We start from the raw sequence: 288,358 nt of genomic DNA on the forward strand, positions 1-288,358 counted from the left end.
ATTATGTGAATAGGAGATTGAGTTTATTTAGACGTTAGGTGACGTTTTGGGCTAAAACTGCAAGTGAGGTGATTAATTCCTACTTGTGTTTTACTTTTACGAGCTAATTTAAGGTGCCGGGTTAAACGAAGGTGATTGTCTTTCATAGGCAGATGATGAGACACAATAACGTGGCTCAAGATATATTGACCAAACCACATTCATGGGGATGTGTGAATATGTGTGTGTGCGCGTGTGTTAGAGAGAAATATATGTAGTAGACATATTAAAGGGGAAAAAATTGGTTGGAAAGGCGGGGTCCAAGAGCTAATATAGCTCGATTCTGCAGATATAATAGTAAATACAAATAGTAAATACACCCACACACACACGTACCCACACAAACAAACACACAAATACACACGCGTACACACACACACACACACACACACACACACACACACACGCACACACACACACACACACACACACACACACACACACACACACACACACACACACACACACACACACACACACACCAAGTACAAGGGACGTCGGGCGCCTGCAAGCACTGTTGTTGTTAATGGTTGATTTTACACGACCAGAAGATTATATATAGTCCCTTACAAGGTGGGTCCAGGAGCCAGGGGAGGTCACCTTCAGTGTTGCAAGCAAGGTGTACAACACCAACTATTCCATCTTCTATCGCCTGTGATACCTTATGCAAGAGCTTGCAAATTAAATAGTTCGTTTTCCATCATCTACTGATGACTGACCTCCAAAAGAGACATAATTTACACCAATTAGTAGTTCTCCTTAATATTAAGAGTTTATGTTATGGCTTACCAGCCATGACATCACCGCGTACAGTAATCATAGAAGAGAGGTGACAGACCGCTGGCTTGCAGTGATGCGCCTGGGCTTTTGAAGTTTACGGGCATTTTCGGGCACTTGTTTAGAAAAGTGGTGATCCGCGATCAGCCTATGTAATGGCATCTCCCTTCCACGCGTGTCCAAGTGTGTAGCTAGTGATCCAGAGAGGACTCTGGATCACTAGGTACACACTTGGGTACACTTGGGCACGCGTGCTTGTTCTATAAGGGTTGTTTCTAGTGGTCGTTGTTTTGGACCGAAATCCCGATTGTCGTTGTAAGATCAGAGGGCCAGCAGCGTCGTTTTCTCGTACTCACCTAATTGTGCTTGCAGGGGTTGAGCTTTGGCTCTTTGGTCCAGGGATCGTGTGTGTGTGTGTGTGTGTGTGTGTGTGTGTGTGTGTGTGTGTGTGTGTGTGTGTGTGTGTGTGTGTCCCTCAAGGCCATATTTCCTTCATGTATAACTTTCCATCCAGAGCATCAGCATCGTGGTCCACGGGTCAGTTACTGGCAGCCCCAGACTCTGCTGTTAGACCCTTTCTAGACTGCCTGTAGTTTTTATATGCATATGTTTCTAGACCGCATATTCCTAATATAGAACCAGTCTGAGCTCCTATTTTTTAAGACTGAGTTATCTTTGTAATCACGTGTGTTGAGTGGTGTTGCAGAACTTTTGTTACAAGTCACTTGAGCAACTTTACCGGCGTGTATGTTAGATCTTTAACTGTTACGTGGAAGCCACAACCATATTGATTCAAGCTGATCGCCGACTTAGCTGTGGTAGCTTACCAACGCCACAGCTACTCATTGATGTTGCACGAATTATTCTATTGTTTACATGAATGTGAGTCATATGTGTTATAATGTTTTAGTTCAGAAAGAATTCGTAGAACCATACGTACATATGTACAGCCATCCAGGTGTCTTCGATGGCCCTGGACACAAGCACGAAATTTAGCTAAAGCTGCGGTACTTCAAGAGATTAAATGCAAGGGTAGAACCAAGTGTTCACAGCTTCAACCTTTGCTGAAACTTGGTTCTCAAGGCACGTAGGTGTATTTGCGAGCGTTCACGAGTGAACGCCCAGGGAAGCTTTCCGGCCGTTCTCTCTGTGATGAACGATGAAGCAAGTCATCCCGTCTAGACAGTGCCGTATTTTAGCTACAGGTATTCCGTGCATGCCACAAATGTATATCACATGTCTGTATGTGGCATATTTCAGAGACACTGAGTGTCTGGAGTCGACTCCAGACACATGCGAATGCAACTATAGATGCATTTCCTAGTTCCTTCGGTCGTACAACTATCTCTATGTTGCCCTATAAGTTTTTGTTGTGCCACTAAAAACAGCATTTTAAAGTGGCAAGTTCAATCATAATATATTGTTCATTTGAGTTCACTCGTAAAACAATGAATTTTCAGCATGAACCAGCAACGTTCATCTTTTAAGTGTTCCTCAGCGGTGAACTCGTTATCAGTTAATTCTTGCCTTGACACTCGAGAAGTGTAGCGTGAATCTCGTTTATTGTAAATAGTGTAAATACACCTACTGTTTACGGAATATCACACTCTTTATACAACCCCTATTTACTTTCCCTAGTGTATCTCATTGAGGCTCTCTACTGTATCTCGGTACTGGTAACTTCCTATGCAAGACCTAAGGGATGAACAAATGATACTTTCAACTTATTGTAGGACGAACTCTCTGAGACTATCATAAAGAAGACCAAGGCTTCATTTCTGAGGTGTGCCTGCGGCTGTAGATGCCGACGCTTTGACGTCGCCAGTGAAGACTATTCTGCTACTGAGACTTTCCATACCAAATAGAAATAGAGTCTTGTGAGCGCCGTCAGAATTACGGACCGTTCAATATGAGGCTCAGGGTTTTAAGCATCGAAATTCCGTTAAAACAATAATTAATGATAATACTATTTGAAAGACTCGCAAGACAAAAGCATTTCTGCCATGGAAGGCGTCGTGAACCTCAATAACCAAAGGGGGACTTGCTGTGCCAAGACCTCCTATATAGTGAGTCTAGCGCCAAATTTGTCGTCTATATTCCTGGTCGACCATGGATTACCCGTCAACTGGAAAGCGAATGTGACGGCATTCAATTATCCTCACTCCTCCGTCTTTTTTGTCCTGGCAATACATTCCAAGCGAGAACTTGACCGATTTGTCTAAAACTTGAAACATACGAACCTTGACCCCGCGGGATATACTAAATTATTTTGGGCGTGATGGTGTTGCATTGGCTAGAGGGTCAAGGGTCAGCGTTACGAAGGCAGAGGTCAGTATCAACCCTGCTGCCATTCGCTCTGCGGCTCAATGACCACGTCGCCCCACACGCCGGTGTGAGGCGCGGGGGCTCGTGAGGACTCCCACTAGCCCCTCATAACCACTCGCTTATAGCGGGAATAAGCGTGAAAGCTAAATGTGGCCCTGAAGCCGAGGGACAGTTGGCTCACATGCTGCTGATGAATAGTTAAGATCGTGTATGACGGACATGGTCGAGGCCAGGCAGCACGAGGCTGCGGCCGAGGCTGCGGCCGAGGCTGCACACAGCAAGTCCAACACAAACACGACACACAAGGCCAATTTCCCCTTTATTACTGATCGTTTCAGCTCGGAAGTAAGTCAAAAGTCGCAAAATACACTAAAATACCCAATCCCAGAGAGACAGAAGCGAATATAAATAGTCCCACGGAGAAGGACGGGGGGGATACCTTGTCACAGTGTGTAGAAGAGAACATCCCAGCACTCCAGAGGGCATTCCACGTCCCAGAGGGCAGCAGGGGAATACCCAGTCCCATAGGGTACGAGGGGCCCAGGCAAGTTAGAAGAGGCTTCTACGCATGCGCAGTTAGGATAAAGTACAGGGTTAAAATTTATCCACTTTTTGACTAGCTGAATATATCTGTTGATTCACCGACCATACCTGTTGATCCACCAACCATACCTGTTGATACACCGACCATACCTGTTGATACACCGACCATACCTGTTAATACAATGACCATACCTGTTGATACACCGACCATACCTGTTGATACACCGACCATACCTGTTGATACAATGACCATACCTGTTGATACAATGACCATACCTGTTGATATCACTTATAGGATGGGTGTGGGATATAAAACCAATGAACTAACTTAAAATTAACGCAAACCATCAATAATGAACTGACTAGCAAAACTTTCTACCCACTGCTACTTAACCCATGCTGTATGCTACTAACCCAGCGGGAACCATAAGCTACTTAACCCATGCTGTATGCTACTAACCCAGCAGGAACCATAAGCTACTTAACCCATGCTGTATGCTACTAACCCAGCAGGAACCATAAGCTACTTAACCCATGCTGTATGCTACTAACCCAGCAGGAACCATAAGCTGCTTAACCCATGCTGTATGCTACTAACCCAGCAGGAACCATAAGCTACTTAACCCATGCTGTATGCTACTAACCCAGCAGGAACCATAAGCTACTTAACCCATGCTGTATGCTACTAACCCAGCGGGAACCATAAGCTACTTAACCCATGCTGTATGCTACTAACCCAGCGGGAACCATAAGCTACTTAACCCATGCTGTATGCTACTAACCCAGCGGGAACCATAAGCTACTTAACCCATGCTGTATGCTACTAACCCAGCGGGAACCATAAGCTACTTAACCCATGCTGTATGCTACTAACCCAGCGGGAACCATAAGCTACTTAACCCATGCTGTATGCTACTAACCCAGCGGGAACCATAAGCTACTTAACCCATGCTGTATGCTACTAACCCAGCGGGAACCATAAGCTACTTAACCCATGCTGTATGCTACTAACCCAGCGGGAACCATAAGCTACTTAACCCATGCTGTATGCTACTAACCCAGCGGGAACCATAAGCTACTTAACCCATGCTGTATGCTACTAACCCAGCAGGAACCATAAGCTACTTAACCCATGCTGTATGCTACTAACCCAGCAGGAACCATAAGCTGCTTAACCCATGCTGTATGCTACTAACCCAGCGGGAACCATAAGCTACTTAACCCATGCTGTATGCTACTAACCCAGCAGGAACCATAAGCTACTTAACCCATGCTGTATGCTACTAACCCAGCAGGAACCATAAGCTACTTAACCCATGCTGTATGCTACTAACCCAGCAGGAACCATAAGCTGCTTAACCCATGCTGTATGCTACTAACCCAGCGGGAACCATAAGCTACTTAACCCATGCTGTATGCTACTAACCCAGCAGGAACCATAAGCTACTTAACCCATGCTGTATGCTACTAACCCAGCAGGAACCATAAGCTGCTTAACCCATGCTGTATGCTACTAACCCAGCGGGAACCATAAGCTACTTAACCCATGCTGTATGCTACTAACCCAGCAGGAACCATAAGCTACTTAACCCATGCTGTATGCTACTAACCCAGCAGGAACCATAAGCTACTTAACCCATGCTGTATGCTACTAACCCAGCAGGAACCATAAGCTGCTTAACCCATGCTGTATGCTACTAACCCAGCGGGAACCATAAGCTACTTAACCCATGCTGTATGCTACTAACCCAGCAGGAACCATAAGCTACTTAACCCATGCTGTATGCTACTAACCCAGCGGGAACCATAAGCTACTTAACCCATGCTGTATGCTACTAACCCAGCAGGAACCGTATGCCCCACAATGCTGCCGAAATTAAAGATATCAGGAACAAAATCGAATCTCTGGTATTCATATATTGCATTGCCATATATGACAACAAAGTAAAATGGCATAAATAAGAATAATTGCATGTAATCTGAATTTACATGAATTTCCCTGAAGGCTACTATCTCTCAGGTGTCCTCGAAGAGGACAGGAAGCCGGAGACTTGTCAAAAGTCTCCCCCTTTATAATGTAAACATTTTTATATTTGTTTATATGAATTATTATTATTATTATCTTCGTAGATGGGGAAAATTACACGCATAACCAAAATTAGATAAGAAAACCCTAAAGATACTAATCAGCCTCGTCTCCTGTATGCAGCGGCTGAGCAGCTGAGGAGGAATTATCAGAGTAAATCTTGGCAGGCATCTCAGTCCTTCTCTAAGATGGGAAACTATGCATAAATGTGCGTCTGTCCTTTAGTGACGTGCAGTGGACGTGTGTGTGTGTGTGTGTGTGTGTACTCACCTAGTTGTACTCACCTAGTTGTGTTTGCGGGGGTTGAGCTCTGGCTCTTTGGTCCCGCCTCTCAACCGTCAATCAACAGGTGTACAGATTCCTGAGCCTATCGGGCTCTGTCATATCTACACTTGAAACTGTGTATGGAGTGAGCCTCCACCACATCACCCCCTAATGCATTCCATTTGTCAACCACTCTGACACTAAAAAAGTTCTTTCTAATATCTCTGTGGCTCATTTGGGCACTCAGTTTCCACCTGTGTCCCCTTGTGCGTGTTCCCCTTGTGTTAAATAGACTGTCTTTATCTACCCTATCAATCCCCTTCAGAATCTTGAATGTGGTGATCATGTCCCCCCTAACTCTTCTGTCTTCCAGCGAAGTGAGGTTTAATTCCCGTAGTCTCTCCTCGTAGCTCATACCTCTCAGCTCGGGTACTAGTCTGGTGGCAAACCTTTGAACCTTTTCCAGTTTAGTCTTATCCTTGACTAGATATGGACTCCATGCTGGGGCTGCATACTCCAGGATTGGCCTGACATATGTGGTATACAAAGTTCTGAATGATTCTTTACACAAGTTTCTGAATGCCGTTCGTATGTTGGCCAGCCTGGCATATGCCGCTGATGTTATCCGCTTGATATGTGCTGCAGGAGACAGGTCTGGCGTGATATCAACCCCCAAGTCTTTTTCCTTCTCTGACTCCTGAAGAATTTCCTCTCCCAGATGATACCTTGTATCTGGCCTCCTGCTCCCTACACCTATCTTCATTACATTACATTTGGTTGGGTTAAACTCTAACAACCATTTGTTCGACCATTCCTTCAGCTTGTCTAGGTCTTCTTGAAGCCTCAAACAGTCCTCTTCTGTTTTAATCCTTCTCATAATTTTAGCATCGTCCGCAAACATTGAGAGAAATGAATCGATACCCTCCGGGAGATCATTTACATATATCAGAAACAAGATAGGACCGAGTGCAGAGCCCTGTGGGACTCCACTGGTGACTTCACGCCAATCGGAGGTCTCACCCCTCACCGTAACTCTCTGCTTCCTATTGCTTAGATACTCCCTTATCCACTGGAGCACCTTACCAGCTACACCTGCCTGTCTCTCCAGCTTATGTACCAGCCTCTTATGCGGTACTGTGTCAAAGGCTTTCCGACAATCCAAGAAAATGCAGTCCGCCCAGCCCTCTCTTTCTTGCTTAATCTGTGTCACCTGATCGTAGAATTCTATTAAGCCTGTAAGGCAAGATTTACCCTCCCTGAATCCATGTTGGCGATTTGTCACGAAGTCCCTTCTCTCCAGATGTGTTACCAGGTTTTTTCTCACGATCTTCTCCATCACCTTGCATGGTATACAAGTCAAGGACACTGGCCTGTAGTTCAGTGCCTCTTGTCTGTCGCCCTTTTTGTATATTGGGACCACATTCGCCGTCTTCCATATTTCTGGTAGGTCTCCCGTCTCTAGTGATTTACTATACACTATGGAGAGTGGCAAGCAAAGTGCCTCTGCACACTCTTTCAGTACCCATGGTGAGATCCCATCTGGACCAACCGCCTTTCTAACATCCAGATCCAGCAGGTGTCTCTTGACCTCCTCTCTCGTAATTTCGAACTCCTCCAAGGCCGCCTGGTTTACCTCCCTTTCTCCTAGCACAGTGACCTCACCCTGTTCTATTGTGAAGACCTCCTGGAACCTCTTGTTGCGTTCCTCACACACCTCTCTGTCATTCTCTGTATACCTGTCCTCGCCTGTTCTAAGTTTCAATACCTGTTCTTTCACTGTTGTTTTCCTTCTGATGTGACTGTGGAGTAGCTTTGGTTCGGTCTTGGCTTTGTTTGCTATATCATTTTCAAAAATTTTCTCTGCTTCTCTTCTCACCCTGACGTACTCATTCCTGGTTCTCTGGTATCTCTCCCTGCTTTCTGGTGTTCTGTTATTCCGGAAGTTCCTCCACGCCTTCTTGTTCAGTTTCTTCGCTTCCATACATGCCCTATTATACCATGGATTCTTTTGTTGCTTCTCGGATTTTTCCCTTTGGGCCGGGATGAACCTGTTTACTGCCTCCTGACACTTTTGGGTAACATAGTCCATCATACCCTGTACAGACTTGTCTCTGAGGTCTGTGTCCCAAGGTATTTCACTTAGGAAACTTCTCATCTGTTCATAATTCCCCTTTCGGTATGCCAGCCTTTTGATTCCTAGTTCTTTTTGGGGAGAGATAAGTCCTAGCTCTACCAGGTACTCAAAGTTCAATACACTGTGGTCACTCATTCCCAAGGGCGCTTCCATCTTAACTTCCCTTATATCCCATTCATTTAGGGTAAATATCAAATCAAGCATTGCTGGTTCATTTTCTCCTCTCATTCTTGTTGGCTCTTTGGTATGCTGGCTTAGAAAGTTTCTTGTTGCCACGTCCAGCAGCTTAGCTCTCCATGTTTCTGGTCCTCCATGCGGGTCTCTGTTCTTCCAATCTATCTTCCCATGGTTGAAGTCTCCCATAATTAGTAGTCCAGATCCATTCCTGCTAGCAACAGAAGCTGCTCTGTTTCTATTATGTTAATGGTGGCCATGTTGTTTCTATCATATTCCTGTCTAGGTCTTCTGTCATTTGGTGGTGGATTATATATGACTGCGACTATAATTTTTTTCCCTCCATTTGTTACAGTACCTGCTATGTAGTCACTGAAACCTTCACAGCCCTGAATATCCATCTCCTCAAAATCCCAGCCTTTTCTTACCAGCAGAGCTACACCACCCCCACCTCTTCCTTCCCTCTCTTTCCGCATAACATAATAGTCCTGTGGAAACACTGCATTTGTTATTGTTTTCGTGATCTTTGTTTCTGTGAGGGCTATTATGTCTGGGTTTTCCTCTAGTACCAGTTCTCCAAGCTCATTTGCTTTATTTGTAATTCCATCTATGTTAGTGTACATCGCTTTGAGGCTCACTTTCTTCTGTCCCTTCTCAAATCGCCTCCTTGGTGAGTGTTCTGCTGGTGGGGGAGGCTGTTCCATGGGTGTGAGGACCTGTGAGGTGGGTAACAGGATCTCAGAGGATACTGGAATGAGGGGCGGGGGATCCAGTGAAGGGGGAGGGACAGGGAGGGTATGGGGTGAAAGGGGAGGGAGGACGGGAAGGAAAGGGGGGGAGGGAGGACTCGGGAGGAGGGGAGGGGTAGAAGGGTGGGGATTGGGTGTGGGGGGAGGGAGATTTGGCTGAACTTTTGAGTGGGGGCAGGGAGGGTTTGGGGTAGGGGGATTTTCTATGCAGAGGAGGGAGGCGGGGTTGTCCTCCCTTCTGGTGTTACTGGGTAGCTGGTTGTGGGTTCCCCCCTCGCCTCTGGGGGTGTTGTGTTGGGAGCTGTGACTTCCTGGTTTTCCCCTCTCGCCCTGCGCCTCTTCCTTGCTTCTGCCGCCACGGCTCTCTCCTCCCTTGTCATGTCTCGCTGGAGGAATACATTTTTTAATTTTCCCACGTTTTTCAGGGAGCTCTTCCTTGATAGGATCCTCTCCTTTGTGTTCTCGTTTGCAAACACTATCTTTATCATTCGGTCTCGGTCTTTGTTGTACCGGCCTAGCCTGAAAACCTTGTCAATGCTATGCTCGGCCCCTTCCATGTCTAGTGCCTTTAGTACTTCATTCACTGCTGCTTTGTCCTTGTCATTCCACTCTGTCCTATTGGTTCCTTCCTGTTCCCTAATACCCACAGCAACCACTGATCTTTTCCTTTCCAGCAGTTGGCTAGTGGAGCGTGCCGCCTCCTGCGAGGTGGCTGCTTTCATGGCCAAAAGCATGGCTATGGTGAGCCCGTAGTGGGCTTACCTGGCACAGGAGCGGGGCAAGTAGCACGGGCTATGGTGAGCCCGTAGTGGGCTTACCTGGCACAGGAGCGGGGCAAGTAGCACGGGATATGGTGAGCCCGTAGTGGGCTTACCTGGCACAGGAGCGGGGCAAGTAGCACGGGATGTGTGTGTGTGTGTGTGTGTGTGTGTGTACGAACAGCCTTCTCTCAGACGTAAACTTGTTAGGTTCATCGAGGCAGTTGGGAACAAAAGGAGGATTATAATTTAATTAATTTTGTCTGGAACTGGAGTCCTGCATATACATATCGAGGTATATGTATATATTTTGGGGGGTTGGCCTCTCCCCCCCCCCCCCACCCCAGGTCGAACTACTGACCCTCCCCACAATAAATTTACTAATTCTCGGCTACCTATTTACTGCTAGGTAAACAAAGGCATTAGGTGATAGGAAACGTGCCCAACCATTTCTTTCCCCTCCGGGATTCGAACTCGGGATTCCCGATTGTCAGGCGAGAACGAGTCCAACTATACTACCGATTTGTTGTGGTTTTAGATTCAGCTTCTCGGAACAAAAGTTCCAAGTAGCACGGGCTATGGTGAGCCCGTAGTGTACTTACCTGGCACAGGAGCGGGGCAAGTAGCACGGGCTATGGTGAGCCCGTAGTGGACTTACCTGGCACAGGAGCGGGGCAAGTAGCACGGGCTATGGTGAGCCCGTAGTGGGCTTACCTGGCACAGGAGCGGGGCAAGTAGCACGGGCTATGGTGAGCCCGTAGTGGGCTTACCTGGCACAGGAGCGGGGCAAGTAGCACGGGCTATGGTGAGCCCGTAGTGGGCTTACCTGGCACAGGAGCGGGGCAAGTAGCACGGGCTATGGTGAGCCCGTAGTGGGCTTACCTGGCACAGGAGCGGGGCAAGTAGCACGGGATATGGTGAGCCCGTAGTGGGCTTACCTGGCACAGGAGCGGGGCAAGTAGCACGGGATATGGTGAGCCCGTAGTGGGCTTACCTGGCACAGGAGCGGGGCAAGTAGCACGGGCTACGGTGAGCCCGTAGTGTACTTACCTGGCACAGGAGCGGGGCAAGTAGCACGGGCTATGGTGAGCCCGTAGTGGGCTTACCTGGCACAGGAGCGGGGCAAGTAGCACGGGCTATGGTGAGCCCGTAGTGGGCTTACCTGGCACAGGAGCGGGGCAAGTAGCACGGGATATGGTGAGCCCGTAGTGGACTTACCTGGCACAGGAGCGGGGCAAGTAGCACGGGCTATGGTGAGCCCGTAGTGGACTTACCTGGCACAGGAGCGGGGCAAGTAGCACGGGCTATGGTGAGCCCGTAGTGGACTTACCTGGCACAGGAGCGAGGCAAGTAGCACGGGCTATGGTGAGCCCGTAGTGGACTTACCTGGCACAGGAGCGGGGCTCCTACTACCGAGACCAACGCACAGAAATATAACAAGCTTTCCATAGGTAAATTAATGTTGAATAACGCAAGTGGGTTTATTTTATATTATCACTTTATGATGAAGTTCTTATTGAGGGAGTTCTAGTTCTGTTACACTTAAGAAATTATTACACTTATTTGTTAGCTTAAGAACCTGCCTGAAATGTTATGCTTGTTTGGGGCTTTGTAAGAATGTATCACTTAATCACAAAAATGTGTACTTTCACAACCCATTATACCTTCTTGTATATAAATAAATAGGTAAATAAGAGCTTAATAATAGTTCACAAAGTAAATTGAAACAAGTGAGGTTTGGTAGTGGTCAGTCTCATTAAATTATAAAGAAGACTGACAGCAAGTATAACGTCTTACTCATGTGATAATCTTAAATGAATAATACAAATAGCCACTAGTAAAAGTGGAAGGCTATTAGCAGTAACTGGTGCGTAAATAAGCTAGTGAAATTAATTCTTGGTAGCCATTAACGCCTAATAGGTTAACGGGCTCTCACGAGATGCGCCTCTACTTAGTCTATAAGAGGGAGCAGATATTAGACGAGCACCAGCAGCACCGCTCCTGTGCCAGGTAAGCTACGGGCTCACCATAGCCCGTGCTACTTGGAACTTGTTCCGAGTAGCTGAATCTATAACAACAACAACAACAAGTGGGGCAAGCCTCTCCCCCCCCCCCTCAAAAAAATAGGTTAGAGCAGTGTTTCGTTATTGCCATATTATCCACCAACAAGCAGGTTGTGTTGACCGATACCATTAGCCTTAGTTAAGAGTGTGGCAAGTATATTAAGAGTAAAATAGTTGCTCCAAATTTTACGGGGTATTCATGCCCATGCCACCTCTTGGGTGGCTTAATCTTTATCAATCAATCTGCCCCAAAATTCTCAGACATTCCACTGCAGGCAGGCATTCCACTATTAATTAAACATATATTATCACTAAGATTTTTACTTTCCAAGAGGTTCTCCAATAATCCTATGGGAACTAATTACAATTGATACTTCTTCCCAAGAGTTCCAGGGATCATTCAGGACAGGCGGAAAGTAACCTTCAGAATGATGGTCAGCTTGAGAAGTCAGGTGGAGCCTGGAATACAAGCTGTCAAGAACAGGTCGTCGTTCGTAGAAAAAGAAAAAAAATGGGCGTCGTCGTTTTTACGGGTTATTCATGTCCGTGCGACCTCTTCTGTGTGGTTTAATCTTTATCAATCGGGCGTCGTTTTGTATAAAAAATAATTTATATTTACAAGCTGAGTTTTATGACAACGATATATATATGGATAGACAATTTCTATCTGCAGAGAATTTGTGATTGGCAGCCAGACTTGTCAGCATAGCCAGGTACAAGCACTCGTATACCTCCTTAAACCCAAGCTAAGTCAGTTAAAGCAAACTCCCAACAGATGATAACTGAGAATGATATATATATATGTAAGTTTATGTCTAAACCGTCGAAGAAAACGAAGAAACGACACTTTCTGGTCAGCATAGAAAACATATAGCGTAGACTAAAACAATTTTATTTACAGCCTTGAGTTCAAAGTTTTGTGTTACACTCCTACGCTTCTGAAAGCGTCCATGAATTCTTGTTATTACAACTATTATTATTCCTTTCGTTAAGAAAGTTTCAGCAGTTTTAGTTAGTCAGTTTAACTAATTTAATGAAAAAAATCAGGGGGGGGGGTTCAGTATTTGAACCCCTAAAAAGTGTCTTTGTAACCAGTCAACCACCTCTCACAGGAGGGATCTGGGCTGCATAATTAATAAACTAAACTAAATTAATAACATTTTTTCGTTATCTAAATAAGATCTTCAGATTGCGAAGTACACCATGTATTGTGTGGTAGGATATCTTTGTGGTAGGTCCTCTATTTCATCATTAAAACGACTAGCATAAATCTATTGACAATTGCTTCATAATTTCAGTGTTTTATATAAAGAGATATGATATTAGAACCGAGAACTATATGTTCTTGGAACCGAGAACCGAGCACAAAACATCCACTGAATAATGTGACGTTGTTATTGCTAGAACTTAGGCTGGGATATCTATAGCTACCACTGATGGCTGTAGATAATGAATCCCCCAATAATGAACACTCCAGTTGTTAACTATGTGAACAAGAGCTGAGACTCACACTCCAACACTACATTGGTGAGTGCTCCAGTTCAAGTTCAAGTATGTTTATTGAGACAAGAAAGAAATATATCTCAAAGGGATAGAGTAGCTTAGGCTATTTCTACGCCTGCTATTGCTTCAGGAGATAATTCGGAGTGGAGAGAGAGGGAGACGGAGTAGATATCCATATATCTACCCATATATATTCCATTTCTTCTCTTAGGCTATTTGTGAGTGCCCCTGTTATCAATACTTCACCGGGTATAGGTGTCATGAATACAAATGAGCATTGGATCCTGATGTTATAAACCTAATCTTAATTGACCTTAAACCTATACATACCTTAAATAATCCTAACACACACCAAATGGTATGAGATACTTTGAGCTCTGTAACTACTTCAGACACTCACGAATAATGACAAATGTTCTTGTGCTCTACCCAGAGTTTGCTAGTGTAGACTAGTAGACTAGATCTTCATCTCATGTTTTCTCCTGATTCCATGCACGACTTGCCATCCTGTGAGATGGGGATACTACATGAAATCATAGCTTATGATCTATATTCTGTAATCCTTAATAATATAGAATGATGTAGCAACAGACTGCAGTGTGTACCTAAGCTTGTTAATAAAATACCAGTGTGTTTTAAAATTGGGGGAATGTTTCTGTTATCTGAAGTGGTCTATTATGATGATCCCTATATCAGCATTCCACTGTGATGATTCCTTCATCACTACACCACTATACTGCTCCTTACATCAGCAGGTAAATGTGATGATCCCTACATCAGCAGACTGCTGTGATAACCCCTACATCAACAGGTTACTGCTAGGATGACCCTTACTGTTAGGATTGAAGACTGATTAATGAAGATCAAGCTACCCAAGAGGTGGCACGGGCATGAATAGCCCGTAAGTGGTAAAGGATTTTTTGTTTTGTTCTATTAAGCATTCCTTAGGTGCATAATGATACGAGCAGATGTTCTTTTATTTTATAACTATTGCAAATACTAGATTCACGGCACCGATACCGGTGTGACTTCAATGTCTGTTTTGAAAATATAACGCCATGCTGTACATACCTGTGTTTCCCCTCCATGTCCAACATAACAGATACATCAACGGGCTGCTGCTACGATCCCTACAATAGCATGTGATGATGATGATATCTATATCAATAGGTCACACACTCATACTCCCCCTACCTAGTATGTCACAGTGGCTCGACCGCCCGACGGGTGATAGAGTGCCACTCGAGGCAGGTGACAGAGTGCTACTCTAGACGGGTGAGAGAATGCGACTCGACCTTATCTGACGCTCGAGGTCAGAGGTCATACGAGATAGCGGCCACATATGGACAAGGAGCTCTCTTATCCCGCCTAGCACCAGGCGGCCAGTAAACAAAGCGATATAAGGGTATCTACTCCGTCTCCCTCCACTCCGAGTCATCTCCTGAAGCATGACGGACGCACCAGCAGAAGGCGGAGGCCTGCGCCTGGAGGTGATACCCAGGGTGTGTGTTCATGACGTGCCCACCACCATCCGTGTCTCAGGGCTGCCGCCAGGGGCGCCCGTCACCCTCAGGGCTGACACACACGACGACGATGGCAGGAAGGTCAGGCTTTATTCTTACTGAATTTTTAGCAAAGGTGAAGCTTTACCCCGTAATAACTCAGTCTACATATTCAATTTATATACGGCAAATGCTAATATTTATTCAATATAAAACAAAACAGTGCAAATTTAAATTAATAAGATAAAAATTATTTGTTTATTATTTCATTCTGAAATGCTCTGCTGAAGGTGAATTGAGCCGAAAACGCGTTTAGCATTCTCTATTTTTCACATGTGGTTTTTCCGCACACACATATATATATATATATATATATATATATATATATATATATATATATATATATATATATATATATATATATATATATATATATAAGGGGTACCATCTCTGGTGCAAGTGTAGAAACCCATAGCCTTGGAGAACAAAAATAATGAGTACTCAGAGAAGACCTTGGGGATCTTCACTGAACACTTTGATATTTTCTTCTCCTACCACCCCTATTTGTTTAGTGTATGTGTATATATATCTAACTTTATTTTAAAATTCCATTACACAAAAATGGTTACAACATTGGTTACATGTAGGGTACAAGGCTTCTAGTCACAAGTTGTAGAGCTCCTCCAGTTTCTCAGATGGCGGGCAGGAACCATGGATGCGGTGAGCATTTCCTCTCTGGATCGCCACACTAAGACACTGAAAGAGAAAACTGGGGGCTCTAGGGTCTCTAGTTGTTTCAATTAGCTTGGACCCCAGCTCCTTCAAAAAACTAGCAGCACTTTTACCCCATACACCAAGTGTCTCTGAGGCAATGGGGACAAAATTGCAGTGGTGATCAAGGTCTCTGTATTTACGCGACTTGGCTGTTTCCCGGTGGTTGGCAGCACCTCCTGCCTGTACAGCACTGAAGTTAACATAGGTGTTGGCTAAAGTTGAAACGCAAGTATAGTCCCACACCAACAGTCTACCATTCTTCCAGGGGTTCACTGTGATCCCGTCTTGGCGACCGACAGGCTCATCCGAGTTGCGGAGCATTAGGTAACTGGGCTCTCTCTCTGCTGGACAACCGGCCGTGGTAAGGCTTCTCTTGATAATGTCGTTAACCTCGCCGTGTCTTGCACGCCATCCTCCTGTCCTTTGGCAGAGAAGGCTATGCCGTCCGTACCTGTCGGTCACTGCCGCCGCAAATACACCTGTATTCGGTGTGGATTGGGGCAGCGAGGCGGAGAGTCACAGCAATTCGGAGGGCCTGCGGTGTGAGACGAGTGCCAGTTGCTGACATTGGGTTTGCTAATAGAAAGTCCCCTGCATGGGGAGCTGCTTCAGCTCTAAGTCGGGCAGTATCATGTGGTGTTGTCGCAGCTTCTTGGCGGCAATGGGGCTATATATATATATATATATATATATATATATATATATATATATATATATATATATATATATATATATATATATATATATATATATATATATATATATATATATATATATATATATATATATATATATATATATATATATATATATATATATATATATAGCCCCATTCAGCCGTCCCTTCTTAACATTCACAACATCATTAAACTGTTGTTCTAAAGTGCCTAAACCTGACCAACCAGAGGATCCAAAACAGAAAACGTAACATTATGTCAATTTCGCGAACCACTATCATTTTTTTTGTAGCATCAGTTTCTGACCTTTGGTAAAGTATACGTCTTAGAGAAAGTTATGAAAACACTTTGTAGTGAAAATGTGGGCCTCCGTCACCTGAACATTGCCGTGTGCCCCGCTTTAATAAGTTAAAAAAAAGTCATGTGTCTCTCACACAACATAAGGAAAATGATAAGTAAAACCTTGGAGATACATGGAGAAAGTGATATGATGTATCAGATAAGATATGGAGATAAAACAATTATCTGGACAATTCTGTGTTTCACGATTGACTGCTGAAGCGGACACTAACCCGTCCTCTTATAAATTACGTCGCTTTTCGCTCGTATGCACACTCAGGCTAAAAATTCGACGTAATTCAAAATGAAATTGGCTCACGAGAGTGACGTACTGTCCCGTTTTCTGTTTTGGGTTCTCTGGCTTAGGCTGTTTGATAGGAAATGAAACTTTCAATTAACGGTTTTCATGACATTTTGAAACCTTAGGAAAATGTCCTGCCCTCCTAACCTATCAGAGGACCCTAAACTTGCTTTATTTGGAAAACAAAATCCAAAATTTATTGGGAAAATTTATTTCCATTTCGAATTACGTCAATATTTGGCCGGAAAAGTGAAGATAAGAACCAACACAAACCTGGAAAGAAAACGCACACCACACTAGAAAAGAAGGAAAATGATAACAGAAATGCTTAAGTAGATAACATTAACCCAACAAAGCAAATGGGATTCAAACAGTAAGATTGAAGAAAACAGAGTAAAAGCTAAAGCAATCATAGCAGACCTGAAGAAATGAAACTGGAACATTTTCAAAAATCAAAATCAGTTCCAATTTTTGCATGTTCCAACAAAGGACAATCCTGCCAATGGCCTGTCAAGAGGAGTGACGTTGAAACAATTTATGCAAGTCAACTTGTAGTATCATCGTCCTTGGAGGTTAATTAGTGGTCGGTGGCAAGATTAGAATCACCCCCCCCCCCTCAAGGTCTTATGACACAGTTCACGGCTCCCATCGAGGAGCCAGATAAGACCAAGAGCATAGAGTGTACTCACTTCTCTCTTCACGAGGAAAATGTCCCTAAATTTACCAAACTCATATTTCTCATTTTCTTTTACTTGGGCTGGACGGTAGAGCGACGGTCTCGCTTCATGCAGGTCGGCGTTCAATCCCCGACCGTCCAAGTGGTTGGGCACCATTCCTTTTCCCCACCGTCCCATCCCTAATCCTTATCCTGTCCCCTTCCCAGTGCTATATAGAAGTGATGGCTTGGCGCTTTCCCTTGATAATTTCCTCTGTCCTTCCCATCCTAGCTCTTTGTCTTCATGTCTCTTTCAAGTGCTACTTAGTCGTACTGGCTTAGAGCTTTCTCCCTGATTATTACCTTGCCTGCCTCCCGCAACAGTTCAGGTCGAACGCTCACTACAGGAGCGACGCCAGAGGGTGTGTGGACGTGGCTCGCAGCGAGGCGCTGGGCGGGTCCTTCACCGGCGTGTTCCCGGCGGGGCTCTTCACCACCCTGCGGGGTCGAGGCTCCGACCTCCACACTAGACTCTTTAAGAGTGACTGTACTACTCCGTGGAAGGTACGGGCTGCTGTAATGTATTATTCCTGAATTCCATAAATGTACGTAATGCTGTAATGTCTTATTTCTTAACCACATGAAGGTTCGTGAAGCTGTAATATCCTATTCGTGTTGCCCCCCCCCCCTCCCCCGGTGAATTACCAAGCGTTATACATTGTTATTCTTGAATCTTGAGTGTATATAACATTCATTTGAGCACATTCTCGTAATAGGTAATAACATGCTGTGGTATCCGTTGTTTGTGAGCAGGTGACGGTGACCGCGTACAAGGGTCACCTGGACCTGGAGGAGGAAGGTGACGGAGGTGTGCGCCAGGTACTTGAGCGGCATCTCATGGGCCCTGGAGTCCGCCGCCTGCCTGTCCGCCACGGCAGGGTCCGCGGGGCCCTCTACCTGCCCTCGGGGCCCGGCCCTTTTCCTGGGATAGTCGACTTCTTTGGAGGGATTGGTGGCCTTCGAGAGTACAGAGCAGGTTGGGACTCAATGATGTTTCGTAATTATTACTTCCAGAAAATACAGTTAAGTATATGTGGGTATTTGGCTCTAAAGGACAGGGTTTGTCCATGTTTACACAATGGAGGGATTTCCTGTTATACACAGAGCTTCGAGAAGAAAATCCTAGTATGTTTTATACATTACGTACAGGCAGGCAGATGTACATATATAACATTAATGCCACATGGTGTATAGAATCCACGCAAGGTCATATAGAAAGTGGAGAGACATCAGGCCGGAGAAAAATAATCAATACTGTCAAAGATTATATCTGCCTGTCCTCAGGCTGGGCCCGTCCAGGCGCCAACCGAAACCAAAAAGAGGCATTCATCCATTTTAATTTGTTGCGTATTCAAAGTCTGTATTTTTCTCATATATTAGGTAATATGGTTTATACTAGAGTGTGTTGAATAGTCAGTCGAATGCTCTAAAGTCCCGTACTTTGCTGAAGGTCTTCTCACATACTTCCTATACGCCTTTATTTCCATCTTCGTTCTTGTTATGTCTCAACTCGTTTATGGCCTCCATGCCTGTTCCTCGACCTCTCTCTCTCTCAACCCAGCATCGTCTGATTCATCGTCTTCATCCGTCATGTAAATTTGTTTGTTATTCTGTGTTTGACTTTCTCTGCTCTTCTCTAGTGAACTGATTTGCCATGTCACAGATGTTCCTGATCTATATAGTTGCTTCGACATGTTATTACGGGTTGACAAACATCAAGATTGAAGTGGCTTTTGCCTAACCAGAGGAGTAAGAACTTGAGCAATCTCACCTAATTTACCAAGTTTCTTAGTCACCACCTAAGTAATCCTAAGTAATCACCTAATCCCACCTAAGTTCCTTAGTCTCCTGGAGCATCAATATTACCTAGTTTTTAATTTCAGTAAAGCATCGGAATTTTGAACGCTTTGGTTACTAAAGTTAAAACTGCGTTGAATTAAGTGTGATGACATTTAATGTTATTTAAACATTGAGAGTTTCACCTCTACTCCGTCTTATTCTCATCACAGAACACAACACAGTAGAGGAGAAGTGTTGACGGGCCTTGGAGTGCGTTGCCAAGATTTAAATGACAAATTTGGAGTTTTTAGTAGTAGAAAACACTGATTAAATATTTAAAAGTACGAACTGTGAGTTATAGTTCGTACTTTTAAATATTTTATAGTTATGTCATCACAGTCAATTATGTCTGTGAGACTGAGTCGAGTTATCATTCCTCGACACCACTATAGTTTTTTATGACCATTAACCATTGCTTCACTATAACAGTTATATTTATTACTTACAATTTTTCACATTTCGGGCTAAACAGAAGATGCCATTTTCTGTTATTTTTTCCTGAATTTGTTCTATAAATATTATATTCAATTCGCTGAAGTTCAGCTTAGACATGTTTACTAAAATGCCCGAAAGCCTTCCCGAGTCACCTTAAGACCAGGACTGTTGAGAAAGGGTCAAATAATATGTATATTTTACTTCTTTGTTCTGAATATAGTACATGGTTTGAAATATTGTTTTACATTGGTTGTGTCAAGTGTATATATTAAGCAGTTTGTTGTGATTTTGTATCGTTACAAATGCCAGAGTGCAATAACGACAACAAAATTACATGAAAAAAATCTAAAAATTTCGTATATTGTTCAGTATTACTAACATTTTAAGAGTTAACATTGCTTTCTAGTCAGAGGAAGTAACACATTTATTTTAAGCCGGTTTTACAGAGGATTTAACTGAAATCCTCCCAAAAGTCTTTGAAAATATATAGATGGCCTTAATCTCCATAGCAACTGCTGCGTGATTAACATATTACATAATATTAACATATTAACATATTTATGTTTGTTAACATAAATATATATTTTATTGAATATTCTTTTGTGATTTTGATCTTGACACAGCAATGCTCGCGTCCAGAGGGTTTGCTACGCTGGCTTTGGCCTACTTTAACTATGATGACTTGCCGAAGACTATAGATAATCTCGACCTGGAATACTTTGAAGAAGCAACAGAGTTCCTTCTGTCTCAGACCGAAGTCATCCCGGACCGTTGTGCCGTCCTCAGCTCCAGTAAAGGGGCAGACATTGGCCTAGCTTCGGGAATCTACCTGGATAAGGTCACGGCAGTCATTACCATCGGCGGCGTACTGACGGGCGCAAAGACCAACCTGACATACCAAGGCCAGCAGATCTTGAAAGCCGGCGACGATTGGAATTTCGACATTAATCTAAACGACGATGACATGGCTAGTTTGGAGAATACCTTTCGGGAACTATACCGGCACGACAGTCCGCAGATGCCTCCGTGTGAGGCTGCCCCCGAAGACACTTTCTTCTTGCTAGTGACTGGTGATGAAGACACTTGCTGCACCAAGTATGCGGCTGAGGCTCTCGTTAAGCGCATGAAGCTGCACGGACGAGAGGACAACTGCCGCATCATAGTCTACCCTGGAGTTGGCCATATTATCGAAACACCGTATAATGCCCACGGAAAATACAGCAATTTGAAAATAGCCAGCAAGAGTAATGGTGCTGCCGAAGGACGGAACACCATAATCAACTGGGGTGGGACTGCCAAAGGAACCTGCGTGGCGACTGAGGACTTTTGGCGCGAACTGCAGGTCTTTTTCGCCCACCACGTACGAGACCTGAGCCCCTGGTACCAGAAGCTCCTGGAGCAGAAGTAAAGGAGAGACTACATGGTTTAAATCCAGGGCATTGTGGAAAGGTTTCAAGCCACATTGTGTTTAGTATAAGTGGTGAATGTATTCTGTGTAGGAGGCGATTGTGTTCAGTGTAGGTGGTGGGTTTGTTTAGTGTAGGTAAATGTGTATTTAATGTATATGGGGTTGGGTATGAGTAGTAGAATCAGCAATGTAGACCATCTGTTTATGAGTTTTCGCTGGATGCAACTGGTTATAGATATTGTAGACTTTCCACAAAAATTAATGAGCTGGGGATAGACCTTCCATTTTTCGGATTTTAGGTGGATGGAACCGGATATATAGATGGAGAGGTTCCCGCAAAAAAATGAACAGACTGGGCACAGACCGTCCATGTTGGTGAAGACTTTAGATAATTCTTGAAGCGTTTAAGATTTTAACATAGCATTAGTTGTCTAAATCTCAGCTCTGTTCCAGGATAGGTTAGGATCGGGATGGTCGATCTCTTGATGGATTCAATGTAAGGGAAATAAAATTACTAAATTTCCTAAGAGTATAGTTTGACGTTAAACCTTGACCTAGTTATTATAGAAGATTCGGGTCGGCTAAGCTTGGTATGATATTTACTAATAAAGACTCGTAAAGCTACAAGACCCTGATGTGAGAAAACACACATCTAAATAAACCTTAATATTATAAAGGGTGTTGAATTTATTACGAATGTTAGAATATCTTTGCAAGCAAAAAATACCTATAAAATAAAAGCTAAAGCACTAGCTACATTTTTGTTTTATTTTAAGTGTATCGGCCTTCTGGAAGTGTATGTAAGACCCGTTCCCCGACCTTAGCTTCAAGGTTCCAGAGATTATTGCCGTTTCTTGTGGAGCCAACCTGTATAGAATTAGTTTTTAAGATATATGATCAAAAATCACAACAACTAATTTAAAGTTGAGGGAAAACTTTATGATGCAGTGGATGATGAATATGAGGAAATGCTAGTCTTGGACGGCAAACTTCACCCTCGGCCAGTACTACTATTGACGCTCAAATGATTACTGATGAAACTGCTGCCGGTACTATTGAAACTTTTTGTTTTGAGATATATACAAGAGTTGTTACATTCTTGTACAGCCACTAGTACGCGTAGCGTTTCGGGCAGGTCCCTGGAATACGATCCCCGCCGCGAAGAATCGTTTTTACAACCAAGTACACATTTTACTGTTGAGTTAAACAGGCTACAGTTAAGGATTTTCGCCCAGTGCGCCCAAACTGCTAGAACTACTGTTGAAGCTATTGCTGCTGCTGTTCAAATGGTCGCTGCTGCTACTACTACAGTAATAGAAACACCCGATGCCACCCAAATGGATACAACATATTATGAAATAGGTCAGGTTATGTGTTCTGTTAATTGGGGGGGAACCCTATTAGTTAACATGGACGGGGGGCATATACAAAGTATTGTTTCAATAGGGTACGAGCTAAACAAAGAAATGTAAATTCTATACTCGAGATTATTTACAATATTTTAAACTAACGAGTTAACTTGTGTTGTCATGGGAGATGACTCGCTTGAATAAGGATTGAGGCGATATTAAGTACGAGGGAGATGATTAATACAAAAATATATAATTTCGAGAGCATATAATGTGATGAAACTTAATAATGCAACTATGTTATTTTTTATTAAAAGTATGAGAATATCGATACGAATTGATTATCTGACTACTCATCTGTTTATTCTATTTAGAAATAATATTACAAGTTATATATTGAATACAAAGGTTAGTTGAATATACCAATGTAAAATGGGTGACGTGATCAACAAAATAATGGCATATATTGGTTACGCAATTGAAAGGATTACTTTTAAGAGTAATCTTTTCTTTAAGAGTATATCTTTGAAGATATATACACTACCAAAACAGTGACTATGTCTTAGGTTAAGTTAGGAAGGTTATACATTCAGAGCCATCTAGTAGCAGACCCCCTAGTGTGTATGAAGGGTATGAGCTACGAGGAGGGTCTATGGGAACTAAACTTCACGTCTCTGGAAGACAGGTGAGTTAAGAGAGACATGATTACCACACACATGATTCTCAGAAGATAAGATAGGGGTAGATAAGGACAGTTTATTTAACGCAGGTGGTACACAAACAAGGGGGTACACAAGTGAAAATTGCGTACCCAAATAAGCCATAGAAACATTGGAAAGAACTTTTATAGTGCCAGGGGTAGTTAACAGATGGAATGCATTAGGCAGTGATGTGGTGGAGGCTGATTCCATACAGTTTCAAATGTAGATAGGATTGAGCTCAGTAGGCTCAGGAATCTGTACATCTGTTCATCAGTGTGTGTGTGTGCGTGTGTGTGTGTGTGTGAGTGTGTGTGTGTGTGTGTGTGTGTGTGTGTGTGTGTGTGTGTGTGTGTGTGTGTGTGTGTGTGTGTGTGTGTGTGTGTGTGTGTGTGTGTGTGGTGTGTGTGTGTGTGTGTGTGTGCTTATATTTGCGATGTGTATTTCTTGAATTTTGTTCCGTATCGCCCTGATGGTACCAACAACGATCACAGTAACTGCGTGAGGAGTCTCTTATGGACAAAAAAAAGAGACGTGTCCTATGGAAGGCCGTTTCCGTCAGGTGAGTCGATTATATTCCAGGTCCGCGTCTGAGGGGCGGCTGGCTGGAGGCCGGCGAAGAAGCCGATGTCTCCGTCGGCGAGCCTGGTGGTGAGGACGGAAGGTGCTGGGTTGGTAGCGAGGAGGTCGCAGCCCTCCTGCTTCACCAGGGTTATGTCCTGGCTGGTCTTGGGGACCTGGAAGTAGTCCAGCACGGCCGGCACCTCCTCCGCGGGGTTGGCGGGCATCTTCCTGCAAGAACACGATGGCGCCGTCACTTTAATGACGTCACACACACACGCACACAGAGTTTTAGTGACGGGGCTAAATCTCGGGCCTTAAAAATATGTCGGGCAAGTTAACTCACCTGGCCAGGATGGTGATGGCAGGCACGGGAACCAGAAAGATCGGGTTACACTGCACCAGCAGGAGCTTGTCGTCCAGCACCCCAACCTTCACCGGCCCGCCCGTCAGCAACCCTGGCGGTACATCGCACATTGTAAACAACACCAAGAAGTGCACACGACCATGTGCTGTAGTTGCCCCTAACCCATCAACAACAACATTTCAAGACCTTCACTGATTGAATCATCTCATGTAGAGAGTTACTGATGTTTGGACGTATGTCATATTCGTTTAATAAAGTCTCAACAAAGGCATTGATAGTAAAGAGAAGAATAAGTATAATGAAATAACTAGGTATGACTCTATGTTGCCTTTTTCTTATAATGACTGAGGAATGAGAAATTATGACTAAACATGATCCACTATTCCAAGATTATCAACAGATAATCTATTATTGAGGGCCCCCTGGTGCTGGTGGGCCCTCGGGTGCTGGAGGGCCCCCCTGGTGCTGGTGGGGCCCCCCCTGGAGCTCGTGTAAGTCTAACATAGAAATGCCGTTAGCAGCCTGAGGGTTAAGAAAGGAAACCTGCCATTATAAAGTGTATGAGTATGTGTTTTGGGTTCCCTTACTGGGCGCAATTTTGAAAAAAAAGTGATTTCCTTAAAACATATTGAAGACCTAGAGTCAACCGCATCAGCAAGAGGGTCATAGTTAGGGTATAGAACACAACTGATGATCAAACCAATCATAGAAGCTATGCTTCAAGCGTACAGGGGCTGTGTGACACAGAAAATACATGCGTCATATTAATTGCCTTTGATTCTCAGGACGAATTCAAATCGATTTACTGATCATAGTAATTAATATGTATGTATATATATATATATATATATATATATATATATATATATATATATATATATATATATATATATATATATATATATTGAATCTGCGTATTAGCGTATTTATATCATACGGTAAAATAAGGAGAAATACAGCCTACCTACAATTACAGGTTCTGGAATACATTTATATCAGGTCAATAACTAACTCATCTGAAATAATGTTGATCATGTGGGAGACAGATGTGGACGCTACAGTAGGGATACAGATGAGACAGGTACGATAAGGGGCACAGATGAGACAGGTACAGTAAAGGAAAAGATGAGACAGGGGTACAGTAAGGAGTACAGGATACAAACGCGAGTTCATCAGCTCACCGTCAAGGCCATACTGGGTGACAGAGAGTTGCCCGTCCCGTACAGTGACAGTACTAGTGACGTTGTAGTCCCAGACCTGCGCCATGACGCCCGTCTGCCGCCACCACTCCTCCACACGTACAGACTGCATCAGGTAGTCCAGTTGTATTATTATTATGAAATGATTATTATGTAATAAACCTATTACAGGGGGACATGGTCAAGTCGAACACAAGATAATTCGACAAAGCTTATTTTTTCTCTTTGATAAAACTGTGCATATAATTAGGTTAGGATATATTTGTTTAGGTTGAGTTAGGTTAGGTTAGGTTTGGTTAGGTTGGGTTAGGTTAGGCTGAGTTAGGTTAGGTTAGGTTAGGCTGAGTTAGGTTAGGTTAGGTTAGGCTGAGTTAGGTTAGGTTAGGTTAGGATTTTTTTTATTTTTTAGTCGCATAAGAGATTCAATAATAATTGTTAGAATATTCTTATCTTAAAGAGAGTCTTTCTGCAAAATTGAAAGATAATATTATTAAATTTTAAAAAACCAGATTTAATGAAAATAAGTTATGTTTGTCATGACCTTGAATGGAAATCAGTTTGAGAACTTTTGTTGATCAAGTACGCTGTTATTGTCAGATCATCAGATCAATATAAATCAATATCGGTAGAGTATGGAGAAGTTTGATTCATTTTTTAATCAAACTGAATATTTAGACACATACTCAAATATTAAATTCACCACATTTTTCAAACCTCTTCATTCACTAATAATATCAAGTGTGCAGCCAGTTACATTTTTTTATATTGCCTATCATAAAGCCAATGTTTTTTCTGCATTATTTCAACAAATGCTATTACAATTCTATTACAACTACCACCATGCCATTAGAAATTAGATTACAACTACCACCATGCCATTAGAATTATATTACAACTACCGCCATGCCATTAGAATTATATTACAACTACCACCATGCCATTAGAATTATATTACAACTACCACCATGCCACTACAATTATATTACAACTACCACTATGCTACCACAATTATATTACAACTTCCACCATGCCACTACAATTATATTACAACTACCACAAGATTACTACAATTATATTACAACTACCACTATCCTACTACAATTATATTACACCTACCACTACCACCACTACTCACAATATACAGAACCACTCCCAAATGACAGAGTCAACACCTTCACCATTACCGCCGGAGGTGGCCATATGGCACCACAGACGAGGCTGCACCACAGGAGGATGAATATACTCACAGTATCTGTCTGGAGGAACCCCTGGAGGCTGTGGCAGGGCATGAGTCTCCTGGTGCTGGCCATAGTCACCCACCGCCCCCCCAGCTGCCGGAAGGGACACCACCGTTACTCACTCACTCACTCACCACAATGTATCAATTATACAATGGGATGGGATGTAACTATGTAACCTGATTGCATACAGAAATCACAGTAGCGTGATACATCAAATGAACAAATGAACAAGGGCATGATTATTGATAAAGTGCTACCATGTCGTAGCTCAGTCGATTAAGGCAGCGTCTGGGATTCTCTAGGACGTAGGTTCGAACCCTCGTCGCGGCCCTTGTGGATTTGTTCATTTATATAACCTGAGCTTGTAAAAGCATCTTAATCACCTTCAGTGGTTAAGTGCTTAATAACACACTAGTTTCTCTATCAGCTGTCTCACCCTGTCAGAGTAGGAGAGACAAATGTATGTGTGTGTGTGTGTGTGTGTGTGTGTGTGTGTGTGTGTGTGTGTGTGTGTGTGTGTGTGTGTGTGTGTGTGTGTGTGTGTGTGTGTGTATGTTTCATTGAATATGACTGCATATTCTGTATTGATTATTTTTTGTTGAAGGCTTCTATCCATCTGACTAGTGTTCTAGCATCTTGGTTCATTTGGAGAACTTCTCTTCCAATTAAACAAAGATGCTGGGACACTAGTCAGAGGGATAAAAGCCCTAAACAAGAAAATAATCAATGCAGAATATTCAGTCATATTCAAAGAAACATGTATAAATGAAAACCTGCTGCCAGTATACACCAATATGTATATGTATGTGTGCATAATAAAATATTTTTTCTTGTGAGGGTACCACCTCTGGTGCCAATGTGGGGACCCATAGCCTCGGAGAAAAAAATAAAAAGTATTCAGAGAAAAACCTTGTGGTTTCTCACAAGAGCCTATAATGCTAGCAGCATAATGATGACGATGATGTCACGAGAGCAGTTGTGTGGTTAGTCAATGCTGAGCAAAAACACAGCATTTCCAATGTTTGAAGTCAGGATGCCAGGCATGATTGATATATTGCAAGGCTACTGACGGAAGACCCACATCTACTATATTGGGACCTATGCCTACCACAACTGGAGCCCACACCTGGACCCCACACCTGGACCCCCCATACCTGGACCCCACACCTTTACCCCCCATACCTGGACCCCTCACCTCCCCCCCCCCCACCACCAGCCAGCTAACGGGGTCATATATTTTTGTATGTACTTGTTTTTCTTTACAAACTGCCCAGTCATTCTTCATTTGTCGAAGCCCTTGTGTGTGTGTGTGTGTGTGTGTGTGTGTGTGTGTGTGTGTGTGTGTGTGTGTGTGTGTGTGTGTGTGTGTGTGTGTATGTGTACTCACCTAGGTGTGCTTTGTAGGGTCGAACTAGGCTCCTAGCCCCCGCCTTACGAAAGTTCATAAATTAATGCAATGACTCACTTCTCACGCTTTTATCATATTTCCATTTAACAATTGTAATCAAATTAGCTACAACTTCTATGCCTATTCTATCCCATTTATTGACAGCTTTAACACTGAAAAAGTTCTTCTGCGTCTCTGTCTCTAGCGTTCATCTATGACGCCCTGTTCCGCTGTTCTTAGCTTTGAACAATGCTGCTTTATCTACTTCGTCGATTTCCTTTCAAACCTTATATGTTATTGTGGGTGTGTGGGTGTGTAAATGAGACCTACAACATCAATTATGTCTTCAACACCGCGTATACATCGTTCCCCTCACCCTTTCCTCATTCCACGAACCCCCACACCCCGCCCACACCGCCCACACACCGCCCACACCGCCCACCATACTCACTGCCGAAGGATTGTTTGTGCTGGGGATGTTGAAGTACTGGCTGCAGACAGCCTCGGAGAGCTGCAGGTGGAGGAGCGTCATCCACGCCCCCGCCCACACCGCCCTCACACGCCCACACATCGCCTGCCTTGCCCACGCCAACATCCTGTTGAAAAACGATCAATTTTATTAAGAGAGTTGATGGAGGGGAGAGGATGGTGGACGGGGAAGACATGCCATGGGACGGGTGACGGGTTAGACATGCCATGGGATTCGAAAGACATGCCATGGGATTCGAAAGACATGTCATGCACGAGAGCACAGAGAAAGCGTGACAAGAGATGCATGGCAGGGTAGACATGACAGTGGACAGGGGGACAGTGTATATATACCCTGGTAAGACACAGGCAAGATTGACAGGAGATACAGAACAGGGCACAGGAGACGGTGGACAGGAACGAAGGAAATGAAATAGCAGACAGAAGATAACGGGGAAGAGACGGCCTACAAATGACTGTATAGTGACCCAGAAGTACACAGAGGCCACAGACGGGATACACTACAGTCACCATCACCTCACACTGTACCTCTACACTAGTCACCATCACCTCACACTGTACCTCTACACTAGTCACCATCACCTCACACTGTACCTCTACACTAGTCACCATCACCTCACACTGTACCTCTACACTAGTCACCATCACCTCACACTGTACCTCTACACTAGTCACCATCACCTCACACTGTACCTCTACACTAGTCACCATCACCTCACACTGTACCTCTACACTAGTCACCATCACCTCACACTGTACCTCTACACTAGTCACCATCACCTCACACTGTACCTCAACACTAGTCACCATCACCTCACACTGTAACACACTCAGGTCTCTCCAGTGGCTACAGCAGGCCAGGGACGGCCTCGCTCCCGGGCGCTGTGATACAGAGGGGCGACTCCACTGCCGTAAGCCAAGGTGAAGTTGGGTTTCCGTCGTCAGAAACAGCATTCATCAGGCCTTTACGCAACCACTTGCGAAACCTATGCATCTTTCCTCATCACGGCGGATTTCTTTATATTTATTAAAATGTTTTTGAGCTACACAAGTAATGACTGCTATCTACACAAGTAATGACTGCTATCTCCACAAGTAATGACTGCTATCTACACAAGTAATGACTGCTATCTACACAAGTAATGACTGCTATCTACACAAGTAATGACTGCTATCTACACAAGTAATGACTGCTATCTACACAAGTAATGACTGCTATCTACACAAGTAATGACTGCTATCTATACAAGTAATAACTGCTATCTACACAAGTAATGACTGCTATCTACACAAGTAATGACTGCTATCTACACAAGTAATGACTGCTATCTATGACTGCTATCTACACAAGTAATGACTGCTATCTACACAAGTAATGACTGCTATCTATGACTGCTATCTACACAAGTAATGACTGCTATCTACACAAGTAATGACTGCTATCTACACAAGTAATGACTGCTATCTACACAAGTAATGACTGCTATCTATACAAGTAATAACTGCTATCTACACAAGTAATGACTGCTATCTACACAAGTAATGACTGCTATCTACACAAGTAATGACTGCTATCTATACAAGTAATAACTGCTATCTACACAAGTAATGACTGCTATCTACACAAGTAATGACTGCTATCTACACAAGTAATGACTGCTATCTATGACTGATATCTACACAAGTAATGACTGCTATCTACACAAGTAATGACTGCTATCTATGACTGCTATCTACACAAGTAATGACTGCTATCTACACAAGTAATGACTGCTATCTATGACTGCTATCTACACAAGTAATGACTGCAATCTACGCAAGTAATGACTGTTATCTACACAAATAATGACTGCTATTTTCACAAGTAATGACTGTTATCTATGACTGCTATCTACACATAGCAAGAACTGGTACTGAGAGGAAGTAAAAGTGTACAAAGGAACGTATGACTGGCATTTTAATGGTGTCACAACAGTCAAGGTAAACTGTATACCTCATTAACAGAACACCCGAGGCTCTGTGTACTCTACTTTAATTGCTGTTGGCACTAGTCTCCGTCAGGCCTCTGATTGGTACTGGCACTTGGTTCCTGTGATGCCTCTGATTGGTACTGGCACTTGGTCCCTGTGGTGCCTCTGATTGGTACTGGCACTTGGATCTTGTGGTGCCTCTGATTGGTACTGGCACTTGGTCCCTGTGGTGCCTCTGATTGGTACTGGCACTTGGATCTTGTGGTGCCTCTGATTGGTACTGGCACTTGGTTCCTGTGATGCCTCTGATTGGTACTGGCACTTGGATCTTGTGGTGCCTCTGATTGGTACTGGCACTTGGTTCCTGTGATGCCTCTGATTGGTACTGGCACTTGGTTCCTGTGATGCCTCTGATTGGTACTGGCACTTGGTTCCTGTGATGCCTCTGATTGGTACTGGCACTTGGTTCCTGTGATGCCTCTGATTGGTACTGGCACTTGGTTCCTGTGGTGCCTCTGATTGGTACTGGCACTTGGTTCCTGTGATGCCTCTGATTGGTACTGGCACTTGGATCTTGTGGTGCCTCTGATTGGTACTGGCACTTGGTTCCTGTGATGCCTCTGATTGGTACTGGCACTAGTCTCCGTCATGCCTCTGATTGGTACTGGCACTAGTTCTCTGTGGTGCCTCTGATTGGTACTGGCACTTGGTTCCTGTGGAGCCTCTGATTGGTACTGGCACCAGTTCCCTGTGGTGCCTCTGATTGGTACTGGCACAAGTTCCCTGTGGTGCCTCTGATTGGTACTGGCACCAGTTCCCGTGATGCCTCTGATTGGTACTGGCACTAGTTCCCTATGGTGCCACTGATTGGTACTGGCACTAGTTCCCTATGGTGCCACTGATTGGTACTGGCACCAGTTCCCGTGATGCCTCTGATTGGTACTGGCACCAGTTCCCGGTGATGCCTCTGATTGGTAGTGGCACCAGTTCCCATGATGCCTGTGCGTGCGGAAGACATTATAAGAGATTACGTGGCACTCTCAAGTATGTCCTGAGGCAGTGCAGGAAACATTGTTCCCCCAGTCTACCCAAGTGAACCATGACATGCACTTTACACCATCCTGTGAGAACGAAACAAGTATTCAGGGTTTACCTACTTGCTTGCGGCACTGCCAACAAAAACAGGTTAGTCCCTCACGGAGCGAATATCCGGTTTTTGTGACGCTTTATCCGAAGGATGCGAGAGTTGCAAGAGGCTGGACCAGAGGATGTGTTGTCATGAGCGGACGGCCTTGGATGCTGGGACTTCTCTCGACCTGTTACAGGAAGGGATGGGAAGGAGGAGGAGGAGGAAGGGAGAGGAATGTGCATTGTTGCATGTTGGGTGTTTAATTTGTGGTTGTTGCTAGTAGGATTAACTTGGTTAATACTTGTTGCAGACTTGTTGATGTGATTTATTCATGTTTCTCTTATTTCTTGTAACATTTTTTGTTCGTGGCTGAGAGGACAGCGTTCGGGAGTCGTTTATATATATATATATATATATATATATATATATATATATATATATATATATATATATATATATATAATATTTCTTACATTCTTGTAATTGAATGAACCGTTTATATTCATTCTAGAGTATAAGGCTCAACACTAAGTTGCATAATATAAATGGAGCCCAAGAAGGACAATTATTATTATCAGGGGAAAAGTGCCAAGCCATTACGACTATATAGAAGGACAAGATACAGCTGATACATAATACAATTTGTCTTCTTACTAACGCTTCTTGTTATGAGTCCTAGCATCTTAATGGTCATATTTTACCCATTCATTGGCTTCTTGACTTACGATTTCTACTAATCATGGCACTCAAATTTGCTAATTTCAGCATTGTCCAGCTGATATTTTTGTGATTTCTCGATTATATTCTAAGCTTAGAACCCTACAAGTATCAGCATTAAACTGCAGTTGCTAATCTAGCGCCCACTTTCAAAAACTAAGTCATGATGTAGCAAAACTCTGCATACTTCTGAATTAATTCCCTGTAAAATTTTTAATTCGTCTATAAATTGCAATTGTTGCTGCTTGTTCCCTGTATCTAAAGTGTTTTTATATATATGGGAAACAATAAAAGCACAAGGACAGAGTCCTGAGGCTCTGTCCTTGGGCTTTTAATGACAACAGTTTCCTCCTGGGAACTAAAATTGACAAGTTTTCCACTGGCACTAAAATTCATGTATAACTAACCCTCTGTTTCCTTTTATATAGCCATGCCCTAATCCAACTTCAGGTGACTAGTCGAATGGTAAACATCTCATTATCTCTCCCTACTTTCTCCCTATGTCTACCTATATCTCACTATCTCTACCTTCTCCCTATCTCTATCTATCTCTCATTATCTCTACCAATCGCACTATCAATAGCTTCAAGAAATCGGTACCAGAATGAGAGCAAACTTGTCAATCTCGAGAGCACCTTCATAAATCATTGATTAATCAATATTTTTTTAAGTATTCATACTAATATCTTTTGTGATTATTGCTGCAAGCAATTTTCCAACAATAGACGTTAAGATAATAACCGATAGTTTGACACAAGGGATCTTTTGTTTTGTTTAATCACCACCACATTCCCAACCCTACATGATTCCGCTGCTCGACTCATATAATTTATTAAATATGCAATTAAGACACTAAGATCAGCTTTTTTACAGTTCTTGAAGGACTCTGGCAAGTATTTCGTCTGGTCGTAGGGACTTAAAAGAGCTTTAGTTTTTCAATTTATTTAACACATTTCTCCCTGAAGACTACTCAAATAGTCAGTCTGTTTTCTTCACGACCTGTGAAGATTTGTTCAGCTGCTTGTAAAATATAAAATTCTCCACTAGCACAGAGACAAAGAACAAGAAAACGCCACCCATTTCTTTGTCATTAACTTTGTCATTAAACTTTGTCATTGTAGGGAGCCGGTCGGCCGAGCGGAAAGCACGCTGGACTTGTGATCCTGCGGTCCCGGATTCGATCCCGAGCGCCGGCGAGAAACAATGGGCAGAGTTTCTTTCACCCTATGCCCCTGTTATCTTGCAGTAAAATAGGTACCTGGGTGTTAGTCAGCTGTCACGGGCTGCTTCCTAGGGGGTGGAGGCCTGGTCGAGGACCGGGCCGCGGGGACACTGAAGCCCCCGAAATCATCTCAAGATAACCTCAAGATAACCCCTCACTTAACCTGTCTCGCTTTTCTGTGGCTCAGTTTTCTCCCTAAACTTTGTTCGTTATATATGAAATAACCTTTAAGGATTTGTCTTCGTCTATTGTGATATACGTCACTCCAGCCGCCAGCCTCCCCGCTGCACCTTGGCGTCCGGGCGCACGGTGGTGGTGAAAGTGACTGAGATAATAGGTTTTTATGGGGGAATAAACTAAGTTATTATCTGTTGCACACTGAGTCACGAACCCATTGGGAAGGAAGCTGGTGATGGAAGAGTTCACCCATAGTTCACACAGAGTCACCCAGAGTTCACCCAGAGTCACCCAGAGTTCACCCAGAGTTCACCCAGAGTTCACCCAGAGTCACCCAGAGTTCACCCAGTCACCCAGAGTCACACAGAGTTACCCAGAGTTCACACAGCGTTCACTCAGAGTTCACACAGCGTTCACCCAGAGTTCACACAGCGTTCACCCAGAGTTCACCCAGAGTTCACCCATAGTTCACCCAGGATTCACCCAGAATTCACCCAGAGTTCATCCAGAGTTCACCCAGAGTTCACCCATAGTTCACCCAGAGTTCACCCAGGATTCACCCAGGGTTCACCCAGAATCACCCAGAGTTCACCCAGAGTCACCCAGAGTTCACACAGAGTTCACCCAGAGTTCACCCAGAGTCACCCAGAGTCACCCAGAAATGAATTAGTGCTACAGATTCATCCAGACACAAAGATCAAGAAACGAGATCAAAATCAAATAGTTTATGATTTAACAAGAAATGTTGAGATGAGAAACTAAATCCCAATTGACTAGAAAGAAAATGCAGTAAAGACCTTAGTCAGTTAGACCATCGGAGCCCAGGACATACAGCTCGACCAACATAACTCTGATAGGCAAGCCACTACCTGTACTAAATAACTACACACACACACTATCCACAGTCATGTAATGTACATGGACATATATATATGTACCTACACGTGGGAGTGAATACATATAAATAGGTACATTACATCCACAATTCCAAAGATAGAGAAGTCGGTACACGCACTTGGAGACACGAGGCAGCCGAGAGACTCCGGCAGCGGTCAGACCCACACTGAAGATCTCTGTGCTTCCTGCAACACTAACACCCTGACTGACTGGGCTCCTCCCCCGCCACCACGACCTCTAGCGCCCTCAGCTAGGCTCCTCCCCCGCCACCACGACCTCTAGCGCCCTCAGCTAGGCTCCTCCCCCGCCACCACGACCTCTAGCGCCCTCAGCTAGGCTCCTCCCCCGCCGCCACGACCTCCAGCGCCCCCAGCTAGGTTCCTTCCCCGGCACCACGACCTCTAGCGCCCTCAGCTAGGCTCCTCCCCCGCCACCACGACCTCTAGCGCCCTCAGCTAGGCTCCTCTCCCGCCACCACGACCTCTAGCGCCCTCAGCTAGGCTCCTCCCCCGCCACCACGACCTCTAGCGCCCTCAACTAGGCTCCTCCCCCGCCACCACGACCTCTAGCGCCCTCAGCTAGGCTCCTCCCCCGCCACCACGACCTCTAGCGCCCTCAGTTAGGCTCCTCTCCCGCCACCACGACCTCTAGCACCCTCAGCTAGGCTCCTCCCCCGCCACCACGACCTCTAGCGCCCTCAGCTAGGCTCCTCTCCCGCCACCACGACCTCTAGCGCCCTCAGCTAGGCTCCTCCCCCGCCACCACGACCTCTAGCGCCCTCAGCTAGGCTCCTCCCCCGCCACCACGACCTCTAGCGCCCTCAGCTAGGCTCCTCCCCCGCCACCACGACCTCTAGCGCCCTCAGCTAGGCTCCTCCCCCGCCACCACGACCTCTAGCGCCCTCAGCTAGGCTCCTCCCCCGCCACCACGACCTCTAGCGCCCTCAGCTAGGCTCCTCTCCCGCCACCACGACCTCTAGCGCCCTCAGCTAGGCTCCTCCCCCGCCACCACGACCTCTAGCGCCCTCAGCTAGGCTCCTCCCCCGCCACCACGACCTCTAGCGCCCTCAGCTAGGCTCCTCCCCCGCCACCACGACCTCTAGCGCCCTCAGCTAGGCTCTTCCCCCGCCACCACGACCTCTAGCGCCCTCAGCTAGGCTCCTCCCCCGCCACCACGACCTCTAGCGCCCTCAGCTAGGCTCCTCTCCCGCCACCACGACCTCTAGCGCCCTCAGCTAGGCTCCTCCCCCGCCACCACGACCTCTAGCGCCCTCAGCTAGGCTCCTCCCCCGCCACCACGACCTCTAGCGCCCTCAGCTAGGCTCCTCCCCCGCCACCACGACCTCTAGCGCCCTCAGTTAGGCTCCTCCCCCGCCACCACGACCTCTAGCGCCCTCAGCTTGTCTCCTTCCTTCAACACATACACAGCTGACCTGCCCTTCCCCAGCATGGAGTATACATCACATATACAGACAACGAACCTCAAATAATCGGCCACCTAGGACAATCAAAGACGTCACTTCTCATCACAACTAAGGCTGCAACAAAACTCATAAACAACTTTAAAGGGCAATAAAAAATAAGCCTCACCAATAAAAAGTTCCAAATAACACACATTGCATAACGAAGTAAGAGTCAATTATCCTTGACAACCACCCAGTCCGAGATACGAATTTAGGCAGCATACTGGAACTCGAGATTAATAGAATAGGAATCAAAATCCACTTAAATGACAATAAACAATAGCAAAAGCATCCTTTAACTGAGAAGATTCCGTAACCTGGGCATTTACATTTACACAAGGCACTGATATGGCCGCTACTCGAGTACTCTCCTGACCCCCGTCGAGGCCACTAGAATCTAAGTAGATAGTAGCCCCTCAGGTAAATTACTAAGCTTCCTTTTACCAGCTTTCTGGGAAAGGTAAGTAAGCTTAGCTAAGCTACCAAGCACCCACATACATCGTGTCAGCAAGGTGGATGGCCCGCCTGCCATCATTATTCACATCATTCTCCACACTTTTACAACATTCCCAGCTCCTGTACCGCTTCAACGTCTTTACCCCCACGTCATGATGTGTGTGAAGTAGATGTCATAGATTTCAACAACATTCACAAACATGGATAGTTAAGTACAGCCGAGCACAACCAAAGACAACCATGCATGTACAAATGTACAAATATGCAGACATGGCACATACACACACACCATCTAGAGCCAAAGCTCATACACATATACACAAACCAAAGAGCCAAAGCTCAACCCCCGCAAGCACAACTAGATGAGTACAAACTGTTATGATCTCAGCCTGCAGGAGAAACGAGTCTCCCTTCTTGAGAGTTATTCAGCAAGCCTGACCTAACTAGAAGGTCTAGCAAGTATTGAGGTGATAACGCATATGTAAAATAGTTGGTTGGATATGTGTAACAGTTTGAGATTATGGGCAATGCAGAAGAAAATAGATAAATGACTGGCTAGGAGATGTGGACATTTTGCTGGAGGCTTGAGGCTCGCTTCTGGAGGACCTTGACCTCACTTGAGTGCCAGACATCGCAGGGGGAAGCCGCGCTTCGTTGAGCTCCCGTCAGAAGGGAACCCCTAGTGATATATCTCTAAGAGAAGAGAAGTGTGCAGACGTGCCAGCTGTGGAATCGAGCTGGGGACGTGTGGTCTCAAGTCGTGGACGATAATTAGTGAATATTAAGCCGCCCGGAGGCATTATTGTGGGCTGTGTGGAGCGCCCTGACCAGACGCCGTCAGAGGAAAAGCGCCCTCGACCAGTTAATCTGTGGTAAGCACGATATACGCCAGTTCATAGTGATTGCATTGTAGTTGGTCGTGTGCCCAGCGACAGTAGCGATGTTTATTTATAAGTTAGACATGTTTTAATAAGGCAGAAGGCCTGAAATAGGAGAGTGAAGAGGGAGGAACACGGAGCGACGTCCGTCCTCTCTGAGCGCTGGCGGACGACTGAGGGAGCCTGGCTCCGGATGGAGGAAGACCCTCCCAGCGAGTGAGGACGCCGCCGCCAGGCGAGGTGGAGTATGGACCCGCCCAAAACGGGGGAGTCCACTCTCACTGTATGTAGAGAACAGATAGAGGTTTGAGGCAAACATATTGTGTGAATATTTTTTGTTTATGTGTTAAAGGGGAACATTTTATTGGAGTGTCGATGGGTTGCAGGTTTGTCTTTTGGGGAAGAAGTTGCTGAGAACTTCGAAGCCAGCAGATGAAGTAGCTGATGAGACTCCAAGGTAGTGGAGCAGAGGACCTCGAGCTGTGAGGAGAAGCAGCAGTGAAGAGGAGTGTCACGTGCTTCTGTAGAGGTGGAGAAGTACCACAGTTGCTCGGGGAAACTTCATGGTGTAGCAGCCAAGAGAGCTGTGGAGGAACCTAGCAGAAGGGTGAAGCACCGTAGTTGCTCAAGGAAACTTCATGATAGCAGCCTGGAGGAGCTGCAGAGGATCCTGGTAGTGAAGCCCGGAAGAACCTAAAGAAATAGGGTAGTGAACTTCCAGAGGTGGAAGGGGAAGTTCTGGTGGATTACTAGTAGGGAGTTGATAGTGTTTGGTTGTCATTAGCGTGCAAGACGCAGTGAGAGGTGAGTGACTGTTGGCATTCTTGCGTCAAGGAGTTTTTTTTATACTGAAGTATCAATGAACATTTATACTGGTATATGTTATTGCATTCAAATGCTGGTTTTCTATATATATATGTTATCTTGCTGATGGTGCAACAGTGTGTAGGCTTGACCAACTTGAGGAAGTTAATAGTATCAGGTGGTGAACCAGGAGGTAGGATACCACTTGATAAGCTGATAATAGAGTTCTGATGGTATTGGAGTGCAACCTGATTGTGATATTATAGAGTATAGGATTCATTATTATTATATGTGTGTATGTATCGTGTATGTGCTTTCTTCAGTAAATGTGTCACAATTTGCTGGTGTTTGCCCTTGTCCTAGTGAGGCTTCCCAGGAGGTAGTAAAGAAGGAGAGAGAGAGAGAGAAAGAACCATGAACCACTGCTGTGGACAGGGTAGGAGGTAATACTAGTAAGTCATAGGGGGATTGAGGAGATCATATCTCATAAGGAGAGAGTGGGGAGTCACAGCGGCTCGAGTGGGTGTGTGCACGTGACGACGAGGCTAAGTGTTGGAGCCGCATCCCCTGAACGTGTGACGTTGAGCCCCTCTCCAAGAGCCAGAAGCGCCAAGGGTGATCTCCTAGTATAAGCACTCTACCGAGTTGTGGGTTGGGTTGTCCGTAGAGGAGGATCAACGACGACTACACCAACCAACCCACAGTCTATTATAAGAAATTGGGGGCCTGTGTCCGGGAGAGTGAACTGACACACCCACACCCTGTCCAAGAGTGGATTTGTACACCCTTGCTGAAATAAACTGTGTGACCGCAGGTGTATATTCTCTCTCTTGGGAAGACTCACAGGACAAAGATGGATAAGGTGCAAACGTTTGTGGAGTCAGGCAAGCCCGAGGACTTGGAAGGTTGCACGAGGGATCAATTGAAACAAATAGCAGAAAAATGTGGCATCAGGTTGAAAGCATCTAAAGTAGCTGGGATGAAGGATGAGATCCTGAGGCAGTTAAGAGCCAAAAGTGAAGCGGCAGAGCAAGGAGCCCAAAAAGGAGCTGAAAGTGGAAAGGAGGATGATGGGCAGGATGAAGTGAGATCCCAGGGATCGAGTAGGAGCAGCAAGAGTAGCCGCAGTAGCAGGAGTAGCCGGAATAGGAGCTTGGAGAGATTCCAGTTAGAGCTCCAGATGCAGCGTGAGGACAAGGAGAGACAGTTCCAGCTGGAAAAGATGAAATTAGAACTGCAGATGAAAAATGAAGCCGAGAAGGAAAAAGAGAAAACCAGACTGGAAGTAGAAAAAGAGAAAACCAAACTGGAAGTAGAAAAAGAGAAAACCAGAGTAAGGGAACTGGAGTTGGAACAAGAGAAAGAAAAAGAGAAAGCAAGACTAGAGGTCGAAAAAGAAAAAGAGAGAACAAAACAAATGCAGATAGAAGCGAACAGAACCTTGGCTGAGCAAAGGATTGAACATGGGTTGCCAGAGAGCACCACCCAGGTATCACACCCACCAGACGTTAGGGTTAGGGAGAAGGACATTCCCTTGTTTGTTCCCGAAGAGGCAGAGAGCTTTTTCGAGCACTTTGAAAAAGTAGCCAGTATCAAGGAGTGGCCACAGGAGGAATGGGCCCAGCTGGTCCAGTTAAGATTGACCGGTGCAGCCAGGGAGGCATACACCCAATTGTCACTGGAAGAGTGCCAGGATTACGCCACAGTAAAGAGCAGCATATTGCGCTCGTTTCAGTTAACCCCAGAAGCTTATAGGAAGCGCTTCAGAGAGATGGTGAAAGTTGGAGCATGTACGTTTGCTGAGACAGCAAGAGATCTGGAAAGACGATTCCAGAAGTGGATTGAGGCTGCTGGAGTTGGATCTTATGCTGACCTGAAGCAACTGATGGTCATGGAGAAGTTCTTGGAGATGATGCATCCCGAAACAAAGTTCAAGATCCAAGAAGCAGGGATAATGGAGGTGAAAGATGCCGCAGATAGGGCGGATATGATTACTGAAGCGTACAAGAGCTTGAGGGAGAACAGAGTGAGAAGTGAGGCGAGATGCAGCAATGGCAGATCCAATGGAGTCTGGGGAGGAAGAAATTATGAAAGACCCAGAGGAACCTGGGGTGAGAAAAATTTTGATAAATGGGCAGATAAACGTAAGTACCCTAAAACTCAGAAGAGTAGGTCGCGCACTTCGTCTGAAAGTGAAGATGGAGGAGCTAAACGAGAAACTAATCGTTATCCAGGGAATCAAGAGTCCAGTAAAGCTCCACAGAGTACGAGTAGTACGTCTGGCCCGAGGAACTCCAATACGAGTGGGCAGAGTCAGAGCTACTCTGGGACATATAGAAGAGACTTTTCCCAGATGAGATGTTACAATTGTAACGGATTGGGTCACGTGATGCGAGATTGTAGACAGGGCAAGAGAGTTGTGACCCTGGCTATGTGTGACCCCCGAAGTAAATATACTAATGTGTTCCAAGACAAACCACAGAGAGCGAACTTAGTGAACGAGAGGTATAGGCCGTTCATGAGCAAAGGTTGGATCAGAGTAGGAGGCCAACCTGAGGTAGAAGTTGGTATCTTAAGAGATACCGGAGCTAATCAGAGCTTGATTACGAGAAGCCTGATTGGGAATGGTCGACGGTTAGCTGGCAGTGGGAAGATGAAAGTATATGGGTTATTGTCGGAGAGTGACATGCCCGTTTGTACTGTCCAGCTAAGGTCGGAATATGTGTCGGCAGAGGTGATGTTGGGAGTGTGCCCCGACATACCTATTCCAGGAGTCCAAGTGATCCTGGGGAATGACTTGTGTGGGACAAAGGTGTTGCCAAGAGTCATAGCGGAGACTGTGCCAGAGGAGTGCCCAGAAGGCCACTGCACGGGTGGGACGCCTGAGAGTGTGAACCTGACTGACATCCGAGGAGATGCGTCAGGAGACCGCCAAGCCATTGAGTACCCTGTCTCGGTAGTGACGAAGGCAGAGGTGGCCGACGAGGAAGACACTGGAGAAGGTGAGACAGTGTCGATTCAGCCAGTGGAAGAGATCGATGTAGATATAGCACGGCTGTTTGATGAAGGTCCAGCCCAGAAAAATGAAGTCTCGGTGAGGTCAAAAGTGAAGATGGCCCAGCCGAAGAAGAATACTGTGAAGAGAGTTGACCTGAAGAGAGCCCAGACTGCTGAAATTGAGAGTCGGAAGGCGAATGCAACTGTGCTGAGTAGAAATGAGGAAAGATGTGGACATACTGAGGACGGGAGTATAGCGTCAAGTGGTCCACGAGCACAGAGGCATATGGATAGTGGAGTTAAGTTGTTTGAGATGTCAGGAGTCGACATGTTTCACAGAAAACGTGGAGGAGAGATAGTGAAGAAGAGTAATAGCCGGGAAAATGAAAGGAGAAGAGACAGTATGTGTGGAGAGATGCTTACGAGCACACAAGGAGAGGTAAAGCGACATGTACGGTCGAGTGCTGTTGGATGTAGCACAGCGCTCGGAGAAACTTTTAGGGAACGAAGAAGAGTCGAAGGAGAAGAAATGGAGTGGTATAGAAGTGAAAAGTGTAGGAAGAGGATGATGATGCAAGCATGGAGGGATAGAAGAAAGCCGAGGACTCGATGGAAGTCAGACAGGATGAGATCTTGGATAAATGCGGAGACGCAAGGGAGGATCGTCGGTGAAGACGAGGAAGTGAAGTATGATGGCAGGAGACGAAAGTATAATGGCAGTAGATGGAAGTGTGAAGACGACAGAGGAGGTACAGACAGCAGATGTCTGACTCTGGACGTGAAGAGAAGAAGACGAGGAAACGGAGGGTGGAGACAGTAAGTAGAGTGGACCGATGGAGTGCAGGCGTCCAAGGAGGACAGCCTAGCTAAGAGGTGTCAGAGAGGTCAGATCATTTGTGAGAAGAACATGTTCCTGGAGAGAGGTGAGCCAGATGTTGCAAGGAGCAACGAACTAATTGTAGACTCCTAAGAGAGTATATCGGGTGAAGAACGAGACAGTGTGGTGGCGGATGTATTATCCCGAGCTTTGCCACTGGAATAACTCTCAAAAATAAGGGGAGGGGAGTGTTATGATCTCAGCCTGCAGGAGAAACGAGTCTCCCTTCTTGAGAGTTATTCAGCAAGCCTGACCTAACTAGAAGGTCTAGCAAGTATTGAGGTGATAACGCATATGTAAAATAGTTGGTTGGATATGTGTAACAGTTTGAGATTATGGGCAATGCAGAAGAAAATAGATAAATGACTGGCTAGGAGATGTGGACATTTTGCTGGAGGCTTGAGGCTCGCTTCTGGAGGACCTTGACCTCACTTGAGTGCCAGACATCGCAGGGGGAAGCCGCGCTTCGTTGAGCTCCCGTCAGAAGGGAACCCCTAGTGATATATCTCTAAGAGAAGAGAAGTGTGCAGACGTGCCAGCTGTGGAATCGAGCTGGGGACGTGTGGTCTCAAGTCGTGGACGATAATTAGTGAATATTAAGCCGCCCGGAGGCATTATTGTGGGCTGTGTGGAGCGCCCTGACCAGACGCCGTCAGAGGAAAAGCGCCCTCGACCAGTTAATCTGTGGTAAGCACGATATACGCCAGTTCATAGTGATTGCATTGTAGTTGGTCGTGTGCCCAGCGACAGTAGCGATGTTTATTTATAAGTTAGACATGTTTTAATAAGGCAGAAGGCCTGAAATAGGAGAGTGAAGAGGGAGGAACACGGAGCGACGTCCGTCCTCTCTGAGCGCTGGCGGACGACTGAGGGAGCCTGGCTCCGGATGGAGGAAGACCCTCCCAGCGAGTGAGGACGCCGCCGCCAGGCGAGGTGGAGTATGGACCCGCCCAAAACGGGGGAGTCCACTCTCACTGTATGTAGAGAACAGATAGAGGTTTGAGGCAAACATATTGTGTGAATATTTTTTGTTTATGTGTTAAAGGGGAACATTTTATTGGAGTGTCGATGGGTTGCAGGTTTGTCTTTTGGGGAAGAAGTTGCTGAGAACTTCGAAGCCAGCAGATGAAGTAGCTGATGAGACTCCAAGGTAGTGGAGCAGAGGACCTCGAGCTGTGAGGAGAAGCAGCAGTGAAGAGGAGTGTCACGTGCTTCTGTAGAGGTGGAGAAGTACCACAGTTGCTCGGGGAAACTTCATGGTGTAGCAGCCAAGAGAGCTGTGGAGGAACCTAGCAGAAGGGTGAAGCACCGTAGTTGCTCAAGGAAACTTCATGATAGCAGCCTGGAGGAGCTGCAGAGGATCCTGGTAGTGAAGCCCGGAAGAACCTAAAGAAATAGGGTAGTGAACTTCCAGAGGTGGAAGGGGAAGTTCTGGTGGATTACTAGTAGGGAGTTGATAGTGTTTGGTTGTCATTAGCGTGCAAGACGCAGTGAGAGGTGAGTGACTGTTGGCATTCTTGCGTCAAGGAGTTTTTTTTATACTGAAGTATCAATGAACATTTATACTGGTATATGTTATTGCATTCAAATGCTGGTTTTCTATATATATATGTTATCTTGCTGATGGTGCAACAGTGTGTAGGCTTGACCAACTTGAGGAAGTTAATAGTATCAGGTGGTGAACCAGGAGGTAGGATACCACTTGATAAGCTGATAATAGAGTTCTGATGGTATTGGAGTGCAACCTGATTGTGATATTATAGAGTATAGGATTCATTATTATTATATGTGTGTATGTATCGTGTATGTGCTTTCTTCAGTAAATGTGTCACAATTTGCTGGTGTTTGCCCTTGTCCTAGTGAGGCTTCCCAGGAGGTAGTAAAGAAGGAGAGAGAGAGAGAGAAAGAACCATGAACCACTGCTGTGGACAGGGTAGGAGGTAATACTAGTAAGTCATAGGGGGATTGAGGAGATCATATCTCATAAGGAGAGAGTGGGGAGTCACAGCGGCTCGAGTGGGTGTGTGCACGTGACGACGAGGCTAAGTGTTGGAGCCGCATCCCCTGAACGTGTGACGTTGAGCCCCTCTCCAAGAGCCAGAAGCGCCAAGGGTGATCTCCTAGTATAAGCACTCTACCGAGTTGTGGGTTGGGTTGTCCGTAGAGGAGGATCAACGACGACTACACCAACCAACCCACAGTCTATAATAAAACACACACACAAAACTACTACATATAGTCATACAGTATAAGAAGGCACACAAATGTGAATGACCAAGTGACTAGATTATACAAAAGTGGAGGTGAACGTGCAGGGAATGATAGGAAAATTTGTGAGGAAATAAATGCCAGTTTCCATGGAATGATCATGACTGAGCAGGAAGAGCTCCCAGTGCTCGGAGGTAGCCCTAGAGGGGAAGACTGCCAAATATTGAGGTGACAGCAGACGAAGGAAGAAAATAACTAGCAGCACTAGGTAAAATTAAATGTATTGAAGCAGACAACGTATCACCATTGATGTTAAAAGAAGCTGCACAGGCCCTTTAGCGTATCTATAGCACTGGCTATTAATGATGCAATTACGAATGGAGAATTACCCCGATGCCGGGAAATCGTAATACCAGTTTACAAGAAAGAAGATAGAGAAGAGGCACTTAACTACAGACCAGTAACACTGACAATCATTCCCTGAGCCAGAGTTACATTGAGGGGCGAGAGGTTGAATTGCCTTAAGGTAACAATTAGCTGAGAACCTCAAGGATCGGGGCTGGGACCCCGTGCCCCATAAGGTGGTGGAGAACAAGAATGTCCTCCGAGGCAGAGTCACCTCACTTCCTCACGTGAGTCTGATCAGATATCAGAAGCTAGAAATTGACAATTGTTGTAATAGACTACGGAAGTCGATTAAGACACGGCACCAGGAGCTGAAGCCCAGTCTCCATAAATACAGGAAATGGGGGATAAACGTATACACTTGTAAATGTGTGTGTGTGGGTGTGAGAGGTGTTTTTTGTAGTGGGGTTTTAAGTTATGGGTGTGTGTGGGAGTCAGGTTTTGTGTGCTACAGTGTAAGGTGGTTTGTGTGGGAGTGGGGGAAGATGTATGTGTGGAATGGCGTGCGTTGTATGATTATTTTTGGAGTGAGAGGTATTTTAGTGGAAATAAAATCACTTTGATCGGGAGTCAGAAATATTGAAGAGGAGAGCCTGTGGTTGTAAGAGGTTTTTGTGCGGTTGCAAGAATTTTTTGTGTGGGTTGTAAGCGGTTTTGAGTGGGATTAGGAGACATTGTTGTAGTAACAAGTTTTGCTAAGAAATGTTTGTATGTCTCGTTCTTCCACCCCCCCCCCCCCCACCCCACCCCACTCGCTTCATGCAGGTTAGCGTTCAATCCCCGACCGTCCAAGTGGTTGGGCACCATTCCTTTCCCACCATCCCATCCCAAATCCTTGTCCTGACCCCTTCCAAGTGCTATATAGTCGTAATGGCTTGGTGCTTTACTCCTCATAATTCCTTCCCTCCCTCCCTCCTATCTGTCGCTTTGACACTACTAACGTTATCTTCTTCCAGCTAAAGGTACAACTACCAATGTGTGAGAAATATTAGGAAATTAATATATCTGGAAACATATTATAAAACAAGAGGAAATGCAAAACCTCTCAAGAGGTTCTTCGGCATCCGGATTCCATCTTCCAGCCCCTGAAGCAGCCTGCTAATTCTGAGGTCTTGTTGCTGGGTCCAAAGCTGCTGCTTCTTTTTTTTTTGTCGTGGCCTTGGAAAGCGCTCAAAGAAACACGTAAGCGCCTTACGTGGAAATGCCAGCTCAGTTATGATGTCGCCAAGACCCCTCTATAAAAACCCTAGTGCCCGAGGTCGTTCCTGACTGCATGCGACTTCGTAGTCTGTCAAGACGACACGCCGTTTTGCACGGTATCTTTACATTCAAGTTTGTGCTCATTTTTGTGAATACAGTGTATATATATATATGCAGTACCGTTCATTGTATATGTGTGTGTATTTAATACAGTGACCGCCCTCGCGTTATAATCGAAAGTATTAGCATTTATAATATGGTGATGTTAGTATAGTTTTGGTCATGGTATAATCTGTAGCTAAATGGTCAGCAGCGCTGTCGGGTCAAACCCGCATATTCCCGGGTTCGATTCCCGGGCAGAACACGCCATTCGAGCACGTTTCCTTACATGTGATGCCTCTATTTAGCAAGCAGTATATAACAGCCTTCCAGCCTCCCGACAGTGGGGAAACATATTAAGGAAATACCTTTTTTACGTAATGAAACTTAACATATATGGTCAGATATGTATGTTATATGTATGCTACGTATATCATATTACTTGGTTAGGGTTTAAATATGTGTATAGTGTATCATAAATATGTGTAATGTTTTCAGAACGCACCGGGTATATAACGGACCAGTCGGACAGTTAGGAGATGCATAGTCGGACAGTTAGGAGGCGCATAGTCGGACAGTTAGGAGGCGCATAGTCGGACAGTTAGGAGGCGCATAGTCGGACAGTTAGGAGGCGCATAGTCGGACAGTTAGGAGGCGCATAGTCGGACAGTTAGGAGGCGCATAGTCGGACAAGCTGCTCTGTTTGCTCTGATCAGTTTTTTTCTAATCAAACTAAATAAAAATTAAGTTGTGCATTATATATATATATATATATATATATATATATATATATATATATATATATATATATATATATATATATATATATATATATATATATATATTCTTTTTTCTTTTTCTTTTTTGCACAAATGAGTAAAGATAGAGATTACTTCTGACTCCTGTTAGCCGGCCGAGAACTCTTATCCCTTCCCATAGCTCATGGTAAGCCTTACTCGTCTGGTCTTCCCTGGAACACGACCCGCAGATCACTATACAACCTGGTCCTCAATTCCTGCTGAGTGACCAGGTAACAATTAAAGATCGTTGCCCTCTCGATCCTTAATGATCGAATTCGGGCCAAACTCAGGGATCGAACTCGGCCAAAATTCGTCATAACCTTCCTCCGAGTCATTTGTGTGCTTAATTTTCATCTGTGGCCCCTCGATCTAATCACTCCCTCGTCAGTCTCTGCGAGTATTTTATAGGTTGTGACCATGTCTTCTGTGTGTTCTCACTGGGTTATCTTCTTCTTGAGGTTACCTTGAAATGATTTCGGGACTTAACGTCCGTGCGGCCTGGTCGTCGACCAGGCCTCTTTTTTGTTACACACCCCTAGGAAGCAGCCCGTAGCAGCTGTCTAACTCCCAGGTACCTATTTACTGCTAGGCGAACAACGGCATCACGGTGAAAGAAACTCTGCCCACCTGTTTCCGCCACCGCCGGGGATCGAACCCGAAACCTTAGGACTACGAATCCCGACCGTTGTACACTCAGCCGTCAGGCCACTGTGTGTGTACTCTTCTGGATGAAGTCACCTCGATAATCTTGCAGGGACGGACGTCCGCTTTTAAGTCCGACCATTAAGTCCGAATCATTATATCAAATTAATGCTTTGACTGTTCAATCTTCTCTCTGCTATCATTTACATTTAAAACAGTTGACATCTTCTGCGTTATTTACTTCCGTTAATTTACTGCTCTAATGCTGATGACGTTCTCTCTGGCTTCTCGGCCACTCATTTCTCTCTCCAGTTTCCTTCCAAGTCGCCCTCGCTCTACTACTTTTCATTTTCATGTTCTCGACGTTCAGTTCCTTCTAACTTTCATGTTCCGTTGGTCTGCTGCTGCTGCTCCTCACCTTGAACACCGCTTCTCTCTCTCTACCTGGTAACGTCACTGAACGATGTGAGGACCCTGTTACCCCTTCCTTCCTTCCCGCCTCCAGCGACCTCACATTTAATTGAAAGTTTGGTCCCAATGACTTAGAATAGGAGCCGTATTGTATACATGTGTGTGTGTGTGTGTGTGTGTGTGTGTGTGTGTGTGTGTGTGTGTGTGTGTGTGTGTGTGTGTGTGTGTGTGTGTGTGTGTGTGTGTGTGTGTGTGTACTCACCTAATTGTACTCACCTAATTGTGCCTGCGGGGGTTGAGCTCTGGCTCTTTGGTCCCGCCTCTCAACCGTCAATCAACTGGTGTACAGATTCCTGAGCCACACACAGATTGTGTGTGTGTGTGTGTGTGTGTGTGTGTGTGTGTGTGTGTGTGTGTGTGTGTGTGTGTGTGTGTGTGTGTGTGTGTGTGTGTGTTTGGACCCCCGCCTTTCAGACTTTTTATTTAAGTCTGAATAAAATCAATATAGTTTTTTTACTAGGCTACCCTCCCCCACCCCCAACTCTCCTTGTAAAAATCCGGATTCTTCCTGAAAGAATGACTGGAGAAAATTCAACATGAGACGCTCAAATGTCACAGGGTGCGACTGGCTACAACATAACTATTGTTCCTCTTTGTTTACCGAGGCAGTTCATTAGTGTCTAGACACAACGACTCCACCCGCGGCCCGGCCCACCTGCTGGTAGTTATGACCCGCCGGGTCACCAACGGACAATATATGGTCATATATACCCGTGCTTCTTCAGACAACTCACAAAATATTGACCCTGGGTTCGGTTCTTGGGTCCCACGCGGGCTCAGTTACCGCAGGAAGCGAGTGATTCCCAGTAAGACTGTCTGGGAGACGGAGGCCACACGCAACACTACCAAGGTAAACCCAAGGTACAAGTTACTGTACGGAGGTGGACGCCCAACCACCGCCGGTACTGGAAACGTCACTGCGTAATTTATTATGTCAAGGGACAGGCAGCCAGTGTATAAATAAACCTTTTAGGCTCATATCGAGGTCGGCCCAAAGGTTGAATTACTCAACTACCACTCCCCCCCCCCTCCCCGATACCTGGTTGGTTGATTGGTTGATGGGGTTCTGGGAGTTCTTCTACTCCCCAAGCCCGGCCCGAGGCCAGGCTCGACTTGTGAGAGTTTGGTCCACCAGGCTGTTGCTTGGAGCGGCCCGCAGGCCCACATACCCACCACAGCCCGGTTGGTCCGGCACTCCTTGGAGGAATAATCCGAGTTGTAGCTCAATAACTAGCTAACTATCCTATGTACCAACTGCTCGGTGAACAGAGTCATAAGGTGATAGGAAACGCACCCAGCCATTTCTGTCTCGCCTGGAATTCGAACCAGGAATTCTCGATTGTGAGTAGAGCACGAATCCGACTGTGCCACCAGGACCCTCCTCTGCCATTCCTTCCTTCCATCAATTTGCAGTTGTTGTTATAGATTCAGCTACTCGGAACAAGTCCCAAGTAGCACGGGCTATGGTGAGCCCGTAACTTACCTGGCACAGGAGCGGGGCAAGTAGCACGGGCTATGGTGAGCCCGTAGCGGACTTACCTGTCACAGGAGCGGTGCTGTGTAGACTCTCCCAGTTTGCCGCTGGCGTACTGTAATAAATATTCTCCCGGAGCTGGATAACCTAACCGGTTCCACTATACCTCACCTAAGGAATAATCCTAACCCCTAAAAAAATATAATTACATATCTCGTATCCTGAGCTCAAGGGCTCAGCTCAAGGTTAAGGAATATGCTTTTTCTTTTCAACTCGCGAATTTTAAGTCGGTATTGACGTGCTGAAGCAGCGGGGAATAGCACCTGTTGACAGAACTTTGTTTGTTTAGTCTTCAAATGTCAACACAGGCGTCTTATGTCTGTACAAGTGTCTTGAGTCTGTACAAGTGTCTTAAGTCTGTGCAAGTGTCTTGAGTCTGTACAAGTGTCTTAAGTCTGTACAAGTGTCTTGAGTCTGTACAAGTGCCTTGAGTCTGTACAAGTGTCTTAAGTCTGTACAAGTGTCTTAAGTCTGTACAACTGTCTTGAGTCTGTAAAAGTGTCTAGAGTCTATAAAAGTGTCTTAAGTCTGTATACAAGTGTCTTAAGTCTGTACAAGTGTCTTGAGTCTGTACAAGTGTCTTAAGTCTGTATACAAGTGTCTTAAGTCTGTACAACTGTCTTGAGTCTGTAAAAGTGTCTTATGTGTAATTTATAATTATATTATTCATTGTGTCGGGGAGCAGGAAGCCAGAGTGTATTCATACACTCTTATACATCCTGGACGGGGTCAGTGATTCACCCTTGGGAAGGGGGGGGGGAAGACCTCGATAAAAGCCCAAACGTGTATGAATACACTCTGGCTTCCTGTCCCCCCCGACACAATGAATTATTAATTATACTCGTTCCTTCAAGGTCCTTCTCTCCCCAAGATCGACTTACTGACTTTCCCCAGGATGCAACCCCCCCCCCCCCCCACAACAAGCTGACTACCTCCTGAGTACTTACTGCTAGGTGAACAGATGCATTACATGAAAGGAAATGTGACCAACCATTTTTGTCCCACCCGGGATTCGAACCCAGAATTCTCGATTGTGCGTCGAGTGAACCTGACTGTACTACCGGGACCCCTATGTCTGTACAAGGCTCTTATGTCTGCACAGTTGTCTTATGTCTGTACGAGTGTATTATGTCTATACAAGTTAATTATGTCTATACAAGTGTCTTATGTCTGTATAAGAGACATAAGACTTACCCCTTGTCATGTTAACCCTTCAACTGCTCACAGCGACCACGGTCGCTTTTAGATCTAGTTTAAGATTTAAAGTTCCTGTGTGGTGACCGGTGCACCCATGCAATGTCTCAGGCCTCCAGAAAACAACTGCCATCGTGAAAAAATCACGGGCTTCTGCATGCTCTCGAGTAGGCCTCAGAGTGTATATAGCAACCATGAGCAATGCCCACACCTCTGGCTCACAGCCCCGGCATGTGGCTTGTGTCACACCATCATTCTCAGAGGGGGAAATTCTCAAGAATCTGCTAGAATGTGACATTGGTAATCCTGATAGTAATGTAGAGGCTCCTGCTAGTGATAAAGACAATACACAAAAATCAGATATGTTGTTGTTGTTGATTTAGGGGCCACAGGAGACATCTCCCGTCACGCAGGGTGCAGTCGCACCTCCACAGATCTCCAGTATCAGCTCTTGATACTGGTAATGGCTCAAAAGGGCCACCACTTACGGGCTATTCATGCCCGCGCCACCTTTTGGGTGGTTTAATCTTCATCAATCAATCGATTTAGGGGCGACGACGATCCAAAAATCAGATATAAGTGAGCAACCTGACCTCAAGGAGGTACCCTGGAGGTAGTCACTTCAAAACAATTTCATAATAAGTGCTGTTAATATATAATTACTCCCTAATTTATATTTAGGTTAGGTTTAATTACGTTTGGATATGTAAATACGGCTATTATTCTCAAATATGAAATTCAAAAACTAATTTACGTAACCCCTAGAATATATTTACAGAAAACCTAATTCTTCAGACTATTTCAAAGAAAACAAGTTAAATATAGACTTCTTACATTTTATACAAAAAAAATATAATGCAATGAAGCTATAACTTCAGAATGTTCTCTGTTTAGGACAAAGGTTCAAGTGCCAGTTTATAAGTAGACTATTATGGAACAGTAATGCTTTCAGACTATCACAAATGTCTAGATAACTATCCAGGTAGTCTGAGAGGAGCAAGGTTTGGTGTCTCGTTTTAATCACTTTACCCTGAGAATGGGCTCAAGTGAGGGTGAAAGTGATGAACCATTGAGTGTCTCGAAGGTGAAGCTTACCCCCATCGAAGCCTGACGTCATAAGCAAAGGCCAAAGTCCATTCCATGCACCCTCCAAACCCCGTTTATGAATGAAAAATAGTTTACACGCGATTCACAACTGATGATGTCCAAACACTTCCGGAAAAAGTGCTTCATTGACGACTTTTGTTCGAACCACAATACTGTAAATGGTTAGTACCCACGTACTACAAATAATCGCCAACAGAACCTAAACACCTAACCTAACCAATGCCTAAATATGCACAATATGCTAATATACAACAATATTAATTTATATTTCAGAAAAAAACTATTTTGAATGAACAGCATTTTTAAATTGATGAATGCGTCTTTGGGGTCGACCGTTGGGTGGAATGACCTTGGTCTGAGGACGGGTTGCCCACCGCCATTATGGCCCCGGTCGACGCCACAACAGCTACAGCGTCCCATTACAGCAGCTGTGCCAACTGCTGTTCCTCTTCCCCATGAACACAATGATGACTCATTCTTTAGATTTAGTGACCAGGATACCAATACTAGTAGCTGTGCTGTGGCTAGTGGTGGTGTTGTTAGGCGGATGTCTGCTGAGCTAGCACCTCACCCCGTCAAATGATGTCATGTGATGTCACATGGGGAAATTGAGAGATTGCCTTCAAGTTCAACTATATATGCCCAACCTGTGCATATTAATAGAACTTCATCTCCAAGTCAACATAATTATGTTGGGGATCAGATTCATGCCCATGGTGGTGGTGCATCAAGCAGCACAGACCTATACTTGTTCCACAAATACCAACATTTGATGATACAAATGCAGGTGTTAAGAGAATTTTTCCTTATACTGTACTAGTAAATGTACATGCGAGTGATTATTTTACAGCATATTTTGCTGAGCTCCTAGTGAAACATATCATTCAGGAAATGGATAGATACGCGAAGAACCTCATTGAAAATGAGGACATATCCCGTTATTGACATTTGAAGAATGGGAAATACACAAATGTAACAGAACTGTATGTTTTCTAGCATTATGTATGATGAAACAGTGAAACACAAATGTTTCATTATACATAATGCATGGCATGCATTATGAATGGTGAAATTGGTTATTGGAATCAAGTTATTGGATATGTTATTGGAATGAAGACAGCTTATTCTAACACCAATTTTTGTGCGATTCATTGTGCAACAGATACCTTCCAATTTTCAGGTTTCTTCATTTTAAGAAGTGATAACGAGATTGCAAATGATAGACTGTGGACGGTAACATACGTGTTCAATGACCTGAATGGAAAGTGCAAAGAATTCTACATACCAGATCAAAAGCCAGTGACTGTCACTTGTACTTTTCAAGAGATGTCTTGTTTTCAAGCAGTATGTTCCCCTCCAAATGCCATAGATTTGAACTTTTTGTTCTGTATGATTGTGAAACAGGAATGGTGATAGACATGATACTTTATTCTGGCACACACATAGACACAGTTGATCAGTCCGGCAACCAGGAGGCCTGGTCGACGACCGGGCCGCGGGGACGCTAAGCCTCGGAAGCACCTCAAGGTAACCTCAAGGTAAGGTAGACATTACCAGTAACAATTCTCGGGAATTTTTGGGCAGTGTAATTAAGACGCTGATAGCTCTACTTCTGAACAAGAGTCACAGCCTATATACAGACAACTATTATACCTGTCATTGCTAACTAGGTTCTTACCTGAACATAAGATCTTCAGTAAAAAAAAGATGTTTGTTTCGTAAACTCTCAACGCTTGAATAGGCGGCACAATCTGCCTGGGGCGATGGCTGCAGGAACATTCATGAATTGGCAATGTCATCGTGACATTTCTTTGCTTCACTATAGCTGAAGTAAATGCAACATTGAATTGATTTTTGCTTTCTCATGATAACCCATTTTCAAAATATTAGACAGCAAATTTACAATTAATTTTTTTCTTGCCCACCACGGGGTTGTTACACATAACAGGTTCACAATGAAGGGGTTAATGCGCCATTCATGATGAGGGTGCTATGAAAAATTGTATGGTTATTGTGACATCTGTTTTAAATCTGCCAATATCTAGCAAAAATACAATACAATGTATTAAATTTTGGAAGTGGGTTTCTAGGGCTGCCAACTAGACCTAACATACATAATCCTTTTTCATAAGAACTACAGCTGTATGTAATTTCATTATGGAACAATGATCAACTGACCATGTTGTAAGCATTACTTATTGTAGATTTATTTGTTATATTTCTTCCTTTCAAGTTATAAGCAGCAAAAACACCGCATAGTTTTAGAACATGAATTTGGTGACATGTGGATTATCATTTTTTATGCCAAGCTTCGATGTGTGCAGGTGAATTTTATTTACATAGGTTTAGTGTGGATAGAGCAGAGCTAAGAATATCTAGGGGCCCAATACAAACATTTGAACTGTGTCATTATCCCAAAATTCATGTTTTACAAGCTTTCTCCATTACATACTTGTATCATGGTACCTACCAAACATGCTGAAAGCTCTGCTGAATCTTAAAATGCAGAACCAAATAAATGTAGTGCCCTTTAAAAGCAGAGTTTGGTTATGAAACTCATATTGTTACTTAATTACTGTACAGTATCTTACAGTGTGTACAAAACACATTTGCAGTTCCATCTTGAATATGGATGTGTGAACTCAAATATATGCACATAAATACAAGAAAGAAGTATTTTCTTCAAATTGGAGAAATAAAAAAGAAATCAATACTTTATAGTTATTATTATAAATACAAGACTCCCATAGAATAACGAAGTATGTTATCTTACCTATACTGTAACTTACATGCTTATATCATTCATATAGCTTGATATATCACTAATGTTGAAATACAAAATATCCAACTTCAAGAGAGTCTGGAAGCCAATAATCACAGAAAGACAACTTCAACATAGAATAACCGGTGTCTCCCCATAATAATTGTTTATTCTACGGAATACTGTGAATTAGCAGAAATGAAACACACACATTTATCACAGAATATTTTCTTATGTTTTTATACAACATCAAGCTTCTTTGAAGCTAAGTCTTTTACAATATAAAATGGAGGTAAAATTGCATAAATTAACTTTAATTATACAACATATCACTATAATCAACATTCATAATAACGTTACGTATACAAATTTATAATCTTTCTTCTCAAGTTTCACATTACCAAACAATGAGCACTCACTACTGGTATCATAATATGCTATAGAGTATCCACTAGATTTAAGGGCATCTTATTTACCGTTCCTTCGGGTCTAATGACTGAATTTTAGATAGTTTACTGGTGCCTTATTTACCGAGTCATTGACCATTAAATCCGGAATACGGTATTGAGTTTACAGTCTGGTATGTGTTAAACTGGAGGTCACTATTATGTTTGTTCTGACAACCTTACCATTGCTAGGCCAGCAGTTACATTTTTCCTTCACAGATTTCACTGCTTCTCTTATGAAGCATCTAGTCAGAGCTAGTCACAGTTGCAACCAGAGGCAACAATGGTCAAGTTACATTCAGTCAAAGGAAGTTAGGCATTCACAACTGTGGTAGAAACCAGCCACAGTTTGTAAACAATATGAGTCTGATGTTGTTTACAGAACACCAACATTACATACTTTAACAAACCCAATATACTTTTTTTATATAAATTAAAATCGGGCAGGACTGTCTGCCTCCAAGGCCACAGCTGGTAGGAAGGAAGCCGAGAATTTGAATTGTACCACAATAATCCTGTACCGACCGTTTAGATGCAGCTGGAGGGGTGGGGGTATATTTCTGGGTGGGGTCCAGTGTGGGGGAATGGGGGGAGCTGTGGGAATGGATTAGGCATGACTACAGCCAGTCTGTGATAGTCTACCTGCCACCCTGCCAGTCAAAAAGCACATCCGCCCAAACCTACCCACTCAAGCCTGCACTGTCTGCCCGAACCCACCCTAAGCCTGCCCACCAGTCAGCCACCAAACCATCCATCCACCCTACACACCAGTCAGCCACTAATCCATCCACCCACCCACTAGCCAGCCAGTCCACCTGCCCACTCCCACTCCTGCCTGCCTGTCTGCCAGACCAGCCCACTTGCCTGCTGATCCACCCACCTACCAGCCAGTTAACCAGCCAGCCATCCAGCCCACCAACCATCCATCCTGTTACTCTCTCAAATATGATTAAACAGTTACCAACATTTTAAAACCTCCAGATTTAGTGGAGTCCCAGATTTAACAACCTGGGTACAGCCCCATATAGCTCGTTAAATCGAGTGGATACTGTACAAGCATGCCCACCCACAAGGAACATCTTGAGGTTTACCACTATATGGTACAAGTCAAAATATGGTTTCAGAAAGAATGCTCGAGAAGACAAAATTATAATTAAAAAAAAATTATAATACAGGTGCAGTACTATGAAATTTTGTTCGATGCATGGTAATAAAGTACAATACAACGCCATCTCGTTTCCAATATTTAGTATGTATATTTACAAAATACTTCAAGAACAATATCCACACTAACACTACTGGAGTATTTGCGTTATGGATGAAGTGCATACCACCACCTGAAACTAAATATTTGTCAACACCATCAAAATACCTGATATTCTAAATAAAAATTCAAGCTAGAACATTCAAAACACTCATACTTTGTTCTTTGTCTGAAAAATTGTGAAAACTAAAAAAATATAAAGAAAATATACTGAGCAATAAAAACAAAAGAATAAATTGGTCACTTTTTAAAATTTCTCAATTCTCTCAGTACAAATATCCCAAGAGTAACTAGCTTCAAATGAAGTCAAAACACCTTAAATTAAGTTACATATATAAAATATATCTTATTTAGTCCACGTAACTCAGTCACACATTAGTGACTCATGGGGAAGGTTGCTTGGCGGCCAATTATTTAATGTCAGAAACAACCAGGAATTACCAGAACCAGAAGAGAACCAACAATCGCTTCCTGTGAGAGAAAAAGGAAAAGAACCAAATATAATAAACAGTACAGTACAAGGTTCTAATTCTTTAATGAAGATGTAAGACCAAAGATGAATTCATTGATTGAACAACGCAATTTACCACTCGGGAGAAGCATAAGCCGGACGGAGGTGAAAAAAAAAAAGTGTTAAATGTAGTGAAACGCCAAGTTTCTGGGCGAGCCCTGGAGGTTACCTGAAGCTATCAATCACTGATTAAGTGCCATACTATCTATGCAGAGCTCTTTTTGCCTACTGGGGACCACAAGCCAGAATCTGGTCCCCTCACAGTGGTGCAGGGAGCAATGGAGTATTTAAAAAATTAAAAAAACATATACATATGCAATGTGTGCACTTACAACTTGCTGACAAAGCATAGTGCTGCACGATATATTATGTACATCTTTAACTCTAATCAAACCACTGCTATTGTTATCAGAATTCTGGTCACTAAATCATGAATATGAATCCTTTTCACATGTTCGTGGGTACAAGCTGTATGATGCTGCTATGAGTTGCTGCCATATGCATTACTGATGTATGCTGTCTTAGTACTGAGCCTCTTCACACCCAGGTAGGGTGCCAACATTTTTTTCTAAAATGGCATCTGTTTACTTGAGGGAGCAGATGTGAGCCATATGAACCTGTGGGAATTTTAAATCTTACGTGGTAAAGTACTTTAAAAAAAATCACTGATTGCGTCATGCAGTTTATGGATAAATGGTGAGAACATCCTAGATTATGTCTCACGAAGTCACTCGGGGGCTCCCCCAGAAACAGTAAATGAGATATTTGGGGTGAGTGACATAGGACAGCCTAACCTTGGTCCTCCCTAATTATATTTTATTATTACACTTACCAGTTCCCATTATGCAAATAGAAATTCTGAATACCATAATGATGTAAGTCTCTTTGATTTTTCAGCCATGAGTTTTTCAGTAATAGTAATGCCATGCTGGGCACCTGCACTCAAAAATCTGTAAAAGACAAGTAATTTGTTATACGCAGTAGATATTTTCCTCGCAAAAATGTATAATTAAATTTGTAATAAGCAATTCAGAGAAGTGTTAACATATACAGTATTTGACCAAGAAACTTATCGAATCATGTACCTCACTTTGAAGCATGAGGACCTTATTCAAGAAGACTAGGAACTTTGCCATCAATTAGTCCAAATAAAATAAGACAAAGAGTTAATCAAGGATATCCTGCATAAAGGCAGCAAGTTTAGAAGTCATTCTTTACCAGATGGACAAGTTAAATAAGTTTATAGGCACTAAATGGCCACTAGAAGCCTTCATCAAGCAAGGAGTTGACAGAGGCTGCCAATCACTGATGACTAAATCTCAACTGCACCATGACCAAATGCAAAATATTTCTTGCCAAAGATTACCTTCATAACCAGTGCAGTTGTGATAGCCAAACTTATCAAGACCCCTCACACAATGGTTACAAAAGTAGTGCAATATCTGTCCCACCTTCCATCTAATAAATATAATAATACACCATAATGAATTGTTTGCCTCTGTGCATTATACTGTAAAAATGAAAAGTACCTCATTTTCGGACATTCTTCCCATAAGGAAGTTACTAAATTTACCAGGAGGGCAAATTGTCAACTTTTATTATTTAATATGTTATACACACAGAACAATGTCCAGTAACGTTGTATGTGCTGGCTTTACAGGAGGATGGACTGACAGATATACGAAACAATTTACTGTACACGGCAACATAATAGAAGTGGTATCTCTGGCATATTTAAATGCCAAAACACTGCTGAATTTTAAAATCCACCTTGAAAAAATCATCAGGACATATTGGGGGACCTTTGACAAGCTGCCGGCTTGCTGCCTTCATCGAGGCCACTAGTGTGATAGTGGCCCTCAAGTAAAATTCAGGTAAATACTGTATATGTGAGACATACATTACATGCATACATGAGTAGATATGGTTGGATTGAAATAGGAGCTGCTTCACTTTGGGATAATACTGCAGTTTACTCTACTCTTTAGTTCTTAGGAGCAGAGTAATTAGAACCAGCACACAAAACTTGTGAAAGACATCTGCACTGAACTGAAAGTGAGTTTAACATTTGTTATTCTCATGCTGTTTGCATAACTATTTTCCATTATAGATACTTTTGTGTCTATTCCACTCCACATAAATGAGAATTAGTGAAATTTAAAGACAAAGACATGAAGACAGACAGATACAGTGGATATATGGAACTAAATGACTTTATAATAAACAAAATAATAGTCTATTAGTATAAATTACTGGTAATATAACTAAAGGAAGCCTTAGGCAGAAACAAAATGAAACCTTAAGCTAGAAGTAAATGAATACATAGAACTATATGATGACTTTAAATCAAACTAAACAATCCCTAAGGATAGAACTAAATGATGCCTTGGGATGGAACTATGAAATGCCTTGGAATAAAATCACATGACACACAGGTTACAGCAAACAATGAATATCACTAACAGATATTTGGAAAGATTAAACACTTTATTTGGACAAATAATTGATAAAATGTAGCAACGCATTAGCAAGAATATGTTTTAATGGCACTCAACAGTGCATTACCTTTTGCTGAACATCTCAATTAGGCATCCAAATTTCCCAAGTCCGTGTACAGTGATTGTTCCTTCTTGCTCAAACTGTGTCCTGAAAAAAGTAAATTAATGAAATATTTCCAAGGTTGTGCAGCTTTATTTATATAATTATCCACTCAAAAGATTATGGGGCAAACATAATACTTTGATAGATCTTTGATATATAAAGGTTATATTCAATTTTTCAAATGAATTCAAAAGAACTACAATTCATTGTCGAGCAATGAATTAATAATACTGCCATTTTTAAGATGAACAAATCAAAATATACACAGAAGTGTATATTCAATACACTAATTTCCACAAACCAACAGGGTGGCAGGTGCTGTATATCCTTAAAGCCATCATATTAGTTAATACATTCTCGACTTCTATATTATCTCACTCTTGCTCATTCCACTCATACTGCAGCATTCTCTTAAATGGTCCACACACACACTTAAACCATCTAAGTATGCACTCTAATCTTCAGCCATCTGCTACATTCTCTTTATTTTGAATAGAGATTTTGTATTGTACTTCCATTACATCTCTCTAGCTGGCCAGTTTATTAATACTCCTCATTCCACCATCGGTCTCGTATCATGCAGGTCGGCGTTCAATCCCCGACTGTCAAAGTGGTTGGGCACCATTCCTTTCCCCGTCCCATCCCAAATCCTTATCCTGACCCCTTCCAAGGGCTATACAATTGTAATGGCTTGGCACTGTCTCCTGATAGTTTCCTTTCCTTCAGGTCTTGTAATCTTCCCTCATTTTTCACCAGAAAAGGAGCTGGCTGCAAACGAACGAAGCGCCCACCAGGGCCAAAAGAATAAGAACCCCCAGAGTCGGAGTAGAGTATGAACCTCCCGCACCCAACAACTGGAAGCCATAGAAAGCCAAAATACTGCTTTATGAAATCTTTATTTATCCTTGGCCATTGTGAACCGAGCAAACAAAAGAAAAGAAATGAAACAACCCATTCAATGGACAAGGCAGGCTCAGGCAGTGCATGAAACAATGCACAAGAAAGTTGGCGAAATGGGGCTGAAGAGGTATCAACCACAAATGTAAGCTGGAGCAGCTCCACCAACACTGCACTCAATCTCCCTGTCAAAGGGGCTACCTGCAGTGCGAGCCTCATGAGCCAGCCTTCCAAACAGAGCGAACATGGCACTGACCAGACAAAGAAGAAGTGGCTTCAGGTGGAAAGACACTTGACGTCTCGACAGGAACAGTAGGCTCAAGACTGCCTCCATGCTCAGTCGGAAGGGAAGATCCACCCAAGCCACATCCCGAGCTAAACCCTGCCCCGAGTCTGAAACCCTCAGAGTCTTTGAGGCCAGAAACAGGAAGAAGGAGAAGGGTGAACCATGGCTGCCAGGAAAAAAAGAGGTGAGGATGGAACCACAGTTGCTTTAACTAACACCTCCAAATTTGAGTCCCTAAACACCAAGTCGAGCAAATCTGGAGCATCCAACCAGGCACACAAATGGGACCACTACAACACATAAAATTGTAAACATAATGAATTAATCAATTGCAATTACTGTAAGAAATGCCTCACTTCCCAGCCTTGTTCACCTTTCTTAATTCATTTTCCTCTATTCATTTCCTTCATTTATATTATTAATCATTTTAGATTAATAATATAAATATTCTATAATATGTACTATGATATAGTATTTTAAACAATTCCCAATCAATACTGTACAGTAAAATTTCTCATCACAGCAGTTTCCAATCATAGTATTTCAATTGATTGTAAGTGAGGTATGAGATGGAGTTTGAGAAAACAACTTATAAGGGTTTTAATTGGATGATTTGCTATCAATGCCAAGGTAATTTACCTAGCCACAGACCTCTGGTGAAAACTGTGGGGAAGTGATGCAGGATGCAGAAGCATATCTCTCTCTACTTCAAAGAGGCAAGCTAAAAAAAACAAATAATAAACAGAAAAATTAACTAGCTGATATATTAAAGTGGCAATGTTCACCAATCATTAAATACTTAAATTTCCCCAAAGACTGACCCTTCACAACATATATAATACTCAGGGCGCTCAATCTCATAGAGTATGTAGAATGCAGAATTAATGCAGAATTCCAACATAAAGGGGAATTATACACGTTAAAATATCACAATGTACATTTATTTTATGTAACAATTTGTGTTTATTTTTAAATGAGAATGAGATTTATCCTAATCGTATAATGTTCTTACCAATTTGGGTTCTGTTGATGAGGTGTAAAGACAGATGCTTCTCTCATAGTGATCCAGTGAGAGACAGAAAGGTTATGCGTTTCAACATTAAATTTCCTCAGTCTTCTGTCCCACCAGCATTCCTCTTCCAGTTCAAAATTATCTACTTGTAAGGTTTCCACCTGAAAATAGATTTCATTATAAGCTTTTCAACATAAAATAGTGAGACTGAGCATAACTATAAAGAGGATGCATATGATCAATACATTATTTATATGATCAGGAGTGACTGCATCATTGTGTTTACTTTCCCCCATCTCACAAGCATGGTGAGAGCAGCCAAAATATTGCAAGTGAAGTGACTTTTAATGTGTTTATGAGCCACTCGTTTTAAACATGAAGTGTGTTTTACCACGATGGAAATGTTTGGCTTTCCCTCAAAGAAAAAGCATTCAATGATAGAGTATGTTTTACCTGGCCAATATGAGTTCCAAAAGGGCATTAAGTGACAAGTTACTTATAAGTCAGTTATAATTACTGTATAAGGTTATAAATCAAACAATTACTGTATTCAAAACACAAACATGGTTATTTTATGGCAGAGTAATGCAGGCAAGAGGTAATGTGCTATTACAAAGCTCTTAACATCATTTGACAGCATTAATCATGTAATTCAGGCATTCAGTGATTGTATAGTGCTATATAATAATGATACTGAATGGTAGATAAAATAAACAAAACAGTGTTGCAATGGAGCACATTCTTCTCCTCTCTGGCGCCATACGAAGATACCCAAAGCAGGTATTCGAGTCACCATCTTTGTGATCGGGCAGTCTCCAGTATCAAACCTGCAGTTGGTATCTGACAAGTGCTTGCAACAGAGTATAAAATAAAACCAAAAGTGCCAGGAACCCTTGAAACATCAAATGTACCTAATGTGATATAGTTAGAATAACTATTAAATCTTTTGGTTTAAATGATTCTGGGCTTACTTCTTACAAAAATTTGATGAAACTTTTTTTATTCTCAAATTTGTGTTATATTTGACCTAAATTGTTTACTCTTGTTTTCAGACAGATGTATGGTTCTAAAACCACACTAAATACTAGAGAAGATCTAGTGCATTGCGTCATTGCAAAGGACTAAAGCTCATGCCAAGGAGAGCACAGTACAATCCTAAGTGGACCCACCCTTCTTAATATTGATGGTAAAACATTTCGGACAGCAGCAACTCTCTTCGTGTAATGTCGCCCATCTTTATCTCTCTTTCGTTCTATGATGGAGCAGGAAATTATATTTGGGTCATATTCATTCGGAAATTTGGTAAGATGCGTAGCCACAACAACCTCGACTGGCTCATGATACACATGCTCTGCTGTCACTGTTACTGTCATTGTACATCTCTGGAAAGTCAAAATCCTTTTAGTTAATATAATATTAGACATTCTAAGGTTGGCCTAAAGCAAATATCCTTTCCCTAATTTTATTCTGTGCAATCTTCTGTAAATCTCTAAACAGTATGATTGGCAATACAGTATTTTTATTTAAATACAATGGTACCTTCGTTTTCAAATTTAATCCGCTCCCAGAGACAGCTCGAAAACCGAAAATTTGAAAACCGAAATGAATTTTGCCATAAGAAATAATGTACAGTAAATTGAAATAATCCATTCCACACCCCCAAAAATATTAACTTAAAAATACATTTTATACATACTACTACTTATGTTTTGTACTACAGTATGTACAAGTATATTTTACCTTTATTGAGGACTCTTGTTAGCATATGGAAGATACCAACAAGAAGGGAAAGGAGGAGGAGAGGTGTTAGCGTTTAGAAGGGGAATCCCCTTTCATTATACCTTTTATGTTCAGAACCAAACAAACCAGCGTTGAATAAAACGTCATTTTCTGGGCGAGTCCCGGAGGCTCCCCACAGCTATCCAGGTTCATATGTAACTATTAGCTTTCTGGCATCAGTCAAGGCGAATGGAGTTCTTGCCTACCGGGAACCACGAGCCAGAACCTAGCCCCCTCACAGAGGCACGAGGAGAAATGGCTTATAGAAACCCCTGTGTGGTTGAGAGAATGCTATGTCTGCCATCGACCGGGTCTGGCACCCAGAAAGATAGGTGCCCCAAAACAAACTCGTATTCTGGTGAAAATACAGTATTGCTAAGAAAAGCCGAACGAGTGGACAGAACTCCCCAACAAAAATTAGCAAACGAGCATAATGTCATCACGTTGACGCGCCACTGTCTGTGCACCCCCCCCTCCCCTTCTCTCTGGGAGGGGCAAACGGAGAGCCCCAGACAGATTCTGGATTAGAACCCAGAAATTCAACAAGAAAAAATTATCATGAATAATGGGGGGAGGAGGAACTTTGACAAGCCACCAGTTATTGTCCCTACCAAGGCCATTACAGATTTATTTATTTATTTATTTATATATATACAAGAAGGTACATTAAGTTCATGAGAGTACAGAGACTTGAAGTTTTACATTCTTGTAAAGCCACTAGCACGCACATCATTTCAGGCAGATCCTTAATCTAAAACATAATCTTAAGAAGGTAATTTCTAGCAAAATTAAAAAAAATGCTTACAGGTACATTGTAAGTACAAAAATACATTGTAAGAAAGTACAAAAACACATCACAAGGTTACAAAAATACATTACAAGTACAATAAAAATACATTGTGTAAGAAATTTGGCAGAAAAAAATAGGTACATTAAAGTAAATTTAAGGGTAATCCACAGGTAATGAAGCTGGCATCAGCAAGATGCTGGCATCAGGCAAATTTAGTAAAAATTTGGGTATGTATAAAGAACAACCAGTGCAAAATATAACTAGAGTACTTATATTGTTCAAACAATCCTTAATTAAATTACTCCTAAGTCCCAATATCCTTACAAAATGCACGAGTCATCATACTTCAACAATGAACAGGTCATCATACTGTATCAGTCTGCATTTTACCAAATCTTCATAGACATGTTTTCCATCCCCAGATAGCCTACTGAAATACATTACATCTTAACTTATAAGAAAATCATGCATAATGCCACTTGTAAAATATTAGCTAAATAAACAATTTGACACTGAAGCTTCCCTAGGCCTACAGCTTTACCAAACACACAAAACACTATCATACAAATTGTCAAGCTCTGTGTGTACCTTTGTCAACTCACAAACAAAAACACACACACGCCGATAACAAACTTCAAAGTGCCCACGAGATTTCCAGTCACATATAACACTAACAGCAAACTCGGCGTCTTGTAGGAGCTGACAAGGAGAGGCGACGCGGCCCACAGCAAGGAGGTGAAGGAAGAGGAGGAGGTGTATACCTCTCAAGTATACCCCCGTCAAGTATACCCCTGTCAAGTATTCACCGCCGGGGAGGACCGTTGACTACGTGCCGGACGGCATCCACTCCAATACTCTTCACTCGCCAGGATGTCTGTACTCAAGGCTGTACTCTGCACTTGTAAGTGCCACACGTTTGGGGTTTCACGCAGTGGAATAAGTATCCATAATTGGTGAAGGTGGCCTTGGGGGGGGAGGGGGTGAAGGCCCTTTTGAGTACGGACGCCAGCACTTGTTGCGGTGGTCTGGACCTTAGAGTATACATGTACTAGAGGACGCACCGCGCCGTTTGTTTTGGTGCGGCTGGTCACGTGACTGCTGGCACCCAGAGTTTATACAGGGTGTCTCAAAATATGTTTTCGCAATTTTATGATTGAAATTGAATTGAAATTGAAATTGAAATAAGTTTATTGAGGTAAAATACACACAAAGGGATGAGGTAGCTCAAGCTATTCTCACCCCCTTCAGTACAACGTGTTCATACATATATAGACACACATCACAAACAATAAACATATTGCCAAACATTCTGAGAAATAAACATATACATTTCCTAATTTATGATGGTTATTTCTTCATTTTTTTCGTGGAGAAAACTGTTTCCATATTTCAACTGGTACATATTGTAATATATAATTATGACATAATCTAACTGAAACTTATCACGAATATATTTGTGAAATGAATTATGATATTGTATTTATCTAAATTTACCCGAGGGTCACTAGCTAGTGGCCTCGACAAGGACAGGAAGCCTGCGGCTTGTCGAAGGCCCCCCCCCCCTCATTTGCCTTGATCATCCTTTCCAAGTGGGTTTTGAAACCTAATAGAATTTGGCGTTTGCGGCTTCGGCAGGTAGGCGGTTCCATGGGTTTATAACCCTGTGGGTGGAAAAGCATCTCCTGTTCCTTGTCCTACATTGAGGTTTCTTGAGCTTGATGCCGTTGCTCCTTGTTCATGTTATATTTGATCTTTTGAAGAAGTGGTTTGGATCAATGTCCTCCAAATTGTTCAGTATTTTAAATGTTCTAATGAGATCAGTCCTGATCTGATGGTAACACTAAATTAAGCTTACCGTTACCTTGAGGTTACCTTGAGGTGTTTTCAGGGCTTAGCGTCCCAGCGGCCCGGTCGTCGACCAGGCCTCCACCGTAATGTAATTTGAATTTACGTTACCATAATATGAAAATTTAATAATGCACAAAGTAGCTTAAATGTATAGCACAAGACACCAATTTTGCAAATGGTAATGTGAGTAAACTAAGGCAATTAACATTAATTACAAATCCAAATGAGTGTCAAATAATGGTGTGTGTAACATATAAGGAACATGTTATAAAAGTACAGTACAAATATGAACAATGACTGCAAGTTTAGTTTAGTTCATTTATTATGCACCCCATACCCATCTTGTGGGCGGCAATGGAAAGGGTTACAGAGGCACATAAAGGGTTCAGGGACTGAACCCCACAATTCATTTAGCTAAGCAAGTTACAATCTTGATGAGCTAGTTACAAGCAAGAATGGCTGGAATGACGATGCGGGGGAGCCTCTACCTCTAAGCCAGCTGGCTTGGAACCCCCTCCCAGCCCGACAGGGGAGGCGGAGATGGGCAGACCAGAGTGAAGCGTCAAGGAGGGAGAGTTATGAGGTCCTGTTTTATGTAGGCGTGATAGGCGTCGCGCCCAACCCAGCGAGCTTGCTTCGCACATCATCTGCATGGCTCCTCCAGTGTACTCACCTAGTTGATCTTGCGGAGGCTGAGCTCTGGCTCTTTGGTCCCGCCTCTCAACTGTCAATCAACTGGTGTAGGAGTGTGGAAGGACTGGAGGGCGTAGCCCTGCATGGGGATGCGGTGTTAGTCCTGGAACCACTTCTCAATCAGTCTGTCAGATGTAGTCAAAAACAGTAAGTTATTTACACTTATTCTGGTTTAGCGTTTTCTTCGGCTCTGAACCGTGAACGTTCTTTTAGAAAATATCGTAACGTAATACATGGAATGATTTCGGTGATAGTTGACGATCTCTTTCCACCAGTCTTAGAGCAAAATTTAACAAGCCACACACACACACACACCACCTAGTGCCCAAGGTGGTCCGGATCTACATGCAAACCACCCAAGTAATCCTGGACACTCCAGCTGCTTAATGCAGGCCTGTTTCGCCAGTAGGCCGGTGATATGGGCGTCGTCCACTCATAGAAAAGGGACGACCTCGGAGGCCTCCAAGGATTCAATTCAATTTCTTTCTTCGTTATGCACCCCCTTATACCCATCCCGTGGGCGGTGGTGGAAAGGGTTACAGAGGCACATAATCAGTATATTATATATATATATATATATATATATATATATATATATATATATATATATATATATATATATATATATATATATATATATATATATATATATTTATTTATTTATTTATTTATTTATTTATTTTGATTAGCTAAAATTGGTAATTGTAGCCGAGCCTAAGCCTAGCAGTGGTAACATCTAGAAGTCTGTTAACCGTACTGGATGACCAATAGACGTGTGGTTTTTCCTGCATAATATAATGATTGATGGAACAACTGGTGGGAATTTCACTTTGCCTCAAATCTACGAGATTTTGTTAATGTTCCCGGAATATTATTGCCCTCAGGCTGGAGCTGTGGGATGAGATACTCTCGCATCACACCTTCGCAATATTCCTATCATTCCAAAAATAACCAGTGACACGTTCAAATTGTAAAGGTTAGAATTTAGGAGTCATATTACAATTATTTATTTGGTATTATTAAATACTATAAAGCTCTCACACAGGACCCGATAGGCTATGAATCGTCCAATTTTGACCGTCTTACAGTATGTTGTCTGTCAAGGACTACCCCATGAAGGATATTATGTTATGGCAGTTATCCATGGTGTCACTGGTGCCATTTGTGACACTCATGTTACTGGTGTCATTGGTGCCATTGATTTCACTTGTGGCACTCATGTTACTGAGGTCACTGGCGCCACTGGTGTCACTCATGTCACTGGTGTCACTGGTACCATAGTTGAGGAGTGTACGCAAGCGGATATGAATTCCTATTATCATTCTGTCTTTATTTTGCACGTGTTGAGGTTTTGAGTATTTCAGAGGCATCGGATCAGGCGTTTAAATCTTTTTCACCTCACGTTGAACGTAAAACTTTTCCCTTAGGAATTAAAGTGACTGGATTATGCATGGAATGGTTTCGATGATAATTGACGATATCTTGCCACCAGCCCAAACGAGAGCCATATTTAATAAACCAAACCACCTGATGCCCAAGCACTTTCCGATCTGCTTCTCCAGAGCCGTAAAAATCCTGGAAACCCAGCTGCTTGATGCCGGCCCCTTTAGCTAGTAGGCCGGTAATATAGGTGTCGTCCACCCATAGGAAAGGAACGACCTTGGAGGCCTCCAGGAGTCGTGGGATGAAGCTGGTCTGCAAGAACCACGCACCACCGGAGCAGTAAAGTGGGTAGTTCTGGGCTGGGTACTCTTCGTACCTCACCTTCCACCGCCCTTTTCTCAGCGCCGGTCCGTACATATGACTACATATAAAATGTTTCCTATTGACGTCGTCGAGTTCCTGGAGGGCCCTGTAAAAGAGGAAGATGTCGATGTGCGTGTCGTCGTCAGAGTGTAGGGTCCAGGGAACGTGAGAACAGTGTTTGTTGATCCAGTACAGGCTGGCCAGACCCTTGTAGCTCAATAAGCGGTAGTGGTCGCCGTAGTCACCCTGTAAACAACAAATGGAACGTGAAAACAGTGCTTGTAGATCCGATACAGGCTGGCCAGACCCTTGTAGGTCAACAAGCGGTAGTGGTCGCCGTAGTCACCCTGTAAACAACAAATGGAACGTGAAAACAGTGCTGTAGATCCGATACAGGCTGGCCAGGACCTTGTAGCTCAACAAGCGGTAGTGGTCGCCGTAGTCACCCTGTAAACCACAGCATATATTAAGCTAGGTTAGATTTGAATGCTGCAAGTATTGTGCAAATTTGAAATCGATTGATGCCGATATAATTCTAGTAATCGATCACGTCATCCTTTATGCAGAAATGATTGTTGTTGGCAGTGTGTGATTGTTTTGTCAACGTTAATTGTTATCAACTTTCCATGCATAATTTATATAATATTTTATAACTTTAATTTGCCTTGTAAAATTCCACGTTATAGAGCGTCAACGCTCTATCGAGCGACGCTCGATATGACGATGATTAACTTGACGCATCACACTCTTGCATCACACCTTTGCATAACACCCTCGCGTCACATCCTTGCATCACACCCTCGCATCACACCCTTCAAATCCTTCAAATCTTGCTCAACTAAGCAACTTCCTTAGTTGAGCGCCCCTGCATTATTCCAAGCCTAGAAGTTTGTATCCTATTGTCTATCCAAGCCTATTGTATCCGCTGTTATTCAACGTTTGTTCAACTTACGGGTTATGTTGTTATTAATGAGCAGTTATTCATTATCTAGACTCACTTTTTGTATCCACTGTTATTCAAATTTTGTTCAACTTACAGTTTATGTTTACTATTATTTATTAATGTTAATCATGTCTTACAATTGTTAGCAAGGAAAATAAACAAATTTAAACTCCACTTTTTTGGCTTTTGCTATAACCTCCGAAAATATTCGCAGAGGCAGAACCCATTTCCTAATGTATATATACACAGCTTTCCTCAACAATAAAAGTTGTTTAAATTTAAGGACCCTTGCAGATTATACAATAAATGACCCTTGAAGTTGGACAGTCTTTAACTGAATATCTAATTGATCCCATTTCAACCTAACCAAACCCTTTGTAGGATTATACATGCATAATCTTGCAATAATAATAATTTGTTGAGAAAATAAATTAATATATACATATGCAATATTCTTGTCAGTCAGGCTCCAGATGTACATGTCAAATTATATGGATGAATTATGGTATTTTTTTCACTTCTACCTTGAAGTGGGTGGGGGGGATCAGGGGCATAAATTCCTAACTATTCAGCTGGGTCTTCAGAACTTCGTCAGGGTACATATACCCGCAGCACCTGTGCTGAAGGCTCTCACTAATCTTCCATACAGCGCCCGTCCCCGGTGACTCGTACGTTATTTATGATCACATGTGGTAATAAAAGGGGTGATACCACCAGTAAAAAATTATATTTTTGTGTTTTGTGCCTAGGTTAGGTTAGATATTTTTTGTTTCATTGATCTTTGTTTGCAATCATAATTTCTGGTTAACGCATTTTGAGAGGTACGGTATAATTATAGAAGTTTAGGATTATTAGAGAAAAGCTTGAAAATAATCACCCATAAGCTTCAGCTATCACTTAATCCGACCGTAGCCTGTACATATAAATGTAACCCGTCTTCAGGATATGTCAATGTCATCCAGTGGCTGACCCCAAAGACGCAGTCGCCCATTTTATGACGGCGGGTGTCGTAAATTAATATAATCAGTTATCAGTGCTGTTTATTCAAAATAAAAATGTTCCCAAATATAAATTAATATTATTTTTTATTTGCATAGTGTACATATTTAGGTGTAGGTTAGGTTAGGTGTTTAGGTTCTGTTGGCAATTATTTGTATCTGTAGTATGTGGGTGAAGCATTTACAAAGTTAAGATTTGAACAGAGGCCGTCAGGAAAACACTGTTTCAGAAATGTTCAAACGTCATCAGCTGTGAGGCGTATGTAAAGCATTTTTCTCTCATAAATAGGGGGTTTGGCAGTTGCATGGAATGAACATTTGGCTATGCTAATGAAGATGGGATGCATAAACAAAGGTCAAATGCTAATTAATCCAGCCGCATCCCTACATCCCTGGTTTAGGATGAAAAAAAAACATTCACACACGACTCATGCAACCTGTTCTCAGGTAAGGCTTATCCACCCGGCAGTCAACCCCAAAGCCGCATTCATAAATTATAGACCCAATCCTCAGAGTAAAGTGACTGACACCAAACCTATTCTCACGCTAACTGGGTATTTATATAGATATTTATTATGATCTGAAAGCATATTACGGTTCCAAAAATAGTCTAATTATAAGGTTATGGTTCGAATGGAGGTCATCAGTCAGGCCCTATTTGATAAGTTTTCGAACGACATGATTTGTTATTTGCTTAGCTAAACGAACTAGAGGGTTCAGTTCCTGAACCGATTATGTGCCTCTGTAATTCTTTACACCACCGCCCACGGGATGGGTATGGGGTGCATAATAAAGAAATTGAATTGACATGATTTATTAGTTGTTTGTAAAGTGTTTTTCATTTATGAAGAGGGGGTTTAGCGGCTGAATTGACAAGCATTAGGACTTTGCTGATAAGGAGTACCTAGACTTGTAACTGATCATGTTCGAACTTTTGCATACATGCTTCGCTACTGTTCTATGTTTGATTCACCACTATATATTAATGTCCCAGCCCGTCCTCATCAATAACGCCAAATGTTCATTTCATGCAGCCGCCAAACCACCTGCTATTACTGAAAAATTATTACTTTACACACACGACTCACAACTGATGAAATTCAAACATTTCTTCGCTGACGACTTCTATTCAAATTGAACTCTATAAATGCTTCACCCACGTACTACAAAACCAGTAATTGTCAGCGGAACCTAAACACCCAACCTAACCTACGCCTAAATATGCTAATATATAATAATATTAATATAAATATTTTTGAGAAAATGCCTATTTTAAATAAAAACATTTTAAAATTGATGAATGTTTTTGAGGTCAGTTGCTGCATGGAATGAACATTTCCTGAAAACTTGCTGAAATGCTTCACCCACGTACAAATAATTGCAAATAGAACCTAAACACCAAACACCAAACAAGCGATTATTGTTGTTGATTTAGGATCCGGCATTAGTGAAGGATGTGAACAGGCGCCTTCGTGACAGAAAACGGAAAACCTTGAGGCTAATCGCCCGATGGTGGATAACTAATGTTCCTTACGACAGATTAACACGCGGGGAGAAATATTGTTTATAGTTTTGGTTTCCTAATTTGAAGAATGATATTGGTAAATTTATAGATGTTCAGAATAGAAATAAGAATAAGCAGAACTTATCCACTCTAGAAATGGGAAGAACAGGTGGCGATTTGATATAACATATACGTGATAATTTTATCTCGTGATAGGCATGTGAAACATACTACCAAAAAGACGTAAATCAAGAGTAATATCTTGCGCTTGCATCACCTGGACAATATCGTGGTAGCGTTGGCTTTCTTCCTGAACAATCTGTCGCTCTATTTCATTTTTGGCTCGTCCCACCATGAAGACAGCACCGACCTTGACGCTGATGTCGCCCAGGTCATAGTTGGAGGCGTTGGCCCAGGTGGCGCGGACATCCCTCCTGTGTCCAACACGAGTAATGGCGGAGTGCACATAGGCGATGACTTGTAGGCCGGGCCGCTTCTCGCAGTAGTCTGCCTCCTCAATCAGGAACCGTGTGGGAATATTTGCAGGCTGTCTCACCGGTGACGTGTCAGGCTCTATTGGGATGAATGTCGAACGTTCCTGCCATAATGGTATTGTTTACTATCAACACAAAGTTAGTAAGACCTTATTATCATAACTAATATTTAAATAATAACTAGTACCATTCAGTAGTCATATAACCTGGTCTTAAAAGTTTCAGGGCCAAGAGTCAGGGGCTCAAAATCCACCCCGACCTCCTTGCTTTTGTCATGAGTGGGGTTCAGTTCCTGAACCGATTATGTGCCTCTGGAACCCTTTCCACCACCGCCCACAAGATGGGTATGGGGTGCATAATATAGAAAACGCAATCAATCATGATTGTATGAGCACGGACACAGTGGGGAATTTGCCTCTCATTACCACTTGGTTGCCAGGCTCCTCTGTCAAATGGAAGCACTAACCACACATCAGCTGACGTATTAACCAAATCCAGACGTGAATTAAAGCGCCTATACAGACGCCGTAGCATGAACCAATTCCATTTTCCCCACTCGCAGTAATAAGTCACTGAACAAGAACTAATAAACTTATTTTGATATAATTGCTATGATAGGGACGTTGATGGTATGTATGTACTTTTTATGGTAATTTCTGAGCCTCTTGGCCGACTAATAACAATTGAAAAGGTAATGGGTTCAGCTGCTCTATACCTTTGAGATGTAATATATTTTATCAATACTCCTTACTTAAATTTGAACTTTATGCCATGCATATAAAATATTCAATAAATCCCATCGCCTTTGACAAACAATATAGAATATAAATAAACAACCAATAATATATTTACCCATATGTTACAATGTTTCTCATTGTATCATAATGTAAGTGGCTCCAACATCTCACTCACACTCTTCCTATCTCTCACCGGTTGCCAGACATAACTCACTAACCTTCACTGACCACTCACAGCTCACCTGGTCAATAAGATGTGTACTAGTGAGATGTGTCGAGGCTTGACGGCTGATGACGTTCTGGTCCACACTGGCCCCTGAAGCACTGCTGACCTGATCCTCAATACGGGTCGTGGTCTCTGCCTCGCCCTGGCCTCCGTCTTGGTCACCAGGCGGCTCCGAGTAAGAGAGGCGAACGGGAAGCAGGTAGGTGGCAGAGGTGAAGGAGGAGACGTAGAGGATGTACAACCCCGCCGACCCCAGCACCAACAGCCACGCCACCTTCACACTATACCGTCCAGGCACTGGAGGGGGGATGGAATTTTTGTTATACATAAAAATATTTCGAAAAGGGAGAGGGGGGGGCTGGTGAGAGGGAAGGAAACTGCAATTTTGCAGTTTTTGTCATAAATGTTAGAGGGAAGACTGCTTCATAGTAAGTCACGCCATGCTTTGTCTCACTAGTTTTCGTAAACAGTTTTAGAGTATCACATATGCACTCCACTCCACGGACGCCCCCCACCTCCCACACTGTAGAACATCACACTACACCTCACACATCTGACAATGTAGGGTTACATCTACCGGCTACATCTCACACACTGTAGGGAACACCTTACTACATCTCACAAGCTGTAGGAAAACCATTACTCATGGAAGGAAAACAGTTAACGTAGTGTCTATATATTAGAAAAGAGCAAAACAAGAGCCACTGAACTACAGACCAGTATCACTAGAGCAGTGATACTATGGTTTTATACTATTAATACTCTTTTATAGTATTAACCAAGGTTTATACTATTAACCAGAGTATTGTTAATACTTTGATTTGTTCAACCCTCAACGTTAATGAGTTTAATTTTTTATTTTTTATTGAATTTACATGCCAAAGGCATACAACAAATACAATAAAAGAAGGCACCAAAGTACCACTACGAAACAAAAAAACATGACTTCAGCTACAGAACATAACACACACCTAAACCACAACATTAGCACATAAAACAGAACAAAATCACTCCAAATCAGATACCGGGTCGTCAGGATGCTATTTTTGAGGAAATTCCTTCCGAGGAAACTGCCGACGATATCCTTCCATATAACCCACACTTCCGGAGAGAGCGAAAGGTCCCCCCGGCAATAGGGGCGACGCATAAGTTCCGAAGAAGAGTCCCTGGCCACCCTGCGCCTACCCCGCGGCTGCACAGCCTGCGAGCCAACATCTTTCCTAAGGACCAGCATCAAGTCCTTCACCCGCATCCACGGTCTCCGTAGGGGCAACAACCCCCACTCCAGGGAGCCCTCAGCAGGAGGCGCAAGGAGGAAACACAGGAGCAGGCGCGGACACCCCAACACCAGCATCCGCCTCCACAGCGTGGATATCTGCCACCACCACTGCCGAATCACCATCAGACAACAGGAGCTGCAGGCTCCTACTCACTCCCCTTCGACTGAAGACATAGCACTCGCATACTCCTCCACGTTCGCCCAGACGGGATTCCCAGGGAGAGGAGTAACCGACGAACGCCTGGAGCGCTTCGGGTCCGGCCACATATCAGAACTCTCCACCTCGACGATGGCCGACACACCGGAGGCACAAGGAAGGGGGTCCCGTGAACGTACCTCACGGCCACGCAAAATCGCAGTAGCAGTGACTACAGGAGGCACAGGTCCATGTATAACAGAAGGTCGCAAATTCACTGGCATGATAAGGTCCACACACACACGGCCCCAACACCAGGAAGCGCGCTACGAAAGTCCAGAGCCGCAGGAGAACCATTCACAAACGCCGCAGGGGAAGGGGTGAGAACAGGGGAGGATCCACACTCCACACCACAACCACGCCTGGACCACACACACACACAACATTCTTAGAGCACAGACGACAATGGTACAGCCACACAGCCACAACCGGTCGCGTCTCCAACGACAGGCGGTGCGGAGGCACAGCATCCACCGCCACCCCAACATCCCCGTCAACGGAAACCTCAGAAACATCAGGAGCAACCATCGGGCAGAAATCTTCGTCGCAGAAGAGGTTCACTTGGGCCACGACTGCACTGCAATCCACAGCCTGGTGCCCTGACAACCCGCAACGGAAGCAGGTCCGCGGCTGCCGGGCATAGTACACACGCAGATAGTATCCATCAACTTCACTGACGAAGGAATGTCACACTTGAGCCGCATCTCCAGCGTCCGGATGTCATTCTGAATGCCTCGTAGTCTACCAGAGGAGATGGTATTTATCCGGACGGACACCACCCGTCCGTACTGCCCGAAGAAGCGCCGGAGCAACAACTCAGAGAACTCGATAGGGTCACCATGGATGCTGACGTATGTAGAGGAGCCACTGCGGTTCGAAACAACCACAGAACCAGCAGCCTCCGGCGACAGGAATGTGTTGCCGTCAAAGCGACGCAGAAAGCACCAATAGGCCTCCTCCGTACACAACTTAATTACTGCCCGATGCCTCGTAATCAGCTGGACGCCACAGACGTCACCAACGTCAATGCCCTACACATCAAACATTCGCCCCTAAATCAACACGACACATCAAACATGGTGGTGTCCACTACAGGGTAGTCAGCAATGCCAGAATATTCCAGTCCAATTGTCCTAGACCGCAAGACGGGGGGCAAGGACCCCCCTTCCTCATCACTTAAGGGCAGCAGTGCACATCCCCCTACCGGCAACACCTTGGAGAACTGCTCGCGAGGCTAAGCCAATGCCAACTGAGAGGACAAGTGACACGTCCTCACCCCACAGCGACCAGGTCGCCAGTCAGCCTAATTGTCAAAACAATCAGTTGTAACTTCTCTCGTTGGTTAACTATCATAAGTTGGGTGCGCTATTTCTGCAGGAATGTATTATAAAATGTGTTACCAAACTTGACGTACTTCAGGATTATTTTGAAATCATCATCAAATTATACAACGCTGCTGATAGTTTTGCGATAATATTAAATGCACAATAAGCCAACATTTAAGTTCTTAATATGGATGATCAGAGTAATGAACTACAAGGAAAAATTTAGTTTTTTGACATTATAATCCCTTTCCTAAATGTATATGCTCCCTCTGGAACCCTGAGGACGCAGGAGGCGAAGGAATTGTTCACTACACAAATATTGTTACTGGCTATAAGGTAAGTAAGATACACGGAATATTTTTGGTGGTGACTTGAACTGTATTACTTCTGTGTAGGATTGTATCACTCAGTTGAACACGTGTGTCCGGCGTAAGTCAAGACTCTACATTGTATTGATCTGCGGGATGCGACTAACATTAACGGTGGAATTCTTCAATATACGTATAATGGCCACAATTATGGCTCAAGATTAGACAGAATATATCTGCATAAATTACATGATCAGATTAGCTCTTGCGGTACTGTTCCGGTTAGCATTCCGAATCATTGCTTGACTGTAGTGAAAAATTAAGGTTAATGATTTGTTTAAGTGGGGGAAAGGGTCGTGAAAGTTAAATTACGGTCTCCTACACAGTCGTGTTGTCAGTGATCATTTTCGAGTATTGTGGGAGCACTTGGTGAGGCAGAAACACAAGTTCACGTGTATTTTAGAGTGGTGGAACATGAGTCAGGTTGAATGTAAAAGGTTGTTTATGAAACTGTTCAAGAGACAGGCCGCTGAGACATTGGACATTCGAACTTACGACAACACAAAAGGAAGGAAACTATCAGCAGAAAGTGCCAAGCCACTACGACTATATAGCACTTGAAAAAGAACAGGATAAGGATTTGGAATGAGAAATTGGAAAGGAATGAGGAAATCTTTAGAGCAGGACCGGGGATCAAATCAGTGTCTTAGGTAACCCCAGACACTTGTCTTAATCCATGGACCACGATATGTTAAAGGTTATCTAACTTGGGATCTTTTCAAATCCACGTACAGTTAGACCACGCTGTTATGATATCCTTGTGTATTTGAAGATACATATCTTCGCCCTCCCGATGTAAAGACAGCCTTGACCTTGAGAAGGAGATGCTAGAGAAGCTCTTCTATTTCACACGATATGTCATCTGAGGCAACCAAAAGAGTAACACCATGGCTAAAGAGTAACACCATGGCTAAGAGTAACACCATGGCTAAGAGTAACACCATGGCTAAAGAGTAACACCATGACTAAGAGTAACACCATGGCTAAAGAGTAACACCATGGCTAAGAGTAACACCATGGCTAAGAGTAACACCATGGCTAAAGAGTAACACCATGGCTAAAGAGTAACACCATGGCTAAAGAGTAACACCATGGCTAAGAGTAACACCATGGCTAAAGAGTAACACCATGGCTAAGAGTAACACCATGGCTAAGAGTAACACCATGGCTAAAGAGTAACACCATGGCTAAGAGTAACACAATGGTTAAAGAGTAACACCATGGCTAAAGAGTAACACCATGGCTAAAGAGTAACACCATGGCTAAGAGTAACACCATGGCTAAGAGTAACACCATGGCTAAAGAGTAACACCATGGCTAAAGAGTAACACCATGACTAAGGGTCGTACAGCGAAGTCAAAGACCCCGCCCACAGCCTAATATCCATTGCTTGAGTGGCATTAATCCCCCATTATTTCCCCTGAGTATCTGTGCACCTAGTCATAACAGTATTTGTGTGTACGTCTGGTAACATACTGCATGTGTGAAGGAAGAAATGTATATGTTTATCACACCGAATGTTCGATTTTATATATATATATATATATATATATATATATATATATATATATATATATATATATATATATATATATATATATATATATATATATATATATATATATATATATATATATATATATATATATGATCTCGTTGTACTGAACGGGGTGAAAATAGCTTGAGCTATCTCATCCCTTTGTGTGTATTTATATCTAAATAAACTTATTTCAATTCAATTATTTCCCTATTTCTTCATCTGTGTGTGATTACTTTACTTAAAACATACAACTCTACATCGTTCACGCGTGTATTTAAGATAAAAAAAAAACAGGGGGGGTAGAAATAGCCTAAGCTACTCTATCCCTTTGAGATGTATTTATTGCTTATCTCAATAAACATACTTGAACTTGAACTTGAAGATAAATTTGCACCTTGTATATTCATTCATTACATGATGATGTTCCAAAGTGGAACGAAACGTTGTAGAAAATATACCTTTCGATAATCATTAGAGTTTCTTTGCCATGAATTCCGGTAACTTGATTGTTCTTCTTAATTAATCCCGAGAGTAAGAAAATAGTTAGAAGCATGGAAAGCCTATAACTATAAGATGAATAACGACAGCAACGCGGTCATATATAACCAAATATGCTCAAACGAACACCTGCTGCCCAAGTGTGTGTGTGTGTGTGTGTATATATATATAAATATACTTCTCAAAATAAATATAATGTTATACATATATATCAACCCGTCCTCGCAAATTCGTATAGTCAATATTGACTTATTAAATATGTGCATAGGTGACATACTTAACATAATAGTTTCCCTTGAAAAGATTCATAGAAAACACCGACCTTACCTAACCTACTTAGTATGTTAAGATAAGCATCTTATTGCTTCGTAATTACAATTATTACCTAACCTATACCTATAATAGGTTAAGTAACAATTGTAATTACGAAGCTATAAGATGCTTATTTTAACATACTAAGTAGGTTAGGTAAGGTCGGTGTTTTCTACGAAGCTTTTCAAGGGAAACTATTATGTTTAGTATGTCACCTATGCACGTAACTAATAAGTCAATATTGACTATACGAATTTGCAAGGACGGGTTGTATATATATATATATATATATATATATATATGTCGTACCTAGTAGCCAGAACGCACTTCTCAGCCTACTATGCAAGGCCCGATTTGCCTAATAAGCCAAGTTTTCATGAATTAATTGTTTTTCGACTACCTAACCTACCTAACCTAACCTAACCTAACTTTTTCGGCTACCTAACCAAACCTAACCTATAAAGATAGGTTAGGTTAGGTTAGGTAGGGTTGGTTACGTTCGGTCATATATCTACGTTAATTTTAACTCCAATAAAAAAAATTGACCTCATACATAATGAAATGGGTAGCTTTATCATTTCATAAGAAAAAAATTAGAAAAAAATATATTAATTCAGGAAAACTTGGCTTATTAGGCAAATCGGGCCTTGAATAGTAGGCCAAAAAGTGAGTTCTGGCTACTAGGTACGACATATATATATATATATATATATATATATATATATATATATATATATATATATATATATATATATATATATATATATATATATATATATATGTCGTACCTAATAGCCAGAACGCACTTCTCAGCCTACTATTCAAGGCCAAATTTGCCTAATAAGCCAAGTTTTCATGAATTAATGTTTTTTCGTCTACCTAACCTACCTAACCTAACCTAACCTAGCTTTTTTTGGCTACCTAACCTAACCTTACCTATAAATATAGGTTAGGTTAGGTTAGGTAGGGTTGGTTAGGTTCGGTCATATATCTACGTTAATTTTAACTCCAATAAAAAAAAATTGACCTCATACATAGAGAAAAGGGTTGGTTTATCATTTCATAAGAAAAAAATTATAGTAACTATATTAATTCAGGAAAACTTGGCTTATTAGGCAAATCGGGCCTTGAATAGTAGGCTGAGAAGTGAGTTCTGGCTACTAGGTACGACATATATATATATATATATATATATATATATATATATATATATATATATATATATATATATATATATATATATATATATATATACATTACAAAAACACGTATAGAAGGCAATAATATTATTATTAAATAATATCGGTTTGAGAATACATAATTATGGTATTGCAATTTTGGAATTTAGGCTACGTGTGAAGAGGCACTGCTTTAATTACAAAGGAAAATAAAACATCTTACGTTTCATATTAAAATAGTGTTGATGATGCTGATCTCCTTTTGAGGTTTGTCTTCCGTCTTGGGTGCGTATCTGAAACTTCCGGAATTATTTATCTGTAAATGAGAAAGAACTTAGACCTGATGGAGAGCCGTGGAAACGCCCATAATCCCATACCCATAGTTTTGCTTGCGTAGATTGCTTTGGGCGGCCATCACTAGTGACCAGAGACCCGTGTATAGTTAAGGGCGGCCCTTAGTAGTGACCAGAGACCCGAGTATAGATAAGGGCGGCCCTTAGTAGTGACCAGAGACCCGAGTATAGTTAAGGGCGGCCCTTAGTAGTGACCAGAGACCCGAGTATAGATAAGGGCGGCCCTTAGTAGTGACCAGAGACCCGAGTATAGTTAAGGGCGTCCCTTAGTAGGGACCAGAGACCCGAGTATAGATAAGGGCGGCCCTTAGTAGTGACCAGAGACCCGAGTATAGTTAAGGGCGGCCCTCACTAGTGCCCAGAGACCCGAGTATAGTTAAGGGCGGCCCTCACTAGTCACACACTTAATGGTCAATGCACAATCTGTAGGTGTAAGACTATCATTGACGGTGATACTGTGAGGGCAGCGTCCTGTCATGGCCTTCACTGTAACTCTGCGACCAAGGAAAACGGGAACCTCCCTAGGATACGACTAAAATGTGTTTCTAGTTGTTAAACCCAACAATGTTAAACTAAAAACTACTAGGTACAGAGATTCCAGTAAAATGTTCCGGAGAGCATCTAGGGGTATCTTGAGGTTATCTTGAGATGATTTCGGGGCTTTAGTGTCCCCGCGGCCCGGTCCTCGACCAGGCCTCCACCCCCAGGAAGCAGCCCGTGACAGCTGACTAACACCCAGGTACCTATTTTACTGCTAGGTAACAGGGGCATTCAGGGTGAAAGAAACTTTGCCCATTTGTTTCTGCCTCGTGCGGGAATCGAACCCGCGCCACAGAATTACGAGTCCTGCGCGCTATCCACCAGGCTACGAGGCCCTAGTGTACAGGGGTATGTTATATACACAAAGGGCCCACTTGTAAATTTTTCTTGAGGTTAATCTATGCTAACCCCAAAATCTGTTTGATGTAAAACGCTGAGGGAGTGAATATTTCCTTAACTTCGTGGCATGATTAGTTTATATTATTTCTCCTTTAAATACTCACATCATCCTAATTGTATAATATATATAATTTGACACAGTCATTGTTGTTGCTCCAATGGGAAATTAAGTTTTTTCTCAACCTGTAAACTATCGTTTGCTCCAACTAATAATAAATTTACTCAAACCGATCAGTAATAAATGTCTGATGCGTCAATAAAATAGGGTCACTCGAGACACTGAGCAATGCTCAGTGACTCGAGCGAGGTGTATTGAGCACAGGTCATCATTACCCCCAGTGTACACTAACTAGTATTGTGCACAGGTCATCACCACCCAGTGTACACTAGTACTGAGCACAGGTCATCACCACCCAGCGTACACTAGTATTGAGCACAGGTCATCATTACCCACAGTGTACACTAGTACTGAGCTCAGGTCATCACCACCCAGCGTACACTAGTATTGAGCACAAGTCATCACCACCCAGCGTACACTAGTATTGTGCACAGGTCATCACCACCCAGCGTACACTAGTATTGTGCACAAGTCATCACCACCCAGTGTACACTAGTATTGTGCACGAGTCATCACCACCCAGCGTACACTAGTATTGTGCACAAGTCCTCACCACCCAGTGTACACCAGTATTGTGCACAGGTCATCACCACCCAACATACACCAGTATTGTGCACAGGTCATCACCACCCAACATACACCAGTATTGAGCACAGGTCATCACCACCCAGTGTACACCAGTATTGTGCACGAGTCATCACCACCCAGCGTACACTAGTATTGTGCACAAGTCATCACCACCCAGTGTACACTAGTATTGTGCACAAGTCATCACCACCCAGCGTACACCAGTATTGTGCACAGGTCATCACCACCCAACATACACCAGTATTGAGCACAGGTCATCATCACCCAGCGTACACTAGTATTGTGCACAGGTCATCACCACCCAGCGTACACTAGTATTGTGCACAGGTCATCACCACCCAGCGTATACCAGTATTGTGCACCGGACATCCCTATCTAAATGTACATAGATATATAAGCAATGCTCAAAAAGAGCCCTGCACTGTTCACCGTAGCTCTATATTAATCACCAAGGTCCTGAAATGTTCAATAGAGCCATGCACTATCCACCAAAGTCCTACAGTGTACACACAATGCACTTTTCATTTCGGGAACACTCAGTGTTTCCATCTGTTGCCTTCAACGGTATTTTGACTTGTGTTGGCTTCTACAGTGTGAACGAGGCGCGTGCTCCTTCACGCGGGCCTGTGGGGGGCCGGGACGAGCGCTAACCTGCTCCCAAGAGCGGCAGCCTCCCTGCCTCTGGCCCTCTCTGTCTCGGGGTATTGAGTGAAACCTTCAGTGTTAAGTGGGGACGGCTCGCACCTGCTCTCCGTGCTCACACGGTCTGTGTACGTGTGTGTGTGTGTGTGTGTGTGTGTGTGTGTGTGTGTGTGTGTGTGTGTGTGTGTGTGTGTGTGTGTGTGTACTCACCTAGTTGGGCTTGCGGGGGTTGAGCTCTGGCTCTTTGGTCCCGCATCTCAACCGTCAATCAACTGATGTACAGATTGCTGAACCTATTAGGCTCTATCATATCTACATTTGAAACTGTGTATGGAGTCAGCCTCCACCACATTACTTCCTAATGCATTCCATTTGTTAACTACTCTGACACTGAAAAAATTCTTTCTAATATCTCTGTGGCTCATTTGAGTACTAAGTTTCCACCTGTGTCCCCTTGTTCGTGTTCCACCCGTGCTAAAAAGTTTGCTTTTGTCTACCCTGTCAATTTCCCTGAGAATTTTGTAGGTCGTTATCATGTCTCCCCTTACTCTTCTGTTTTCCATGGACGTGAGGTTCAGTTCCCTTAGCCTTTCCTCGAAGCTCATACCTCTCAGTTCTACGAGTCTGGTGGCATACCTCTAAATCTTCTCTAACTCTGTCTTGTGTTTAACCGGGTCTGGACTCCAGGCTGGAGCTGCATACTCCAGGATTGGTCTTACATAACTGGTGCATAAGGCAGTTCTTATGTTGGTCAGTCTAGCATATGTCGCTGATGATGTCTTTTTTATGTGGGCCTCTGGGGACAGGTTCGGTGTGATATCAACCCCCAAATCTTTCTCTCTGTTTGACTCTTGCAGATTTCACCTCCCAGATGGTACCTTGTGTTCAGCCTCCTGCTCCTTTCGCCTAATTTCATTACTTTACACTTTCCCGAGTTGAAGTTTAGTAGCCATTTTCTAGACCATTCCTCCAGTTTGTCCAGGTCGTCCCGTAGTCTCTGTCTATCTTCATCTGTCTTGATTTTTTGTTCTTATTTTTATATATATACAAGAGTTGTTACATTCTTGTACAGCCACTAGTACGCGTAGCGTTTCGGGCAAGTCCCTGGAATACGATCCCCGCCGCGAAGAATCGTTTTTTCATCCAAGTACACATTTTACTGTTGCGTTAAACAGAGGCTACAGCTAAGGAATTGCGCCCAGTAAATCCTCCCCGGCCAGGATACGAACCCATGACATAGCGCTCGCGGAACGCCAGGCGAGTGTCTTACCACTATACCACGGAGACTGTTCTTACCACTACACCACGGAGACGGATTATTCTCATAATTTTTGCATCGCCAGTAAACATTGAGAGGAATGAGTCTATACCCTCTGGAAGATCGTTTACATATATTAGAAACAGAATGGGTCCAAGTACTGAGCCCTGTGGGACTCCGCTGGTGAAATCTCGCCAATCTGATGTTTTCCCCCCTTCACAGTTACTCGCCGTTTCCTGTTGCTTAGATACTCCCTTATCCACTGGAGCACCTGTGTGTGTGCATTCACCTAGTTGTATTCACCTAGTTGAGCTTTCGAGGGTTCAGCTCTGCTCTTGCGGCCTGCCTCTCAACTGTCAATCAATTAACTGTTACTAACTACTAACTAACTAATTTTTTCCACACACACACACACACACACACACACACACACACACACACACACACACACACACACACACACACACACACACACACACACACACACACACACACACACGCACACACACACATGGCCTCGTAGCCTGGTGGATAGCGCGCAGGACTCGTAATTCTGTGGCGCGGGTTCGATTCCCGCACGAGGCAGAAACAAATGGGCAAAGTTTCTTTCACCTTAAGTGCCCCTGTTACCTAGCAGTAAATAGGTACCTGGGAGTTAGTCAGCTGTCACGGGCTGCTTCCTGGGGTGTGTGTGTGTGGTGTGGAAAAAAAAAAGTAGTTAGTAAACAGTTGATTGACAGTTGAGAGGCGGGCCGAAAGAGCAAAAGCTCAACCCCTGCAAAACACAACTAGTAAACAACTCGTAAACACAGCGTTATCAAGGGTTATCAAGAGGATAACATCAGCGGCATATGCCAGGTTGACTAACATAGGAATGGCCTTTAGAAACTTGTGTAAGAAATCTTTCAGAACATTATATACCACATATGTCAGACCAATCCTGGAGTATGCGGGTCTAGCATGGAGTCCATATCTAGTCAAACATCAGACTAAACTGGAAAAGGTTCAAAGTTTTGCCACCAGATTAGTGCCCGAACTGAGGTGTATGAGCTACGAGGAGAGACTACGGGAATTAAACCTCACGTCACTGGGAGACAAAAGAGTTAAAGGGGACATGATCACCACGTACAAGATTCTCAGAGGAATTGATAGGATAGATAAAGACAGACTTTTTAACACAAGGGGCACACGCACTAGGGGACACAGGTGGAAACTGAGTGCCCAAATGAGCCATAGAGACGTTAGAAAGAATTTTTTCCGTGTCAGAGTAGTAGACAAATGGAATGCATTAGGTGGTGGAGGCTGATTCCATACACAGCTTCAAGTGTAGATATGATAGAGCCTAATAGGCTCAGGAACCTGTACACCAGTTGATTGACCGTTAAGAGACGGGCCGAAAGAGCAGAGCTCAACCCCCACAAGCACAACTAGGTGAATACAGGAAGCAGCCCATAACAGCTGTCTAACTCCCAGGTACCCATTTATTGCTAGGTAACAGGGTGAAAAAAACTCTGCCCATTTTGTTTCTGCCATCACCCGGGATCGAACCCGGGCCCTTGGAATACGAGTTCAGAGCGCTGTCCACTCAGCTATCAGGGCCCCCTGTGTGTGTGTGTGTGTGTGTGTGTGTGTGTGTGTGTGTGTGTGTGTGTGTGTGTGTGTGTGTGTGTGTGTGTGTGTGTGTGTGTGTGTGTGTGTGTGTGTGTGTGTGTGTGTGTGTATACTCACCTATTTGTGTATGCAGGATCGAGCATTGACTCTTGGATCCCGCCTTTCGAGCCATCGGTTGTCTACAGCAATGACTCCTGTCCTTCTTCCCTATCATACCTAGTTTTAAAATTATGAATAGAGTTGGCTTCCACAACCTGCTCCTTAAGTGCATTCCATTTGTCCACTACTCTCACGCTAAAAGAAAACGTCCTAACTTCTCTGTGACTCATCTGAGTTTCTACCTTCCACCCATGTCCCCTTGATCTGTTAGTATTCCGTGTGATCATTTCGTCTATTTCCACTCTGTCAATTCCCCTGAGTATTTTATACGTGTCTATCATATCCCCTCCTCTCCCCTCTTTTTTCTAGTGTCAGTTCCTTCAGGCGCTCTTCACACCCCATCCCTCGTAACTCTGGGACGAACCTCGTCGCAAACTTCTGAACGTTTTCCAGTTTCCTTATGTGTTTCTTAGGTGGGGACTCCATGCTGGCGCGGCATACTCTGAGACTGGTCTCAAGAAGGCGATGTTAAGCGTTCTGCATGCTTCATTAGTTAGGTTCCTAAACGATGTTCTAAGTTGACTAGACCACACACTAGAAGGTGAAGGGACGACGACGTTTCGGTCCATCCTGGACCATTCTCAAGGCGATTGTGAACTTGAACGATGTTCTAACTTTTGCAAGCGTAGAGTACGCTGCTGACTATCCTACTTATATGTGCCTCGGCAGTTAGGTTTGGTGCTTCGTCCACTCCCTGGTCTCTTTCTCGAGTCGTTACAGGTTGGTAGTTTCCCTTCATCGTGTACTGTCACATTGGCCTCCTGTTTCTTGTTGCCTGTTCCATCACTTTACACTTGCCTGTGTTGAGCTCTAGTAGTCATTTTTCCGACCATCTCTGCAACTTGTTCAAGTCCTCTTGGAGGATCCAACAATCCTCATCCGTCACAACTCGTCTCACTAATTTTGCGTCGTCTGAAAACATAGACATATAAGATGTAACTAAATAAAGACAGGTCCTTTACGTATATCAAAAATGTAAGTGGTCCCAGTGCCGATCCTTGAGGTACTCCATATGTTACTGTTCGCCTGTCCCACTTTTCCCCCTTTAACTTGGGGACGGGCACTTGGTGGTCCCCATGGCGTAGTGGTAGGACACTCGCTTGACGTTTCGCAAGCGCATTATCCTGGGTTCGTATCCTGGCTGCGGAGGATTGACTGGGCGCAAATCGTTAACTGTTGCCACTATTTAACCCAACAGTAAAATTGATACCTGGTTCTTAAATGATTTGGCGGGTCGTATTCCGGGGAAAATTAGGATTAAGGACTTGCCCGAAACGCTATGCGTGTTAGTGGCCGTACAAGACTATAAGAACTCTTGTATATATAAATAAAAAATAAATATATAAACAAATTAATGTTACTCTCTGGCTCCTGCCTGTTAGGAGAGTCCTTACCCATTTCAGGGCTTCTCCGCTTGCTTCCGCCTGTCTCTGAAGTTTGTGTAGTAATCTCTTATGCGGTACTGTGTCAAAAGCTTTTTGGGCAGTCCAGAAATATGCAATCTACCCATCCTTCCCTGTCCTGCCTTATTCTTGTTATCATAGAACTTCAGAAGGCTTGTTAGGCATGATTACCCTGTGTAACTAATCTAAACCTGATTATTCTTTCAGGTACTTTGCAGGTGATCAGTAAACCATGGGCTCACCATAGCCTGTGCTACTTGGAACTTTTGTTCCGAGTAGCTGAATCTAAAACAAACAACAAACAAACAGCTTGTCAGTGATGTTGGTTTGTAGTTAAGTGTCTCTTCTCTATCTCCGTTCACTCTCTTGCGTGCGCGCGTGTGCGTGTGTGCGTGTGTACACATCGGAACCATCTATGCTGCAGGTGTCGTCCAAGGCATAATTTGTAGCGACGTGGTGCAGATGACGTGTAGTTATTACTGCAGTTTGGAAAATAAGTGCAGAATGTGGTGGTGTTGTGGTGGCTGGTGTTGTGGTAGTGTTGTGGTAATTGGTGGTGTTGTGGTGGGTGTTGTAGTGGTTGGTGGTGTTGTGGTGGTTGTGGTAGTTGTTGTGGTGGTGTTGTGGTGGTTGGTGGTGTTGTGGTGGTGTTGTGGTGGGTGGTGGTGGGTGGTGGTGTTGTGGTGGTTGGTGGTGTTGTGGTGGTGTTGTGGTGGTTGGTGGTGTTGTGGTGGTGTTGTGGTGGGTGGTGGTGTTGTGGTGGTTGGTGGTGTTGTGGTGGTGTTGTGGTGGGTGGTGGTGTTGTGGTGGGTCTTGTGGTGGTTGGTGGTGTTGTAGTGAGTGGTGGTGTTGTGGTGGTTGGTGGTGTTGTGGTGGTTGGTGGTGTTGTAGTGAGTGGTGGTGTTGTGGTGGTTGGTGGTGTTGTGGTGGTTGGTGGTGTTGTGGTGGGTCTTGCGGTGGGCGGTAATGGTGTTGTGGTGGGCAAACAGATCCTTATAGGTCCTATTCATATTTGTAATTTACAAATACGTGCTCCATTTACGTGCTGGCTGCACGTAGTGGAGACAGCACGGGCGAGTGGCAGACGGTCCTGGAAGAGAGAATCTTTCACCCAAACTTTCGTGGTTGAGGTTAACGAGCATTTAATACACTAGTTTTGTTAATCACTGGAACTGGTGCTGTATAAGAAGTGATTAGAACAGAGTGACATGTGATCCTCCAACCCGTGATCCACCAACACATGATCCACCACCTGAACGACAACATTTAACACTGAACAACGACCACCAACACGACTCCTTATCGCTGCCGGAAGCACAAAAAGGAAATGCATGAGAGTTGTTTATCATGCTGATTGTTTGTTTACATATACGAGATGAACGCAATAATAACAATGAGAAATAAAACACACACAGAAAGGGCATTAAATATATTGTGATCCAAGTGATCTTTCACATTGGGAGCTGTGCTGAGCGACTCTTAGCGCCAGCCAGGTGTGTCACAAAAGTACAGGCAGTGAAGTCAGATGTTTACTGATTATCTGTCGGATCTCAACCATACTACAGGTGTTAGATGAGGGAGATATCAGGTGTTGTGGTGGTGTGGTGGCGGCGTGGTGGACTGTGGTGTTGTACTGGGCGGGTGTCTAAGGTATTTGTTGATCTGTAGCAATTTACCAACAGTACAATATGGCAAATCATCCTCCTGTTTAGACAGTACTTTTTGTAACTATGGGCACCATAGTACTAACATCAACGTACTAAGCAATTAGATAGTAGACTTTTGTAGTCTTCACTTTATAGAATTCGAAAAAAAATGAAGCTAAAAACAAACTTAAATATTCCGAGGCACGTGTACACATATGTGTACACATATGTACTATATTAAGCCTCAGATAGCGTGTATTGGGTCTAGGAAGGTTTGTTTTGCAACATAAGTAGAAAATCGTTTCCGGTTCGTCCAAATTCAATAGTACCGATTTTCTACTTTCCAATTGCGTTGTACGTCGGTATGTGTACTATAGTTCTCATCCTTCATATATGTTCCATCAAGACAGGAAGATGGACTGAATAGATCAGTCTCTCTGATGTTTGACTTCCTAACTTGAAATTCATGGTATATAACTTTTTTTCCATAAGAATTCATAAATAAACCAAAGTGTAAGATTTCCATTGTAACGTTTTATTGTTACGTAAGTTTTGGTAACAATAATCATAGATAAGAACAATATATATATATATATATATATATATATATATATATATATATATATATATATATATATATATATATATATATATATATATATATATATATATATATATACATATATATATATATATATATATATATATATATATATATATATATATATATATATACATATATATATATATATATATATATATATATATATATATATATATATATATATATATATATATATATATGTAGTATACAGGAGTTTGTAGGTGTGATTGGCGAGTATGGTCCGTTTTCTGTTTTGGCTCCTCTGGTGGGTGAGGATTATCTTGAGGTTATCTTGAGTTGATTTCGGGGCTTTAGTGTCCCCGCGGCCCGGTTCTTGACCAGGCCTCCACCCCCAGGAAGCAGCCCGTGACAGCTGACTAACACCCAGGTACCTATTTACTGCTAGGTAACAGGGGCATTCAGGGTGAAAAAAGCTTTTCCCATTTGTTTCTGCCTCGTGCGGGAATCGAACCCGCGCCACTGAATTACGAGTCCTGCGCGCTATCCACCAGGCTACGAGGCCCCTCATATAAAATACGTTTGTTTTAAAATGGAACGGTGCTGAAGTGACCGGAAGGGACATTTCGGAACGTATGAGACTTAGACAGCGGCATGAAACCCGATGTGGTTTGAGGAATTGAATAAATACTGACGCCAGCAAGTGGCAGGGTCAGTGCTGTATAGGACATCAAACGCAACCCGTCCTCTTAAAAATAACGTCACTTTTGGCTCGTATGCGCACTATGGCCAAATTTGGACGTAATTTGAAATGAAATCGACTCACAAAAGTGACGTATTGTCCCGTTTTCTGTTTGAGTCGTCCGGCCTAATCGGTAAGATTAGAAGAGGAAACTTTCAAACGTTTTTCATAACGTTTTGAAACTTTATGAAAATTTCCTGCCCATCTAACCTATCAGAGGACCCTTAACTTACTGTTGTTGAAAAAAATCCCAAATTTATTTTATTTTATTTTTTCATTTTCAAATTACGTCCACTTTCGGCCATATCTTACCTTGAGGTGCTTCCGGGGCTTAGCGGCCCAGTCGTCGACCAGGCCTCCTGGTTGCTGGACTGATCAACCAGGCTGTTGGACGCGGCTGCTCGCAGCCTGACGTATGAGTCACAGCCTGGTTGATCAGGTATCCTTTGGAGGTGCTTATCCAGTTCTCTCTTTGTAACACTGTAAAAGTGTTTGGTTTAGTTTAATACATACATAGAGTACATGAGTCACAGACAAGGATCTGAGAGGTGCCAGTTTGTCGGCCTGAGATCTCACACCTCAAAGCGTTAATGACCTCAAGTGACCTGAGGTCAGATCATGAGAATTTCACCTTGCTTCCGCTAAGCTTATAATTGTAGTCTGGTAGCCTTCAATCATGCCGACGTTTAAGGAGTGGCTTGGTAGTGCCGGAGGCTATCTACTTGTGGGCGGAGTTAGTACTAGGATCCCCAATATATACTCGGAGAGCATTAAGCATTAAGAGACAGAACAGCAGACGAGCCAGCAGAGCAGAGAAGACGTCCCTAGCAGGGAGGCTGTCGGCCGGCAGGGGCGAGACAGTCTCTGTCAAGCTACAGACCCCCCCCCCCTCTCTATTCAACTTAGACTCAGTCCTCGGTGAGTGAACATTAAGGTGACTTGGTCGTGTTTACATATGTTGTGTGATGATCAGGGGCAGTCAAGTTGTAGGGTTCTCGAATTCTTGGATGATGACTCACTTTGAATATTTAATCTTTAACATTTTAATTGAATTGCTAAATTATGATACTTCATGTGAAATATAATTATGAATTTATTATTTAAATTGTGTTTAACTTTGTTCCCTAGAGCTTTGAGTTGAGGTGAGAAAGCCTCGGTGGTTACTAGATTCAAGATATTAATGAGTACATGTTTGGAGTTGATACATGGTACAGAGGGAACATACTAATAATGAACTCATGATAACATCTTTTGAGAATATTGTGATACAGACAAGTTCCATTCCTTGTCTTGTATGTGATGATCTAGAATGGATGGTGGCAGCATTTCGTCTTCTACTATCTACTCTTCTACTTCTACTATCTATTCTTCTACTTCTACCTATCTACACCTCTCCCTCCACCCCTCTCTAAACTCTCACTTTCAGCTAATGACCCTTCTCGCTCCTTCCACCTCTCTGCCTCTCACCCCAAACCCTCACTAATTACTTCACTATTCATTTCTTTCCTTTCGCTTTCTCTTATACGTTTTGTGGCAATGATTCTGTATTCTAGAGTTCTCTCTAGAGTTTCGGGTAACTGATCAAGTCTCGGCGCCTTGTAGTCTTAGCACCTAGGTAGTCAAATACCTAGGTTACAAGGTGTTGAACGAGAGAGGTTGCCTTAGGAACTCTGGGAGTGCTCTAGAATAGTTAGCTAACTGGGGACGGGATAACGGACTAGAGAGAGCTGTTTCCCCCGGCCTCGTTAGTTAACTGGGGGGTGGAATAATGGACTAGATAGAGTTATTTCCCCCACCCCCCCTTACAATGTTGGCAGCGGTGTTGAACAATGTTGTAGGTAGTTGGTGTTCTTTTAACATTGTTCAGTCCTACGTGTCTTTTTGTCGCTCAGGCGCTATCAGGGAGATCTTGACAGGTGTTTATTATTCGCGATTTAGCGAGCTTTTTTCAGGTTAGGAGATAGTGATTCTCTGATGTTGTGTTTAGTGATTTTGTGAGTTTTGTGAAGTTCAGGGAATGTTCACCAGAACTTGCGTGTGTAGTTTTTATGTTAGTGATAAGATTTGGCGATTTGGGAACTTAGCGGTGTTGGTAGTGGAGCTCACCTGAGTGTGACAGGTGACCTCGCATGTCCCACGGGGACACCCAGCCACCGCTGGTCTCCAGGTCAGTGGGGAGTGGCAGGTGTAGTTTTTAAGTAGCGGTTCTGCTCAGATTATTGCGATCGACTGTTTTACTCCATTTGAACGCAATAACCCGAGGTGTACTGGTATTGTACAGCATACTAGGGGGAGGCATAGTATGTCAGTAGACTTCACGTTGGGGACGCTCGACGTTAGATAGTCTAGTCACAGGAGTGCCAACAGTTTGGAGTTGTTGACCGGCGGAGAAGCTAGGGAAACACTCTGGGTCACGTAGGTGGCTGTAGGTTAAGGGTGGGAGTAATGGATATTTAAGTACGTAAGATTAAGAACGGTACAGTTAAGTTAGGCTAGTGTTTGGTCTAATAGTATTGATATTTTTGTGGAGATTCGTTTAGTGGCAAGTTAAAAGTAGTGATGACCTTATTCTCTCTTCTCTAAACTTTCCTCTGTTACTGTCTTATGTTCCACCAAGTCAGTATCATTCAGTGTTAATTGGATTATTTAAAAAATTTAAGTGTAGTTGTTGCCAGGAGGAGAGCGGTATAACTGGACTGTGTAAACCCTATACAAACTACAGGGTCACACAATACTTTGGGAGCACGGTATTTTCGCCTTTCTGTTCATCCACAGGTGGGAGCCAGAAGAGAGGAGAGACGCACATACAGAAGAGGGAGACGGCTGCTGTGTACCATACTCACGGGCGTTTATCACCACCACCACGACCAGCCCACTACCTGGAGGTCATGGCTCCACCACCACCACCACCCTAGGGGACCCCAAGGTGCAGCCCTCTCGGTCGGTCAACATTGGTCTACCCATTGGACCCCAAGACGGACGGACCCCAGTGGACCCCAAGACGGACGGACCCCCAGTGGACCCCAGGTCGTTCTGCAGACGAACCCAGACGACCCAGTAAAGATGGAAGAGGAGCAACAACGACTCCAGTCTGTCCCACCAACATCGGTCTACCCAGGATGGACCCCAGGACGGACAGACCCCCAATGGACCCCAGGTCGCTTGTCAAAGACCCATGGGAGGAGGAAGAGAGAAGAAAGAAGAGAGAAGAAAGAAGAGAGAAGAAAGAAGAGAGAAGAAGAAGATAAGACAAGCTGAGTGAGACACGATGCCTAGTGTCCCTTGCTGGTGTCAGCATCATTGCATGGAGCGTAATTGCAAGACAGGATCGTTTGCCTTAACTGGCCGCCCCTCCTGCAAGCATGTTGCTCTGTTGAGTGATTCTTCCTGTGTCGTGCGGACTTGATGTGGCTGTCAGAAGTAGCTCTCTGAAGGAGGCGTGCTGGAGCAACAGGGAGGAAGAAGAGTAGGATGGGATTTCTACTGTTGGCAACTATATGAAGGTCTCGAAACTTGAAGTCCCTATAGCTGTGAAGAACCCCAATATACGTCTCTCATGGTGACTGACGTAGGGCCAATTACAGATCAGCTGGGACAACCGAATTCCACGGTCCTGTGCGCAGTTCAAGTAGTAACGGCTTTCGGGTTGACCAAGGGTTGTTTTGCGTTAACGACGGAGAAGCGACGGAGGCAGTTGTGTTGAAGAAATGTGGTACAGGATTATCTACAAGACCAAGCAGTGACGTCGCCCAGCCAGAGACAATGGACGTCTGTCTATATATTTCATTTTTTAGAGTAGGATGATGTATATTTGTTTAGCTAGGATGTATTTTTTTTTTTCGTTAATAAAGTTGTTGCACACAGCTAGCTTGTTTTAGCAGTGTTGCAAAAACTTTATTTCGGGGAGAAGGGGAGATGTAACACTGTAAAAGTGTTTGGTTTAGTTTAATCCATACATAGAGTACATGAGTCACAGACAAGGATCTGAGAGGCGCCAGTTTGTCGGCCTGAGATCTCACACCTCAAAGCGTTAATGACCTCAAGTGACCTGAGGTCAGATCATGAGAATTTCACCTTGCTTCCGCTAAGCTTATAATTGTAGTCTGGTAGCCTTCAATCATGCCGACGTTTAAGGAGTGGCTTGGTAGTGCCGGAGGCTATCTACTTGTGGGCGGTGTTAATACTAGGATCCCCAATATATACTCGGAGAGCATTAAGCATTAAGAGACAGAACAGCAGACGAGCCAGCAGAGCAGAGAAGACGTCCCTAGCAGGGAGGCTGTCGGCCGGCAGGGGCGAGACAGTCTCTGTCAAGCTACAGACCCCCCCCCCCCTCTCTATTCAACTTAGACTCAGTCCTCGGTGAGTGAACATTAAGGTGACTTGGTCGTGTTTACATATGTTGTGTGATGATCAGGGGCAGTCAAGTTGTAGGGTTCTCGAATTCTTGGATGATGACTCACTTTGAATATTTAATCTTTAACATTTTAATTGAATTGCTAAATTATGATACTTCATGTGAAATATAATTATGAATTTATTATTTAAATTGTGTTTAACTTTGTTCCCTAGAACTTTGAGTTGAGGTGAGAAAGCCTCGGTGGTTACTAGATTCAAGATATTAATGAGTACATGTTTGGAGTTGATACATGGTACAGAGGGAACATACTAATAATGAACTCATGATAACATCTTTTGAGAATATTGTGATACAAACAAGTTCCATTCCTTGTCTTGTATGTGATGATCTAGAATGGATGGTGGCAGCATTTCGTCTTCTACTATCTACTCTTCTACTTCTACTATCTATTCTTCTACTTCTACCTATCTACACCTCTCCCTCCACCCCTCTCTAAACTCTCACTTTCAGCTAATGACCCTTCTCGCTCCTCCCACCTCTCTGCCTCTCACCCCAAACCCTCACTAATTACTTCACTATTCATTTCTTTCCTTTCGCTTTCTCTTATACGTTTTGTGGCAATGATTCTGTATTCTAGAGTTCTCTCTAGAGTTTCGGGTAACTGATCAAGTCTCGGCGCCTTGTAGTCTTAGCACCTAGGTAGTCAAATACCTAGGTTACAAGGTGTTGAACGAGAGAGGTTGCCTTAGGAACTCTGGGAGTGCTCTAGAATAGTTAGCTAACTGGGGACGGGATAACGGACTAGAGAGAGCTGTTTCCCCCGGCCTCGTTAGTTAACTGGGGGGTGGAATAATGGACTAGAGTTATTTCCCCCACCCCCCGTTACATCTTGAACACTGTGAGGGGATTGCCAGTTATGCCCCTTATGTGTAGCGGAAGCGTGTTGAACAGTCTCGGGTCTCTGATGTTGATAGAGTTCTCTCTCAGAGTACCTGTTGCACCTCCGCTTTTCAACGGGGGTATTCTGCACATCCTGCCATGTCTTCTGGTCTCATGTGATGTTATTTCTGTGTGCAGGTTTGGGACCAGCCCCTCTAATATTTTCCACGTGTAAATTGGAAAATACTGGTCATACTGGTAAACGGCCAAAAACAACGTTATTTTTAAGAGGACAAACGAGGCAGAGGGGTTAGGACCCAAGATGGCCTCGCTGAGCTGAGATAGTTTCCACACGTTCAAGCTGGTTGCTCTACACACACACACACGCGCCCACCCAGTACCGGGCAGGTGTCCTCGATAAAGTTATGAGCGGATCGTGAGTATTATGAGTAACTAACATTAGCTGATAATTTGCGAGAGAATTTATGGAAGTCTCTGTTAGTTAGTTGAGTTCATTTATTATGCACCCCATACCCATCTTGTGGGCGGTAGTAGAAAGGGTTACAGAGGCACATAATGGGCTCAGGGACTGAACCCCACAATTCATTTAGTCTCCCTTACCGAAGTCTCTGAAATCACGATTTGTGACACTAGGCTGTGCTGTGGGCTGGTGTAAAGATTGTCTAACATTGTATATAAATACATGAATAGATTAACGCCTAGCTGTGTTCAGATTATCCCTTGTGTTGCCACCACATCTGGGAGCCTCATTGTTGGAGGACTGGTGCATGCTAATGTCATACATGGTTAATATAAGTATATATATATATATATATATACTGAGACAAAGTTACGAGACACGCATCCCGGACCTCGTTAGTATACAAACCACCAGCCCCCCCCCCCCTCCGGTAGTGTACACCAGCAGGGCCACAGCCAGTAAACATACCAGGGGGGGTATGTTTACCGACTGGGATCTCCAAAGGCCCCCTTTGGGGAAGGGGCCTTTTGCATACCTGGCCTTTGGATACCTTTGGATACCTGTTATCCTGGTATCTCTAATAGAAGGGAGCCTTTGAACACCAGCAGGGGCCCCGGTAGTGTACACGAGCAGGGGGCCCTTCAATTAAACACCACCAGGGGGCCCCGGCCAGCACACGTGTACCTTATCCGCACACATCACCTGTCTCTCACAGCTGTTGTACATATTTATCTCGATGGGGACCACTTCTGCCACTAGTACACGTGTGTGGGGGTACCTCTCACCCTATTTACCTGCCGCTGTGTGGTGCAGGAGGCGGTAGTTGGCCCTAGGAACAACGACCTCACAATGATGATTGGAAACGTAGGCAAACAATAATATGATCGAGGGTTCGTATCCCCTATAATCATCGCGTGGAGTTGTGTGTTCCTATTATAGGTATAAATAAATAAGGAAAACGGTGTTTGCTCACTGTTTATTTTAGATTTGCTAAAATATTAGTTGCTCAAGTATTTCAAGCCATTCAAATGCACTTTTATCTGTCTTGTGCAAAAAGTACAACGCCTCGTTATTTTTATTAATCATAAAACAGGCATTATAAAAATGTGTATCAATTTTTATTATCATTGTCATTTCAGAAAATATCGTAAATTATCGTTACTCCAGCATTTTTGACAGATGTAAAACAAGGTTAGTTGTGAGTCCTGTGATGTTCCTGTGAAAGCCTTACTGATTGTGACACAAACTACAGTAACGTCGTTAACTGCGGCAGTGTCTTAGAGCAGTGTAATGACCAGTAGGCACTCGTGGTGGAGCCTGGCACCCCATGATGGAGGCACGGACCAAGTACTCCCCCCCGGGTAGTGTGGAGTGAGACAGGTGATGGGACAGGGACCAAGTACTCCCCTGGTAGTGTGGAGTGAGACACAGGTGAAGGGACAGAGACCAAGTACTCCCCTGGTAGTGTGGAGTGAGACACAGCTGATGGGACAGGGACCAAGTACTCCCCTGGTAGCGTGGAGTGAGACACAGCTGATGGGACAGGGACCAAGTACTCCCCTGGTAGCGTGGAGTGAGACACAGCTGATGGGACAGGGACCAAGTACTCCCCTGGTAGTGTGGAGAGAGACACAGCTGATGGGACAGGGACCAAGTACTCCCCTGGTAGTGTGGAGTGAGACACAGCTGATGGGACAGGGACCAAGTACTCCCCTGGTAGTGTAGAGTGAGACACAGGTGATGGGACAGGGACCAAGTACTCCCCTGGTAGTGTGGAGTGAGACACAGCTGATGGGACAGGGACCAAGTACTCCCCTGGTAGTGTAGAGTGAGACACAGGTGATGGGACAGGGACCAAGTACTCCCCTGGTAGTGTGGAGTGAGACACAGCTGATGGGACAGGGACCAAGTACTCCCCTGGTAGTGTAGAGTGAGACACAGGTGATGGGACAGAGGGCCAAGTGTACTTCCCTGGTAGTGTGGAGTGAGACACAGGTGAAGGGACAGGGACCAAGTACTTCCCTGGTAGTGTGGAGTGAGACACAGGTGAAGGGACAGGGACCAAGTACTTCCCTGGTAGTGTAGAGTGAGACACAGGTGAAGGGACAGGGACCAAGTATTCCCCTGGTAGTGTGGAGAGAGACAGCATTAATGTAATGCACATATGTATTCAATATGATGGGATATTATAATTATTTTTTGTATAAAATTAATTTTGCTTATATTTTTTGCAAGAGCTATTCCGTGTTGTTGGGTTTTTTATTATGATAACATTTCTGACTTATGATTGAGTTTGTGTCGAGACGAATGCCAGGTGTTCCAACAATTTGTCTCTCAGTTGAGTTGTAAACACAGGACTCTTGGGTAAGTGTTGTGTCCAGGACCAGCAGGACTCTTCAAATGTTCATGTAACCACTCACGAAACCTGTATATCTTGCCTTAATCATGGCGGCTTTGTTTACATTTATTACACAGTTCATAAGCTCCAATACAATTCAAGGTTGTGAATATCAATACTAACCTTGGGTTGTGACGTTTCGAAACTTGTAAACAGTTTAATAAGAGAGATCCGAAGGAGCTGTGATGAGGATTCGAATGTATGCGGTGGGTGTTCCCACGCACACACCCTAGTCGGCTCTTAGGGATATTCTCATTGATATATCATGTTATCATGTTACTGTGATTCCTCTCCGTGTATTGAAACAGTTTAATGATTGTAAACCAAATCGCCATAATTAAGGAAAGATATATAAGTTTCGTAAGTAGTGGCGTAAATGCTAGATTAGTCTTGATCTTGCTTCACTATTAAGCCAATCCAGTTAGCAAGGACTTTGCCTTTGGACGTAACAAAGGGGCGAAAGGTTGGCCAACGAATTTGTTTCGTGTATTGATGATGGCTTCATTGTTATTATTGAGCGAAGACATATTGTTCATATTCAGATATGCAAGTGTTGCGTTCACATTATATATAAATATGTGACAAGATAACTAATTCTCTTTACATTGCTTACACGTACTTATTGTATTGCTACTTTGAATATGCTCATACATATTTATTTCAACCCACCCTACTGAAATGATAATACATATGGTAACTATTTGGCCTGGCTGTGGTCTGGGAGTGCTGCCTCTAATGGTTCTCTTTTTAATACACAGAGAAATCACATTAACGTCGTGATGTATCAATGAGAAAACTTAGTTGGAGCCATGATGAGGATTCGAACCTGCACACTGGGTACTCTCAAACATGCCCCAGGCATGGAAGCCTCAGAACCCGTGGAGGATTTAGTTGAATCCCAGGTTACATTGCTTTTGACTAGGTCGGGGCCAAATTGTTTAGGGCGCATGCTTGGAAGTACCAAATGCGCAGGTTCGAATCTTCATCATGGCTTCTACTGATTTTCTCATTATAATGATGTCAAAAATAAGATAGTACTGAGTTAAGAGTGTTAAACTAACTAGTTAATTAACGAGACGAGGTTTGTTTACCAGATTATGCTCAATAGCCTAGTGCAGTTACAGGGGTTAGCTATTAAGTGACTGTCTAATAATATATAGGTTTTGTTTAGGGAGATTTTATACTTTATTAACGATAATTATTTTATGCATTTTAATTAATGCTATGTTAATATAGTTATTTCATTTGGAAAGTTTACACACGTTTTGTATTATCCTCTCTACCTATTGACATTCTGCTAGAGTTCAAATTAAAATTCCCTTGTAGACTATAAGTGGAACTACATTTAAGGATAATGAGATCAGAATCGGTTGATTGGAAGAGCCGGTGCAGATGTAATCGAATAGGGTGCACATACCTGACTTCAGGCAAAGCGACTGCAAATAAAAATTACGATGCACTCGCCTATATTTCTCCCAAGATTGCAGAAATTTTAAGAAGAGCGGCAATGGATCTTCAAATAGATAGTTTCGAGACAGTAAGTTGTTATAACAACAGATCTTGTAGTAACTAACCCGTGGGAGAGCAGCAAACAACCAGCTATTTTTCAATGTACTGTACAATTTGTTTATCCTCGTTTAGAAAGCAATGTTGGAGAAATATGCATTGAATGTTTACGATGATATGAAATAATTTTTTTCCACCAAACTCTGCTTGGAATTACTTGAGAGATCCAAACTACTTTTTTACCAATTGATCTTGGGTTGTTCCCTCTGAAATCGAAATATCTATTGAACTTCAGTCTTTTGATACCGGCCTCTTTAGCCAGAAGGCCAGTAATGTAGGTATCGTCCACCCACAGGAAGGGGACGACTTCAGAGGCTTTCAGTAACCGTGGGATGAGCTTTGTTTGTAGGAACCACATCGCGCCCGCACAGTAGGGAGGATAGATGTTAGCCGGATACTCCTCGTAACTGACATTCCATTTACCTGATCTCTGAGGTCCTCCGGTTAACTGGAAACACACAAACCTATGGCTGTGGTCGTCGTCGAGTTCCTGGAGGGCCCTGTAGAAGAGGAAGATGTCGATGTGCGTGTCGTCGTCAGCGTGTAGGGTCCAGGGAACGTGAGAACAGTGTTTGTTGATCCAGTACAGGCTGGCCAGACCCTTGTAGGTCAACAAGCGGTAGTGGTCGCCGTAGTCACCCTGTAAACAACAAATGGAACGTGAAAACAGTGCTTGTAGATCCCCAATACAGGCTGGCCAGTCCCTTGTATCTCAACAAGAGGTAGTGGTCGCTGTCGTCACCCTGCTCAGCCAAACTAAATCAAGAGAGCGAGTTTTTCTTTGCTGTACTGGAAAATTTTAAAAGTGAACAGGGGTGCCTCTTTAGGCACTCCATTAACTGTAATACTCTCAACCTTCACATTGTCTTTTCAGTGACGTTCTATTTTATTTTAGTTTTTTTTCAGATTTATTTTTTCACTACCATGTGATCTATAATTATCTATAATTGTCTAAAAATTTACTATTTACATTCTGACTTGTGTTATGACCACGGTGGTCTTGGATAGTGGAATATGATACATTGCAAACAGATAAAGAATACATATTGAGTCTAGGCGCCGTTGAACCTACAATGCTGTCAGACGTATGACATTAATACCATGTAAGCTCCTGACTGGTTTTAAGCTCCTGGCCACCAGTCTCATTTAATAACTGTTATTATTGTGTGCAACTCTAGTCTTGCCCAATTGTTATTGTGTTTTGTGGGAGTAAAGCTAGAGAAGATTTTCTCGTGTACTATGAGGTTAAGAGACATTCCAGGTGTACCTCCTCCAGAGGTTTTAGGCCTGCCTAAGTATCTTGTTTGTGGGTCTTTATTCCTGTCCTATGGGGGAATACTGAGCATAAAGTAAATTTCAACAGGCAGTGCCAGGGGTTTTGTTATGGAGGAAGCACTGTGATTAATAAACCTGTAAAATTACTCCAATTTCATTGTGACCATTGTGGGGGGGGGGGTTGTAATATATCCTTAGTGACAGGACAGTTGATGGGGGGATAATCTCCCTGGGGGCCGGGCCAACATGCACCCTGCCTGGTGGGCTGTAACTGTTAACCTTTCCATGTGTTACTGCAGCTCAGGAATACTCTAGAGTGGTAAGTGACACTTAATGTAACCACAAATCTATCACAGCTCCGTTGCAACTTGTTGGCAGCTGAGTCAGCAAGTGACGTCAGCACCACTTCCATGGAGGCCAAGGTAGTAAGTGATGTTAGCTTCAATTATATGGCAGTCAAGCCAGTGAGTGACATCAGATTCACTTGCGTGGCGGCCAAGCCAATGAGTGACGGCAGTTTTACTTGTAGTGAAGCCAAGCCAGCATCTGTATTTCTTCACCAAGTGTTTACATTAAAGTGCTCGTCGGCGGAATAAAATTCACGTTTAAGAGTTAACATCATTTTTCCCCTACAGAATGGTAATGCAGAAATATAATTTGTTGTATTTTATTTCCTCGCAATTGTTAATTTGTCGGAGAACTACACGGGGCAAAACTTCTCTTTCATCTCCCTACATCCAAATTACTTTAACTAGATGTTTCCGTGTTAAAATACATCATTTCATGTGATGGCTCTAAGCTTTAGATGATTCCGCGAGTTCTACTTCAGCAGCCCGAGCTGTAGCCAGCTTCCCCTGGGTGACTGCCTGGCCGGTGAGGCTGCTTGTCGTCGTAGACGGTAAGAAAAACTATTTTTTGAACATTCAAAATATTTTGTTCGTCATGGGATATATCCCGTTTACTTACCCCATCCACACTTGTTCTCGTATTGTTCTCCAACTTACTATTTGTTTATGCATGCAAAAGAATTACATTCTGTTAATCACATATATATTTTAACCTGTGCTCAAAACAAGTTAATGACAATTAACCTTTTTTATGGTAGTAAAACATCGACTCATCTGAACATTGTAGATGTATGACCACATCTGAACAATGTTCTCTTACGTTGACCCGATCGTGGAAGCCTTGACACTGGACAATGTGTCGGTATCATTGGCTTAACTGAACGGTATAACGGTATCGTGCACTTACCTGAACGATGTCATGGTAGCGCTGACTCTCCCTCTGAACTATTTGTCGCTCCAAGTCATTCTGGACTCGTCCCACCATAAAGACGACGCCGACCTTAACGCTGATGTCGCCCAGGTCGTAGGCCGAAGCGTTGGCCCAGGTGGCGCGGATGTTGTCCCTTTGTTTGACGTGCAGGATGGCGGAGTGCACGTAGGTGATGACCTGTAGGCCGGGCCGCCTCTGGCAGTAGTCTACCTCTTCGATCATGAACCGCGTGGGAATACTGGCCGGCTGCCTTACTGGAGACATGTCTGGCTTGTCGGGGATGAATGCCGGAGGTTTCTCCTGGCAAATCATGCAAGTTATTGTAACACTGTAAAAGTGTTTGGGTTAGTTTATTTAAAATATATATAGAGTACATGAGTCACAGACAAGGATCTGAGAGGCGCCAGTTGTCTGCCTGAGATCTCACACCTCAAAGCGTTAATGACCTCAAGTGACCTGAGGTCAGATCATGAGAATTTCACCTTGCTTCCGCTAAGCTCTTAATTGTAGTCTGGTAGCCTTCAAACAAACCGACGTTTAAGGAGTGGCGTGGTAGTGCCGGAGGCTATCTATTTGTGGGCGGAGTTAGCTACTAGGTTCCCCAATATAAACTCGGAGAGCTATCCAGCAAGAAGCATTAAGAGACAGAACAGCAGACGAGAGCAGAGACCTGCTCCCTACCAGGGATTGTAACGGGGGGGTGGGGGAAATAGCTCTATCTTGTCCATTATTCCATCCCCCAGTTAACTAACGAGGCCGGGGGAAACAGCTCTACCTAGTCCGTTATCCCGTCCCCAGTTAGCTAACTATTCTAGAGCACCTCCAGAGTTCCTAAGGCAACCTCTCTCGTTCAACACCTTGTAACCTAGGTATTCGACTACCTAGGTGCTAAGACTACAAGGCGCCGTAACTGGATCAGTTACCCGGAACTCTAGAGAGAACTCTAGAATACAGAATCATTGCCACAAACGTATACGAGAAAACGAAAGGAAAGAAATGAATAGTGAAGTAATTAGTGAGGGCTTGGGGGTGAGAGGGAGAGAGGTGGGAGGAGCGAGGAGGGTCATTAGTTGAAAGTGAGAGTTTAGAGAGGGGGGTGGAGGGAGAGGTGTAGATTGGTAGAAGTAGAAGAGTAGATAGTAGAAGTAGAAGAGTAGATAGTAGAAGACGAAATGCTGCCACCATCCATTCATGATCATTACATACAAGACAAGGAATGGAACTTGTCTGTATCCCAATATTCACCAAAGATGTTATCAAGAGATCATTATTAGTATGGTCCCATCTTTATCATGTACTCACTCTAAACCATGAAACCAGTTACCACAGAGGCTTTCTCACCTCAACTCAAAGCTCTAGGGAACAAAGTTAAACACAATTTAAATAATAAATTCATAATTATATTTTCCATGATAAGTATCATAACTTAAGCAATTCAATTAAAATGTTCCAGTTTAATATGCAAAGTGAGTCATCATCCAAGAATTCGAGAACCCTACAACTTGACTGCCCCTGATCACACAACATATGTAAACACGACCAAGTCACCTTAATGTTCACTCACCGAGGACGGAGTCTAAGTTGAATAGAGAGGGGGGGGGTCTGTAGCTTGACAGAGACTGTCTCGCCCCTGCCGGCCGACAGCCTCCCTGGTAGGGAGCAGGTCTCTGCTCTCGTCTGCTGTTCTGTCTCTTAATGCTTCTTGCTGGATAGCTCTCCGAGTTTATATTGGGGAACCTAGTAGCTAACTCCGCCCACAAATAGATAGCCTCCGGCACTACCACGCCACTCCTTAAACGTCGGTTTGTTTGAAGGCTACCAGACTACAATTAAGAGCTTAGCGGAAGCAAGGTGAAATTCTCATGATCTGACCTCAGGTCACTTGAGGTCATTAACGCTTTGAGGTGTGAGATCTCAGGCAGACAACTGGCGCCTCTCAGATCCTTGTCTGTGACTCATGTACTCTATATATATTTTAAATAAACTAACCCAAACACTTTTACAGTGTTACATCTCCCCTTCTCCCCGAAATAAAGTTTTTGCAACACTGCTAAAGCAAGCTAGCTGTGTGCGACAACTTTATTAACGAAAAGAATACATCCTAGCTAAACAAATATACATCATCCTACTCTAAAAATGAAATATATAGACAGACGTCCATTGTCTCTGGCTGGGCGACGTCACTGCTTGGTCTTGTAGATAATCCTGTACCACATTTCTTCAACACAACTGCCTCCGTCGCTTCTCCGTCGTTAACGCACAACAACACTTGGTCAACCCGAAAGCCGTTACTACTTGAACTGAGCACAGGACCGTGGAATTCGGTTGTCCCAGCTGATCTGTAATTGGCCCTACGTCAGTCACCATGAGAGACGTATATTGGGGTTCTTCACAGCTATAGGGACTTCAAGTTTCGAGACCTTCATATAGTTGCCAACAGTAGAAATCCCATCCTACTCTTCTTCCTCCCTGTTGCTCCAGCACGCCTCCTTCAGAGAGCTACTTCTGACAGCCACATCAAGTCCGCACGACACAGGAAGAATCACTCAACAGAGCAACATGCTTGCAGGAGGGGCGGCCAGTTAAGGCAAACGACAAACAACATCATCAACGGTACTTGATGATGTTGACACCCGAGATCTGGGTGAAGTTGTGCTTCTCCAGGGTATTGCCGGAAGTGTGCAACCAGTGTCCTTATTACAAGTTAACCTTGATTCTAAATATACTTCAGGATGGTGTAATGTTGGTGTAAGTAAACAACTGCCCATTCCTGGGGTAGACATTATTCTAGGTAATGATTTTGGCAACCAAATGGTTGTAGGGCCCAAGTGTCCCATCATGTTAACTAAACCCCATAATGTATTAGCTCAACCGGAAGCAGATGATGATATTATTTACCCTGCTTGTGTTGTTACTAGATCAATGGGAAAAACAGGTGAGAGTAATCCTGTCTTCACTAAGGTTGCTGATCCCAAGACCAGGACCCCTTCAGTAAAGGAGTGGGAGGTGGATCTTGAGGATTCTTTTATGACTCGACTGGATGATGAGAGTGAGGCCGTAGTAGAAGCCCCGCCGAACCTAAATCACAAGGAAAGTGAAGGTGAGGAGGCTGAACTATCTGTACCTTGCCCGCTTGTCTCCAGTGCGCCAGTTGTCGAGAGTGAGGCCGAAGTAGCTATGACTCCATTTTATTCTGATCAATCGGGAAAAGAGATCAAGCTACTAGGTTCTTGCCCGCTCGCTGCTGAGTCTGAGTCATTGCCCTTAAGTGTTGTACAGAATACTGATCCTAGTTTAAGTAAGTGTATTTCTGAGGCTCCTGATAATATTGATGCATTGGAGGAAGGGACGGGTTTCTTCTTCAAGGATCGACTTCTGATGAGAAGGTGGAGACCCAAGGGAACTCCCTCTTCAGAGGATTGTGAGATTAGAACCCAACTCGTTGTCCCCAATGATTATCGTAGGCAGGTCCTGCAGGCTGCACATGATGACCCCATGGGAGGTCATCAAGGTATCACGAATATGTACCATAAGATAAGTAAATATTTTTTCTGGCCAAAGTTAAAGAAAGACGTGGTCAGATATTGTCATAACTGTATACCCTGTCAAATTGTTGGTAAACCAAATCAATCTGTACCTAGAGCACCATTGCAACCTATTGTAGTTCCTGATGAACCATTTACTCATGTTGTAATTGATTGTGTGGGTCCTTTACCTAAGACTAAATCGGGTAACATGTTTTTGTTCACTCTCATGTGTATGACTACTAGATTTCCTGAAGCTTATGCTCTACGGAATACCAAGGCTCATAATCTCATCAAGTGTCTTGAAAGATTCTTTTCGTTGTTTGGAATGCCTAGAGTTATTCAGAGTGATAATGGGGGAAATTTTGTTTCTAAAGTTTTCAGAACTTTTTGCGAATCCCGAGGGATTCGGCACAAATTGTCCAGTCCATATCATCCCCAAAGCCAAGGTGGACTTGAACGTTTCCACCAGACTTTGAAACAAATGCTAAAGACAACCGGAGAAACTCATCCACGTAATTGGGATGAGAATCTCCCCTTTGTGTTGTTTGCTGCTAGAGAAGGGCTACAAGAGTCATTGGGCTGTTCACCCTTTGAACTAGTGTTTGGTCACCAAGTAAGAGGTCCTCTTAAAATGCTACAAGAAAAGTTGTTGGGAGATGTCTCTGTTCATCAGAGCGGATTGTACTTGAGCGAGGTCAAGGCTAAGTTGTGTCGGGCTCGTGAGTTGGCGAAAGAACATCTGGGAAGGACTCAACAAGCCATGAAAGTACGATATGACAAGAAGTTCAAGGCTAAGCTAAGGTCGTTTGATGTCGGAGATTTGGTGTTGGTGTTGAAACCTCGTATGGGGACTTCCATGTCCCATAAGTTCGCAGGACCCTACCAAGTGGTAGACAAGGTGGGAGACCTAACTTATAAACTAATTAACCCTAATCTTTCAGAACCCCAAATGACTGTGCACATTAACAGATTAAAAGCTTATGTTGGACCTGGTGTAGTAGCTTGTTTTAGTCGGGAAGAGTTACCACCTGAGGATAATTGTAGTGAGGGACATGTTGTTAATATCCCACTTCTCAGTTCCAGTTCCAATGGCAGGGAGATGCTATGTCATTTACAGGAGGAACAACGTGATGAGTTCCAGGTTCTGCTGGACAACCATACATCTCTGTTTGGGGAGGTTCCTACCCAGACCCACCTCATCACACACGACATTCAGCTCCTGGACAGCACCCCCATTCGACAACATCCGTACCGAGTGAATCCCGAAAAGAGGAAAATTATGCAAGCAGAAGTGGAATATCTGCTCCAGCATGATTTCATTCGGCCAAGTCAAAGTACTTGGAGCTCTCCGTGTTTGTTAGTGCCAAAACCGGATGGAACCTGGAGATTGTGCGTGGATTACAGGAAACTGAACAAGAACACTACAGTGGACGTTTTTCCTTTACCCTTGTTGGAAGAATGTATTGAGTCCATAGGTCATGCCGAATATGTAAGTAAGCTTGATTTGTCAAAAGGGTATTATCAAATTCCATTAACAGAGTATGCTAGAGAGGTTACTGCTTTTGTTACACCTGATGGTGCGTATGAAATTAATGTTGGAATAGGTGCTGTGCTTATTCAAGTTGGTTTAGACCAGATTGAGCATCCTGTGTATTACTATTCCAGAAAATTTAATGCAGCTCAGAGAAATTATTCCGTGGTAGAAAAGGAGGCGTTGGGTCTTATATTGTCAATCAAGAAGTTTGAGATTTACTTATCAGGAAATAAAGTGTTAGTATTTACAGACCACAACCCCCTTATCTTTATAAATATGATGAAAGTCAAGAACCAACGAATTCTGCGATGGTCATTGTTTTTGCAGGAATTTAATGTAGAAATCAAACATATTCCAGGCAGACAAAATGTTATTGCTGATGCTTTGTCAAGAAGTTTTGATGTACCATAAATGAAATGTTTCTTTTTACCTAACATTTTTACTTCTGAAAAAATGCCATTGATCTTCAATCCATTGCATTTTTTTTCTTGGAGGTGGAAGTGTTACGTACCCTTATAAGATACGTAAGTGAATATATTAATATGTACATTTATAATTGTATGAAAATTACAAGCATGTATATTGTTATACTTATATGTTCTATGCAAATGCACATTCATGTTACAGTGTTGGCGTTAGGCCCAGCGTATCGTGGGAATGATTGTTTATTTCTTTGTGTGATCAGTTTTCCCACGGGAACTAATGATTTATATGTGATCATCAGTGGGTAACAGAGAGAAATAATAATTGAGTGAACTGTATCTGGCAAATTGTCGTGGGATCGTCCGTTGCTGGGGTGTGCATGCCATTATGCTATTCTGCATGCATATTTTAATTACTATGTAAAGAATAATTACCTTTTGTTTGTGTATATCAATATGTACTAATTATTCCTTAAGTTAGTTTAAGATTACTCTTGTCACAATGTAGTGCTCCATTGTTGAAATAATAAATATTGTAACTTTGGCAATTTATTCGCGGGGCGAGGCAATCTCTTTTGATTCTCGCGTGATTCTGTTTAGTAGCTGAGCAGAAACCGGGGAGATAACACTTGTTGGAGTTAAGTCATTCTTTTATTCTAGCCATATAATTATTCTTAGTATTGATTTAATGTCTGGAAGTTACAGTGATATTTTTTAATGTGATATATTGTGACCATATAATCATCTGTTTGCCTTTGAGATTTATTTAATATAAATTATATACATATGCTTAGTCTTTATTCTTCAGTCCTATGAAGATTCTATTGTTGTGCTCATTACCTAGTAAGGGGTTATACTGGTGATTCGCTATTGAGAACAGCAGTTGTGTCGTATCCCTAGACTTATTAAAGTTTGGCTGCTGTAGGATCACGAGCCGTAACGTACGATAGGTAACAAAGAGTTATGGGGGCCTGTGCCGGGATATATTGTCCCACTTTAACTTAACTATGCTAATCTAACCTTGCCTTCCTAGGTACCAGTGTCAAGTGTCTCTGTGTGTTTATTAAGAACTATTCCATGTGCCAAGCAAGCCTTCCTGTGTGTCAAGTAACAACGTTTCACGATTTTGAGGTAAGTCATCCTATATATTTTGTTTGTGCAGTGAGGCCAAGCGAATTTTCAGTGTGGTGACAATTTTACAGTGAAGTGTAGTGCAGTGCCATTGTGTTAATTAAATTTGTGAATCAAGTGCCAAGTGTTAGTAACGATGGAGGAGAAAGTTGCAGCGTTGGTGGCTCACCCAGACTTTGAAGGGATTCAGAACCTTAAAAAGACTGAGTTAATACAAATGGCAAATCATTTGGATTTGACCGCCAGCAATAGAATGGTTAAAGCCCAAATATTGAAAGTCATTGTGACGCATTTTGTTGAGAATGGGGAGTTAGGTGAAGAAATTCTAGAGGAGTTAAGAGAGGAGTCGAGTGATCAGATGACGTTAAAGCGTCTTGAGTTAGAAGCTCGCCAATTAGAGCTTGAAGCTCAAAAAGAACAGAAAATATTAGAGGCTGAAGCTCAGCAAAGGGAGCTGGAGACTAGGCGTTTAGAAATTGCGGCACAAAACCAGAGAGGTTTAATTGAGTTGCAACTTGAAGCCACAAAGAAGCAACAAGCCGAGGAACAAACTAGGCAATTAGAGATTCAACAACAAATGGCTAACACTAACTTCAGGCTTGAATCACAGCGTATGGCAGCTGGGCATGGAAATACTAGTAATGTTTCAACAAATAGTGATAATAATCCCATCAGGATGAATAAGTATATAGAGTTGCCCAAGTTCAATGAGGAAGATCCTGAGGTTTTCTTTGCACATTTTAATAAAATTGCCATCAGTATGAACTGGCCAAGGGATCAGTGGGTAGCCATTATGCAGTCTCAATTCAAGGGGCGTAGTCAGGAGGTTTTCACATCCCTCCCTGACGCTCATAGTTTTGATTATGACTTTGTAAAGAAAAGCATCCTCAATGCATATCAGCTAAATCCAGAGGCACACAGGCAAAAGTTCAGGAACCTAAGGAGAATCAAGGATCAGACAATAGCCGATTTTACTCGTCAGAAGACGAATTTTTGCAACAGATGGTTAAAGTCACTTGCAGTCACTGATTTTGATGCTCTAAAGAATCTTCTCATAATGGAAGAAGTATTGTCCTGTCTTCCAGACCAGTTGTCTACTTTTATGGCAGAACAAAAGAATGTAACCGATATTGATGAGCTGTCAAAGCTCGCGGATGAGCATGAGTTGCTGACTAAGGCCCCGTTTACGGCCACTTCACCTAAGTCTAGTCGTAGAGTAAATTTCAATGCTCACCGTACTCCTTATCAGTATAAGTCTCCTCCTGGTGCGACAGTTACTCCCGTGAACTCTTCTCTTACTAACCCTAAGATGGTTACTCCATTGCCAGGATCATCTAAGCCTAGTAATGCTAATTCTAAACCGGCAGTTGGTTATACCAGTGTGTCCACTGTCAAACATTGTACCCATTGTAAGAGAAGGGGGCATGTGATTTCTTCATGTTTTAGTTTGCATCCTGAACTCCGACCAACTGGTCTTATTATGAGTAAAGGAGTGCAACCTATTAATTCTTCATGTATTACAGTCAGTCCCAATTGGATGGCTGAATTCAAACCCTATATGTCCACAGGTACCTTATTATGTACTAATGGTAGACATAAGACTGTTCAATTACTCCGTGATACTGGAGCTTCACAGTCTCTTATTACCCAGAAGGTACTTGATGATGTTGACACCCGAGATCTGGGTGAAGTTGTGCTTCTCCAGGGTATTGCCGGAAGTGTGCAACCAGTGTCCTTATTACAAGTTAACCTTGATTCTAAATATACTTCAGGATGGTGTAATGTTGGTGTAAGTAAACAACTGCCCATTCCTGGGGTAGACATTATTCTAGGTAATGATTTTGGCAACCAAATGGTTGTAGGGCCCAAGTGTCCCATCATGTTAACTAAACCCCATAATGTATTAGCTCAACCGGAAGCAGATGATGATATTATTTACCCTGCTTGTGTTGTTACTAGATCAATGGGAAAAACAGGTGAGAGTAATCCTGTCTTCACTAAGGTTGCTGATCCCAAGACCAGGACCCCTTCAGTAAAGGAGTGGGAGGTGGATCTTGAGGATTCTTTTATGACTCGACTGGATGATGAGAGTGAGGCCGTAGTAGAAGCCCCGCCGAACCTAAATCACAAGGAAAGTGAAGGTGAGGAGGCTGAACTATCTGTACCTTGCCCGCTTGTCTCCAGTGCGCCAGTTGTCGAGAGTGAGGCCGAAGTAGCTATGACTCCATTTTATTCTGATCAATCGGGAAAAGAGATCAAGCTACTAGGTTCTTGCCCGCTCGCTGCTGAGTCTGAGTCATTGCCCTTAAGTGTTGTACAGAATACTGATCCTAGTTTAAGTAAGTGTATTTCTGAGGCTCCTGATAATATTGATGCATTGGAGGAAGGGACGGGTTTCTTCTTCAAGGATCGACTTCTGATGAGAAGGTGGAGACCCAAGGGAACTCCCTCTTCAGAGGATTGTGAGATTAGAACCCAACTCGTTGTCCCCAATGATTATCGTAGGCAGGTCCTGCAGGCTGCACATGATGACCCCATGGGAGGTCATCAAGGTATCACGAATATGTACCATAAGATAAGTAAATATTTTTTCTGGCCAAAGTTAAAGAAAGACGTGGTCAGATATTGTCATAACTGTATACCCTGTCAAATTGTTGGTAAACCAAATCAATCTGTACCTAGAGCACCATTGCAACCTATTGTAGTTCCTGATGAACCATTTACTCATGTTGTAATTGATTGTGTGGGTCCTTTACCTAAGACTAAATCGGGTAACATGTTTTTGTTCACTCTCATGTGTATGACTACTAGATTTCCTGAAGCTTATGCTCTACGGAATACCAAGGCTCATAATCTCATCAAGTGTCTTGAAAGATTCTTTTCGTTGTTTGGAATGCCTAGAGTTATTCAGAGTGATAATGGGGGAAATTTTGTTTCTAAAGTTTTCAGAACTTTTTGCGAATCCCGAGGGATTCGGCACAAATTGTCCAGTCCATATCATCCCCAAAGCCAAGGTGGACTTGAACGTTTCCACCAGACTTTGAAACAAATGCTAAAGACAACCGGAGAAACTCATCCACGTAATTGGGATGAGAATCTCCCCTTTGTGTTGTTTGCTGCTAGAGAAGGGCTACAAGAGTCATTGGGCTGTTCACCCTTTGAACTAGTGTTTGGTCACCAAGTAAGAGGTCCTCTTAAAATGCTACAAGAAAAGTTGTTGGGAGATGTCTCTGTTCATCAGAGCGGATTGTACTTGAGCGAGGTCAAGGCTAAGTTGTGTCGGGCTCGTGAGTTGGCGAAAGAACATCTGGGAAGGACTCAACAAGCCATGAAAGTACGATATGACAAGAAGTTCAAGGCTAAGCTAAGGTCGTTTGATGTCGGAGATTTGGTGTTGGTGTTGAAACCTCGTATGGGGACTTCCATGTCCCATAAGTTCGCAGGACCCTACCAAGTGGTAGACAAGGTGGGAGACCTAACTTATAAACTAATTAACCCTAATCTTTCAGAACCCCAAATGACTGTGCACATTAACAGATTAAAAGCTTATGTTGGACCTGGTGTAGTAGCTTGTTTTAGTCGGGAAGAGTTACCACCTGAGGATAATTGTAGTGAGGGACATGTTGTTAATATCCCACTTCTCAGTTCCAGTTCCAATGGCAGGGAGATGCTATGTCATTTACAGGAGGAACAACGTGATGAGTTCCAGGTTCTGCTGGACAACCATACATCTCTGTTTGGGGAGGTTCCTACCCAGACCCACCTCATCACACACGACATTCAGCTCCTGGACAGCACCCCCATTCGACAACATCCGTACCGAGTGAATCCCGAAAAGAGGAAAATTATGCAAGCAGAAGTGGAATATCTGCTCCAGCATGATTTCATTCGGCCAAGTCAAAGTACTTGGAGCTCTCCGTGTTTGTTAGTGCCAAAACCGGATGGAACCTGGAGATTGTGCGTGGATTACAGGAAACTGAACAAGAACACTACAGTGGACGTTTTTCCTTTACCCTTGTTGGAAGAATGTATTGAGTCCATAGGTCATGCCGAATATGTAAGTAAGCTTGATTTGTCAAAAGGGTATTATCAAATTCCATTAACAGAGTATGCTAGAGAGGTTACTGCTTTTGTTACACCTGATGGTGCGTATGAAATTAATGTTGGAATAGGTGCTGTGCTTATTCAAGTTGGTTTAGACCAGATTGAGCATCCTGTGTATTACTATTCCAGAAAATTTAATGCAGCTCAGAGAAATTATTCCGTGGTAGAAAAGGAGGCGTTGGGTCTTATATTGTCAATCAAGAAGTTTGAGATTTACTTATCAGGAAATAAAGTGTTAGTATTTACAGACCACAACCCCCTTATCTTTATAAATATGATGAAAGTCAAGAACCAACGAATTCTGCGATGGTCATTGTTTTTGCAGGAATTTAATGTAGAAATCAAACATATTCCAGGCAGACAAAATGTTATTGCTGATGCTTTGTCAAGAAGTTTTGATGTACCATAAATGAAATGTTTCTTTTTACCTAACATTTTTACTTCTGAAAAAATGCCATTGATCTTCAATCCATTGCATTTTTTTTCTTGGAGGTGGAAGTGTTACGTACCCTTATAAGATACGTAAGTGAATATATTAATATGTACATTTATAATTGTATGAAAATTACAAGCATGTATATTGTTATACTTATATGTTCTATGCAAATGCACATTCATGTTACAGTGTTGGCGTTAGGCCCAGCGTATCATCGTGGGAATGATTGTTTATTTCTTTGTGTGATCAGTTTTCCCACGGGAACTAATGATTTATATGTGATCATCAGTGGGTAACAGAGAGAAATAATAATTGAGTGAACTGTATCTGGCAAATTGTCGTGGGATCGTCCGTTGCTGGGGTGTGCATGCCATTATGCTATTCTGCATGCATATTTTAATTACTATGTAAAGAATAATTACCTTTTGTTTGTGTATATCAATATGTACTAATTATTCCTTAAGTTAGTTTAAGATTACTCTTGTCACAATGTAGTGCTCCATTGTTGAAATAATAAATATTGTAACTTTGGCAATTTATTCGCGGGGCGAGGCAATCTCTTTTGATTCTCGCGTGATTCTGTTTAGTAGCTGAGCAGAAACCGGGGAGATAACACTTGTTGGAGTTAAGTCATTCTTTTATTCTAGCCATATAATTATTCTTAGTATTGATTTAATGTCTGGAAGTTACAGTGATATTTTTTAATGTGATATATTGTGACCATATAATCATCTGTTTGCCTTTGAGATTTATTTAATATAAATTATATACATATGCTTAGTCTTTATTCTTCAGTCCTATGAAGATTCTATTGTTGTGCTCATTACCTAGTAAGGGGTTATACTGGTGATTCGCTATTGAGAACAGCAGTTGTGTCGTATCCCTAGACTTATTAAAGTTTGGCTGCTGTAGGATCACGAGCCGTAACGTACGATAGGTAACAGCTGGCTGGCTGACGCAACCACAACGGCCATGAATTCTAGGGAAAAAATATGACGTTTTACGTCTTAATTAAAGAATTTTAACATCACTACACTACAGGTTAGTAGTGTTTGGTCATTAGAATGCCTAGTACAAGAATTACCTCTTAATGTCCAAGAGATTAGTAATGAAGTGTTGGAAATTGCCAACATTTCCCCAAGGTCACCACAGTACCAACCCAGAACTTTTCTCAGCAAATAGCAAATCACAAAAGCTACCTCGTTTTGAGAGCCAGTTCAGCTGTGGTGAGGGCCAGGGGAAACTGCTCCTCTCCCTCCTGCCCCAACTGGCACGCAATGTTTGGCCCCTGCAGCTGTGACAGCTGTCTCAAGGTCACTGTGCCACCTGCCACATTCTACATAGAAAATTTTTATGTTGGCTGTCATCATTATGTACTGTCATAAGGAGAAAGTTGCCAAGAAGGATGAACAAGATGACTTTTAAGGGTACAAATAAGTCTTGTACCACCAGTGTCTCCTCGACCTGCGTCATCTTCATCCACGATGAAGAAGACAATGGTGAGAAGAGAATGGAACAAGGGAGAGAACAGTGGAGTGGGATAGAACATCTTGTTCTCTGTTTCGGGAACAGTCCACAGGAGAGAGAACCAAAAAGTGAAACAAGATCTTTCCAAAAAAGCTAATCCATCCCACTGGAACAGTACGAGTTGCCAAGTAGATAACAACCCGAGATAAGACAATCTAAAATATAAATTAACAATAATAATAATTAATTATTTCTATAATCCATGATATAATGGAATATTCGTAGGTGCAAAATGTACATAATATACCAACCCATCTACCTGTTTAGATAGTACGTTTTGCAACTATGTACACCATAGTACAAATATTGATGTATAAGGCAGTTAGATAATAGAATTTGGTATTATTCACTTTATAGTCCGAAATAAATAAAACTAAACAAACTTAAATACTACTAGGCCTAATATAGCACATATGTGTAATATATATAAGGCCTCAGATAGCGTGTATTATGCCTAGGAAGGTTAGGTTGTCTGTGCAACATAAATACATAAATACATAAATTATCTATTACGTCATATATGTACTATGGTCGTTACTATAAGTACTTATTAAGTAGAAGGATGGGCTGAATATATATATTCACTAATCCACAGAGCCTTTCGGGCATAACTTGACGCTATTAGGTACTTTCTAAGTTAAATGGGGTAGCAATTTAATGCTAAACGAGAAGCAAGTTAACGTTACTGCATTGTTAAAGAGATTTAAGATATGATTTACAAATTTTAGATGATATTTAGAAACTTGTTTTAACAACACTACAGATATAATATTTAATGTACACAATAACGACAAAATACAAGTTAACGGGTAGGACAAGCAAATTTAAGTTAATTAAATCTTCACAGAGAAATCACATAAACTTGATGTATCAAAGAGAAGATCAGTAGGAGCCGTCATGAGGATTCGAACCTGTGTTCTGGGTACTATAAAGCACACGCCTTAGATAACTAGATCACGACATGGTCAAAAGGTTAGTAACCTGGGATTCTACTTTAATTAAATTATTTATTTATTTATACAAGCGTTCTTACATTCTTGTACAGCCATTAGTAAACAGCGCTTCGGGCAAGTCCTTAATACTAATTTTCACACACACACACACACACACACACACACACACACACACACACACACACACACACACATATCATCCCCAGAAAGCAGCCCGTAGCAGCTGTCTAACTCCCAGGTATTTATTTACTGCTAGGCAACAGGGGCATCAGGGGTGAAAGAAACTTCTCATTTGTTTCCGCCTCCGCCGGGGATCGAACCCGAACCCTTAGGACTACGAACACCAAGCGCTGTCCACTCAGCCGTCAGCCCTACAGAATCCACGAGGATTTCTGAGGCTTCCACTGAAGCCGAAGGAGAGTTTCACACAGTCCCCCCCCCCCTCCCCCAAGCACTTTTGTTCTGTAGTCCAGGAATGCTGCCTCTAACGCTTCATCTTTCAAAGCACAGAGAAATCACATTAACGTGATATATCTTTGAGAAAATCAGCTAATTATGATAAAAAAATCTTAATTAAATATGTTAAATACTGTTAATTAGGTAATTCTCTTTTAAACTGGTTGAGAGAAGTGCAGTTTTTCAACTCATTTGAAAGATCATTACATCATACATCATCAGAGGTCATACGAAATTTGCATGGAATTTCTAGTTTGGTTAGGTTACACTCGTGGTATATCAAATAGATGTTTGTTTCTAGTTCGGTGGCCATGAGTTCTGTTACAGCCCTCTAGGAAGGATTTAAGGTCGAGATTAGTGGTGCAATTCAAAGTATTATAGATACAGAGTACACTTGGGAGTGTGTGTGTGTAGTGACGATACTTAACATTCAAGGTCTTTCTGGGACTGAAACTTGTTACTGCTGATTTATGTTTAATAATTAATACTAATCATCAATACGTTTAATAATTCGTAGTTTAATCATCATGGGTCGAAGATACTTTTGGGTTCTAGATCCTCGGGCACAGGCGCTATAGGTAAGATAATAACTTTATTATAAGCGAGGAATAAAGTGTTACTAAGGCAGAGCGAGGTATGCACTATCGGATGTTAGAGAGAATGCCTACAATTTTGAAGCCTCTTGGATTATACAGCAATGAAAATCAGTTTGTTGTGAGTGTGAGCACCAATGAATTTCCCATGTACTCTGCTCTCAATTTGGTGTATTGTTAATTCTGATTTCACTTTGGCTGGTGGAATTATTTCCAAACAATGTAATACGTTTTTTATATTTATACAAATGTTTAAATTCTTTGTATGAATGTTAACTTCATTAATTGAACCTCCCTTCAATTCACCTTGATTGATACATTTAATAAACTTCAAAATCGTTATCTATAAAAGAGAATATGTTTGTTCGAGGGTGTAGGCCAGTCTTTTTTTTTTGGGGGGGGGGAGGGGGGGAGGCGGGGGTAGCCTCACCAGACTTTGCAGGATGACTGGTGGGTGTAGGCAGGTCGGGGTTTACCCTCTGTGCCTACCCTCCACTCTGTGCATGAAATTACAAATGATACCAATTTCTACTCTTACCACGCTCCATCAAGTAAGATTCGTCAAACATTTTATCTACATGATAATTAAATGTTAATTTATCTTATGTAAACAGTATGTAGTATAGATTATTATAATAATAATGAAAAACACACACATATAATAAGATACACCCATTACTCTTTAGCTACAAATACGAAAAAAAACTTCATAATAACCTGTGGCTCCCGGGTAAACAACTGCCCTTGGGTCGGAGTTAGGTTGTGGACGAGGCTTGGCCCCACCTCGTGGCCGGGCTGGGAGGCATAGGCCGAACTGTCGCCGCCTCTCTGGCGGTCGGGAGGCAGGTACCGACTGTGTGCGGGAGGTAGAGGCAGGCGAGTCACTTTCCAGCATAGGGACTGCATCAATATCAGCACCAGGAGCAGAATCACCGCATATACTGCCAGCGCTACGTAACGTCTCAGCACTGTCAAAGGTAAACAATTATCTGCTACCCTCTCTAACTAACCGTTTCGGTCTTTATATATATATATATATATATATATATATATATATATATATATATATATATATATATATATATATATATATATATATATATATATATATATAATATTATAGATACAGGTATATTCTTACCTTTCATTTTATGAATTAATCCCCGATTGTAATCTGCAACAATTTAGGAGTATGTCAACTTCTGTTCTTCATACGTAACTAAAGATTGAGGTCAAGCTGCACAGTTCACATCCTGAAATTGGAAAATACACTTTGAAAGTCCATAAAATGATGTTATCAACATAATAAATATGTGGGACAGGACTGCAACAGTTACGCCAAATTCAGGTATGAAGCCTCACTCTCATGCCTATTTAAGCTCTGCATTTAACATGTAATCTGGCTATCTTCCTTGCAAGCAACAGGCTTGAATGAAAATATGTTGTATATATACATTATGTATACATTAACAGGCGTATTTATATATTGGTATGGTCCAGTGTATCGAGGCAGTGTCGCGAAATTCATTTTTGTTTTTGAATGAGGTGCAGTTTGCGACGATGTCTAATATAATGAGCTCCATAAACCACAGGTGGGAGTTGTATTGCCTCCTCCGGTCAATATTACTTCCCAACACCCTTGACCACCTAATGCACTCTGATTATAGAGGTCTTGCTGAGTAAGTGTTCCTCTCAGAGAGGCCTGAGAATCACGATATATTATTTGAGCCCACACTCACGAATGAGAGCCTAGGCACTACCCCCTCCCCCCCCTGTTCTTCTCTTTTTTACTCTATAAATCTTTTAAATAAAACTTGTCATTTGTGAATATTAATGGAGAATGATCGTGTCACTTGTGACATCTCTGGAAGTGTTACTTGTGACACCACTGGACACTGCATGTGAGGGTGTTTTAACTACTTGCAACACCAATCCCAATGGTGGTTATTATGCTCGCTGTCAATAACAGTAATTAAAGTTAGCGAGAGCAAACGCCGAGGTTCCTTGCATCACAGATGGTAATTGTCGCATGACACTAACCTCTCCAACGACCATACAGGTGCCTCTCATCACTGGGTCGTAGTTTTGCTCCAGTGTGGAATCCACTCTAGAGCTGAGGACACTGGAACCTCATACAGCCCGTCCTCGCATACAAAGGTTGAAGCTCATTAATCCAGCCGCCAAACCACCTGTTTATGAATGAAAAGCGGTTTACACACGACTCATAACTGATGACGTCCGAACGCTTCCGGAACAAGTGCTTCACTGACGAATTTTGTTCGAACCACAACGCTATAAATGCTTCATCCACGTACTACAAATACAAATAATCGCCAACAGAACCTAACCTAACCTATGCTTATATATGCACAATATGCTAATATATTATAATATTAATTTATATTTGAGAAAATTCCTGTTTTGAATGAACAGCATGTTAAAATGAATGAATGCGTCTGTGGGGTTGACTGCTGGATGTAATGGACAAGAGTCGAGGACGGGTTGAAATACTTCACCCACGTACTTCAAATATAAATAATCGCCAACAGAACCTAAACACCTAACCTAACCTACGCCTAACTATATATCAACATTTTATATATGATGATAATATTAATTTATATGTGAGAACAAACCAATGCTTAATACACAGTATGTTAAAATTAATTAATGCGTCGTGGGAGGACGGCCGCTGCTTTGAATAGCCGAGTGTGAGGACGGGTCGGGCTCATACCGAATTTTTTATTCAGTGTTAAGATTGTCGAGCCTGGAGCCTGTGCCCAATTATATAAGTGGTAAAGATAAGGGCGCAGCACTCGTGCGAGGATTGACGGATACTCACTTATACTAAGGAAAAAGTTAATCATAACCTGGCCATACAAATTGACTAGAGATAATGGATATGACCTCACAATTGACTGCGTCCAGTGACCCTTGACTCGCCACACCCTGTAACTACCTCTTGACTCCTCTGCTGACTATAGTCAGACTGCTAGCCTGTAAAATACTGAATTCTAATGACTCATAATCTATCCTGACAGCTCAGAGAAAGCGTGCGACAGACAACACTAACTCTCCGTCCCATGGGCTATCTGCAGACCCAACAAAACAGACCCAAGTCCTGCTCTTAAGGTCATACGATCGTGCATGGTTGCATGTCCACTCCCGTGAGACTACACTGGTGACCTCACGACGTGCACTCACATTGTTGTCTTAAGACAGACATGACATTATATTATGTCACTGTACGTGGCACGTGCGACACTACTGGACGCTCTACGTGGCACGTGGTCATAGCAACACAGGTCATAACATGTATGGACCTACAACAACAACAGGTAAAGTTATAACTTTACCTGTTGTGTCACAGTGAGCCTATTGTATATCCTGTCACAGTACTCACCTAGTTGTGCTTGCGGCGGTTGAGCTTTGACTTTTGGGTCCCGCCTCTCGATTGTCAACTGGTGTACAGTTTCTGGAGCCTATTGGGCTCTATCATATCTACATTTAAAACTGTGTATGGAGTTTCACCATATCACTGTTTAATGCATTCTATCTGTTAACTACTCTCACATTGAACAAATTATTTTAAATATCTCTGTGGCTCATTTGGGTACTCAGTTTCCACTTGTGTCCCCTTGTTCGTGTTCCACCCGTGCTAAATAGTTTGTCTTTGCCCAACCTGTCAATTGCCCTGAAAATTTTATAATAATTATTCACTGTGTTGGGGGACAGGGTTACCTTGAGATGTTTCAGGGCTTAGCGTCCTCGCGGCCCGGTCCTCGGCCAGGCCTCCTCGTTGCTAGATTGGTCAACCAGGCTCTTGGACGCAGCTACTCGCAGCCTGACGTTTGAGTCATGAGTTGATAAGGTATCCTTTGGAGGTGTTTGCCAAGTTCTCTCTTGAACACTGTGAGTGGTCGGCCAGTTATACCCCTTATGTGTAGTGGAAGCGTGTTGAACAGTCTCGGGCCTCTGATGTTGATAAAGTTCTCTCTCAGAGTACCTGTTGCACCTCTGCTCTTCAACGAGGGTATTCTGCACATCCTGCCATGTCTTCTGGTCTGATGTGGTGTTATTTCTGTGTGCAGGTTTGGGACCAGCCCCTCTACTATTTTCCACGTGTAAATTATTATGTATCTCTCCAGCCTGCGCTCAAGAGAATACATATTTAGGCATTTTAGTCGGTCCCAGTAGTTTAAATGTTTTACTGAATGGATTCTAGCAGTAAAGAATCTCTTGTTGCTTGGAGCGGCCCACAGAGACCACTATAGGAACATGTTTTGTCTTGGGAGATTATTTGTTACGTCACCCGCATGTGTAGTGTATCCTCCTTGGTGGAGGGGGGGGGGGTCAGCTGTATATATGTGACTCTCCGCTTCCAGTGTAAATGGAAACCATCTCAAGACTTACAACGACTCACATCTTCACAGACGGATCAGTTGATCAAGAAAGAGATTCTGTTGGGGCAGCAGTTTACACTAACAACCATGAAGCTTACTGGAGCATGAATAGTGGGTGCTCAACTTTGCAAACAGAATTATATGCCCTGAAGGAGGCCATAAACTATACAATTGAGAATAATTTACATGATGTCATCATTCATACCGACTCTAAATCTTCGCTCCAGGCATTGCTATCCAGTCAGCATAGAGATAATATACAACTCACAAAAATCCAACATATAGGAAAAGAAGCCCATAATCTAGGGCTGTCAATCACCCTAAATTGGATACCAAGTCACATTGGCATAGATGGTAATGAAAAAGGCAGACTCGCTAGCAAAAACTGCCACTGTCTACCTGTTGTACAGGTTCAAATACCTCCAAGTTTTTCACAGATTAAGGAGCAAATCAAGAAGAAAATATTCTCTGCTATCAAAAGTCGCCACAGAGCCAAAGTAGCGGAAGGAAGATCCACTGCGCTCTTTCAAGCCTGGCAAAAAGATATCCAGAGACATTGCAGTAGCCATACACAGACTCAGGCTTGGTTACAAGTGCTGCTGGGAGGTAATGAGCCCAATAGTTAAAGAGTGTCATATCTGTGGAACAGAAGCAGAGGCGCCACTATTGCACTACTTACTGGAATGTGAAGCAACTGAAGCCCTGCGCATCAAACTAAACATTAATCCAACGACAACAGCTGCATTAGATGCACATTCCACAGCGACTACAATGATTAGAAAAGCCTTTGAGGAATGGGACTCACTAGTGAGCATTCTGCATCTACATCCGGCACCAAGATAATGTTATTAAAACAAGACTAAAACCAGTGCACTAAAACAGAAGAGAAAAAGAAACAGGGGAAAAAGGAGGAATCCCCACCTCCATTTAAAACTCTGACCCAAATATCACAGTAACAACTAAGGTTATCGCGAATAACATTACGGGCTCACCATACACCGTGCTACATGGACATTTCGTTCTGAGTAGCTAAATCTAAAACAACAACAACAACTTCTTCCAGTGTGATCTCCTCTCCCTTGTAGCTGTCAATCCTGATCTCAGCTGTTGTCTAAGAAGGTGCACAGTAATTATGCTCTATGTTCATTTGAAATGCTTTGAATGCCCTAAAAGAAGGCTACAGGAAGTCGGAGTGTATTCATACACTATACACAGAAATCATAATAGCGTGATGCATCAAATGAACAAATCCACAAGGGCCGTGACGAGGATTCGAACCTACGTCCGAGAGCATCCCAGACGCTGCCTTAATCGATTGAGCTACGACATGGTCAAACGTGTTTGTTGTCAATGGTCAACACGTGATGGTCAAACACGTCAATTCATACACGTTTGGCTTTTATCTATGTTCCCCTGATCCCGCCCAGGGTGCAACCCCACAAGTTGAATAACTCTTGAGTAGGTGAACAGATGCATTTGGTGAAAGGAAATGTGCCCAACCTTTTCTGTCCCGCCCGGGATTCGAACCCGGAATTCTAGATTGTGCGTCGAGAACGAACTCGACTGTACTACAAGTGTTGCTACTTGTAGTAGCACTACTCTACTACCGGGACCCTTAACTATTTTTTAGGTGGTTATCATGTCTCCCCTTACTCTTCTGTCTTTCAGGGACACGAGGTTTATCTCCCGTAGCTTTCCTTTCCTCGTAGCTCATACCTTTCAGTTCTGGGAGTGAGTCTAAGTGGTTCTGTGGTACAGCCTGTCACAGTGGTCTGTGGTACAGCCTGTCACAGTGGTCTGTGGTACAGCCTGTCACAGTGGTCTGTGTTACAGCCTGTCACAGTGGTCTGTGGTACAGCCTGTCACAGTAGGTCTATACAATGTGTACACACGCACAATAACGGGTTATTTATCGAGAAAGTCTTGTTCCACTAAACGATTTACTTTGTATCTTTGAAGCACGCCGAGTATTGCAATAGAGCGTGGCGCTCTATTTTGCACGCCACGCTCCTCTTGGCGTGCCACGAGGAGCGTAATGCAAAGAGCGTGGCTAGAGGAGCATGGTGCCAGGACCCTGTCTTGAGGAGCGTGCCGTCAAGAGCGTTACTTGCTATATGTGGGACCGCCAATCCAAGACTGAGTCAGGCCCTCGTCTTCTCAATTAGATATTGAGAAGACATGCATATGTATATTTTCAGTCAATATGTCATCACAAAAACGTGCCTGGCAATTTTGTCCTTGAAAATGGTATTACTTGGAACTAGTTCTATAAATTATATTTATAGATATAACACTTTAATATATATATATATATATATATATATATATATATATATATATATATATATATATATATATATATATATATATATATATATATATATATTAGTATATTTTGGTAGCAGTCTTTCCTGTAGACATATATTATTAAATATGACCGAAAAAATAAGATTAATCATTCTAACACGAATTTTCTCAATATTTCTTATATTTCTTTTCACTGTTGATGGTAACTGAAAAATCAACTCTCCAAAATTAATTTTTATTTCTAGTCTGACGCGACACTTGAGCGCGTTTCGTAATAACTTATTACATTTTCAAAGACTTTAGTTTACACACACACACAACTATAACTAAACAGTTTTAAACAGCTTCGATTTTATACCTGCATTTGGGTGAGGTGATATGTTACAACAGTTTTGGATGAGGTGGAAACAAACTTTCAACACAAGACAGAACACGAAACAATGGGTATAATATTTTGTAAGTTAAAGGGAAGAATGGAAGTAACTGCAAAGGGCCTATTGGCCCATATTTCTTGATGCTTCTATATTGGTGCAGAGTCTTGAAGTGGGTAAAATATAGTTGTGCATTAATTGGCTGTTGATTGCTGGTGTCGACTTCTTAATGTGTAGTGCCTCGCAGATATCAAGCCGCCTGCTATCGCTGTATCTATCGAAGATTTCCGTGTTTTTTGTTAAGACTTCTCTGGTGATGGTCTGGTTGTGGGAAGAGATTATATGTTCCTTAATGGAGCCCTGTTGCTTATGCATCGTTAATCGCCTGGAAAGAGATGTTGTTGTCTTGCCTATATACTGAATTCTTTGAGGCTTACAGTCCCCAAGTGGGCATTTGAAGGCATAGACGACATTGGTCTCTTTTAAAGCGTTCTGCTTTGTGTCTGGAGAGTTTCTCATGAGTAGGCTGGCCGTTTTCTTGGTTTTATAGTAGATCGTCAGTTGTATCCTCTGATTTTTGTCTGTAGGGATAACGTTTCTATTAACAATATCTTTCAGGACCCTTTCCTCCGTTTTATGAGCAGTGGAAAAGAAGTTCCTGTAAAATAGTCTAATAGGGGGTACAGGCGTTGTGTTAGTTGTCTCTTCAGAGGTTGCATGGCGTTTCACCTTCCTTCTTATGATGTCGTCAACGAAACCATTGGAGAAGCCGTTGTTGACTAGGACCTGCCTTACCCTACAGAGTTCTTCATCGACTTGCTTCTATCCTGAGCAGTGGCTGAGAGCACGGTCGACATAAGCGTTAACGACACTCCTCTTGTACCTGTCTGGGCAGTCACTGTTGGCATTGAGGCACATTCCTATGTTTGTTTCCTTAGTGTAGACTGCAGTGTGGAAACCTCCGCTCCTTTCCATGACTGTTACATCTAGAAAGGGCAGCTTCCCATCCTATATAATGTGTGTGTGTACTCACCTAGTTGTGCTTGCGGTAGTTGAGTTCTGGCACTTTGGTGCCGCCTCTCAACCGTCAATCAACTGGTGTACAGATTCTTGAGCCAACTGGGCTCTGTCATATTTCAAATCAAAATCAAATCAAATCAAATGTTTATTCAGGTAAAGTACATACATTCATTCAAGGTGAGATACAAACATTGATGGATTTATAGATAGAGCTAGTACATACAATGCCTAAAGCCACTATTACGCCAAGCGTTTCGGGCAGGAAAAACACTTAGACTAAAACTAAATACTAATTGAGATTAAAGTATAAATTGTGTTGAAAAAAAGGGGGGGGGACACGGCAGAAAATAGCAAATACAATTTGGTCAATAAACAGCATTGTTTAAAATAGTAAGACATGGATTGACATTTAGGGGTAAGGTAGGATACATGGAGTTAATTAGGCAGTACTTAATTTTTATCTTAAACTGGTTGGGAGAAGTACAGTCTTTGACATAATTGGGAGGGTCATTCTACATTCTGGGCCCTTTGATTTGTAGAGCATTTCTAGTTTGAAACGTACTCTTGGAAAATCAAATAGATATTTGTTTCTGGTGTGGTGCCCATGGGTTCTGTTACAACCTTCTAGGAAGCTTTTAAGTTCGAGATTGACATTACAGTTTCGTATATGCATTACATATCATATCTATATCTTTTACATTACATATCTACATTTAAATCTGTGTATTGAGTCAGCCTTCACCACATCACTGCCTAATGCATTCCACCTGTTAACTACCCTGACACTGAAAAAGTGTGTGTATTCACCTAGTTGTGGTTGCGGGGATTGAGCTTTGCTCTTTCGGCCCGCCTCTCAACTGTCAATCAACTGTTTACTAACTACTTTTTTTTCCCACGCCACACACACACACACACACCAGGAAGCAGCCCGTGACAGCTGACTGACTCCAAGGTACCTATTTACTGCTAGGTAACAGGGGCATTGAGGGTGAAAGAAACTTTGCCCATTTGTTTCTGCCTGGTGCGGGAATCGAACCCGCGCCACAGAATTAAGAATCTATCCACCAGGGCTACCAGGTCTATTGTGTGTGTGTGTGTGTGTGTGTGTGTGTGTGTGTGTGTGTGTGTGTGTGTGTGTGTGTGTGTGTGTACTCACCTAATTGTGCTTGCGGGGGTTGAGCTCTGGCTCTTTGGTCCCGCCTCTCAACCGTCAATCAACAGGTGTACAGGTTCCTGAGCCTATCATATCTACACTTGAAACTGTGTATGGAGTCAGCCTCCACCACATCACTTCCTAATGCATTCCATTTGTCAACCACTCAATTCTTTCTAATATCTGTGTGCGTGTGCGTGTAAATCACGAAAATTAACACGTGATGAAAAATGTGAGAGTGTCAGATCTCGAAGGAAGAATTGAAATAGGAATTCCCTTAAGTACTTTCGCATTTAATAATACATATTCAGGGGGGTGAAGATGTATTATTAAATACGAAAGTACCTAAGGAAATTCCTGTTTCAATTCTTTCTCTGTGGTCTGACACTGTCATACATATATATATATATATATATATATATATATATATATATATATATATATATATATATATATATATATATATATATATAACTAAATGAAAGAAACTTTAACGGCGGGTGAAACCCTGTGTCCAATGGGCACAATATCCGAGAGTGGCGTTAATTCGACATTAGTTTGATTCAGAGTTGTTCTTGGATACTGGGATGATGGTCAAACTATGTTGGTTCAAAGTTACTCGAACCTGATTTACAGGTGTTGGAACAGGTGTTCCCATTCGGCGGGTAGCATGACACTTGTAACTGTAACTAGAGGACTCAGCTAAAACCAGGCGGATGGGCCCTAATCCTGCGCATGTGGTCTTGAAGAGCGTTATCATCACGGAGGGGGTTGATAACTATAGAAATAAGGAAATAAGTAGTGTATCACATCAAATTGTTTGGATGTGTGATAATGGTATGATAGACAGAATACTTAGGAGCTATAAGAATTTTGCCCCAAGAGTGTAACACGTATATGCGGCGCTTACTATATTAACCTGCAATGTTAAATGGGATTCTTGTATTGTGATTTTGTATTTGTACTCACTGAACTTGTGCGCCCCTTGAGGGACTTGAAGCAGAGGGGGGTAGAAATAGCCTAAGCTACTCTATCCCTTTGAGATGTATTTCTTTCTTGTCTCAATAAACATACTTGAACTTGAACACGGAGGGGAAGGGGGGGGGGGGAATAAGGAAGGTTATTCAATTTCTTTCATTATTATGCTCCCCATTCCCATCCCGTGGGCAGATTAGGGAGTTTCTAGCCTATCATTTGCCATAATCGTCACCCTGGTATACTCTCACGATGAAAGTATACAGAATTTCTTATTTCTTATTCACTGAGGTATCCATTCATTGCTGGGTGAGCAGAGGCTACAGTAAAGGTTTGGCGCCCAATCCGTCGGATGAGTGCTTTACCATTGCGACACAGGGACTGCTCATGGAGTTGGAAGAGTTGACGGAGTAAAAGCGGCCCTGATAAAAAAAATCCTAGATAAATTTAACTTTTGACCATGTTTGAAGTCACTGTGGGAAATCGGCCATGTTGGGTATTCCCCATATGTTTCTTGGAGCCAGTTTCACGGAGTCAAATTTTTTACATTTCAGATATTTTGAAAACTCAGACCCAAAATATGACCCACTGCAGTTTTCAGTAATTGGCATATTTTTGGTATAAAAAGTCGTAATTTGAAAATGAAAATAGGTGCAGAGAGTCAGAATTAGGCTCAAAAATCACACTCAGGCGTCAAATTTCGGACATTTCAGATATTTTGAAAACTGCAGGGGGGTTTGGGCAAAATATGACCCACCGCCGTTTTCAGTAATTGGCATATTTTCGGTATAAAAAGTCGTAATTTGAAAATGAAAATAGGTGCAGAGAGTCAGAATTAGGCTCAAAAATCACACTCAGGCGTCAAATTTCGGACATTTCAGATATTTTGAAAACTGTAGGGGGGTTTGGGCAAAATATGACCCACCACCGTTTTCAGTAATTGGCATATTTTCTGTATAAAAATTCGTAGTTTGAAAATTAAAATAGGTCCAGAGAGTCAAAATTCGGCTCAAAAATCACGCTCAGGAGTCAAATTTCCGACATTTCAGAAATTTTGAAACCTGCAGGGGGGGTTTGGGCGAAATATGACCCACCGCCGTTTTCAGTAATTGGCATATTTTCGGTATAAAAAGTCGTAATTTGAAAATGAAAATAGGTGCAGAGAGTCAGAATTAGGCTCAAAAATCACGCCCAGGCGTCAAATTTCGGACATTTCGGATATTTTGAAAACTGCAGGGGGGTTTGTTCAAAATATGACCCACCGCCGTTTTCAGTACAGTAATTGGCATATTTTCGGTATAAAAAGTCGTAATTTGAAAATGATAATAGGTGCATAGAGTCAGAATTAGGCTCAAAAATCACACTCAGGCGTCAAATTTCGGACATTTCAGATATTTTGAAAACTGCAGGGGGGTTTGGGCAAAATATGACCCACCACCGTTTTCAGTAATTGGCATATTTTCTGTATAAAAATTCGTAGTTTGAACATTAAAATAGGTCCAGAGAGTCAAAATTCGGCTCAAAAATCACGCCCAGGCGTCAAATTTCCGACATTTCAGATATTTTGAAAACTGTAGGGGGGTTTGGGCAAAATATGACCACCGCCGTTTTCAGTAATTGGCATATTCTCGGTATAAAAATTCGTAATTTGAAAATGAAAATAGGTACAGAGAGTCAGAATTAGGCTCAAAAATCACACTCGGGCGTCAAATTTCCGACATTTCAGATATTTTGAAAACTGCAGGGGGGTTTGGGCAAAATATGACCCACCGCCGTTTTCAGTAATTGACATATTCTCGAAATAAAAAATCGTAATTTGAAAATGAATAAAGGTGCAGAGAGTCAGAATTCGGCTCAAAAATCGCACATTATGATTCTGAGAATAATCATGTGTTGTTGTAGAGGCCGCTGCGAACCCTGGAAAGTATAGCATCGGTAGTATCCACCAGTCCATTTGTCCTCCAAGACAAATGGACTGGTGGATACCAACTAACCAACATCAGTTCTCCTGCGTGTTGCCATTGGAAGGGAACCTCTCTCTTTTCTTCGAAGTTTTTTCCGCCGCTTCATAAAGGATGTTGTCTGCTTTTAAAAAGTTCCCACTAATGTTGTAGTTCCAGCCGTAAGTCTTGGTCCTTAATAGTAATCCGTTTAAGCCGGAGACCCAGGGTGTAAGACAGGGATTTCTTGAGGGATAAATAATGAGCGACTCGACGAAAATAGAAGGTACTAATAGAGATTCGTCGGTTTGTAGTATGCTGTTGTCTGTAAGGACCTGTCTGTTTCGTTAATATAGATTCTCGTATCTTGAAAAAAAAACATTAAAATTTGTTTCCAGCGCAAACTTGAGATTACAATGGACAGTTTTAGTCCAGACATAAAACTCCCGTAGCTGTTGGTGTCCTCATGTCTTAATTCCGAAAATGTCTTCAATGTATTGGAGGTATATTTGGGTACCTTGCTGTCTGTTGGCCCTCTCGGTTTCAAACGGCATGTGAACAAAAATCTCTGCTATAGCTATACTTCTTGAAGCGCCAATAGCCGACCACTTTTGCCGACAATAGCCGACCGTACTTTATTTGTCTGTAAGCTTTACCAACGAAAGTTAGGATGATTTCTCGCATCACATGCAGAATTTCTTCCTATAGAAATTGATTCATAAGTAATTAAATTTTCAACTGGTAAATTTGGTAATTTCGTTGGAACAATTTGGAGGATGGTGATCGGAACAATTTATTTAAAAGGTCAGATGTAACACAAACAAGGAGCAACGATTGCCAAAACAGTTAAATTTTAAAATACAACTGGAAAAGCTCATCAGGGCAAATGGGGGGGACCTTTGACAAGCCGCCAGCTTCCTGTCTTCGTCGAGGCCACTAGTGCGTTAGTGGCCCTCGGGTAAAGTGGGCCTGGTCGACTGGTGGCCGGAGCCATTTCTTTCCACTAGTCTATCATTAAGAAAGTTAGTTTTCTGTGATAGAGTTCAAGTTCACATGGAATGGACTGTAGTACAGGCAGGACTTAGATTTTGTTGTGTACTCTAATGACTGGTCATTAAATAAATAAATAAATAAATAAAGGTGTTAGTAGTCATTAGAGTTTTTTTAGTTAGTTTAGTTCATTTATTATGCACCCCATACCCATCTTGTGGGCGGTAGTGCAAAGGGTTACAGGGGCACATAATGGGCTCAGGGACTGAACCCCACAATTCATTTAGCTAAGCAAAGTTACAATCTTGATGAGCTAGTTACAAAATTCAATATAAGTCGTCACATCAACAATGGGTTCGAGATCGACCTCAAGTACAGGTTCTAAATTAAGCAACTGACATATGTGGAGAGCTAGTGTCACAATTTATATGTTTGTCCTGCACACCGCCCCCCATCCAGTGGGCAGCGGTGGATAGGTTACAATCACTTAGTTACTACCTACAGTTAGCAAACTGGGGATATTTGGCTAAAATTTCTGGTAGCAGATCATTTTGAATGAAATATTTACACATCGCTGGAACATTGGTTATAGAATTGTCTCTAAATTCACGTATCTTTTCGCACTCCATCACAGTGACGGAGGGTGTGCGAATAATTTTGTTAACACAGTTTACATTTGGTCAGGTCTACATCACCAGATAATGAGAATTCCCAGAGATACTTGTAACCGAGTCTAAGCCGAGCAGTAGTAACATCTAGAAGTCTGCTGATTTTATTGGATGATCCATAGATGTGTGGCTCCTCTTGCATGGTAGTATGATGATAGATGGAATTACTGGTGTCAATTTCACTTTGCCTCAGATCTACAAGATCTTGTTGAAGTTCTCGGTGTACTGCTGCTCTCAGATTGCTCATTGACAATCCAAGGTTACACTCAACGGCTCCTTTAAAGGCAGATTCTTTGGCTAACTTATCAGCTCTATCATGCATTCGGAGGCTAACTTGTGAGCCTCTTGTTGAATCACTTGTGATATAAAAAGATTATTTATATGTATATGTATTTGTGTAAATGATTGTATACTAGCTCTCCACATATGTCAGTTGCTTAATTTAGAACCTGTACTTGAGGTCGATCTCGAACCCATTGTTGATGTGACGACTTATATTGAATTTTGTAACTAGCTCATCAAGATTGTAACTTTGCTTAGCTAAATGAATTGTGGGGTTCAGTCCCTGAGCCCATTATGTTCCTCTGTAACCATTTCCACCACCGCCCACCATACGGGTATGGGATAATAAGCATAATGCATGCATAAGAAAGAAAGAAATTGAATTGGCTCTGGTAATTACCCAAGCGTAGTTACAGGATGGTAGGTACGCTTGTTCCGTCTTCTAACTGAGTACGATCGTTTCGGATACGAGACGATTCGACGATTTTTTTTAAAGGGTTTAGGATTGTTAATGATTGCGGGTACGTATTGACGCTTGGTCACTCCTCCCCTGCCAAGATACGAACCCAGGCTAAAGCGCTCGCGAAGCGCCGGGCGAGTGTTTTCTCACTGTGCCACGGAGATTACTGCTCGTTTTCTGTTTGTTAAAACCGCGTATATTGTTATGCTAGGATGTATTACCTTAGGTTAAGCTGTATTTAGCTCCTTTTGGTTAGGTTAGGGTGAGCTAGGTTAGGTTGAGCTAGGCTTCGGCTTGATGTCCATAGGGAATGGAAAGGATGGGGGAGGTGTAATGGGGTTTAGTTAGGTATCAAAATCAGTGAGCGAATCATCCTGTGTACGATGTGACTTATATCCCTTGTTAATTACAAAAAAAAAAAACAGCCACAAGAAACTAAATACTGTATACTGTGTTCAATAGATGTCCCAAATGGCTGTTACATACGAAAACAACAACAACCCGGAAGCCATACAATGGGATAAATAGTTTAGTTTAGTTCATTTATTATACACCCCATACCCAACTTGTGGGCGGTAGTGGAAAGGGTTACAGAGGCACATAATGGGCTCAGGGACTGAACCCCACAATTCATTTAGCTAAGCAAGTTACAATCTTGATGAGCTAGTTACAAAATTCAATATAAATCGTCACATCAACAATGGGATAAATAGCGTAGAGGGGAAGGCGCCCCTCTCCCCGCCCCCCCACACCAACATTCCAGGCCGGGCCGCCTGTGGTCAACTGTCCCGCGGGTGGACGCTCTCTCTCCTCAACATATTAACCATTAAACACCGCTTTTCTTCATGATCTGAATATATATACGTGTAATATGGCTTCAGATAAGGTAGCGCCATGAGTATGTGTTCATGTTACATTGGTAGGAAGTGTTGGTGGGAGCAGACTAGTAGGGATAGGCAAGGTTGAACTTGCTCAGTATACTAACTCTTGTTAAAGTGTAAGTCATTTTTGTTTTAATACACGAGTAAAAGCCATACCGACAATGCATAGAAAAAAATAGATTAAGATAACTAGATTTGGGTTCGTAAAATATTAAATGCTTAGATACATTTTTTTGTATGCTTATTAGAGTTAATTCTTTACTAAGCACAGTGCTACAGTCTTCCTGGCCTAGTGTAATCTTTTGATACAGTAATTGCCTACGAGGCACACTCTTTTTGGTTCATCTTCAGCCTAATATATATATTCAAATAAGTTTTTAGTTTAGTTCATTTATTATGCAACCCATACCCATCCCGTGGGCGGTAGTGGAAAGGGTTACAGATGCACATAATGGGCTCAGGGACTGAATCCCAGAATTCATTTAGCTAAGCAAGTTACAATCTTGATGAGCTAGTTACAAAATTTAATATAAGTCGTCACATCAACAATGGGTTCAAGATATTCAAATAATAAAAGGTAATGATTGTCAACTAGTATCTCGTTGGCTTCATTCTTGACTAGGATCCTGAGTTTGATTCTTGGGCATGACAGACATGATTGGGCACACTTCCTTTCACCAATAATAATAATAATTGGTGAAAGGAACTGCTCAGTCATTTTCAACTAGAGTGAAACACTTATGTTCTGTAGTCTCTACGAGCTTTTAATATTACATGCAGGTACAGTACTGTACTTTAGAAATATATTATTACATGCCTGAAGCACTGTGTGTGCTAGTGGCTATACAAGAATGTAAGAACTCTTGTATATTAATAAAATAAAAAAATAAATAAATATAGGTATAATGTTCTTATGAACCGTATAATTATTTAAATATTTGTTCGTCCTCGCAGCGTGTATTCAGTCTAGAAGGTCCTCATGGCCCAGGGGGTGTGTTCTTCACATGGCAGAAGGCTTCAGGAGGATATTTGGCTTCTACCGGTTACAACCAGGTTGTCAACATCTATGACCGCCATGGTGTTCTTCGCGAGCAGATGCACTTGCCAGGGTAGGTCAAGTTTCTTACATCCTGAAAGCTCTAAGGTATTAAATTTATTAAATATAGTAGGTGGCACAGATTTGGTAATAATCAAACTTTTTACCCTGAACTTCACCCCTGTTTATAGCCAACATTGCTGCTGTTAACAAGACAAAATATCAAGAATATTTTTTGTCGTATTGTTAAATGCCTGATCATGGGGAAAATAATATTAAAACAATACATCTTACCATGGCTATGAGCAAGTGAAGTATCTCGCAATGATGTAACCAATTCATGCTCGCTCCTGCAGCGAGAATCCTGCTGTGAGAGAAGGATCTCTCGGCACAAGCTCATGTCTGCTCATATGTTGAGATGTGCTTGCATGATGCAACTTCCTTAGTCTTGGACAGAGATAGGGCATGTTTGATGTCTAAGATTTCTCTCGGTCTAGGGACGTTGTCCCATGTTGACCTATGTCATCTCATTGAACCGGAATCAATTGAGTAGTTGGTTGCTTCCAAGGACTAGGGGCCCCTAGGCTAAGGAGGAGAAGTTGGTGTGTAGTGGTATATGAGGAGTCAACAAGGTGGAAACCATTAGGCCAAACCCCCAAATTCCTTATCTCACTCTGCCTACTTCAGTAGTAACATTCTTACTACAGTTGTAACATACATACTACAGTTGTACAGTAGTAACATCCATACAAGTAGGGATTGTAGAGGTATTGAGAGCAAAAAGAAAGTATGCCTTCCCAGTGGCTTGAATCTGGTGCTGCTACTAATGAAAATGTGAGCAGGCAGGACTTAATGTTCTGATTGGCTGACATGATTATGGGGGTCAGAGTACCTCGAGGTAACCAGCTGGAGCCCACGAGGGTCATTCGGGACTGCAGACTTGTAAAGGGAAGTTGTCATGGTATCAGCTAACAAAGACAACCCTTGTCCCTCGAGTTTCAGTTATTTCATCACCAGGACACCTGCCAGCACCAGGGACTAAATAAATGCTGGTTTTAAAAATTTTGGTATGTGGTCTTACTTTAATGGAACAATCTGCCAAGTACAGTTGCATATTTGAGGTAAATATTACACCTTGGAATTTATTAAAAATAACTTTGATATTATAATAATAATAATATAAATAATTATTTGATATTAAAAATAACTTTGATTTGATATGAATATTTATAATACATTTAATTTCTTAATTTTGCATACCCTTTGAGACTACACATGTTCCTCCATACATGTAATGATTTCGTTTGTAAAGGTAATCAAACTTTTCTTGCATACAGTGTGTGCTCAGGATTTGGATGGGACAAAGATGGGGCACTCTTATCAATCATCAATGATAGATCTCCTCTTGTCCATGTCTGGGATGCTAACTCAGGTGAGTAATTATTCTGTTCAGTCTTCAAAGGTTCAATCAAGGTAAATAAAACTAAACATTATGTTTACTCTACATTATTTTTATTTAAATTGTTTTTAAATATGTCAGTTTAAGGTGCTTTGGGAACCTATATCCTATTTGCAGCATTGTGCTTATGGAAAATCATGTTCAAAATCGCTGCCAATCAACTTAAGGCAGAAATTTGGAATGTGTCCTAATTGTAAGTTGGGGACACCTGTACTGGGATTAGTACAGCTTTGTAACCTGAAATTTTGGCCTGAAACATCCCACATCTAGCTCTTAGTCATATAGCAATTATATTATATCAGTAATATACTTGCTCCATATTCTCATTAGCTTAGGTTATCTCTTTTAGCTTAGGTTTTTGATACCTCTTAGGAAACAAGAGGTATCAAATAAAATATATATGGAAGATATTGGAAGTCCAGGTCCCAAATTTGTTTTTAAAAAACCTTGCTGAAGCAAAAGATTCGGAAGGAATTGCAGAATAAAGCAAAGTAAAGGTATCATGCACAATCAGAGTGTACTGTATGAACATCAGAGGTCCACAGCTGGTAAGTACTCTCACAGCAAGCATAAGAATTATTGCTAGAAGCAATTAGATAAGTTTCTGCAAGAAATATCAAACCAACTGGGTTGCAGTGGATTTGTGGAGCCTGCAGGGCACGTCAAGCAACAGCCTGTTGGACCAAGTTATCCCAAATTGAGCCTGACCCCAGGCCAGGTTTGGGAAGTAGAACTCCTGGAACCCCCTCTGGGTGAACTCCAAGTAAAATCCTAAAAACACATGATCCAAGGAGCACACATACTGTTTTGAATATTCTTGTTGTCAGGAACAAGAAATCTGTTAGGCTTACTCAAGGTCAATGGCTGACCTTCCCCGGTTGCAAAAGGCTTACCTAAGGTTAATAGCTGACCTTCCCAGGTTACAAAAGGCTTACCCAAGGTCAATGGCTGACCTTCCCAGGTTGCAAGGCTTACCCGAGGTCAATGGCTGACCTTCCCAGGTTGCAAAAGGCTTACCCAAGGTCAATGGCTGACCTTCCCAGGCTGCAAGGCTTACCCGAGGTCAATGGCTGACATTCCCAGGTTGCAACCCACAACAGTTGCTTAACTCTCGGATACCTTTTTACTGTATTGGTATGTGAGCACAAGTATCGAATGTAAAAAAAAAAAAGTGCCTAAACGTATTGTTCTGCCTGGAAATCGATCCTGGAAACCACCGGTTGTGAACCAAGTGCAGTGACAACTGCTCTATAGTACCTACCTACCTTGAGGCTACCTTGAGGTGCTTCCGGGGCTTAGTGTCCCCGCGGCCCGGTCATCGACCAGGCCTCCTGGTTACTGGACTGATCAACCAGGCTGTTAGACGCGGCTGCTCGCAGCCTGACGTATGAGTCACAGCCTGGTTGATCAGGTCAACTATATAGTATATGTGACCTGCTAAAAACTTTTGAGAGAATAAAGAGAGGATGTAGAATGTTATGTTTATCTAAGTTTGTGCTCAATACTTAATTTTAGATAATGCAACTCAGTCCTATTTAATTTAATGCTCATCATTTTATCAGCATGACAAAGAAGAAAATTTCTCAGTACAGTATGAAAAAATATACAGACCTTTATATTGTTACTGTGACATGATGTCATGCAAGTGAATCAACATGATTACCTATCATAAGAAACAAATCTAGTTGCTTTCCATTTATTATCAAAATATTTACTACTTACTATATTATATATTATTTTATTCAGTATTAATATTTTTCTTCTTATATTCAGGACGAGTACAGCATCTGGACTCTGGGCTCCGCGACACGTTAACATTTTTAGCATGGTCACGTACAGCTCCTCTTTTGGCTGTAGGCACTGCCAAGGGCAACCTTATGATCTACAACCATCAAACATCAAGGTGCATTTTATTATTTTAATAATTGTATCTTATTAACATAAATTTATTTAAAATATTTGACTTTGCTAGTGCTAGTAGACAGTTCAGTATTACAAGAAAAGAGTTCAGTTCATATAGGCTCCCAAATTTATTACTTATTGAAAAGTAAAATATTTACAATTGACAATTAGAACAGTTGCTAAAATGGTAAATAATTTGTGTGTTTGAATTAACATCACCATTGTATGGCCTCGGGTGTCAGTCCAAAAATTTGTTTTACCCTAGATGATTTAACATTTCCTTTCCTGCATCCTTTTCTGTTGTGAACTTTACAACCATTGTTGATTAGCAAAATCTTACCATTTAGGATTAGTTATATCGGCTCTTTCTTTGTATACATTAGATGTATTTCTTGGGGTGGGGAGCCCATTCAGTTCCCTGGAGCTATCGGAGCTGATATGACTATATTATACCCTGGCATCAGTCAAGGCGAATGGAGTTCTTAGGCCTACCGGGGATCACGAGCCAGAACCTGGCCTCCTCAGAGAGGCAAGAGGAGCAATGGCCTATAGGAAACCCCAGTGTGGTTGGAAGCATTCTATGTCTGCCATCAACCAGGTCATTTACCCAGAAAGGTAGGCGCCCCAAAACAAGCCCTATCTGGTTAAAATATTGCTAATGAAAGCCGAACTGTTGGTGAACGTCCCCAAACGAAAAACAAACGAGCATTACATCACAACTGTCTCCGTGCCGCTGTCTGCTCAGCTTCTTTCTCTTTGTGTGGGGGAATGGAGAGCCATCCCGTCTTCCCAGTACTCTTTGTCATATATTGTGTGTGGGGGAAAATAATTTACTAGAAGTAAAAGTAATTTTTGATTTCAGACGCATTCCTGTAGTGGGCAAACATAGCCGAAAAATTCAGAGTGGCTGTTGGTCCTCTGGGAATCTCTTAGCCCTAGGAGGAGAAGACAAAATTCTTACCATCAGCAGCAGTGAAGGGGATACACTTCGTACCACGCCTCTGCGGGGTGAACCTTCTGATATACAGTTTTCAGAAATGAAGCAGGATGAGAGAGCTATGGCTGAAAATACGGTTGGTAATCTTGTAATTTAGCGATTTACATTTATCAGTTACTGTACTGTACATGGAAAATGCAGAAATCGAATAAATATAGACTCCTGTTGGGTTCAAAGAGGCTAAAACCTTGAACTGCCAAATGAACTCTCCAAAATATGTAAATAAATGATTGAATATCTTGAAACTATTGTGAGCGGGACTAACCCTTCCTGATCCTTCCACCCACTCCACTTCCAGCCTGGAAGCATCTGAGGGTTTCAAGGTTGGGGCAGAGTTTGTCTCGGGATGTGGCTTGGTCAACTCTGGGAGTTACTCCTTTTGAATCTGAGGCAGTTGGGCTGGCAGATCCTGCTGAGAATACTGTGTCTTCCTTTCTGCCAGCCTCACATTCCTTTGAAGCCTCTCCCTTGGACTTTGCTTTTCTATCCTGAGTGTTGGGTGCAGGATAGAAAATCAGGAGCTCAGACTGGAAGCTGAGGCACCAGCAGGCAGTAAGCTACCTACCCCCACTCTTTCCAAATGAGTGTGGGAGATGGGGCAAATGAGCTCGCTCTAGTTCTGAGCAAATTTTATCATTTGTTTACATAGTCGGGGGAGTTCTTTCAGCCATTTTTGAGGCTTCAGTCTCTCACACAAATCTAGGAGTATAAATGTCACCGCTTCTTATGCCTGTATGATGGGGGGGGGGGGGAACTGGGGTCTTGTTCTGTTCCACACAGGCCTCTAGAGGTCTATGGATGATGTGACTCAGTAGATGGTAACCATCTCAGTGTATAGCTTCAGGCAGCCACCAAGGCTCACCCAGAAATTGCAATTTCATCACGTTTAATGCTGGTTTTTGATGGTGTTAGTATTAGTGGTTTGAACTTTCAAGGATATTTTCAATTCAGTAGTTTGAGTTTTGATGATTGTTGGCATAGGGGAATATAAATACATCTTTTGATTGTTCAGTTAAAGTAGTACTGTACTTTGATGAGCATCAGTGATTTATTAACTATATTTACCAGTAATCAGAAACGGCAAAATTTTATATATATATTGTGATGCCTTAATCATAAAACTCTCTCATGTGGAAGTGAAAGTTGGATTATTTTATGGTGTAAATTTAAAAAAAAACGGTTGATTTGTATAATGTAAGTTATCGCACCTATGATATAATTTGCAGTGATTCTGTTAGCTGCTACAAAAAATATTCAGCAGGAACATTATGCCTAATTGAAGCTATTACAATTTAAGAAATATAAATTTCAATTATGCACCCTCTTTAATATTACTGTATTAATAAAGTACACCTGTATATGCAGCCTGCTGGTTTAGTATTGCTTCTGTTCAGTAATTATGACACATTTAGATTCTAATTATTCTGAAACTTAAAATATTGTATCAATATTGTCCTGTATATGAAAAGATGTATATGAAAGATGTATATGAAAAAATCATATGCTTGCAATTTTTCAGGTGAGCCTTGTTGTTGCCAAGAAAACTCTCTTCCTATACAATCTTAATGATCCTGAAAATCCCATTGAGCTGGCTTTTCAGAGCCGATATGGCAACATTGTCTCCTATAAGTGGTGAGCTTTGAATGTGTACTTTTACATTTAGAATTAAGGAAGAGCTGGTGTGGGTCACTCCCCAACCTACTTGGCTCTCTAGGGGGTAACAATTTTGGACAAATCAGGTTGGGCTGTATTACATTTTGAAGTCTTTTTATCTAGGCTGTAACTGATCCATATATTAGGTTGTTATATATCAAACATTTTAAGCAACATTAATAAAATAAGAAAAGAATTTGCCTGGCAGGTAGGAAAATTAATGTCAATACGTGTGCATTCGTTTGCTTACTCTGTATGTTGTTTCACCCCTAAATAATGTCAATAAAAATTATGTATGAATATGCTTTGATTTGTTAACATCAGATTTTTGTATTTTAGAATGTAGACCAGCAGAAAGTAATGAATATATATTGTAAAAGATTTCATGCAATTTGTTAAAATTGTTACAGGTTATTAAAATAAATATGAAATTTAGTTATAGGTAAATTATATATATTTGCACCGAATTGTAAAATCCCATTCAATAAGAGATATATTTGAAGGCATAATATTTGTATACATAAAATGCTGTGTTGAAAGTCACAAAACGCCTCTTTCTGATAGGGCCTCATTCACTTCCTGAAGCTAGCTCGCTGAGTAGCTCCACAAATGAGTTGCATCAGCCCTAGGCATCCTGTATGGCTTACAGGGACCAGAGCCAGAACCTGGCCCCCTTTATGTGGCACAGGATGCTGAGGATTGTTGCGATCATCTCAAGATAACCTCAAGATCACCCTTACACAGAAAGCATCTTGAAAGAAGCAGTCAAATAATTTCAAATAAATTCCCACAGAATCTAGGGTGGACCCCACCTAGTTATGGCTGGGTATCAACAGGTGGCAGCAACACTAGGAGCTCCTGGCTTTCATGTCATCATAACTTCATTTTGGAGCTGAACGATTACAAACAGATGCACCTGGTAGTTGGTGGTGGGAATAGGGAACCAATGAGGTCCTACAAAAAAAAAAAAAAAAAAAGAGGCATTTTATTATGTTCAATGCTGATTTTCTGGAAGAGTGGAATGGTGGCACATTAAAATTTACTAACAGCAAAGTCAAAGGAAAACATGAGACTTGCCAGGGAGGAGAGTGAAAATTACATTAACAATGGCAAGGTAAATAGGTGAATAGATGGATGGATAGAGGTAGATTGATGGATAGATAGAATGATTGATGGATAGAAGGATTGATGGATAGATAGAAAGATTGATAGATTGAAGGATATATAGGTGAATAAATAGCTGGACAGATGGGAGACAGACTGACCCAGGTATGCCTCTTAGGCCCTAGTGCTTGTAGTTACCTAAGTGTGTGTATATAATATTCTGTATATATTGTATAATTACATTTGTACATTTCAGGTATGGTGATGGCTATATCTTGTTAGGCTTCTCTGCTGGTTACTTTGTAGTTATCTCCACTCATATGAAGGAGATAGGACAAGAATTATTTCAAGCTAAAAATCACAGAGATGTTCTCAATGATATTGCCATATCCACCACTCTCAGCAAAGCAGCATCTTGTGGAGACAATGTGTGAGTAGAGCCATATTCACGTTTGTTTAATTTTCTTTTAATGTCATGTACCAGATGGATTGTTAGTTCATACTTAAAAATGTTAAATAGAGTAAGAGTCTGCATTCATATCCTACCCTTTTCTGGTAAGGACCCTCCTCAGTAGCTCCCAAGTCTTACACCCTGTACAAAATAGTAACAGAATCGATAAAGAAAAATTCTTGAAACCTGGAATTTAGTCTCTGTGGGTTGTGTCAACATGTCTTCAAGGTGCCCATATGGAGTTATCCAAACCCAGGTAACACACCACGCTCAATCAGATTATGAGCTAACACAGACCAAGATCAGAATTTGGTCAACTCAATAGAGACAAGGGAGTCTGGGGATATTAGATCAATGCAAGCCGAGAAGAAAAATAGCCAGGAAGGTAAAGCACCCCAAACTAAACAAATGTATGGAAAAACATTAGCAACCCTGGAGAACTATGTACACACACTCGTTAGCCAGCTTCCACTGTAGTTCTCACCACCAGATGGCAGCCCCAGCAACTGAGGGCTCCAGCCAGCTGCCCATTTCAGACTTGTGCCATCCAAAATAGATCCCTGGAGGTAAGGTTGTGAACAGGGAGCCACTAAGGGAACCTGACCAGAAAGAGGCATTATATAAATTCAATGCTGGATTTCTGGGAGGGCCTTCTTTGGTGGTTTCTTGAGCTATTTCATAACAAAGCGCAAAGTAAAACAGGGTTTACCATGGGAAATAGGGAGGAGTATCAAGTAATCCATAGAGCCATAACCCCAACCTGACAAACCACAAATAAAAGCCAACAGACCCCTCAGAACCCTGCTGCCACATCCAGAGCTAAAAGGAGGGTGATGGCTGCAGACAAAGAAATATCTCGGGACTAAACAAATCCCTCCACAACTAACAGAAAGCCAGAAGCTCCCACAATCCTACAGCCAGAAGTAAAAGGCCAACAGAAACACCATCTCAGAGATCCCAGACTAAGGGGAAGAGGGACAGAGAAATAAGAAGACAAAAGAAAACAAGAAAATTATTTCAACCAGCCTGCCTGTCTGCAAACCAGGGAGGGGTCAGGTTTTTTCCCTGTTGGCGAGATTCAAATTTCTTGTCAACTAGAAAGTCCCATTGCAAGTTCAGATCTGGCTGGGCCTTATCTGACATTCTTTTTCAGCATTCCCGTCTTTGCTCACAGTGTGTCTCTTCTGCTTGGCTTCTTATATTCGTCTAGTGGTATTTGCCCAGATTTCTAATTAGCAGCTCCCGCAATTGTGCAGGAGTCTATCTTTGCCTGTGTGGTTTTACTGCTGCACAGGGTTTGGCTTTGGGTGCTGTATTGGTTTCTCTGGTGCTGCCCTTTTTCCCATCATTGGTTTGGACTCTGTATACCCTGTGGGGCTTTTTTCTTGCCATTTTCCTCTATGGGCTTCTTGGGGTTTGGTTCGGTGGTGCCTTCTTTCCTCTTGTGCTTGACCTGTTTAGAGACACCTCTGATCTGGGCCAGGGATTTGAGACTAATGCTCCCCAAGCAGCTCAGGGCCATTGGTCGTCTCCTCTATGTCAGGCACACAGTATGGTTCACAAGTTGGCCATTGTTAGGCATGCCCTTTGACTCCTTCGTCTCCCTCCAAGCTATGTATCTGTCAATATATATCTGTCAATTAATTTATTGGTATAGGATTGATAAGATGAACTGTAGATTTAATTTTGAATTCATAACATCCCTGTATTATATTGTATTTTATTGGTTATATTTTAGGGCATAATATTTGTATCAATATTGCATAATTTAAAGAAACGGCAGTATAGATTAGCATATGATTAAAAGATATGCATGTGTAGAGTGAAGCACAACAATTATTTTTTTCTAATAGCATCAAGATACATGAACTCTCAGACTTGAAGGAGACATATGCTATTATAACTCTGGATGACGAACGAGGACTGGAGTGGTTGGAATGGTCAGATGATGGCCAGTTGCTCGCTGTGGCCACACCCTCAGGCATGTTTTACTATTTCTTCTCCTGCAACATTTTATTAAATAGATATTTTCCATATCCACTTCTCGGCTCAGAAATATGTTTGTTAGACATAAATATCTAGTTTTTGTATACTTTCATCAATATTGTATAAGGAAGAAAAGTTTATCTACTTCAGAATGAACTCAAAAGATCAGTTATCCTAAGTTATCCTAAGTTACCTATGGAAGCATTACTATTGTTAAATAAAATGGCTTCTCCTTCCCTCATTGACAGTTCATCTTTTAGCAATGCTCACACTTCAGCACTTATTTGGTCATCTACTTGATATCTTCCATGTCACTGTTTCTGGGAACACAGTATAAAAGTTACAGTTAGGTACATTGTTCAGATTATTTTGCTTAGAACTTGTGCACGGTAGTTTTAGCATATTTGAAGTTGAGTAAATATTGCATGTCTGACTATTTAATTAAATTTAAATCGATTTCAGTGGCAAAGCTCAGGTTTATCCTCTTCATTTAGTATCATTTCTTCTAAACATTTATTTGTGCAGCATAATGTTTATGCTCTGAACATGTCCTACATTTTCAGGAAACATTCACGTGTACCTGACCAAACTGCCCATCCTGGGAGGTGCTCATGGCTCAAGAGTTGCCTACCTTACATCGCTACTAGAAGTGACAGTAACTAATATTATAGAAAAGGTGTGTTAGTTTTTTAATTCTACTGTACTTCAGTTACAGCATTCATATAAATTAAGTACTGTATGTTATGAATATTGTTGAGTGAATAATTTGGGAGTTGAAATCTAATATGTTTTGGATGATAATATAAACTATATTTTTCAGAAGCATTAGATTTTTATTTAGAAGATGTGGTAACCCCACCACTTACCATTATGTAGTTCAATCTCATCACCTGCTTTATAAAGATGAGGGGCTTAAGTTGGTGACCCACTTTCCAAAATTACTTTTCACTGAAGTTCAAAATAGTCTTGGATCTGGGGCCCAAACATGCCCAGACCCCAGAAAGCAAAAGCAGGTCCCTGGTAAAGTGAAGGTGGCCGTGGAGTACCTGTGCAGTAAGCTCTTGGGGGAGCTAGAAATTGGAAACACTCTTGGAGAGAGGTAAGAAAGTGTTGAATGGAGACTGGTGGACAGGTAAAGAGGGAATATTAAAGATGTTCATGGGAGAAAAATACTTGAAGATGAGATTAAAAACAGATTGAGATAATAATTTGAGACTTTAATGGGCAGAATTGATGAAAGTGGTGCTATTGTGAATGTGATTGGATGCATTGGTGGGAGGAAAATGCAGGAGTGCATGATGGCTGATATGGTTATAGAAAGGTGAGTATATAAGTGAAAAAACTGAAATGTGGGAACATTGTTGGTGTTGATGAGGTACTATATATGTAGAAATTACTAAATTATACAGAGAAACAATGGAATGATTGTTTTGAATTTACCATTTACCAGGAGGCAATGGAATTGTGATAATGTATTGGATGATTGAAAAAGAACAGCACAGTAATTATACTTTTGTATATAAAATAATGGAGCGAATGTAAGAATTACATGTGTAGCAGGCAAAATATTCAGAGTTCAGGAAATTACTGAGAAATTAATCAGTTTTGAACAATATGGGTACAAAATGATAGAGGATGTGTATATCAGATATTTACATTGAAATCGTTTATAGGGAAGGCACACGAGATAGTATATAAGGTGTGCATGTCATTTATGGATTAGAAAAAAGCATATAGGAGACTAATAGTGAAGAACTTGGTCATTGGGGGAGATAAGAGAGATGGGAAAAGAAAGTCAAGAAAGTGGGGGGGGGGGAGACACCTGGGTACACCCAGATGCCCTCTAAAGTACAGTATAATATATGAATAAGTACTATATTTAATGTTATATTATTTAATATCTTTAACCTTCTTTTAATATTTTACATGCCATATTTTTTTCTGCAGGCTGGTTCCTCTACATCCCATGAAACTGGGAAATAGTGCAATGCTAATATATGTAAATTATTTTAACAGGAGCATCCATTGACTGTAAGTGTGGATGTTGAGCCAAATTTCTTGGGTGTGGGTCCATTTCATCTGGTGGTGGGGATGAACAATCGGGCTTGGATATACACCCTTGGAGAGGATTCTGCAATGCTGCTTAGAGATCGCGAGTATTTAGGGACCATCACATCTGTTAGAGTGAATGCTGACTATGCTTCAGTCTTGTATGAGGGCAAGATACAGTTTCATTTGGTAAGTAAGCAGGTTCTGTTTTGGGGTATTGTGTGCTTTCTTTTGTTTACTTTTGTGAGTGTTGTACTTCCTCTCCCTGATTACTTGTGTGAATATTGTACTGCCTCTCCCTAATTACTTGTGTGAGTGTTGTACTTCCTTTTCCTTGATTACTTGTGTGAGTGAGATAGCTTGGCACTCTTTCTGCCACTATTTTTCTCTTTGTCGCATCTCATCACCTATTCATTTTTGTCTTCATTCATTCGTCTTCATTTTTGGTTCATTCTGTTCTTTAATAATTGTCTTGGTTATTTCTCAATCAGCATCTTATGCTGAATACTGTCACCTCTTATCGCTCTGCTTTGGCGGAGTCGCTGTTCTTCATGTTCAGTGTTCGCACCTCTGTGGCATCATTCTGCAAGTTGCCTTGTGTGTTGTTCCACCTCCAACCTGCTCATGCACTTCCTGAGCTGTCCTCGTCCCTTGACTGTGTTTTGGCTTTCTTTTCCATGCCTTGGTGTATGCTCGTGATGTTTTTCTTTAGGCAGTTTTCCTGTTAGTTCTCTCCTCTGGCTGTTGGGTTGAGGAGCTTCAGGCTCTTTTCTGGAAGCAAAGGTTTTGTTCTTTTTGCTCTGGCAGGGGATTTGTTCATTTGCAGCCATCTCTTTCTTGTCTAGTGAAGAATGAATCAGTAGGCTTCTGAAGGTGTCCTTTGGTAATTGATGCTTGGGTGGTTTAGCTGTGGGTGCATTATTTGTTGTGTCCCTGTGGCGGCTCTTCTCATTATTTGCTGATCCAATTTCCCTGGTTCTCTGTTCCAAGGCTCGCATTTCCCAGGTTGTCAGCAGTCATCAAGTCTAGCCAGGCTGTGGTCCACCCTTGGGTCCATGATGTTCACATGTACATGGCTTTGGTTGCCGTCTTCTTTAATATGTCCTGAGTCGATATTTGGGCTCAGGGACATATACACAATGAAATCACATTAATGTGATGTATCAATGAGAAAATCAGTAGATTTAAAATCCTGATTGGGCTTCAATTGTAAGCCTCAAGAATCCTAGAGGGTTCAATGAAATTCCTGGTTGCATTGCTTTTGGTCATGTCATGGCATGGTGGTCTAGGATGTTAGCGTAGGAGCACCAAATGAGTGAGTCAGAATCCTCCTCATGGCTCATACTGAATTTATCTTTGGGTTCAGGGGTTTTGGCATTCTAATAAGGTGTTGGCAGTCCAGTACTGTATTTGGTTAGTGTTCCTGGGCCGTGTTGCCTGCCTGGTTTCTCTTTGTCGTAATTGCTTGCTACCTCGGCTCCTTCTGGTATGATCCGTGTTCTCTGTTGGTGGATTAGCTTCAGAATAGAAACTCAATGTTAAATGTAATGAAATGCCAATTTCTGGAGAATGCCCTTGTGACTCCCTGCCTCCCACTCCCTCCCTCCCACTCCCTCCCTCCAGGTTCATCGATTTCTCATGGGCTTGTTCTTCAGGGGCAGAATTTACTTGGGAAGCCGACTAGGAGACAGGGTTAGGCTGCATGGTGGTGGTAATTGGTTCCAACATGGTTTGAGCTTATTGTAGTTAATCCCTTGTTCTGTGAGACTTGTTTGCAGTAGCTGTTTGGAGGTTTTTTGAGGCTTCATTTTGTCTGAACCCTTCTGTTGTCTGTAAAGCTGCACTGACTTTCTGGAGGCTCATATCTGGGGAGGTGGTGGATTGTCACCTGCCCTCTGCTCCTCTGAGGGTGGGGGGGCTAGTTTTTGGCTTTGGTCTCTGGTAGGCCAAACAGAACTAGCCATGACTGATGTGACCTTTAAGAATGAACCAATCACAGGAAGATAGATTCAGAGACCCATCATGACTCATCCAGAAATTGGCATTTCATTAGCTAATGTTTTTTTTTTTTTTTTTTTTTTTTTTTTTTTTTTTTTTTTTTTTTTTTTTTTTTTTTTTTTTTTTTTTTTTTTTTTTTTTTTTTGCTGGCTCTTTCCTCTAGTTTTTGGGTTGGTGAGCTTCATGCTCTTATCTGGAGGTGGGGGGCTCTGCTTTGGCCCTGGAGGTTTCTTTGTGTGTAGCCATCTTCTTTTCTGGTAAGGAACAAGTCAGCGGGCTTCCGGAAAGGTCATTGGTTATTGATTCTTGATTGATTTAGCCTGGAGTGCATCATTTATTGTGTTTGCTTGTGGCCGTTCTTCAATACCTGTGTGCCACCTACTCCACTTCAGTGGACTCTTTGTAGGTTATCCTCTCTCCTTGGTCCCCAGTTCCATGGTTCATGTATCTCGGGTTGTTCGCAGTCTTTTCAGGTCTAACTAGCCCTGCAGTCTAACCCCATTATGTTTGCAAATATGCTTCTCTCATGGTGTTATTTTCTAACATGTCTTGGGATGGATATACGAGCTTGGGGGTTTTGGCGGTCAAACAGGGTCATGGCAGCTAATTATTTTGTCAGCGTCACCGGTCCTTGTCGGTCCTGTGTTGCCCTGGGATGTTTCCCAGCTGATGGTCTCTCCTTCAAATTAATACCTGCCACTTTTCCTCCTTCTCCCTGGTAAGTTCCTTAGTTTTTCTGTGGTTATTTAGCTACAGGGAGCTACCAAGGGGCTTCCCCAGAAATCCAGCATTTAATATAATGAAAAGCCTCTTTCTGGATGAGCCAGTGGTTCACTGTCTCCCTCCCTGCCTCCCAGGTTTGTTAACTTGATGGTGTGGTTTTTACCTGCTCCAGAAGTGGATGGCGAGAGGTTTGGCAATTTTGAGACTTCAAGTCTTGTTAATTCAGCAGTTGTCTATAAAGTATCAGTGACTTTCTTGATGCTTTTCCAGTGAAATGGTGGAATGTCATTTGCTCTCTGCCCTTCTGTGAGGGGTCCAGGTTCTGGCTCTGGTCTCCAGTAGGCCAAACAGAGCTCTAATGACTGATGCAACTTGTAGTATGGAGAAATCTCAACAAGATAGCTACAGGGAGCCGCTGAGGCTCTACCAGACTGAGATATTTTATTATTCATCAATGTTTTTACACTCATATAGTTAACAAATATGCCTTTAGCTCATGTGATATAGAAAATTCTTCATGAACTGTTCAGACTGTGAAGGAATTTGTGTTATTAACTGTAGTTTTTAAAATTTGTACAATATAGTGTTCTACCTAAATTTTACCTGAATTTACCTGAGGGCCCCTAACACTCTAGTTTAAAATTGCTGTACATCATTAATAAATGGCTAGGGATTTATTTTGTAAAATAAATATTCTACTGAACAGTATAGTCTTTATATTACAGTTAGAGGGGGAGACAGGAGAGGATGAAGAGAGAGAGTCAAGACTGTTCCCTAGTCCAGACCAAGCAGACATGAACATCACAGACCATGCCGTCACTGCAGACTTCCTCATATACTCTACTGATGTATGTAGACACATTCTGTTATGCTTACTCGTTGAAAATCTTAGTGTAGCCTTGCTCATAACACTGTAACAACTTTTGTATTTTGTTCCTAGGGAGTAAATGTTATTTCCTAATTGATCATGCCTCCAACGTATAGAAAATGGCTATTAGTCCACACAAACTTTTCTTTTGCGATCAGGACAACCAGGCATCCAAATGTCAAACGGGCATGAATGCAAGTGTTGTGTATCTGCACCTCCTTCCATCGCTTTGGTGCCATACTGCTCAGGGCTCCCAATACCCACTCCTCAAGAGAGGGGGAGAGAGAAAGAGAGAGGAGAGAGAGTGAGTGTGAGTGAGTGAGTGCCAAATCTGATGTGTAGCCCCCTAGCAACCCAGCCAATAACTCTTAAAAGACAAATAAATTCCATGAGTATAAGGGGCACTAGCTACTTACACTGTCTTGTATAAAGATAGGCTAGCAAGGCACAAGAGAAGTGTCTCGTGTAACAAATGCTGACCCAATGCAAGGTAATACCTGGCAAATTGAGTAAGGTTGGATTTAAACACACATTACAGTATCTAGAACATTAAAACATAAGCAAAAATTATTTCCAAGCATGTCAGTAAAGTGGAAATTTGTGTTGGACCACTTTAGTGTATACAATACTTAGACATAAGAAGAGGTTTCCTGTATGTCAATTTCACTTAATTTGTGTCTTCCATTCTGGGTTTAGGATATTATGCATTTGATGTTGAAAGTACTTAGATGACCCGAGGAAAATCAAGAATATAAGCAAACATGGTGAATGAATTTGAGAAAACATTGTGTGTGTTAGCGATGCATTAGAAGCCACCTTGGGTAAAGCTAAGTGGAAGCAATTTGTTTGAAGGGAATGGATAGTTGACTTTTGCCTTCGGAAACCATGAGGGTTTCTTATAGATAATCTGTAATGCAGTTGAACTTGACTTTAAAATGTGCAGGAATGATGGTACTAGTTTTGTGTGATGCTACCGAGTGTGTAAAGTAGTGTTATTGACCAAGTTCATATTGAACAAAGGGCTGGTTTCCATGGTAGCAAGGATTGTATACTTCTATGACTAGTGGGGTAGTTAAGCATGGCTTGTGATACTCTTCTTTTGGAGAAAGGATATGAGGGGACACTAAGAAGATTTCATCCTCTAGGGGATAAACCTTGTTGTTCTCTGAGGACACAGCCTGGGACCCACTGATTTGACTCTTCCCACTGGGAAGCAGAACCATGAACCTAACCTAGTCAAGTTAGCTCTAAGCATAACAAATGTTTATCTCATTAGGATAACATGTGTTTCATAAAATTACTGTATTATATTTTAATCTTTCAAACTTCTCAACTGGTGAATAAATATTACAGACTGGTGGGTTGTATTTCTTCTTTATCGAAGACTGGCAGACAGTGAGTGATTATCGGCATACAAATGGTGTCAACAATATCTATGCTGAGCCATCTGGTCGCCGTCTGGTATTTGTTGATTCTAAAGGCGAAGGTTATGTATACAATCCGGTGAGTGTAGAATTGAGTGTGAGTGTGGACTACTTTGATACTATAATGCAGCTCCCTTCTAATTAATGGAGAAAACTTCGACTAATTAGAAAGGAGATGTATTACAGTATAGGTTTGGTCAAATTATTATTTATAGTTATCATATATATTCCTACACTGTTGGTTAATTAATTAAAATGATTTTATTGCCTCCCAAATCCAAAAAAGTTTGTATTTGAGGTTTACTTGTCATTAGCTTTAAAGTTTATTATGTTATTGGGTAAACTTTTGAACAAAATTATTTATAGAAAATAACCACTGATAAATGTGGTTTGCATAAAAACTTTAGTGAAATAAGACCAAGAGATTTGGTAGTCAGTGTTTTCTGGGCAGAGCCCCTTGTGGCTTATTGAAGCTATTTCACTAAGATGGTTCCCAACTAATGGGTTACATCAGCAGTGGAGTTCTGTTTGGCCTACTGGGTCCAGAGCCAGAACCTTAGCTTTCTCATGGAGGTGCAGAGAGCAGATGACACTCTTCCACCCAAATGGGAAAACATCCAGAAACTTAGAGAACTAATACAGACCACGGCTGGGTTCAAAAAGACCAGATATCGAAACTGCCAAATGAACTTTCCAAATAAAAATAATCATAATTCATTGTGTTGGGGACAGGCAGCCAGAGTCTATTCATACACATTAGGCTTATACCGAGGTCTTTTCCCTTTTCCCAGGTCGAGTTACTGACCCCACAACAAGCTGACTAACTCCTGGGTACCTATTTACTACTAGGTGGACAGGGGGCCCCCATTAGGTGATTAAAAAATGTGCTCAACCATTTCTGTCCCCACCCAGGATTCGAACTCTGAATTCTTGATTGTGAGTCGAGAACGAACCCTGGGACCCTTGACTCTTACTGTTAAAATATTCACATAAACGGAAGCGTCCTTAAACTGGTGATGTAGAAAATAATAATTTGGAGAGTTCCTGCTATGTACTCTGTGGCACTGATGATTGGTAGTACAGTACATAAAATGTTCTTACTCTAAGGTGAATGATGATGTCTTGGAGATTCCCGAGTTCCCAGGCTCGTGCAAAGGCTGTCTTTGGGAGAATTCTCCAAGTGATCGACATGTGTTTGCGCTGTTTGATGAGAAACAACTCTACACCTACATTTTTCATCAGGAGCATATTAAAGGTGAGCTGAGTTATATGTACATGTATCTTAATTCTCCTCACCACTTGAGGAGCGGGGAATACAATATCTGGGTTTCTATATTCACAGCTGTGTGCTTCTTCTTCATTAACTCGTTAACCCAGTTCTCATAGCATTACCCAAGACAGGGTTGACCGAAGAAGAGTCTGCCATTCTAGGAAATCGAAACTCTCTGAGTAGTAGTTAAACTTAGGATGTTGATGGCCTTAGCTGACAGCATCAGGGAAAGTAACCCAGAAATAAAAGTTGAATTGGATAAGGCAGTAGAAGAGGCTTAAGTTGACTAGCACACATGCCTGTGAAATGTATAAAGCATGTCCCCCAAATCCATAGACAAATCCAAAAGGAAAGTTAGCCAACTTACCTTATATGTAGATAAACAGTAGTCCCACCTGGTGGTATTTAGGGAAGTTGGGTAGATAGGTGTTTGGTTGTTATGTTTGGCTGTTTAGAGTTTTGTTAAGTAGTTTGGGGATTTCCAAACATTTCTTGGAGAGTGTTGACCAAACCACACATTAGAAATTGAAGAAATGACGATGTTTCGGTCCGTCCTGGACCATTATCAAGTCGATAGTGGAGAGACTAAAACTTTCTCCAAAACATCCTTGGAGAGCTGCTGTGTATTTTTTAACTGAGTTCTAATGACAGTTGAACTGAGTGGTTTGTTGATCTTTGTCCTTGTCATCTTCTCCTTGTCCTCAGACGGAATTTGGAACGATATTGGTTCCTGGTTGGGATAAAGCCATTGGAGATTTGGCCCTTGAGTATCAGTGCCATAAGCTCAGGTACCACTGAGTGAGCCAGCTTAGAAAGAGAACATTACAGTTTAACAGCATATATTTCATAGTGTTGCTTCAAGACTCTTGAAATTCTTGAATGACAATGAATGCATGTTCAGTTTGCTAATACTTTTTCTGTCACAGGTCACCATGTTGAACTTATCGGCACTACAAAGATTCCACCCAGCCAGGTACCACTCCTTCTTTATAATGGAGAGGTAAGGAGGACTGTCTGCCAATCTTTTTTTTTTTTCTGAGGGAAGCCCCTTGAGTCTCCCTGAAGCTATTATCACTGATTCAATGTAATACTACTAGGTGTCATCTGTCGCAGAGTTCTTATTAGCCTACTGCGAACCATGAGCCAGAACCTGGCCTCCTCAGAGGAGCAGGGAGTGGTGGCAATATGAACATCTTACATTGAAACTGAATCATGTCTGCCACCATCGGGGAAGCCCTCTATAAAGTCAGCAAAACTTGCATGGTTTGAACGAGACTGCAGCCTCAAAAAATGCCAAAAGAACTCCCCTAACAACAAAAATAACAAATTTTGTGAAACTAGCGCGAGCTAGTTTGCCACACCTTCCTCCCTCGTTAGGGGGAAGTAGAGAGGCGGACCAGATCATTCAGCTAACTCCATCCTCAGATTTTGCTGATGGTGCCTGGTCGCTGTCCTAGACACTCTGGCTACAGTCTCCTGGTTTTCAAGTGGTGTTTTGCTTTTGAGGCTGTTCTTATACATGTTTGTGTAGCATGAGCCAGCAGTGTAGTGTGCTTGGAGCTACATGTGCTTAGGGTTCTCTTCCCTGTGTGCTGCTCCTTAAGTGCTATCTTTGCACAGTCAGTGTTATCTTCCCTGGGGTGTTTGGGACACACTTTCCATAGGGGGTCTCCTCACTTAGGGTGGTCCTCACCCTTCAAGTAAGCTGGTGGTCTTTGACTGTCTGTCTTCCCTCAGGTTAGGAGTGTTTTTGCTTGGTGGGTGCACTTAGGTTTGCATGTCCAGTTACTCAGCTAACACATAGGTGCACCGACATTTCTTCCTGGTTGCTCGTTCTCCGCAGTTTGGTCTTGGGTGTTTTGAGAATTTGTTGTTTTAATTTGTCACTGCCCTTTTTAGGGTTGGGAGTTCTTCTTTTTTGCCTTATTAGGCTTGTCCTAGGGCTATGTGTGGTTGAATCATCCCCTTGTTGCCTCCTTGGCTTTTCTGTTGGCTTCGAGTAGCCATGGTTGCCTGTTTCATTCAGGGGTTACTGGTGTAGCATTCAAAGTGCCTGGGCTTCCTGCAGGGCTCATTCACCCTGCAGTCCCTAGAAAAGCCCCACATGCTCAATTATACTATGGATATCTCTTTTGAGCCTGCTCTCACTTTATACAAATTTGATGGTTGTTCGTGCCACCTGGTGATGTTCATATCTTCTGCCTCTGCCATGCTGCCTGTTGGTGACATAAATAAATAATTTAATATATAAATGTCACTGCTCCCTATACCTCTGTGGTTCTAGCCAGGTTCTAGTTATGGGTCCCTGGTAAGCCATGAAACTCCATAACTGATGGGACTTTGTAGTATGGCACACTATCGGAGGTAATAACTTCAGGGAAGTACCATGGATCACCCAGAAATTGGTGTTTCATTACATTCAATGCTGTTTGTTATTTTATCTGGCTGTCTTGCAATTTCTGTTGAGCCAGTTTCAGTATAAATTTTTGTTTCTTTATCATATACTGTATCTCAAAATTTGGCATACATTTCATTTACAGTACTTCCCGGCCTAACAACATATCTTTCTAATCATATTCATTAAAAAACTTGCTAAGTTCACCATAGTTTCTCTTGAAATGAAGTTTTTCAACTGTTCTGTGAAGCTAGTGAGTATCTGTACTATGTTTGTGATATAACTGTTGTCAGTCATTCTGTGCATAACTGAATGTTGTCATGTTGCTCCCTAGCCCATTTATGACCTTGTGAGAACCACTTGAAAAGTTTCTATTGGCACAAGTGCCATTACTGTGTCATCCTGCCTAACTGCATAATTCTGTTTTATGGGAATAACAGATCTTACCTTATGAGATATTAAATAAGACTGCTCAGAAATTATAGTAGAATCTCTATAGCATTTACCATATCACAGCATAAAAGAAATTGAATTTTTGATTTCATATAAACTTAAATTGTAAGAAGAAATAATAATAATACTTTGTGTTTTTGCAGATAACCCTTCAAACTGCCTCTGGTAAAACTGCTCCACTTATTCTTTCCTCCCATGAAATGGAAGCCAACATTCACGACTACTCACATGAACAACGAAGATTAGCACTAAAAAAATGTATAGCTCTCAGAAGGTAAGCGATACTGAACAGTTTTTGTATGTGGTGACAAGTAGTGTGCAGCCAGGCATTACTTTTTTAATAGTTTGCCCTAATGTACTTTCCTGTTAACACTTGTCCTGTTAATTTGATTAAAAGCATTTTAGAACCTGAAACTAAACAGTGTATACAATTAAAACACTATGCTGAGAATGGAATGAATGATAAAAACTGTTAGTTACAAAAAACACTTAGATGTAAATACACTCCCAACTGCTGTTCTCTTCTAACACCTAAATTAACTCTGCATACAACAGACATCATGAGACCCTAAATCACTGATACGTAGTAATTGCTGGGCATCTATGGAAGACAGAGTATTTCATTGCCTCTGTATGAGATACATTGTTATAAACCCATGGAACTGCCTACTTGCTGAAGCTGTAAATGCCAAAACTGTTAAGTTTTAAAATCTACCTGGAAAAAATCATAAAGGCAAAGCCGCCGGTTTCCTGTCCTCGTCGAGGCCACTTGAGTAGTGTCCCTCGGGTAAATCAGATGAATATTACACCTATAAATAAGGCTTTGAGTCAATAGGTTAGACTCCACTGTGTCAGAAACAAGAGATTCATGAACCTGTAGTACTATTAATTCCACTGCTACCAGGAACATCCTGAGCTAAAAGATGAGGGTGCTCTGGAACCAAATACCACAAAAAAGAAAACGGTTTGCTTCAGGCCAAATGGGGCATTTACCACATAGTCATTGCAACAGCAAAAGAATACTTATGGGAAATAGAAAGTGTTCTCAGTCAGCCTTGGCTTAACAGGAACACCACACAGCTGAAAGCTTAAAACCACCCTACCACCAGCTGGAGCTTGGATGCTCATCACAACAGGGTCAGTCAGGGTAGAGAAAGGGAGGGCCAGCTTGGCACTCCAGACCCTGAGAAGGCAACAACTGCAATATTTTCCAATTGATCAAAATACCTAAGTAGGCCAATTGGAAAAGATCCCCCCCCCCAAAAAAAAAAAATTTTAGTTAGATTCAAGACACCTCCAAAAGTCCACTATTTATTTATTAAAACAACCATATTTTAACATTAATATTTAGTGATCACTTTCCAACCACAATTTTAGCACATAATGAAGTCTAGACTGCTTGGAAGGTGCAAGTGTGCATAAATATACAGCAAACCAGAAAGGTTAAAAGCACAAGAATATATGATATGTGGTAGCCAGAGTTACTGCTGAGAATGTTGTTAAACAGAAGGTGTACGAGTAGTCTCCATGTTAATACAAGTTAAACAGTTCCCATCCCATGTAACTCCAAAATTCACCTATTGTTTTCGATGCTTGGCCTCAATCAAGCTTGAATGTAATAAAATATCCCTTTCTTGATGGTCCCATAGTTGCTTCCATGAACTTAGACATGACCTGCAGAGCCTTGCACTTAATATCAGGCTTCTGAGGATTATGCAGAACTAGATTCTGGTGTGCTCAATGAGGTGAAGTGGGGCATAAGGAGCAGAGGCTGACTTAAACATGCAAGAAAACTGTTCAGATGGTCCAGGTGAGGCAAAACAACTCTACTTTAAATAAAATAAGGAAAACAAAGTAAGCAATTGTTGGCAAAAGGTGATCCCCTCCTTACCCCTGCTCACCCAGCTGCTACTAGATGGTAGCTCAGGTAAGCTATGTTTATTCACCGCCTTCCTCACTCGCAAGCCAGCAATATGAAAACCCCAAATCTCACAGGAAAAGGAGAAAAAAGCGAGAATGGGAAGCTACTGAAGAAAGGCCCAGAATGAGGCATTTCCTAGCATTCATTGCTTGATTTCTAGGTTGACTGTATCAGTAGCTCCCTGTACTTGCTTACAGTGACCCTCTGAGAGAAGGCTTTCCTGAAAAAGAACAGAAGATTAGAATAACAGACAAAGACAGGCAGGAGTTAAAAAGTTTTCTAGGAAGCCTCCAAAGGATACCTGATCAACCAGGCTGTGACTCGTACGTCAGGCTGCGAGCAGCCACGTCCAACAGCCTGGTTGATCAGTCCGGCAACCAGGAGGCCTGGTCGACGACCGGGCCGCGGGGACGCTAAGCCCCGGAAGCACCTCAAGGTAACCTCAAGGTAAGGAAGCACCCCTTTTGGCTATCTGAACCCATCTTGCTCAGATAGCCCCCCATCTATTAGATCACATCAGTTGTGGAGATCACTTCAAGAAACCAGAAACCCCTGGTCAAAGACCTGGCCATGGGCTGTTGATCCCTAGAAGCTACACAAGGTAGGTAGGTAGCCACTTTAGCCTACCGGGAAGCAGAGCCAGAACCTGGCCAACTGACTGAGGAAACAGGTGACACTCTGCCACCTCATTTTGGAAGGCACCCTGAAAGTTGGCAAATAAATACAGACCACTGCTGGGTTCAAGAGAGAGACTGAAGTCTCACAACCTGCCAAATGAACTCTCCAAACAATGTAATCAATTTAAAATCTTGCAAAACAATCATGAGCTTATTCACCCTATTCCTCTCCCTTGTTTGGGGAAGGATGAGGGGGCCGGGGCTCACACTGTCCAATGACTTGAGCATTCAGTTTCTACTGATGCAGCTCGTGCTACACATTTCCAGTAGGGTCCCTGAGTCATCAATAAGCTGTGGTTGGGCCTAGTGCCTTTCAGCAAAGTGGCTCATTGGACTTCTTGTGTGTTTATGATTTGTACACTGTTGGTGTAGTGGATTGTGGGCATCTTACAGCTGTGTCCAAGGGCATTTGCTGTCAGCAGCCCTCGTGGTGGAAGACTTTCAGGCTCGCTCACATTTAGTTTTGGTTATGTGGTTTCTGGCATTTGGGGAACTCCACTCTGGCTCCGTGAGGACGTTGGGTCACTCGACTCTGGGTCTGTCAACTGGCTATGTCGGCCCAGTACTTGGATTCAGCTTGGGCCCTGACCCTCTTTTTTTTACACCTCCCATTTTCTTTGCCTCTTCTCTTTCCAGAGGATGTAGTAGGTCAGTTTTTTGTCTTCAGTTGCCGCATCTTGTCAACTGATTTCGGATTTGCTTTATTTTCGTGGTTTTCAGTCTTCCTACTGGAGTAGGTCGTGTAGGGCTTCGGCGTCACCTGCTGTTGGTTGAGGTAGGCCCTCGGTGGTGTCGAATTCTGGGTCATATGCTCCTCTTGTGGCCAGTTAGTCCTTTGCCAGTCGGTGCTATGCTCACACTTTGTGTAAGACTTCTGCTTCTCATGGTTCACACCAACCCTTTTGCAGTTTGCCCCTTTGATTGGGCAGTGGGGGCCATCTAGCGCAATTTGGCAGCCCCTGGTCCTACAGTTTGTTGGCTTTTGGGTCGTTTTGAGTGGCCTTCAGTGGAGTTGATTGGTCCCTCCCACTTTCTAAGGGCTCTGGGCATTTGGGGCAGGCCTTCTTTCCCTTGATAGTATCGGGTCATTTTGGGGTGGGTTGCTTATGATCAGGTTAAAATTACCACATCTGTTCGGTGGGTGTCAAATACTGTTACCTCTTATCGTGTGGTGCTGGCAAAGCCACTCTTGCTTGCATTTGATGGCAAGACATCCTTTGCACCATTTACTAAGCTTTCTCATGCATTCTTGAGTCTGTTGTTTGTACTGCATTCTTGCTTTTCTTTCATCTTCTAGGTTTATGGTGTAATAAGGTTAACACTACTCATAAGGGGCATAACTGTTCGGCTTCTTATGCTGTTCAAGAGAGAACTCGACAAACACCTCCAAAGAATATCTGATCAACCAGGCTGTGATTCATACGTCAGGCTGTGAGCAGCTGTGTCCAACAGCCTGACCTACTGGAAGGCCTCGTTGGAGACCGGGCCATTAATCCTCAGAACCTCCACATGGTAGCCACAAGGTAGGTAGGCTCCCTGATTTCCCCCTCTCTTCCAGGTTGTTGATTGTGGGTGTTTTGTGTGCATCTGCTCCAGAACTAACTGCTTCAAGCCAGTGGACAGCATGAGACCCAGAGCCTCCTCCTTACCCAAGCGAGTGGGAGGGGTGGGGCAAACGAATGCACACTTACCTCGAGAGAATTTTGATCGTTGTTTACATTGTTGCAGGAGTTCATTTGGTGGACTGTGAAGCTTGTCTCTTTTGAACCCAGCAGTGGTCTGTATTGGTTTGATGACTTTCTGGGTGCCTTCCCTGGTTAGGTGAAAGGAGTGTCGCTTGCTTCTTGTACCTGTGAGGGAAGGGGTCAGGTTCTAGCTTCTAGTTCCAGCTCTAGGAAGCTTCTAGCTTCCCCAGTAGGCCAAATTGAACTCCATAGTCGTTTTGATTTATTTGGGGCCACCTCGGCAAGATAGCTTTAGGGAGCCACCATGGCTCACCCTGAAATTAGCAGTTCATTATATTCAGTGTTGGTTTTATTGGTGGTGATCTCATTTTTGTATCGCAGAATGGATTTTCACAAATGTAATAATTTCTAAATTTTTTCTTGACATCTTATTTCATTACAATAATGAATTTTTAATATATAACATTTACCTAATTATCACTTGAATAATGATTTGTGTGTCCTTTTCTTAACAGGTTCAAAGATGCCAGTGCTATCTGTCAAGTACTTAATAGTAAGCAGGATTGGGAATTCCTGGGAAAAGCTTGTATGTGGTGTATGAACCTTGAATTAGGTTAGTGGTATAAAGTATCTTCCCTTTGTAAAAGATGCTCTTTGCTTTCATTTTTTAATTTAATGTGTTATATCTGGGGGGAGCTCCTTATGGCTCCCTGAAGCTACTGTCACTGATAGTGTACCATCTATTAAGTCACATCAGCTGAGGAGTTGTATAGGCCTACCGAGGCCCCGCATGAGAACCTGGTCCCCTCACAGAGGTGCCGGGAGCAGTGGCATTTATGTATTTGTTATGCCACTGAGAAAACAACCAGAAAGTCATTGAGACAAAATGACCACTGCCGTCTTGAATAGACTGCAGCCTCTAAAGTCACTGAAAGAACTCTCCTTGACTATGTAAACAAATGATCAAAATGTCTCCAAACTAGAACAAACTGAATAAAAAAGGACAAGCTCATTCGCTTCACAATCCACATTCATTTGGGGGTAAAGGAAAAGGGGAAGGGGAAGGGGGAGATAGCTCACAGTCAGCCAGCTACACCACCCTCAGTTCTGTGATGATGTTAGTATATACCTGGTCACTTGTCTGCCGCTCAAGCTCCAGTGTCTTGCTGCTTCAGCTAATAGGTGGTCTTTGTACAGGTTGGCATTTCTGTACATTGTAAAGTGCAGCAAGAACCTGGATTTGAAAGAGCACTTGGAGCTGCACGTGTACAGGGTTATCCTCGCTGTGTGCTTCCTAGTGCTACTCTTGGGCTTCAGGGTTCTCTTCCCTAGGGTGTTTGGGGATTGCTCCCTTGGGGGTCCTTCTCAGTTATGGTGGTCCTTGTCCAGGGTGAGTCAGGTTTATTGCTATTTTCTTTCCGTTACACAGATTGAGCGTGACATTGGCTGGCATGGGGTGCACTGGCTATTCACATACCAGTATAACGCATATGTAACGCACTAGGGTCAGCCTTCACAGCCATATGTACAACTGCTGTGCTGGCTTACTATGTTGTCTTTCTATAGTATATTAGTCATATGACTATGTAGATTTGCATGATCACCTTCACCTTAGGTTCAGGCATAGCGTGCCAGTGCCAGGGTATCCTGCTTGATACATTCCTTTGGGTCCTGAAAAGACCCCCCTGCAGATTTGGTTGATACCATGGATTTTTCCCCTGAACCTGCTCTCACTTGTACGAGTTTGAGGGTTGTGAGAGAGATAGCTTCTGGGAACCATTCAGAAAGTTGTTTCGTTTCTTTGTTTTTTTAGTGCCGCCTTTGAACCAAACTCCAACTTCCACTGAATAATGCAAAATCTCAAGAGTAAAAATTTTGAAAAAATTAAGTGGCTATAAATGACTTTACTTAAATATCCAAATTTTATCATTGCCCCTCCGAAATTTAGCTTTTTCTTTGACTAGTCCAAATTTTGGAAGGGGTCCATTATATAAAATAATCTGATATATGTTGGCCTGCATTTGTTCCAAAGTGTAGCTTTCTGATTTTTTGCCTGTATTGTTGTTATTATTATTTGTATATTGGTGACATATGATACTGTATTCTTTATTGACCTTAAGTACATGGACACACAGGTATGCGTGTGTACCGTCAGCTGGGAGATGTGGGAATGGTGTGGTCCTTACAAAACTTAGTAGATCATGAGGATCCGCTGCTGCTTGGTGGCCACTTGGCAATGTACCTCAGTGATTTCAATTTGGCTCAGGTAAGGTATAGAATTTGACTTTTTATGGTACCATTGATTGCATCTGTGAACCATTCCAATGTGAAAAGTGAGAATTTTTTCCCATGTGGGCTATAGCTCAACATAATTTTGTCACTGACAATGAATGTTGCACCAAATCAAAGCAATGAGACTGTGTCATCTAACTAATTGTATCGTGGATAAGTCACAAAATTTCCATGATTGAAATTAAATCACTGTTAAACCTTCTCATTCTCATCTGTTTGCATAAAGTCTTAAATTGATGCAAGTCACTCATTTGTTAAGTGCTGGTATTTATGGGTGCCTACATAGTCATTTTCTGGGGAAGCCCCCTTCCCTGGTGTCTCCCTGAAGACATCTTGCTTAGATTGCTCCAGGTTAATGGGCCACACCAGTTGTGGAAGTTCTGTTTGGCCTACAAGGGACCCAATCCAGAACCTGGCTCTCACAGAGGCACAGGGAGCAAGTGACAATTTGCCACCCCACTGGGAAAGCATCCAGAAGGGCTGCAAAGCTTTACAGACAACAAGAGGGCTCACAGAAAATAAGCTTTGAAACTGCCAAATAACTCTTCAAACGATTTGCACTGAACTCAAACTACAAACTTTCATTCACTCAAACTAGCTTGAAAATATTTTCTTAACTCGTCCAGGACTCCTGGACGAGTTAAGAGTGACAAGCCTTAGAACAAGATATGGGAAATCAACACAGATTGATCTTCCATTGCTAATTAGGTTTTGTTAGTTGTACTATAAAGTATGGCTTCCAATCTTGTGCCCTTACAACAGTCTAAGGATGGCCAGTACTTCGCTTGAAGCCGGGGGAAGCCCATAACTTGCAGACTGGAGTATTACTGATAGAATACTGTACACCATAACATCAGCAACTGAAATGACTTTGGTAGCCAGCTGTCACTGTTAAACTGTTAAACAGTTAAACTGTAAACAAACCACTCCTGGACCAGGAGTGGTTTCAGTTGGCTGGCCAGTTGTTTATATTTGCTCTCATGATGTTGTGAAATTTGCACCTTTTCCAGCTTTCCTTGTCCTTTTGTCCATAGCAAATATATGGCCTTGAGGATTCTGAACATAATAATATACTCATCAAGTTATTAACATTTTCATTACGTACTGTATAGGAAGAAAAAATTATAAAATAATTATTTAAGTATAGTATATAAACAGTACCATAAGTATTTTACCTATCATACAAGCATGACTTGAATAACTTGGAATTCCTAACCATCAGGACTTGTACCTGAGATCTAGTATGCCAGTTGCTGCTCTAGAAATGCGACGAGATTTGCTACACTGGGACCAGGCACTTCACCTTGCTAAGAAGTTGGCTCCTGACCAGATACCTTACATATCAAGGGAATATGCTCAGCAACTGGAATTCACGTACGTTGCTACTGATAATGTCTGGTATTTTGTAAGGTGATGAATATTTAAATTTATTTATTATGTTATAGGGGGCCTAGTGCTGGTAGAAGGCCTTAAGTAGCTTCCTGTAGAGTGCTTCCTGTAGAGTGTTTTCAAGACATTTGTTCACTCTGGTGAACAAATGTCTTGAAAAGTGCACCAGGCCTCTGAAATCTATACTAACCTATTGGGAATCGGGGCCAGAATCTGATGCTCTATATGGCGTGAGAGTAGCTTAACGCTTGGAGAATGACCCAAAATTGAGAAACCACACTAGGAGGATAGACCAAACAAACAACCGTTTGTGTTTGCATTGTCCATCTCTCTGTTCTTTCCCCGCATACTACAATAATCATTCACAGGTCATTGTGCTGTGCATTTTTCATTGGTGGGCATATCTTTGGGAATGTCATGAATTTGCTGAGCTTGGCTTGAGGTTGGGTTGATGACTCTTGAGAATAGCAGAACCAATGGAAGATAGGGGCTTACTTTCTTTGTTTGCCTCCTTTGTATTTTGGGATAGTCAAAGTTTTCTACTTTTCAAGGTTTCGAGGTTTCTCTGGTTGTCATTTTGTTCTCCCTGTTAAGGCTCAGGGTTTTGTGTGGACTGTAGGATCTCTCCTTCATCCTTCCTCCTCTGCAGCATGAAAGGTCAGGGTGCATTAGGGTTGCCATTTGACCCTTTTTGGAGCACCTGATCCTGATGCTCTGTACAAGTTTGCTTTATTTTTTTCCCCATTCTAGTACAAAATGGATACCTCCATTGCTTCCTCACATGTTCATTGTCTTTTCTGGCTCCTTGCTCATTGCCTGGTTTCCATTATCTTCTTTAGATGTGGATTGGCTGGATTCAGTCAGTATCAGCTGATCAGTACCAATTCAACCATCAAAGACACTCATCTGCACAGAGCTGCTAAACACCATAAATGATATGGTGGAAGTGCTGGTACTGAGCATAGAAATTCTAAATGTGGTGATTGTCCTTGTATATAAATCACCAGATGCAATGATCTCTCTCTTTTTTTTCCATCTATCGTCATCCTCACAATTATTTTCTTAGGTTGAATTTCACCACTGACTTTCTGGTGTAATATATAATAATTACTTTTATGTTCAGAAACTATAAAAGGCTCAAAAACAATGAAATTTTTCACAAAGAATTAAAGCGCTGCAGTCACCTCGGTATGATGCTGGTAAACTGAGGCGCGCCTTGCTGCGACGCCACTTACTCTGTGGACCCGTATGTGTATAAACAAACTCCGAACACCGAGGTCAACAACGAGTACCGAATCAAATTTTTCTAAGAAATTGAGCTCGAGTACCGAAAAATTCGAAAACGTGGGCATTCAAAAACAAAGGTTTTACTGTAGATTCAAAGCATCATATGACTAGAGTACCGGAGGATCTGATGCCATTAATGTAGCTCTCATCCTGTAACTACACTTGGATAATTACCACAAAGTAATTCATGATTCTCAGGTCTTTGCTGTACCATTTCCTATGGTGTGTGTACCTAGCTGTCATATGTTTCAACTTGCCCTCCTTTCTGGTGGCTTTTCCTGGTTAGTGATTCTCAATCCCCGGCTCTTTGCATCTCATAGACCAGGCCAGGTTCTCAGTAGGCTTATATATGACTTGTTTAGTGTAGATTGCATTGGGTGAGGCGTGCCAGGTAGCAAACACCAAGGAGCCACAGGAGCCAGGAAAAAGAGCCATTTTATTAGTCAACCCTGGAGTTTTGGTCTTGGTAATTACAATATTGGAACCCATGTCCAACAGGACTACGGCCCTTTATACCATTGATTCAGCTAAAACTCTTGTTTACAGGAATACATTCCCAGCATTAAATGAAGTTTTACATGTATTCATTGTTTCAAGGTGCAGATTTTGGAGGTCCATTGTATAAAAAAAATGGTGAATGGCAAAATCTTAGATCTCTTAATTTCTTTGTAGTTAAACCCATTAGTACAGTAATTAATATAATGAAGAAATATGACTTATTTGATACTTATATATAGATACTGTAAATGGAAAAGTCAAAATATTTTAATAAAAGTTTTGTGTGAAATATTTACTTCCTCAGAGGAGACTACCCTGGTGCCCTTACCCACTATGAACGTGGAGTGGTCAACACTGGAGGGTCTGAGGAACATAATGCAGCATGTAAAGCTGGTATTGCTCGTACAGCCATTCGCTGTGGTGACATCAGGCGAGGTGTTAACATAGCTGCAGAGATGAACAACCGCATGCTCAAAAGGGAATGTGCAGAGATATTAGAGAACAAAAAGGTGAGGGCATAGTGATAAATGGTAGCCATAGTTATATATATACATGTATACAGTATATATTAGTATATTTTGGTAGCAGTCTTTCTTGTAAACTTATGTTTTTGAATATGATCGAAAGGGTAAGATTAATGATTCTAACACGAATCTTCTCTGTTTATGTTTTTCTTTTATATATATAGATAGTGATAAGCCATAGTATAAATAGTGTACAGTATATGCAATACAATATAATTATATTATCACTAATATTCAGACCAGATTTTTGAGAATAGCGATGGTCATACATTTTATTATATAAATTTATCACTATTAAATAATATTGCTGCAAAAAAAGCAGAGAAAAAACAATCAGAGACAGTGAAATAATTAAGTAATATCATCTTTGTGGCAACTCTCACTCCACAGTTTGACTGGATCAGACCGACCCAGACATGTACTCTTCAAGTGCCTGTAGCTTGCCAGACTTCCTTGCCCTATCACGGCCAAAATATGTTGCATACTATTTTTTCTGTGTTCAGGGAACGCCTTTTAACAATATTAGAAGGAAAACTTTTTTGTTTTCTTGCGCAGTTGGCTGTTGTCAGCTATTAATAGCGCTGCAGCACAGGGGTTAAAATGAGGAAACTTTGAGCTGTGAGCACATATGAACACTATGAATTTGTACAGACTTTAAAGTAAAAAATTGAATACAGTATTGAAACTTTTACAATCATGTTCTGTACTTGTTAATTCTGAGCTGAATTTATTTGGATATTTACAAATTATTGCCCAATTCCATGATCCATATCCAAAGTCACTATTGAAACTTACTGTAGCGTACTGTACTACTGAATGTGATAGCTTAGTTTAATTGTAGATGGTTTCTTGTAATGTCAAGACTTTATAACATTCATGTCATGTCTCTGTTTTTGCATCTATAAGTTAGAAAAACCTTCTATCTCATCTTTAACAGCAATATGCAGAGGCTGCTGTGCTGTATGAGAGTGGCAACTTCCATGAGAAAGCTGCAGCTCTCTACATTCGCCTTAAGAACTGGAATAAAGTTGGACAGCTCTTAGTTAATATAAATTCTCCAAAAATGCATCTTCAGGTTAGTGGTTAATTCTAAAGGTGGCTATTTTGGCCTCTATATTTCTGAAGGAGATGAACAGTGGATTCCTAAACCTGTCTTGCTGAGGTGTGAATCAGTAGGTGAGAGCCATCAGTCATTAGACTCCTTTATGGCATACTATAGACTACACCCAGAACCTGGCTCCATCACAGAGGCACAGGGAGCAAAGTTACGATCGCCCTCACTGAGAAAACATTCATAAAGTAAGCGAAGCAATAAAGACAAGTTTAAAGTTAAAAGAAAATGAAAGAACAGGAAACAGCCAAAGAACTTGCTATATGATTCACTCATACCTTCCTACTTGCAACTGGCCACCAACAGGTGGAAGCGACACCAGGAACTCTCAGCCTCTGCACCATTTTTGCCTCAGTCCTGTCATTGTCATTCATTTCAGACCTCCCCAAGTCATCAGCTGTAATAAGTCCACTTCTTTTTAAGATAAGTTAAGGCCATCCTTTAAGGGCCATTTGCTTGCATGTTGTTCCTGACTTTGGTATTTGCTTCACAAGCATGTTTTTCAAGCTTTCCATATTGCTTGGACTTTGTCTTTTCTTTGCTACGAGCTGCATGTGCTTAGGGTAGGCCTTTCCTAAGCACTTTTTTAACGTTGCTTCTGTTCTGACAGCTATTTTTCTGGTTAGTTCTGGAGTTCAACCTTTAGAGGCTGTACTACTGTGTAGGGTCCCTCATTTTGGGTAGATAAAGTCATTTGACTCCTCTGAGGCCCTGTATTAGGGGGCATTCAGGGTTTCTTGTTGTGGGAAGTGCTGTGATTCTCATGCTTGTCCGTCTATTCGATATGCTGCTGACACACTTCATAGCCATGTTTATCCAGATGCTGAGGTTGATGTTAGTTCTTTCGGCACTCATCCCAAATGCCTTAGTGTCCTGCTTGGTCTTTACCTGTAGGCCATGTCAATTCCCATGGGTCTTTGGTGTGTGTTGTTATGGTTCAACCTGTCAAGCCTGCATTTGTTGCTTGCAAGTTTGAGGGTTGTATATCAGTTTTGCTACAAACCAATGGTCAGTTTTACTGTCTATTTCTGCTGTTAGTTGGATGGGTATTATCCATCTACTCAGTGTCCTTTGACATTTGGGATTGCTGGTTCACTATTTCGGTCAAGCCTATGTAATGTGGTTTCTATTTTTGTTTTTGTTTTTATTGCGATGAGGTTCAACAGGCAACCACTGCTTTGAGTTTGTTTATCCAATTTTGTGCACAGTGTGGTTCTCATTTGGTTGTCCTGGAGACAGCACTGTTTCATTTTGGAGATTTTAGGGTTGGAATAACTGATATTTCTGCTGGGGCTCTTTTTGACTCCTGGGGCCAGATTCACGAAAGTACTTACGCAAGCACTTACGAACCTGTACATCTTTTCTCAATCTTTGGCGGCTTTGTTTACAATTATTAAACAAGTAATTAGCTCCGAAGCACCAGGATGCTGTTTATAACAACAACAACAGTTGATTGGGAAGTTTTCATGCTTGTAAACTGTTGAATAAATGTAACCAAAGCCGTCAAAGATTGAGGAAAGATGTACACGTTCGTAAGTACTTGCATAACTGCTTCGTGAATCTGGCCCCAAATTAACTAGGAACAAATAAACCAAGCCCTCACATATGCTAGAAAAGGACAGTTTGATAATGCAAACTTAAACCAGTGCCTTGAGAAAATAGGCACAGTAGTACTAGAAATATGGGCACGTCACATACTACTAAGCAGAAAGAGGAAAAGATGCAAACTGGAACGAGAACAGTGTTCCCTTAATTGGTGATGAAAACATTGCAGAACATCTTGAACACCCAACACTATTGCAAGAATGACTAAAGAAGGCTGCATAGAGAAATAAAAATGATTGACCTAAGGTTGCAAGAATCATTTAAAACCCAGGAGAGGCAGAGCAAAAGACCATTAGCAAAATAGAGAGGACTCCAAAATACTTTTTTCCTATGAAAAATTTAAAACAAAAACTACATCCTGCATTGGCCCCTTGCACAAAAGTGATGGAACTTCACAGACGACAGTAAAAACATGAGTGAAATACTGAGGTTGCAGTACAATTCTGTTTTCGATAAACCCCTGAACACATTGCAGATCAATGACCCAAACAAATTCTTTATGAATGTGACACCACCATAGAACCATATATCAGATGTTACCCTAACTCCACTCAACTTTGAAGTAGCCATAGATAGCATATGCATGCACTCTGCACCAGGCCCAAACTCATGGAATTCTATATTCATCAAGAATTGCAACAAAAACTATCACAGGCCTTAAACACTGTTTGAAGACGGAGCTTAGATACTGATGTTATTCCTGACATTCTTGAAACAGCAGAAATCAAGCCACTTCACAAAGAAGGTAGTAAAGCTGATGCAAAACATTATAGAACAATAGCTCTGACATCACACATCATAAAAATGTTTGAAAGATTGCTAAGAAGTATGGTCACAAAACACACGGAATCAGTGTCTACATAACCCTGAGCAACATGGGTTCAGAAGTGCTAGACACCACCATGACATGGCCTTAGATGCCATGAAAGACAAACAAAATGCTGATGTAATATACACATTTTGCAAAGGTCTTCGACAAATGTGACCATGGTGTTATTACAGACGAAATATGCACTAAAGAAATTACTGGCAAAGTAGGGAGATGGATCTTTAACTTCCTAACAAACAGAACTCCGAGTTTAATAGTCAACAGAGTAAAATCTGAATCATCTACCGTGAAAAGCTCAGTTCCCCAAGGCAGAGTGCTTGCTCCGATACCTTTCTTCATCCTCATATCAGACATAGAAAGGGATACAAACTATAGAACTGTATCATCTTTTGCAGATGACGCTTGAATTTTCATGAAAGTCTTGATTAACATCTCCAATCTAATTTTAATCAAGTCTTTCAATTGGGCTGCAGAAAAATGAGCATTTCATTACATTCAGCATTGGTTTTTGTCTGTTAATACCTTTATAATTAAATATATGAACTTAAGTACAGTACTTTACTGAAAAATAATTATTTTATTGGTACAGTACTTGTATGTTTTGTAAATCATTTAGCAAAAAATGTTAAAAGAAAGTATTTGGTGTTCATATTTCTTTATACCAAATAAAGTTATGTAGAGTTAAGCAGCCCACTGTACAGTATCATCTACAAGAGTTGAATTTTGGAAATCTGTTTCGTCTTATTTTTCAGTATGCAAAGGCTAAGGAAGCTGATGGTCAGTATCGAGAGGCAGCTACTTACTACGAGTCAGCAAGGGACTATGAATCTGTGATACGTCTTCTTTTACATAACCTCCATTCCCCAGAAGAGGCTGTCAGGATTGTTCGTGAGACCAAAAGTGTAGAAGGAGCAAAAATGGTTGCCAAGTAAGAATCTTATAGTGACTGGGAACACTTTGAGTAAGCTCTGAAATGCTTATACTCTACAGTACTTTTCAAGAGTATATTGGTATTAAATAAAATTCTAATTTATTTGATAAACTGTACAATATTTAAAATGCAGTAACTGAGAAGTAACTAATTCACAGAGCACAGTAACTGTGCTCTGTGAATTATTTTTGATCACTGTCTATTACTCCATGAGAAGACTGCTGTGTTATAGAACGGTTTCAGGAACAATCGGGTAGAATGTCATTTAAACACTGATACCACAGGATATCTTCAAAGGTCCCTACAGAGTCATGTAAGATGCCAGGGAAACACTGAAGAAATGTTCATTCCAACTCAAATTCATTGTCAGAGGTACATTCATAAAGATTTAAATGCTAGCAAAACCTCTCTTGGTATCACAAATGAACATCAATGTAAGGGCACGTGCTTGTAAGCTGTACCCTAGAGTACAGACTATGAAACTCGTCCTTACTTTCTTATAAGTAACTAGCATTACCCGGCCACGCGTTGCTGTGGCTCAGCATCGCATGTGCATTGCTGAACCACAGCAACCTTTCCTGTCCCCCAGTCCTCCCCCACCATTCTCCCCTCAGCCGTCTCCTCGGCCTCCCAACCATTCCCCACTCCACCGTCCCCTCGTCCTCCCCACCATTCCCCACTCCACCATCTCCTCTTCCTTCCCACCATGCCCCACTCCCCTGTCCCTTTGTCCTCCCCACCATTCTCCGTTCCCCCATCCCCTCATCCCCACCATCCCAAACTCCCCCGTCCCCTCATCCTTCCCCACCATTACCCCCTCCCTTGTCCCCTCATCCTCCCCACCATCTGTCACATCCGTCCCCTCGTCATCCTCACCATTCCCCACTCCCTCGTCCGATGCCTTCCCAAATGGTCTGATGTTCCCATCACAAAATTGGGAACATGAAGTGAGCTGATGTTCCCATCACTGAAATATACGAAAAACAGTTAAAATATGAAATGAAAATATGAAAAAATACAAAATAAATTACTGTATACTCACGAAATGAACAGTATGGTAAACAACACAGCTCAATTCCAATGCAATTCACACAAAATAATTAAATAAAAATGAAAATAAATCAAAATCTATGAAAATTCAATTTATCAATGCAATTAGAAACATTGAAATGGAATTGTAACATATTTAGTATAGCATGTGTGTTGCTCTTACATGCAACAGATGCCACTGTTTTTTCAAGAAAGGCATAGTTTTACCTGTCACAGGTTTGGCATCTATACTTATACTTACGAAATGAACAGTATGGTAAACAACACACCTCAATTCCAACACATTGTCACACAAAATAATTAGTTAAAAAATCAAATAAATCAAAGTCTATGAAAATAAAATTTATGAATGCAATTGAAATGGAATTTGTGACATATTTAGAATAGTGTGCATGTTGGTATTATGTGCAACAGATGGCACTATGTTTCAAAAATGCATGTTTTTACCTGTCACAGGGGTGGCATCTATATACTGTAGTAGTTATATAAAAAGACGCGCCTATTCGAATGCAACGTTGTCAAAATTTCAAAGCAATTGGTAAAGAGGTTTCGAAGATTTCCCTCACGTGAAAAACATAGCTTTTCAGAAAAAGCATGTTTTTTTACCGTCACAGACGTGACATCTATATAGTACAGGTATGTATATAAAAACCTGGCCGGATGCGAATGAAACAGTGTGTGAAAATTTCAAAGCAATCGGTGAAGAAATTTCGGAGATTAGCGGTTATGCACAAACGCACATTTCCATTTTTATTTATATAGATATAAGAAAATATATGTTCAATATAAAATGAAACAGAATTCAAGTATTCTTAGTCATAGTTTGACAATAATCACACTTTGGGCTAAATTTCACACATGGGTTTATTGGGTTACTGAAAGTTTAATTTGCAAGGATATACCTGGAATATACCATTAACTTTGAGGATTACTTAGATTGAGTGTGATAATTTTACAACACGGGTAAACATTCAGATTACTTTGAATACGGATCCCACACAAATCTGGACTCAAGGTCGTTATTTCACTCTACACTCTCTTTACAATATAAGGGTTCAGTTCAGTATTAGTTAAGCAATACTATGACTTTACTTTTAAACACTACTAATAGGTGGTCAAGATTGGTGGAGCACAGAATGTGTTCAGCAACACTTGCACAGGGATGAACAAACCAAATTAATATTCAACATGACCCCAAATACAGGAATACACACATACACTTAGATATAACAGGCCTAAACCTAAACTAATTGAACCTATGCACTGTTAAATATAACACAATCTGCACTTGAGCACTATGCACTTATTGTAAAAGGTAGGAGACCACCCGAGCACCACACTGATGTTGACCGATCTCTCCTGTCTCCGGAGCCTGAGAGAACGAGCTGCCAACCTGTTTTTCTGTATAACTACCCAGGTATACAACTGTTCATACAAACTCGTATCCCCAAATTGTTCATTTATGTGTCTTATAGAGTTCCAGACTGGCTTTCAACATTTAACATTGCTGTTTCTATATATTTTCAGTCACTGAGTGTCTTTTGATGAGAACATTCAAAACAAAAAATACCTCATTAATGATGGTAATTCTTAAAGCACTTGTGTTAGTTCGTATGGAATATTGCTCAGCGTTTACATACCCATTCTTGGCAGGCAAGATATCAGAGGTAAACAATATCCAGAGAACCTTTATACCCACATAGAATCAATACTGTAATTAAACTACTGGAATTTAAACTACATGGTCCTTCTCTAGGTTTGCTGAAGTAGCCTCTCCAATTTCTTAAGCCCTCCTTCATTTTTCTTCTGCAGCTCCTCTGTTCAGTTCCCTGTTGTTTGGTGGCATTTGTGGTTCTGGCACCAGTAATACTCTGCAGGGACAGAAAAGATGCCTCTGGCACTGGTGCTGAATGTCAACACTTCCCTGACTGAGCATGATCGATCATTGGGACTTGTAGGGTCTTGTTTTAATGAGTCACCAAGTGTCCTGCTCATAAGGCAGCTATTCATAAATAGTAGTGTAAACTCAAAGCCTAGTTTTGTGTAATAAATGATGGTGTTATTAATAAAGGTTGTCTTTATCTTCAAGGGAAATTATAAGTGAACATGCATTATGTGAAATTTCTGGCCAGTTGTATTCGAGAGGGAAATTTATGTTGATCACAATGCAGATAATTTTGCTCTGACTTACAGGTTCTTCCAGAAGTTAAATGACTACAATTCAGCTATTCAGTTCCTTGTTCTCTCCAAATGTATGGATGAAGCATTTCAACTGGCACGAACACATGGAAAAATGGAATTGTACGCTGAAATTCTTGGTTCTGATGCTACTCCAGAAGACTATAAAAGTGTTGCATTGCACTTTGAAAATGAGCGAAATCACTTCCTTTCTGGAAAATTCTATTACTTGGCTGGTATTTATCCTAAAGTAAGTAATATTTATATCATTCTATCTACTGTATCTAGTATCTTCATGCTCCACAATGCTATCCTTCCGTGTTTCTTTTTTTTTGGGGGGGGGGACCCCTTGTAGCTCCGTGAAACTATCTCGCTGAAATGGCCCCTAACTACAGATCACATCAGCTGTAAAGATGGGTTCAGCCTACTGGGGAAAAGAGCTAGAACTCTTGGGCTTTCTGACAGAGGTGCAGGAAGCAGGTGACACTCCTCCACTTCATAAGGGAAGGCACCCAGAATGTCAGTGAACCAATACATACCACTGCTGGCTTCAAAAGAGATAGAAGCCTCACAATCCACCAAATGAACTCCCCCAACAATGTAAACAAACGGTCAACAGGTATCAATCGGGTCGAAAATTTAGCTAAGCGGACGCTAAGCCCCAAAATCTTCTCAAGATAACCAGGCCCTGGAAATACCCAACAGGTTAGGTTGGTGTTTGGATATTTCCTCTGCCTTCTCACGTAGCTCTGTTCCCTGATTGTGAGGGGCTCGCAGTGGATGCCTTTCAGCTGGACTGGTCAAGGTGGGGATTTCTGTACTTCTTTGTCTCGGTTCAGTTGTTGCTTTGGGCTCTGGCCAGGTTGGTGTCTTACCAGGGGAGAGTGAATCTTTTTGGCTTCTTGGTGGCCAGCTTAGCCTTGGTTTAAGGCGCTGCTTACTCTGTGCCCCAACCTAGGCATTTTTCCGTGGCTCTGCCTCTGTTAGAAGGTTGGCCCAGTGATGTACTTTATTGGTTCAACCTTCTCATCTGCTTTTCGTGTCTGGTATTTTTGCTGCATATATATCACCATCTTTATGGTGAGCAGATGACTTCTTTGATGGTGTCCTACTTGCATTCCTCTTCTCAGCGACAATATGAGGTTTCGTGGTGCTCCTTTTGTTACTTTTCCCTTTTGTTGCCTTTCTTCGATTTCTGTTTGTATGATGCTTTTCTTCTCTTTCTTGACTTTTTCTTGATCAGTATATCATTTCGAGTACTGTTGCCCTGTATTGTATGGCACTGACGGAGCCACTGCAGGTTGCGTTTGGGGTTAGTACTATCTCGGCTCCATTTTGAAAGCTGTCTCGCACATTGTTTCGCCTCTAGCCTGGTCATGTGCCACCTGAGCCTGGCACATGAGCAGGTGTTCTTGTGTTTCTTTTCCCCTCTTACAGTGCCCCTTTGTTCTGTGATTGTTTCTCTTAAGTCTTTGTGGTTTCTCTCTTACTTCCTGCTGAAGGGCTGGAGAGTTTCATGCTCTCCTCCGGAGGTGGGTTTTTTGCTCTTTTGGCCCCGGTGGGCATTTTGTTTGCCTGCTCCTCCTTGTCTGGTGAAGAACTAGTTGGTTGGCTCTCAGAGCTGTCCTTTGGTCATTAATGCTTGGTGTTCAGCCAGGAGTGCATCATGTGCTGTGTCTGGTGGTGGCTCTCTGCTGTTACCTTTGAGCCATCAAACCTACATCACTGGATGTCTTACTGGTTTATTTTCTTTCCTTGGCCCCCCCATTTCCAAGGCTTGTCTACCTCAGTTGGGTGTCTTGTCTTCATCTTGAATCCTGTGGTGCTTCTTTCTCCTCCCTGGGAAAGTTATGTTTTCCTTCTGTGTGGGTAGTTACCTTCAGGGAGCCATAAGGGACTTTCCCCAGAAAACCAGTGTTGAATGTAATGAAATTTCTGGATGAACTCCGGTGGCTCCCTGATCCTTTCCCTCTCTTCCATATTGTTCAATGGATGCCTACATCTCTCCTAGAACTGAGGGCTGAGATGTTGGCTGATAGTAAGCTACCTCCCCCTTCCCCAAATGAGTGGGGGAGGTTAGGAAAATAAGCTCACTCTAGTTCTCAGAGAATTTGATAATTTGTTTTCATAGTTGGGAGGTTCAGTGAGTGGGCCAGATTCTGACACTGGTTCAACCCTCACCAGTTCTATAAGGTAGGCCTTGATAAGTTCTATAGGTAGGCCTATAGAACTCCACAGCTGATGTGACCTAGTAGATGGTATCATATTAGTATATAGTAGCTTCAGGGAGCAACCAGGGCTTGCCTAGAAATTATTCAAAATATTAAAATTCAAAGACCTGGGTAAATACTGGTTTGGAAACAGGGTCGTTGATTTGTGTAACAGATTACTGGGTAATATAATAGACGCAGGATTACTTGATAGTTTCAGTCATAGGTTAGGCATAAATATGAAGGAATTTGTGTGGATATACTGTGTGTGTTTGTGTGTGTATTATTTATATTATAATATATTATATTATATGAGTTGTCACATATGGGCCAATAGACCTTCTACAGTTGCAGTTTCATTAATTCTTTTGTTTGACGAGTTTACTAGCTACCAAATTCACACAGCTTCACTGGGCCACTACAGCTAAACCATAATAAGTAGAGACTTTTTATACAGATTTTTGTACTTCCTGATTGATAATTAACAATTGTAAGTAAAATTAATTTGTTCTGAATTTTTTGTTCTTGTGCATGTCAGACAATGCATCTACTTAGCTAGCACAGTTAGGGGTTTAAAGGGGCTAATATGCAGTGTTTTGAATAATATCAATTCAAATCCTGTTTTACATTTCATGTAATAGTCTAGTGAACATAAATTAAGTGTATAATCAATTACAGGCAGTCAAACATTTAATACGAGCTTCACAAGGCTCAGGGGCTGAGGATTTGGAGAGCATACAGTTGGCAATTGATGTTGTTGCAGCAGCAAATGATGACGGTCTGACTCGGCAGCTAATTGACTTCTTGATGGGTGAACTTGATGGCATTCCAAAAGTAAGTTGATATTAATTTTTAAGTATCGAGTCTTTTTCACGTCGGGTAAATCAGTGGTTCTGATCCTTTTTGAGCCGAGAATCCACTACAGTTGATTTTAGTAACTCAGGGCTCGCCTAACATTTTGTTGGAATCAGTGTTTTTATTTAGCTTAATAAACATACTGCACTCAATCAAAATTTATTAACTATTGCTAAAAAACAAGCATTCATTAAGTTAAAAATACCAGTGTCAAATGAGACCATTATATTGGGCTGGCCCCTTTATGCTAGACTTGTCCAATTTAACCATTCCTGCTTGTTGCCTTCCTCAGTTCTTTTCATGTTTACATAGTATTTTATTGCATTATAAATATGAATTTTGTATACAAGTGCTCAGAAATCAATGTTTTGTAGCAGAGATGCAAAAAAAAATTATGCAATAAATGAATTGTGAATTATAAGTAGATTTACAATTTATTTTTATACTGTTGAATATTCAAAATGTTAATTAATAACATTTTAACATTCCTCATTTATATTGTCATAAATCAATTATTGTATGCTCATGAATAATCTGTATCACTGTAGAGAGAAAAACACTATATTTGAATATTGTTTGTTCAAGTAATTTTGCAAAGTGACAAGAAATTTAATGCATGTTTACCATAGATCATCTACTTGAGACTTTAGGGTTTGCAGTAGAGGGTCATTTCTTAGATGGTGTTTGCAGCCTGAACTGAAATTCACACAAAGGATTTCCATGATAATGAAATATGGGTACCAGAGTACAATCTTTTCAGATGTGACAGGAAACAGGCTACAGGGTGGGGTCAACCTGTACATCAGAGAGACACTCTTTTGTACTGAGCTGCTGAACACCACAAATGATATGGTAGAAGTGCTAATAATCAAAATAGAGATCCTAAATTTGGTTATTATCCTTGTATATAAGTCACCAGAGGCAAATCCTCAGCAGTTTATAAATCAACGAATGAAAATAGAATACTGCTTAGACAACCTTACAAACCCAGCATCTAACATCACCTTGCTTGGGGGTTTTTGGCACCTAAAATGAAAGAATGTGGGAAGTAGATTAATTAAAACACATTTGATGGTATTTTCACAAATGCTATCATGATTACGAACGTAATGATAAGAAATACATGTTACTCAGAAGACAACCTAACTGAAGTTCAGATTAGCATGGGGAAACAGACCTGCACAACCAATCCCAAATCCTAGAGGAGGAGAATTCAGTAAATTCAATTTTAATAATAAGCAAATGAACTAGGGATTAATCAACCTAGACCTCTCAAAAATAAACTGGGAAGAACAGCTAGAAAATGCAGACCTAAATCAAAACCTTGAGAAAATAGGCTCAGTAGCTCTAGAAATATACTCAAGGCACATACCTCTTTAAGAAAAAAAATATAATTTGGAACAGGAAAGGTGTTCTCTCTTATACGCAAAGAAAACAAATTGCAGAACAACTTTAATGCCCCCACTCTATCCCAAGGATGACAAGGAAGACTATGTAGAGAAATAGAACATTGAACTAAAGCTACACAAATCAAAAAATCCAGGAGAGGCAAAGAGAACTAAAGGCTATTAGTGAAATAGCATGGAATCCAAAATACTTTTCCTCCCATGCAAAACTGAGAAAAAAATTACATCTAGCATTAAATCCCTATGCAAGGGAGATGGAAATTTCACAGATGACAACAAAGAAATGAGTGAAATACTGAGGATACATTATGGTTTTGCTTTCAATGACCCGTAAACACACTGAACATTGATAACCCGGATGAGATCTTGAATGTAATACCAACATCAAATCATATTTCAAATGTCACCCTCCCCTTCCTTTCCCTCCTGGGCCTTTAAAGTAGCTAGTATGCCCTATGCACCAGCCTCTAATTACTGGAATTCCATGTTCATCAAGGATTGTAAAAAAACACCATCACAGGCCTTTAAAAAAATTTTGACAGAGCCTAGATACAGGCTTTACCCTGACATACATAAAACAGCAGAATTAGCAGTACTCCATAAAGGAGGGAATACAGCAGAGGCAAAAATTCAAATTATAGACTGATAACATTAACATCACACACAAAAATCTTTGGAAGCATGCTAAGTAGTAAGATCACAAAACACATGGAATCACAGTGTCTATATAACCCTGGAGAACATAAATTCAGAACTGGGTTTTTCTACCTCACACAATTGCTAGACCACTATGACATAGCCTTAGCTGCCATGGAAGACAAGCAAAATGCTGATGTAATATACACAGATTTGCAAAAGCTTTTGACAAATGTTACTATGGTGTTATTGTAAACAATATGTATTGAACTCAAAAGGAATTACTGGAAAAATAGGAAGATTGATCTTCAATTTCCTAACCAAGCATCAATTATGTTGGCTACTGATGGATGGTATAACCTGGTGTGCATCATGTGTTATCTCCAGTGGCGGCTCTTTGCCACTACCTTCGTGCCACCAATTCTTCCTCGGTGGTTGTCTTGTGAGTTGGTCCTGTCACTTTGGCCTCCCCCTTGTGCCCTTGTGTGGGTTTGGGTTGTCTCTCTCATCCGTGTTGTCTCCTTATTGTCCTGACTCCTGTGGTGCTCCTTCCTCCTTGGTAGGTTCCCATTTGTTTTTCTTCTCAGTGGGTAGTTAGCTTCAGGGAGCCACAACGGGCTACTCCCAGAAAACCAGCATTGAATGTAATGAAATGCAAATTTCTGGGTGAGCCCTGTTGTCTCCCTGACACACTCCCTCCAGGTTACATCTGCCATACAACTGATGGTGGAGTAACCGGCTGATTGCGAGCTACCACCTTCCTCCCCATATATGAGTTGGGAAGGTGGGGCAAATGAGCTTTCACTAGTTTCAAGAGATTTAAATTACTTATTTACATTGCTAGGGAGTTCTTCCAGTAGTTCTTGAGGCTGCGGTGTCATTTGAAGTTAGCAGTAGTTTGTCTTGTATTGCTGACTTTCTGGATGCCTTCCTCGGTGGTGGCATAAAATATATACATAAATGCCACCTCTTCCTGTCCCTCTGCAAGGAGGGCCAGGTTCTGGTGCTGGTTTATGGTAGGCCTATAGAGCTCTGTAGCTGATGCAACCTAGTAGATGACTCACTATCAGTGATAGTAGCTTCAGGGAGCCACTGGAACTCACCCAGCAATTGGTATTTCATTATATTGAATGCTGTTTTTCTTTCTAGTGTCAAGGTAAACTCCATTTCATCCACATAGTTCTATTATATCCATATTAGCATCAAACAGGTAAAACCCAGACAATAATAATAATTGAAATCGACATATGATGATAACCACATTACCTCAGGCATCAAGATATGATTCTTTTAGGGTTAAAGAATAGCAAACCATATGCCATAAGTACTGTATTTACAATTTGTGCCTGCAGAATTGAGTTGTTAGCTCTTAGACCCCACCTTTTTAACTGATCTGTGTGTTCATATATTGAAGGTTTTGACATGACATAATTAAGTTCCATGCACATCATAGCTAATAATGGTTTTTGAAAGCTTACAGTGTTGTGGGGTTAGCGCTTTGTTTCTAACATTTGGAGCCAAAAAATAAAAAATATTGTTTATTCATTGTTGTTGTTCGCTTTGCAGGATGCTAAGTATCTGTTCCGGCTTTACATGGCCAAAAGTCAGTATCGTGAGGCAGCCAAAACTGCCATTATTATTGCAAGGGAGGAACAGAATGCAGGTACAGTATAAAGATATGTTTTATTATATATGAATGTATGTATGTATGCATGTATATGAATGTGTATATATATATATGTATGCATGTATATATATGTATGTATATTCTAACACGAATTTTCTAAATATTTCTTATGTTTTTCTTCACTGTCGATGGTAATTGAAATATCAAATCTCGAAAATTCATATTTATTTATGGTCTGACGCCTGAACGCGTTTCGTAATTCTTATTACATTTTCAAAGACTTGGTTTACACATAAAAATTCATCGTACTTATTCTCATTTTGGGTGAGGTGATACGGCACAAAAGTTTTGGGTGAGGTGACAAACACAAGACAGAGTCTAGTCTTGATTTCCAGTGCTTCTCACCTTGCTGTCCAAACCTGGGCATTTACCTGCTGCTCTGCCTTTTTCAGCAGATTTCCCCAACAACGTAATTCACTGGTTTGATTGCCTCTGCTCTTCACGTCTGGTGTTTGTTACATGGATCTTTTACCAACTGTACAGTAAGCAGATGGCTGGGTTGTTGGTGGTCCACCTGCATTTGTCTTCACAGCAGCAGCAGCAGCATGCAGTTGCCTGGTGCTCATTTTGTCACTATGTGTCTTTTCTTCATCTTAGATCTCAGTCAGGGTCATAATGTTCTTTCTGGGGAAGGAACCCCTTATGGCTTCCTGAAGCTACACACAGAGATGGTTCCCATCTACCAGGTCACATCAGCTGTGGAGTTCTTTGCACTACCAGGGACCAGAGCCAGAACCTGGCCTCCATCACTTGTATATACTCTACTGTACAGTAGCTTTATTTCTTTATTTTACAGATCAGGTTCTTAATGCCATGGTTATCCATTTCAGATACTGTAATTATTATTCACCCTAACCAATTCATAAGGTATGCTATGTTCCTGGGCTGCACTAAGAATGCTTTTAAATTATAAATTATAATTTGAACTTGCATCATAATTCATTGTCACTGCTAGACTTGTCGTTTGACAGCCCATTTCCCATATTCAGATCCACCCAATCTACCCTCAACAAGAAACCCCCATAATCTTTCAAAATTAGCATTATGGCACTCTTAACAGATTTCTTTTACACAACTTTTGCATGCTATGTCATATCTAATTTCTCTTTGATCATTATTACCCACTTTGTTGCCCTATTGAATGAAAGGGTATAACAGAGAGAATAGAAATAAGGTTTTAAATAATATCAATACAAAAGATAACACAAAACAGTGTATGCAAATTAGATAAGCAAAGATTTAGGAAAGATGTGAAAGGCTAGGTTGTAGTATAGTGAAGCTGCTTAGGAGGGGCCTTTCCAGGAAATAATAATACAGTATGTAATTGATGTCTCATATTTTATGGTACACTCTTTAGTGAGTATGTAAATTATGCTTGAGTCACCTGCCTGTAGGTGCTGAAACAGGTTATCATATACAGATAAAATATTCAGGTAATACAGTACAGTATAGAGATTAAACACATTAGAAAAATCATAAATTAACACAAATTTACTAATGATTTCAGGCAACTATCGTCATGCTCATGATATGCTTTTGGGTATGTATGGGGAACTGCAGCATCAGAAGTTAAAAATTCCAGCAGACATGAGTTCATCTCTCTTGCTGCTTCATTCCTATACATTAGCCAGATTGCATGTGAAACGTGGCGACCACCTTAAAGCTGCAAGGATGCTTATCAGAGTTGCTCAGAACATATCAAAGTTTCCAGCACGTGAGTAGACTTCTTTTTGTCAAGATGTTCTGTAATATAAGAGGGTTTCATTAATTAATATTTTTGTAGAAATGTATTGGTTGTGGATAATTTGGAGTTGCAAATTTGAATAATCGAAAGTTAGTGTTAAAACTCCATTGTCAAGGTAGTCCAGAAGCCTCTTGTTAACATGATGAATATATGTGTTTGCTTGTCAATTAAATTATTGTTAGGTGTGTTCTTATTACTAGTTTTCATTTCATTAAGAGATTTATCTTATAATCCAGAATTATCTTGGAGTTTGTAAACTTGTAATGTCACAATACATTGACATTGTCAAATAAAATTTAAATATTTATGAATGGAAATACAGTAAGTAATTTGCTTAAGTATTCTGTATACAATAGTTTAGACTGAAAAAAGGAAAACCCCGAAACTTGACAGGACCAGCCGGCACAAATGCCTCCTCATCTGAACCAGAAAGGGCAGCCCCTGGAGCCATCTGAGCCACATCTTGTTCTAAACCCTCCCCCAATCTGGAAACCCTCGAACATTTCAGGGCTAGAAACAGGAAGTGGGGGGGGAGATCAAAACCGTCATTCCTCCGGTCGGCGGTTTTTCGCTTGTTTTGACATCCAGCCTCAGAACTAGGGTGTGGATCGCTGGCGCGGTGAGTCTGGGGGCTCCCCCTTCCTTCTCCCGGGAAGGGGGGAGCTGCGCAGACGGCGGCGCGGCAATAGGTGATGTCACACTAGTTTGCTCGTTTTTGTTTGGGGAGTTCTATCTACTTGTTCGGCTTTTGGTAGCAATATTTTCACCAGAATAAGTTTGTTTTGAGATGCTTACCTTTCTGGGTGCCTGACCCAGTCGATGGCAGACATAGAATGCTTCAACCACACAGGGGCTTCTTCTATAAGCCATTGCTCCCCTTGCCTCTCTGAGGGGGCCAGGTTCTGGCCGTGGTCCCCGGTAGGCCCAAAAAACTCCATACACATGACTGATGCCAAAGTCTGACATTAGCATATCAGCCTGGATAGCTCCGGGAAGCCACCGGGTCTCACCCAGAAAATGGCGTTTCATTACATTCAACGCTGGTTTTTTGTGTATATGACCATTTCTCCATAGCCACTATCTAAGGATTAATTGAATGTTACAGCTAATTAGTTAACAGAAATTAAATTCTGAGATCAGAAATATACATACAGTATGTGTTGTAAAATCTGGAGTGTACAGTTGTACATCAAAATAATTGTACAGTAATAAACTGTTTTTGTCTAATAGATATAATTTACAGATTGTGATTATGATTACAAATTATGATTATGATGATTTAATATTCTTGAATTAAAAAGACCTCTAAAACAACAATACATTTTCAGACATGGTGCCCATCTTAACATCCACTGTGATTGAATGCCAACGTTCTGGACTTAAAAATTCTTCCTTTAACTTTGCTGCTACGTTAATGCGTCCAGAAACACGTAATCAAATTGATGAAAAGTACAAGAAAAAAATTGAAGCCATTGTTCGTAAGCCACAGAAGACCGAAGACGAGGAGCCTACATCCCCCTGTCCATTTTGTGCATCGCCAGTTGCGGAAACCACTTTAGAATGTGGCCAGTGTCAAAATTCACTACCATATTGCATTGCAACTGTAAGTTTTTGTGCAGATGCATTATCAGTATAAAATTTCTAGGCTAACTCCCTCAGTAGCTTTCCTAAGTTATAACACTGGCACCACTGGGACAATATTTATAAATCAGACTCCTGTGACTCAACAGGAGCAAGGACCTATATCTTGCCCCTTTTGTGGGGCAATATCAACTCACTACCAAGGGGAATTGCCAGAAAAGTCAAGTGAGTTACAAATCACTTCCCTACAGGATATGTTTGGAGATCATTGAACTACCAAACTAAACTCTACATATGTTACTGGAAAATGACTCTTTACGACTCATGGCACAAGGTCACTCATTGGCATTATCACTTATGGCTCAGGTGAGTGGGTGGTTTCTGGCATAGATAAAGCTATTGTATCACTTTAGTTGGGCTTTTGCTTCTTTCCAGTTCCAAAACAGAATTTGGGGGGGAGGGGGGTACCTCTAGTTCATCCTCTACCTTTTGAGGCTGAAACAGTTCATCCCTTACCCCACATTCCAGACCATGACCACTTTATTTCAGGTGCGCCTTGCATTAGAGGCAAATTCTGGATGATCTCCATAGACCTTTGGGACATGTATTCGCACATTCCTATTCATCAGAGGCTCAGGGATTGGTTAGGTTTTGTCATGGGGCCTCAGGCTTACCACTTTCATTTTCTCCCATTTGGACTTGATTTGGCTACATTCATGTTTACACACTTAGCTCAAGTTGTATTGGCTCATCTTTGTTTATTGGGGGTTTGTGTTTTGGCCTACCTTGATGATTGGCTGGTGTGGGCTTCCAGTCAGTCCGCATGTCTGCTAGCCAAGGATCTGATTCTTTCCCATCTCACTGGGTGTGGGTTCCTGTGAACTGGCAGGAGTCTTTAGGCAGTTTTGAGGCTGTGGTCTTACCTAAAACCAGCAGTGGTTCATTTTGTTTCATTGACATTTTGGGTGCCTTTCCTGGTGGTGGCAGACATGAATAAATTCATAAAAATTTTATCATAAATATGCATCTGTAGAGGGGCCAGGTTTTGGCTCATGGTAACCATTATGCCTAAAAGAACTCTGTGATTCATGACACCGAGTAGTTTGGCACAACATTAGCATAGTATCTTCAGGGAACCACTGAGGCTTGCCCAGAAATTGCCATTTCATTACATTCAATTCTGGTAATAAAGGTGAAAGACACATCAGCATGTTAAGTGCTTGACTAGATGTTTTATAAACAACTTTTTCATATGTATTTAACAATTGAAGGCAGTGAACATATTAGTGACTTTATTAGAGGCCATTCCCTTAATGATCAGAATTTCATATACGAGATAGGGCATAAAATAATGTACAGTAAATTATTTGTAAACTTCAGGCTGACAAAACTGAGTTCAACTGATTTGGATACATATGTTTAATTTTAATAGATACTTTTATTTCAGGTTTGTAAATACTGTAATTATGAAAATTATGGATTTTTACATTTATGACTGAAAACATTTTGAAAATTTAACATTTTGTAAGGTTATTACATGTCCTCCAACAGGGTCGGCACATTCTCCCTGATGACGTTACCGTGTGTTCATCATGCAAGTTTCCAGCCATTAGATCTGAGTTAATAAAGTGAGTGTGTTATGTTTTTGTGTACTTTGAATTTGTTTTTTCCCTCAATTAGAATAATTGGTTGTACTATTAGACTTTCAGTTGCTGAACCCTTAAAGAGTAGCTATCATATGATGATGCAAGGGGGTAATGCTGTTATCATTACATGTTGATTTAAACTACTATTGTCTGTTTTATACATATGATGCAAATAAGGATATGAATAGCTCTATGTGGATGTAATTGAGTTTGCCTTGGCCCATGATAAACATCCTGCTTTTGTTTCATGGTCATGTTAGTGTGTGAATGTGGTTAACGTCATAAATGTTACTTGGCGAACGTGGGTTTATAATTACATATCATAATTACATGATATGTATACCAATGTTCATATGGTTTTCACCAATCCATATGGTTGTACTTGTGCTAGTGATGTGTTGCAAAGTTCTTGTGTGTAATTACCTTACGTGTAATTACCTAAAAGTGTGTGTGTGTGTAATTACCTAAGAGTGTTTGTGTGTGTGTGTGTATGTAATTACCTAAGTGTAGTTACAGGATGAAAGCTGCACTCATGGTGTCCCGTCTTCCCAGTACTCTTTGTCATTTAACACTTTGAAACTACTGACGGATTTGGCCTCCACTACCTTCTCACTTAGTTTGTTCCAACCGTTTAACATTTTGTTTGCATAATAAAATTTTCTAATATTTTTTCAGCACCTCTGTTTTCAGCCTGAATCTGCGTTCTCTTGTTCGTGAAGTTTCTGGTTTCAGGAATTCCTCATTGTCAATTTGGTCTATTCCTGTTAGTATTTTGTAATTGGTGATTATATCACCTTTCTTCTATCTTCTGATTTTGACATGCTTAACACCTCTAGTCTCTCCTCGTAACTCTTGCTTTTCAGTTCCGGAAGCCATTTTGTAGCATGCCAGGGCACCTTTTCCAGTTTATGTGCTTCTTGAGATTTGGGCACCATACAACTGCTGCATATTCCAATTTTGGTTTCACAAAAGTCATGAACAGTTTCTTTAGTATTTCACTATCCATATAATTAATAGCAAGTCTGAAATTGGAAAGTGACGCGTATGCTTCTCTTGCAATGTTCTTTGTGTTCCTCTGGTGACAGCATACTATCCAAAACCACCCCAGGTCTCGTTCTTTATTAGTTCTGTAATTTCTTTCAACATAATTTGTAAGTTTGTGTGGTCTATTTTCTCCAATTCCACATGGCATTTATTCACATTGAATTCCACTTTCTCTTAGGATTGCTGAGGATGGTGAGGATTGTCCCATGTGCAGCACAGCTTTGGAAGTTGATAAACTTTCCGTCATTACAAACTGGAAAGCTATCGTACTAAATCCAGATGCACAAGAATAAATACAGTACAATATTCCCTCTTGCAAAGCAACAATAGTGATTGAACAGTGGATCATGTATGACTTGCCACATTGTTGCTAAGGAAATTAGTGTAATTACCTACCACACTTGGACCATTGAGGCTCCTAATTGTTACCTAATTAATTAAAGTGTTATGTTATATGGATGCTAGTCACTATGTATCAGGGTTTACAGTAAGTTTAATACCAGTATTGCTACACATTTGTTCTCTTTTGTACCACTATGTACTTTTCACGTTTGAAACTTATGTTTAACAATAATACTAATATTAAAGCTAGTATTAGTATTTAATACTAATATTAAAGCTAGTATAATATTAATATTAAATCGGCAAGTAATATTTAACATTACAGTATTGTATTAGTACTGTATTAGGTATATTCTGTAGGAAGGATGGATTACCTACAATTTTGCATATATTTTTTTTTACAAATTTCCTTGTTTTTAGACTACAGCTGAAGAATACCTCTTCATATTTACATGAACCAGGGCTGGACTCAGGACCAGGCAGACTGGACAGTTGTCTAAGAGTCTCTATAATACAATTTTGATGAAAGCCTCTAATAAACTGCTGTGAAACATTTTATGAATTGCAGTATTAACAAGGCATATATATTCTGAACTAAACTTATTATTAGTATTATAAACAATACAAGTGTGTGTGTTGCTGTGAATCCAAATTATAGTAGGTAGGGAGGAGTAAGATCTATTGTGATAGTATTACTAGTCAATCACAGTATATTTTCTGGAGGAGCCCCATTAGAGGCTTTCTGAAGCTATCATGCTAAGATTGCTCCTTGCTACTAGGTCACATCTGTAATGGGAGTTCAGTTTGGCTTACCAGGGACCAGAGCCATAACCTGACCCCTTCACAGAGGTCCAGAGAGGAAGTGACATTCCATCACTCCACCAAGAAAGCATCCAGAAACTCGGCAAAGCTTTACAGACAGTGGCAAGGTTCATAGGAACTGAAGCCTTGAAAACTGCCAAACAACTCCCCCAAACAATTGAAATGAAACAATTGAACTAGCTCGAACCTGTTAATACCAACATCTGCCATTGGGGGGGGGGGGGTTCAGAGCCCCTGGCCTTCCCCAACTCGCCCAAGTCAGTTCTGTTGCCGACATGATGTTAACACCACTATTGTACTACTCCTGGGTCACCTTGTGTTGTGGTGGATTTCCCTGCTTCTAAGCTATGTGCTGGCCATCCTCTGGACCTCATTCTGTAGGGAAAACATTTGCTTGAGTATCATTCCTTTTTAGCATTTGCTTTATATGCGTGTTTTATTTTTGGTTTCTTGTGTAGACTTTGCTTGTTTTGCACTTTGAGCAGTATGCATTCAGGGTAGTTTTCCCTGGAGACTCACTAGTAATGCCCCTGTAGTAACAGTGTTACATCTCTGGTGTGTTTTGAAATTTTCCCTTTTGAGGCCATACTACCGGGGTGGAGTGCCTTACCTTGGGTAATTCAAGGGTCTTTGGAGTTTCATGTCTGTGTTTGTTTCCTGGCATCAGTGCTGTTCCTTCATGGATGTAGTATGGTGTAAGAGTTTCCAGCTGTGTGCCATACCCTGAGGTGGATTTCAGCTTTCTACAGGTCCTGTGCTCTGGCTTCTTTCTGACTACTCCCTGGTGGTTCATTGTCTAAACCAAAAGCTTTGGTCTTCCTTCTTTGCAGCTGGACCCTACATGTAGTCTGGCTCCTTGATGGCAGGCTCCTCCTTAGTTTCTGGCATTTCTTGCTCGTAGATTGGCCTTGCAACATACATTGTCTGTTCAACCTTCTGCTTGGCTCTTTACATCTGAGGATTCTGATGTTTCTCCCGCGTTTATATGGAGAGCAGGTGTCTGGGTGGTTGGTGTCCTATCTGTGTCTGTCCAAACAGCACCCAGAAAAGGCAGGCAAAGTTCAGGCTCCCACACAACCACTCAATCAATCGGCAAGTGACCTGAGACCAATCTAACACCAGACAGCAATGAAACTGCAGGTGGAGCAAAGCTGCCGGAGGCAGGGAAAGAGACACTAACTTAAGAGTTTAAAATGAGACCCAGCAAAATCCAAACCTGTGATGACACCAACTGGGATTTCTGCCAGTTCACCAGGAACCCAAACCCAGCAAGCTGGAAAACAACCAGATTTCTGGCCAATAGACTGTGGACCAGCTGAAAGCCCACACCAGCCAGTCGTCGAGGTAAGCCAACATACAAACTCTTAACAAATGCAGCTGGGCCACAACAACCTACACTAGTCTGGTAAATACATGGAAGCCAGGTTCAAGCTGAAGGAAAGACCTTTGAATTGATAAGCATGACACCCTATGACTAAGCCTTTACAGTCCCTGAACCCTGAATGAATAGGGAAAGGTTATTACGCATCCCCAAGGTCCAAGGACAGTCCATCCCCTGCCTGTAATAGCAGGCAAACCTGGGCCAAATTGGTCATGCAGAAAGTCTGGCAGTGGATGTCCGACTTTCATCATGACCATTTGGATCATCATGAGCAATTCACATCCAAGAGATCAAGTATGTACCAGAGGTCCGCAGAATCTCACTTTGGGACCAGGAACAACCAGGACACCTACTGAAGGGATAAGTTATCTGTAGACACAATCAATGCTCCTTTCTGTCAAGTTAGGGGGACTAATCATCCTATAGATTTGTCTTCTAAAATGAACTTTACTGTCTCTACTCTTCAGACACCATCTTGTTGAATCAGCTCTGATACATATGTCCAACATTAACCTTAGTTGCGGTTGACTCTTCCTTTTCACAGTACATACTTAAATGCTCCAACCTTCTTAACAAACGTGATCTGGCTAAGCTTTGTCCCTATGAGGCTCTCATTTCTCTCTCTCGTTCATTACTAGATTTTTTCTCTTTACCATTAGGCATCTTGCAGTTTTCTTTTCTTTCATTTTTACTTTTCTATTTTTCTAACTTTTTCTAATTGCTGTTTTCTTCCCTCACTTCTAACCTTTCCTTTACTTTACCTAATTCTCTTTATTCTTACCTTTTCTCTTATTCATTCTTTTCATATTATTCCTACCTTTCATCCTAATTTTTCCTTCATCTTATTCTTACCTTTCATTCATCCACTATCTTCCCTCATATTATCTCTTCCACTTTTTTCCCATTACACAGCTTGATAATGGTCCAAGATGAATCAAAATGTCATTGTTTCTTCATTTTTGATTTGTTGTTTGGATCTCATATGTACTTTGTTGAGTCATTAATTGAAAATTCACATTTGTGTTCTTGTTATAACAAATATAAACTTGTAAATACATGCCTTCTATAGATATTATAAACATAAAACAATTTTCAGCCATGTTGACTTCTAATGTCAATTTTAATTTTGTTCTATATTTTTATTAAGGCTTGTTTATTTTTAATCAACCAAGTACTGTACAGTACTGTATTTCTAAAATGCGTGTGTGAAGCTGCATCACAGTTGATATACAGGTGTATGTATACAATGGGCTACTGTGTGAGTGAATATACAAAATAAATTTTTAGCCTTCAGCCCATTTGTTAGAATTTTAAGAACTAATTATGTTTTATATTTTTGTATAGATGAAGTGTTACTTTTTCTTGAATATTATAAGGATGGTCTTAAAAATTACTTCATATATTATGATGCAAATGTCCTGTAATATTATAAAAAATTGCATAAATGTTCAGTGTTGTATCATTTATAACTAATTATTGCATATTAAAAAATTGATAGGACATTTGCTTTTGGATAATATCTCAATAGTGGCCTTACCAAATTGCTTGCTGCAAATTTAATATATGTCAAATGATTATTCAGTCATCTGTTATTACAGAGATGCATCCCAAGATACTGTACTTGTAACTGCAGGCTGCTTAACTTTGTTAAGAATTTTGTAAGAATAAAATAAACTTATTTTTAGTGAAATACACTGTAAAAAATGCACAATAAAGTTGACTGACTTAATCATATGCTCGAGCAAGTCTTATTTGTAATGATAATCATCAATGGAGTGTAACTGAAAGCTCTTTGGCTGTATTCTGCAGTAGATAATACCATGGCAACTTTGCTTGTTCAGAATTAAAGCACGTGGGTTTAGCTTTAGCCATTCATTCCATTCAGCAAACCAGCCTTTAATAAAAAAAAAAAATGTTAGGAAATTAAATCCACCCAATACAATCATTGTCATCGCACATGGATGCTAATCATTTTGTTATTTTGTTTGCTGCTTTACTCGCTAACTGATCCACATGGCAAGTATTTCAGTCTCTCTAACATAAATATCATCTCATATAGGTAATATTCAACATGATATAGACAAGGCAGGTAATTTTAAGGAGAAATTGCTAAGCCAGTGCAACTATATAGCTGGAGACAAGGAAGCTAAAGCTGCATTTAATGAACCTTGAAATTGTATTCTAATATTTGTCAAAACCACTGCTTTATGAAACAAGGACTGACAGAATAGCAATCAATGACACTCGAAGGGAAGAAAATACTAGTATCAGGAGTTATGATTCATTTCGAAATGAGAACTATACATTTGGACAGCATAAAACATCCACTAGACAGTAATTGCCAGAATTAGGCTGGGATATCATTACTTATCTCCCATCAATGAACTCTCCAAATGTATACTGAACAAGAGCCATGACACACACACATCAGCATTATATTAGTGAGTGCCCAGTTATTAATAATTTTAGACCAAATGGCATGAGATACACAAAACTTTGTGAATATATAATTTGCTAATATAGGGTGCTCCCATACTCGACCCAAAGTTTGTTAGTACTAGTTAATAGACTAGTATGACTTACCACTCTGTGAGATGGGGATATTAGGTCAACTTATAGCTAGCTTGTGATCTATACTTTCTAATCCCTCCTAACAAACAAGATAGTAGCTCACTACTGTGTTCTTAAGCTTGTTAGTAACAAAAATGTAAAAAAAAAATTAAATTCCCTCGCCAACACCCTCTATCAACATCAGAGGCCCAAGACTGTTCAACACGCTTCCGCTACACATAAGGGGCATAACTGGCCGACCCCTCACAGTGTTCAAGAGAGAACTGGATAAGCACCTCCAAAGGATACCTGATCAACCAGGCTGTGACTCATAAGTCAGGCTGCGAGCAGCCGCGTCCAACAGCCTGGTTGATCAGTCCAGCAACCAGGAGGCCTGGTTGCCTCCTGGTTGCCGACCGGGCCGCGGGGATGCTAAGCCCCGGAAGCACCTCAAGGTAAGGTAACCACTGTCAACTAAGCTGTTTTTCCTTATTTTATAGTAATGAACTAGTGTTGATATTATTAGACATCTATTTTTATAACTATACATTCTCCCATAGTACTAGTAACACACATTAGGTGAGTACACAAGAAGTATATGAAAAATAATTCTCTCTGAATTAAAGAGTGGATCAAGTTCAATTGTACTTATGGACCCCCTAATCAAAATATGAGCCATCACTAATTGTCCCAACAACTGCATTCCTATAGCAGTTGTACTTTACTTGAAGGGGCTCTTTTTCAGTGGCCAAAGTAAAATGATGCAAGGCAACAGTTTCTGGGGGTAGCCCCTTGTGGCTCCCTGAAGCTACTATATAAATGTATCTTGAGATGATTTTCGTGGCTTAGCGTCCCCACGGCCCGGTCCTCGACCAGGCCTCCTTTTTGTTGCACACCCCCAGGAAGCAACCTGTAGCAGCTACTCTGTACCTAGCAGCAGCTAGGTACCTCCCAGGTACCTATTTACTGCTAGGTAACAGGGGCATCAGGGTGAAAGAACCTCTGCCCATTTGTTTCTGCCTCCATCGGGGATCGAACCTGGAACCTTAGGACTACGAATACGAAGCGCTGTCCACTCAGCTGTCAGGCCCCTAATATGGTACTATCTACTACATTGCTTTAGCCATGGAGTTCTATAGGTCTACCTGGGACCAGTGCCTGAACCCCAACCAAACTCCTGATCCTCTGTGCGGTCCGTCTAATTACCACAAGCTACACAAGCTTCACTAAGCTTCCTGGCAATTCGTTAGTAATGAATAAATATGATATATTTACTCATTATAATGTTGGTGCTGAATGTACAACACGAAAAAACATAATTTTAATCTGAAAAAGTATCTTTTTATAAAGAAATTAGACGAAAATAAAGAACTGGTGACGCCAAATCAAGTCGACGATCCAAGCGTCGGTTAGGTTTGGTGGGTCCGTCTTAATTACCACAAGCTACCACAAACTTCAGAAAGCTTCCTGGCAATACGTTAGTAATGAATAAATATGATATATTAAGTTAGGCTGACCTAACCTAACCTATCCTAACTTAACCAAACCTAACCTAACCGAAGCTTGGATCGTCGACTTGATTTGGCGTCACCAGCTTTTTATTTTCGTCTAATTTCTTTATAAAAAGATACTTTTTCAGATTAAAATTACGCTTTTTCGTGTTGTACATTCAGCACCAACATTATAATGAGTAAATATATCATATTTATTCATTACTAACGTATTGCCAGGAAGCTTTCTGAAGTTTGTGTAGTTTGTGGTAGCTTGTGGTAATTAGACGGACCGGGTTTGGTTTGGTTTGGTTAGGTTAGGTTAGGTTTGCTTTGGTTTGGTTAGGTTAGGTTAGGTTTGGTTAAGTTAGGTTGGGTTAGATCAACCTAACATATCATATTTATTCATTACTAACGTATTGCCAGGAATCTTTGTGAAGCTTGTGTAGCTTGTGGTAGCTTGTGGTAATTAGACAGACCCATTTCATGGACTTAAAACCTTGTGGGTGAAAAATCCCATGTTTTCCATCTTGTGTTTTGGTGCGCTTGAAAGTGTTGCTCCTTAATTCGTGATAACAATAATTCATTGTATCGGGAGAGAGGCAGCCAGTTTAAGTTTTACCCCAAGGTTCGAGTTTACTGGGCAGCGCCAAGTGGACACACTGCCATAACAGCATTTACAACACCCCCCAGTAGGAAGAAAACCCACTGGGGGTGTTCATCCTGTCACTTGCTTATTACCTTCATCCAGTCACTTGCAGCTTGTTTATACATACAGTTGCTACATATAGTTTTTTTTTTTTTTTTTTTTTGAGATATATACAAGAGTTGTTACATTCTTGTACAGCCACTAGTACGCGGAGCGTTTCGGGCAAGTCCTTAATCCTATGGTCCCTGGAATACGATCCCCTGCCGCGAAGAATCGTTTTTTCATCCAAGTACACATTTTACTGTTGCGTTAAACAGAGGCTACAGTTAAGGAATTGCGCCCAGTAAATCCTCCCCGGCCAGGATACGAACCCATGACATAGCGCTCGCGGAACGCCAGGCGAGTGTCTTACCACTACACCACGGAGACTGCACATAGTCGGCTATATATCCCCGGCTTGGCACCTTCTTTTGATAATTACCACTTTGGCGCTTTCCAGCAGACCGTCGTCGGCACCAATATTATTAATGATACCGCACGCGTGCCCCTCGCGGGAGTCACGAGCAAAAATATTTGTATAAAATCCATTTATTATCCGATCAACTTGGGAATAGTTTACAAATGTTTGCCATGAAATTTACGTTTTCTCTAATAGCCGAACAGCTTATAAAAGAAAACGGCGTGGCAGTGAATCATCGTGGTAAAACAATTGTATTATTGACACGACGAGTGTAATCGACGTAGTTTTTATATATGTTGCCGGTTGAACGCATCCTTATGTGACCTTTAATACTTATGTTCTTATAGAACATTCTATTGCGAGCACATTGGTACAAAAATGAAATACATACATCGACAAATAATGTCAGGACAGTGAATTGAATATACACTTTTCAAAGCGAGTTTCGCCGATATGCCGCCGCGGGTAACACTTCGGCCACTTCCCACACTGTTTTGGGTGGGCTACGACATTGAATCTATATTTATATGCATATGTCCGTGTAGAAAATTTTATTGCGATTCCAATGATACCACAATTAGCGATGTAGGACAACTGTAGGCTTCGCAACCATTAAGAGAGTGGAAACATTTTGTTGCTGTTTGGCGCTCTCGGCTAGTGATCTGAATAGTTTTTTATTTGGTGTTGATAATCCTTATGGTTTGGCGGCATTTTATAGATATGTTCTTATAGACAATTTTATTGCGAACACAGTGATACCAAATTTAAATACGTGCGCCTTCAATTATTATCAGGACAGTCAAAAGAGTGTACACTTTTTCGGTCTTACCGCGTTGGCGCGCGAAGCGCGGAAAGCATCTAGGGTATGCTTTTTTTTTTGAACGCCGAGAGCGCGAAAGTGTTATACTTAAGTTCAGTTATTCTTGACTGAACAACCGTATGCAATAGTTTCATGGCCAAAGATCACATTCACTCAAAAAAAATCTACCACTTATGGTCTACTCAGACCTGTGCCACCTCTTGGGTGGCTTACTCTTCATCAATCATCAATCCCAGTATGCAACTGGGAATTAAAAATTCAGTACAGTATCTTCATCGCCAGATCACGGACGTTCCCGTCATGCTAGCAATATATGCTTTGAGTCTGTAACTCGTTTTAAATATGTATTTTATGAAATGACAAATAAAAATTACAGTACCTGGGCAAGTTATTATATAAATACTTATTAATAAGTCAATATTAACTGCTGTTCATTTAAACTAAGAGAAGCCAATAGCTAATGTGCTTTTCGACATGCCAAAATTTTTTTTTTTACTAATGGAAATTCTGTAGTTCACCCATAATCAAAATTTTAAAGTATGTTAGTAATTAGAGGCCTACATATTATATTATTCTTGGCAAATTAAACAATGAAGATTAAGCCAATGAATTTGAATCTGAATAAATTTTACCTAACTTTCTTTACTTTGCTACATTCAAATACTGTTTTTACTGTACAGTAGTTTAAAATCACTTACCCATATAATGTGTAAAAATATAAAACACTAAGTAATAAAGACTAAAACCTTATCTGGCCACACCCAGACCAATATACTGGAGTACTATACAATGTAGATTTTAATGTGGTATTTACCTGAATTTGCTCCAAGGGCCATTAACACTCCAGAGGCCTCGATGAAGACAGGAAGCTGGCAGCTTGTCAAAGATCATTTGCCCTGATGATTTTTCCAGCTCGATTTTAAAATTTAAGTGTTTTTGCATTTACAGATATGGCAGGTAGGTTGTTCCATGGATTTATAATCCTGTGGGTGAAAAAACATCTCCTGTTCTCAGGCCTACATTGTGGCTTGTTAAGCTGGAAACCAATGCTCCTTGTTTGTGCTACATCTGATCTTTCGAAGAAATTGTTTGAATCAACATCCTCTAAATTGTTCAGTATTTTAAATGTCTTAATGAGATCCATCCTATCATGCTTGGTTTGCAGTGTTGTTAGCCCTGTTGCCCTCAGCTGTTCCTGATATAGGAGTTGACTTCATTCTGCAATGATTTTCTTTGCCTGGTGTTGTGCTTTCTCCAGAACAGCAATGTCCTTCTGAAAATGAGGTCTCCATTTCATTTCAGTATATATATTTTGAATCCCCTTGAAAATTAAATGTCATTAAAGTTGTTTAAATGCTTTAAGTGTTTTAGCCAATGTAGAAGTCCCTAGAATTTTCCATTTAGATACTGGAATGGTATAGTTGTAAGGATAATTCTAAAATATGTTCGGTGAGCAGGGTGGCGATTCTCTCTGACTGGAAGACTACACCACTCCCAGTCTTAGGGACGTTGTGATGTATGCAACAAATCTCTAGGTTTCAGAGGATAATAAAATCATTACTACTATATTTGTAGTAGTATTTGACCAGAAACAGGAAATATTCTGGAAATGGCATGTACTGTAGTAATCAATGAGGAGGAACTTATTGGAAATAATACTTTCAGTAGTACTTTTCCTTTTTATTAACAACCCAAGGAACACGATAGTGTGCTGCTATCCTATTCTATAGGAGGGATTACAGAATATGGATCAACAGCTAGCTATAAGTTCATCTAATATCCCCATCTCACAGGATGGTTAGTTATACATAGAATCAAGGAAACCATGAGATGTGTGTTTAGTCTACTAACCATCGCTAGCCAACCTGTCCTCTTACTAAGAACGTCGCATTTCGATCGTATGCATTACAAAAGGCAAAAAATTGTCGTACTTGAAAATGGAAGTGGCTTGCGAAAGTGACGTACTGTCCCATTTCCGTTTTGGGTTCGTTGATAGGTTAGGAGAGGACACTTTAATTTGCCCATTTTCTTGACGTTGGGAAACCTTATGAGGTTACCAAACCTATCAGAATGTCTTAGTGGTTAATAATCTTGCATGAAAATGTACGTAGTTATATTGGAAGTGTGTATACAGTATAATAACACCAAAAATATAACGCTGTATTGTTCCAAGCAAATATTATAAACACATCTTAATAACGAATATATTTGAGCATTCCGACGTGCCACACATTTATTGTATAAATTTCTCAAAAGACATACTACTAAATAACATTACTGCAAAAAAAGAAAAAAAAAGAAACAGAAATATTAAAATATAGTATATAAATAGATTTGCAACAACTCCCACCTGACAGCTGGCTCAGGGCGACCAACTAGCAGCAATTACTCAATGAGTGCATGTGAATTGTGACATCGCAAAATTTTCAGGCTTCATTGCCAAAGTAAGTCACATACAATTTGTTTTTGTTTTTTTCCATGATCAGAGAATATATTTTAACAATATTAGAAGAAAGAAATTTTTAGAATTTTTGTTATTTTATGCACATCTGAGTGTTGCATGGTAAAATCAGTGGTGCAGCCTAGGAGTTAAAATATTGACTTACTGTATGTGCATAGTGGGCAGTAAGGGTTAATTATTTTTATTTTAAATTAGAGTAAGAGTTTTTCTGCCATGCTCTTTGCTCATGCTCGATGATTCTACCCAATATTTTCACTAAATAAATAAAAATAAAATTTTAAATTTTTTAATAGTACCTGTACTGTATTATATCTGCAAAATAAATTGCCAGGTGTGTGGTTAAGCATCCTTTGTGATATATCTGACAACAGGCATTAAAGTCTTAACCACCATCTGTGTTTTGCAGACTTGTCTCAGCCAGTGGTGGAATTCTGAATCTTTGTGCTGACCGGTGAGGAGATGAGCAGCAGATGCAGGGACCATGTCTGGACAGAAGAAAAGTTTTTCTGAATGACTCAGTTCCATGAGGAATGTAAATAATAATACCAGATAGGTACTCAAGTGTGTGTGTGTGCATGTGTGTGTGTGTGTGTGTGTGTGAAGGTGTAATTGTTATATTATGGTATTCAGGCTGGAAGAGGTAAACTGGGTAGTGTGGGCAAGTGTAATAAAAAAGTCATTTATACAGGGGAAGAGGAAATACTGTACAATAAATAAAGATAAGGGGGTTCCATAATAACATGCACATCTGAAGAGTTCATTTGAAACATGGGCCCACTGCACAAAGAAACAAAAAATCTCAAAGGATAATCACAACACTTAACTGAATTCAAGTCTACCTGCACTTTACTGTATTGCAGATAAGTCAGGAGGAATTTAACTAGATTTCAAGTAAAGGTATCTTGTGGTGTAGGTAATGCCATCTGGTGGCCATTAAGAGTGAATGAGTCATCTCTGGTGTCTCCTTAGCCAGTATGACCTGGCAAGTTCATTTGAATACATCCTTGCTGTGCTGGTATGAAATGTTGACCTGTCTTGTGTGTTCCATACCATACCCTGGGAACCAGTACTATCTTGCCACAGGCAGCAACAGTGTGGTGTAACTCACAAGTGAGAATTTAAAAATGATTCCTTATTGTGAAAAATTCTGTACAAAATTAGGTAACAATAAGCTCTTTAAAAAATATATATTATAATGGGATCAAACTAGAATGCAACAAATTAAATCTATAGATTAAATACCTGAGTTTTAAATATGCTTACTATACAGGTAATGGGAAGTAAAGTGTGTATGGCTTGGAAATGTGGATGGCAGTTTAAATAAAATGAAAGTTGAGAGCCAATTGGTAAACTGGGGATGACTAAGGAAAACAAATGTAAATTTATATTAGAAATGAGCAAAATACTTGAAGTGTAAATATTACCTCAGCTTGTCACACAAGTTTGCAGGAAATTGAAGGAAAGTCACAAAATATTCAAACTACAATTTATCATACGTGTACGAGTGCCCACAGGTAGTGCACGTGCGGGAATACTCATCTTCATCAGAAAGATAAACTTCTTCACCATATTCATGTTCGTGAGTTTTTGAGGCACGAGTGTATAAGCTGCTTCTTACACTCATCCTCAGTTCTGTAATTGCAAACTCAAATAATTACTATATAGTTCCACATCAGATTAATCTACAGTAAACAAATTAATGTACAGTACAGTATAATGGCATTTTAAAAGATTTCATTATCTTTAATGGAACAATAATTAATATGAAAAATTGGCAAATACAGTAGTCAAAACTATAAAACTGATCAAAACTTCCAGTGAAGCTGGAAAGGTTACATTTAGTACAGTGGCACCAGCATAAATCACAAGTTAATATTTTTTATCTATTTTTAATATTCTGATAAAATAAAACTCATGAGCTCCCTAAAACACAACCTGATAGCTAAATATTAAACAAAGATTTTAGCTTTACAATACTATTACATATCAAATACAATAATTGAAAAATAAGACTACTTAGGGGAAGAAAAATGCTTCATTTAACCATACCTTTCATCTTTTTATTATACTTCTTTTGCTTATTTGATTCGCGTTGCTTATCCTTCTTTTCTAAGGCTTCTTCTAATGCTTCCTCAGATTCCCATACCTCTAGAGCTCTTTTTTCGACCTGTAAAGATTCATCATTATATACTGCTAGCTTATTTACATAAATTCAAATGTCTCAATACAGGTTAACAAAATCTGCTCAAGTTATCAATTCTATTTGTTTTGATTTTTAATGCATTTGTAAGAAATGATGGTACAGTAACTGCAAATACTTTTGAATTATAAGTGTACATAAGCACAAACAGAATTAGAAAAATTAAGAAATAGATCACATAATCTCTAATAAACACAAGCTCATTAAAATTAAAATTTAACAATACTGTACTGGCTTAAATTTTAGAATTTAGTTGTCATCTAATATAGGACATTTGTGAATATGTTTTCAGGGAGAGTTATCCTCTACATCCTCCCAGACTACCTACCAGGAGCTATCCAAACCCAGATACCACACTAGACTCAATTGAATCACGAGCACTTATGTAAGACCTGTCCCAAAATCTAGCTCCATTGAAGACAAGGAAAGTCTGGGAGTTACTAGACTACCATTCTAACCAATGGGAAAAACCACCTGAAAGGTATTGCACAACAAGAAGAGCAACTGCTTGAACAGTTGTACAGACTTGAACAATGTACAGACCCTCATTGTCCAGATCTAACTGCTAGTTAGCTCCACACCCTTGCCACTCTTTCCCCCCCATAGGGTCAAATTACTGACCTTTCCCAGGATGCAACCCCACAACAAGCTGACTAACTCCTAGGTATCAATTTACTTCTAGGTGAACAAGTGCATTAGGTAATAGGAAACGTGCCTAACTATTTTTCTGTCCTGCCAGAGATTCAAACCCGGAATTCTCGATTGAGTCGAGAATGAACCCGACTGTATTACCTGGAACCCATACCGGAAATGTATACAAATGATCGAATCTCCAAAAAGTAGCATGTTCTAGTTCACCTTACCTCCCACACTCATTTGGAGGGAAAGGTGCCCACACACTCCTACCCAACAACATGGAAAGGAAGAAGGGAATCATGGAACCACCAGAATCTGCTCGCCCAGAATTTGACATTTCATTACATTCAATGCTAGTTTTTTTTTGGGGGAGCCCCCTTGTAGCTCACTCAAGCTATTTACCCATGAAGGAGAAAATACATCTCACAAATATAATACAGCTACGGTTGAAAATACAACAGTGTATGGAGGAACCTGCCAAATACACGAACCTAACCAAATCCTCCATTCTTGGGGAAAAAGAAGACTGACTGCCTGAACCCTCTGCAGATGAGGAGGAAGGCTAGGCAAACAGGAATTTGTTCATCTTAGCTGACGTACTGTACTCATCGAGGAAAGGCATATGCAGCCACAAAATAAAAATAATCCACATAGGGGCAGAGCTAGGCATGATAGCCACACAAATATACAAAAAATTACAAACACTCCCCATTAACAGGAATTGCAGTGAGAAACAAATTCATTCATTATGAAGAAGCAAAATGACTAAAGAAGTCGGCTCATAAAAGGAAGAAACTTGAACCGTGCAATGATAACTCTAGAGGGGCAAGGATATTGCAAACCAGCCATGTGTCTGGGTTTGAAAGAGCATATTTAGCTATTTATAGTACTACTGCATGCAGTGACATTTGATTCTATTACCAACTGCTAGCAGCATTTACTATGTTCAGAGGCCTGCTTTTAAGATCAAAGGACTTGGTCAAACATTACATAAGAAAACTTTTTCTAGAAACATGGACTTGAGTAAGTCTCTTATCACATTTTATGTCTTTGTTGAATCAATCCTATCACTTTATGCACTCAAAGAGTTTAGCACTCTTTCCAACATAGTGCTAAGAAAAATATAATTTCTGAACTAGATCAAGTAACTGCTCAGACTGATGGATAGATTTCACAGATACTGACCTGAAGTTTTAGATACAGCTTCATGTCACCCCATCTTGAATTGTGGGGATTTTTTCTCACAATAAATTTCAAAGGTGGCTTTCGCTGATCAAAGTCGACATCCTTCAGCAAATATTCATTTTTGGCATCAGTCTTAGTAATCAGACAATGTTTGTCATCTGTATCTCTGGAAAATTATAGTAATTAAAGCCCCAGTAACCCAACATAGACTAAGTATTTTGAGTGGCCCTAAACTACAGCCCAATTATACTGACATGTATCCAAGAAAAAGTACTGGGGAAAATAATCAAGGAGCAATTTGTAAAGCATCTAGGGTGAAAAAAAATTATCTGTAAACACACAGATCATGAATTTCAATACTAAACTGGATACAGAAATATCTAAAAAACAGGAAATAGAATCACAGTTGGAGAAGAGATGTCTGACTGCAACGATACAGCAAACAAAGTTCACCAAGGCTTGGTCATGGATTCATTGATACAGTATTCTTAATTTATGTTAAGGACTCCCAAAAAAACAGTGTTAAATGTAATGAAACGCTAAATTTCCATCTGATTTTACGTTCTGTGGTATGATTTGACTGTTTTGTACATGGTTTTCGTTTTTATATTTTAATTTTTTCCCATAGCACAGGAGCTGGAACTTATTTTCATTAAAAAACATATTTTCTGCCAATCAGAAAACATCAGTTTGGAGGTATGCTGTGTCTTCTATGTTGTCTACTCTCAAAAATCCTAGTGTCATCTGCAAATGATGATATGGTACTATAGTTTCTGTCCTTGTCTATGTTTGATATGAGGATGAGAAAGAGTACTGGAGCAAGCACAGTACCCTGGGGGACTGAGTTCTTCATGGTTGATTGTCCAGATTTTACTTTGTTGACTAATACTGTACACATCGGGTTCTGTTAAGTTAGGAAATTGTAGATACATCTTCCTATTTTTCAGACGATTCCTTTTGAACGCATTTTGTGCAAAATAACACCATGTTACATTTGTCAAAGGCTTTTGCAAAATCTTTGTACATTATGTCAGCGTTTTGTCTGTCTTCCATGGTATCTAAGGCCATGTCATAGTGGTTCAGTAATTGTAATAGGCAAGATTACCCTGTTCCTAAACCATGTAGATGCTGGGATTCCATGTGTTTTGTGATCTAATTTCTTTTCACTCTTTCAAAGATTTTTGTGTGTGATGTTAGTGCTATCGACCTAAAGGCTTTTGCCTCTGCTTTATTAGTTCCTTTATGGAATGGTGCATTGTCTGCTTTTTTTAATATGTCATGGCTAACACTAGTATCTAAGCTCTGTCTGCAAAAAAAATATACAGGGCCTGCAATAGTTGTTTTTTACAGTTTTCGATGAGTATGGAATTCCAGGAATTAGGGCTTGATGCAGAGTGCATAGACATATGGTCTATGGCTATTTCAAAATCAAGTGGAGTTAGGGTGACATCTGAAAGATGATTTCATGTTGCCATCACATTCATGAAGAATTCATTTGGGTTATCAATCTTCAATGTGTTTAAGGGCTCATTGAAAACAGAATCATACTGTTGCCTCAGTATTTCGCTCATTTCGTGGATTTCTCTCTATTTCGCTGATGGCCTTTTGCTCTCTCTGCCTTTCCTGGATTTTATATAATTCTTGTACCTTTAGTTCAATCATTTTATTTCTCTACATAGCTTTCTTTGTCATTCTTGAGATTGAGTGGGGTTCCAAAAGTAACTCTTAACATGGTTTCAATCACGGTTTTAATTATATTTGTAGATATCCCACCCAGGCCATCCGGGTGGAAAACCAACCTAGTGTGTTGTCACCCTGCGACAAGGGCATAGCAACCAACGAACCCGCACAAGACAAGTTGGAACTCGGAAGACACATCCACTGGTCCACCGAGCCCCGACAGGGTTTTCCAGGGCCTGTAGGGTGACGACTACAGGAATGTAATTAAGGTGTCGCTAACCGGTTAACACCCAAATCTAACAAGGGGTAGATGCTAACACTGAAAACCCCTGCAACGTGTACAATCACAGGGGCCTAGCAGAGGGCCACCAAACAATATCAGTGGAACTATAGCCATACTAGGCAAACCCCCACCAGGCAAATGAAAATAAAAAGAAAAGAAAAATCCCACAAAAGTACACCGTCCCCAGAGGCAACAGGAACCGGTCGCTGTGTACGTAGCAGGTCGCGCAATACCTTGATACCCCAACCAGCACGATACCAGTCCCTACCCAAGGCCAAATAAGGGCCCTAGCTGGTCCCAAGGGCGAAGCAAATGCCGAGCAGCAAGAACCCCCACAGGAATGGGTCCCAAACTCCCCCAGGGAAGATAACCCTGACACCCAGGGGCAGTACTCACAGGACGCTTAGGGAAGGAAGCCCCTAAGTGCATACAGCCCTGGTACTGATGAGGAACACCTGGCCACCACACAACACAAAAACACAGTAGTGAGCGCCACGGAGGCAAATACCGCCTAGGAAATTGAGGCCAGAGAATCGTCTGTCCCGGTTGACATTAGCTTACGAACTGGAGTGCTATGGAGCCGGCGTGGTGAGGTCTGGGGCTCCCCCCTTCCCCTCTTGGGGAGGGGAGGGCTGTGCAGATGAACCATGTGGCAGTAGTGTGTTACATTTGCTTGTTTCCTTGGGATTGAAGGGAGTTCTACCTCTCTGTTCGGGTTTTGTTGTTAGTTTCTTACCATGTGGGGTTTGTTTTGTTATGCCTACCTTTCTGGGTGCCTAACCCAAGTCGATGGCAGATAAGGAAAACCCCCCCAACCACAGGGGGGGGGTTTTCAGAGCCACTGTTCCCTGAAACCTCTCTGAAGGGGCCAGGTTCTGGCTCATGGTCCCTGGTACGTCTGAACTCCATAGCTAATGTCCCGGTCAAATATAAAATACATTAGCCCGATAAGCTCCAGGGAGCCGTAGGGGCTCCCCCCTCAGAAAAATTGCATCACACAAATGCTTCCTGAAGGCGTCTCTGGTTGCAATGAATCTCTCTCTCCAACAAATCTGAGTTGGTCCTGTATAGTCCATTGCACTGTACTTGCATTTCACTATAGTATGACCTCACCTGCATTGATCACATGTTGGGTGATCAAAGTTTTGAAAGAGGAAAGAATTATTGAACTGTTGATCACATTCCAGGCAGTGGGGTCGGTCCTCCTCAAACAAGGGTGCAGGCTCTGTCACCACCTTCATCTGCAGTAATGATATTTGATATTATGAAGTACTAATTATAACCTTGGATAATTATTTATAAAGAAAATACACATAATACTAAATACATACGGTCAAAGGTGTTACATAATGACACCACTTACTTGAAAGATCCAACTATAGTATGCTAATATGCATTTGTAATATGTCAGAATAATGTTGTTTGGTTGGTGGGTTTGTATGAAAAGGGTGTCCAGTTAAGCAAGCAACGAATCTCTAACACACCACAGGAGACCTAGTATTCCAATAACCCCCCCCCAAGAACACCCCCCCCCCTTTCCACCGGGTTTGATCCCCTGTGGAGGCGGAAACAAAGGGGCAGAGTTTCTTTCACCCTGATGTTCCTGTTCACCTAGCAGTAAATAGGTACCTGGGAGTTAGACAACTGCTATGGGCTGCTTCCTGGGGATATGTAACAAAAAGGAGGGTTGGTCGAAGACCAGGCCGCAGGGACACTAAGCACCGAAATCATCTCAAGATAACCTCATGAAGTGGTTTATACAAAATGAGATGATATTTTATGTATTTGGCCTACAAATGTAAATTCAGATGAATTTTTACCTTAACTTAATGATCAAGTCACCTCTATCAAATTTATTGTAGACTGAAAATTATTAATGTTTGCCATTTTTACATATACTTATTCATAAGGAAGATTTTTCACTAATGTTTAGTGTTTACAGAAAACCTGCAAATAATTTATCTTATGTTCATTATTTCTCAGGGCATAGATACAATGTGAAACAATAAATTTTGTCCTCTATGTATCTAAGAGCTCTTCGGGTTGTTAGAATTAATACTAGACAGAATTCTTGGATGAAGAGTTGAAGAATATCAGACAATATTTCCTCTTTTTATTCACATGATAACTTTGGTAATAAACCTAATACTGCATATTCATTTTTTAGTCCAACACAAACATCAATAACTTTCTTCAGCATCCTGCGACCAGTGAATTTACCCAAATTCATCATATAGTAAATATGCAATATTACTCACTGCTGCCAGCATGTCATCACTGAGATCATCTTCATTTTCCTCAATGAAAAAGCCACCTCCAGAATCAATCAATTTTGTATTGTTAATTCGCACTACTTTTGTTGTATCCTTCTTCTCACTGAAAAGCAAAATTGCTACTAGACAAATTTCTTTTTAAATTCTAATCTAAACAATATACATGTAAGTATTCTTTTTATTGTCTCTTATTCAAATTTAGATTCATAATTTTAACTAAGTACTAGTAATAATTTGAATCAAAGTATAAGTAAATTAACTGCAATAAGAAATTTGAATCCTATGACTATTTGTCTATGTATCACTATTCAGTATACTGTACTTTGATGCCTGTAACAAATACAAATTTTCTTTTATGTGGCTGCACTGCATTAAATTATTTAAAAGAATATTCAGTAAGAAACAAAGTTAAAAATAGTGCAATATTATTTATATTACAGTAGAATTCTAGTGCAGCAATGATTGGAAATATTAATATATATTTAGAGTAAATTATGTAACTTTTGCAAATTTACTTTGAATTCATTGCAAGTAACAGTTAACAAACATTTGATTAATAAAAGTATTCATTACTAGTTTAAAGAACTCAGATTATGAAATTAGATACTGCTTAGTCAAGATGAAGAAAAAAAAATCACCACCTTCACAAAAAAAAAAAATCTAGAAAGTAAGCAAGGTAATAGAGACAACTGCAAGATTTAAAGAATGCAAACCATTGAAACGGGCAAATCCTTCACTCAGATACACCCATAGATACAACCAGTCACCAACATCACCAGGAGCTTCCAGTTTCCACACCATTTTGGCTTCAGTCCAGAGATAAGGAGGGAGTTTACAAATGCATCTGGTAGGGCAAAGGGAATTGGAGAGCCCTCGAGGCCCTATCAGAAAGAGGCATTTTATTTTGTTCAAAGTTGGTTTTCTGGAGATGAACAGTGGCTCCCGGAAATTAACTAACAACAGAGAAGGAAAACATGGGACTTACCATGGAAGGAGGAGAGGAGCAAAAACGACACTCACAAAAATGAGTTACTGTACCAAGATGGGAAAACCCCCCCCAGGCATCACAAGCATGACTGGGACTTGGAAGACTGACCAAAGAACAAGCATGACTGGGACTTGGAACCAGAGAACAAGCCTGCCAGGACACTGCTAAACCTCCAAACCCATGAGCCAGAATATCAGCCCACAACATGTTAGAAACATAATGGACAAGGCTGCATACTCACTAATATCATGAACCTGAGGGTAGACTGCAGGCTGGTGAGATTTCATGACACTATGGCAACCTAGGATAAATGATCCATGAAACAAGGCAGCAAGAAAACCAGGTCGATAAAAATCACATCTACCTCGGCAGCGATGAACCACCGCAACCAGACAACAAATGATACACAACGGCCAGACAAACCAAGCATCAACAACCAATGAACCCCTCTGGAATCCAACTGTCTCATTCTTTGTCAGTAAATAAGGATGCAAATGAAGAAACATTTTGCCCACAGGGCCAAAAGAACAGAAGTAATGCCTCAGAAGGAGAGCAAGAAGCTCCCAAACTTGACAACCAAATGCAAAAGCCAACAAAAATAGAACCTCAAAAAATACGTACAGGACCAAAGCAGCAGCTGGTAACCAATGCAAGGAAAGAAATGCCAATACCTTACTGAGAGACTAAGATGATTCAGCCGGCCAGAGGGAAATGAAACACAGCCCCCTATGCATCATACAAATAGTGAGAGATATGCATATGAAAGCGTACATGAAAATATTGGAGAACATCAAATCAACAATTTTAAGAAACAGATTTACTGGGAACAAATAAACCAAGACCTAGCAGAAACATGCTGGGAAAGACAGCTAGATAATGAAAATTTAAACCACTGCCTTGAGAAAATAGACACAGTAGCACTAGAAATATTTGCAGGCCACTTACTGCTAAGGAGAAAGATGGTAACTGGAATAAGAACAGTATTCCCTCTATAGGTGAAGAAAACAAATTGCAGAACATCTCAAATGCTCCACTATCCCAAAAATGACAAAGAAGGTTATGTAGAGAAAAAGAAACAACTGAGCTAAAGTTGCAATGATCACAAAACCCAGGAGAGTGAAAAAGAGCAAAAGGCCACAAGTCAAAGGGGAATTCAAAATACAGTACTTTTCTCCTATACAAAATTTTTAACAAAAACTACAACTTGCATTAAGCCCTTGCACAAGGCTGATGGAACTTTCCCAGATGACAACAAAGAAATGAGTGAAATACTGAAGCTACAGTATGGTTCAGTTTTAAGTGAACCCCTGAACACATTAAAGATCAATGATCAAAACAAATTCTTTATGAATGTGACACCACCTTCGAACCATACATCAAATGTCAACCTAACCCCGCCTAGACTTTTGAGGCAGCTATAGACAGCATGCAGATGCACTCTGCACCAGGCCCAGACTCCTGGAACTCTGTATTTACCAACAATTGCAAAAAAACACTATCACAGGCCCTAAATATCTTTCAGAGATGTAGTCTAGATACTAGTATTACCCCTGACACTAGTAACACTAGTATCTAGTATTGTTATGAAGAAAATAAATTCCAGTTGATATTGTTAATTAGCATCCAGAAGGCACAAAAATTCAAGTAGTCTCTACCTCTTGTGGTTTAGCTGTAGTGGCTTGGAGAAGTTGTGTTTTTCAGTAAAAATGAGGAGAGGTGCTGCTCAGGAATAACTTTATAGATTTAATTTCATTCTTTCTAACGTTATATATTTTTCATTCTAACAAGTTATATTGATGTGTCAGTGGTGGTGGTGGTGGTGGTGGTCATTATGCATAACTCTGAAAATATACACATGTATATATATATGTATAAATATACTAAAAGCATGTTTGCATATTCATATGGCTGCCCAGCATGTTCAGACACTGGTTGGTGATGTGCAATACATGGTCCTCATCTTCCTACTAAGGCCCTAGAAGGAAAGTGAGGGACTCAGGATTTTTTTTTAAGATGGGGGATGGTTACTGGAAGCCTGAGGAAGAAAATGTGAACCCCTAGTATGCATGGGAGTTTTAAATTTTCTGATAGGTCTAAAACAATCCTGACTGCTGTGCACACCATCAATGAAACAACCCTGGTTGCAATGCACAGTTGCAAGGTTAAGGCACTAGTGCTCTCTAGAGTGGAATATTGCACACTAACATCCCCCATTCAAAGCAGAAGAATTTGCCGACCTGGAGAGCACACAAAGATCTTTTACTGCTAGAATCCACTCAATAAAATATCTAAATTATTGGAACTGCTTAACAATGTTAAATCTGTGTTCCCTAGAGTGTAGGGGGAGAGATACATAATAATTTAGATAGGGAAAATAATAGGACTGGTTCCAAATCTGCACAGACAAATATCAGAAGGCATGGCAGGATGTGCAAAATAACCCCACTGAAAAGGAAAGGTGCAATAGGCATGTTGAGAGAGAAACTCAATATCAAAGAGCCAGAGACCTTTCAACACTGTCCCACTACATGTACACAGCATAACTGGTCAACCTCTCATACTGTTGAAAAAGAGAACTTGATAAATACCTTCAAAGGATACCTAATCAACCAGGATGCTCGCAGCATGGTTGATTATCCTGATAAATCCTGGTTGACAAGTTCTTCAACCAGGAAGACTGGTCAGAAACCAGGTCATGAGGACGTTGATCCTCAGAATCACTGATAGGTATATGACAGGTAGGGGCAACCCCATGAGATGGCCGAGCCACATCTTGAACTAAACCTTGCCACGACCTGGAAACCTTAGACATTTCAGGGCCAGAATTAAAGAGGGAAGCTCTTTGGTCTCTGGTATGCCTAAGCTTGGTAGTATGTGACCTGGTAGATGGGAACCATCTCAGTGTATAGTTTTAGGAAGCCACAAGAGGCTCCCCTCAGAAAATATCCCATTTTTCAAGGCAAAGAAAATATCTGGTTAGTAAAGTCTTAGCAAAATACCTGGTATGACATGCCAAAATATCTTGGTTAGTCAAAGGGTTAGAAAAAATAATAAAATGTCTTACTCATTATTAACATAAGGATTTCTTCTGTTTATCTTATCTCTTTTTAATAAAAGTGCCTGTTGTCTCTTTTGCTCCATTAGGGCACGCTGTGCTGGAGTCAATACCAGTTTTTCAGGTGTTCTCTCCCCTGCTGCATCCTTGCCTATTTTTTCTGCTTCGAGTGGTTCATTTTCTTCAATAGCATGATACTCTTCATTTGTGTGTTCTTTTATCTTAGCAGCAATTTCCTTATGAACCTTCACTTTTGTCTTCTTGGAATGATTCTTGATGGAGCTGCTGACTTTCTGTTCAAGAGATTTTGTTGTTTCTTCCTCATTGCATGGCCCATCTTCATCTGAATCATCAAATATACTTCTCTTTTGCTGGCTAGACATCACTCACATAATAAGCAATTCTGAAATGAATTACTGTATTAGGATACAGTGAAGAAAAATTACTTCTACATATATACTGTACTGTACACTGCTTAGTTTGCAATGTTAGAATTGTATTGCTATTATGATAATACACAAATAACTAGACTAACCACATTAGTGAAAGTATACTTAACACTTGTGTTATGCATACTTTTGTCAGACATAATATCTATATATACATACACACTGCATGAAGATAACCCTGACAGAGCAAGGACAGTACTCAAGAAGTGCACAGGGAAGGAAATCCTGAGCACATGCAGCTCCAAGAACACTAAACTACTGGCTCAGGCTGTACCACTGTGCACAGTAAAAGCCTCAAAGGCAAAACACCACTTAGCTGATGGCAGGAGACCAGAGCCAGAGTGAACTGAGAGGGCGACCAAGCACCAATACATCAATATAAGTAGTGGTGGTGGAGCAGCCAGCTAACCTGCCCTGCCTCCCTCCTCCCCCAAACGAGGGGGGAAGTGAGGCAAACTAGCTCACGCTAGTTTCATGAATTTTTTATCATTTGTTTACATTGTTGAGGGGAGTTCTCTTGGCTGTTTTGAGGCTGCGGTCTCATTTCTAATCAAACCATGGTCTATTTGGTTGCACTGACTTTCTGGGTGCCTTCTCTTGGTAGTGGCTGACATGAATAAATTTACATCAAATTTATCATGGAGCACTGCTCATTGTGTCAGGTTCTGGCTCGTGATTGTATCAGTAGACCAATAAGAAGTCAGAAAAATTAGAAAAGGTGGAGGTGTTGCTATCCTGGTGAAGGAACGACTAAAGGCAAGAGAATTAATACTAGACAATCCTTAAGAAGTCAGCATAATGGCATTCTGCAGTCAGAATGATTGATATTGTAATCAATTATTGCACGCAGTCCACCAGCAAGCAACACATGGACTCGGGAAGAGCTAGATGTCAAAAGAGAGGGCCTTATAATGATGAGAGTGAGTTAGAAAGCAAATAAAAAAATATAATTATTGTTGATACTTTTTTTTACTTAAATTTAAAATTGATAGACTGGAAAGCCTATGAAGCAAGAACAGAGGACTTTTGGACCAGCTGATTCATAAACCTCATCGTAGAGGTTTTCATGTATCAACATGTAAAATACCCAAAAGAATGAGTGAAAGTGATGCTCTACTAATGCTGGATTTGGTGTCTTCCAGGAAAGAAGTAGATATATTTGACATTCAGTACCTTCCTCCATTAGACAAATGTGACCATGTTTTTTTGGAAATTAAATATCCAATGCATTTTAATTTAGAAGAGATTGGAGAAAGGAAATCAGTTACAAACTTTATTTCAAGAGAGGACACTATGGGGAACTTAGCAAGTTCTTTAATGAATTTGATTGAAAGGATTTGTTGTTAGGAAAGGAAGTAAATGAGATGAATGACAAATTTTGTGAGATATACGATGAACGTACAAGGAAATATATACCAGTACGGTACCGAGATGAAGAACTAGAAAACTGGTCTGGTTCAACATAAATTGAGAGATGGTCAACAAACAAAAGACAAAAAAATGAATGAAATCATTACTGTATAGGAAAGGGCCAAACCCTCAAACATACTATCAATACAAAGAAGCAAACAACTACACAGCAGCGAGAAGAGAGTAGAAACAATTTTTAAGGTATAGCAGATAAATTTAAAACAGAACCAGACCTATTCTATAAATTCATTAAAAGTAAACTGCAGGTGAAGGATAATATTCAGAGATTGAAAAAGAGGAACAGATTCACGGAAAAAGAGAAGAAAATACCGTATGTAAAACACTAAATGAACAGTTTCAAAGTAAACTGAAATTTAAATTTAAATTGAATATAATGAAATACCAAATTCTGGGTCAGCTCCCTGAAGCTACTATCTCAGATAGTATGCCATACTACTAGGTCCCATCAGCTGCAGAGTTCTTGTGGCCTACAGGGACCAGAGCCAGAACCTGGCCCCCTCACAGAGCTGCAGTGAGCAGTGGCATTTATGTAATAAGTTATTCATTTTTGGCACCCATCAGGAAAGCACCCAGAAGTCAGCAAAACAAAGCTAACCACTACTGGCTTCAAACAAGATCGCAGCCTTAAGAACCGCCTAAAGAACTCCCCCAAACGATGGAAACAAATGACCGAAAATTCACAAAACTAGCACCAGCTAAGAATAAACAATATCTAAATTAGTAACTAAGTAGATGGTATTTTCATTGGTTTTCTAACAAGCTGAATTTTCAGAGGCCACATTCAAAGTATAGCAAAAAAACGTTTCTAAAACTGTTGGCATTTCTTCTAAGATCAGATATGATGTACGAACCACCATACTAAATAGTTTGTCTATCTACCCTGTCAAATCTTCTAAGAATTGTATAGGCGGTGATCATGCCTCCCCCTTAACTCTTGACATGTTGAGCTTGAAACCGTTGTTCCTTGTTTGCGTTATATCTGATCTTTTAAAGAAGTTATCTGGATCAACATCCTCCAAACTGTTCAGTGTTCCAAAAGTTTCAATGAGTTCCGCCCTGTCAAGCCTGGTTTTCAGTGTCAGTCCTGTAGCCCTCAACCGTTCCTGGGATGAGAGTTGAGGGTAAAATCTCGTCAGGTATTCCAGTGGTCCCCATGCAAAATAGATGTCCATCGTCAAGGTTGAACCAGGCCTTTTTTATCAGGTGCTTCAGCTGCTATTGTTCCCCCTTTTGACTCGAGTCTGTCCGCTCACCGTAGCAACCTGCAGGAACACTGATGAAACAACTGTAGACCAAACCAATGTTGTGTAAACAATCTGGGTTACGAGCCTAATTGTGGTATTGTATGCTAAGGATGTTTAATTTTGTATTTCATGCTATTTTTGTATTATTTATATCCAAGAAGGTACATTGGGTTGTGAAAGTACAAACATTGGGATTTGAGTGCTACATTCTTACAAAGCTGCTAAGATGCATATCGTTTGAGACAGATTTAGTTAAGTTAGGCAGTCTCTGGTTTAGTGGCGTTCCGCGAGCGCTTTGTCATGGGTTCGTATCCTGGCCGGGGAGGATTTACTGGGCGCAATTCCTTAACTGTAGCCTCTGTTTAACACAACAGTAAAATGTGTACTTGGTTGTAAAAACGATTCTTCGCGGCAGGGGATCGTATTCCAGGGACCTGCCCGAAACGCTACGCGTACTAGTGGCTGTACAAGAATGTAACAACTCTTTTATATATCTCAAAAAACAACAACAAAAATGGTATTAATGGAGAAATGGGGTCAATGAATAAGATTCCTTACCTGAAGAATTTAATTTGTTTATTAACAGGCATAAGTATGCACAGCAATGTGTTGCTATCCTATTTTTTTTTTTTTTTTTTTTTTTTTTTTTGAGATATATACAAGAGTTGTTACATTCTTGTACAGCCACTAGTACGCGTAGCGTTTCGGGCAAGTCCTTAATCCTATGGTCCCTGGAATACGATCCCCTGCCGCGAAGAATCGTTTTTACAACCAAGTACACATTTTACTGTTGTGTTAAACAGAGGCTACAGTTAAGGAATTGCGCCCAGTAAATCCTCCCCGGCCAGGATACGAACCCATGACATAGCGCTCGCGGAACGCCAGGCGAGTGTCTGACCACTACACCACGGAGTTCAGTTCAGTCTTCAAATCTTCAGTGAACTGAGCCTCATTCTGCACAGAACAAAATTACGTAACAAACTTCCATTGCGGTAACTGGTCTATCTGTATTAAATTTTTCTCTTTTTGCTCAGGGATGCAAAAGCCTCATATCCATCTTTTAATTTCTGAACTGCAGAAGTAAAAGCTTTTAAAAAGGCATTAGCATTAGCTGCATCATTAGACAAACTGAGAAAACATGTCAACATGAGGCATTACTTTGTAGACAAATTTCAACTAAAACTAATTTATTTCTATCTTTTCAGTTAATGTCAGCTGCAAAAGGTTGATACATTATAAATACTTAACCAATTTCAGCCTATTTTCCATTGTCATTCTTTGTTAAAGGGCAATTAAATTTATAATTTAGGCACCACTAATAACACGTGACGCCACCTTCACTCAACGTAAACACTAAACACAGGACTGAGGAAGTAACTGGGCTATACCGAAAGCAGCTCAACGTTACCAGGTGTAGTGCCAATAAATCCTACATTATCATACAGCATGAGACCTCAATTTTGGCCCCATTTTAATGAAAATGTTCAAATTTCAGTTATAATCATATTGAAAATAACATATGATTTTTTTTCTGACATGCTAGTTGGATTATTTTCTGACAAATGCTATATATATTTGCTCGGCTGTGCTCATTAAATGTCAGATCTTCAGAAATTATTCTGAGGTCCTTTACACACAGTTTTCCTTCTAGTAGATACATTTTTGTCTTGTACACCTCACCAGGGTAGAAAATTTATTGTGGTACCTTTATTCGTGCATAAATTTTAAAAAATCTGGTAATTTTTCAATATTTTTTATTAACTTTGTAACCAAAAGATTATCACAATTTAAGAAAACAACTTCATTTTGTAGCACTTTATTTTAAGTGACAATAAGGCATACATATGATCATGAAATTAAAAAGCATGATACAGTATATATTTAGATGAATCACCATTATTTGGACGTCTTAAACAAAAGTATAGTTTGTAAAACAGTTTAACATATTCAATCCATACAAATGCCTACAGCAAACCCAGTTACTGCTGAAAAATAATCTTCAATTGATTTTAAGTTTGAAAGAATTTGTCTACTGAAAAATTATCTTGCTTCCAGTAATGTAAAGCATAATTCTTGTCAGTGATTATATTGGCACACCAATCTGCCTATTGTGTTTAGACATCGAACTGCACAATAAATCAATGGCTAATTACACAACATACAATGCAGAAACTGATATTTGATAAGAGTAATGCAGAGTTTAGATATCTTAATACAAAATATGAAGCTTCAGGTTCAGGAGTAATGAGGAGCATTAAAAAAAGGAAAGTAAACCACTAGTACTAAAAGTAAAATATGAACTAAATTCTTTCCCGATACTTTAATTACACTAACATTAAGAAACATTCGATGCATAAAATAACTGTATAGAGATGATCATTAAACACTTTAAAGGTACAGCTCGGCAAGTATTTGTTCTGGCATACTGAGAAGATTGTTGATTGCAAATTGTTTTCACAACAACACTGTGCTTCACATGTACCATCTTACCATCATAATGAACATCTTATGAACCCAATTAGCAAAGTAATTTTTTACCAATTTCATTCATATGACTAGTAGACTGCAATGAAGTTTATTGCTTAAGCTCGATACTATTACCCCATATTGTTGTTAAATTTAAACCCTTCTCAAATGACAACAATTATTACAATACAGTATAAGGAATCATAACACAAAACACAAATTGACATCCACCCTCTATAACAACAAATCTAAAATGTAATTATTAGATAGTGCTATAATGCTTATTAAGCAACTTGCCAATTTTCACTAAAATTTCTATGCAACAATATCTGTAACACACTGAAAACATTAATGAAGAAATAATCGTGTTTTTTTCTGAATTTAACGAGGATACATATGCATTTGAAAATAGAATCTTACATAGTACAGGGTGAATTATAATATTAATTAATATATATATATATATATATATATATATATATATATATATATATATATATATATATATATATATATATTGTATATATATCCAAATTTCCATACAACTGCAGTACAAGAACTGTTGACACTGCTAGAGCTGCAATAATGGACAGTTCCTGATTTTTTTTTTTTTTTTTTTTTTTTTGCTCAGTTACATATATCAGAATATTACCCTGCTTGCTTTCTTAATATCTTAAATATAGATAAATTTAAATTTTGTTAAAATAAAGCTTACTATCACCAAAATAATAACGCCTCCATTTTCACTGAAGTACCAGGAAGTTAACCATCCCAATGGCTAAGATCAGGATTAATTAACAGTGGGAGAATTGATGGCCAGAGCAGCAGAGCTGGTTGTGCTCAAGATGACGGTGGTAGTAGGGATGGTAGGAAGCGATGTAGTAGCATTGTTATTGCTGGGAACAGAAACTGGGCGGTCCTGGGAAGGGGAGGAACCACTAGTAGCACCAGCTGCATCCACATAATCGTGTTCATGATCCTGCTGAGCAACAAGTGCTGCCATTGCCATGTCATATGAAGGAGGTGGCTCGGGGAACATACCTGACAACTTCTTTCTGTAATTATACAATATAATTAATTATCTGTGTGTGTGTAGACTCCTTAACTTTATTAATATTTGTACTACATTTTCTTGGAGAGCTCAATCTTTAGATACACAATAATTCATGTCATAATTTCATGTGTTGCTAACCACAAATACAGAGAAACAGCACATGCTTAAATGTATATACTGTATTTAGTATTTGTGCTCACAAAATCTCAGAACTCGAATCTCTGGGTAATTCGGCCAAATATCAAGTCTGATTTATAGTAATTTATCACTTGATATAAAGAGAAATTCGAATCTCTAGACTTTGTAGATGGGTTACTGACACATGACAGCCGCTGTTCATTCAGGCGAGTCTTAGTTAACAAATACTTACAATATAAATATTTCTTATAACATATGACTAAATTTATCCAACTATTTGTATATGATAAACAGTTACTCTAATGAGAAATAAAAATTACACGGTACTATTATTTATAATAGTGGTACAGTACTAAAAATAATGGTACTAAAAAATAGTGGTACTATTTAGCTGTGGAATGCATGTCTCCCCACTTCGTTTACCATCCATCTACCATAGCACATATTCCCACATTAGTTTAGTTTATTTCACAATCACTGCTATTGTTGATATCCCGGGCATCCTCCCCAGAGGCCCGGGTAGCCTCCAGGTCTCACCCAGAAAATGGCGTTTCAATGCATTCAACGCTGATTTTCTGTGGAGAGCACCTTCGGCTCCCCGGAGCTATACCGGGCTGATGTGTAGAAGCAAACATGACGTCACCACAACCACTGCGCATCCGTCTGTGCAACCCCTCCCCCTCCCTGGGAGGGGGACGGGGGTCCCAGACCTCCACACCGGCAACTCTCCTCAGTTCTAGAGGCTGTTGTGTTGTGACAGTCGATGAGTTTTTGCCTGCTCTGATCTATAACAATCTATGTTTCTTGCTGATGATCCTTCAATACTGCATACTTTACCTATCTAGTATAGGTGGTATGACTTATAACCTGCAAACCCCTTTGACAGCTCAGTGGAGGAATAGCTGGATGCCTTCTCCCAGGCATCGACTCATGATTGTCTTTTATACTTTAAAGTTTTAAACCACTCTAAAGTTTTAGAGTGGTTTCTTGGGACCTTCAGTGGAGGATAGTTCTCAACCCCTCCTTTGGCATTTGGGGTTCCTGACTTGGCCATTTACTTTGCTTCAGAGGTTCATTGTGAGTCAGCTGGATATTGGGGATGGTTGAAACAGCAACGTTTCTTCTGTGGGTAGCTAGTCTATTCCCAGTCATCAAGTGGGACTTACTAAACCTTGTGTTCAATCTTGACCCCTATCAAATCTGAATAATTTCCTTCCCTGTCCAGCCAGCAATCTTGACCCCTATCAAATCTGAATAATTTCCTTCCCTGTCCAGCCAGCAATCTAAACCCCTATCAAATCTGAATAATTTCCTTCCCTGTCCAGCCCTGTCCAGCATGACTACCTTTAGTCAGGTTCAACTGGCTTTACAGTCATACCTTGGTATGACTGTAAAGGTATGGTATCCTTGCACCTTCAAGATGCATCCATTCAAGGTTCAGGGACTGGTTAAGATCTCTGTTACCACTTCATAGTTCTTCCTTTTGGAAGAACCAGTACCAAGTTAATGCAGGTTGTGGTCTCGTCTACATGTGTTGGGGTTCAGCATCTTGGCCTTCCTTGAAAACCGGCTTGTTTGGGCTCCCAAATGGTTGCAACCCAGAGACCTAGTTCTTTCTTAAGTTTGTGATGTTTGGTTCCTGGTGAATTGGCAGATGTCCAAGTTGGTTATATACAATGCAGTATCCACTATAAGTAGAGCCCCAAATATCACTAAATTCTCTAAGGAATTAACACAGCCAGAAAAATGGCCTGCTCATCAATTTAGGCTTGGAGAAATTTTATAAAATGATGATGCTTATTTTGTCATAAGAATGAGTGTTAACTTAAATGTAAAGACAACCAACAATCAGAATGAAAAAGGTAATGAAGAGAACACAAGAGAAATTTCCAATAATACGTAAGATCCCCTGTGAAATAAGGTATAGGCATACCAAGACCATTATTTTGACTGATATTTCTATACCAATATTTTTTTAGAGGTCAGAACTGTACAAACTGTTAGTCCTATAATATCAAATGAAATTTTATTGATACCGATACTGTGAAAGTAAATTGATAACACTGATATGGATACACCTCCATGATAATGCCTTAGATACAGATAGACACAATGAATTAGAAAATACCTGTATTGAGGATCAGCCATTGCAGTATCATAATCAGGCAGGTCCTGGCCCATGACTAATGTCTGACTCTCTTGGTCCACTGGTCCAGACACTCCACCCAGATATCTCAGGACTGACCGGCCTGCTTGTGCCTTCAGCATCAGGAACTTGTAACACCGCCAGACAATACTGATGCAATATGCCTGCAGGTAAAAAGAGAGGGTAGTACTCTAAGTCAGCTCTGGCTTTCCAAGGTAATACTTTTGTGTGAAGTAAAAACCTATCTTTCTAACACATGTTTGGGAAAACATTCAGTAAAGGACACACATTTATGCTGCTGAAAACTTATCTTGTGGGTGGTGTGGAGAGAAATGGGGGGGGGGGCAGAAGAAAGGAATGAGAAGACCTCTATTGCCCCTTTAAGGGCTAAAGTTTGGATCTCTGAGGTGGAAGCCCAGTACAGTAGTTCCAAATCTGCCATTAACATGAGTGCATTAGAGAAGAAAGAACAGAGAGAATAAAGGAAGACACACAAGAGGGACACGTGGGAAAAAAAAGTGAAGTCAAAGGAGGGTGGAAGAAGATGGGTGGAGATAAAGGTAGGGGGGAAGGCATGCAGGATAAAAGTGTGTAAGAAATGGAGTGGAGGAGCAGGAAGGAGAGGGAAGGAGGAGCAGCAGGAAGGAAAGGGAAGAGCAGAAAAGGAGGCAGCAGCAGCAAAATTAAAATTTACGGTACTTTTGTTCATTCATTTCTTCCTCTCCAAACTTAACTTCAAAAAAGTAGTATAAATATAAAACAATTGCTAGATACTTATTTCATGCAAAGTAACCATCAAAAGAAGGTAACAAGCCTGGAAGGTCATATGGTATAATTTTATGTCAAAGGAATTGTAATTAATGAAAATCACATTTATCTCTGAAACATTTACAAACCTTAGCCATTAGGGTTGTAATGAAGATGAGCATGGCAAAGAATGTCAGGCATTTTGTGTTCATTGCCAGAAGTTGTTGCTGAAAGGGAAATGCTGGAGTCTCGCGGATCAGTTGACGGATGTTTGGAAGATATGAGAGATAACCAATCATTGTCATGCTGTGAACCATAAACAAGATATCAAACATTTTGCAAGTACATCTCTTTACAAAATTTAATATAAAAACAGATATTGTCAATAAAGAATTTTTTTATCATTTGTCGTCTTCATCCCCAACGGACAAAGTATGATGTACTATAATTCATAGCAGCTCACAAAACATTTACTTTTTCTATGAGTAAGCCTCTTGGTTAGGTTTGGGTGTTTTAGTACACCATTTCTGTCCGTTGTGGCAACTCAAGAGGACATGCTGGTATCCCACCTGACATCCCAACCCATTTCCAACTACAGACAACTGGTATTATGCCAATGAGCATTCTGCAGGACCAGAGAAATGAGAAATAACCACCTTACAACCACCAGGCAAAGGAGGGACACATTAGCCATCCATCATCTTGGACAACAAATAAGAGTATTCACACATGAAAGATAAAAAAAAAAAACACTGAATGTAATGTAACGCCAGTTTCTGGGCGAGTTCCAGAGCCTCCCTGAAGCTACAATTTCCAATGTAGGTGCCAAACAGCAGCGGAGTTATACAGCTTACCGGGGCCCAAGAGCCAGACCCTGGCCCCCCTCACAGAGGAGAAGAGGAGCAGTGGTATTTATATATTAAGTTATTCATTTATGCCACCACCGAGGAAGGCACCCAGAAAGTCAGGGAGTCAAAACAACCCCTTCTGGCGGCAACGGCAATAGAACTCTCCAACGTAAACAATTGAAAACGTCATGAAACTAGCACCAGCTTGTTTGCCCCCTCCTCCCACTCATTTGGGGAAGGAATGGGCAGGCCGCAGTCTGCAAGCTGCTCCACCGTCAGTTTGACGAATGATGTAAAGAGCCCCGACACCTTTAGGGAGGGAGGGAGTTAGGGAGTCAGGGAGCCACCAGAGTTCACTCACAAATAAGTATTTTATTACATTTAATGCTGGTTTTCTGGGGAGAGCCCCGTGTGGCTCCCTGAAGCTAACCTCCCACGAAGAAGGAAACAAACAGGCATTTCCAGGGAAAATGGAGCACCACAGGACTCACAAAGAAGGAACAGACACTCAGCTGTGACAGCCGATCAAAGGCTACACAAGGGCACCGAGGCCCGGGAACATTAAAAAGATACCAGACTGCCAGAACCCTGTTTAAACTCCAGAATCCCCAAGCCTGAATATCAGCCCCATATATATTCGCAAAACAGCCAAAAGAGATGCTGTGAGAGGATGTTTCAAGATTCTCCCACAGCTGACTTGAATGGCTCATCGCAGTGCACAGTGCACCGATCTCGTGCACAAGCCCTATCTCTGTTAACCCTGGATGGTAATTTGTCATGTTGGGTGTCCCCAGGATGCCCACATAACCAGGAATACGTTTAAAATACGGAGACCAACGTATGCCCAAGGGTAAATTAGATACAGGGAAGTTAAGCATTCATGCCATAGAGTCATTGGGTACATAGTTGGTGCCAAGCGTGAGAGAGAGGGGGGAGGGGGGGGACGCCAGCGAGGCGACAGATCTGACCTCTGGGGTTAGCCTCAACCGGCGCGATGGAGAATAACAACTGTGACGTGGCCGTGACGTGTTCATGACGTCACCTCTGCTACCGATCATGGAACAACCAATATGATTGGTTCCCGATCTTTTGTTGAAACGCCATTGGCCAATTGTAACCCCTTGTGTTGGTGCCCGCGAGGAGTCCTGCAGCCGCTGGCAAGGGTATTCACGTGAGGAAGTTCATAGCTAGTGGATGTGTCCTGTTCTGTCTATCGGCCAATAGACTGAACACCATCCATTCCTCACCAAGTTAAACTCAGCGTCTTTCCGACATACCAACGCTCGCCCGGAACAACGATTGTGACTATGTTGTTTAGAAGCCTAGTGACAAATCACCAGAGCGAAACAGACTGGTATCAGGTAACCCCTGGTGACAAATGGAGAACGTCTGAATGACCTAGAGTGAACTATTGGACTCATAAGACATGGGACTAAAAAAAAAAAAAAAAAAAAAAAAAAAAAAAAAAAAAAAATTAGTAGTAGTTTGCTGTATTGCTTTTACAGCTGGTATTTACCCAAGTTTTGAAACACTTACAACTGCATAAAATTCTTCAAAGAAATTTTGACTCATCAGTCAGCCTAGAAAATTCCCTAAGAGAACCAAGAGTTGCCTGCAAACTCTAGTACATGCATATGAGAACTATATTGAACTTTTGGAAACAAAATAATTACCTTGATATACAGAAGTCAAAGACTTGCAGAAAGAAAAATGGCATTAGATGTGAGGGCTGACCACGGAATGCTCCATACACCAACAACAGTGTTACCACAAAAGTACACAAGGTGATGAAGAGGGCAACATTAACCTCATCTGTATAGAGATGCAAATAATATTAAATACAGTATTTTATATTAATTAATGGATATATAGACAACTGTATCATCTAGTATCATTTAATTTTACTTCTTTGCTCAACACTTCAACACAATTTTAACCTCTAAGTTAAAATTAGTTAATAGATGAGTTAGAGCCCTTGAAATCTGATAACTTAATCCAATCCATTGATAAATATACAAATTTAAGAAAGGTTTAACTAAAAATTAAACAATTTCAATCAATAAAGTGATCATTACACACATACTGTACTATTAAATAAACAAGATATTTTTGTGAGCCCAGCAATAAAGAGAGCCATTGTCCTCAATACAAAAATATTAAATATTCTCAAATATAATTCCTGTGTTCATATATATTTTACAATATGGACCTACATACACAGACTGAGAGAAACAGAGACGGGAGGGAGCATGTGTCTGGGTAAGTTGTTTGTAGGCAGGGCTGGTGGTATACACACTATAGTATCATAATACAGTACTTGTATAATTGTGCTAGAAGGTTATTAAAAAGTTATTTCACTCGCTATACTTCTCTCCTAATATGTTGGGAATTGTCAGGTGGGGGGGGGGGCAGATATCACAGAGAGTCACTATTGCATCAAATCTGCTTTGCTGTATGTAATACATTTGAGGGGATCATTCTGTACTGTTAATCAAACTAAACCAACAAAAATTTTGATGCTGTAGTTTTATAATATTAACAGATTTCAACTTAACCACTAGAAACTACAACTGATGCATATATTAGTGTAGTAAGTCTACAGGATAGAAAATAGTTTCTATAATCAATAGTTTTGACTTACCAGTGTTAAGGCGATGAGTTGTTATCAAGTTTCCTAGGGAAATGGAAAAGTCAGAGGCAGCAGCATTTGTGCTTCCATCACCTTGTGCTGCCAAGATGCAAGGCATCTCTGCACCACAATTGACAGCTTTTACATCTTGTGGATTGACGGAGAGTTCATCTCCTGACCCAAGACCCCCAAGAGGGCCGCCTGTCTGGGTAAGCTTTTCGGGGTGAACTACTACCACCGCAATCAATGACAGTGCCAGCAGATGAAGGAGCTAAAAGATAGTAAACATTTGTTATACAAAATCTCATAATAGTGCAACAATGCAAATTATTATATTGTGAACTATTTAAGAAAAACATATACAGTAAACTGACTACATAAAATTATACAACACACAAACCATTCTTTTAGATTTTCAGTAATCACAGTTGAACAGAAATCATTGGAGAATTCTTGTACTGTATTAGCATACAAAGGCACCAAAATATGCATAAAGTACATATGAGCCTGAATACAATGTATTGTAAATACTATTAAACAAATTTAAAAATACATAAATTTTTACCATGTGCCAAAATCCAATAACAATGGTGCCAGTGCGGACATGACAGCAAAGAAAGCAAGTCCACTGGTCATGTCTCTTTCTTAATGCCTCCAATCTTCCCTGAACTTCCTGCAATCGACCTCGACCCAACATGCTGCTACCCTCTGCCACAGCTGCTGCTGCTGATAATGGCGGCGGCGGCGGTGGTGGTGGTGGCGGCGGCGGTGTTGCTTCTACAGGCCCCTGTGAAAAATAGTGATTGGATGATACTCAAATGTCTAACGATTCCAATACATAGTCCACTAAAAAGTCTAAATTCTAATATTTTTTCTTAAAATTTGTGTACTTTAGTTTGAAAAAATTTACGCTTGACATTATGAGCATGGGGAAATATATTAATACAGTGGAACCTCGACTTACTGCCCACTTAGTGATGCTCACGCTTGAATTCTTTGTAAAGAATTTCATTTTTTGTGCTTTTTTGTTTTTGTTTTTTGAATATAAAAGTAATTATCATATATCATGCCATGGGTCCCAAGAAAGTCAGTGGTAAAGTTCAACTTAAGAAAATAGTTGCGAGTACAGTAGAGGCAGTAGACGATGTCCCATTCTCAATAATTAAATGTGTGAAGTATAGGAAGAACTGAAAAGTTTTGTTGAAAAAACTCACCACAGATAAAGATGTATTGACCTTTTTAATGACAATATGATGCCTCACTACAGACAAGTGTTAAAATGTAGGGAAAAACAAGTGTCTTTAAACAGATTCTTATTAAGACAAGCAGTGAGCCACAACCAGGTCCTAGTGGTATGCCTGCAAAACACAGGAGAGAGAGTACCCCCAAAGAAGTCACTGGGGGATTGATATATCATTCCTCCCTTGACCCTCTTGTACTTAATGGAGGGTTGTAAATAACATCTATAAGTCTTCATGGGCCTCACTGTTATCATATCTATCATGAAATCTTATTTGTTGATTACCTCTGGAATCGCTATTTCCTCAGAACTCAAATAATGTTGTATTAATAGGGCTACTCATCCTTCCCTGTTTATCCTTTCTTTTCTTACTACCTGGTATATTGAGAACATTTCATTCTCTATTATGTTTGTCAGTTTTGTCTATAACTGCAATGAAATGATCATTTTCTGCCAGCCGTTCTTGCAGCTCTACCTTTTCATTTGTAATGTCGTCTGCAGTTTTAGTACCAAATTTGATTACTACTTATTTCTCTTGGGCTGTTTAGTTTCTTACCAAGGATAGATTCTCCCTTGATAAAATCTATCCCCGGGAAGATTCTCACAACCAACACTCACTCCCCTGGTTTCTTTCCTCGCCAGGAAAGGCCCACTTTCTTGCTGCACTCAATTATCCTCCTGCCCTGGTCTATTTTCCTATTATTCCATCTTAAGGAAAAATCACCATAAAAAGCTGAAAAAGGGTAATAATCATAATAATCTTGTAGGAAGGATACCACTAGTAAAATACAGTACAGTACTAATTAATTTTTTGTTGTGTATAAAATATCAATCTTACCCCTCCTCCTTCCTGGGCCTCACACCCAATGGTTACGCTTTCCCGCAAGGACTCCGTGCTGCCTGCCTGGGTACCACTTGTCTCAAAAATAGTGTTAATGTCACTCCCAGGTGACACTTCACTCTGAAAACATTTATTAGATATTCAGCAATGAAAACTATATATTTATACTGCAGAGCATATACTGTTACTTATAAGTAACAACTTCATTTAGGAAGTTGGATTCAAACACAGTATACTGCGAGTAAAATTTACAACTTCCAATCTCATGTAAATATATCCACAATCTAGATAATTTGTTAGCAATAAAAACAAAGTTTAGCAAAATATTATATAATATCAAAGCAAAAAACCAGCATTGAATGTATTGAAATGCCAATTTCTGGTGGGTCCTGGAGCCAGGACCCACCACATATTTGCTGCTTGGCAAGGCTCCATCCAGTTCAATCCATGTCAGGCCCTAACATGACAAACAAGCACATGGGAGACCAGAGGCCAAAAACTGGCCCCCTTTATAGTGGCACAAGGAGCAGGATATTGTAAATCTCCCTAACCAGAAAAGGCCACCAGAAAGGAAAAGATGAAGAGAGAAGACCTGAGATTTATGAGCCACTTGGTGGTGAAGCAATATTAATATTAGAGCCACCTGTGCTCTACCAAAGGATCCACACCTTCCTCCTTGAATCACCAATCATACTCCCTCAGTAATATATCCAGGCAACTGAAAAACCAACGCCCTTATTGTGGGGAAGGAAGGGCCCAAGGAGCCACCAGGACCCACCAGAAAAAGGCATTTCATTACATTCTACACTAGTTTTCTAGGAAGGATCCTTAGGTGGCTCCTTGGTGCTATGCAATCACAAAAAACACCTGGACTGAAAAAACACCAGCGCCTGAATATCTCACACAAGACATTCAGAAACAGAGCTGTAAACTTGAGCACATCATGGGCCTAAAAGTAAAACACAGGTTGGCTAAATTTGATGACACTGCAGACAACCTGAGACAAATGAGACCTGGAACAGGGAAACATGGACACCAGATCCACAAACAGAGCATCCTTCTATGCATCACTAGTGGCACAGAGATAACACCAAACAAGCCATCTCCCTCTTAGCAAGAAAATCAGTGGCTGCAAATGGAGAAAATGACCCTTAGGACCAAAAGACCAATACCTCCACTTCCAGAGTAGAGAATGAAGTTCTTCCACTTAAAAATTGGGTGCAAGGGCCAATAAAAAGCCAACTTACACAAAAATCACAGTCTGAAGGGGCAACAGGAATCAAGAAGAGAAAACCTGTCCAAAGATCAGAATGGCTCAGGAGCATGAGCAGGGACAATTTGTGAAACGGGGCCAAATGTGAAACATTGACACCAAATACTAACTGACTCTATAAAGGTCAAACAATACGAGATAATGAGAAGCATATACTGTATTAACAACCATAAAAAAAAACACGACCACAAGTACAGAAATAGAGGACAAAAGACAGAAAAAAGATGAAAGATGCACACAAAAACCTCATACTGTTGTTGCAACAAAACCTGCAGTTAGGATGTCAAAAGATCAGCTACCTGCAGACGATACAAAGAGTCAAAGAGTCAAAAACTCCAAACGTATAGATCATTGGAGACCTTACCATCAAGAAATATCTACGGGCCTATTCACAAGATGAGAGACAATTCAGAAAAATGACATGATCAGACAACGAGTGAAAGGTTCAGAAACTATGGCTAGGCCAGCCAAGAGGGAGTCAGCAGAAGAACCCTACTGGAGAATGTCTCCAGTCATGACAGAAACTGGTTAACAGCTGAATAAGGGGAAAGAGATAAAGAAAATCCACCAACCCAGTCTAGCCAAAAAGCATCCACTACAAGAGCCTCACAATTGGGGAAGCGGGACATGTAAACTGGATGCCGTCAGTTCCACACTAAGACAAAGATGTCCACTCTGGTGTAGCCAAACATCTTACACAGCCAACAGAAGAACCTGTCATTAATGGGCCACTTCGTGGTAATGGGGTGAAAACAAGAGACCATCACCAGAACACTGGGCATGCTCCACACGTGAGCCAACCTAGGTTAGTAGACATGTTGGCCAGAGTGCTTTACAATTCCCTGCTCCTTGTGCCTCTATAAAGAGGGTGCCAGGTTTTGGCCTCTTGTAAGCATATTTATGACTCATAAGAGCCTGGCATGGATTGAATTGGATGGTGCTTGCCAGGCAGTAAATGTCAAAGAGATTGGCATTTACCCTTAGGATCCCTGCCAGAAAATACTGTTTTATGAATTTTAAAAATGTACATGAAAGTACTTTTAGCTCTTGCACTGTACGCCTGTTATGTATGACAACTCCATGGTCCGTAAAAAAAAAAAAAAAAACAGGAAAACAAAAGTTAGCTTACTCTGGCTGGGGTGGACAAAAAATATTGCGATGACATCACAATTCACGGGCGTTAATTGATAAGATGCCTTGGCAAAGTCACCTGGAGGGCATGAGTTGCCACAAATATATTTATACCCATCTATTTTAGTGTCAAAGATTTGTTTTCTCACTGGTTTCTTGCAGTTATATTATGCAATAGTGTGTAATTTGACAAATTCCTATAATAAAGTGTGGAATACCAATACACACAAAAATACAGTGACACCTCAACATATGATTCCCCTACTTACGAAATTTTCAAGTTATGACCCCAATTTCATCAAAAAATGCAACTTGACTTACAACTCTTGCCTCGACTAGCGACTTTGTTGATACACGCATCGGTCGACTGAGCTAGTGGTTCCTGGTGGCATGGGCAACTCCACCTCAGTTTACAAGAGCCACCTGCTTAAGGACGATTGCGCCTATGAAGAATTTCATTGTATTTGTTTTTTGAACATCAAAGTACTTTACAGGTAATTATTATATATCATGCCATGGATCCTAAGAAAGTCAGTGTGCGTGAAGTATGGAAAGAACTGTAAAGTTTTGTTGAAAAAACTCGCCCAGATAAAGCTGTAGCAGGTCGTTGCGGTGACCTTTTAAAAGACAATGTGATGTCTCACTACAGACAAATGTTAAAATGTATTGAAAAATAAGTGTGTTTACAGATTTTTAGTAAGACAAGCAAGCAGTGAGCCACAACCAGGTCCTAATTGCATGCCTACAAAATGTAGGACAGAGAGTACACTGTACCCCAGAGAAGTCATCACTGCCTGATGTTATAATGGAAGGGAACTCCCCTTCCAATCAGTAACACCTCTCCTCCCCCCTCCTCACTGTCTTCCATACGCCAACAAGAGTCCTCAATAAAGGTAAGATATACATACTGTATTGTACTAGTACAAAAAGTGGTTTTCGGTATAAAATGAATTTTTAAGTTAATATTTTCGGGGGTGTGGAACAGATTAATTCAATTTTCATTATTTCTTGTGGGGAAATTAGTTTCGAGTTACGACCCATCTCTGGGAACGGATTAAATTTATAAGTGGAGCTACCACCATATTCATGTCACTAATACATGTGCGCATATTATATTCTTTAAACAATAAAACATACTGCTTTTGTTATTGCACTGTAAACACACATTGTATACATTACTATCTACATTTCCAAGCACTGTTATGAACCATTAAGCAGTTCTAGTGTGTGATATTTTTGTAAACAATGATATGTACAAGCACAGCACAGCCCTACACACTTGTTGCTGATGACACATGATGAATCAAAGTGCCATTCGATATGCTGTACCATAAGCACCATTAAAAACTAGCCAAAGCAATGCTGTTATCAGAATCCTGGTCAATAAACCCTAAATATGATTCATTTTTCATATGTTAATTTTCTAAAGGAACATGAAGTCGTGTTGCATGAATGCACCAAACCATATCCGAGTGCTGTGGCTGTGTGCCTCGCGCTGTGAACATCGCAACTGGCATTGGGTTCCATTACATTTGAACCTTGCACAAAGCCTTTATCACTGTCAAGATCATGATATTTATCAATGATTTATCATTGTTAAATAATTGCAGTTATTTATTTATTTCATCATTATTAAGTGATGTTGTGGGCATGAGTTACATGGTGGTGCTGAGCGTTGCTTTTCATGCGTTACTCATAGGTGCTGTCTCAGTACCGAGGCCCTCACAGCCGTGAAGAGTGCCCATGATTTTTTTCCAAGATGGCATCTGTTTACTGGAGGCCTAAGGAAGTGGATGTGAAGCCTCTATACCCGCAGGAGTTCTAAATCTTACGCAAGACCTAAAATCAACCCATGGATGACATGCACACCAATGACAAAATGACAATGTTTGGTATATGCAATTGAAGGATTAAATATTAGTAATAAAACTATCACAAATCATGCAAAATAAACTACACAAAAATGTGCATACTGTACAACCAACATAATTATTAAAGCTCAAAGATGAATGAGATCTACCTCAATAACAGCCAAGTGTTCTCAGGTGCCATTTTTGTTCATTAATATTTCAGTAAATTGTTTTAATTATTTATTTGATGATTTTCATTTGTTTCCACCTGCGACTTAAACACTGCAAGGGCCAAAACAGCATTTTTTTGTATTTATGTGATGGAGAGCCATACCACCTTGGTTCAGTATAGCTGCGATACCATAACCCGTCACACACTTAACATCTTTTCTTGGGTGTACAAAAAACCCGCACTGAATACAAGAAAATGTCAATTTCTTGGTGAGCACCACTGGCTCCCTGAAACTATCTCACTGAGATGGATCCCAACTACTAGGTTGCATTAGCAGTGGAGTTCTTAGGCCTACCAGGGACCGAGCCAGACCATGGTCCCCTCAAAGAGGCACAGGGAGAAGATGACAGTGTGTCACCTCCCCGGGAAATGTATCTAGAAAGTCGGTGAACCGAAACAGGCAACTGCTAAGTTCAAAAAAGACCAAAACCTTGCAACCAACCTAATGAACTCTCCCAAACTACACAAACAAATGACAATGCATAACTAATTTAGATAACAGAAACCTTAACCTACCTAAATTTTTTCTAATTTGTTTCACCTATTTCTTATAACACCACTAGACAAACAATTTGCATACTGTACTTATTTCCTTTAAAAAATGAAAATGCAAAATTTCTTGCAGAAAAATGCTTCACCCATGCAGTTTTCTCCAAACATGTTAGTCATCATAAATTTTAGGGCATTAATACAAAATGAAGAAAAACAATATAACAAACAAGCAGCTACATTTAGCCTACATATGCTGGGGGTGGTGGAGGCTGTTCTGAATAATCCGGGGGACTTATGTCTCGAACCACAATTCCCTCCTGGTTCATTAAAATGCGCCTGATTCTAGCCCGTCGTAATGCTCGTCTGCGCGAAGCAGCAAACATGGCATTCCTGCGAGTAAATTTATTAATGACATGACAAAAATAATTAGGCTTATTCTGTGTATGCATGTACACATTTATGAAACTGCATGCATATGAATATGGAGTAGGGGAAGAGAGAATTTAAAGCAGTTTCAAGATAAAAATAGCGGCTACTAATCACCAGTATATACAGTATCATGCAGGAAGTAGACAATAGTCTTCTTTCCCATGAATATTATTTGTTTTATTATTAATACAGTGAGAAAATCAGTAGATGCCATGATGAAATTTTGATCATTCACTCTGGTTATTCCCAAGCATACACCCTAAACAACTTGGCAATGATGTGCTTAACAACAATGCAATTTAGGATTCAACTGGAAGCCTCAGGACACCTAGATTATTCCATTAAATCTTAGGTTGAATTGCCTTTGAGCATGTCATGGCAGAGTTGTTTTAGGGCATATGCTCGATGAGGACAGGAAGCCGGCGGCTTGTCAAAGGTCCACCCATTTGCCTTGATCTTTTCCAGCTGTATTTTAAATGTTAGACATTTTGGCATTTATGGCTACAGCGGGTAGGCAGTTCCATAGGTTTATAACCCTGTGGGTGGAAAAAGCATCTCCTGTTCTCAGTTCTATATTGTGGCTTGTTGAGCTTGAAACTGTTGCTCTTTGATCATGTTACATCTGACCTTTTGAAGAAATTTTTCAGATCGACATCTTCCAATTTGTTTAGTACTGTATTTTAAGTTTCAATGAGATCTGCCCTGTCTTGCCTGGTTTGCAGTTTTATTATTAATAAAACTGCTGACCTCGTCCATTCCTTGCACACAATTCCTTGTACGCAATTCCTTGTATTCTTCCATTTATTCCACGTGCCTGTAATTTCCTTGCCAGTTTTAATGTGGTACCTTGTCAAAGGCATTAGCAAAATCCATGTATACTATATCAACCGGAACTTGTCTGAGTAGCTGGTTACCGAAAAGGATAAACCTTAGGCTAAAACTCTGATACAAACAAAAATAAACTTTACTGAAGCAAATTACCTCAAAGTGTGGTTAGTTTCATATGTTGATCCCCAGGGTAATGCAGAATATATTGAGTTTAGTTAGTATAGACTAGTTTTTATACAGATGTATTATAACCATACATATTTACATCTACAGTATATGGATGTAATGAATTTAACCTAGACCAATGAAAAAGTACATGTCAGGCTTATATCGAGGTCCTTTCCACCAAGGTCGGATTATTGACTTAGCTTGTGTGCATTGCATCCCGAGGAAACTCCTAAGTGCCTGAATTTACCTGAGAGCCACCAATACTAATGGCCTCAACAAGGACAGGAAGCTGGCGGCTGTCAAAAGTCCCTCCATTTGCCCTGATGATCTTTTTCCAGTTGTATTTTAAAACCCAGCAGTCTTGGTACCTATTTACTGCTAGGTGAACAGAGCTTTAGGTGATAGGAAATGCACACAACCATTTCTGTCCCGCCTGGGAGTAAACCCGGATTTTCCCGACTGTGAGTATAGAACAAACCTGACACTAGGCTTTAGACTTCAGATTAGCACTGGGAAGCAAGGGGGTGTTTTATATCTAGGTCACCAATTACCGCTGCTTGCACAAGAGAGGGGGGGGGGGAACTGTGAAGAAATGATACCCAATTGGTTCAAATTTGATTATGAAATTAATGGAGTTATAATTAAATTAAATTTTCTCTTCTGAGAACCATAAATATACGAATGACTATAGACAAAACCTCAAAACCTCTTTACAAGAGCTCTGCATTCGACGTTACCAGCTAGTAACTCTTATTTAGTCACTTTCAGATATGGGCAATGGATCACGTCACATGCAAGTACATAAATATAGAATAACCAAACACATGATTGAGTCAATGAGCGTGACTAAGGGCGGAGAGAGAGCCAGAGCCAGCAATCAGCCCAGGGGATGATAATGGCTCTAGTCCTCCTCCTCCATTACCACCACCAACGTCTTCTCCCCGGCCTGTCCTCCCGGCCGCCATTAATGTGGCCTCTCAGGGTGGGGGCGAGCAAGCACACAACAAGGCCCCACAGGGCGGGTACCTCTGCCTCCTGCTCAGTCCTTCACAACAAATATGGAGACTGAGCCCCGAGGGTGACGCAGGCGCCACTCACCACTGACGTCACAACAAAAACACTAGGGTGCTGACGGCTGGTCTTGGCCGGAAGGTGCTCATAAATAAATAAATAAATAAATAAATAAATTAATTAATTAATTAATTAAATAAATAAATGTTTATTCAGGTAAGGTACACTCCACATATGTCAGTTGCTTAATTTAGAACCTGTACTTGAGGTCGATCTCGAACCCATTGTTGATGTGACGACTTATATTGAATTTTGTAACTAGCTCATCAAGATTGTAACGTGCTTAGTTAAATGAATTGTGGGGTTCAGTCCCTGAGCCCATTATGTGCCTCTGTAACCCTTTCCACTACCGCCCACAAGATGGGTATGGGGTGCATAATAAATGAACTAAACTAAAGGTAAGGTACATACATACAAGAGATTTTACAAAAATTGATAGATTTATAGATAGAGCTAGTACATACAATGCCTAAAGCCACTATTATGCAAAGCGTTTCGGGACGGAAAAACACTAAAAACTAAAACTTAATACTAATTGAGTTTAAAGTATAAAATGTGTTGAGAACAAATAAATTTGTTCTTGTTGAATGGTGTCACGGATATATATACTCACCTAGGTGTGCTTGCGGGGGTTGAGCTCTGGCTCTTTGGTCCTGCCTCTCAACCTGGTCTACTGATTCCTGAGCCTACTGGGCTCTATCATATCTACATTTGAAACTGTGTACGGAGTCAGCCTCCACCACATCGCATACAAGGGTGGTGAAGCAAAAAAAAAATGTTCATCAAACTCCCGACTTCGACAGCGTCTTTACTGAATGCCACTCTTCATCAACATGGGCAACGGATATAGAAGACGATGCTGGCATATATAACATTACCAATCTGCAGAGTGGTAATTGGCAGAATTCTTCCGAGGAAGAATTTGAGAAGTTTACAAGAAACACTGACGGATGTGAGAGGTGCAGACGAAAATGCTGCGGAAGAGGAGCTGGATATTGAGCAAGTAGTACAAGTAGTCTAACAACAACAAAAGTTTTGTTATAATTTGACACTACGTAAATTAGTAATGTTAGATTTGTAGTGTGTGTGTATGTATTATAATTATGTATTCATTAATGTACTTAAAATAAGTTAACTCATTTATTATCTGGACTCGCATAACTGGGTCATAACACCTTGGCCCCAATAATGTGACCTCACGCGAAGATCGCCTCAATAAGTCCCACACAGCTCTAGGGATAAACTTCACAGCAATTTTGTCACAAATTCAGCATCACTGTTTCAAGACTTGCCACTCTGCACTTGAGTAGTTGAACATGACACCTGTCTTAAAGTTTCCAAAATTTACTTCCTTCCTTCGGGGCCTCGTAGCCTGGTGGATAGCGCGCAGGACTTGTAATTCTGTGGCGCGGGTTCGATTCCCGCACGAGGCAGAAACAAATGGGCAAAGTTTCTTTCACCCTAAATGCCCCTGTTACCTAGCAGTAAATAGGTACCTGGGAGTTAGTCAGCTGTCACGGGCTGCTTCCTGGGGGTGGAAGCCTGGTCGAGGACCGGGCCGCGGGGACACTAAAGCCCCGAAATCATCTCAAGATAACCTCAAGATAACATCACTACTTAATGCATTCCATTTGTTAACTACTCTGACACTAAAAAAAAATTCTTTCTAATGTCTCTGTGGCTCATTTGGATACTAAGTTTCCACCTGTGTCCCCTTGTTCGCGTACCACCTGTGCTAAATAGTTTGTCTTCGTCCACCCTGTCAATTTCCTTGAGAATTTTGTAGGTCGTTATCATGTCTCCCCTTACTCTTCTGTCCTCCAGGGAGCGTGAGGTTTAGCTCCCTAGGCCTTTCCTCGTAGATCATACCTCTCAGCTCGGGGACTAGTCTGGTTAGTCCCCGAAGATTCAGAAGATACTTCTGAATCTTCTTACTTTGTCTTGTGTTTTAACTAAGTATGGATGCCAGGCTGGAGCTGCATAGTCCAGGATTTGTCTGACATAAGTGGTATACAAGATCCTGATTCCTTACACAAGTTTCTAAAGGTAGTTCTTATATTGGCCAGTTTAGCATATGCTACTGATGATATCCTCTTGATGTGGGCCTCTGAGGACAGGTTTGGTGTGATATCAACCCCCAGATCTCTCTCTCGATTTGACTCTTGCAGGATTTCACCTAGATGGTACCTTGTGCCTTCTGCTCCCTTCACCTAATTTCATTACTTTACACTTTCCTGAGTTGAACTTTAGTAGCCATTTTCTAGTCGTCCTGTAGTTTGTCTGATCTTTATCTGTCTTGATTCTTCTCATAATTTTTGCATCATCAGCAAACATTGAGAGGAATGAGTTTATATCCTCTGGAAAATTGTTTACATATTTTAGAAACAGGATGGAAATAGAGCCCTGTGGGACTCTGCTGGTGACATCTCGCCATGCTAATGTCTTCCCCCTCACATTTACTTGCCGTTTCCTGTTGCTTAGATACTCCCTTATCCATTGGAGCACCTTACCTTTTACTCCTGCCTGTTGCTCCAACTTTTGTAATAGCCTTTTATGGGTACTGTATCAAAGGCTTTTTGACAGCTCAAGAAAATGCAGTCTTCCCCACCCTTCTCATTATTGCCTAATTTTTGGTGCTTGGTCATAGAATTCTAAGTTAGTGAGTGTGTGTGGGGGGGGGGGGGGGGCACTTTCCCGGCAGTGGCTCGCCACCACTCGCTAGAGCTCTCTCACACACACACTTTTCCTCTGCTATTTATTAATTACATCTCATATACACGATACAATGTATTTAATTCAACTTCATAAATAATGTGTTAAAATATTTTATATTACAAATTATTCACCAATTCAACTAGCCCTTGTTCACAGAATTAGCAATTGGAATGTTAAATTTTGTTCGGTTCATTTATGCACCCAGCCTGCGAGTAATAATGGAGACTTTACAGTAAACATAATGGGCTTGGGAACTGAATCTCGAAATTCATTTAGCTAAGTAAGTTATAGTCTTGATGTGCTAGTTATATATAGTATTGCATATACATCAACAGTATTCATAGTTTTTAACAAACTAACCATGATCCCATAAAGCTCTTAACACAAGTGAATTTAACACAAGTTAAGTTAACCACATTCCAATCTTTTGGGTGACAAATGTTTCAGTGTTACAATAAACTACAATTTTGTAAGTAATTCACATTTGTGACAAGATAGTTATACATAATTTTAATGATTCTATCATGTACCAACACCTATCCAGTGGGCAGTGGTGCAAAATTTACAATCACGTGTATGCTTTACCTCCAATAAGCAAACTTGAGATACTGTACTTGGCTAATTTTTCTGGTAATATATAATTATGAATGAAGTACTAACATATTTCTTAAACATTTGTGATGGCTATTTCTAAGGTCTTAGAAATAAATTCAATTTTATAGTTTTGTAAGGAATGTGAATTAGTCAAATCTACTTCATCAGGCATTGTTGAGAGATTCCTGCAGTTACCTGCTATAAGCAACAATATCCCAGCCTAATTCTGGCAATTGGGTGTACCTTAGTTTGACAGTACAAATAATTAGGTCTACCTACAAATGCAATGTGTAATCATGAAAAAGGTTTAATTTAAATGGTTAAATAAAACAACAGCAATTCTGAAATCTAGGAATTTATTTAATTTAGTATGGTAGTCTACCTGTACTGTACACTTAACCCTGATGATGATGGCTTACACCACATAAGGGTTCACTCGAGGTACCTGTAGTTTATGTGCGTCTGTCACAATTGTTATTTCTGACTCTTACAAAAATTGTCCTGCATTGAAATCCTTATAGTGACACAAATGTGTGTGCATGACAGCCCAATGTATCACGGCACTTGAAAAAATCATTACAAATTAAAAATAAGAAAATATAATATATTCAATCTGTGCAGATACAATTTCATGCAAAACATGCAGAGCTAGCCCTGATAACTGGTTATAAGATTATTACACCCAAGAGAACTGCCTAGTGGTTCATAATGGTGCATGAAAATGTAGTTATATAACATGTGTGTGTATATGGAGCAAAGTGTAATAACAGCAACAACCATGTTTTATTGTTCTAAGCATATAATATTGTGTGCATATTAGTGACAAATATATTTGAGCATTCTGATGGTCCCCACAATTATATAAATTTCTCAAATTACACACTATTGAATAACATTACTAGAAAAAACAAATCAAAGGCATCAAAATAAAAATATAAAAATACCTTGGCACGCTCCATGGCAGGGCTACAGCTACTGCCACAGGGCTAATGCTGCATGAACGCTCATGAATCCCAAAACTTCCAGGCTTCACCACAGCTAAAGTGACACACGACTTTGGAAAGACATTAGAAAGAATTTATTCAGTGTCAGAGTAGTTAACAAAAGGAACGCATTAGGCAGTAATGTGGTGGAGGCAGACTCCATGCAGTTTCAAATGTAGATATGATGGAGTCCAATAGATTCAGGGAATCTGTACACCAGTTGATCGACAGTTGCGAAGCGGGACCAAAGAGCCAAAGCTCAATTAAGTAAGTACAACTAGGCAAGCACAAACATTTTTTTTTTCATGATCAGAGAATGTATTTTAACAATATTAAAAATATAAAATATAATTATGATTATGAATGAAATAATTAAACATGTCTTGAACATTTATGATGAGTAATTTCTTTGAAATTTGTTTCACATTCAACTACATAGAGACAAAGTATGTGAAATTTTGCTAAACAAAATTTATATTTGGTCAGATCATCAGGTGGCACAAACTCCCAGAAGTATATGTATGCCTTAGCTTTTGGAAACATTAAAAAAAAAAAAAAATTCACAATTTAGCTTTTTTTTTTTTGACTGCATTTTAACCAGTGGTATTGAGGTACTGATAGAACCATCAAAATAGTGTCACATAGAACCATCAAAATAATGTAATGGTTTAATGAATATGCCAGTTATTTGGGAGGGGGCGAATGACTCGCTATGAATCTCAACATTTTGTGAACATAATAGTTCTGGTTCTCATTGCTGTATTTTTTTTGTCATTAGATTCATTTTAATCTCTTAGTTAATATGAAATTCATTTAAATCTAAATACTGTAATACATGAGCTGGATCATGTGCCATTTCTTGTCAGATAGTTTTAATATTATTACTATATAATTGTTATTGCTGAATGATGGGACAATATTGTTTTAAAGAACAATATTGTTTTTTAAACTTCACTGTTCTTCAATTTCACTGCACCCCCATACTGTATTACATAATAATTACTATGTTACTTTTTTACATAGTAAAATGAATGTTTGCATAGTGGTACCAGATAACTTTTTTAAAGTAAATTGACTGATTAATCCATTAACAATTTTTTATTTGGATTATAGAATAAATAACAAAAAAATTGTTTTTAAGTGAAGTTATATAAATGTTCTCAAATACTGGATATAAAATATTTTCTTCAATAATTTTGGGTGCCATGTCACTGTAAACACATTCTCGACCAGTCTAGCTTTTTTTTTTTTTTTTACTAAGCCACACAGGACAATAAATCAACGTAGTGAATCGTAGGTTTAAAAGATACCAAAAACTAATAGCAAAATATCAACACATACAGGAAAAAGGCACAAATTTACCAGTGTCCATAGAAATATGGTCAGTAGCATGAAATTCAACATTAAGATGGAATGTCAATTTTATTTTCCTGTAGAAATTCCCTGAGATACTCTGATTCTTGTTTCAACTGTTGTGTAGTTCCTTGAATGTGATGCAAAAGCTCTTCCACAGTGGACACAAGAGGGCCGGATACAAGACTGCTCAGACCACATACACTCCGTACCATAACTAAAAGATCAATTATTGAGGATTAATAAAAATTATAGACAAAAACATAATTTCACTGACTACACATGATATAATTAATGAAAGATAATAAACAATTTTCCTTTAGGCACAAACCATACAACATATGTTAAACTAGAAGTGCAGTGCAATTAAAATAATTTAAAATTAAAGTAAATCTGGTTAACACTTTCGCTGGGAGTGCCCAAAGCTTAAATCTCCTATCAGAACTGATACTTCATCTTGGTATCTGAATTCTGTATTATGAACATATAATAAAAACTATGGGCTGAGCACAAACAATTTTATTTCCACTGATTTCATGAAGATGTCATTTGGGCCAACTAAAACAGACATTCTATTTTACATAAACAGTATATAGATCATAAACCTTTACCTTCAACAAGCCGTCAGCTTCCTGTCCTCATTGAAGCCACTAGGGTTAGTGGCCTAGGGTCAGGTAAATAAGATAAATAAAGTCAGAAAGCAAAGTTTACCTGCAGAATTGTGTAAATGTGCGAGGGGATATTGGTTTGCTCGCTGTCGAGATAACTGCAGCACTTCACTCTGCTCATCATAGAGTGTGGAACACAGATTCTCTAGGGCCTGAAAGAAGTTAAAAATATTGTTTAAGTTTTAATATTTTGCCATGGTCTGTCACTTAGCCTCTGACCAAAATCTTATTTTTCTTTTCAACCACAATATTGTACAATCCTAATCAGCATATTCTCAGTTATATTAGTACTGTAAAACTTAAAACAATAATGAAAGGGATGTATTACATCTTTAATCAAAACTCATACCAGACTCTTTCACTTCTTGTGCAGCACTATATCTTAACCTTCAAAATAACCTTCATGTAAAATATTATGCTTATGTATTTAAAACAATGTTTAATTAACAATTTTGGAAAATAATTGACATTCTTAATACTGTATCCATGATATTGACCAACTGGATATTTTTTTTGACTTTCACAAGGCAGAGAGTTTCAGTTTTCATAAAATATGGCAGCATAAATTCCATAGTAAAACGTACATGACACACCTCTAGTATTACAGTACATATACATAACAAAGTAATCACTAACAAACACTTTTGAAATTCTAACATATGAAAAACAAACTTAACTAAAAAAAATTATGTAACTTCAAAGTTTAGCCCTTTCATTATCGGTTATATGACCAATTTTACAAAATGAAACCAGAATATAGTGTTTCATTATGTTCAATGCTTGGCTTCCGGAATGGCCTCCTCGAAGTTTCACAAGTCTATTCTACATAGTCTCCCTGGCTTGGTACCTTCTTTTGACAATTACTTTCATTACTTCACAAGTCTACAACAAATGGCACCTCAGCAGTGGAAGAGTTTTTCAGAAAGGGAAACAAAAGCATGCACTGTAATGAACAGAAAGTCATAAAGGTCTGACCCTTGGAAGATGACAAAACTACAGTAGCACTTAGGTACAGAAAATCAGCAGTGAACAAACACCACATATTCATTGCACAAGAAACATCCAAGGAGCAAAAAATCAACCTCCCATTGGACCTCCAAAAAAACCCTGGCCCAGGGCACCAGTAAGGACTAGTTGGTAAAAACTCAGCATTGAATGTAAAGAAATGCCCCTCAGTGGTTCCATGAGCTACCCCACCTGGTAAGCTTCAAACCCAATTTTACGATTCGCAAGCGCCAACTAGAAACCAGACCAGAATTTTGCCCCCTCAAAAGAGGCAAGGGAAGTCTAGGGCACAAGACAACTATAGTAATCTGAAGGAAAAAAATTATAATGATCATAGGGTACAACAAAACAAGCAACTGTATGGATGGTATCAGCAACCCTGTCGTAAACATGCATGTGCGTACTTGTGACAAGCGACCACCTGTTAGCAACAGTCACTCACTACCAGATCATAATATCAACTACCTGCCCCTCCTCCTCCCCCATTCATGAACTGCCCATGCAATAACTCCTGAATATAACAGTAGAAGGGTAGGATGTAAATGGGAAGCCACAGAAGAACCCACCTGCTTAGCTCCCCCAAGCTATCTTAACACAGGAAACAGGGAAAATAGGATGGCATGGTGGGAAGAAGGGGGTGACACCAGTAACCCTAGAGGGGCAGTCCACAAACATGAACAAGGAATTGAGCTGCAATAAGCCTCATTAGAATGCCAGAAACCATAATCTTGAAACTCCACCCAAGGCAGAGAACATCATCAAACACTTGTAGACAATGTGGAATTATAGGAAAGCAGCAGGAAAGCTAAAGGCAACCACCCATTGAACCAAATTCAACAACCGTCCCCAAGAACACTGAACAGAGGACACTAGTAACACAAATAATGAAACCTCACAAGCTCAATAAATGACTCCAAAGGGAATAGCTAACTGCTACCACCAAATAGAACATACCAGAATCTCTGGGTCGGAACAACCAAGCATCAACAATCCAGGGAACACCTCCAGAAACCAAAACATACACTCTCAAGAAATGATGGTGATAAAAGGAACCACAAACACCAACCACCTGAAAAGAAACTAACAAAAAACCAGCGTTGCATGTAATGAAACGTCAATTTCTGGATGAACCCAGTGGCTTCCTGAAGCTACCATCTCTGATAGTGTGCCATACTACTATGTTTCATCAGTCGCAGAGTTCTATTGGGTTACTGGGGACCACAAGCCAGAACCTGGCCCCCCCATACAGAGACGCAGGGAGCAGGACCTAGGATAAATTCTTTAGAAATTCATTCATATACCTCACCACTGAGGAAGACACACACACAGGCAGCAAAACAAAATAAACCACTGCTAGCTTCAAAAATGACTGCAGCCGCCTAAAGAACTCCCCAAACTATGTCAACAAATTATTGAAAATTTACAAAACTAGTGCCAGCTCCTCTGCCCCACCTCCAACTCATTTGTGGACAGGAGTAAGGCAGCCCACGGTCGGCCGGCTGCTCCACCCTCAATTTATGACGATGCAAAGATCATCATAGAACCCTGCCTTCCAATGACCTAGAGGCAGGGAAGGTGTCAAATGTTATCCTGACCTGGGCTCACCAAGAAATTAGCATTTCATTATATTCAACACTTGTTTTCTGGGGAAGAGCACCTTGTAGCTCCCTAAAGGAACTACCTATGAGGAAGGAAACAAAAGGGGCACTCATTAGGGAGGAGGGAGGACCATAGGTAGTACTACAAAGTCGAGACTCTTGGCCGCAAGATATAACTCAAAGTACACAAAGACATGGAGGACCAGTCACATTGACAACATAACAGGCCGCCAAACCCTACTGCCTGAATATCAGCCCATGACACATTCGCAAAAACAGCCGAGAAAACAGCATACTTTCGAACATCGTGGGTGTGAGGAAAAAAACCATAGACTGGCTAGACTTAACGACACTGAGGATAACCCAAGACACGAGCCTTGGAACAAGGAACCAAAGTGACAGGATCAGCCCACAAAGAATCCACCGAGGCAGAACCAGTGGCATGAAGGTAGCAGCAAAGAGCTGCTACCGGACACAATACATAATGCACATCAAGCCAGACCAACCATCAATGACCAAAGGACCACCCTCCCTTTGGAAACCAAATGATCCATCTTTCACCAGAAAAGAAGTAGGCGGCTGCAAGCAAATAAACTGCCCACCAGGACCAAAAGAATAAAAGTCCTTGAACAGAGGAAAGCATGAAGCTCCCTCCTCCAACACTGGTCTGTTTCGTTTTGTTAACTTTCTAGGGGGCTTCCCTGGTGGTGGCAGACATGGTAAAATTACTGTGAATTTATTCATAAGTACCAATGCTCCCTGCACCTCTATTTAGGGAGCCAGGATCTGGCTCATGGTCCCAAATAGGCCAACAAAACTCTTTGACTAATTGATACCTAACCTTGATGTAATTCCAAGAATCAACATATCTGAGGCCTATCTCAGATCAGGCCTCGTTTGTGGCAACTGGTTGTTTGGAACACTATTACAGATAGTAGCTTCAGGGAGCTACAGAAATTTATTCAGTTAACAACTGTGTTAATTGTAACAATATGACATAAGTGTTTGTATAGATAACATGTATGACCGGGTATTAGAATTACACAATACAAACCTGCTGATTGTTGATCGCAAGCGAGGGAGTTAGACGAATCTCCAGAGGAACAGGCAAGCGCACATATTGAGGAGCTTCTCCCTCGGGACTTTGATTAGTTGCTTGGAAGCAAGTCACCTGATGACTACCAACCTATAAATGATTTTATACCAGTAAATATATAGTCAATACTGTACAGTATTCTTTTATATTACTTCCTCAATTATTAATTATCACAATTATTAATTTAATATATTGTACTGTATTTAGTAACCAAATTAAGACAGTAAACAAAGACAAATATTTGATACCAGTACAGTATATTATTATTTAAGAGGAAAAACACTCCCAAGTTTGCACAGAAATGTATTCCTAAACTTTTGTATTTTATTAAGGATCTTCGGAAAAAGTGTGTTCCTGGATCAAGAATCTTTTATCCGTGCCATTTCAACTACCTGAAGCAGGTAGAATTAATCACAGTACACACAGTTTTTTCAGATACTGTATTTGTTCCTGAGAAGCTTCTTTAACAATATCAGGGGGGTTAAATTAAACCATCTGACTCAAACTGTTTACATTCTGTATGGAAGAGTACAGAATAAATGCAATGCAATGAACAATGAATAAATGCAATGAACAGAATAAAATACCAAATTTATTTGTACTTCAATTTAACTTAAGAGAATGGGAAATGACAAAAAATTAAATACCTTTGTTTTCTTATCCTCATTGTATACAGAGAAAATAAGCCCAATAAACCGACTGTCCATCTGCTGGTAGCCTGCCTGTGTCTGCAAATCTATTAAATATCTTATGAAAATTCATTTACACTGCAATACTGCACATTCATTAGTAAGTTTTATCACTTATTTAATTTTGTAACAACAATTATTAACACCAGTTTTATCTTATTTTCAAATTCAAATATTTTTATTAAATTAATTAAGCACATATGACATAATCGTAAGTGCATTCAAATTAGAATGTGTGTAGTAGATACTCTTATCTTGTAATACACTCAAAATTTATATTGAATAATTGACAAGACTAAATATAAGGTTAGAGAGAAAAGCAGCCAACAACTTATGGAAGACAGAACACATCCCTTAACCTAACGGCAATAATAGAATAGCAAAACTAGAAGAGTATGTTTAGGTAGGTTACAAAATGATTTCTATGTTTTATAGCCATTCCTTCAGAGAGGAGTTCACATTAGGAATGATGGGATGAAAATTAGAGAAATGGAATTTAAACACTATTTTTTCATTATCAGGAGAGAACACAATAAATGAAATACTGCATACAAAAACTTACCAATATCAGAGGGCCACACAGTAATGTGAGGGTGGGAGTGATACCAGCCAACTATGTGCAGCTCTTGACCACTTGATGCAGACATCTGTTCTGCCCTCTGCTGTGCCTAGGGAAGAAAACAGCATTAAATGTGATGAAATGCCTCTCTGGTGGGTCCTTGATGGCTCTTTGATGCTTGCTACCTGACAAGCTTAACCCAATTCAATCCATGCCAGGCCCCTTGCAAATCATATAAGCCTAACAGGTAATAGAATGAAACCTGACCCCTCCCCCCCTTCCCTTCACCACCACCATGGAGGTACAAGGAGCAGGGGGATCACCCTAACTAAAAAAAAAGTCACCAAAAAGGAAATAATAATAATAATAATAATAATAATAAAGAGAGATAGCGAAGCCCCGAGACTCACGAACTGATCAGCAGCAAAGCAATTCTGAAGTTAAATTTCATATGCACACCGCCAGGGGATTGCAAATATAGAACAGAAAAACTAGAAGAGCATGTTTAGGTAGGCTATAAAAAGATTTTTTTAGTTTTATGGTCATTTCTTCAGAGAGGAGGTTGGTGGTTTAGGGAGGAAGGTGCTCCTTGCACCTTTTTCGAGGGGGACCAGGTTTTAACCTCTGGTTTCTAGAAAACACATGTGATTCAGAAGCCTGACAGGAATTGAATTGGTGGGAACGTGCCAGGTAGCAAACGCCAAAGAGAGACAACAGGAGCCAAGATTTATTTAAATCATAAATAACAACAATACCTGTACTATGAACATTTATTTATGAAATTACAGCATAATAATACTGTATACAGAATTATGCAGACTATCTAATTACAGCCAATACATTGACCCGCAAACAATAAGAAGGTTACCTCAATGAGCATTTCAGGTGAAATTTCTACCCTGTCCTTCCGTTTATCAGATCTTCTAAGTGTTACAGCAGAGTGAATGTCACATACAACTTCTGTGCCCTGTTGAAGAAAAAATACAAGCATGTATTAATTAAAACAAGCTTAATCACAAATTTTATAAGTCCTTCCTTATATGTTTAATTGTCTAATGATTGATCTGATGCCTACTTCCTCATTTGAAATAATTCACAGCAGAATATTGTCTTTTGTGCAGCAAAGGAGTACAGTAAGTCACCTGCTCAGATCCAAATGGAGAAAAACATCATTGAACATAATGAATCACCAATTTCTGGGCGAGCCTTGTAGCTCCCTGAAGTTATTATCACTGATAATGTACCAACTATTTAGGGTGCATCAGCCATAGAGTTCTATAGGCCTACTAGGAACCAGCACCACAACCTGGCCCCCCTCAAAGAGGCACAGGGAGTGGTGACAAATTATATGTACATGATCAATGTGAAAAAAAAAGAAAAGCTGATCAAGTTGTCTTCTGATGTTACACTGGTGACCAAACATGAAATGTAATCGGTCACAATTTTGGATAGCACTCAAAATAGAATACAGAATCTATTTCTGAGTTATAAAGCTATCAAATTGTTGGTCATGTTTTTTACTTCCTATTTGTGTGAAGAGACTTTTTCGGTCATGTCAGTAACAAAACCAAACACAGAAATCGAATGGATGTTTATGCAGCTCTTTGTCTCTCAGAAACAATGTTGTAGCAAAAATATCAAACTTTCTAACAAAGCAACAGCAAATGTTGCACTAACTAAACATATAAATGTTATTACATTAGATTTAATAAATAAAATACTGTACTATCTACATTCCTTTTTATTTCTGTCTTGGCCATCAGCCAGTTCACGAAATATTTCTCCTATTTTCACAGAGTCCACAGGTGTAAAAATGTTGAACACTGCGCTACTCTGTCTACTCTCATGAAAATTCTACTGTCATCTGAAAAGGATGAAACAGTACTATGGCTTGAATCCTGGTCTATGTCTGCTATGAGGATGAGGAAAAGTACATAAAAAACATTGTGCGAGAAGCTTATGCTACACTTTCCAGTTTCAGAATTGCTTTTATGGTGAAATACTAAAGAAATTGTTCACGACCTTTGTGAGACCAAAGTTGGAATATGCAGTGTTTGTATAGTGCCTATATATTCACAAACACATCAACAAACTGGAAAAGGTGCAAAGACATGCAACTAAATGGCTTCCAGAACTGAAAGACAACTAAATGGCTTCTGGAACTGAAAGACAAGAGCTATGAAAGGTTAGAGGCATTATATATGTCATAACTAGAAGATACTGTAGAAGGAAAATAGACAACATGATCATTACGTACAAAATAGTAACGGGAATCGACAAAATTTATAGGGAAGAGTTCCCGAGACCTGGAACTTCAAGAACAAGAGGTCACAGATTTAAGCTAACTAAACAAAGCTGCCGAAGATATATAAGAAAATTCATTTTCACAAAGAGTGGTAGACAGTTGGAATAAGTTAAGTGAGGTGGTGGTGCAGGCCAAAACTATCAGTATTGTAGTTTCAAAGCATTATATGATAAGAGTACTGGGAAGATGGGACACCACAAGTAGAACTCTCCTCCTGTAACCACACTTAGGAAATTACACTTAGGTAGCAACAAACTAGAAATGCATAATAGAATGAAGTAATAATTTTTATGACAGTTTGGACTATGCACTCATTGTACCTACATTAGATTGGGAAATAGGCTATGCAAAAGTAAACTCAGGCCCCAACAAGATCTTACAAAAAAAAGTCAGCACTTTATGATCTAGTTTCAATACTTATCCCCGCATCTCCTCACGGTATCTCATCTACTCTCTCATACACAAAGGTGCTGAAAAAATATTAGAAAGTTTGCTTTTGTAAACAGAGTGACAGACGGTTAGAACAAGTTAGGTGAGAGGGTGGAGGCCAAAACCGTCAGTAATTTCAAAGTGTTATTGACAAATAGTGTCGGGGAGACAGGACACCACGAGTGTAGCTCTCATCCTGTAACTACACTTAGGTAATTACACACACACACACACACACACAGTTATGACTTTCATAAACCTTAAAATTAAGAAGACATTACCTCACTAAACTCTCCAACCAAGAGCCCTAGCACTTCCTCCTTCTCTGTGGTGAGGGCATGATGAAGACACACAAGGTAAGCATCAGCTGCTAACCTTACATTTGACACCCACATGATCAATGCTCAGACTGAAAATACAAATCAGAGGAGAATAATAGATGCATCATCATTACCTACCTTATCATCTTAACATTAAAAATAAAATTGTCTTTGTCAAGAATACATAAGAATAATTCCCAACTTAGAAATATTAAGACATAATAAAATAATCTAATATAAAAGGTACTGTATACAGTACACAAGTACAGAGGCATTTTTATTTTCACAGTTCTTTGTGTTTATTTATTATTGGAATGGGTTTCTGAGGTGTACTGCTTAGATGCTGGTTATCTTAATGACTCTGCAGAAGCTATTTTCTAGAGTTTTCTACTACTTTCCTTGTTCATTGCAACTTTATTTAAGGATGTTGACTTTAGTGAACCATAAAGTACATACATTAACTTTTGTTGATAAAAACCAATAGCAGTTGACTATGAAGAAGAATTTAATTATTATTACAGTATTCTTCATATGCTAATGTTTTTTGTCTACCATACATTTACAGTGTTAACTATCATATATGTACATTTTATTCTGTCCTCCATGGACAAGGTTAAAGATCTGTTATATATATAGTTCAGAAATATATTTGAACAATCAACCACAGAAAGTGGTTGTAGTGCTTTTAAAATACTACTCTAATCACACACACAAATACACACATTTAAGTCTCTCTTACACAATGTTTGAGGTGTTCACTATCTTCCAAGGCCAGGATACGAACCCAGGCCAAAGCGCCGGGCAAGTGCTTTACCACTGCACCACAAGCAATGCTATGGACTGGGACGACATTCTTAGAATTATTTTTCATCTAAAGTCGTTTAGTGACCTACAGAACTATTTAGCTTTACTAAACTATTTTCACTGGAATGATTTAACAATAATACAGTACTTACTTTTACCACTTTACTTATTAATATCTTCTTTATGTGCAGTTTGCGTAGTTTTCTCCCGTTGACTGCACGAGTGGTAATGTTGGGAGACGCGTCACAGTGTTATGATTTGGCAAGACTTAATTAAATGTTGTTGTGTTATAGTTAGACTTCTTTGCGGTACATGCCGATGACTGTAGAGTTACACTTCATGGCCAAATTTGGAGACGATAAGAGTATTTTCCGTTAACAGAGAAATGCAAGTTAGCGGAATGACGAGTCGCAGCTCATAAACATTGTTGTACTCCTGTAAATACGGATATATTCCAATTAGTAGAGGGATGTGGCAGTCAGCACGGGGTGGAGGCACAGCTTACATGTGATTAGGCGAGGGCTGGACCGTCTGGACGTGTGTTGTTGATGGCGTCAGCTGATTGCTGCTGTCGTTTCTCGCTGATGTTACGTTTTCTTTGTATGGCTGTCCGGGCGGTTTGGGTTAGATAAGATGACGTTTACTCAGGGTTCCAATTTTTTGGGACATATAGTCTGTCTTTTTTTATCTATAAAGTGTTTCCAGTATAGCTCATTTTGTATTATATTTTTTATGTCTATACAGGAGTTCTTACATTCTTGTACAGCCACTAGCAGGTACCCATTTTACTGTTGGATTAAACAGAGGCTACAGTTAAGGATTTGCGCCCAGTCAATCCTCCCTGGCCAGAATACGAACCCAGGGATACAAAGCACTCGCGAAACGCCAAGCGAGCGTCTTACCACTGCGCCACGGGGACTGCTATCTTGAGTGACCTTGCGAGAATGAATATTGGTGGTCGGCTTCTTTGTTGGATCAGGGATGACTTACCCATCTGTATTTTTCCAGGGGCATACGAATCTAACAAGAGACTTCGAACTAGGCACCTCACAGGGAGGTGTCCTCAGTCCTACCTTATTTAATATCTTAATAAACACGCTGTTAAATACACTGTTAAATACGCTGGTAAATACACTAGTAAGGTCCACTAATCAGCTGATGGAAAGAAAACGATCAGTGGTAGTTGTGAGTATTAAAAAGCTGGATGTCTCCAATAGGAGAGAATGGAACGATGACAGAGCGGCAGTGAATGAAATACTAAAGGGGCTAGAGATGGTGTAGCTCTGCTGGTAAGAAAAGGCTGGGGTTTTGAGATTGTTATTAAGGGCTGTGAAGGTTTCAGTGACTACATAACAGGTACCATAGCAACTGGTGGACAAAAAATTATAGTCGTAGTCATATATAACCCACCACCAAATGACATAAGACCCAGACAGGAATATGATAGAAACAACATGGCCACCATTAACATAGTGAGAGCAGCTTCTCTCGCTAGCAGGAATGGATCTGGACTACTATTCATAAGGGGCTTCAACCACGGGAAGATAGATTGGGAGAACAGAGACCAACAACGAGGACCAGATACATGGAGAGCCAAGCTGCTGGACGCGGCAACAAGAAACTTTTTAAGCCAACACATCAAGGGCCCCGACAAGAAAGAGGGAAAGATGAACCAGCCATGCTTGATCTGATATTTACACTAAATGAGTGGGATACAAGGGAAGTTTAGTTGCAAGCACCCTTGAGAATGATTGATCAGTGTATTGATCTTTGAGTACTTGGTAGAGGTAGGATTTAAATATAACTAGGTTAGTCTACTCTTTTAGGGGTCATACAGTGCTGTTTTGGCGTCACTTTGTATATACAGAATAATTTCAGATTTTCCTTTCCTTTTCCTTGGGTAATTTTTTTTTTTTTTTTTGGAGGGGGAGGCTAATTCGATCTCCTGCTTAGTTGAATGTAATGCAATCGTATACATCTCGATCCATGTTCATCGTAATTTATAGCGTCTCGAGGAACACCTTGACGAGAAATGGGACAAACGCAGTCTTAGTAGCAGCGTTTGTACCCTCATTTAATGACAACTACTAAAAACCTTACAGCAAAACGTAACCTCTCCTTTTCCCCGCCGCTGGCTACTGGGAAGACAAATTATCAAAAGGCACCAAGCCGGCTAGGCTATGTAGCACCATCAAATGTGCTGAATAATCACAGGGCGCTATCACTAAAGAGGTAAGGAAAAATAAACAGGCAGTTTGTTCCCAGCAATATAAGCCATAGGACCCTGCCACAGATTGGCGACGGCAGAAATTTTAATAAAGAACGCCTTTGCAGGAAATAATGAAAAGTGCGATAGTATCCTTAGCAGCAACGTCCGCACGCCAATGTAAGGAAACACCAACGTGGCTGGGAATCCAGCAACTTAAAAAACCTGCCAATATTGAATTTAGACCACCAAAGGATAGTGTATTAAAAAAAAAAAATTAGGGCACCACGTTATCTGCTACCAAGTGTAAATATCAACCCCAGATCCTGTCAAGGTTCAAGTTTAATATGCCATTTAAGATAATTCAGCAAATCTTGCACTTTCCGTGATTCAACAGTACTCACTGGTACATTTCACCAAATAATTTTTGATGTACCTAGTATGGGTTGCCCCGAGCAGATTGATCCAGTTTAGTCACACTGACCCCGAGCCATCCAGTCTTCCCTCACATGTGCCTGAAGGTACATGCCATACCACTCCAAATATTGCCTAGTCTTAAACCTAAGAACCATATTAGTGACTAGTTAATTATAGCCATGCTATATATAAACTTCTTAAAAGTAAAATTAGGACAATTAAATATTAGTTACATCAGCACTTTATTTATTTGCTCTTCTTGCTCTTTATCTTCCTCAGGTAGAATTCAAGTTCTTTTCCCTCTAAAATGTAGCCATCTGCACGGCCACACTGGCCAGGACGTGATGCAATACAAGCTGAAAATATTACACACAATTATTCAAATTGTCATATACAGAACATTATATTGTCAAATTCTCTACTGAAATCAGAGTAACTATGACAAATCACTCCATTGACCATGCCAGTCATAACGACGAAGCATAAATGGTCTAGTGATAGTTTTATCATCACATTAAGAACAAATTTCCATTGCACACTGCAAAATTATTATTTTAACATTCCCCCTATATGTTCAGTTGAGAAAATTGTGGGAATATGGTGGTTACATAGTCATGTACAAGACCCAGCTCTAAAACCCATGGTAATTATACAAAAAAAAAATTACCAAAGAAAAAAGCAATTTAAAAGATTTACAAAAGTAAACACCATTTAAAGTTGTGCATGACAAGAGCTTAAATTTTTTTATAGCTGCATTTCTACTTTCAGTGGATACTCCGTGTAAAAAAAAAAATTGTCAGCATAGGGGTTCAATGTACTGTATTCACTACTGGGATACTTAAATCTGGTTAAAAAAGTAAGGTTGAAGTACTGGTATAATAAAATATTATAATGCACCTGTACCAAACTTCATATTAACCAACAGTGCACCCATTAATTTTTCATGCTGCATGAGAAGATTTTATTCTTAAGAATTGATAGTTTGTATTTAAATGAAACTTTTTGCCTCTTTCCCTATTTTGTATCAGCATAGGAGCCAGGCCCAAACAACTATTTAAATTAAAATTATTTAAAAGTACTACAAGATAAAAGAAATAAATACCAAAATAATAAATATCATAAAAGCTTTGTCAGACTAGGTAAATGCTACAATTAATGAGAATATCAGGCGCTAAACTCCTCCAAATGGCTATTTTGCAGGGAGATGCATCAAGCTATCAGAACTACATCAACTAATACTTAAACATTAATAAAACTTAGTTATGATGCACTGGCATGAGAAATTGCAAACCATGCTTCATCTCATCTTACCAAGAACACGGCCAGTCATGAACTGGTCTTCGAGAGGTCCTTCAACTTTGGCAGTACGCTGACGTTCCTTGTACTTCTTTTCAGTTTTCTTTGACCTTTTCTTGTTAAGGACAGCCTCTTCAGCATCAGTCTGTTAACAGATTGATAAAAGCTTCAACAATACAAACAAAGCTTATTTCAAAATTAAACATTAGAAAGTGTCAGAGTAACTATGACATAACATCAATGATGGCTGCAGTCATTTGACTACATAAACCATCTAGTTAAGTTGTTTTCATCATGTAACATTGGGAAAAACTTCATCTGATAAGTCGGTAAAACTACACAGGTAAAATTTGTACTAATAAGAAAATGAGTTTAGTACAAGGACATCTGACTATAGTTTAAGAAAGTTTGTAATTACAAGAAATTTAAAAACTTTGTCGGATAATCCTAAAACGTGTAGTCCGATTGGTTCAGGAACTGAACATTTAGCAGCAATCTATTTGCGTTAACCAATCCGAGGACTACATCTCCAGCTTTGAAGATATTTTTCCTACAATTTAATCCACATGTTTACAACTCTACACAAAAGGTGTACTAGAAGACAACCAATCTACTTGCAAGTAGCTGAATACAGCCAACATTCTGAGCATGGTTTAAAAAAAAAAAAAATTATACAGGGTAGAAAAGAACTCTGCCCACAGCTGGAAAGCAACATGTAAAGGATCTGGAAATGTCCGACAACCTAACATTTAGTGAGCATAACCAAGCAAATCATCAGCTTGAAAAAGATAAATGTAATATCTACAAAGGACATGAATTTGCATAGTAAAACAACATGCTGGAGTGGACGACATGGTAGGAAATGCAGTATAAAGCCACTGAAGAGTAGATACCATAGGCACAATCAGAAAACACTATGAACATCAGAGGCCCACAGTTCTTCCTCCCAACAGGTACAAAAAATATTGCCAGAACAAGTGGAAGTCAAGAAAAACTGAGTTTTTGGCAAGAATTGTCACTTCAACCAGGCTGTAGTGGAAATGTGGGCTGCTCCAAGCAACAGCCTATTAGACCAAGCTCTCTTAAGCAAAGCCTTGGCCCAGACCAGGCTTGGGAGTAGAAGTCCCAGTACCCCATCCAGGAACTAGAGTACTATCCAAATTTAAATTCCCACTGGTAAATTAAATTACTAGTAGAAAACAAAATAATACAAAACCTTAACAAAATAATTGATATTTAGCATAAAAAAACACCAGAAAGTTCTATACACAAGACAAATAGTACATTAATTGGGAAGACGCTGAACTTATTAAGCTGTATATACTTATATGAAAGCCAATCAATGTTGGCAACTGATGGATTGCATTATGAACAAAACTAATGGGCAAAAATCTGGCAGTGTAAATCTTCCATAATTACCAGTTTAGTAGTCTTCTTGCGTCCAAGAGGAAGTGCATAATGAGCTTCATACCACTGTCTGAAGGGTGCTGCATCAATAACAACAATGGCATTCTTCACAAGAGTTTTGGTCCTTACAAGTTCATTATTACTGGCATTGTACACTACGTCAACAATACGAGTCTTGCGTGTCTGGCCTGTAGAACAAATTTTCATTAAGAAAGCATACTGAAAATTAATTTACCAACAACTACAACCATTACTATACAATAAGACCATTAATTGCTTGATTGGGTTCCTAGAGTTGTTCCGCCTGGCCCAAGGCCAGGCTTTACTTTTGAGTGCTTGGTCCACTAGGCTGTTGCTTTGAGTGGCCCACAAGCCCACATACCCGTCACAGCCCAGTTGGTCTGCCACTTTAAGGTTATCTAGTTTTCTAAATGCTGAGATGATGTTCAACAACCGTGGACCTCTGTTTACAGTGTTTTTGAGTGCTTATGGCACCCCTGCTCTTCACTGGTCCTATTCTGCATTTTCTCAAAACTTGGGCCCTCACACCTATGAGTGAAATTGAAAGGCGTGCAATTATGAAACTGACAGATTGGCAATTTTTTCCTCCAAGATTTGTTTTCATAGTTATTTACTAGAAGCCCGAGGAAGCATGCGAGCCCCATGTACCCGCACAAGTTTTAAATCTTAAACAGTACAGTACATTAAAACATCTCTGACAGTGTCATGCAGCTTAGTGAGAACATTCCTGGCTGTCATGGGTTATAATTATCATCGTATGTTCATCTGCTAGGTATTTTCTTTAAGTTGTCCAGTTCTTACACAATGTATATATGGTTATAATCTATAATATAAGAGATAAAGGCTGGTTTATCCAAAGTTGGAGGCCAGACATTTAGGGGCTAGCCTCACCCAAATTGGCAGACAAAATGATCTGGATGGGGGACAGGATGAGTATAGGCTGCTTGGGATCACCAGAATTCAAAAGTAACAGCATGCTATGGTCACCACTCACACCCAAAAAACTATAATATCCACAATTTGTCCATACTTGCATAAAATATTCAGGGTAATTTTGATCTTTGGCGAGAATTTTTGAAAATGATTTGGACTAGCCAAATCCCCCAACCATATAATGGAGGCCAATTGTAATGCATAGTTAATTGTATACAATTCTTTAACAAGAAAACCTTTCTACAAATCATCTGACCTGAACTAACAAACTACATATGAACCACAAACCAATCCAAAAACTGACATTTTACAGTATTCCACTTAGCAACTGCAAGGAAGGAATGACTGTCCCATTTATCAACAAACAGAACATCAACTTATCATGCTTGAACCATTCAATATAAACCATGGCACTTAAAAGCTACACACCTTCTGAGCCCCATGCAAAGTTGCCAGTATCTAGTCGCAGAGCCCGGTATTTCTTGTTGCCCCCTCGAGTCCGCACAGTATGGATCCTTTGAGGCGCGAGCTACAAGAAAATGCAGAATTAGCATAAAATGGAAAAATAAACAAAGCCACTTAATATAATTAAATATACAGGATCAGAAATTGTACCGTGATAGTGTCTTCATCGGTAACCTACGAGGAAAGTTGATTCATCATGAAAAGTACTACTGTATTTGCATCAAACCATTTATTATTCAGGATTAAATTTTTTGTTTATGAAGAAAGCATTTGAATTTATGCAAAATACAATATAAATGAACAGTCATTTAACCCCTGCATTGCACACCTGTTTCATGTGACAAATTGATGGGGCTGTCGTTTGTTAAAGAATTAACATTACCCGAAAAGTTTTAAAAATTAAATTGACAAAATAGTCAACTTCAACAATTTTAATGCGGCAAAAAACTTTACACTAAAATACTGTCAAATTAAAAAAAAATGTGCACCATCCATGCCTTAAGTGCCTTAAGGTGCAATGGCTATGAAACAGACCAACATGCATCTGCAACCATTTATTTACAAACTCCTTTGCGATACCTCTGTGCCTGCCTTATCACTGCAAAATGAAAATTGGCAAATTCCTTCATCTGCCCCCCCCCCCAAAAAAGATTAATTACTCGAGATCCAGGATACAAGACAGCTTGAAGGTGAAGAAAGATTTATCGGCAAAACTGGTCCTAACCAAAAGCTTTTTCTACCAAGATTGAAAAATTTAAAAGGAACAAATTATACCAAATACAGCAAAACTTTAAACAGTACTATAATTAAATTAATCATAGAAATTTAAAATAGTCTGGTACATGCTGTCACTTATAAAGCAAAACAATGCTGCAATCTTGCCACCACCTACTCATTATCAGAAGCATTCTTCCCTACAATTATCCTCTAATCCACTTGTTATAGTATATCTTACTACTTTGCTATACCTCTATGCCTGCCTATCATTGCAAAATGAATTGGCCAAATCTTACATAATATAGTCTTATGTTATTTAAAATAACTATGCATAAAAAAACCTTGTCAATACATACACTAAAACACCTATAGCATGGGAAACAGTAAAATCAGATTACTGTAGGATCTCTAATTCTGATAACCCAAATAATTCAAATTCACGACGAAGATCACCTTTTATACCTTCTAACCCCCTTCCAATGTGCATCAATCCCGAGGTTGATCTAGCTAGTTATTGATAAACTGCACAAATCAGTTGGGGAAATGTATTGGCCAAGACTTAAAACTCTTGCTAGAATACGAGACTAATCTTACTTAGGCCTCCATTGAACAGATGCCATCTAGAGGGCAGGGGGAGGTTGTGGGCACCCCTTCTGGACGAGAGGGTCTTGGGACTAAGAACAATCACAAGTATGCATGAAGTAACAGCACTGCCATGCAGCTCATGCCCACAGCTTAACAATGAAATACACTTAATTAACTTGTTAAGCATTTGCACCAATAAATGTGAGTACAGTGATGGATGGCCAAGATTCGTCATGGTACTAGGCCTGTGGAATTACGAGGTGAAAAACAATCTGCCGATACAAAAGGTGAAGAGGAACAAGTCAAAATTTGAGATCGTGCAGGACGATTCTTTATCTCCTGCAATTTAAAATGATAAAACAAACTTGTACTGGTGTATGTTAGACAGTTATACATGTTCTCATAAGGATGAAAGTGTTCAACTGGGTTTAAGGCAAATAAGAACATAAGAAAAAAGGCAACTGCAGAAGGCCTCTTGGCCTATACGAAGCAGCTCCTATCTATAAATAAAGAATGGTTCTCTGCTTGTTTGTGCAAATGTAGCTGGTGAGCACAAATTAAAATGATTCGTTATAGGCAAGTGAAAATCCAAGGGCATTTAATAGTATTTGTTAAATGCTGTTAGCAAAATGTTAGTATTTAACACCCTTGACAGCATTTAAGGGTGTCAGGAATACTCTCCCTGTGATTTATAGGGCCCATTTCACAAGTATATCAATGCACTTGAAAAGGGTAAAACCAATAAAAACGAATATATTCAAGGCATGTAATTACAGCCTCATGCAAACCATGTGGGGGCTAGATTGAACTCATGACTGGTTATGTGATTATTACACACTAGAACTGCTTATTCATTCACAATGGTGCATGAAAATGAAGCTCTGTAGATCATTACATAAAGTGTGTACAGTATAAATAATTTTTCTAAGAATATAATTTGGTGTGCATCTTAACAATATGAATATATTTGAGAATTCCAGTGTTCCACATAAAAATTTCAATGACACTATTTAGAAAATTACGTATGCCTGGCTCAGGGTGACAACACTACTAACACTCGTGAATTGTGACATCACAAGATCCTAGCTTCACCATGGCCAGTCACAAATTAATTTTTCAGTTATCAGGAACACACGGGGGCCTCACAGCTGAGTGGACAGTGCTCGGGGGTTGTAGTCCTAAGGACCCGGGTTTGATTCCCAGTGGAGGCGGAAACAAATGGGCAGGATTTCCTTCACCCTGATGGGTCTGTTCACCTAGCAGTAAACAGGTACCTGATAGACAGCTGCTATAGGCTTCTTCCTAGGAATGTGTGCACCCGCATGAGTTAGAAATATATGTAGTAGATATAATAAGAGGGAAAATATTGGTTAGAAAGGCAGCATCCACAAGTTAATAGCTCACTTCTGCAGACAAATAGTAAACACACATTTTCCCATGCTGTAGAGCATTGTCTAGTATAAACGGGTGCAGCACAGGGAATACGCTGAATGGGAATTCGGGTTATGGAGACTGAATAAAAACTCAAATATATTCAATGTTAATATTTGTACATTACCAATAAAAAAGTGATTTTTTTTCATATTTAGATTATCAAGCAGCCAATAAAAACTTTAGCGAGTAATACAAAAATAAGTTAAATGTCTGTTCCAGCTTGTGGCTGGAACAGACATTTATAATGTCTGTTCATACCATTTATAATTGCCATACCTTTGTGTTGGCTGCAGGACGACCAAGCTCAAACTTCCTCTTTTTGCGAGGTTGGAGACGCTTGCCTCCTGTAGCTCGCCTCTTATGCCAATGGTCACGTGAGATACCTAAAACAGAAAAACACATTAAGCACCATCAAAATATAATATTAAAATAACTATTAAACAGCTATGGAAAAATGGTCATCCCCACCTAAGTACAACAATTTTTTTTAATTATTCTGTATGTAGATAAGAAAAATACGGAAATAGGTGAATATTTAGTTTCACTGGGTATAGGCGCTCTAAGTCAGCGTCTCTGACTTCTCAATGCCTGGTGCTCTATTGCTTCCAGATTTATTCAGTTTCATAGATGCTTTTATCACTAGTTTTTCTTTAATTATATCCACAGCTTTTATATCCGTATTTGCTTCATACATGCAAGACCCAGACAATAAATTCAAATGATTGCATTCCACTAATAACATTCATGCTTAACTGCATTTGTACCATAAAATGGTAGCAGGATTTTTTCATGGGTCAAGGGAAACTCCATTACATCTACACAAGACCTATTACAGTATATCCATATTTGCATCACATGTAAAACCCCAGACAATAAATTTTTAAATCTTCATATGATACCCACATTACCCTGTGAATCAACAATTGATAACTTGTCTAACGGTAAAAAAATTCACCCAAGCTTTATCATAGGCATTTAAATTTGCAGCCAGAAATATTTTGCAACATGAAATTATACATAATTTTAACTAACATTCATCAGTCCAGTTAGAACCATGAAACCGAGCAAAATATAAAGGGATCAATGCTTTTCATTACAATATTTTAGCAAGTATGTAATTCTGTCAGTTTTGCAATGCAAGAGCAAAGTTATGGTTATACAGTACAGGACTAACAGGAATAAATAATATTTAAGAAACAATTGGTTACATTGTCGTATATATAATGTAATATGCAATAAAGCAAACCTACTTTACAGCCAAATCACATACTGTAGTTGCACGATTCTGAAAAATCAAATATCAGTATTGTGTAGATATTTAATGTATACTGTACTTTGGATGGGAGATCGCAATGCTTTGACCTAGTTCTATCCATTAAATTAGTCTTCATTTGACTAACTATTTACATCCACATGATGCAATAAGCTTCACACCTGTATGCAATTGATAAGACTTTTGCAATACATTGTGAACAATCTCCAGCACAGTTATCCGAGATAGTGGTAGGGTGCAAAAACCGTGCCTAATTTTTTTCAAGTATTTAATGCGTAAAAACCAGTTCATGGGATACAATATAAAATGTTGGCACTCACAGCACATGGGTACCAGAAACAAAACTACAGTGTGTATTATTTAAATGATTCAAGACATGATCCCCAACCAGAAGGCCAGGTTAGACTCGCCCTTGAGAATACCCATTCACAGAATCATCACACAGTTGTGGCCGCAAGAATAAAAAAAAAAACTCAAGGCACGACAATGTGCACTATATATATAAAAACTTCAATGTCATTGGGTTAAAGAGTACCTTTAACTGCCATAACTAATCCATTTTCCAAATTTTACATCCCCAGGAGCCTTTCTAGGCCTTTTTTTACCTTTATTGAAAACTTGCAGGACATTAATTATTGCACTTATTCAATTCATATATAAATGCAACTTCAGCAAATACAAATAAATATTTTTAAAACGTTAACCCATGAAAGTGATGAATATTTAGAGTTTGTTTACAAATTTTCGAAACTGTGGTAATAAATTGGGCCCAGCGACCATGGGGGCCTACATAAAGTATAGAAACTACCTCCCTTTTAACGTATCAAATACTTTAGAGAAATTGGTTTTATGCTGCGAGTCGAAGTTTTAAATCTAGAGAGACCTCTGCTCTAAAACCTCTGTCCAGGGTACAGCACCTACACACACACTGCTCTAATAACAGTCCGAAATAAGTCTAGTAACAGTTCACCTGCCCGAAACGCTGCGCGTACTAGTGGCTTTACAAGATTGTAAATACTATGCTATGTATTCTAACCCACTGTACCGTCTTGTATATTAAATAAATAAATAAATAAATAAATAAACAGTACACCCACGCGCCCACCCTGGCAAGTCTCAGGCACATTGTCGTTTCATGCCGTTTTGGGCCAGACAACAAGAGTTCGTAACATGTATCAATACCGAGGTTTTGCAAAATACCTTCCACCAAATTCCCTCAATTCAAAGATTAATAGTAATACCTTTAAGCTAACGTCTGCATTAAACACTTAATGCACCAAAATATTGCTAAATACAAGATTAAAACCGGCAAAATAAATTCATGTCAAGAGGAGCAGCCACACTACTTTACAGAAACATTTCTTCTATTATTTCCAATCTATAAACGCTTACAATTGTTTTGTCACCGCTGCCGTATATCTCGACGTAACGTTAGCACACACAAAGATCACATGGTTGACGGATGACGGGCAAACGTGGAGATATATGAGAGCCATCCCGCAGTACTCACCCATGGCGGCGTATGGTGGGTAAAGGAGAGGCCGGAGCGGCTGCTCTCCACAACACACTCCTCACACAACTGCCTCGCGCACTGCGCAAGTGTTCCCGCTTCATCTATCCACCTAATAATAATATTATTATTATAATAAAAATAATTATAATAATGATCATAATAACAATAATGTAGCTTACTTATAAAAATAAATCTGTAAGCTCATTAAGAGAATCCTAAAGGAGGGAATTATTCACTTTTTTTATTCACAACCTAAGGTTTACCCAGTAATCTTCCTTAGTCTATATGAAAGATTACACAGTGTAGATAAAACTAGCTATAAGTTCATCTAATACCGTATTCAAATCTTACAGGATGGTTAGTCATAAATGGAATCAGGGGAGAAAATACCTGCCTCAATACAAAAATATATTAACTTTGACTAAATAATAACTTATTCCCCATCTCCCAGTGTACAATCTAATACAATTAACGCAACATATAGTTTTGTGAACAATAGATCCTGCCTTACAAATTTGCTCACATTTCTGGAAACTGTAACCAGCTATTCAGACAACGGACTTCCAGGAGGCGTAGTATACAGTATATGGACTTTGGGAAAGCTTTTGATAAGGTACCACATGAAAAACTGGCAAGGAAAGTACAAGCACATGGAAAAAAAGAGTAGATTACTAGAATGGATAAAACAATGGTTAAAACAAAGAAAGTAAAGGGTCCTCCTTCACGGAAATTTATCCGAATTAACCCGAGAGTCACTATTTCTCTAATTTATTGAGATTGAGATATATACAAGAGTTGTTACATTCTTGTACAGCCACTAGTACGCGTAGCGTTTCGGGCAGGTCCCTGGAATACGATCCCCTGCCGCGAAGAATCGTTTTTTCATCCAAGTACACATTTTACTGTTGCGTTAAACAGAGGCTACAGTTAAGGAATTGCGCCCAGTAAATCCTCCCCGGCCAGGATACGAACCCATGACATAGCGCTCGCGGAACGCCAGGCGAGTGTCTTACCACTACACCACGGAGACTGTTTTAATGTAATGTAATGGCCTCAACAAGGACAGGAAGTTTGTTAAAATATCTCCCCATTTGTCCTTATGACTTTTTCAAGCTGGATTTTAAAACTCAACGTGTTTTAGCAGTTACAGCTTCGGCGGGTAGGCAGTTCCATGGGTTTATAACCTTATTGGTGTAAAAGCATCTCCTGTTTTTTGTCCTACATTAATGTCTTTCTGATGATGAGGTCTACATGCTTGGATACAATATATTACAGCCCCGCTCCTGTGCCAGGTGCAACAACAACAACAGGATGGAATTATTTTAGGAAGGCGTTAAGCCATTGCGACTATATAGCACTTGGAAGAAGTAAGGATAAGTATTTGGGATGGGGCGGAGGGAAGGAATGGTGCCCAACCACTTAGACGGTCGGGGATTGAACGCCGCCCTGCATGAAGTGAGACCGTCGCTCTACTGTCCAGCTCAAGTGGTTCTAGGATACAATATTCCAAGTGGGTTGTTGTTGTTGTAGTTTTAAATCCAGCTCTTTAGATTTAGATTCAGTTGTTTTAGACTCTGGTTTCCCTTCAAAACGCATAATCCAAATGCCACCAAAGATACAGTTGAATAACTACCTTCTTTTCCTTAAAGTCAAAGGTAAGATTGATTATCCCAAGGGTTTGGTTAGCTTTTTTTTATTGCTGTTCCTATTTATACGAGAAATTACATTGGGTTGTGAGAGTAGATACATTGGTGAATGTTACATTCTTGCAAAGCCACTAACACGCATATAGCGCTTCCGGTATGTCCTAGCTTAAGCTAGCAATGAACGTAATAATAGGTACATTGTAACAGAATTTGAACTTCGCATAATAACTATATTTTAAAGTAATAGATTATACTGATGAAATTGCACGTCATAAGTGCTAAATTTGGTGTGTTAAACACAAGATAAAGTGTGAGTTAGTAGCACGAGATGGGAAATTATGAGAATGAAATCAATACTTTTTGGACGTGCGGGTGAAACAAACACCATAGGCGATATAAAATTGTATTACTTTTAAATATTAATAATACAATATTTGCAACTCCTAGTTGCATGGAATTTTGCGCACGATGCGCCCTTCGACGCATCACAGCCATTTTTGGTTCTATTTTTAAATAAAGTGTAAGTTGGATTTTTTTATTCATTAGGGAGTGAGTTCCATTTACCGGGTCCTTTAATTTGCATGGAGTGATGCACTTATGTATAAGTGCAGCTGTATGTTTGTACTGAGGCTTCGGAATCTCCTCAGTTTTCCTAATGCTACTTTTGCTTTATTTAGTCTGTCCTTTACGTGAATTTTTATCCCCTGTTCTATTGATCACATGAGTCCCAGTATTTTACCTACATCCGCATATTGGATCGAGTGGTTGTGAAGGATAATGGGGTCTGGGTTTCTTTTTGCAATGTATATTATAGGGAACTTTTGTTTATTTGTGTTTATTTTCCTTTGCCTCTTAAAGTTATTTATGAATTCAATTGCTGCCTTGGTCTTGTTGGCTAGCATCGGCTTTGATAGTCCTTGGCATATTATTGGGGTGACATCGTCAGCGTATGTGATGTATTCTCCATATTGGGATTGGGGCAGGTCAGCTGTATATATGTTGAATAGAGTGGGAGAGAGGCAGCTTCCTTGTGGTACTCCACTTTTCAGTTCTATTATGTCACCCCAAGTAACTACCAATATTAAGCATAGCAGTTCTGTTGTCTATAAAGCTGCAGAGCGTAGCCGTAAATCTTTGTGGGAGTCCTAGCTCAGATATCTTACCTAAGTAAAATGAGTAGTGAGTACTCATATGATTGAACTTAAGTGAGTACTTAAGGTTTTAATTTAACACGGGAGACATCTCCCGTCATGCAGGGTGCAGTCGCACCTCCACAGATCTCCAGTATCAGCTCTTGATACTGGTAATGGCTCAAAAGGGCCACCACTTAGGGCTATTCATGCCCGTGCCACCTTTTGGGTGGCTTAATCTTCATCAATCAACCCATCTTTAATTTAAAAGATCATAGCTATAGGTTTGTGTCCGAGCTCATGAAATTAAACCGGGATTACAAAGCATAAATATTTACTACTTGTGTCTGTAGGATCGAGCTATTAGCTCTTGGCTTTTCTAATCAATCTATTTTTGTTTTATTATATCTACTACATATATATTTCTCTCTAACTTATGCATAGTATGTGAAGAGTTAGCTATACGATAAAATAGTATCCCATCTCACAGCAGATAATCATACATGGAATCTGGAGAAAACGCGAGAGGCGAATGGAAGTTACTAGCCTGTACTAGTATTAGAGTGAAATTACCTGCCATTAGTCATATCTAAATCAATTACAATGCCACACTGTCTGATGAATGTTTTACACTGTCCGTCCATAAGATGCTCAGTTATAAAGTTATCACAATTCTTTATAATAGAGCTTTCTGACTCAAATTGCTAGCTGAGGTCGTCACGCTTTCGTTCGGTGTAGAAAACAATTGTCAGAACAGTTCGCTCCGGTGAAGACCGTGTCTCGGTCGGTTGTCAAACTTGTCCAAAGGTAAACACTTGCTTATGTGAAATATGGAGGATACAGAGTATACATGAGCGATTTTATATTAGTTTGAATACTAAAACGGGAATTAACTTACTAGTGGTGTGATGAAGCTTTGTATTTTTAGGAATAATTGTATAAGTTACTCTCTTGGGGTTTGAGTGGGCGTTCTCAGGCCAGAGAAGAGTGGAGGTCATTTCTGTGATACGTTTTTGTGTTGCGTTTTATCTACCCCATATTGTAAAATGCTCTGTGCTTTCTCAGGATTTTTTTTTAAATCGTAAAAATTGAATCCAAGTCTAACCAAACAACTGTGGATACGTCTGTTACAGTAGTAGAATATAAGCGACTGATGACATCTAATACTCACAGATATAGACGCTTTATTATTGTAAGGAATATCTGATTTAACTCCCAGTACAGCTGTAAACAGTATGTGGAACCCAAGGGTTTGATGCAGCAATGGCCAGCATAGTCACTTCACAACTAAGCTGACCTTATGTTAAATTTTTGCACCAGGATATGGACACTTGAGCAATCTTAATTTAACCTGATGCCTCTGTCCACCTAGCAATAAATAGGTATTTGGGAGTTAGGCAACTGTTGAACAAATCCACAAGGGCTGTGACGAGGATTCAAACCTGCGTACAAGAGCATCCCAGAAGCTGCCTTAATCGACTGAGGTACAACATGGTCGTAGCGTTATTTGTTCATTTGATGCATCACGCAATTGTGATTTCTGTGTGTAGGCAATTGTTGTGGGTTTCATGGTGGGGAAGGTCATTGGTAGATGGGCTAGGGGGACTCCGATAATCCTAATTTTCCCAAGGGCCACCATCTCGCTAGTGACAGGGTATCCAAGTCTGATGCGATGTAAGTGTATTTCTGTTGTTCTACTGCTCCCTTTCATCAAACTAAGTGGTTCGGAGTTGGTTGAATTCTTGTACCAACTCACAGATCCTTATGAAATCTAAAAGCTAGTGGCCTGACGAGGACACGAAGCCAGTGACTTTCCAAAGGTCTCCCCCATTGCTCCAGAGGATTCTATCGAGTTGAATTTCATGTTACAGTACTGTAGAGCAGTGTTTTGGCATTTATGGTTTTGTTGGGTAGGCAGTTCCATGGGTAAAGTACTGTACATTTTTTTTTTATATGTAAGTGCCTTGACTTTTATAATAATCTGCAGAGGAACTGGAGTGATCATGTGATGGCCACAGAGGCAAGAGAAGCTGCACCTCCGGTCAACAGTAGCTTCAGCTTCATTGATCCAGAAGAGCAGTGGTTGCGGCGGAGGCTGCCTCGCCATTTGCCTAAGCGGCCTAATGATATATATGTGAATAGTAACTCCAACATTAAGGTAAGATATGTGTATTTTACTTCAATGCTAAAATAATCTCTCAGAATCTGTGTGAGGGCTCTTTAACTACTACTGCGACTGCAACTGCTTGCAACAACACTAACCCCACCGGTGGGTGCGATGTAGACTGTCAGTAGTGGTAATGCCCATGTTCACTTGGCTGTAAATATGTACCCAGGAGGGAGTTAGTTTGTTGTTGGGTTACATCCTGGGGAGGTTTAGTAATTCAACTTTGGGGTGGACCTTGATACTGTATAAGCCTAACATATATAAGCACACTGCCTGCCTGTCCCCCAAAACAATGAATTGCTTATTATTATATTGTTTGTACATGAAAAGTTACACTGGAACTGTAAAACTGTTCAACTGTGTTATCCAATGCAGTACATTTACATGTAAATTACATTTACATTTACATGTACATGTATGTACAACTGTGTTATCCAATGCCACACAAAGTATGTGCTGCCAATATTAGTACTATACATATTTAGCAACATTATTTGTCACTGATCAAGTTCATGATTATATTTAGATTCTCGAGAACTATCACTGATAATTAATTTTGTTATACAGGTACCTGTAATGCTTGTACAGTACTATATTTTGTTGTATTTTTTCCAGGGACAAGAGGTGCGTGGTATGAGCTTGCTAAATGAGTCAGGCTGGGTGGTAGTTCATGGTCTTGGATCAGCTGTGCCCTATGCCATTAATCTGGCTCTCACTCTGCAAGCTGCTGTTCGTACTCCCACTACACTCCATACCAATACATCTTCAGTATATCTCAATGGTTAAGTTTTAAAAATATATACAATTTATTTATTTACATGAAGAGGATATACTTTTGTCACAAATGAACCAAAAAGTCTAGCTGTTAAATATTTCTTTTAAGAGAATATGCAAGTTGTAAAGTACTGCACTGTATTCACTTTCACTGATGACCCATGTTGCTGCTTATATGGAATAGAGATTTTTAAGGTTAAGGTGTAAATAGAGATCAGGTTTGCCTTATTGCTTAACTGTTGAAAAATGTGGAATGTAAGATGTGTACTGTATTATTGTAGTATTGTACAGTACATTTATACAAATCATTTTCAACATAAAGAAATTCAATACTGTACCTTTACAGCTTTTGAACAGCAATTTTACAAGCTAATTTGCATAGACTATAAAAGTACATTTAACCTGTTCAATGAGATAAAATACTAATGAGAGCCTGAGAAAAGAAGAAATACATAGTAATAATGATATTCTAGAATCTAATTCTATCAGTTAAATATTATTGGCACTTGGCTCTACTATATTAGTATTGCAGACAAACTGTGCTAATTAGTGGGGGAAGGGGCAGGAGAAAATACCCTTGAATGGTAATTTGTCAAATTGTATCACTACAGAATTGAGAAATATTTCATTGGTAGTGTTGGTTTCTATTTCTAGTCATAATGCAGATACAAAGAGAAAATATCAGGGCACTCCTAATATAGTCATTAATAACAGCATAGATGAGAATTAAAATATAGAGGATTTATGAAAACTTGATTTAGGATAATGTCCATGTTGCTACTGTTTACTATTTTCATAAATTTTAGTTACTACTTTGATACTGAGCTTGAGTTCTTTGCTAGGTAGGACAGGGCCTGCCACATGGTTTACTGTATCCTATTGTTCGTGTGATTTCTGATTTTTATCTGTTAATGGCACCATTTAAGTACCTTATACTGACTTCTTCCTCTGATAGATCTCCACATTGCACTTTAATATGTAAATTATATAAATCAGTAGGTTTAAATAGTTTACAAACAAAGCAATTTCCTAAAAATATACCACTGATTAACCAAATACTTCTTGCCTGCAGGTAGTGAGAAAGAGTAAGTATTGACATGCAACATCAAATTGCTTTATATTTGGCAGTATCCACTTATCCTCTTTTTTTCTTTAAATTAATGATTTTCAGTGACATCACTCGATGATTTTAAAACTTGTATATGACATTCCTAATGTTGAGTACACAATGGATCATCTTGGATCACTGATTTATTAAATCTATTTTTTCCAGTGTCTCTCAATTTCTTTTAGTGTTCCCGATTATTATCTGACAATTTAAATTTCAACAGACTTTATTAAAGCTACGATGATTGAATTTGTTTTCAAAGGAAAGCCCTTAGTGGCTCCCAGAAGCTTTATCGCTGATATAGTTACCCAATAATTAGGCACACTGGTCATAGAAGTCTTGTTGGCCTACTGGAGACCAGAGCCAGAAACAGGCCCCCCTTGAAGAAGCACAGAGTGCACGGGGATTGTTGCAATCACCCTCGCCTAGACAGCAGACAAAACAATACAAACAATTGCTTGGTTCATGAAACGAAGCACTGAAACAGCCAACAGATGCACAAAAAAATTCTTCAAAAATGAAGTGTTCATTCAAAACGGTACAAAATACCCATTCCATCATGCATGCACCCAGCCACCAAGCGGGAGCATGGCAATTAAGCCAGCGTCCCACATACAATCTTGTTGCTGATGTGTAAGGGTTAAAATCTTACCTTCACTAGCTGTCAGTTATCCAAGTGTTGCTGCTTCTCCAAGATAAGTGCTGGTCATGTTTAGGACTCCATCATGTGAGAGCCTTTTTGTTAGCATATTATTCCGTTTTAGTGTTTTGCTTTCAGTGTGTTTTCAAGCCACATTTTTAGTAAAATTAGCATTATTTGTGCTTGGGACTGCATATGTCTTAGGCCTCCTTTCCTTAGGTGCTCTTTTAACACCTAAAAGGAAGCCCTGGTTTCCGGATCTTTTAGCCCGGTGTCCGAACCCGGGCATTTTTCTGCAAGTTCGCCACTTTCAGCAGATCGGTCTGGTGACATAACTTCCTGGTTTAACCTTCGCCTCCATCTTCACGTCTAGAATTTCTGATACAGGTTTACCACCATTTATATGGTTATCTTATCTTGAGGTTATCTTGAGATGATTTCGGGGCTTTAGTGTCCCCGCGGCCCGGTCCTTGACCAGGCCTCCACCCCCAGGAAGCAGCCTGTGACAGCTGACTAACTCCCAGGTACCTATTTACTGCTAGGTAACAGGGGCATTCAGGGTGAAAGAAACTTTGCCCATTTGTTTCTGCCTCGTGCGGGAATCGAACCCGCGCCACAGAATTACGAGTCCTGTGCGCTATCCACCAGGCTACGAGGCCCCCTGGTGCACAGATGGCTGATTTGTTTGTGTCCCACGTGTGTCTTTTGTCAAGGGTGACAGTATGAATTTTCATTGCTCTCCTTTCATGTTTCTTGAGTCGGTTTCTTAGGTTTTTCCTTTTTGTCCTAGTTTGTTGATCGGCACCTCATGCCTAATGTGCAGCTTTGGTGGAGTCGCTTTTATTGGTGTTTGGCATTGATACTTCCTTCATTTCGCAAGTTGTCTCCACCTTGCTTTCACCTCTGGTCGGTTCCTGCTTCCCCTGAGCCTTCTTGGTCTCTAGATTGGGTGTTGGTATTTCCAGAGTGGAAATGTCACATTTAACATGTGCACAGTGCAGATATTAATGTTATATCTTAGAGAAATATGTGTTTATTAACTAAATTAATATTTATTGCTTCATGTAGATGCTCATGGATATTTATTATGTTATCTTATTCTTCCCCAGATGATATAGAACCCTCGCTGGATGGAGTAGACCATAATTACCACTCTAAGGGTTGTGCAGCAGTGCACATCAAAATTTCCCTTCAGCAAAGTAATGGTAAAGAAAATTGTACCACAAAAGATCCAAACAGATTGGTGAAAGGAAGCTAGTTTGTATTAAATACCGTATTGTCAATACAGTACTTTGTTACTTGGTGGTTACCAGTTTTGCATGGTAATTCTCTTTCTGAAATTATATAAAGTTTTGATAAATATAAAAATTCAAGTGAATGTATTGTCCACAGTTTATGTCGATGAAGAGCAGTTTTGTAATGTATTCAGGAATTAAATAAGGCTAAATTATTAAAATGTTTTCTACTTAAAGCTTTTTACATAAAGATGTTGAAAATAAAAGTGAAAATATTTTTGGGTATGAGAAATAGGTAACATACTATTGTTCAGTACAATACTTGTGAAGATGCTTTGGACCCTGAATCGGTAAACATTATCATTTCTTGATACGAGACATTATATAAGCAAGGATGTTTTTCAGTCTGCGCGAGTTAACCCTGTGGCTTGGAGTAACTATATTAGAGGTAAGAAATATTGATTTAAAAGTATTGTATGTTATGTATGCTTAACAGATATAGTATAGTAAGATAAAGTTCTGATGTTTAAGAATTTTCCAGAGAGGACAAGGTATCAGGTAAATAGTTAATGTTCCAACTTCAAAACAAATTTTTACAATTAACGAATTAAAAACAAATGTTATAGATAAAAAGACTAGAGATAAAATGAAAGAACTACAATGAATGCCTACCCAGTTACTGCTTAGAGCTTAAAGTTATCCCATAAAAAAAGAATGGTCTATCGGAGGAATGTACTATTGAATGTAAGACGAGAGGCGTTAATGTTAAATCGTTTCTTTGTTTATTATAAATGCAAGCCTTTATGATTAATCCTTACTTTCAGGTGTTTGTCTGGCTCACAGCACTACTAGTGACACTAGTACTGGTGGTCCTTAGAGTTGAAGGAGTTATGCCCACAGTGAGCTGGTGGGTCGTATTATCACCAATGTTCATTGCCGACGCACTCAACACCTACTTCTGTGTCATAGTTCTTATTCGAATGTACTTGGATGGCGTTTTAAAGCCTGCAGCTTTAAGAGCTCTATGGAGTTTTTCTGTGCTAACACTTGGGTTTACTTTTAAATTTCTTTTGTGTAGAAAATTAATGGAACCCTCTCAGCTTGAATATTCAGCAGTAATGTCTCCTGTGTTTGTCCTCCTGCAATTGATATTAATAAGAGCTTGTCATCTTAACTGAATATTTAGAAAAGGACAATAGGTTTCAGAAGGATGCATTGGCAATTTTAATTATTGCCGTTTTGAGAGATCAACGTTCTGAACAGTTTATTAGTAATGTTGGAAATATAATTTTTACTTTAGTCTTGTAGATTTTCTTAACATAATATTTTGGCTTATCAAGTGATTAGTTGTTTAATATTGTACAAGGAAAAATAAGAATCTGAATATACTGTAATATAATTCCAAAGGTTTATTCATCTATTTAAATCTGTCAAATTAACAAGATTTTCATTATTACAGAACACTATACAAACACATCTATACAACTTTGTACGCTGAAGAAATTACACAATGTAAAGTAGTTTACTACAGTATCAGTAGAGCATGACTGATCACCCAAAACATCTACAATCCTATCAGATTGCACCTTTTACAACCTTAGGATAACTTTGCAGGGTTTTTCTTCTTTTTTTTTTTCTTTTTTTTTATCAATCTTAGTAGAGGCCAGAACAGTGAGGGCCAGTTGCTGGGTATAATCTATAAAACCCAGCAACTTATTGCCACGTATAAGGTAATGGCATTAAATATTCAAAACTACATTAATTTTAACATTTACCAAGCAAGTCGCCTAACATTATCAATCTCAGTACTGTACTGTAAAACTACATAATAAAGATAAACAAATGTTTAACCTTTTGTATCACATTCTACCCACTCTTCAGGATTAATATCAAATTCCTTCATTTTTGCATCAATACCCCACCAGGTACCAAAGAAGCCCACATCCATTATTCGCTCATGAAAAGTCAAATATTGTGGGGTGAGATATTCACACTGACTCTTGAACACCCCACAAACCTTAGAATAGTTGTCCACCCAGAGGAGGGAGCAAAATCCTAGGCTTAATCTGAAATGGAGAAAGTGTACATAAATAAACAGATGTGATGGAAATACAGTAGATGCAAAACTACTTTACATTAGAATCCTCAGTACACTTTTAATTCCCTCCTCTGTCCACCCAGAGGAGGGAGCAAAATCCTAGGCTTAATCTGAAATGGAGAAAGTGTACATAAATAAACAGATTTGATGGAAATACAGTAGATGCAAAACCACTTTACATTAGAATCCTCAGTACACTTTTAATTTTGACAATGATGACTGTGTGAAACTGCAAAATCAATTTTAGTATCTGCAAGTACACATATAAAAGAATTCTTATACTGAAGTTACCAGAGGAAACGCAAATAATTTATAGACAACTAAAATTAAATGATGAAGGGAAGGCTAATATCAGAGAAAAAGATAGTTTAAATGACAAATAATATTTGTGATTCTACATCAATCATTGGTTTACTCATTGTGATAATACAGCCTAACTTCCTTAAATATGCTTGTTAACAATTTTATATGCTGATGATTAAAATGCATTATTTGATCTAAATATTCATGTACTGTATTCGTCGTTATTATGTACAATTTATAATAAATACACTTTTGTCTTTGCTAATTCTCTAGTCTAGAGATTAGATGAAACATTTTGACACCAAATTTATAGTTATAACTTGGGAAAACACACAGTACTAATTGTAAACAGTTTCACATCACTGAGTGGCCTATCAGCAGCCCTGGGAACCCAGAATGTTTACAGTCAAGAATGAGCAGACAGGCCTTACCGCCAGTGTTAAAAGGCAACACCAATATGGCTCGGCACCTAGTAAAACTCTGTCATGTATCTGCTAAAGCTGAGAAACAACTAATATTCATATTTATCAAAAAACAATGAGAAGGGAAAAAGACTACAGTCACTAATCCTTTTGCAGTTACAAACTTAAACAGCTAGTACAAATGGTATTGTCTAAATATATATGCTGAAATTGAGAACAACCTGGTATAGTCTCATTACCATTCCCTCTCGCTAATACTTGTACACACACAATGGAAGATTTCAAGATATAGTATTTCTTGTTTTTACATTATTAAGCTGCTTACAACAGAACCCTACAAATTTGTAATTTGCAGAGGGCACCAACAGCCAAGCTATGGATGTTGATGTAATGTACTGTTGGGTCAGGGGCACTGCTACATATAAAATAAAATTATCTCTGCTTTCATCCAATCGCGAATGCATCGATTTGCTAACATTTAAACAGTTCATTTAATTTCAGTGACTTTTTTACCTCTACTTTAAATTGTAAATAACACATCCTTCTATTCTGTGTGCAATTTTGCACCTTGCAGACATACATACCAATAACAATGCAATAAAATTTATATAAAGGATTATAATAGAGTCAAGTTACTTGAAGTACTCAGAATTCAGATAAAACAGCCATAAAGAGTGTCCTGACATTCACCTTCTCACCAATCCATGATTGTAGCAGTCTACCATATAGTTGAAATGAGCATCTACTTCTTTGTTCCTAATCTTGTCACTTAACATGGCTGATTCATTCATGTATTTTTGAAGAGTATCTTGAAAATCCATCTTGTTTGGATTTGTTTTTACAGCACATATATATCCAGCTATTACTGGAATAGTGAAATAAATAGATTTTTAAATATTTAACAAGATTGATCATTACAAGTACATTACTAAACAAAATCCTACACATAGTACAGTATTATGAAAGGAATTTTTTGGAAGAATATAAGTTGTTAATTAGTAAATACCAAATAGTCAGTGGTAATGTTCAACCTAAGAAAATAGTTGTGAGGATGACGATAAAGGAAAAACAAGAGATCATTCATAGTGAGACAATGTGATGCCTCACTACAGACAAGTGTTAAAACATAGGGAAAAACAAGTGTCTATAGATAGATTCTTAGTAAGACAAGCAAGCAGCGAGCCACAACCAGGTCCTAGTGGTATGCCTGCAAAACGTAAGAGAAAGAGAGAGAGAAAGTACCCCAGAAATGTCATCACTGATGTTATAATGGAAAGAGACTCCCATTCCAAATACTAACACCTCTCCTCATTCCCTCTTCCTCACTGTCCTCCATACGCCAACAAGTCCTCAATAAAGGTAAGGTACCTAAGAGTATTATTCTGTATAAAATGTATTTTTTTATTAATATATTTGGGGGTGTGAAACAGATTAATTCAATTTACATTATTTCTTATGGGAAAATTTGTTTTGGTTTTCGTACCATCTTTGGGAACGGATTAACTATGAAAACTGAGGTACCCCTGTAGAGGAATCAGCTAACCTCCAATCTAATGTAAATCAGATCTTTTAATGGGCCACAGATAACATGATGTTTAATGTTATGCAGAAATAAAAATACAAAAATGGAAACTACATATAAAATGCAGTCAAATCACACTATAGAATGAAAAAGCAATGTGAAGGCTCTGGGAGTAATCATGTCGGAAGACCTTACCTCTGAGGAACACAATAAAGTAGCTGTTATGACTTTTTTTTTTTTTTTGAGATATATACAAGAGTTGTTACATTCTTGTACTGCAAGACTGCAAGAAAAATGATATGTTGGATACCAAGAATCTTTCAAACAAGGAATGCTATACCAATGATGATACCTTTCAAAACACTAGTGCTCTCTAGGGTGGAATATTGTTGCACAATAACAGCCCTTTCAAAGCTGGAGAAAATGCTGACCTGGAAGATGTGCAAAGATCCTTACCTACTAGAATCTACTCTATAAAACATTTAAATTATTGTGACCGATTAAAATTGTAAAATCGGTATTCTCTAGAGCACAGGTAGGCGATACATTATAATTTAAACCTGGAAATATTAGAGGGACTGGTTCCAAATCTGCATATGGAAATAACATAACATGAGACCAGAAGGCATAGCAGGATGTACAAAATTGCCCCCATTGAAAAGCAGAGATGCAATAAGCACAATGAGAGAGAACTCAATCAACATAAAAAAAAGGCCCAAGACTTTTCTACCCTCTCCCTCGCTGGCCTCATGGTGTTAATGAGAGAACACAATAAACAACTCATGAGAGAACACAATAAACAACTCCAAAGGATACCTGATCAACCAGGCTGTGATTCATACATCAGACTGCAAGAAGCCATATCCAACAGCCTGGTTGACTGGACCACAACCAGGAGGACTGGTCAGAGACCAGGTCCCATGGACGTTGATACTCTGAATCATACAAGGTAACCACAAGGTAAGGTGCCCCGTCACTATGCTCAGTCCTGCGCATGTTAATCTATGAACCTTAAATATGGAAGCAGCAATGGTGGAGCTGAGAAAGATATCCTGTACAGGCACTAGTGTGAAACCAACTACAGTATATTTCTTAACTTCTCCAGCCTTTAAGTTTGCTTGCATAAAGTTGTATCCTAAGCTTTATTAACATTGAACATTTAGTTAATTCTGTCATGTAACAACTTTGCTCTCAATTTCTTTATTTGTATTTTTAACTTTGTACATTATTGTCACGCAAATGACTTACTTGATAAATATGTGGCTGCTTTAAGTGGTTGTCTTCGTGAGTCTACAATTACATCTTGAACCATTTCTTTATAGTCTTGAGCAACTGATGCCCAGTAGTTACCTGTAAGAGAAAAGACTACAATCAGACCTCAAGATACAAACAAAAAATAGATATCAGAGTTTACTCACAAATTCTTAGTGTAATAAAAATAAGATTGAATGGTTGAACACACATTCTGGCAAAATCTTAAATTTGCTGAACTTTTGTTGTATCATTTCCTATGAGGATGGTGGCAATTGGCAGTGTCACTCAGTGATAATCCAAGGGGGGGGGGGGAAGGGGGGTCACAGGTGAAAGGTTCCAGGTTTAATAATATGGTAGGAAAGAAGCATTTTGTCGGTGATTCCTTCCACTTGATACCTCTGTTTATCTAGTGATAAATTTCAAAATCCAGCTCGTTAAAATCATCAGGGCAAATGGGGAGATCTTTGACAAGCTGCCAGCTTCCTGTTCTCATTGAGGCCACTAGAGGGATAGTAGCTTTGAGGTAAATTCAAGTAAACATGTAGGTGGGTTGTATCCTTATGGCAGCTTTGAGCTTTGTAACTACTTTGTACACTCACAAATATTTAAAGGTATTCTTGTACTCTACCCAAGGGTCCGTCTAATTATCCAAAACTACCCAAACTTACTCGAAGCTACACAAAGCTTCCTAGCGTTACGTTAGTAATGAATAAATATGATATATTCATTTATTATAATGTTGGTGCTGAATGTAGATCATGAAAAACATATTTTTACTCTGAAAAAGTATCACTTTATAACGAAATTAGACAAAAATAAGAAGCTGGTGACTCCAAAGCAAGTCGGCGGTCCAAGCGACGATGTTTGGTGGTATATCAGCCTCCTGTACCTATCTAACCTAACCAACCTACCCAAACATAACCTAACTAAACCTAACCTATCCAAACATAACTTAATATAACCTCTAGGCAACAATACATCTTGAATAATATGTTCATCTTGCGTAAGTCGCTCCACAACATTGTCACTTGGATCATCGACTTCCTATGGCCTCTTATGCCACTTAGTTTTGTCTAATTTCCATATAAATTTATATTATTTCGGAGTAAAAATGTTTTTTTCATGTTCTACATTCAACACCAATAATATTGTGAGTAAATATATCATTTCTTCATTACTTACGTAATGCTAGGAAACTTTGGGTAGCTTTGAGTAAACTTGGGTAGCTTTGGGTAATTAGTCGAACCGTTACCCAGTTTGCTAGCAAGACTAGTAGACTAAGACTCGTATCTCATTTTCTAACAGATTCTCATGTATGACTAACCACCCTGTGAGATGAAACTATTAAATAGAGCTGATAGCTAGCTCTTGATCCGTACTCTGTAATCCAGCATAAAGAACAGTGTAGCAGTACATGGATGTTTACTTGAATCTCCTAATACAAAATTAGGATGGGAAGCCAAAACGCCACTTTCGTGAGGAGATCTGTCAATGATCTTTAACTTTAAAATTACGTAACATACCCCACTTCTCTATGGAACCGCCTTTAAATTTTGAGGGAAGCTTGATTTTCCATGGTGTTTTTAATGCTAAGGAGGACATGGATCTCGCGGGGCCGGCCATGTCTGTGTTTACACACACAGCTGCTCGGTGCTCACTCAGTCCCAACTAAGAATCCTTCCCATCTTGAGATGGGATTTTTTATTTTTATTTATTTTTAATTTATTTAATGATCTACAAATAATATAAATACATATTATTTATTTATATACAAGAAGGTACAATGGGTTGTGAAAGTACATGTTATGCTGATTCAGTGGACCATTCTTATACAGCCACTATTTTATTATTTTTTTTTATTTATATACAAGAAGGTACATTGGGTTTATTTGAGTACAGAGAATTGAAGTTTTACATTCTTGTAAAGCCACTAGCACGCATATAGCGTTTCGGGCAGATCCTTAATCTAATATATAATTTTAAGAAGGTAATTTCTAACAAAATTAAAACATTTTACAGGTACATTGTAAGAAAGTATACAAATACCAGTACATTGTAAGAAAGTACAAAAAATCATTGTAAGAAGGTATATAGCGTGTATACAAGTGTTTTGAGTTAATTTTTTTGTTTAGGTTAGTTTATTTATTATACACCAAATACCCATCCTGTGGAAAGTGTTACAGAGGTACATAATAGGCTGTGGATGGCGGGCGGTGTGCAGAATAAATATATCAATTGTGACACTAGCTCTCCACATATGTCAGTTGCTTAATTTAGAAACTGTACTTGTGGTCGATCTCGAGCCCATTGTGATGTGACGATATGTATTGAATTTTGTAACTAGCTCATCAAGATTGTAACTTGTTTAGCTAAATGAATTGTTGGATTCAGTCTCTGAGCCCATTATGTGCCTCTGTAACCCTTCCCACTACCGCCCACAAGATGGGTATGGGGTGTATAACAAATGAACTAAATTAAACTGTCATTGATGTATATGACAAAAAGGGTTAGCCCCAAAATGGACCCTTGAGGTACCCCTCTCGCCATTATCTAATTCTATAATGAAAATACTAATAACCATACTTGGGTTACAAAGTCAATTTCCAAACCAAATAATGTAGTAGGAATCCGATTGGATTTCTACGAAGGCCGAAGTCTGGATACCTTTGGATTCTGCTGTGAAATTAGCCATATGTTAATAATAATTAAACACTAACTTACTACAGTATATTTATTTTTACATAAATATGTAAAAAATACGCTATTAATTATTTTAAATATATACACGTCTATGTTATCATCATAAATATGCTGTGGAAATAGCTGTGGAGAGAACGTTTGTTGACACATGTATACAAACCCCAGAACAGTCAAGAGATTTTAGGCGAAATTGAGCTAACTCTCATTTATTTAACAACCTACTTGTTAAGCTGCCTTACATCATGGCGACGAACACAGAGAAGAGAAGACAACTTGATGATGAGATGAGCAGGTCAGTGGTGATGAAGATATATGAGGAAAGAGTCGTAAGAAACCTTACTTTCCTTAGACTCTGTGGAGACCTCTCACCGGGTGCCAGGTTCTCCTGCCACCTCCACCCTGGACCATACCAACACTCTCTACTTTCCTGCTCAAGAATAAGTTTTACGTTATTTTCCTGGTCAAGGATTGGTTAGACTACTTGACTGCTCAAGAATAAGTTCTACATTACATGCCCGGTCATGGATAGATTAGATTACTTTCCTGATCAAGAATAGGTTAGACACTACTTTTCTGGTCAAGAATAGATTAGATACTACTTTCCTGGTCAAGAATAGGGTGCACACTACTTTCCTAGTCAAGAATAGGGTTGACACAACGTTCCTGGACTTTTTCCCCTTCCTTAGTGTGTGTGATGTGGTGAGGGGGAATCTTGTGTGCCACATGTGGGTAGGTGGGAAGAGGTGGCTCCTGCTCCCCTTTTCTGCCTGCTGTTGGAGTTCACAAGCAAAATTCCCTCACGTGTCTTACTCACAGAAATTCCTTTCATGTTCCTATGTGAGGGGGGCCCAGGTTCTAGCTCTGGTCCTCAGTAGGCCGAACTGCACTCTTTTCCCCTGATGTGATCTAGTAGTTGGGGGGGGGGCATCTCAGTGAGAGAGTTTCAGGGAACTACCAGGGGCTCACCCAGAAATAGGTGTTTCATTTCATTCATTGCTCGTTTTTTCTTGTGCATGACAGACCCTGCTCTGACATGAATACTGTATACCCTACTCAGTTTAAGGGTTAAAATATAAAGTGTATATTTTATAGTTTATTCATAATTACGGGGAATTAATTTTCATTTTACACCGATATTAAATTGTTTAGCTATGAACTGCATAATGCATATAATTACATGTAATTAAATCTACATCTGTATATCTCAGGCAGTTGCCTATCTTTTTATAGACTGTTGGTTGAGAAATATTTCAAGTTAAATTTGAAAAAATCCCCCCAAAACCTAGGAATTGTATACAAATATTGGAGAGCAAGTTGTGCTTGATTGGTTTAATTATGTCATTTTTCCTTGTGCAGATTTGAGGCAGAAATCTCAGGTCCTCCTGGGATTAGTAGTGTGACAAATCTGCAGCCTCCTCCAACACCTCCAAGGGCTGTTATAGGATCCAATACCTTTACTCAGGCAAGTTTAACTTCTGCAAATATTTATATTCTGCATTCTGGTATAAATTGGGTGGCATATTTTGTAATAGTCTTCTAATAAGCTACAGTATTTGTTTACTCAAATTTGGCAATAATGGTGGGTATAATTTTGTGTGATGTCCATGAACTATTTTGTGTATTATTTTGTGTGATCTAAAGAACTATTTTGTGTATTATTTTGGTGGGTCAAAAAAAATATTTAATGTTCAGTTACTTCAGCTCTACAAAAGTCCCTTCCCTCTTCTCAAGAATGTTGCTCTTATATCTGTTGATGCCCTCTGTCAAAATTATTGATGCAATTTAAAGAAAAACTGTCTAATCAGTTTACCTGGTCTCACATCTTTGCTTGAGTCATTACCTTTCCACTGCAAAATTGCTTCTATTTTTCTCTCATCTGTTGCTGTTTCTATGGGTTCTGCTTCAGGTCCTTGTGCAATGAGTATTCCTTTTTTGAGAATGGCCATACAACACTCACACTGCAGCTTCTCATACTTGCTCTGTGTTTTCAATTATTTAAGAATTCATGCCAGAACTTTGAGACCCATCTGAGCCTGATGGGAACCAGGATCAGAGAGAGAAGAGAGAAGCTCTGTGAGGAGAGAGAGAAGCTTGGGGGATAAGAAATGAACCCAAAACCAAGAAAAAATCCACTGGAAATTATAAGTACATCAAAATGAGCAACTGTTTGAAAGGAAACCCTGATGAAAGCAAACCAAACGACATGCTACAGGGTCATCATCTTAGCCAACATATGCCTGACCGCTACCAAATTGCAGCCCAGGTTACACAGGGTCCCCATCAGCCAGCCACCTCATTAACTTGTCTGGAACAGCCAGGGTCACATCTAGCTTCTATTTCTGCATTCAGCATTACACATTCAGAGAAGTAATTAAAAGAGAAGCATTCTGATTACAGTAATTATTGCAGGAGTTTTCTTTAGGAGAGGGGGAGATGTGGAGGGAGAGTGGGGTGAGAAAGTGGAGTGGGAGGGTGGGTGGAGTAGGAAAGAGTGTTAGAGGAGGAGGAAGTTGGAGAGGTGGGAGATGGGAAAGAGCAGGGTTAGGGAATGAGAGATGACAGAGGGGAGAGACCCGGGCACAGCCAAGTACCTCCTTGTACTGTGTAATTGTAAACTTGAATGATATAATACAGATTTTGTTGTAGAATATATTTATAAGTTTCAGATTACTAACTACAGTGTACACTGTTGCCACACTTGTTTTTTCATATGTAATTGTAGATATTCATAGTGTTAGGCTCATTAAACAAAAGTTAATACTGATGTTATCAGTATGAAGACATAATTTATGTTACAGTAATTATTAAATGGATAGAGTTTCTATATTTGTAGGTTCAGCAGCGCTTGCAACAGCAGCATCCTGAACCTCCTGGCACTGGGCCCTCTGGTCCTCATGGACCTCCTGGCATTCCTACTTTATCTGGTCCTCCAGGTCCAGCTGGTGCGCCTATTCCTGCAGGACCTACTGGGCCTCCAGGTCTTCCAGGTCCTCCAGGTCCTCCAGGTCTTCCAGGTCCTTCAGGTCCTTCAGGTCCTTCAGGTCCTCCAGGTCCCCCTGGTGTTGCTATTGGGGTTCAGAGAACACAGAATGCACCTTCAGTACCCAGTGGATCAAATGCAAGCAATGGTGTTCTGCCATTACCCCCACCACCAGCACCACCCGGTGGATACATTGGGCCACGATTACCTGGGGACTGTACACCAAATAGCAGTTCGCCACAACAGCAGCAACAACAACAACAGCAGCAGCAGCAGCAACAGCAACAACAACAGCAACAACAACAGCAACAACAACAGCAGCAGCAGCAACAGCAACAACAACAACAACAGCAGCAACAACATCAGCAGCAGCAACAACAACAGCAGCAGCAGCAACAACAACAGCAGCAGCAACAACATCAGCAGCAGCAGCAACAGATGCACCACCATCACCAACAGCACCAGATGCACCAGCAGCAACCTAGACCACCACCACCACCTCCTCCAGGCTTCATTCCACCACAGCTCACTCGCCAACACATGCACCATAGTGAGTAAATTCTTCAAATATTTTTTGTAGAATTAATTGCTTTAATTAATTAGTGAAGTTCTTAAACAGAGAGGTGAAGCTAGTGAAATTAGCTCTAGCCTCTTAAACTAGTGAAGTTCTTAAACCAATATCGAGAACATTTTTCCATTGCTTACTGTGCAGTATTTCATAAACTCTTGGAAGGCACAATTCTTTCAGTGCTGGGTTACCACAATGTGCAATTTTTTAAATATGATTTGTTTTTGTTTAGAAGTTTCTTTTCTGGGAGGACTCCCTTAGGTGGCTCATAAAGTTACCTGCCTGTTTAGCTCCAAGCCTCAATCACCCCACTAGGCTCTTGTGAACCATGAGTGCCTACCAGTAACTAGGTGTAGAATCCTGAGAATCCAGTAATGGCCATCTCCATAATGGTAAGGACTGAAACAACAACTGGTGATATGAACAGTGACCCACCAGAGAGCAGTCAAGAGTGGAGCTGAATTATGGAGCCCAGAGGGAGATGAAAGAGCCAAAGAGTTCACTGTGCACTTGGTTCTTATAGGTGGTGTGTGGGTTTTTTCTCATGGATTGTTTCTTTCCCATCTCCACATAGTGGATGGTCAGTTTCTGGTGGGTGAACTTCTGTGTAGCTGTGTGAAATCAGAAGCTTTTGGTTTTTACAGTCACATTTCCAGATTGCAGGTCTTTCGTGGTGGATGTTTTTTGGCTGGAATGGGGTTTATAATAAAAGTTTTCGAGAGAGTTATCAGGATTCAAGTCACCAGTTTCATGGAGACCAATGACCTTCACAAACCAGGCCTACATGGATTTAGAGTTCGAAGATCATGCCTCTCACAGCTATTTGACAACTAGGACAAAATCACTGAGGCATTGGAAGAAAAACAGAATGCAGATGTGGTATACACGAACTTCGCAAAGGCATTCAATAAATGTGATCATGGAGTGATAGCAAACAAAATGAGGTCAATGGTAATAAATGGTAAAGTAGAACGGTGGATACTCAGTTTTCTGTCGAACAGAACACAAAGAGTAACAGTCAGCCATATAAAATTGAGTCCAAGTGCAGTTAAAAGCTCTATACCTCAGGATACAGTCCTTGCACCACTGCTTTTCCTTATTCTCATATCAGATATAGACAAAAATACAAGTCACAGCTTCATGTCATCCTTTGCAGATGACACAAAAATCGGCATGAAAAATTACCTCTGTTGAAGACATTGAAAAACTACAAGCAGATATTAATAAAGTTTTATTAATATCTGGGAACCGGACAGGAGATAATAACATGATGTTTAACAGTGATAAATTCCATGTACTCAGGTATTGTAAAAATGAGGATATTAAATATAAGACAGGGTACAAAGCACAATCAGATTTGCCCATAGTAGGAAAGCAGCATGTCAAGGATTTGGGAAGGATTATGTCTGATGACCTAATGTTTAGGGAGCATAACCAAGCAAATATTGCGTCAGACAGAAAAATGATATGATGGATTATGAGAACTTTCAAATCCAGGGATTCCATTACAAGGGTTGTACTATTCAAATCACTTGTGCTGTTCCGTCTTGAGTACTGCTCAATACTCACTTCCCCCTTCAGAGCAGGAGAGATTGCTGAAATAGAGGGAGTTCAGAGAACATATACGGTATACATAGACACGATAAAGCACTTAAATTATTGGGATCATTTCAAAGCTCTCCAAATGTACTCGCTAGAAAGGAGACGAAAGAGATATCAAATAATATACACGTGGAAAATACTGGAGGGCCAGGTCCCAAATCTACACAGTAAAATAACAACATACTGGAGTGAACAATATGGAAGAAAGTGCAGAATAGAACCAGTGAAGAGCAGGGGTGCCAAAGGCACAATCAGAGAACACTGTATAAACATCAGAGGTCCGCAGTTGTTCAACATCCTCCCAGCGAGTATAAGAAATATTGCTTGAATAACCATAGACATCTTCAAGAGAAAACTAGATAGTTTTCCTCTGAGAAGTGCCTGACAAACTGGGTTGTGGTTGATATGTGGGCCTGCGGGCCACTCAAAGCAACAGCTTGTTGGACCAACCTCTCACAAGTCAAGTCTGGCCTTGGGCCTGGCTTGGGGAGTAGAAGAACTCCCAGTAGTTGAAAAAAGCTCTGTACCATGATGGTCCATCGGCCATCATGGACCACATCTTTCCCATCGGAACCCCATCAAGCAAGTATCCTTCCAGTGGTTTTGTGAGGCATGGGCTTTTTGGGTTGTTTCCCAAGGTGTTCCATGGAGGTGGTCAGTCTTTCCCCCATTTTTGAAGGGGAATCTGTTGGGTTAGGAGTCCTCCCTGACACAGCATTGGATCTGTGCGGATTGGTTGGCCTAGGGCATGGTTGAGCCATTCTAGTCCCTTTGGTGAGTGTTCCAGTCGTTCCCGGTCCCAAAGCAGTAATAAACCTTTCGGCGGCTCTCTGGTACAGTACATCTTTGATCTCTCGGGTCTGAACGCCTTCTACTCCTGCTCAACCTTTTGCTTGACCACTTTGGTCCAGGTTTGCCTGCTATTGCAGGCAGGGGCTTGGATGGTATCCCTGGAACTCAAGGATGTGTACTGTCACATGCTTATTCATACAGGGTTCAGGGAATAGTTACGACTTGTTGTGGGAAGTCGTGCTTAACTCTTCAGGGTTGTCTCTTTGACATGAACCTGGCTCCCTGTTTGTTTACCAGGCTACGGCGGGTCGTTTGGCTTGGCATCCTGCCAGTGCTCTGTACCTAAGCAAGAATTTAAATAAGATATATTTTAATGGAAGATGCAGGATGACAATTTAATATGGAGCAGTAGATGGAACTCTCAGAATCATGACGGAGAACAGCACCAAATTAGGTTGTAAAAGATTCATATATTGCCATTAACAGTAAATATGAGTAGTTATTTTAGAGTAGGTATGATAAATTAAAAGCTTTAATATTCATAAATTTGTGCTGTGTTACCAGAAAACATGGCAATGTTTACACCATGTTATGTTTATTATTCATTGTGATTTTTCAGATATGATGTGTGATGGTCCTCAGATGGGTCCAATGATGGGTGGAGGCCCTCCTGGTTTTATGAGACCTCCTGGGCCACCAAGACATCCTGGGCCACCAGGACCTCCTGGCTATGGACCACCTCATGGTCCTCCACATGGGCCACCAGGTCCACATGGATTACACGGGCCCCATGGGCTACACGGGCCACATGGGCCACATGGTCCTCATGGACCACATGGACCTCATGGACCACATGGGCCTCATGGGCCTCATGGACCACATGGTCATCATGGACCACATGGACCACCTGGTCCACATGGACCACATGGACCACCAGGCCCACATGGACCACCAGGACCACACGGACCACCTGGTCATGATCCCCATGGACCTCAAGGTCATGGTCCACCAGGTCCCCCAGGTCATGGTCCTCCTGGAATGGGTCCACATGGTCCGCCAGGACAGCACCCTCCACACCCATCACAACATGGTCCACAGGGGCCAGGTACTCATGGCTATGGTCCACTGGGCCCTAACCAACTGCCTCCCCATGCACAGGGCCCTCCTCACATTGGTGGTCCTGGCCTTGGGCCCCCAGGCTCAGGACCACTGAGAGGGCCTCACCCTCCTCCTCCTCCACCTCCTGGCATGCTACAGTCACAGCAGCATGGCAATATACCTCCTCCACCCTTCATTCCTGCAATCATCTCTAAGCCACCCACTGTCATCAGGTATGTATTTCTTGCATAAATGTTATCCAAATGTTACACATACAGATCACACTAACGTGATGCATCAAATGAACAAATCCACAAGGGACCTACTGAGTGTCTGGGATGCTCCCGGACGCAGGTTCGAATCCTCGTCACGGCCCTTGTGGATTTGTTTATCCAAATGTTGTTTGTAAATAACATGGTATATTAATTAATAAGATTTAGAAATGATTCTTAACATTTGTTATTTTTTACGGAGCTTATTTTCATGGATTTCATATTTTTGTTTACACTAGGCATGGCAGTTTATGAAAATGTTAATAATTAAGATAAATAATTTATATTATTTAAGAAATTGGCATAAAAGATTAAAGGAAGATGTTTTGTTAATGCAGTATGTAAAAGCAAGAAAGATATACTGTACATGTAGAAGAATCATTTCATGACTGACTTACTCTAAACAGGGTACAGTAACATATAATAATAATAATGAAAATAATAATAATAATAATAGTAACAATGATGCACAAGGAAATCACATTAATGTGATGTATTTGATGTGACTGATTTTCTCATTGATACATCACATTAGTGGGATTTCATTGTGCATTTGAAGAATAATGTTGGAGGTAGAACTACTGGACCACAGCCAGAGTGGGTGTGGCCTCAGAGGAAGCTTCAGGACCCCTATAGGATTTAGTTGAATCCCAGGTTGCATTGTGTTTGACCATGTTGGGTGTAGTGGTCCAGGGCATGGGGATGAGGGCTGGTAGTACCACGTGTGCAGGTTGGAATCCTCCTCTTGGCTCCCACTGATTTTCTCAATAATAATAATAATAATAATAATAATAATAATTGTAAACAGTAAAATTGTAACTGGGGGTGGGGGAAATAGCTCTCTCTAGTCCATTATTCCACCCCCCCCCCCCAGTTAACTAACGAGGCCGGGGGAAACAGCTCTCTTTAGTCATTATTTAGTTGAACTTTGGTCTCATTACTAATTTTCTGGCCATGGTGATCATTAATTATGTCAGTTTTCCCAGTGTTTTGTATCCCCTGCAATATTGTGATCAGCTTAGACTTATCACCGTTGTATTGGGTATTCTTTATGTAAGATCCTCTCTCTCTGTATTTGGCATGTCATTCCCTCTGTTTGAAACTAAGTGGTGTATTTATAATAATTTTAGAACTTATCATTCATTAGGACATTTTGATACTTATTACCATGTTTCTTTTCAGTTCAGCCCCTAAGCTCTACTCTGCTCAAGCTGCCAAGAATGAAAATAAACCAAATGAAGCTGCTCCTACTACCATTACTGTGCAAGGACCCACTGCACCTCCAGAAGTAACAGTTGAACCAAAAAAGAAGAAAACAAAGACTGACTCCCCAACTGCAGCACAAATTTCTCAAATGCTGACTCAAGCTCAGGAAATGGCAGAAAAGGTACTTTATATCTAAACCAGTTGTATGTTTTTATAATATTTATTGTATTGACGACAGCGTCGCCGTCGGCTTCGTCGCGGATGTTCAGTGGTGCAGCATTCGGGATGTCGACAATTTTCTTCAGTAATTGGGGCCCGGTGAATCTGGTTTCCCCCCGAAACCGGACTTTGATGCGGAAAATCATGATGATGGCGAATCTCTCTATGACTACTGCATCACTGGAGATTATCTACCGTCTCTCTCGGTATATAGTACCAAGATGGGAGTGGGGGTTTGACAATCTAGAATGAAGCTAACCTATCTGCCTAATATTTACCCACCCGGCAGTGCTGGGTGCAAGAGAGTTGTTTATCTTTATCTGTCCTCGGGTTGTTTGTCCTCTTAACTTCTGGTTTATCTCCTTAGTTAGGGGCCATCTCAGCAAGATAGCTTCAGGTAGTCACCGGAGCTCACCCATAAATTAGTGTTTCATTTCCTTTAATGATGGTTTTCTATTCATTTGGCAAAACTTGTATATTGCAGTGATCTCTAACTGTATATCACAATGAAATGTGTTAGATGGCAGATATTTTGAAGAAACACTAGTACTGTACTGGGTTCTAATAGTATTTATAATGTTTATAATCATAATAAATTTTGTGTAATTCATTCACTTATAATTTCATAGGTTCGAGCCAGCACGATAACAACAACGATCTCTCGACAAGAAGGACAAAATCCTCCACCTGTGGAAGAAAAGAAGAAAGAAGGGAAAGCACGCAGTAAGAAAAACTTAAGATGTGCTGGTGGACAAATATGGGAGGATCACTCTCTTAATGAGTGGGAAAGTGGTGAGTGTTATGAGATTATATATTGTATACAAATATATAAATATATATATAGGGGATACCACCTATGGTTGTTTGTAGGGACCCCTCAGTCCTCGAAGAAGACAATATGCAGCACCTGGGGGAGCCTTGTTGGGCTCTCATGTTCACTGGCACATATTAACTTCTCCTATGACCCCCTTATATAGTTATATATATGGGGAACATTATTGTATAAGATTACATGATTACAAAATGTGGCATTAACACATACACAACCATTACAAGTAAAATGAAAAATAGACCAACGGGATACGTTAATGAATGTCACAGACAGATTCGATCATTGTTGCAAGTCAAACACCTCTTCGAAATCCTCCGAAGTTGGACTCGTGCCCTCTGAATCGTGACACTGAGGCACTGAAACAAGAAGCTTTTTGCTCTCTAGTCTTTTGTAACACTGATCAATTTGTTGCCAATGGTTTTCCAGGGGCCATTGCTCCCTGTGTTTGCTCTGCTCATTGGCTCCCTCATTGCTCTGAGGGAGCCAGGTTCTGGCTTGTGATCCCCAGTAGGCTGAACTCCATTGACTAATCCCCTGGTCTAATGTATCACATATTAGGTGGATAGCTCCAGGGAGCCTCCAGGGCTCACCCAGAAAAAGGCATTTCATTACATTCAATGCTGGGTTTTTTTCTATTTCCAGATGATTTCCGGATATTCTGTGGCGATCTTGGAAATGACGTTACAGATGAACTGCTCACTCGTTATTTTAGCCATTTCTCATCATTTGTGAAAGCGAAAGTGGTGAGGGATAAACGCACAAATAAAAGTAAAGGATATGGCTTTATAAGTTTTTCCGATCCACAAGACTACATTCGAGCTATGAAGGAGATGAATGGTGAGTACAATATTATTGCAGAGTTTATGGTTATTTTGAATGTTTCTATTTTTTATGCATGTACAGTATAATTTCAGAGTTAAATTTTGTTGAGTCCATAGTATTAATATACAGTAAACCACTCAGTATTGTGACGTGATACGATACTGCGTTCATACCTGGCTGATGTTATACCTCACGTTTATTCAAAAATGAAAAAAAATAGCCACATTGGCCTTTGCACTGTGTGAAGTGGGCAAGCGTTAAAGTAAACTCGGTTAAAAATATAACAAATTTACTTCAAAATAAAAAGAAAGAAATTACAACAGAATTACAACAACACTTGACTCACAGAGCTTGGCTGTGTTACACAATAGCAAAATAAACACATGAAAGTTACATTAATCAATTTATACAGTGAGAACAGTTTGGGGCCTATGAACTATGTACACTTGAACCACAACCTGAGTGTACGAAACAACGGAGAAGCAGGAACGTGGCAGCTTGCAATGTTTTCTCTGGAACACCTGAGAAAGTCTGATTTGTCTGTGCTGGTCATGGGTATTTATACCCTCCTGTTGGTGACGTCACTTCCTGTGTCAATGTCGCTTGGAACTAGGCAACAACAGGGTTACGAGAGCACCTGCTGGGCTGATTGTGGTGGCCAGGGATGGGGGAGTGTCTAGACCTAGACAGGGTGTCTAGACCTAGACAGGGTGTCTGGACCCGGCTTGAACTCCAGAACATACGTTTATGACAATTTGTAGTTCATGTTGGTGTGGAGTAGGCATCGTGAGTAGGCTGTCAATGATGAAGGAGAGAGAGACGAGGCAGTTTACCTTGAATTATGTGATGGTATATACATAATTATTTTATAAAGTACTGTATTATGTATCTTTCTTTTCCTGCAGTAGACTTCAACTGTGTTGACCGGGTATCAGTCATATCTCTTGGTACAGTATGTCAAAGCAAATGTTATACCTGATAGGTTCCAGGCATTTTCTGTGGAGAGCCCCTTCGGCTCCCCGGAGATATACCAGGGTGATGTGTATGTATTAGACCATGGCAACAGTCAATTGATGAAGTTCTAGGCCTACTGGGAACCAGAGCCTGAACCTGGCCCCCTCACAGAGGCACGAGGAACCCATAGAAACCCCCGTGTAGTTGGAGGCAGTCTATATCTGCCATCTACCAGGTCAGGCACCCAGAAAGGTAGGAATCCCAAAAACAAACTACAGCTGGTGAAAAATTGCTAACCGAAAGCCGAACGAGCAAACAGAACTCCCCAATCGATCGACTCTGGCTCCATCCTTTTGAGCAGTGCTGTCTATAGCAGTGTTGTTGTTCTGTGTGGTGGTGGTGTGCGAGCCAGGAGTAACACTAGAGTACTGGGGCTGCATGCACCTAGGGCCACCTTCCCTCGGTGCCCTGTAAGTACTGCCCTTGCGGTTTAGGGTTATCTTCCATAGGCCGTTCGGGAATCTACCTCCGTGTGGTTCTTTTGCTGCTCGGTGATTGCCTGCCCTTGGAGTCAGCTGAGTTGTTCTGACTCCTGTTTGACCTTGGGTAGGAGGTAGTATCATCGCTAGCTGGGGTGCAAGGTACTGTGCAGCTGTCTGATATACAGATAGCGGCCGGTTCTGTTTCCCTGGGGATGTTATGCTTTTGTAGGGTTTTTCTTTTTCTTTTCTTTTCTTTTTCTTTTCTTTTCTTTTTCTTTTCTTTTCTTTTCTTTTGCCTGGTGGGGTCTGCCTGGTGTGGCTGTAGGACCACTTGTATGATTTTAGTGGCTCTCCTAGGTCCCTGTGATTGCACACATCACACGGGTTCAACTTTTAGTTTGTTTGCTTGGTAGCTTTAGGATAACTGGTTAGCAGTACCTATGCTGGGCTACCCTTAGCAGTCAGCCTAAGGGCCCTGGAAACCCCCAATTGGGGCTCATTGGTCCGATGGAGGAGACCTCTGAGTCCCTGCCTCCTCTGGATCGGTGACTGCCTCTTCTGGATCGGTGGGGAAGGCATTCGAGTCTGTTCCTCCTGCCGGGGCTTTTGGGTCGCACCAGCAGGCCCCGTCATCCCTGCTTTTGCAGTGAACTCATTTACTCTTTGGAATCTTTGGAATCTCGCGTTTTCACATGCCTTACCCAGGTCGCGATGACCCGTTTGTGTCTGTTAGGGGTTCGAGTTCTGGATTACCTTGACGAGTGGCTGGTGGCGCTGGTAACAATGTTGTCTTGTTACTTTCTGATGCCAGGAAGTATTTTGTAGGTTTGTTGAAACATTCATTTGTCACTACTTTAACATTTATTTAATTATTTAAAAAATGCATTCATTATTTCTTTAATTTTTATTAAAAAATGTCTTTCCAACATGATGATAACCGAGACAATTCTCCCTCCAATAGTGTATATGTGACTTCATTTGGGTGTAAGACCTAACTTGACAATTTTCAGCAATTTTGAGTATTGGAGGGGGCGCCATTCAGGGAA

At 40.7% G+C, this 288,358-nt stretch overlaps 13 protein-coding genes across 30 annotated transcripts in view; 4 read left to right on the top strand and 9 right to left on the bottom strand.

Annotated features, from left to right (window-relative positions):
• Window positions 1–14,800: 14,800 nt before the first annotated feature.
• On the top strand, window positions 14,801–22,161 carry LOC123760579 (acyl-coenzyme A thioesterase 1). Its single transcript, XM_045746271.2, has 4 exons — window positions 14,801–15,019; window positions 18,048–18,227; window positions 18,477–18,699; window positions 20,621–22,161. The coding sequence occupies exons 1-4, from the start codon at window positions 14,864–14,866 to the stop codon at window positions 21,403–21,405; spliced, it is 1,344 nt and encodes a 447-aa protein (XP_045602227.1). The 5' UTR covers window positions 14,801–14,863; the 3' UTR covers window positions 21,406–22,161.
• An 844-nt stretch (window positions 22,162–23,005) lies between these two features.
• Window positions 23,006–49,682, bottom strand: LOC123760581 (uncharacterized). The gene is made up of 6 exons (XM_069328303.1): window positions 49,647–49,682; window positions 28,659–28,803; window positions 26,827–26,910; window positions 25,562–25,685; window positions 24,360–24,471; window positions 23,006–24,244 (listed from the first exon to the last, which is right to left on the bottom strand). Exons 2-6 carry the CDS (start codon window positions 28,800–28,802, stop codon window positions 23,992–23,994), a joined length of 717 nt encoding a protein of 238 aa, XP_069184404.1. The 5' UTR covers window position 28,803; window positions 49,647–49,682; the 3' UTR covers window positions 23,006–23,991.
• A 4,967-nt stretch (window positions 49,683–54,649) lies between these two features.
• Window positions 54,650–65,365, bottom strand: LOC123760582 (PRELI domain-containing protein 2). Of its 4 annotated transcripts, none has more exons than XM_045746273.2 (6): window positions 64,965–65,365; window positions 62,890–63,102; window positions 61,721–61,881; window positions 59,490–59,570; window positions 57,757–57,874; window positions 54,650–56,884 (listed from the first exon to the last, which is right to left on the bottom strand). In XM_045746273.2, the coding sequence occupies exons 2-5, from the start codon at window positions 63,091–63,093 to the stop codon at window positions 57,766–57,768; spliced, it is 555 nt and encodes a 184-aa protein (XP_045602229.1). In that variant the 5' UTR covers window positions 63,094–63,102; window positions 64,965–65,365; the 3' UTR covers window positions 54,650–56,884; window positions 57,757–57,765. The 4 variants fall into 4 exon arrangements, with proteins under 4 accessions (XP_045602229.1, XP_045602230.1, XP_045602232.1 ...); XM_045746274.2 differs by having other exon boundaries at window positions 64,878–65,332; XM_045746276.2 differs by lacking the exon at window positions 57,757–57,874 and having other exon boundaries at window positions 64,965–65,339.
• A 2,456-nt stretch (window positions 65,366–67,821) lies between these two features.
• LOC123760583 (beta-1,3-galactosyltransferase 1) lies at window positions 67,822–76,239 on the bottom strand (the record flags this gene model as incomplete). Its single annotated transcript, XM_069328665.1, has 4 exons — window positions 67,822–68,822; window positions 72,299–72,619; window positions 73,495–73,775; window positions 76,158–76,239. Coding segments are annotated over 4 exons (1,278 nt in total), but the record flags the coding sequence as incomplete, so codon positions are not given.
• Window positions 76,240–99,474: 23,235 nt separating this feature from the next.
• Window positions 99,475–123,642, bottom strand: LOC123760733 (beta-1,3-galactosyltransferase 1-like). Of its 3 annotated transcripts, none has more exons than XM_069328311.1 (6): window positions 123,463–123,642; window positions 119,156–119,304; window positions 118,257–118,368; window positions 117,833–118,083; window positions 102,409–102,729; window positions 99,475–100,519 (listed from the first exon to the last, which is right to left on the bottom strand). In XM_069328311.1, the coding sequence occupies exons 3-6, from the start codon at window positions 118,261–118,263 to the stop codon at window positions 99,941–99,943; spliced, it is 1,158 nt and encodes a 385-aa protein (XP_069184412.1). In that variant the 5' UTR covers window positions 118,264–118,368; window positions 119,156–119,304; window positions 123,463–123,642; the 3' UTR covers window positions 99,475–99,940. The 3 variants fall into 3 exon arrangements, with proteins under 3 accessions (XP_069184412.1, XP_069184410.1, XP_069184411.1); XM_069328309.1 differs by having other exon boundaries at window positions 102,409–102,732; XM_069328310.1 differs by lacking the exon at window positions 119,156–119,304 and having other exon boundaries at window positions 102,409–102,732.
• Oseg6 (intraflagellar transport protein Oseg6) lies at window positions 119,890–189,394 on the top strand. 3 transcript variants are annotated; one of them, XM_069328305.1, is made up of 28 exons: window positions 119,890–120,453; window positions 133,520–133,674; window positions 134,939–135,033; window positions 136,834–136,963; window positions 137,825–138,035; window positions 139,479–139,591; window positions 140,973–141,146; window positions 143,021–143,148; window positions 143,717–143,829; window positions 145,170–145,391; window positions 148,649–148,771; window positions 150,145–150,294; window positions 151,323–151,470; window positions 152,412–152,485; window positions 154,477–154,607; window positions 159,132–159,229; window positions 160,752–160,882; window positions 162,131–162,282; window positions 164,387–164,591; window positions 165,544–165,681; window positions 168,904–169,079; window positions 172,326–172,560; window positions 175,199–175,354; window positions 178,984–179,080; window positions 180,612–180,818; window positions 182,177–182,451; window positions 183,981–184,057; window positions 185,298–189,394. In XM_069328305.1, exons 1-28 carry the CDS (start codon window positions 120,340–120,342, stop codon window positions 185,410–185,412), a joined length of 4,143 nt encoding a protein of 1,380 aa, XP_069184406.1. In that variant the 5' UTR covers window positions 119,890–120,339; the 3' UTR covers window positions 185,413–189,394. The 3 variants fall into 3 exon arrangements, with proteins under 3 accessions (XP_069184406.1, XP_045602234.1, XP_069184407.1); XM_045746278.2 differs by lacking the exon at window positions 119,890–120,453 and adding an exon at window positions 131,791–132,570; XM_069328306.1 differs by lacking the exon at window positions 119,890–120,453 and adding an exon at window positions 132,579–133,142.
• Window positions 180,713–211,626, bottom strand: Xpac (DNA repair protein complementing XP-A cells homolog Xpac). 5 transcript variants are annotated; one of them, XM_069328312.1, is made up of 10 exons: window positions 211,528–211,626; window positions 208,404–208,797; window positions 204,337–204,454; window positions 203,192–203,319; window positions 200,116–200,281; window positions 198,144–198,261; window positions 197,591–197,726; window positions 196,391–196,579; window positions 194,448–194,906; window positions 180,713–180,847 (listed from the first exon to the last, which is right to left on the bottom strand). In XM_069328312.1, the coding sequence occupies exons 2-8, from the start codon at window positions 208,775–208,777 to the stop codon at window positions 196,477–196,479; spliced, it is 1,143 nt and encodes a 380-aa protein (XP_069184413.1). In that variant the 5' UTR covers window positions 208,778–208,797; window positions 211,528–211,626; the 3' UTR covers window positions 180,713–180,847; window positions 194,448–194,906; window positions 196,391–196,476. The 5 variants fall into 5 exon arrangements, with proteins under 5 accessions (XP_069184413.1, XP_045602239.1, XP_069184416.1 ...); XM_045746283.2 differs by lacking the exons at window positions 180,713–180,847; window positions 194,448–194,906 and having other exon boundaries at window positions 195,302–196,579; XM_069328315.1 differs by lacking the exons at window positions 180,713–180,847; window positions 194,448–194,906 and having other exon boundaries at window positions 195,302–196,579; window positions 197,519–197,726; window positions 211,528–211,625.
• A 1,696-nt stretch (window positions 211,627–213,322) lies between these two features.
• On the bottom strand, window positions 213,323–231,140 carry LOC123760585 (lysosomal-associated transmembrane protein 4B). Of its 4 annotated transcripts, none has more exons than XM_045746280.2 (9): window positions 231,057–231,140; window positions 226,353–226,474; window positions 223,625–223,747; window positions 222,112–222,333; window positions 221,559–221,817; window positions 220,591–220,729; window positions 218,219–218,375; window positions 217,305–217,486; window positions 213,323–215,039 (listed from the first exon to the last, which is right to left on the bottom strand). In XM_045746280.2, the coding sequence occupies exons 2-9, from the start codon at window positions 226,389–226,391 to the stop codon at window positions 214,775–214,777; spliced, it is 1,386 nt and encodes a 461-aa protein (XP_045602236.2). In that variant the 5' UTR covers window positions 226,392–226,474; window positions 231,057–231,140; the 3' UTR covers window positions 213,323–214,774. The 4 variants fall into 4 exon arrangements, with proteins under 4 accessions (XP_045602236.2, XP_045602235.2, XP_069184408.1 ...); XM_045746279.2 differs by lacking the exon at window positions 226,353–226,474 and adding an exon at window positions 228,854–228,995 and having other exon boundaries at window positions 231,057–231,133; XM_069328307.1 differs by having other exon boundaries at window positions 226,353–226,454; window positions 231,057–231,092.
• A 3,609-nt stretch (window positions 231,141–234,749) lies between these two features.
• LOC123760588 (lys-63-specific deubiquitinase BRCC36) lies at window positions 234,750–246,897 on the bottom strand. 2 transcript variants are annotated; one of them, XM_045746285.2, is made up of 8 exons: window positions 246,725–246,897; window positions 245,377–245,504; window positions 243,230–243,328; window positions 242,365–242,470; window positions 241,761–241,849; window positions 241,072–241,203; window positions 237,458–237,566; window positions 234,750–236,963 (listed from the first exon to the last, which is right to left on the bottom strand). In XM_045746285.2, the coding sequence occupies exons 2-8, from the start codon at window positions 245,488–245,490 to the stop codon at window positions 236,797–236,799; spliced, it is 816 nt and encodes a 271-aa protein (XP_045602241.1). In that variant the 5' UTR covers window positions 245,491–245,504; window positions 246,725–246,897; the 3' UTR covers window positions 234,750–236,796. The 2 variants fall into 2 exon arrangements, with proteins under 2 accessions (XP_045602241.1, XP_045602240.1); XM_045746284.2 differs by having other exon boundaries at window positions 246,372–246,883.
• Window positions 246,898–249,071: 2,174 nt separating this feature from the next.
• RpS8 (ribosomal protein S8) lies at window positions 249,072–258,582 on the bottom strand. The gene is made up of 6 exons (XM_045746286.2): window positions 258,484–258,582; window positions 255,977–256,083; window positions 252,929–253,028; window positions 251,558–251,733; window positions 250,154–250,283; window positions 249,072–249,198 (listed from the first exon to the last, which is right to left on the bottom strand). The coding sequence occupies exons 1-6, from the start codon at window positions 258,485–258,487 to the stop codon at window positions 249,089–249,091; spliced, it is 627 nt and encodes a 208-aa protein (XP_045602242.1). The 5' UTR covers window positions 258,488–258,582; the 3' UTR covers window positions 249,072–249,088.
• Window positions 258,583–261,925: 3,343 nt separating this feature from the next.
• Window positions 261,926–267,407, top strand: Rpp20 (ribonuclease P protein subunit p20). 3 transcript variants are annotated; one of them, XM_045746289.2, is made up of 4 exons: window positions 261,926–262,069; window positions 263,250–263,420; window positions 264,045–264,210; window positions 267,061–267,407. In XM_045746289.2, exons 2-4 carry the CDS (start codon window positions 263,271–263,273, stop codon window positions 267,207–267,209), a joined length of 465 nt encoding a protein of 154 aa, XP_045602245.1. In that variant the 5' UTR covers window positions 261,926–262,069; window positions 263,250–263,270; the 3' UTR covers window positions 267,210–267,407. The 3 variants fall into 3 exon arrangements, with proteins under 3 accessions (XP_045602245.1, XP_045602246.1, XP_069184417.1); XM_045746290.2 differs by lacking the exon at window positions 261,926–262,069 and adding an exon at window positions 262,075–262,106; XM_069328316.1 differs by lacking the exon at window positions 261,926–262,069 and adding an exon at window positions 262,415–262,746.
• Window positions 267,408–268,572: 1,165 nt separating this feature from the next.
• Window positions 268,573–274,448, bottom strand: LOC123760590 (mitochondrial import inner membrane translocase subunit Tim29). The gene is made up of 4 exons (XM_045746288.2): window positions 274,309–274,448; window positions 272,780–272,881; window positions 270,700–270,874; window positions 268,573–269,252 (listed from the first exon to the last, which is right to left on the bottom strand). The coding sequence occupies exons 1-4, from the start codon at window positions 274,406–274,408 to the stop codon at window positions 269,033–269,035; spliced, it is 597 nt and encodes a 198-aa protein (XP_045602244.1). The 5' UTR covers window positions 274,409–274,448; the 3' UTR covers window positions 268,573–269,032.
• Window positions 274,449–275,609: 1,161 nt separating this feature from the next.
• LOC123760593 (collagen alpha-1(X) chain) overlaps window positions 275,610–288,358 on the top strand; it is a 51,314-nt gene continuing 38,565 nt past the window's right edge. Inside the window, exons 1-7 of the mRNA XM_069328317.1 lie at window positions 275,610–275,777; window positions 276,842–276,947; window positions 278,319–279,015; window positions 282,047–282,758; window positions 283,980–284,184; window positions 284,852–285,014; window positions 285,697–285,891. Coding sequence (XP_069184418.1) covers window positions 275,728–275,777; window positions 276,842–276,947; window positions 278,319–279,015; window positions 282,047–282,758; window positions 283,980–284,184; window positions 284,852–285,014; window positions 285,697–285,891 — 2,128 coding nt within the window. The 5' untranslated portion in view covers window positions 275,610–275,727. The remainder of the gene's footprint in view (window positions 275,778–276,841; window positions 276,948–278,318; window positions 279,016–282,046; window positions 282,759–283,979; window positions 284,185–284,851; window positions 285,015–285,696; window positions 285,892–288,358) is intronic.

The sequence above is a fragment of the Procambarus clarkii genome, chromosome 21 (genome assembly GCF_040958095.1).
Source record: "Procambarus clarkii isolate CNS0578487 chromosome 21, FALCON_Pclarkii_2.0, whole genome shotgun sequence".
In the NCBI taxonomy this organism is placed as follows: Eukaryota; Metazoa; Arthropoda; class Malacostraca; order Decapoda; family Cambaridae; genus Procambarus; species Procambarus clarkii.

Coding starts and splice junctions, on each gene's coding strand:
- LOC123760579 (XM_045746271.2), top strand. CDS start 14,864: ATGACGGACGCACCAGCAGAAGGCGGAGGCCTGCGCCTGGAGGTGATA. Junction 15,020..18,047: donor ACGACGACGATGGCAGGAAG/GTCAGGCTTTAT, acceptor CTCCCGCAACAG/TTCAGGTCGAACGCTCACTA. Junction 18,228..18,476: donor ACTGTACTACTCCGTGGAAG/GTACGGGCTGCT, acceptor GTTTGTGAGCAG/GTGACGGTGACCGCGTACAA.
- LOC123760581 (XM_069328303.1), bottom strand. CDS start 28,802: ATGTTGGCGTGGGCAAGGCAGGCGATGTGTGGGCGTGTGAGGGCGGTG. Junction 25,686..26,826: donor GGTTCCTCCAGACAGATACT/GTGAGTATATTC, acceptor TACCTGATGCAG/TCTGTACGTGTGGAGGAGTG. Junction 24,472..25,561: donor CACCCAGTATGGCCTTGACG/GTGAGCTGATGA, acceptor ATGTACCGCCAG/GGTTGCTGACGGGCGGGCCG.
- LOC123760582 (XM_045746273.2), bottom strand. CDS start 63,093: ATGACAGTAACAGTGACAGCAGAGCATGTGTATCATGAGCCAGTCGAG. Junction 61,882..62,889: donor TACCATCAATATTAAGAAGG/GTGGGTCCACTT, acceptor ATCTATTTTCAG/GTGGAAACCTTACAAGTAGA. Junction 59,571..61,720: donor CATCAACAGAACCCAAATTG/GTAAGAACATTA, acceptor TACTTTTTTCAG/GACACAGTTTGAGCAAGAAG.
- LOC123760733 (XM_069328310.1), bottom strand. Junction 102,733..117,832: donor TGTTTACCCGGGAGCCACAG/GTTATTATGAAG, acceptor ATGATTTGCCAG/GAGAAACCTCCGGCATTCAT. Junction 100,520..102,408: donor GCTACCATGACATCGTTCAG/GTAAGTGCACGA, acceptor TGTTGTTTACAG/GGTGACTACGGCGACCACTA.
- Oseg6 (XM_069328305.1), top strand. CDS start 120,340: ATGACATTATATTATGTCACTGTACGTGGCACGTGCGACACTACTGGA. Junction 143,830..145,169: donor TAACTAATATTATAGAAAAG/GTGTGTTAGTTT, acceptor TTATTTTAACAG/GAGCATCCATTGACTGTAAG. Junction 164,592..165,543: donor AGATATTAGAGAACAAAAAG/GTGAGGGCATAG, acceptor CATCTTTAACAG/CAATATGCAGAGGCTGCTGT.
- Xpac (XM_069328312.1), bottom strand. CDS start 208,777: ATGTCTAGCCAGCAAAAGAGAAGTATATTTGATGATTCAGATGAAGAT. Junction 200,282..203,191: donor CCAACATGTGATCAATGCAG/GTGAGGTCATAC, acceptor ATAATTTTCCAG/AGATACAGATGACAAACATT. Junction 198,262..200,115: donor AGCTGTATCTAAAACTTCAG/GTCAGTATCTGT, acceptor GAATCTTTACAG/GTCGAAAAAAGAGCTCTAGA.
- LOC123760585 (XM_045746279.2), bottom strand. CDS start 228,988: ATGTTTGCTGCTTCGCGCAGACGAGCATTACGACGGGCTAGAATCAGG. Junction 223,748..228,853: donor CTCCACCACCCCCAGCATAT/GTAGGCTAAATG, acceptor AAATGTTTTCAG/AGTGAAGTGTCACCTGGGAG. Junction 222,334..223,624: donor AGGCCCAGGAAGGAGGAGGG/GTAAGATTGATA, acceptor TATTTTTCACAG/GGGCCTGTAGAAGCAACACC.
- LOC123760588 (XM_045746285.2), bottom strand. CDS start 245,490: ATGTGGGTGTCAAATGTAAGGTTAGCAGCTGATGCTTACCTTGTGTGT. Junction 242,471..243,229: donor CACCTGAAATGCTCATTGAG/GTAACCTTCTTA, acceptor TTTCTTCCCTAG/GCACAGCAGAGGGCAGAACA. Junction 236,964..237,457: donor ACATTTACACAATTCTGCAG/GTAAACTTTGCT, acceptor TTGATCTTTTAG/TTATGGTACGGAGTGTATGT.
- RpS8 (XM_045746286.2), bottom strand. Junction 253,029..255,976: donor GTCCTGCAGCCAACACAAAG/GTATGGCAATTA, acceptor ATTTTCTTGTAG/CTCGCGCCTCAAAGGATCCA. Junction 249,199..250,153: donor CATGACTGGCCGTGTTCTTG/GTAAGATGAGAT, acceptor TAATATTTTCAG/CTTGTATTGCATCACGTCCT.
- Rpp20 (XM_045746289.2), top strand. CDS start 263,271: ATGGCCACAGAGGCAAGAGAAGCTGCACCTCCGGTCAACAGTAGCTTC. Junction 263,421..264,044: donor ATAGTAACTCCAACATTAAG/GTAAGATATGTG, acceptor TATTTTTTCCAG/GGACAAGAGGTGCGTGGTAT. Junction 264,211..267,060: donor ATCTTCAGTATATCTCAATG/GTTAAGTTTTAA, acceptor ATTCTTCCCCAG/ATGATATAGAACCCTCGCTG.
- LOC123760590 (XM_045746288.2), bottom strand. CDS start 274,408: ATGGCCGGCCCCGCGAGATCCATGTCCTCCTTAGCATTAAAAACACCA. Junction 272,882..274,308: donor CGGTTCCATAGAGAAGTGGG/GTATGTTACGTA, acceptor TTTCTCTTACAG/GTAACTACTGGGCATCAGTT. Junction 269,253..270,699: donor AATCATGGATTGGTGAGAAG/GTGAATGTCAGG, acceptor TCTCCATTTCAG/ATTAAGCCTAGGATTTTGCT.